This window comes from Salmo trutta, chromosome 29 (genome assembly GCF_901001165.1).
Source record: "Salmo trutta chromosome 29, fSalTru1.1, whole genome shotgun sequence".
Taxonomy (NCBI): Eukaryota; Metazoa; Chordata; class Actinopteri; order Salmoniformes; family Salmonidae; genus Salmo; species Salmo trutta.
In genome coordinates this window covers 3,119,773-3,408,130 of record NC_042985.1, presented here as the reverse complement: position 1 = coordinate 3,408,130, position 288,358 = coordinate 3,119,773, and the positions used below count along the sequence as shown (strand labels likewise).

The 288,358-nt window shown below is 43.3% G+C and overlaps 7 protein-coding genes and 3 long non-coding RNA genes across 16 annotated transcripts; 7 read left to right on the top strand and 3 right to left on the bottom strand.

Annotated features, from left to right (window-relative positions):
* Positions 1–2,345: 2,345 nt before the first annotated feature.
* LOC115166783 (tetratricopeptide repeat protein 17-like) lies at positions 2,346–25,892 on the bottom strand. Its single transcript, XM_029720572.1, has 24 exons — positions 25,704–25,892; positions 24,670–24,759; positions 24,200–24,369; positions 23,203–23,314; positions 22,985–23,116; positions 22,669–22,778; positions 22,257–22,404; positions 19,723–19,862; positions 18,880–19,040; positions 17,794–18,053; positions 17,556–17,671; positions 15,965–16,118; positions 15,627–15,698; positions 15,236–15,460; positions 13,305–13,491; positions 12,269–12,418; positions 11,786–12,033; positions 8,894–9,050; positions 8,440–8,560; positions 7,556–7,715; positions 5,852–5,935; positions 5,596–5,715; positions 5,313–5,456; positions 2,346–4,363 (listed from the first exon to the last, which is right to left on the bottom strand). Exons 1-24 carry the CDS (start codon positions 25,869–25,871, stop codon positions 4,232–4,234), a joined length of 3,561 nt encoding a protein of 1,186 aa, XP_029576432.1. The 5' UTR covers positions 25,872–25,892; the 3' UTR covers positions 2,346–4,231.
* Positions 25,893–25,933: 41 nt separating this feature from the next.
* LOC115166781 (uncharacterized) lies at positions 25,934–30,525 on the top strand. 3 transcript variants are annotated; one of them, XM_029720569.1, is made up of 10 exons: positions 25,935–26,098; positions 26,743–26,962; positions 27,099–27,137; positions 27,825–27,941; positions 28,028–28,063; positions 28,395–28,454; positions 28,623–28,856; positions 29,398–29,501; positions 29,711–29,879; positions 30,057–30,525. In XM_029720569.1, exons 1-10 carry the CDS (start codon positions 26,016–26,018, stop codon positions 30,282–30,284), a joined length of 1,290 nt encoding a protein of 429 aa, XP_029576429.1. In that variant the 5' UTR covers positions 25,935–26,015; the 3' UTR covers positions 30,285–30,525. The 3 variants fall into 3 exon arrangements, with proteins under 3 accessions (XP_029576428.1, XP_029576427.1, XP_029576429.1); XM_029720568.1 differs by having other exon boundaries at positions 25,934–26,098; positions 26,743–26,941; positions 28,395–28,856; XM_029720567.1 differs by having other exon boundaries at positions 25,934–26,098; positions 28,395–28,856.
* A 4,083-nt stretch (positions 30,526–34,608) lies between these two features.
* Positions 34,609–43,374, top strand: LOC115166782 (uncharacterized). The gene is made up of 10 exons (XM_029720570.1): positions 34,609–34,768; positions 38,075–38,279; positions 38,445–38,477; positions 38,615–38,670; positions 38,783–38,879; positions 39,135–39,170; positions 39,424–39,483; positions 41,581–41,684; positions 42,562–42,734; positions 42,914–43,374. Exons 1-10 carry the CDS (start codon positions 34,701–34,703, stop codon positions 42,925–42,927), a joined length of 846 nt encoding a protein of 281 aa, XP_029576430.1. The 5' UTR covers positions 34,609–34,700; the 3' UTR covers positions 42,928–43,374.
* Positions 43,375–43,506: 132 nt separating this feature from the next.
* traf6 (TNF receptor-associated factor 6) lies at positions 43,507–52,482 on the top strand. Its single transcript, XM_029720566.1, has 8 exons — positions 43,507–43,603; positions 44,438–44,751; positions 46,138–46,288; positions 46,400–46,558; positions 46,836–46,907; positions 48,119–48,196; positions 48,481–48,765; positions 48,880–52,482. Exons 2-8 carry the CDS (start codon positions 44,438–44,440, stop codon positions 49,474–49,476), a joined length of 1,656 nt encoding a protein of 551 aa, XP_029576426.1. The 5' UTR covers positions 43,507–43,603; the 3' UTR covers positions 49,477–52,482.
* Positions 52,483–65,584: 13,102 nt separating this feature from the next.
* On the bottom strand, positions 65,585–111,542 carry trpm5 (transient receptor potential cation channel, subfamily M, member 5). The gene is made up of 26 exons (XM_029720565.1): positions 111,441–111,542; positions 101,927–101,994; positions 101,640–101,805; positions 100,666–100,846; positions 100,331–100,497; positions 99,979–100,156; positions 99,409–99,473; positions 98,896–99,081; positions 98,535–98,634; positions 98,115–98,233; positions 97,485–97,835; positions 96,898–97,047; positions 91,819–91,942; positions 91,247–91,392; positions 89,846–89,958; positions 89,466–89,567; positions 88,381–88,645; positions 87,456–87,574; positions 85,697–85,829; positions 85,141–85,315; positions 83,382–83,550; positions 82,551–82,729; positions 67,933–68,065; positions 67,689–67,761; positions 67,438–67,528; positions 65,585–65,890 (listed from the first exon to the last, which is right to left on the bottom strand). Exons 1-26 carry the CDS (start codon positions 111,465–111,467, stop codon positions 65,733–65,735), a joined length of 3,738 nt encoding a protein of 1,245 aa, XP_029576425.1. The 5' UTR covers positions 111,468–111,542; the 3' UTR covers positions 65,585–65,732.
* Positions 111,543–116,021: 4,479 nt separating this feature from the next.
* On the top strand, positions 116,022–122,518 carry LOC115166778 (uncharacterized). The gene is made up of 2 exons (XR_003870364.1): positions 116,022–116,408; positions 121,980–122,518. It is a non-coding gene; the product is annotated as an uncharacterized LOC115166778 (long non-coding RNA).
* Positions 122,519–136,228: 13,710 nt separating this feature from the next.
* On the top strand, positions 136,229–142,726 carry LOC115166779 (uncharacterized). The gene is made up of 2 exons (XR_003870365.1): positions 136,229–136,615; positions 142,188–142,726. It is a non-coding gene; the product is annotated as an uncharacterized LOC115166779 (long non-coding RNA).
* Positions 142,727–161,815: 19,089 nt separating this feature from the next.
* LOC115167726 (cyclin-dependent kinase inhibitor 1B) lies at positions 161,816–163,000 on the top strand. Its single transcript, XM_029722372.1, has 2 exons — positions 161,816–162,446; positions 162,594–163,000. Exons 1-2 carry the CDS (start codon positions 161,918–161,920, stop codon positions 162,704–162,706), a joined length of 642 nt encoding a protein of 213 aa, XP_029578232.1. The 5' UTR covers positions 161,816–161,917; the 3' UTR covers positions 162,707–163,000.
* A 9,797-nt stretch (positions 163,001–172,797) lies between these two features.
* Positions 172,798–208,284, bottom strand: kcnq1.1 (potassium voltage-gated channel, KQT-like subfamily, member 1.1). Of its 5 annotated transcripts, none has more exons than XM_029720562.1 (18): positions 208,190–208,284; positions 200,205–200,295; positions 192,943–193,069; positions 192,163–192,241; positions 190,290–190,386; positions 189,867–190,007; positions 189,374–189,484; positions 189,006–189,101; positions 188,413–188,529; positions 187,687–187,825; positions 187,402–187,419; positions 186,593–186,649; positions 186,293–186,416; positions 178,993–179,068; positions 175,099–175,193; positions 174,425–174,471; positions 173,708–173,769; positions 172,798–173,056 (listed from the first exon to the last, which is right to left on the bottom strand). In XM_029720562.1, the coding sequence occupies exons 1-18, from the start codon at positions 208,249–208,251 to the stop codon at positions 172,823–172,825; spliced, it is 1,773 nt and encodes a 590-aa protein (XP_029576422.1). In that variant the 5' UTR covers positions 208,252–208,284; the 3' UTR covers positions 172,798–172,822. The 5 variants fall into 5 exon arrangements, 4 of the variants coding, with proteins under 4 accessions (XP_029576422.1, XP_029576420.1, XP_029576421.1 ...); XM_029720560.1 differs by lacking the exon at positions 208,190–208,284 and adding an exon at positions 207,517–207,834; XM_029720561.1 differs by lacking the exons at positions 187,402–187,419; positions 208,190–208,284 and adding an exon at positions 207,517–207,834.
* A 13,124-nt stretch (positions 208,285–221,408) lies between these two features.
* On the top strand, positions 221,409–221,952 carry LOC115166776 (uncharacterized). Its single transcript, XR_003870363.1, has 3 exons — positions 221,409–221,477; positions 221,627–221,734; positions 221,871–221,952. It is a non-coding gene; the product is annotated as an uncharacterized LOC115166776 (long non-coding RNA).
* Positions 221,953–288,358: the final 66,406 nt, after the last annotated feature.

The window sequence follows — 288,358 nt, the reverse complement described above, 5'->3', positions numbered from 1 at the left end:
AACCTATCAGATACTGCTGTCCTCTTATCTAAATATATACAGACACCACAGGTAACCTATCAGATACTGCTGTCCTCTTATCTAAATATATACAGACACCACAGGTAACCTATCTAAATATATACAGACACCACAGGTAACCTATCAGATACTGCTGTCCTCTTATCTAAATATATACAGACACCACAGGTAACCTATCAGATACTGCTGTCCTCTTATCTAAATATATACAGACACCACAGGTAACATACCAGATCCTCTGTGAATCCAAGTAGTCTATAGACATTTTAAAGGGAAAAGGGGATACCTACTTAGTTGTCCAACTGAATGTATTCAACTGAAATGTGTCTTCCAAATTTGACCCAACCCCTCTGAATCAGAGGCGCGCTGCCTTAATCGATGTCTTCAGTGCCCTGCCTTGCTCAGAGGCAGCACAACAGATTTTTACCTCGTCAGCTCGGGGATTCAATCCAGCAACCTTCCGGTTACTGGCCCAACACTCAAACCACTAGGCTGCCTAACCTCTGCTAATCGTGTGTTCAAATGTCCGAGATGTTTGTTGCTGTTTCTATTTGTAGGCTCAGTCTATTTGTATACTTATTTTTTCAACAAGGACTATAAACAAAGTTATATAATCTAATGTCTTACACACCAAAAACACAGCTAGCCAATACATTCTCAGCTGAGCCATAGGCCTGCCTGCTACCCCCTCCCATTGGCTGATCTCACTCTTACAGTCTCAATGGGTGCAGAGCGTCGCACAGCCCCATTCAAAGCAGTGTGTGTTAGTGTGTGTGTAAGTTAGTGTGTGTGTTAGTGTGTGTGTGTGTGTGTGTGAGTTAGTGTGTGTGCTGGTCACTCACATCACATGTCTTATTACATAACTGAGCACCCAGTCCTCCTCTCACCCCCCTGACAAATTCACACACGCTTTGTTGCACACAAGTTATTTATACACTGTACCCAAGACATGTGGGTTCAGAAATACCACCAGAGTCAAATATGAACGGAGAAACATTCTAAAAGGGAGCGGTTCTGAGGACAATAATAGGCTAACAACCATTAGCGATGCGGTTGCTCTCCAAGGTGCTATGCAATATGCATTCTTGTGTTTACTTTATATTTATAGCAGTCCCTGCATGTGTGCCAGCCTCTCTGCAACTGACATGTTCCCTCACAAGCTGCTAAAAATAGCAGGCTGCACTGTGCTTGCACTATTTCCAGCACTTGCATACAAAACACATTGTCTCTGCAGAATTGCGGCTGTGGCTAAGGGCAAGCCCTAGCCCATGTAGACCAACGGGTCATTGATAATGACTGAAAAGTATATGAGTGTGTTAACGACACCTCTGAGTGTGTTAGTTCCCAACCTGATATAGTTCCACCATCTTCTACCCTTGATATGGCAGTGCCTTCTGGGTTGCCAGGTAGCCTAGTGGTTAGTGCATTGGACTAGTAACCAAAAGGTTGCAAGATTGAATCCCTGAGCTGACAAAGGTACAAATCTGTTGTTCTGCCCCTGAACAAGGCAGTTAACCCACTGTTCCTAGACCATCATTGTAAATAAGAATTTGTTCTTAACTGACTTGCCTAGTTAAATAAAAGGTTAAATAAAAAAATGTGGGTAATGCTTGAGGCTACAAATCCTGCCATTGTATCAGGAAGGGGACTGTCCTGCAAGTCATCTTGTTACTTCTGCAAACACACTCATTGTCACTGGCGCATTTGGATTTTAGCAACATGTCCTGGTTGGGGGAACACCTGGACTACATCAATCTGCACCGAGTATAGTAGTGAGGAAACCAGATCCTTTTCCTCAGGCCAAAAGCAAGGTGAAATACTGCCAGTCATTTGGAATATGATCACAGACCCACAAGGGGTGCATTTTAAAAGGGCAATTCTAGGAATATGACAAAATCACAAGTGTAGTGTTATGCAGATCTTCATCCACTCAGGACCCTAACTGAGCTATGCAATACTTTGTCTCAGTGTATAAACTGTTACCAAGTATAACATTTTCCATTGAGTTGGGGCGAGTTCAAACCAGACAGAAAATATGCTTTAAAACACAGCAACTCAATGGTTTTTAATGGGAGCAGTGTGTTGGGGGAGGGCCTAGAGCTGTGCTGTCCGTCAGAGGAGTTGCAAAGACATCTCCGTCCACCATTTACAGAATTATTTCTCCCCACCGCACGGCTGACTCGGGCATGAGTTTCAGTCTCCCCACCACACCCTCGGGCATGAGTTTCAGTCTCCCCACCACTACCTCAGTTAAATGCACTCTGAAGCAGACCCCAGAAAACTGAATCCAAAACCCACCACCAGTCAACTTAAGTCTCAAAGCATCAAAATATATTGCTTTTTATTTCCCAGAGAGGTCTGAAGTTCATAAGAAGACAATGGATACATTCAAAAGATGAGCCAATCAACTTATATGTCCCACTGCCTTAATACTGTACACAAGAGTTCAATTTAGAGTTTGAAAAATGGTCAAAAGTTAAACGTTTTTTTTTTTGCCCTGACAAATTACTATAAATAAATGAGCAAACGAAAACACATTACTGTTAACTTTTGTTGTTGCTATGCATTAACGTTCCTTTCAGAAAAATACATTTTCATTTATTCATTGTAGGTCCCCACATAAATAGGAATGATAAAAAAAAGGGCAAAACAATCTATATTAATTTTTTTTAAGCAGCCATAATTGTAAAAGGTTTTGAGACGGGTCACTCCACGACCCGGTACACCTGCGTTTAGTTAGCAAGTTACAAACCAGCAGCAATTTCTGTCTCTTTACCAAACTATTTCTTAATCATAACAAATTACTGTGTGATGATCACTGTTCTTCCAATTTAAAACACAAATTAAAAGAAATTAAAAAACAGAACCATCTATGGGATTATATCTGTCTTGTAAATCAACTACTGCATTTTCCTTCTTGATTGATTCCTAACAAAATAATGTCTTCCCTTCGGTGTGTTTCACCACCTCAGAAAAACAAAACGACTCTCATCCCTTAAAGAAAAGACAAATCGTAGGGGCCCAGTTAGAACACATAAAATAAAAGCATATTTCCAATACTCCCCTCATCAAGATATCACCTATCTGACCGAATTGGGCAGGTTTCCAGTTATACCATATAGTTTCTTCAGTGAACACCTTGAGGAATGAAGGACAGAGGAAAGACTGTGTATGAATTCATGAAATAAAACAATGTTCTGTCTGCACATCCTAGTCCAACTCCACTGGATACAGAACAAAGAACAGCAGCCTACTGGCTCTTTACACTGTAGTCTATGGGACAGGGAGGCTGAGTGATGAGACCCTATGCTGGGCTCTATATACTGTAGTCTATGGGACAGGGAGGCTGAGTGATGGGACTATGCTGGGCTCTATATACTGTAGTCTATGGGACAGGGAGGCTGAGTGATGGGACTATGCTGGGCTCTATATACTGTAGTCTATGGGACAGGGAGGCTGAGTGATGGGACTATGCTGGGCTCTATATACTGTAGTCTATGGGACAGGGAGGCTGAGTGATGGGACTATGCTGGGCTCTATATACTGTAGTCTATGGGACAGGGAGGCTGAGTGATGGGACTATGCTGGGCTCTATATACTGTAGTCTATGGGACAGGGAGGCTGAGTGATGGGACTATGCTGGGCTCTATATACTGTAGTCTATGGGACAGGGAGGCTGAGTGATGGGACTATGCTGGGCTCTATATACTGTAGTCTATGGGACAGGGAGGCTGAGTGATGGGACTATGCTGGGCTCTATATACTGTAGTCTATGGGACAGGGAGGCTGAGTGATGGGACTATGCTGGGCTCTATATACTGTAGTCTATGGGACAGGGAGGCTGAGTGATGGGACCCTATGCTGGGCTCTATATACTGTAGTCTATGGGACCGGGAGGCTGAGTGATGGGATGCATCCCAAAGCTTCCTAGAATTGAGAACTTTTCAGGTGGAGGGCTTCTTCAAAAGGTAACGTGGGTAATTTAGTGAATGTTTAGCGAATGGAAGTGGTTGGTTTTACCCCCTACGACCAAAGTCTGAGGTCACAGCGACTGGAACCCCTGAATTCCTTTGGACATAAATTATATGGCATTGAATTTAAAACCAAAAAAATTCAACAACCGCTTTCTTGTGAGTAACTACTGTAAGTTATGTTTTTGTATGTGTGTGTGGTGTGTGTGTGTTCCGAGAGCTTTTCCTGTGGAGTCGTCTCAGGGTAGACGGCGGTCCTTCTTGGTTAGCAGGTAACACTGGATGGTTCTCAGGCGGTCCTTGGCAGGGGCAAACTCTGGCTGCAGCTCCAGAGTGGACTCATACCAGCGCATGGCCTTCTCAAACTCCTCCTGGAGACACACACACACACACACACACACACACACACACACACACACACACACACACACACACACACACACACACACACACACCAGTGAACAAAGAATAATAAATACAACTGATCAGTATTTACACAAATCCCCACAATTCATACTCATGTCGTCATCTGATACAGCAGCATTAGCAGCAGCAGCATTAGCAGCAGCAGCATTAGCAGCAGCAGCATTAGCAGCAGCAGCATTAGCAGCAGCAGCAGCAGCAGCAGCATTAGCAGCAGCAGCAGCATTAGCAGCAGCAGCAGCATTAGCAGCAGCAGCAGCATTAGCAGCATTTGTAGCATTAGCAGCAGCATTTGTAGCATTAGCAGCAGCATTAGCAGCATTAGCATTAGCAGCAGCATTAGCATTAGCAGCAGCATTAGCATTAGCAGCAGCATTAGCATTAGCAGCAGCATTAGCATTAGCAGCAGCATTAGCATTAGCAGCAGCATTAGCAGCAGCATTAGCAGCAGCATTAGCAGCAGCATTAGCAGCAGCATTAGCAGCAGCATTAGCAGCAGCATTAGCAGCAGCATTAGCAGCAGCATTAGCAGCAGCATTAGCATTCTTCAACACCCACCTGACACGCAACCAGCATAAGATTCCACACAAACACACTTACCAATACCAGCATAAATAACCCGCTTCACAACCACTGACATTTGAAGGGAATTAAGCACCTGAACCAGACCTGAACCAGACCTGAACCAGGCGACAGACCTGAACCAGACCGACCTGAACCAGACCTGAACCAGGCCTGAACCAGACCTGAACCAGACCTGAACCAGACGACAGACCTGAACCAGGCGACAGACCTGAACCAGGCGACAGACCTGAACCAGGCGACAGACCTGAACCAGGCGACTCATGACCAAGCCATGACAACAATGCCGGTCCATTCCCATGGCGGTGGGCTCACCATGGCGATGTAGACGTTGGCGAGGGTGAAGTGGTTGACAACGAAGTGTGGGGCGATCTCCACAGCCATGCGGGCCACGGTCAGGGCGTCCTCCCACAGCCGTGCATTCTGGAAGATGTTGGCCAGGCTGATCAGAGGTACATCCTGAGAGGGAGGGAGAGATACTGAGTTATCACACAGCCCTATAGCACAGGGTCATGTTCAGCAGTTCACACTGTAGAAAAACGTTTTGCAAAGGAAAACAAACGTGTGTTATTATTGGGCAAGTCCCAGTCCGTGTTACCTTCATGTGGTGCGGGGCATGGTGGAGGGCTTGGCGTAGGCAGTCGATGGCCCTCTTGCCTTGACCTTTCACCCTCCAGTAGAGAGCAGACATGCTGGACAAGACCCACGATGTCTGGTTCTGCTCAGGAGAGGAGAGACTTTCATTTGTCTGCATGATTTTATTGATCTTTATACTGCCGGGAGATGCTGTGATTTGGGGGATACAGGGTTGTAGAATAGCCTGACAGGCAGCTACCACCTCCACAAACACGTACCTTCTCCAAGACCTTGGCGATGCGCGTGCCCACCTGCTCAAAGGACTGAGACGAGAACTTATCTTTGCCCAGATTCTGTAGAACCTGAATGACAAACGGAAATCCGGTTGAGGCTCAGGACAGAACAGTGAAATGATGCAGACTCTCTCCGTCTCCTACCTCTCCGAGCAGACTCTCTCCGTCCCCTCCCTCCCCGAGCAGACTCGCTCCGTCCCCTCCCTCTCCGAGCAGACTCTCTCCGTCCCCTCCCTCTCCGAGCTGACTCTCTCCGTCCCCTCCCTCTCCGAGCTGACTCTCTCCGTCCCCTCCCTCTCCGAGCTGACTCTCTCCGTCCCCTCCCTCTCCGAGCTGACTCTCTCCGTCCCCTCCCTCTCCGAGCTGACTCTCTCCGTCCCCTCCCTCTCCGAGCTGACTCTCTCCGTCCCCTCCCTCTCCGAGCTGACTCTCTCCGTCCCCTCCCTCTCCGAGCTGACTCTCTCCGTCCCCTCCCTCTCCGAGCTTGACTCTCTACGTCCCCTCCCTCTCCGAGCTGACTCTCTCCGTCCCCTCCCTCTCCGAGCTGACTCTCTCCGTCCCCTCCCTCTCCGAGCTGACTCTTTCCGTCCCCTCCCTCTCCGAGCTGACTCTCTCCGTCCCCTCCCTCTCCGAGCTGACTCTCTCCGTCCCCTCCCTCACTCTCTCTCCGTCTCCTACCTCTCTGAGCTGACTCTCTCCGTCCCCTCCCTCACTCTCTCTCCGTCTCCTACCTCTCTGAGCTGACTCTCTCCGTCTCCTCCCTCTCTGAGCTGACTCTCTCCGTCCCCTCCCGCTCTGAGCTGACTCTCTCCGTCTCCTCCCGCTCTGAGCTGACTCTCTCCGTCCCCTCCCTCTGAGCTGACTCTCTCCGTCCCCTCCCTCTGAGCTGACTCTCTCCGTCCCCTCCCTCTGAGCTGACTCTCTCCGTCCCCTCCCTCTGAGCTGACTCTCTCCGTCCCCTCCCTCTGAGCTGACTCTCTCCGTCCCCTCCCTCTGAGCTGACTCTCTCCGTCCCCTCCCTCTGAGCTGACTCTCTCCGTCCCCTCCCTCACTCTCTCTCCGTCTCCTACCTCTCTGAGCTGACTCTCTCCGTCTCCTACCTCTCTGAGCTGACTCTCTCCGTCTCCTACCTCTCTGAGCTGACTCTCCGTCTCCTACCTCTCTGAGCTGACTCTCTCCGTCTCCTCCCTCTCTGAGCTGACTCTCTCCGTCTCCTCCCTCTCTGAGCTGACTCTCTCCGTCCCCTCCCTCTCTGAGCTGACTCTCTCCGTCCCCTCCCTCTCTGAGCTGACTCTCTCCGTCCCCTCCCTCTCTGAGCTGACTCTCTCCGTCCCCTCCCTCTCTGAGCTGACTCTCTCCGTCTCCTCCCTCTCTGAGCTGACTCTCTCCGTCTCCTCCCTCTCTGAGCTGACTCTCTCCGTCCCCTACCTCTCTGAGCTGACTCTCTCCGTCCCCTACCTCTCTGAGCTGACTCTCTGTCCCCTCCCTCTGAGCTGACTCTCTCCGTCTCCTACATCTCTGACTCTCTCCGTCCCCTCCCTCTCTGAGCTGACTCTCTCCGTCTCCTACCTCTCTGAGCTGACTCTCTCCGTCTCCTCCCTCTCTGAGCTGACTCTCTCCGTCTCCTCCCTCTCTGAGCTGACTCTCTCCGTCCCCTACCTCTCTGAGCTGACTCTCTCCGTCCCCTACCTCTCTGAGTTGACTCTCTCCGGTGTAGTGGATGGCGGCGCGGTTGGCCACGCCAGCCAAGTGGTCCAGGGTGTGCATGCTGGCAGCCAGGTTGGCGTTGCACAACGGCTCCACCGCAGGCTCCTGGAGTGGAGTGGTAAAGTCGATGTGTTCCGTGATGCTGGAAACGAGAGAACAGCGAGGGAGGGGGGGAAATTACTTTAGACATTTTTCTAATTAAAGTGTGGCTTTGGATGTTAAGAGGATAGTTGAACATTTTGGCTAAATAAATATCTACTTCCCCAGTCAGATGAAGTCATGGTTACCATGGTTATGTGTATGTGTACAGTGTGAAGGAAGTTGAAGTTAGTTTCATGCTAGATGCTACAGTAGACTTCCAGTCACTGGGCTAGTGAGCTATGGCTCCAGATATGACCTTGCTTCATACGGCACACAGAGACATACAAATAGTATCCAAGAGTCCATCTTAACAGTGTAAATATAAAGAGCTTAAAATCTCCAACTATCCCTTTAAGTCCTAATAAAGTGATTCTCAACTGACTCCAGTGGCAGTCAACATTTGAGTAGTTTATTAGTTAGTAGAATCAGCTGTCAGTGCAGGGTTGGAACAATGTGGACTGGGAGGTATTTTCCCCAGGGGAGGGTTGGGAAACCACTGTCACACACAAATATAAATAAATAAATAAATATACACACAAATAAATAAATAAATAAATATAAATATATATATATATATAAATAAATATATAAATAAATATAAATATATATATAGTTAGTTAGTTATCTATGAGATAGCCAGACAGAGTTCAAAGGGTGAATTTACAACACTGTCCTAACCCCGTACACAAGACAGACAGAGGTCAAAGGGGAAGGTTGGTACTGACTCGATGTTCTTGGCAGACACGGCCAGCCAGGTACTGGCCACGGTGGTGAGGTCTACCCTGCGTGTTCTCTGGCACTCCTCTGGCCCCGGCCAGCCCAGACTGGTGTAGTCCCTCCATCGCCCTGCACACGCACACACGCGCACACACACACACACACACACACACACACACACACACACACACACATCAGTACCCTAGAGGCACAAACACTTTCTTACTATGGTTTAATGATGATGACTAAGAGAACTGTCTTTATGGGAAAATCTCAATTGTATTTCCTTGATTCCTTGCATCCTTCTCAGAACCCATTGGATGTTAAAGTCAGAGGTCCCTCCCAACTGGCCTTCTTCTCCAATGGGTTTTGAGGAGGCGGCGAGAGGACACGAGGAGTCAAGTAAATACAATTGAAATTGTCCCTGTGAGTTTGTCTGTGAGCATGCAGGCTGTTTATTACCTGAGGGCCCAGGGGACGGGATGGTGGGGCCGCTGATCTCCAGGACAGAGTGGCCTCCAGGGAGCAGTGTCTCCCCCTGCAGGGTGTCCTCAGCACTGCCCCAGCCCTCGGGGCTATCCACCTTGGGCTTCTTCACACGCTTCACCTGGAACGTGATCTGTGGAGGACCAGGAACACAGAGAGGGGGGGGATGTTGGGCTGGGGCCTGGCTAGTGTTTGGACATACATTTGCATACATCACGGTAGTTACTCAGTACAGGACATGTACCACTCAGCCCCCTGTCTCTCTATAGTACATCATGGTAGTTACTCAGTACAGGACATGTACCACTCAGCCCCCTGTCTCTCTATAGTACATCATGGTAGTTACTCAGTACAGGACATGTACCACTCAGCCCCCTGTCTCTCTATAGTACATCATGGTAGTTACTCAGGACAAGACATGTACCACTCAGCCCCCTGTCTCTCTATAGTACATCATGGTAGTTACTCAACACCTACCCACTCAGCCCCCTGTCTCTCTATAGTACATCATGGTAGTTACTCAGGACACCTACCCATTCAGCCCCCTGTCTCTCTATAGTACATCATGGTAGTTACTCAGTACAGGACATGTACCACTCAGCCCCCTGTCTCTCTATAGTACATCATGGTAGTTACTCAGGACAAGACATGTACCACTCAGCCCCCTGTCTCTCTATATCATGGTAGTTATTCAGGAGAGGACATGTACCACTCAGCCCCCTGTCTCTCTATAGTACATCATGGTAGTTACTCAGGACAGGACAACTACCCACTCAGCCCCCTGTCTCTCTATAGTACATCATGGTAGTTACTCAGGACAGGACACCTACCCACTCAGCCCCCTGTCTGTCTCTATAGTACATCATGGTAGTTACTCAGTACAGGACATGTACCACTCAGCCCCCTGTCTCTCTATAGTACATCATGGTAGTTACTCAGTACAGGACATGTACCACTCAGCCCCCTGTCTCTCTATAGTACATCATGGTAGTTACTCAGGACAGGACACCTACCCACTCAGCCCCCTGTCTGTCTCTATAGTACATCATGGTAGTTACTCAGTACAGGACATGTACCACTCAGCCCCCTGTCTCTCTATAGTACATCATGGTAGTTACTCAGGACAGGACAACTACCCACTCAGCCCCCTGTCTGTCTATAGTACATCATGGTAGTTACTCAGGACAGGACACCTACCCACTCAGCCCTGTCGCTCTATAGTACATCATGGTAGTTACTCAGGACAGGACACCTACCCACTCAGCCCCCTGTCTCTCTATAGTACATCATGGTAGTTACTCAGGACAGGACACCTACCCACTCAGCCCTGTCGCTCTATAGTACATCATGGTAGTTACTCAGGACACCTACCCACTCATCCCCCTGTCTCTCTATAGTACATCATGGTAGTTACTCAGGACAGGACACCTACCCACTCAGCCCCCTGTCTCTCTATAGTACATCATGGTAGTTACTCAGGACAGGACACCTACCCACTCAGCCCCCTGTCTCTCTATAGTACATCATGGTAGTTACTCAGGACACCTACCCACTCAGCCCCCTGTCTCTCTATAGTACATCATGGTAGTTACTCAGTACAGGACATGTACCACTCAGCCCCCTGTCTCTCTATAGTACATCACGGTAGTTACTCAGGACAGGACATGTACCACTCAGCCCCCTGTCTGTCTCTATAGTACATCATGGTAGTTACTCAGGACAGGACATGTACCACTCAGCCCCCTGTCTGTCTCTATAGTACATCATGGTAGTTCCTGAGGACAGGACATGTACCACTCAGCCCCCTGTCTCTCTATAGTACATCATGGTAGTTACTCAGGACAGGACATGTACCACTCAGCCCCCTGTCTCTCTATAGTACATCATTGTAGTTACTCAGTACAGGACATGTACCACTCAGCCCCCTGTCTCTCTATAGTACATCATTGTAGTTACTCAGTACAGGACATGTACCACTCAGCCCCCTGTCTCTCTATAGTACATCATGGTAGTTACTCAGGACAGGACACCTACCCACTCAGCCCCCTGTCTGTCTCTATAGTACATCATGGTAGTTACTCAGTACAGGACATGTACCACTCAGCCCCCTGTCTCTCTATAGTACATCATGGTAGTTACTCAGGACAGGACACCTACCCACTCAGCCCCCTGTCTCTCTATAGTACATCATGGTAGTTACTCAGGACAGGACACCTACCCACTCAGCCCCCTGTCTCTCTATAGTACATCATGGTAGTTACTCAGGACAGGACACCTACCCACTCAGCCCCCTGTCTCTCTATAGTACATCATGGTAGTTACTCAGGACAGGACACCTACCCACTCAGCCCCCTGTCTCTCTATAGTACATCATGGTAGTTACTCAGGACAGGACATGTACCACTCAGCCCCCTGTCTCTCTATAGTACATCATGGTAGTTACTCAGGACAGGACACCTACCCACTCAGCCCCCTGTCTCTCTATAGTACATCATGGTAGTTACTCAGGACAGGACACCTACCCACTCAGCCCCCTGTCTCTCTATAGTACATCATGGTAGTTACTCAGGACACCTACCCACTCAGCCCCCTGTCTCTCTATAGTACATCATGGTAGTTACTCAGGACAGGACACCTACCCACTCAGCCCCCTGTCTCTCTATAGTACATCATGGTAGTTACTCAGGACAGGACACCTACCCACTCAGCCCCCTGTCTCTCTATAGTACATCATGGTAGTTACTCAGGACACCTACCCACTCAGCCCCCTGTCTCTCTATAGTACATCATGGTAGTTACTCAGGACACCTACCCACTCAGCCCCCTGTCTCTCTATAGTACATCATGGTAGTTACTCAGGACACCTACCCATTCAGCCCCCTCGTCATCCTCACAGTTCCCGAAGCAGGGCCCTCCTCCGCTCCGGCCCGCTCCCATCACCCGGTCGTTCTTCAGCACGCGGATGCCCCTCAGGTCGCCCCGCTTGCCCCCCACATCCAGAGCCCCCTCGAAGGCCCCCATCAGCTCCTCCTTCAGCTGCCACTCCTCCTCATCCATCTCTCCTCCTCCAGGCTGTTGGCTTGCCTCTCCAGAGCCGTTACTGTCCAGCACCACCTCTGTTACAAACAGAAAGGCAGGGTCCGGTTCATTAGGTACCAAACGGAAGAAAATGGACAGAAACAGGGAGGGTTTAACATGACATTTGTAGGTTTTCCGTTTCAAAAGGTTTTGCTACAGTGCTCTAATGAACAGGACCCAGATGTCTGAGCATCAGTGTGCAGAAGTCCATGAACAGTTCTGTTCATTTGATTTCATTTCATACAGTCGGAGTCCAAATCATAAGGGTCTTACTCTCAAACAGGAGGGCTTCCTGCACAGTGGAGACAGGCAGAGCCTGGGCAGCCGCGGTGGTGGGGTCCTCCTGCTGCTTCTGTCTACTGCCAGCCTCCCATTCATCTAGATGTAGAGTCACATCCTCCTCCCCGACACACACAGCACCCTCTGTTGACACACACACTAAACCCATCAGCACACACACACTTCAGTCTCCACTAAACTGGGCTGCCAACAATGTGCATGACATACAAGCAACAAATACAGATAACGGAACTGGACTTCATTGTCCCTTTTGTCATAGTTGAAATGGGTCTTTCTTGTAACCCTGCATCTTTTCACCTCTATATAGAAAGTGTGTGTAGATTGTAAACATAGTGAGAGGGTTGGCGTCTGATTGTCAAATATAGAGTTTTCTAAATGCAGCAGCAGCTGGACTATTTTTAACAGCTTCAATTATTGAGTGGAACATTTCTCCACTTAAAACACTTTCCTCTTTTCTCCTCATTCTAGAGAGAAACACAGAGAGAAAGAGACAGCGAAAGCGAGAAAGGGAGAGACAGAAAGAGAGACAGAAAGAGACACAGAAAGAGAAAGACACAGAAAGCGAGAGAGACAGAAAGCGAGAGAGAGAAAGAGACACACAGCAAGAGAAAGAAACACACAGAAAGAGAAAGAAACACACAGAAAGAGAGAGCGAGCGAGCGAGACAGAGCAAGAGAGGCAAAGCGAGAGAGGGAGACACACGGAGAGAGAGAGAGAGACAGAGTGTGCGAGACAGCGAACATCAGAGGGTGGATTGCAGATAGATTCCAGGTCTATCTCCAATAATACAGCTGATCAGCTGATTAATATTAAAGCCTTTAGACAAGATAGTCAGACAGAGGTCAAAGTTTGAATTTACAACACTGTCACCCCTTACACAAGACAGAGGTCAAAAGGGGAAGGCTGGTACTGACTAAAATAAGCCAAGTACAACTTACCCAGGCCTCCCAAATTAATTTCCACAACAATGGACAATAAAGTATGGCATGAGAGGAACTGGGGCACTCACGCGGACATGGCGAGCGCTGCAGGTTGTATAAGAAGGGGTAGAACTGCAGGCATCGCAGAAGGGGCAGGCTGGCACGGCACTGGGCACAACTGGCAGAGAGAGCCAGGGTGTGGCGGAACAGGTCCAGGGCGCCCGTCACGTTGCCCTGGGCCAGATTCACACTCACCAGGCTCAGGAGTGTGTGGGGCTGCCAGGGGACCAGAGGAAAGCAGGGACACAGAGTCATTAGAATGGACATCCTTATGTAACATCCCATTAGGACCATACTGTGGATATCCTTATGTAACATCCCATTAGGACCATACTGTGGATATCCTTATGTAACATCCCATTAGGACCATACTGTGGATATCCTTATGTAACATCCCATTAGGACCATACTGTGGATATCCTTATCTAACATCCCATTAGGACCATACTGTGGATATCCTTATGTAACATCCCATTAGGACCATACTGTGGATATCCTTATGTAACATCCCATTAGGACCATACTGTGGATATCCTTATATAACATCCCATTAGGACCATACTGTGGATATCCTTATGTAACATCCCATTAGGACCATACTGTGGATATCCTTATGTAACATCCCATTAGGACCATACTGTGGATATCCTTATGTAACATCCCATTAGGACCACACTGTGGATATCCTTATGTAACATCTCATTAGGACCATACTGTGGATATCCTTATATAACATCCCATTAGGACCATACTGTGGATATCCTTATGTAAAATCTCATTAGGACCATACTGTGGACAACTTCTAAAGGTGCTGTATAACACATTAAAACATGTTTAATTGAACCTTTATTTAACTAGGCAAGTCAATTAAGAACAAATTCTTATTTACAATGACGGCCCACCCCGGACGACGCTGGGCCAATTGTGTGCCACCCTATGTGACTCCCAATTACGGCCGGATGTGATACAGCCTGGATTCGATCCAGGGACTGTAGTGATGCCTCTTGCACCGAGACGCAGTGCCTTAGACCACTGCGCCACTCGGGATATATGTCATGCAAGAACAGGCATATGAATGTAAGAAAACAAGTGTGTGTGTGTGTACACCTCGGAGGTGTTGAGAACCAAGGTGTCCTCCAGCAGTGTGTGTGTGTACACCTCGGAGGTGTTGAGAACCAAGGTGTCCTCCAGCAGTGTGTGTGTGCGTGTGTGTGTACACCTCGGAGGTGTTGAGAACCAAGGTGTCCTCCAGCAGTGTGTGTGTGTGTACACATCGGAGGTGTTGAGAACCAAGGTGTCCTCCAGCAGTGTGTGTGTGTGTGTGTGTGTGTGTACACACCTCGGAGGTGTTGAGAACCAAGGTGTCCTCCAGCAGTGTGTGTGTGTGTGTGTGTGTGTGTGTGTGTGTGTGTGTGTGTACACCTCGGAGGTGTTGAGAACCAAGGTGTCCTCCAGCAGTGTGCGTGTGTGTACACCTCGGAGGTGTTGAGAACCAAGGTGTCCTCCAGCAGTGTGTGTGTGTGTACACCTCCGGGGTGTTGAGAACCAAGGTGTCCTCCAGCAGTGTGTGTGTGTGTACACCTCGGAGGTGTTGAGAACCAAGGTGTCCTCCAGCAGTGTGTCATTTCATTGTTACGTGGAGCACCAGAAATACCAGTCCATCTTTTCCTGCTAGAACAGCCTCAGATATAGCTGCAAGCTGTTAGTAGCCCTGATATTTGGCAGTCTCAGCCAGGTACAACATTTTACAGTGTGTGGCCTGCAGGCCTACCTAAGACTAGAGCAAAGCAGAGGGCTAGGAACCACTCTGTCAGCTGTTAGGGGTCGCCTGGCTGTTTGGAGAACAAGGTGTTTCTGTATCCTTAAGTGTCCACGCATACAAAGACCTTTGAAATGTTTCAATACTTCTTGAATGTAATGTGATTTGTGGATTCAAATAAAGTACTTAAAATGTGTGTACCTCAGAGGCGTTGAGTGCCAGGGCGTCCTCCAGCAGAGTGTGTGCGTGGACGCTGAGGCCGTGGCGCAGAAGCAGATTGGCAGCGTTGACGAGGGGCAGGTGGCGCTGGGTGGGCGGAGCCGAGGCCAGGGAGTGGCGCAGACACTGCAGCGAGCTGGTACCGTTACCCTTCGCCCGCCAGAACAAAGCCGCCTCGTTCTGGAGCAACCAGCCAGGGGCGCTAGCCTGGAGGAGAGGAGGATGTACACTGTCTGTAGACAAATCCTTTTCTATTACAACTGTGGATGGCTGTTTATTTTGACAGAACAGTCCAAAGCCATCGCATTTCTCAGGACAGTAGTGGAGTATATTTCTGATATGAAAGGATGTTTCTCTGTTCTACGGCGCTCACCTTCTTCATGGCCTGGGCTATGCTGGCACCAGCCTGCTCCAAACTCCAGCCTCTGCTGCGAGACAGCAGTACCTGCACCCCCCCCCCCCCCCACACACACACACACACACACACACACACACGATCAGCACAGTGACACACTTCAACCCTGCTCCAGTGGGGCTGCTCTGTGGCTGACTCAGTGGTGCTCCCAGTGGTGAAGATGGGTACTGTGACAGAAAACACATTTCTGTTGTCTCTGTATAATGGATTAATAAAGATGGTATTGTATTGAATCCAAAGCCCAGTCTCAAAAATATGTTGATGTTACAGACCACCTATCCAATACACACACTAACCTGGGTGGCGTGGGGGTCTGGCAGCTCCTTGTCCTCCAAGGGCCAGCCCACAGAGGCAGGCAGGTCAGCTGGAGGGGGCTGGAGCACAGGGCCACAGTCTGGGGAAGCCAGGGAGGAGGGAGGGGGTCCGGTACCGTATAGCACAGTCTGGAGGCTGAACACACATCAATGAGGTCAGCAAATACATGAATGTCATATCATACATCACATGTTATACAAACCATGCTGAGGAAGAGGCTCTACGAGTCAACACAATCCACCAGCACACACACGGCTTCAAGATACAACACACACCATGTTAGAGACAGGCACAAAAAAGTAGCATACACAAACAACCTGGCACACACACAAACACTAACCCGAGGCCCAGTGCCTAACGCGCCAACCCGAGGCCCAGTGCCTAACGCGCTAACCCGGGGCCCAGTGCCTAACGCGCTAACCCGGGCCCAGTGCCTAACGCGCCAACCCGAGGCCCAGTGCCTAACGCGCCAACCCGAGGCCCAGTGCCTAACGCGCTAACCCGGGGCCCAGTGCCTAACGCGCCAACCCGGGCCCAGTGCCTAACGCGCCAACCCGGGCCCAGTGCCTAACGCGCCAACCCGGGCCCAGTGCCTAACGCGCCAACCCGGGCCCAGTGCCTAACGCGCCAACCCGAGGCCCAGTGCCTAACGCGCCAACCCGAGGCCCAGTGCCTAACGCGCCAACCCGAGGCCCAGTGCCTAACGCGCCAACCCGGGCCCAGTGCCTAACCAACCCGAGGCCCAGTGCCTAACGCGCCAACCCGAGGCCCAGTGCCTAACGCGCCAACCCGAGGCCCAGTGCCTAACGCGCCAACCCGAGGCCCAGTGCCTAACGCGCCAACCCGAGGCCCAGTGCCTAACGCGCCAACCCGAGGCCCAGTGCCTAACGCGCCAACCCGAGGCCCAGTGCCTAACGCGCCAACCCGAGGCCCAGTGCCTAACGCGCCAACCCGAGGCCCAGTGCCTAACGCGCCAACCCGAGGCCCAGTGCCTAACGCGCCAACCCGAGGCCCAGTGCCTAACGCGCCAACCCGAGGCCCAGTGCCTAACGCGCCAACCCGAGGCCCAGTGCCTAACGCGCCAACCCGGGGCCCTGTGTCTAACGCGCCAACCCGGGGCCCTGTGTCTAACGCGCCAACCCGGGGCCCAGTGCCTAACGCGCCAACCCGGGGCCCAGTGCCTAACGCGCTAACCCGGGGCCCTGTGTCTAACGCGCTAACCCGGGGCCCTGTGTCTAACGCGCTAACCCGGGGCCCTGTGTCTAACGCGCTAACCCGGGGCCCTGTGTCTAACGCGCTAACCCGGGGCCCTGTGTCTAACGCGCTAACCCGGGGCCCTGTGTCTAACGCGCTAACCCGGGGCCCTGTGTCTAACGCGCTATCCCGGGGCCCTGTGTCTAACGCGCTAACCCGGGGCCCTGTGTCTAACGCGCTAACCCGGGGCCCTGTGTCTAACGCGCTAACCCGGGGCCCTGTGTCTAACACGCTAACCCGGGGCCCTGTGTCTAACACGCTAACCCGGGGCCCTGTGTCTAACACGCTAACCCGGGGCCCTGTGTCTAACACACTAACCTGGTGCCCTGTGTCTCAGGTGGGAGGTAGAAGGTGGGTAGTAGGTGGGCGGGGGGGATGACAGGAAACTCATCAGCACAGTCTGCCCTCCGAGGCCACAGCAGCCTCTGAATGTCCTACAGACAAAACACACGCAGTCAGCTCCACAGAACCTTTAGATTGTCCTGCCAACACAGCACAAAGCCCACTATCCACACACACTGATAAATCCTGCCAAACACACACAGTCTGAACTCACTTCGGTGGGGGAGGCCTGGTGGCCCCAGAGGGCTGCATGCTCAGGGTCTCCGGACACAGAGGGGTGGAGGTGTGGGCTGGTGGTCTGGTTGGTGCTAGGCTCCGACACCAGAGCAACGCTGCCCGCCACAGAGACCTCCTCTCCAAACTGGATGTAGTGGACGTGCTCAAACAGGTCTCCGCGGTGATAACGCACCGGCAGGTCCAAGGGGCAGAAGAGGCTGCTCTGTTGCTGGCCTAGACGACACATCTGGTGGTTGCCTGAACAAAACACCTAATTATTGATGTACTATTTTCTGTTTACCAAGGTGAATGGACAGAATTAACTGACCATCTCTAAATGGACATATTCATTTATATAAAACTCTAATCCAATCGTATGGTCACATACACATGGTTAACAGATGTTAATGCGAGTGTAGCGAAATGTTTGAGGTTCTAGTTCCGACAGTTCAGTAATATCTAACAAGTAACCTAACATTTCCCCAACAACTACTTTATACACACAATCTAAAGGGGTGAATGAGAATATGTACATATAAGGATGGATGACCGCTCATCCATATACACTGTGTGTATGTGTGTGTGTGTGTATGTATGCATCTGTGAGTGTGTATTACGCATGAGTGTGTGTGTATTGCGCTTGTGTGTATTACATGTCTGTGTGTGTGTATTGCATGCAAGTGTGTAATGCGTGTGAGTATTGTGTGCGAGTGTGTATTGCGTGCGAGTGTGTATTGCGTGCGAGTGTGTATTGCGTGCGAGTGTGTGTATTGCGTGCATTGCGTGCGAGTGTGTGTATTGCGTGCGAGTGTGTGTATTGCGTGCGAGTGTGTGTATTGCGTGCGAGTGTGTGTATTGCGTGCGAGTGTGTGTGTATTGCATGCGAGTGTGTGTGTATTGCGTGCGAGTGTGTGTGTATTGCGTGCGAGTGTGTGTGTATTGCGTGCGAGTGTGTGTGTATTGCGTGCGAGTGTGTGTGTATTGCGTGCGAGTGTGTGTGTATTGCGTGCGAGTGTGTGTGTATTGCGTGCGAGAGTGTGTGTATTGCGTGCGAGAGTGTGTGTGTGTGTGTATAGCATCTCACCCAGCTGTGCCTCCTTGGCCATCTGGGTCTCGTGGATGATGTTGCGGAGGATCTGCTCTTCCTGCAGCAGCTTGTATTTGTCCAGGGCCTCCTGCTGACGCAGGTAGTGGTCATGCTGTTTCTGGTATTCCTTCAGCTCGTTCAGCGTGCGCTGCAGAGACCTGGGGGTGTGGCAGATCACATATAGCTAGCCCTAGGCCTACTGACAGGTCACGTGCTGTTATACACCGAGTGTACAAAACATTAACAACACCTTCCTAATATTGACTGGCCCCTGTTGCCCTCAGAACAGCCTCAATTTGTTGGGGCATGGACTCTACAAGGTGTCAAACGTTCCACAGGGATGCTGGCCCATGTTGAATCCAGTGCTTCCCACAGTTCTGTCAAGTTGGCTGGATGTCCTTTGGGTGGTGGACCATTCTGTATACACACAGGAAACTGTTGGGCGTGAAAAACCCAGCAGCATTGCAGTTCTTAACACAAAGGCACTTAAATCTTTTGTCTTTACCCTCAATGGCACACATACACAATCCATGTCTGAATTGTCACAAGGCTTAAAAATCCTTCTTTAACCTGTCTCCTCTCCTTCATCTGCACCGATTGAAGCGGATTTAACAAGTGACATCAATAAGGGATCATAGCTTTCCCCTGGATTCCCCTGGTCGGTCTGTCATGGAAAGAGCAGTTCATAATGTTTTGTCAACTCAGCTTTGTAACCTGTGCCATATAGAGGAAGTCTGTGTCCACAACAATACTTCCCTTCCCATTAAATCCCCTTCAAAATGGTCGCTCATTCTCTATTTACCTAACTATGCCCTGAGCAGTGAGGCGCTGTGCCTTTACCTGTGTTGGGCCTCCAGGCGCTGCTCCAGTTTCTGCTGACAGAGGACGGCGTGCTTCCTCCTCAGGGCCTGCTCAAAGCCCGGCTGGGCCTGGAGAGCCTGCTCATAGCACAGCACTGAGTGGTTATACTCCCCCAGCATCTACACACAAAGACAAAGAGGATAGAGGACAGGAGGAAGAGGGAGAGAGAGGTAGAGAAATAGAGGTAAAGGTAGAGAAATAGAGGTAAAGGTAGAGAGAGAGAGAGAGAGAGAGAGAGAGAGAGAGAGAGAGAGAGAGAGAGACAGAGACAGAGAGAGAGACAGAGAGACAGAGAGACAGAGAGACAGAGAGACAGAGAGACAGACAGACAGACAGACAGACAGACAGACAGACAGACAGACAGACAGACAGACAGACAGACAGACAGACAGACAGACAGAGATAAATCATATATCAGAGATGATTCACTCGTCTAGTATAAACGGAGAGAGAACTGAAGATCAGGGCCGGTAACATTAACAATAAATCAGCAGGAATACACTTCCTGAGCACCTGGAGAAAGCCATGCCAACAAGCATTGCAGTAACATCCCACATCCAAATCTACTGCATAACTGTTGGATAAATTATTGCTATACTCCAATTTTGTAAAAGGTCCCAGTGTCAGTGTATCATCCCAGTGTATCAGCCTACTGTCAGTGTATCATTCTAGTGTATCATCCCAGTGTCAGTGTATCATCCCAGTGTCAGTGTATCAGCCTCCTGTATCAGCCTCCTGTCAGTGTATCATCCTACTGTCAGTGTATCATCCCAGTGTATCATCCTACTGTCAGTGTATCATCCTACTGTCAGTGTATCAGCCTCCTGTCAGTGTATCATCCTAGTGTATCAGCCTACTGTGTGTATCATCCCAGTGTATCAGCCTACTGTCAGTGTATGATCCTAGTGTATCAGCCTAGTGTCAGTGTATCATTCTCGTGTATCATCCTACCGTCAGTGTATCAATCTTGTGTATCATCCTACTGTCAGTGTATCATTCTAGTGTATCATCCTACTGTCAGTGTATCATCCTACTGTATCATCCTACTGTCAGTGTATCATCCTACTGTCAGTGTATCATCCTAGTGTATCATCCCACTGTCAGTGTATCATCCTACTGTCAGAGTATCATCCCAGTGTATCAGCCTCCTGTCAGTGTATCATCCTAGTGTCAGTGTATCATCCTAGTGTATCATCCTAGTGTATCATCCTACTGTCAGTGTATCATCCTAGTGTATCATCCTACTGTCAGTGTATCATCCTAGTGTATCATCCTACTGTCAGTGTATCATCCTAGTGTATCATCCTACTGTCAGAGTATCATCCCAGTGTATCAGCCTCCTGTCAGTGTATCATCCTAGTGTCAGTGTATCATCCTAGTGTATCATCCTAGTGTATCATCCTACTGTCAGTGTATCATCCTAGTGTATCATCCTACTGTCAGTGTATCATCCTAGTGTATCATCCTACCGTCAGTGTATCATCCTAGTGTATCATCCTACCGTCAGTGTATCATCCTAGTGTATCATCCTACCGTCAGTGTATCAGCCTAGTGTCAGTGTATCAGCCTAGTGTATCAGCCTAGTGTCAGTGCATCATCCTACTGTGTGTATCATCCTAGTGTATCAGCCTCCTGTCAGTGTATCATCCTAGTGTCAGTGTATCATCCTAGTGTATCATCCTACTGTCAGTGTATCATCCTACTGTCAGTGTATCATCATACTGTCAGTGTATCATTCTCGTGTATCATCCTACTGTCAGTGTATCATCCTAGTGTATCATCCTACTGTCAGTGTATCATTCTCGTGTATCATCCTACCGTCAGTGCATCATCCCACTGTCAGTGTATCATCCTAGTGTATCATCCTACTGTCAGTGTATCATCCTAGTGTATCATCCTACTGTCAGTGTATCATCCTACTGTCCTACGGCCAGCCCAGGAAAAAAAATGTAAGTCGCTCTGGATAGGAGCGTCTGCTAAATGACTAAAATGTAAAAAAATTTAAGTGTATCATCCTAGTGTCAGTGTATCATCCTAGTGTCAGTGTATCATGCTACTGTCAGTGTATCATCCTACTGTCGATGTAGTGAAAACATTAAAAGCAGACAGTATGTGAACATAAACCAACACAACTCTACGTCAACGTCCCTCCAAAAATGATAAAACGTAGTGGAAACAAATGTTGCAGAACCACGTGTTCTATTTAACGGCTCCATTTGGTTTAAATCACCTAATGCCTGCTTTCTTTGTCGTCATTAGACATCCCTAAAAACTGACTTCGGTGTTCCTCAAGGGTCAGTGCTTGGACCCCTGCTGTTCTCTTGATAGATACTAGTACCGTTTCACTTCACATGATGTAGAATGGTGCCTCAATGGGAATGATAGAGCTGCAATTGTTGATGAAACCAGATGATGATGTGCTTTCTGTGGTTGTCTGTCTTGTGTGCATTCCATCAGGAACCAACTTGGAAACAAGTGGAATCAGTGCATCTACTAATGGTGCTGTAACTCACTGCGTAGATGTTGCCCAGGGTGTAGTGGCTGGTGAGAAGGTCAGAGGTCAAATCCAGGGCAGCGTGAGCCACGATGGCAGCGTCAGCAGAGAAGTGGGCCCGGTGCAGGATGTTGGCCATGTTCACCAGGGCCAGGTCCTTGTGCTGCCTGGATACACAACACACAAGGAGAATGGGACTTAAAACTCTTACATGATCCACTGTTTGAATGTTGAATAACCATAGCTGGGATGTGTTCATTGGGCACCAAAGGGCAGACAACATACTGAAACATTATGGAATACTAGGACTTGTCCAATAAGAATGGCTCATTTAGTTTTCCATTGCAGTGCTTTACATCATGTGTCCTAATGAACATGACCCTGATGCCTGACAAACTGAAGACAGGGGCTGAGTTTTCCTTTGTTTGTACCTGGGTGAGAAGTGCAGGGCCCGGACCACACAGTCCACCACCCGCCTGGGCTCATTCTTTATCCTCCAGTAGAACGACGCCAGGTTATACAGCACCCAGGATGAGGAGTTCTGGACAACACAACAAACAGGTCATCAGAAGGGAACTGTATGAAAGTCAAACCAGAACACTATTAAAACAGTGACTGTCCATTTATAAAAATGAACAAATCAGTGCATCAAAGTTAAAAGTAATCCCATGCGGCTATATGTAAACCAATAGAAACAGACCAGACAGTGTTGGTGAGGGTGAAGAGTGGCGATAGAGTGCAACGTACCCTCAGCAGGCCCTGCTGGATGCCATGGCCCACCTCATCCATGCTGCGGCCCAGTTTGTGGGACAGGGAGCCAAAAATGGGGTCTTCTTTAGAAAGCAGAGGAGATGTGAGGTTCACCTGTTCCTGCACACCCTGGAAAACATAGACATATATGGCACAGATCCAGACATGTATGTGCATCGCATTAACAAGCAGGTTTGCTTTCCCCTTCAACTCACCCGGAGATGCTGGAAACTGTGGATACTATATGGGAGCTCAAATACTCTGGCACAGTCAGGCTTCTCCAGATCCGGGGGTAGAGGGGACCTAAAATCTACGTAATCCTCAGGGCTGAAAGAAACATCCATAGTCAAGGTCCAGGGAGCATTAGTGTAGTGTCCAGCAGAAGAGAGGGAACAAGAGGAGAAAAGGTAACCAGTTGTTGACTTGTATCATGTGGCTGTTTAAAATGCCTGGTGATGCAGGACATGCTGATCTAGATTTTAAAGACAAGCCATCATGGTTTATTCTATCAGAAATGTTTGTTGATTTCTCGACACCAGGATGTCATCAAGAACACTTGTCCTCTTGTAAACTCCCTATGTTTTCCCTGTTCGAATATCACTTTGTATGTTCTAATAATGATGACTACTGACAGTATGTAAATACTTCGATTGTTTATTTATGGGCGGCAGATAGCCTAGTGGTTAGAGCGTTGGGCCAGTAACCAGCAGGTAGCCTAGTGGTTAGAGCGTTGGGCCAGTAACCGAAAGGTTGCTAGATTGAATCCCCGAGCTGACAAGGTAAAAATATGTCGTTCTGCCCCTGAACAAGGCAGTTAACCCACTGTTCCTAGGCTGTCATTGTAAATAAGAATTTGTTCTTAACTGACTTGCCTAGTTAAATAAAATGTTAAATTAAAACAAATATATATTTGTTTGTATAAAAGTTGATCTTGTTTTGTGCTGTAGTGTCATGACCTCTAACACATGTGACGTGATCATCCAATGTGTGTATATTGTATGTTGTTGAAAATCACCCAAAATATGACTCATGTCATCGGTCAATGTCAATGATAAGATGAAGCCGTTTTGGAGCGCGACCAATGGATTGGTTACACGGCCCGGATGACATATGTCAACATCCCTTATCACTGCTTCCCCTTGATAATGAGTTATGTGAGGGCACATTAGTAACAATCAAATGATTGGTCAAGAGTGCACAGCCTGGGCTTACCTGATGTCTTTACTCTCCAGGGAGATGTAGGTACCATCGTAGAGATCCAAGTCTCCCAGGGGTACTTTAGCCGTGACACAGTCGGCATCCTCTTTATAGTGCCTCTGCTCCAAGCCAGTGTCCCTGTCCTCATTCTCCTCAATGTGAATCTTCTGAGCGACAAGCTGCTTCTGCATGAAGCAGAGGTCAGAGACATGAGATTCAGACCTTTCAGTGTGGCTTGATTTGGAAGCAATGCTATATCTCACTGGGAAATAAAGAAAGGAAGACAGGTTTCCCCATCTGATGTGGTCCAATATATTCTTCAATAATCAATGAGTATTAATGACTATTGAACAGCTGTGAATATTGGAGATATCACAGCAGTATAGATGTTTAACACTGTGGGCCTTGGACTAACATTCTAAAACCAGGAAGTAGAGCAATAGGCTATGAGCACAGTGAGGTAGTCATTAAAATATCATCATCACCTCTAACTTCTTCAAGTAGTTGACACGGGTCTCCTGTCGCATGAAGATGACAAGGTCATGTGGATGTTTAAGATTCAAAGGAGAGTCAACCTGCAAAAAAACTGAAAACGTTAGTCTAAAATAAACAGTGACAGTACTTGTTTTCACTCTATGACTCGACCCCAAAGACTAAAGACATCTTTGAGTCTGCTGACCACAGTACACGTAAAGTGAGACAACACCAAAACAGAATTGAGGCAGAGGAACCTGGCTGACTTGACACCGTAATTACGTAGTAGTAGCAGCTAGGTAATCTTTGGTTTTTCCCAATCCATCCGTTTTAGATAGTTTGGCCACAGCTAAATAGAATGTCAATGGCTAAATAGTCAGAACATGTAATGCCCTTCTAAACGTCACTTGTAAGTGGATACTTTAGTTGTGTATAGCTACAAAGGTTACATCAAATATTATTTTATCTAAACCCCTTTTATTTATGGGCTTACATCAAGCCCGAAGCACAATTTTACATTCAATTCACCTAGCTTCGATGCGACCAAGAGAGTTTTGACATTGTGCCGGTTGTCAAAACTCTTGGTTGCATCGGAACTACTAGTTAGCTGGATGTGCCGACTGAGTCTGCCAGCTCTGTTGTGCCCATTATCTTTGAGCCCAGTAGCTAATTAGCTAACTTGCCAACCTACTACCTACCAATCACCTATCACAAGTTTGCTTCATTTCAGTTTTTCTATGATGATTGGATGCCTTAATTAATTAGTTAATTAACTGGCTTACCCAGATAACGTTAGCTAGTTAGAGAACGGGGTATCCATCTAGGGAGTCAGCATTGCTACATTACTGTGCTAGCAAAAGTCTCAGAGAGGAACTTAAGTAGTTTTAATTGGCAATCGATGGTTGACAAGCTAGTATGAGCCTGCAGCCGTGTTAGCAAATGTTAGCAACAGCAAAGTAAAGTCAAGATACTTGTTCTACCTATATGTGATAAAATCGTTAGCTAGCTAGCAACATACGGTTATAAACACGGGCCGTTAACGTACTTGCTGTTGAATTTTTCCATCTTCAGTGACGACCCAGTGGGTGGTAGCTCCTCCAGGTTCGGCCAATATTATACATAGTAGGATAAAAACCTTCCCTTGAAAAGACACTTTTCGCGAAACGTTTACATAGGGCAGAGACCCAGAACTGATTTTCCTGAGGTCCGCCATTTTTCTGTCTTCTTTACAGATGTGTTGTGGCAGAAGAAGAAGAAGCCGATACGTTAACTTCCTGTGTGTCACTTCCTTGTTTAGTTTTTTATTTCACATTCCTTGGTCTAATAGTTGTTAGCTAATACTAGCTACCTAGCAAAAATGCCAGGGCGTTGTTCAGCTTTCAACTGTAGGAATACCTTTAAAAATGTTAAACATAAAACAAACAAGGTTACATTTCACAGGTAAGGCGTTCAGCATTTGACCAACGTCGATACTTGGCCAACTAGCTAGTCAGCTTACGTTAGCTAGAGTGCTTGGTTAGCTTGTATAGCTAGCTAATATTTCCAGTAATAAATCGGCTATACCTTGATTTGGACGAATGTGACATAACTGTTATAACCTTATCATAAAGAAAACGTGGAACATCTAAACAAATGAACACCCCTTAGTACCCCAGCCTAAGTGCTCGCTGTTTCATCCCTGTCTTTTGCAATTTGCAGTTCAAACAATAACAAAGCAGACACCCCGCCACTGATTTTGGTAAATAGATGAGGGATGAGGCTGGAGAAATGTAACTACTGTCAAATTCATAGACAGGGCTATGAATGCAAGGACTGACCACAGGCAGTGACCATCCATGATGTCAAAATTATAGTTTTAGCAATGTTGTGAGGCTATAAAGTGTTTGTTTACAGTTACAAACTTATATTTTTGGTTCTGATGGGGTATGACAGTTGAACTAAGCTCATGATGCATTTACAAGTTATATTCTTCAAGAATCAATGGTTATATATCATTAATTTAAAATTCCAAAAATGTATGTTACAATCACAGATTGCCCTGTTGTTTACATTTTGTTGTTTTAACCTTTTTCCTATGTCAACAGCTTTCCAAAGCGTGATCCTAAACGAATAAAAGAGTGGGTGGGTCAGATGAAATGGAAAGACTGGCAGCCAACCCCCCATTCCTTACTGTGCTCAGAGCATTTTGAGGAGAGATGTATGGATAGAACTGGGCAGACAGTGCGTTTACGTGATGATGCAATACCAACTATCTTTGCCTTTCCTAGTCACCTGCAAAAAAAGGTATTTAGTAAATTGAGGCAGGTGTGTTGTTTATATTTAAACTATTAGACCTAACTGAGTCTGGTGGTTGTGAATTTAACATATTAAGGATTCTTGAAACGTGCTTTGGATTTGTTGGTTAAGTTGAAGTGTGTGTTTTATTGTTGAGTTCTTGTAGTTTCAGAAAACAGCCGGAAGGAGGAAAAGAGTAACCTCGGTGAGAAATGCAACATAAAAAAAAGTAATACTGTACTACCAGTTTTCCATTGGTTTTGCTGTTTACTCTGAAGGATGTGTAAAATGTACTACCAGTTTTCCATTGGTGTTGCTGTTTACTCTGAAGGATATATAAAATGTACTACCAGTTTTCCATTGGTGTTGCTGTTTACTCTGAAGGATGTGTGAAATGTACTAGCAGTTTTCCATTGGTTTTGCTGTTTACTCTGAAGGATATATAAAATGTACTACCAGTTTTCCATTGGTGTTGCTGTTTACTCTGAAGGATATATAAAATGTAATACCGGTTTTCCATTGGTATTGCTGTTTTTTTGTGTTTTTTTAAGCCAGGCAAGTCAGTTAATTTTAAGAACAAATTCTTATTTACAATGACGGCCTACCGGGGAACAGTGGGTTAACTGCCTTGTTCAGGGGCAGAACGACAGATTTTTACCTTGTCAACTCGGGGATTCTATCCAGGAACCTTTCGGTTACTGGCCCAACGCTCTAACCACTAGGCTACCTGCCGCCCCATATCCTTCAGATATGTAAAAATCTGAAGGATAGTAATACTGTACTACCAGTTTTCCATTGGTATTGCTGTTTACTCTAAAGGATATGCCACATATGTATTTCCCTTTTTGATTTCACAAATCAAAGTGTATTTTGCCTCTACTGGTGATTTCAGTTTCCAGAGGATCCTGTTCCTGAGGAGTCCACACAACGGGAGAAGTCTCCACCCACCTACTTAAACCACAGTATATGGCACCCAAGTCGTTTCCATGACGACTACTGCGTTCCACAGGTACAAAGTACATATCGCTCTTATCGAGATTTTTTTTACAAATGTTTAATTCATGTTTATTTATTTAGTATTTATTTGTTTTTCAGAGTATTGACTGGGCTGTAAAAGACATGCCTAAAGAAGTAAGTTGTGAGTTAGCCCTCATTGTGAAGCTGATTGAGCTCATCAAAATTGTTGGTTTGGGAAGGGTTCCCCTAATTCCTTACAGAACAACCGTGTATGTATCTTTTGCCAAATATTCCGAACAGCTTAATTCATAGTACCTGCTCAAAAATCCCAGGGAGGAGCGTGTTGAAAAGTAGTGTCACTGTTACTCCCAACCAAAACGATGTTGATGAGGCCCAGACCTCTAGGGCCAGTTGCGTGTATGATTACAACATCCTATAAAGGTCTTCTATAACCCTAAACCTTTCCATACACGTGCTTTAATAACTGAACTCCTGACAATTTCAGATCCCATCTGCAACTTTAGAAAAGCAAGGTCTGATCTTTATCCCCAAGCACGCAATTAAGGTAAGGTTTCTGACTGACCATTGTATTCTGGACAGCGGCAACAAGATAATTTTGACCCTTGTCAACTTAAAGGTTTGCTGTCGTGTGTATTCCCCAGCCCATTACCTCATGTTAATTGATGTGCATATAACTAAACATTATAACTGCAAATTACTTTATCTGAACCAGATCAAGGAGAAATGGCAATGGCTGACAATGGATGTGAAGGGACCATTTCCAGAGACCAAAAGTAGACACAAGTTTGTACTAATTATAATGGACTACTACTCCAAATGGATGGAAGCCTACCCCATGAAGACCAACAACAGTAAAGAGATTGCCAAAATCATCTCTGACCTCATCTCTCGCTTTGGCTTCCCTGTTGGAATCCTGTCTTGTTTGACTCGAGCACACATTTTAGAGGTAAGAGATGCATGCATGTGTGGATGTAAGTGTTACTGTACTGCCCTAAATAAAAATGTTTTGGGGGGAAATTAAGTGTTGCACTAAGTTCTCATGAATATTAAGTACCAGGGGTGGAACCAAAATTATTTTCCAATTGTTTCGTTCTGAACAAAACCATAATTTTTGTAGTTCCATTCCACTGTTCCGACCAGCAAAATAAAGTTTCACTGTAAGGTCTACACCTGTTGTATTTGGCGGTTGTGACAATAAAACTTGATTTGATTATCAGCAGGCAGGCACTGGAATGCATTTCTGAGTGACAGAGTGAGGGCTTTGCATTGACGCTTTGTAGCATTTTTTTTGTGGGCCTGGAAAGTAAAATCACTTTATTAACCGGTTCCCATGGTTTTCAAACAACGGTTCTGTTCCGGAACAATATAGATCACTTTCGTTCCCGGTTCTGATTCTGTTCCTCCAAAAATGTTGTTGTTTTCTGGTCCTGTTCCCTGAACCGGTTTCAACCCCTGTTAAGTTCCCCTTCCCTTTTTTAATTTTACAGATCAACTCGGCTTTGGGTGATCTGAAGAAACTGACATGCCACCTCATATTCTACCGTCCTCTGGGAGTGTCACTGGATCCAGTAACAAAGTCCCTCGTAGACCGGTTTGTTCTCCAATGTACCTTGCTACACAGCCACCTGATTCTAAAAGCTTATACTATGGATAATAGTCTACTAAATAGAATTGGGATAATGATTGCAATAATCTTTTGGCAGTTTACTGAATCCAAACACATGTCATGCTAGCCCAGCTGACTTGTTATAATATGCATGTGTTTTGTTTTAATACATTTTTCATCATATTCCTGGACAGGTTGGTGTCAGATTTGGTGAAAGATCATCCTGATCGTTGGGATGTTTACCTGGCTGCCAGGGTGTTCAGCTTCTGCTGCAAAGAGCACCCCACCACCAGACAAATACCCCTGTCTCTGCTGCGCTGTGGAGGGACTCAGTCTGTCCCCACCTCACCAAGAAAGCTGCCTGTAAGTTGGAGACTGACCGTGTTTAGACTTTCCCACTCCTACAACAAAACATACTCATATTATTGATTCCCATTGAATGAATGAAGAAAATGCACATAGAAATAGATTTGAATTATACCATATTTTACTTAAGCCTTTATGCTGACTTGTGCGTTGACCAACCTGTTTGCATTGAAGGACAATGGGATAAAAGGAAGGACCTTTGTCATACTAGAGGCCCAGCCACCTCAAAGGGAAGTCCGTGTGGAGTGCAGTCAGTGCAGTCAATGGAGCACGGTCACTCAGGACTCTGAGCTGAAGAGATATGAGGAGATGAAACTTGGGGATGAGGACTACACCCACACCTGTGTGAGCTGCAGGGTGGCCATGAGCTGCAGGGTGGCCCTGGAGGTCATGAGGGGTTAGAAGACAAGGACATGAACAACTGGATGGAAATGAGAGAGCTTTTCAAACAAGGACTGAAAAGATGGAGGATATAATAAGGACGTTGGAAACCAAGTGGTGGTGAATGAAGAGATTGATGTGGGGTGAAAAAAAGTTCCTAAGGGAAGAAATTTGAACAATAAGAGTTTATAATGTCTATATACTTATACGTTTCTCCGTCATAAAAGTTTTTGGAATTAAATAAAAACAGTGTTGTTTTCAAGTTGTGTGTGCTCAAACATTTGGGCAGACGTCTATATACTGCTTCAGTGCTTCATCTATTCCTCTCTGATTTGGGGTATTTTAGAGAATGGGGTAGCTGCAGTCCAATATGGCAACCAGAGTATGGGAGAGTGGGCGTGTCGAAAGGAAAGGAGTGGGTGTGTCGAAAGGAAAGGAGTGGGCGTGTCGAAAGGAAAGGAGTGGGCATGTCGAAAGGAAAGGAGTGGGCGTGTCGAAAGGAAAGGAGTGGGCGTGTCGAAAGGAAAGGAGTGGGCGTGTCGAAAGGAAAGGAGTGGGCGTGTCGAAAGGAAAGGAGTGGGCGTGTCGAAAGGAAAGGAGTGGGCGTGTCGAAAGGAAAGGAGTGGGCGTGTCGAAAGGAAAGGAGTGGGCGTGTCGAAAGGAAAGGAGTGGGCGTGTCGAAAGGAAAGGAGTGGGCGTGTCGAAAGGAAAGGAGTGGGCGTGTCGAAAGGAAAGGAGTGGGCGTGTCGAAAGGAGCTCTGCAATAGGTTAGTTAGACCGTTACTTACTGTGACTATCACCTTGATGTTGGCTACTAGGCAGCTACTTCCCACTCTGTTGGGGGACAGCAGGGAGACGAATTTGATTATGCTGAGCTCGGGGGCAACGGTCTATGGCCCGTGATTTGAAAGGGCCAAAGTGGGGAGGGAGGAGCGCCCTTCTCAAATGGAACAGTAATCTGTGCCGCTGGGTCATGTCAACAAGGCAGCATTGTGCACCGTCCAGAAACATACATCTCTTTTTCATAAAATACACATTTAAATTAAACTAGTTTTCATTGGGATGCCAGATATGGTCCTCTGTAGCTCAGTTGGTAGAGCATGGTGCTTGTAACGCTAGGCTTGAGTTCCATTCCTGCTCGGACCACCCATACATAAAATGTATGCACACATGACTAAGTTTCTTTTGGATAATGTTATTTTATGTTTTTTTATTTAACCTTTATTTAACTAGGCAAGTCAGTTAAGAACAAATTCTTATTTACAATGACGGTCTACCAAAAGACAAAAGGCCTGTGGGGACGGGGGCTGGGATGAAAATAAAAATATAGGGCAAAACAGACATCACGACAAGAGACACCACAACACTACATAAAGAGAGACCTAAGACAACAACATAGCACGGCAGCAACACATGACACCACAGCATGGTAGCAACACCACATGACAACACAACATGGTAGCAACATGGCAGCAGCACAAAACATGGTACAAACATTATTGGGCACAGACAGCAGCACAAAGGGCAAGAAGGTAGAGACAAAAATACATCACGCGAAGCAGCCACAACTGTCAGTAAGAGTGTCCATGATTGAGTCTTTGAATGAAGAGATTGAGATAAAACTGTCCAGTTTGAGTGTTTTTTGCAGCTTGTTCCAGTCGCTAGCTGCAGCGAACTGAAAAGAGGAGCGACCCCAGGGATGTGTGTGCTTTGGGGACCTTTAACAGAATGTGACTGGCAGAACGGGTGTTGTATGTGGAGGATGAGGGCTGCAGTAGGTTTCTCATATAGGGGGGAGTGAGGCCTAAGAGGATTTTATAAATAAGCATCAACCAGTGTGTCTTGCGACGAGTATACGGAAATGACCAGTTTACAGAGGAGTATAGAGTGCAGTGACATGTCCTATAAGGAGCATTGTCGGTAAATCTGGTGGCCGAATGGTAAAGCACATCTAGCCGCTCGAGAGCACCCTTACCTGCCGATCTATAAATTACGTCTCCGTAATCTAGCATGGGTAGGATGGTCATCTGAATCAGGGTTAGTTTGGCAGCTGGGGTGAAGAGGAGCGATTACGATAGAGGAAACGAAGTCTAGATTTAACCTTAGCTTGCAGCTTTGATATGTGCTGAGAGAAGGACAGTGTACCATCTAGCCATACTCCCAAGACTACCTCAAGCTCTAAACCCTCAGAGGTGGTAATCACACCGGTGGGGAAAGGGGCAGTCTTCTTACCAAACCACATGACCTATGTTTTGGAGGTGATCAGAACAAGGTTTAGAGCAGAGAAAGCTTGTTGGACACTAAGAAAGCTAAGTTGTAGAGCGTTTTACACAAAATCCGGGGAGGGACCACAAGAATGGAATGGTCTACCGTATCAAAAGCTTTGGCCAAATCAAAGGAAATGGTGACATCATTTCGAACCTTTAAGGTTGTAGTGACACATCCATAACCTGAGCGGAAACCAGATTGCATACCAGAGAGAATACTATAGACATCAAGAAAGCCAGTCAGTTGATTATTTTTCCAACACTTGATAAACAGGGCAAAATAGAAATGGGCCTATAGCAGTTGGATCAGCTTGATCTTCCCCTTTAAATAAAGGACACACTCTGGCAGCCTTCCAAGCAATGGGACCCTCCCCAGAGAGGAGAGACCGGTTAAAAAGGTCAGAGATGGACTTGGTGATGATAGGGGCTGCAACCTTAAAGAAGAAAGCGGTCAAGTTTAAGGAGCTCCTTCAGCACCTCAGACTCCGTGCCTGCCTGCAGGGAGAAACTTTGTAGTGGGGCAGGGGAAAAAGAGGGAGGAGCATCGGGGCTAGTTGCATTAGAAGGGATAGGAGATGAGGAAATGCTGACTTTATGAAGTGGATAAAAGTGTCAGCTAAATGACCTACGTTATAGATAGTTTTTATCCAAAGCAATCACTTTGCATGTGAAAACACAGAACCCTATTCATTACTCCACGTGCCTAATTACGTCCCTTTTGTTTTGAGCCGACTTCACCGTGGGCTTTGAACAGGAGGCAGCCCTGTTCCAAAATGAATGCAATCAACTTTCACCTGATAAAAAACACGCCTACTCGATCTACCGCATTTAGGGCCCGGGAAAACAGCTAACTTACGGCATTTTAACACATTTTGCCATGGTGCAGAGAGAAACATTTGTAGTTTTACAATTTTATATTACACATTTTGTCATAAGGCCAAGAGAAAATGTTGCAGTTTTAAAGCTAATTTCCAGCAATTCTACACTTTTTGCCATGGGGTAGAGAAACAATGTGCTGTTTTATTAGCTCATTTCATTATTTTGTTCCTATTTTGCCATGAGGCTGAGATAAATGTTGCAGTTTTAAAGCTGATTTCCTGGAAATCTACACATTTTGCTATCATATGTTATCTGGGGGCCCCCTGACCTCCATTTTGGGGGGGGATTGGAGCCTATGATAAAATGTGTAGATTTGCAGGAAATTGGCTTTAAAACTGCAGCTTTGCATTTCGACACACCCACTCGCCCATACTCTGGTCACCATATTGGGCTGCAGCTACCCATACTTGGTATTTTCCAAGGCATTATTTTCCTTTTTTCCACCCCGTCCAGTTGGTGGCAGTGTTGCACAACCTTTTCATTTGCCACAAGTCATAAAACCACTAATGAGGAAGAAAAAAATGATCAAGCCCTGTCTGTCTTGTTGAGCTTTGATGCAGAGTTTCTACCTGATAAGGTCAGATTAGGTTATATTTATGACTATTTTGTGAGGGTCTATGTTCTGAACCCGCTACAGTGCTTTAGGTGCCAATGATTCCGACATGGTGCAGCATTGTGTAGAAGGAAGATCCCAGGATGTGAGAAATATGCAGGATCGTCAGATGGAGTGAACATTTCGGACAGAGAAAGCACTGTATCAACTGTGGGGGTGCACAATGCAGCTGGGGATCCGAAATGCCACCCCCCGGCGATCCAGATAAGATGAGTTTTAGTAAGGTTGTATTTCTTGGGTTTATAACCATGGCAATGAACTGCACTGCACTGATGGAGCAGAAATCACAGCAGATTGATGTGGTAGTTGCAGCAGCAGTGTGAGAGATTTTAGTGCAGAAGATCCACAGGAAGTTTTGACAGAAGGGGTTTCATCCTCCCAGGTCGACAGCCTGGTGTAGGATCGTTTAGGGAGAAAGTAGTGGGATGGGCTGGTAGATTTTGGGGGATAGTATATAGGTGCAGGGTTAAGTGGTGATGCAATTTTAAGATTTTCCCATTCCACCTTTCCCTTTTATTTTTGGGTGACCAAATGTGCAATACGCACTCCGACCTTCGAAAGGCAGCAATACATAACACAACGTCCAAGTCTGCCAGAAATTCAAACGAAGAAGGAAAATATCAACAATTTGTAAATCAGAAATGTCATGTTCAGCTTACAACTGTAAGAATAGAGGACATGATACATATGATAAAAATATATGATAAAAATAATCAGTTGCGTGCCAAAAAAGTTAGGCTTCACAGGTAAGGCTTGCAGCATTTGACTAACAACACGATATTGGCTAACAAGTTAGCTAGCAGCTAGCGAAGATAACGTTATCTTGTGAGGCTAGCTGAGAGATTTCCAGTAATTTCGATGTTATAGTATTATACCTTATCATAACAAACTAGTTAGATAGCTAACGTTATTACTAAATGTGTTTTTGTCTTAAAGCTAAACAAACAAGTCCTGATGTTATAAAGGGATCTGTGAATATGTCCAATGCAATGATCTTTTCAATTCGCCTGTTGTCGATATTTAGGCTAGCCATAACTATCTTTCTATATCATACTCAAAATATAAGGTTTTATTACTCCATTGTTTACAAAACAACGATGTAAACAAACAACACAACTTCAAAATATGTTTCAACCCGTCATGGGGTGTATTCACTAGGAACCAAACATAAGCAAACGAAACGGGGAGGGACCACCTGAATTTGACCAATAGAAACTATTTTTTTTCTTTGCAAACCGTTTCCCGTGTGGAGTAAACGGTTTCCTTTGCAAAACATTTTTAAAGGGAACGAAACGGAGAGGGACCTACCAGTAGATGTACTAACTAGAGAAACGGTGGTTTTAGATGTAAAACAGCATGTCTAATGATTACACCCCTGATGTCATGGACTGTCATGAGATTACCTAAAAACATGCCACTTCGACACAGCTATGATTTTTTTTTTCGTAGCAGATTAGGAGAATAAATGTAGCAAGTTAGGAGAATGCTTTCCTAACCTGCTACGAAAAGTCCCATGTATTAAAGTGGCATGTTTTTAGGGAGTCCTGGACTGTCATCCCTTACATCTAGAGCACTATGGGGTTACATTTCCTTATAGCCCCATCCCTAAGCTGTATACCAAAACAAGTGTCAAGGACACCCGTTTTCTCTGAATTAGCTTTAAAGGTTGAGCACTATCAAAAACGTGATTTCCTGTGTATATTATATATATATATATATTCCTGTGTATATTATATATATATATATATATATATATATACACTGCTCAAAAAAATAAAGGGAACACTTAAACAACACAATGGAACTCCAAGTCAATCACACTTCTGTGAAATCAAACTGTCCACTTAGGAAGCAACACTGATTGACAATAAATTTCACATGCTGTTGTGCAAATGGAATAGACAACAGGTGGAAATTATAGGCAATTAGCAAGACACCCCCAATAAAGGAATGGTTCTGCAGGTGGTGACCACAGACCACTTCTCAGTTCCTATGCTTCCTGGCTGATGTTTTGGTCACTTTTGAATGCTGGCGGTGCTTTCACTCTAGTGGTAGCATGACACGGAGTCTACAACCCACACAAGTGGCTCAGGTAGTGCAACTCATCCAGGATGGCACATCAATGCGAGCTGTGGCAAGAAGGTTTGCTGTGTCTGTCAGCGTAGTGTCCAGAGCATGGAGGCGCTACCAGGAGACAGGCCAGTACATCAGGAGACGTGGAGGAGGCCGTAGGAGGGCAACAACCCAGGCAACAACCTCCGCCTTTGTGCAAGGAGGAGCAGGAGAAGCACTGCCAGAACCCTGCAAAATGACCTCCAGCAGGCCACAAATGTGCATGTGTCTGCTCAAACGGTCAGAAACAGACTCCATGAGGGTGGTATGAGGGCCCGACGTCTACAGGTGGGGGTTGTGCTTACAGCCCAACACCGTGCAGGACGTTTGGAATTTGCCAGAGAACACCAAGATTGGCAAATTCGCCACTGGCCCCCTGTGCTCTTCACAGATGAAAGCAGGCTCACACTGAGCACGTGACAGACGTGACAGAGTCTGGAGACGCCGTGGAGAACGTTCTGCTGCCTACAACATCCTCCAGCATGACCGGTTTGGCGGTGGGTCAGTCATGGTGTGGGGTGGCATTTCTTTGGTGGGCCGCACAGCCCTCCATGTGCTCGCCAGAGGTAGCCTGACTGCCATTAGGTACCGAGATGAGATCCTCAGACCCCTTGTGAGACCATATGCTGGTGCGGTTGGCCCTGGGTTCCTCCTAATGCAAGACAATGTGGCTGGAGTGTGTGAGCAGTTATTGCAAGAGGAAGGCATTGATGCTATGGACTGGCCCGCCCATTCCCCAGACCTGAATCCAATTGAGCACATCTGGGACATCATGTCTCGCTCCATCCACCAACGCCACGTTGCACCGCAGACTGTCCAGGAGTTGGCGGATGCTTTAGTCCAGGTCTGGGAGGAGATCCCTCAGGAGACCATCCGCCACCTCATCAGGAGCATGCCCAGGTGTTGTAGGGCAGTCATACAGGCACGTGGAGGCCACACACACTACTGAGCCTCATTTTGACTTGTTTTAAGGACATTACATCAAAGTTGGATCAGCCTGTAGTGTAGATTTCCTCTTTAATTTTGAGTGTGACTCCAAATCCAGACCTCCATGGGTTGATAAATTGGATTTCCATTGATTATTTTTGTGTGATTTTGTTGTCAGCACATTCAACTATGTAAAGAAAAAAGTATTTAATAAGATTATTTCTTTCATTCAGATCTAGGATGTGTTGTTTAAGTGTTCCCTTTATTTTTTTGAGCAGTATATATAGGAGAATGCTTTTCAATATATAATAATATCATAATAATATATATATATATCTCCATATCCACACTCTGAGGTTGGAATAATATTGTGAAAATTATGATATTAGCCTTTTAGTGTAAGAGCTGTTGAAAAAGACTGCCTGAAATGGTTTTGGCCTGCCTGGTGACGTCACCAGGCGCTAAATTAGTTGATAGACCAATAAGAAAGACAATCCAAACCTATTCAGTTTTCCCCAACCCCAGTCAGTCCCCTCCCCACTCAGTCCCCTTCCAGACAGTCGTAGCTAAATTCTTGCTTGAGAATTTGCTCTTGGCTAAGGAGCTATTTTAGTTTATTTTTGACCATTTTATTTTAAGTAAGATACTTAATTGTTACCCAGAAATCATTTTGATATTGAGATAAAAATGGCTGCATTGGACCTCTCATCTCTGATCATTATTAGCTATTTTATTTTAATTTTATTTAACTGTTATTTAACTAGGCAAGTCAGTCTTATTTACAATGACAGCCAAACCCTAACCTGGACGACACTGGGCCAATTGTGCGCCGCCCAATGGGACTCCCAATCACGGCCGCTTCTGATACAGCCTGGAATCGAACCAGGGTTTGTAGTGACGCCTCTGGTACTGAAATGCAGTGCTTTAAAACGCTGCGCTACTTGGGAGCCCTGTGAAATTGGGAAGTTGTTACTTTTTACTTATTTCCTTTTTACTTTGTCTCATGCCATCAGATTTCCGCTGAGTGACGCCAAAAGACTAAAAAAGTGGCTCCATCAGACGAGACTGAAAGCCTGGAAGCCAACCAAAAGCTCCAGACTGTGTTCTGAGCATTTCGAGGAGAAGTACCTGATAACACCCTCAACTGGACGTGGTGTTCGTTTACGTAATGATGCCATTCCAACTATATTTTCCTTTCCTAGTCAGTTCCAAAAAAAGGTAAATTGTGAATTGATGCAGGTGTATTTTTCTGTTGAAAGTTTTTGACTGGGTCTTTTTCAAAATGGTTATTTTGATACATATGATAACTTGACTCATGCTTTGGCTTTGTTGGTTTGAACTTTTGAGCGGCGTGTTTTTATTGTTGAGTTCTTATTGTTTTAGAAAACAGCGGGAACGAGGAAAAGAGTAACCTTGGTGAGTAAAAACAACAAAACAAGTCATCCTACTAGTTTTCCATTTGTATTGTTTTTGATATGGCTAGGATGCACACTTTGTTTTCAATCTTTCACAAATGAAATGAACTATGTATTAACCTCTACTTATGATTTCAGTTTCCCGAGGATCGTGTTCCTGAGGATGTGTCATCACTGCCAGCTGAGCCAAAGTGGTACTCAAAACCAATACAGTTTGTAGGAGCTATAGGTTATGAGCCAATGTTGTGAAGAAATTAAGCAATTCATTATTTCCCTCTCTTGATTGTTCTTGTAATGAAACATTAGCTCTGCAGAGTCAGCACGGTTGAAGAAGACTCCCAGTTACTTAAACCACAGTATATGGCACCCAAGTCGTTTCCATGACGACTACTGTGTACCACAGGTACAAAGTACATATCACACTTATCCAGACCTTGAATCACCAAATACATGTCATGTCAAAATACTTGAGGTGTGCTTGATTTAGCTCGCCTAGGTACAATAACCAATGGAACACTGTCTTTCCAGCCTGCACGCCAGGTAAGCTAAATGAAGCGCACCTCGTGTTTGAGTATTTGACACAGGTCTGCTCTTATCTGGAGTTTTTACATTCTGGTGATATTTCATGTATCCTTTATTTATTTTTTATTTTTTGCAGAGTATTGACTGGGCTGTGAAAGATAAACCAAATGAAGTAAGTGGTAGCTCTTATGAGGCTGATTGGGCCAATCAGAATTGATCAATTGTGCCAATCTCGCAACCAAACAATCCTGATTGGCTCAAACAAGGGCTACATTGAAACTCATATACGGCTAGTTGTGTGTATACAGTGTGTACAGGCTTATACGGCTAGTTGTGTGTATGATTAACAACATTGTATAAAGGCTTTATATACCCCCAAACCTTTATTTCCTGCTTTAATCACTGAACTCTCCTGACAATTTCAGGTCCCACCTTCAGCTTTACAAAAGCAAGGGCTGATCTTTATCCCCAAGCTCGCAATCAGGGTAAGATTTCTGACAGACGGGCTTATTCTAGAAAACAGAAAACATGCAACAGAGGTTAGTGCGTACAGCCCAGTACATCACTGGGGCCAAGCTTCCTGCCATCCAGGACCTCTATACCAGGCAGTGTCAGAGGAAGGCCCTAAAAATTGTCAAAGACTCCAGCCACCCTAGTCATAGACTGTTCTCTCTGCTACCCCATGGAAAACGGTACCGGAGCGCCAAGTCTAGGTCCAAGAGGCTTCTAAACAGCTTCTACCCCCAAGCCATAAGACTCCTGAACATCTAATCAAATGGCTACCCAGACTATTTGCACCCCCCCACCTCTCTCTGACACCGCTGCTACTCTCTGTTATCTATGCATAGTCACTTTAATAACTTTACCTACATGTACATATTACCTCAATTACCTTGACTAACTGGTGCCCCCGCACATTGACTCTGTACTGGTACCCTGCTGTATATAGTCTCCACATTGACTCTGTACTGGTACCCCGCTGTATATAGTCTCCACATTGACTCTGTACTGGTACCCCGCTGTATATAGCCTCCACATTGACTCTGTACTGGTACCCCCAGTATATAGTCTCCACATTGACTCTGTACCGGTACCCCCAGTATATAGTCTCCACATTGACTCTGTACCGGTACCCCTGTATATAGTCTCCACATTGACTCTGTACTGGTACCCCGCTGTATATAGTCTCCACATTGACTCTGTACTGGTACCCCCTGTATACAGCCTCCACATTGACTCTGTACTGGTACCCCCTGTATATAGTCTCCACATTGACTCTGTACTGGTACCCCGCTGTATATAGTCTCCACATTGACTCTGTACTGGTACCCCGCTGTATATAGTCTCCACATTGACTCTGTACTGGTACCCCCTGTATATAGTCTCCACATTGACTCTGTACCGGTATCCCCTGTATATAGTCTCCACATTGACTCTGTACTGGTACCCCGCTGTATATAGCCTCCACATTGACTCTGTACTGGTACCCTGCTGTATATAGCCTCCACATTGACTCTGTACTGGTACCCCCTGTATATAGTCTCCACATTGACTCTGTACTGGTACCCCGCTGTATATAGTCTCCACATTGACTCTGTACTGGTACCCCACTGTATATAGTCTCCACATTGACTCTGTACTGGTACCCCACTGTATATAGTCTCCACATTGACTCTGTACTGGTACCCGCTGTATATAGTCTCCACATTGACTCTGTACTGGTACCCCGCTGTATATAGTCTCCACATTGACTCTGTACTGGTACCCCGCTGTATATAGTCTCCACATTGACTCTGTACTGGTACCCCCTGTATATAGTCTCCACATTGACTCTGTACTGGTACCCTGCTGTATATAGTCTTGCTATTGTTATTTTACTGCTGCTCTTTAATTACTGGTTAATTTTATTTCTTATTTTTTTTTTTTTTTTTTTTAAACTTCATTGTTGGTTAAGGGCTTGTAAGTAAGCATTCCACTGTAAGGTCTACACCTGTTGTATTTGGCGCATGTGACTAATACAATTTGATTTGAACAAGGTTATTACATTTTGTATTATTTATATCTTCCATTTTTTTAATTTATATCCTTTTAAATATAATTTTATGATATTTGAACCAGATCAAGGAGAAATGGGATTGGCTGACAATGGAAGTGAAGGGGCCATTTCCAGAGACCCAAATTGGACACAGATTTGTACTAACTGTAATGGACTGGATAAGAGCGTCTGCTAAATGACTTAAATGTAAATGTACTCCAAATGGTTGGAAGCCTACCCCATGAAGACCTGCACCAGTAAAGAGATTGCTCAAATCATTTCTGACCTCATCTCTCGCTTTGGCTTCCCTGTTGGAATCCTGTGTTGTTTGGGTGTAATGCTGACTGTAGAGGTAAGAGATACTGTGGTTAGTTTATAGAGATGGTATTGTGTAGTTTCTAATACAGTATGTGCAGCATTTATTTATGCTAGCGTCACTGTACCACCACCTGAAAACAAAATCAGTTGTATTGGTTGTGACGGCCAAATGTATGTTGCACCAAATGATCTCATGAATATTAAGTACCCCTCTTTTTTAATTTTACAGATCAACTCGGCTTTGGGTGATCTGAAGAAACTGACAGGCCAACTCATATTCTACCGTCCTCTGGGAGTGTCACTGGATCCAGTAACAAAGTCCCTCGTAGACCGGTTTGTCCTCCAATGTACCTTGCTACACAGCCACCTGATTCTAAAAGCTTATGGATAGTTTGTTGCTTGTCAAATCAAGTCGAATTTTATTTGTCACGTGCTGAATACAACCTGAATACGACCTTACAGTGAAATGCTTACCTAATAAAAATAAGTGCTAAGTAAAAGATAAGTTAAAAAAAATAGAAAATAAAAGTAACAAATAATTAAACAGCAGCAGTAAAATAACAAGCGAGGCTATATACAGGGGGGCACCGGTACAGAGTCAATGTGTGGGGGCATCGGTTAGCTGAGGTAATACGTACATGTAGGTAGAGTTAAAGTGACTATGCATAGATAATAAACAGAGAGTAGCAGCAGCGTAAAATAGGGGTCTGGGTAGCTCTTTGATTAGCTGTTCAGGAGTCTTATGGCTTGGGGGTAGAAGCTGTTAAGAAGCCTTTTGGACCTTGACTTGGTGCTCCGGTGCCGATCTGATGACCCATGCCAAATCTTTTTAGTCTCCTGACGGGGAATAGGCTGCGTGGATAGAGCACTATGTGGCAGGTTGATTGCCTTCTATCATTGCAAGACAGTTCAGTGAGTCAGTCGCAAGATTGGAAGAATTTACTGTAGAATATTGAAGTCGCCAACGGAAACACGTTTGACACTTGATTGGAACAAACACGTGCTGTTACCAGTGCATTGCAATCCAGACATTGCTTAACTTTTAAATAATTTTTCAAGAAGCGCATCAGTACTAAATAGAATTGGGATAATGATTGCAATAATCTTTTGGCAGTTTACTGAATCCAAACACATGACATGCTAGCCCAGCTGACTTGTTATAATATGCATGTGTTTTGTTTCATACATGTTTTATCATATACCTGGACAGGTTGGTGTCAGATTTGGTGAAAGAACATCCTGATCACTGGGATGTTTACCTGGCTGCCAGTGTGTTCAGCTTCTGCTGCAAGGAACACCCCACCACCAGACAAATACCCCTGTCTCTACTGCGCTGTGGAGGGACTCAGTCTGTCTCTCTCCACCTCACCAAGAAAGCTGCCTGTAAGTTGGAGGCTGAGCGTGTTTAGACTCACAGGTCACAACTAAAATTACCAATAAATGAAGTAATGTACATCAAATATCATAGGAATAGGTCTTTTTAAAGACTGAATAATATTGTCATATTTTTTATTTTAGCTTTTAAACTGACTTGGGCTTTGATCACTCTGTTTGCATTGCAGTACAATGGGATTAAAGGAAGAACCTTTGTCATACTAGAGGCCCAACCACCTACAAAGGAAGTCTGTGTGCAGTGCAGTCAGTGCTTGGAATGGATCTCGGTCACTCAGGACTCTGAGCTGAAGAGATATGAGGAGATGAAACTTGGGGATGAGGACTACACCCACACCTGTGTGAGCTGCAGGGTGGCCATGAGCTGCAGGGTGGCCCTGGAGGTCATGAGGGGTTAGAAGACAAGGACATGAACAACTGGATGGAAATGAGAAAGCTTTTCAAACAAGGACTGAAAAGATGGAGGATATAATAAGGACGTTGGAAACCAAGTGGTGGTGAAGGAAGTGATTGATGTGGGGTGAAAAAAAGGTTCCTAAGGGAAGAAGTACATGTTGTGTATGTATTTGTATAAGTTTCTCTGATGACCGTTTTGTCATTAAAAACAACGGTATAAAGTGTTTAAATTACATTTTGATTGTGTTTCTTAATTAAATAAAAACTAAAATGTGTTTCTGAATAAAAATAAAGGGTGTTTTTATTTTCACCCCGTCCAGCCAGTGGCAGTAATGTCCTACTTATCCTTTGCCACCCAGCATAAACCACCAATGAGGCAGAGAAGAAGAGCGATGACAATGCAGGAAGTAATTAATTAGCTAAGGAGAGTCAGTCAAGAAAACTGATGTACTTTCAAGGCTACGGTAAGCATTAACACGCATATTGTCAAATATTCCAACACCATCGACTAATGTATGAATCATGCTTACATGTGGTTGTTACAGTGTTTAGTTTGAAATGTCATCTGAAGAATTTCGAAGTTCCGTGTCAGCATCATCGCTACCACACCGCTAGCCAGCTAACGTTAACTTGTTGTGCAGTGACTGTGATTATTACTTGCTTTTGAACTTGTCTTCTCATATTTGAGCTTCGGATATTAAACAGTTAACCACTTATGTTACCACGAGATCAGACAGGTTTTGTTGTTTACAGATATTGACATACTATGTGAAATATTAGCTATCTAGCTACTTTGCTTGAAATGCATGAGGAACTGAGATTCCCCCGCCCATTGTGCCCCTGACCTGACAAGCTAGCAACCCAGAGTGCTAGTTTCTAAGCTCGCAAGATAATTTATAGCCCTATATAGGTAAATTACTGTCGTTTCAGACTGTAACCACCATGTCAATTGGCTAACGCAAAGGCATTGAATTGAGGATGTTCGCTAGGTGTTGTCTCCTTTGTGGCATATCCTTACCTTTGGTCCCCTGAGTCATGTACAGTCATTATGAAGTTTCTTATCTCGGGCTGATCTGAGAACAGAGCTCAGGAGACAGTTGAGTTCAAGTGGAACTGATGACACACATTTCAAGAAGGAAACATTCCAACCGTCTGAGAAACATAGCCCAGTGATTTCCACAGAAGGCATATTTTTCTGTGTAATAAAACACTTTACTTTGTGAATACTTGTGGAGGGGTAATGGTCATTGCTCTCGCTCGTATGTCTTTTTCTCCACTTTTCTCTCCGCCCTGTGTAGATGTCCTGCTTTGAGAGTGATAAGAGCAGCCTGGAGAATGATGAAGGGTGTTGTGGTGGGGCGGCCGCGTCACAGCTGTCCAACTGTGCGCTGGCCATGCTGGAGAAAGAGGGCAACGACTCTGTGCTGAGCCCCACGGAGAGTACCCCCACCAGCCTACAGGGCGGCGCACCACTGCAAGGCTACGACGTGGAGTTCGACCCTCCGCTGGAGAGCAAGTACGAGTGCCCCATCTGCCTCATGGCCCTGAGGGCAGCCGTGCAGACACCGTGCGGCCATCGCTTCTGCCGCAGCTGCATCGAGAAGTCCATCCGGTAAGCCTCCCTGGTACTCATACTTATATGATGATGATGATAATAATATATTTAAATGTTAGTTATCTAACTTCTTGTATCCTGCTTTGGGAAATACCCACCAGGATTTAAATAACAATATTTGCTTATTCCTTTACCCCTGCAACCACAATTATCTCTGCATGTTTATTGTCAACATTAAAGTTGTTGAGAACTGAACTATGGGGCTTTTTTTATCTCTGCATGTTTATTGTCAACATTAAAGTTGTTGAGAACTGAACTATGGGGCTTTTTTTTATCTCTGCATGTTTATTGTCAACATTAAAGTTGTTGAGGACAGAGAGCTGAACTATGGGGCTTTTTATATTCACAGCTCCTCTAATGAGAGACGCAGGGGTTAAAGGTCATTTATTTATTTCATGAATCAACTTTACTATTACAGCAGTACAACATCCATGTCAATGTGCCGGGGTTAGCCAATGGCTATCTGTCACCGCGCCGCATTTCTGTCATAGGGATGACGCATGAGGTTTATTTTGGGTTTAAAAAAATCCCTGCAGGTCACAGGAACATCTAAAACGAGAGAGTATGTAGAAATAACAATAGACCTATATTTTCATGTAAATTCCCTTTTTCTGGCCCTCATATCGATTTTGACAAACAAATCGGTCATAAAAAGATCTGTGTGGCCCTCCATAGAGTTTTGAAATCCCAATGTGGTGCTGGAGCCAAAAATGTTTTCACGCCAATCTGAGATCGACTCAAGTTTTTGCTTTAACTCCTGAAGAGGTCGTAGTCGCGTGCCTGTCAATATTCAACTCTCAAAGGATTTTTGTTGGCCACCAGATAAGATGGGCAATGCAGGTGATTCTATAATGCAGAACATCTCTATACATCATATGCATTACAACAGCCACATGACATAACGGTTGGGATTATCGATGACTGTCATTCATTCACTGATTTGGTGCGCAATGACAGCCTCTGGGGTTACTGACTTACTGGGTAAATGATTGGCCATATTCTGGAAGATTTGGAGGCCATACTTCTCTCTGTCACTACCTTCACTTCCCCACAATTGCAGTACCAAGCTAACATCTTTATTGCAGCACTGTTGTGATGTTTGTATTCTGTGTTTATCATTGGTGCTCTTTTCTGAATTTGCTGAATGACTCGTATTTGTATGTCCCTTTTGACAAGATGATGATGAATACATGTACACTTTCTTCAAATGAATAGTCCTCAAAGGATAATGGTAGTAAGTATCTCAAAAAGGAGCCTTCTCATTGGACAAGTTCAGGTAGTAGGGCCTACCTCCATTTTAAAATAGTTTATCCTGTTGATTTAATGAATGAAACCCTGGTCCCAAGCATCATACTGATCTCTCTCTTTCTTTCTTTCCCCCAGTGATACAGGGCAGAGGTGTCCAGTGGATAACGAGGTACTACGGGAAGACCAGCTGTTCCCAGATAACTTTGCCAAGCGGGAGATCCTCTCCCTAACGGTCCGCTGCACCAACATAGGCTGCACTGACAAAATGGAGCTTCGCCGTCTGGATGTAGGCATCCTTCTCCACAGACAATGGCTGACACCTTAGTTCATATCACTACAACCGTGTTGCCATGTTGAAACCACATGATTAGCTCACTCTGCCATCTCACCCTGCCAGGGCCATGTTACCAAATGTGAGTTTGCCACCGTGCCGTGCCCGCTGTGCCAGGACGCGGTGTGGAAGAGCCAGCTGGAGATGCACCAAAGCCAACACTGCCAGCGGAGACCTGTGTCCTGTCCCGACTGTGTAGAGAGCTTTGTTTACGAGGACAGCAAGGTAAGCATCACCAACTTATTCATTCTGAGTGCACTATCCTGAATAAATAAAGATTCATTGGATTGAATACCGGTTGCACCGCCTCTGTTAGCTTCGCTAGCAGCACAGCGCTTTCAAAGAAAATGTGACCATGTTCTCAGTCAGTAAGAAACTGTATTCATTCTCCATTTGAGCTCCCCTTTAATGTTCACTGAAAAAGTGGATAGACTGTCTGTTATTTCTGAAGGTGGTCATGTGACAGCCTTTTGAGCATTGTTTGTTTTTGTTGTGTCCTCAGATTCATGAGTCGCTGTGTCCCTTTGCCAACGTGGTGTGTCAGTACTGCGGTATGGAGCTCATCAGAGACCAGGTGGGGATGGAGACCTGATGGCTGCCATTTAGATTTAGCTGATTACAAACCTATGAGATGATGGTGGTAATGTAGAGCAGTAGTCCTGATTACTAAACCTATGAGATGATGGTGGTGGTAGAGCAGTAGTCCTGATTACTAAACCTATGAGATGATGGTGGTGGTAGAGCAGTAGTCCTGATTACTAAACCTATGAGATGATGGTGGTGGTAGAGCAGTAGTCCTGATTACTAAACCTATGAGATGATGGTGGTGGTGGTGGTGGTAGAGCAGTAGTCCTGATTACTAAACCTATGAGATGATGGTGGTGGTAGAGCAGTAGTCCTGATTACTAAACCTATGAGATGATGGTGGTAATGTAGAGCAGTAGTCCTGATTACTAAACCTATGAGATGATGGTGGTAGAGCAGTAGTCCTGATTACTAAACCTATGAGATGATGGTGGTAATGTAGAGCAGTAGTCCTGATTACTAAACCTATGAGATGATGGTGGTGGTAGAGCAGTAGTCCTGATTACTAAACCTATGAGATGATGGTGGTGGTGGTGGTAGAGCAGTAGTCCTGATTACTAAACCTATGAGATGATGGTGGTGGTAGAGCAGTAGTCCTGATTACTAAACCTATGAGATGATGGTGGTGGTAAAGCAGTAGTCCTGATTACTAAACCTATGAGATGATGGTGGTGGTAGAGCAGTAGTCCTGATTACTAAACCTATGAGATGATGGTGGTAATGTAGAGCAGTAGTCCTGATTACTAAACCTATGAGATGATGGTGGTGTAGAGCAGTAGTCCTGATTACTAAACCTATGAGATGATGGTGGTGTAGAGCAGTAGTCCTGATTACTAAACCTATGAGATGATGGTGGTGGTGGTAGAGCAGTAGTCCTGATTACTAAACCTATGAGATGATGATGATGATGGTGGTGGTGTAGAGCAGGAGTCTACAACGTGTGGCTCGCGGGCAAATTTTGGTCCAGTTCACATCTGCTTGCGGCCCACACAAACATATGTTTAACTCAATCGTTCATGAATGGTTGTGGACTGCTAAACGTTGCTTGGTGGCAATGGACTGCAATGTTAGTCCTTTGACACAGATAAGTTGCCTACCTTTCCTCTGGAAAAAGTATCTCTTTGTAACAAGCTTCTTTACAGGAGCTGGAGGATCTGACTCAGTGGTGGAATAACTTTGGTGTGCCTGTTTTTGTTTCAGTTGGAATCTCACTATGACACAGACTGTCCGAAGGCTCCGATCGCCTGTACCTTCAGCACATTTGGATGTCGAGAGATGGTAGGTCACTGAGGTGGAGTCAACCTCAACACATTCTGAGTCATTTACCACCTATGTTCTGTGACTACTTTACCTTGTCTAAAACAAACCACATAACCCAAGGCCGAGATACCCAAGATCCACTTCTCGTGGCCTCTGGCAGGACTAGGTAGAGTTTCCACATCTACTCCCATCCAGCCAATACTTTCAGGTCTAACAAAGGAGGGTTTTTAAACCGGACAAGGCTACCACTTCCAACTTTGGTTCAACACAGTGGCTCTTTTAAAGTCTTTGTGCTATTTCAGATGCAGCGCAATGACCTGGCGCAGCACATGCAGGAGTTCACTCAGATGCACATGCGCTGCATGGCTGAGTACCTGCACAGGCACAGCCTTACCGGGTACACCCAGCCACCACCTTCTGAGGACCGAGGGGCTGCCGCTGCAGAGCCGGGGGCACAAGCAGGAGCTAGCAGCAGTGGCGCCCCCTGCCAGTGCTGCGGGGAACTGCAGACCATGCGGGAGACCACCCAGCAGCTGGAGGGCCGTCTAGTGCGGCAGGACCACCAGCTACGTGAGCTGAGCATTCAGGTGGAACAGATGCAAATTCATTCTTTCTCATTTGGGATGTTGAATTCACTTGTTTGAATAAAAACGTCTACCACTAAATGACCATTTTTGTTTTCTATTATCATTATCCCCCAGGCGGGCCTGGTGGCAGAGCTCCGTCGTAAGGTCACTTCGCTGGAGGAGAACCTAAAGGAGCTGGAGGCCAAGCAGTGCCAGGGCGTGTACGTGTGGCCCTTGGAGGGCTTCTCGGGCTACCTGCGTACCCAGGCTGCCGGACAGCCCGTTGTGGTGCACAGCCCGGGCTTCTACACGGGCCGGCCGGGCTACAAGCTGTGTCTGCGCCTCCACCTCCAAACGCCCTCGGCCCAGCGCTGCTCCAACTACATCTCACTGTTTGTTCACACCATGCAGGGTGAGTTTGATGGGCAGCTGTCGTGGCCCTTCCAAGGCACCATCCGGTTGGCCGTGCTGGACCAAGGGCCTGAGGGCCAGCACCATGTGGAGGTGATGGAGACCAAGCCTGACCTGCAGGCCTTCCAGAGGCCCACCATCCAGAGGAACCCCAAGGGTTTTGGCTACGTCACCTTTCTGCACCTGATGGAGCTGCAGCAGCGGGGGTTTGTGCACGACGACACGCTGCTGGTGCGCTGCGAGGTGACGCCGCGCTTCGACACCGCCCTAAGGCGCGAGGGGGCGGCCGTGCAGCCCAGAGGGCCCGAGGCCTCGCTGTGAGGACCCTTTTAACGTTCAAGCGACGAGGTCAATCGGCACCAACGTTATCAGTACAAAGTATCAGTTTGCCATTTTCCTGAGTTCTTGTATCGCACAGGATCATTGCATTGGGTTCAGACATGACCAACCTCATGGGAAAGTGTACTGCTCACTTGTGGGTTTTTTTCTCCAACTCCAAAAGGCTTTTCTTTGCTGTAGCTTTAGAGTGATGGACTGGATGTTGGTGGCGATTAACACCAAGGTTTCCTGCAACAAGTCGAGAGCTTTGGTCTATATGGTGTTATCTGCATTTTTGTCAAAATTGAGTTGTTGACATTAGCCTTATTCTGTTCAATGTTCTCTACCTATATATTACTCTAAATACCCCAATTCATGTTAAGTTCAAAAGAATACAAGATAAAAAATACCTGACACCATTCAAACCAATGAGGGTTCAGAACTTTAAAGCCGATCTCACAATCATCTATTTGCAGACAGAACGTTCTAGTCCCAAGCTCTGTGTTCCATCACTTATCCAGCAATGTGTCGCCGGCTACTGTACTGCTCCAATAGATAGGATTTCAAAATGTCTTATGATGCCTACATTAGGTTGTAATAAACATGACTTTGGTTTCAGTGCATCATTTTTTGTAACAGCTTTGTAGCGGAGACGGCAAAGTCTCGTTAAATATCATAACATGTTATTACAGTTTATGATATTTATGTCAAGCTCAAAGTCATGTTTATGACAACTTTATGTTGGCATTAAAGAAGCCAATTCAAATAATGTTACCAGAAGTGTATTTCTGTTGGAGATTAGGAAGGGGACAGAGAGTGATGTAGGACAGAGATACTCAATCAAATGAATCCTTTTAGTGCTTTTTACAGAACACAGCGAGGACTGGGGCAGGACCATCTGTAAGTGGGAGACGACCAGAGGCAGAACTGCCTATCAACTTATTGTACATCCTGGATGACAAGAGAGTCAGGATCACTGGCATTTCACGGGTCTTCTGGTTGGAGGAACATACAAGGAAGATGGGGCAACATTCCAACCAGGGTCTTTTGTCTGGGAAAATGTGGGATGATGTGGCATCTCTAAGACCTCTTCTGGAGAAGAGATTTCCTGAACAATGGCTGTGAGTTAGGACATACAATAAGCAGTGACATATGAATGAGTTGGTATACACAGTGGTGTAAAGTACTTATGTAAAAATACTTAAGTACTACTTATGTTTTTTTGTTGTTGGCGGTATCTGTACTTTACTATTTATATTTTTGACAACTTTTACTCCACTACATTTCTAAAGAAAATAATGTACTTTTTACTCCATACATTTTCCCTGACACCCAAACCTACTCGTTACATTTGGAAATGCTCAGGCAGGACAGCAATATGGTCCAATCATGCACCTATCATTTGTTTTTTTACCTTAATTTTAACAGGGAAGAAATTGAGATTCTTTTCCAAATGTGCCCTGTATAATACAACATAAATATACACATTATACAGAACATATTACAATACAAAACACAGTCATGTTAAGCACTAATAAGACATCACAAATCATTCAGAAGAAGTTACATTCCTCCACAAGTAAGTCCCCAATCAATACATGAAATTGCCTCAAACAGCACCAGAACATCAAAATGAAATGTATTTATATTTTTTGGGGCAATACGGTGCATTTAAGCTAAAAGCAGATTTACCTAGCTCGGTGGAGACCCTAGGAACGTCGAGTTAACGGGTTAGGCAACTCGGGTGTCTATACTTCAAAAGCTAAGTTGGATAAGACAGAAGTTTATGAAGTAGGGCCTTGTAAACAAAAAGGGAGTAATGTAGAGATCTACGGATCTTTAGCGAAGTCCAGCCAACCTTTTGATACAGGATGCAGTGTTGTGATGAGTATCACATCTGTGGGCTGTAACAACGAAGGGCGTTATGGTAGATGGAATCCATAGCTTTAAGAGTAGTAGCAACTGCACTTTGATAAATAATCACCATAATCAACAACAGATAGAAAGGTTGACTGAATAATCTGCTTCCTACTGCTGAGAGAAAGGCACCATCGGTTTCTGTAGAAAAAAGACCGCTTTAAGTCTTAGCTTCTTAACCAGCTCATCTATGGTTTTTTTAAACGTCAAATCCATATTAATCCAAATGCCTTATTATTTATATGTGGGAACACGTTCGATTGGAGAACCATCTAATGAGCGAACATGTAGTTCATCTGAAACATTCTTACGAGAGTTTAAAAACATGTATTTAGTTTTGTCCATATTAAGCACAAGTTTTAAATCAGCAAGAGATTCCTACATAGCTATAAAATCTGACTAGTTTTGACACAGCCAGATCAATAGGGGCGGCGGTAGCCTAGTGGTTAGAGCGTTGGACTAGTAACTGGAAGGTTTCTAGATCAAATCCCCAAGCTGACAAGGTAAAAATCTGTTGTTCTGCCCCTGAACAAGGCAGTTAACCCACTGTTCCTAGGCCGTCATTGTAAATAAGAATTTGTTCTTAACTGACTTGCCTAGTTAAATAAAAAAAATAGTTGGGGCAATAGCGTTCGTAATAGTATCATCCACATATAGATGAAGTTAACAGATTGACCAATGGTGTTAATATAAATAGTGAATAGAACAGGTGCCAAAATCGGGATTTGTCAGTTTTTCAGAATTTACACGGGTTCCCATTACAATCCAAAAGAGCAGTTGCATAATCCGATTTAGCCTTGCTGATTTGTCTTGTACAATAATTCCTCAGTTGCTTAAAGCTTGCCAGTCTGGGCCTACGCCTGTGTTCCTGGCCTTGACCCAAGCATCATCTCTTTTATAAATGACTTCTGATAATTCTGGAGTGTACCAGGCATTCCATCTACCTTTAACCCTTCATTCTTTGAAGGGAGCATGATTATCCACAATAGTATGGAAGACATCTGCAAAAAGGCTGAAAGCTAAATCATGTTGATGGATAGCTAAAATACAATCAAGGTCACTAAAATAAAGATTAAAAACCTGTTCACTTAAGTTTTTAAAGTTCCTCTTTGTGTTCAGATGAGGCTTAGATTTGTGTAGTCTCACATCTCTAACACAGTCAGTTGATTTTCTTTTCTTATTTCACCCCCTCCCCCTTTTCTCCCCAATTTCGTCATTTCCAACTACGATCTTGTCTCATCGCTGCAACTCCCCAACGGGCTCGGGAGCGGCAAAGGTCGAGTCATGCGTTTTCCGAAATATGACCCGCCAAACCATGCTGCTTAATTAAACACCTGCCAGCTTGGAGGAAACACCGTCCAACTGACGACTGAAGTCAGCCTGCAGGCGCCCAGCCTGCCACAAGGAGTCGCTAGAGCCAAGTAAAGCCCCCCCCCCAAACCCTCCCCTAACCCGGATGACACTGGGCCAATTGTGCTCCGCCTTATGTGACTCCGGTCACGGCCGGTTGTGATACAGCCTGGGATCAAACCCGGGTCTGTAGTGACACCTCACTGCGATGCAGTGCCTTAGACTGCTGTGCCACCCGGGAGGCCCTGGCAATGGGCAGTTTCAATCAATACCAGATTATCGGGATTCACCTGCATAGCCCAGATCTTGATGTAATCCAGATTAGGAACTAAGCTCCTAATGTTCAGATGCATCAACCCAAGTCCTTTGTAATTTTTAAAGTCAGATGGAGTCTCCAACTCAAACAAGCTACGTTCAATAGATGGTTGCAGGCCCTGTCTGATGGTTGATATTGATATAGTTGGTATGGCTATCAGATTGCATAGAACTGAACCATTTGGTCTATCCTATTAGTGATAGACGAAGGAGTACAAATTGGATATAACGCATTGTCATCCCTACTGCCTCTGATCTGGTGGACTCACTAAACACAAATACTTTGTTTGTAAATTATGTTGGAGTGTGCCTTCTGTCCGTAAATGAAAACAACAAACAAGAAAATGGTGCCGTCTACTTTAATATAAGGAATTTGATGTGTAGCATTTACTTTAGAATTTTTGTTAAATATTTTAAAATATCAGAATTGACTACTTTTTACACCACTGTATTTAAGTACATTTTAAACCAAATACTTTGACTCAAGTAGCGTTTTACTGGGTGACTTTCACTTTTACTTGAGTCATTTTCTATTAAGATAGATTTACTTATACTCAAGTATGACAATTGAGTACTTTTTCCACCACTGGGTATACATAAGGCATTCATTTTTTACATTACATTTTAGTCATTTAGCAGACGCTCTTATCCAGAGCGACTTACAGTAGTGAATGCATACATTTCATTTCATGCATTTTTTTTGTACTGGCCCCCCGTGGGAATCGAACCCACAACCCTGGCGTTGCACACACCATGCTGGCGTTGCAAACACCATGCTCTACCAACTGAGCCACAGGTAACTGCCAAAATACTTGAGTAAATAAGGGATAGGAAACATATTGAAAACAGGTGCTTCTACACATAACACATTTATGAAACCAGTCGTGACACCTTCATGAATGTTATAGTATCATAACACATTTATTCAGCATCATGTATAAGGGGTCTACGGTGTACCCACCAGTTAGCATACTCTTTCCATAGGATACTGAACCAATGTAAACACAGTCATTGGTACTGAGAAACTACGCTTTGCTTTGTGTATTGCTCAACAGGATAAAAACATACTCTTGCATCAAAGTTACTGTAGGTGCTTGTGTCAACAAGTGGCATGATTCCATTCCTAACAATTAACATCCATCCAGTCCATTCATACCCCAAAACGGAAGTCAACCAGGGCCCAGGGAGAGGACGGAGTGAGTTATCCATTTGGAATTAGATCAATGCCTTCTGTTGCCAAGAAAGACTCAAGACTGTTGAGCAGAGTCATAATAAATGTTCTCCCTGTGTCTGTGGTGTTGTTAGCAGAGCAAAGTCATAATAAATGTTCTCCCTGTGTCTGTGGCGTTGTTAGCAGAGCAAAGTCATAATAAATGTTCTACCTGTGTCTGTGGCGTTGTTAGCAGAGCAGTGGAGATAAGAAATGTTCTCCCTGTGTCTGGCGTTGTTAGCAGAGCAGTGGAGATAAGAAATGTTCTCCCTGTGTCTGTGGCGTTATTAACAGAGCAGAGTCATAATAAATGTTCTCCCTGTGTCTGTGGTGTTGTTAGCAGAGCAGAGTCATAATAAATGTTCTCCCTGTGTCTGTGGCGTTGTTAGCAGAGCAGTGGAGATAAGAAATGTTCTCCCTGTGTCTGTGGCGTTGTTAGCAGAGCAGTGGAGATAAGAAATGTTCTCCCTGTGTCTGTGGCGTTGTTAGCAGAGCAGTGGAGATAAGAAATGTTCTCCCTGTGTCTGTGGCGTTGTTAGCAGAGCAGTGGAGATAAGAAATGTTCTCCCTGTGTCTGTCTTTATTTTGTGGCCTTACATCACATCAATGGATGAAGATTGTTGACCGTACCGCATCATACAGTAGCTACAATTGACAATTGGATGAGGCTATAGAGACATCCTCACTCACCAGAATGGATAGCTTACTCTCATCCGTTAAATCCCACTGGACTTTTGATTGTTTCTTGTGGAATAAGTCGAATATATTTGTGTGGACATATATGCCTTACTGTGTTTTGTTTAAAATCAATTAAAAAAGCTGCAAATCTGTCTCTGCAGTCTACATAGATCAGTCATCTCTACAGTACAGTGCCTTCAGAAAGTATTCATACCACTTATTCCACATTTTGTTGTTACAGCCTGAATTCAAAATAGATCAAGTAGATTTTTTTCCTCACACACAATACCACATAATGATTTATTTTTTATTTTTAAATGTATTGCAAACTAAATACAGAAATATCTAATGTACATAAGTATTCACACCCCTGAGTCAATACTTTATAGAAGCACCTTTGGCAGTGATTACAGCTGTGAGTGTTTCTGGGTAAGTCTCTCAGAGCTTTACTCACCTGGATTGTGCAACATTTGCCCATGTATTATTTTCTAAATTCTTCCAAGCTCTGTCAAATTGGTTGTTGATCATTGCTAGACAACCATTTTCAGGTCTTGCCATAGATTTTCAATTTGATTTAAGTCAAAACTGTAACTCGGCCACTCGGGAACATTCCCGGTCTTCTTGGTAAGCAACTCCAGTGTAGTTTTGTCATGTGTGTTAGGTTATTGTCCTGCTGAAAGATGAATTAAACTCCCATTATCTGGTGGAAAGCAGACTGAACCAGGTTTTCCTCTAGGATTTTGCCTGTGCATATTTCCATTCCATAAATTTTTATCCTGAAAAACTCCCCGGTTCTTAACGATTACAAGCATACACATAACATGATGCAGCAGCCACTGTGGTTGAAAATATGGAGTGGTACTTAGTAATGTGTTGTATTGGATTTGCCCAAAACATAACACTTTGTATTCAGGGAAAAGATTTCATTGCTTTGCCACATTTTTTGCAGTATGACATTAGTGCCTTGTTGCAAACAGGAAGCATGTTTTGGAATATTTTTACTCGGTACAGGCTTCCTTCTTTTCACTCTGTCAGTTAGGTTGGTATTGTGGAATAACTACAGTGTTGTTAATCCATCCTCAGTTTTCTCCTAGCACAGCCATTAAACTCTGTGTTTTAAAGTCACCATTGGCCTCATGGTGAAATTCATGAGTGGTTTCCTTCCTCTGCGGCAACTGAGTTAGGAAGGACACATGTATCTTTATCATTAATTTGTAAAAATGTTCGAAAAACATAATCCCACTTTGACGTTACTGTATGTAGGCCATTTTAATGCATTTTAAATTCAGGCTGTAACACAAGAAAATGTGGAAAAAGTCAAGGTGTGTGAATACTTTCTGAAGGCGCTGTATGTTGTCCTGTTTGAAATATGTTAGGCTGTAGCATGATCTATGGGTGCCTATTTCCGAGAAGTAATGAATGTCCAACATCTATGTCCAATGTCCAAAAACATGGAAAATCGCATGATATATTGTTGTCTCTACCTTCTTGCCCTTTGTGCTGTTGTCTGTGCCCAATAATGTTTGTACCATGTTTTGTGCTGCTACCATGTTGTGCTGCTGCCATGTTGTGTTGTTGCCATGTTGTGTTGCTGCCATGTTGTTGTCAATTTGTGTTGCTACCATGCTGTGTTGTCATGTGTTGCTGCCTTGCTATGTTGTTGTCTTAGGTCTCTCTTTATGTAGTGTTGTCTCTCTTGTCGTGATGTTTGTTTTGTCCTATATTTTTTATTTTTAATCCCAGCTCCCGTCACCGCAGGAGGCCTTTTGGTAGGCCGTCATTGTAAATAAGAATTTGTTCTTAACTGACTTGCCTAGTTAAATAAAGGTTAAATAAATAAATAAATCTAGCAAATGAGATTCGTACTGAGCTGCAATGCACTAACCAAATCAAATTGTATTTGTCACATGCTTTGTAAACAACAGGTGTAGACTAAGAGTGAAATGCTTCCTGACTCGTCCTTTACCAACACCGCAGAGTTAAAGGATTAAATAGAAATGCTGCCTGACTGGTCCTTTTCCAACACCGCAGAGTTAAAGATAAAGGATTAAATAGAAATGCTGCCTGACTGGTCCTTTTCCAACACCGCAGAGTTAAAGATAAAGGATTAAATAGAAATGCTGCCTGACTGGTCCTTTTCCAACACCGCAGAGTTAAAGATAAAGGATTAAATAGAAATAGTGATTTGAGGAATAAATACACAGTGAATAACGAATAACAATAGCATGGCTATATACAGGAAATAGAAACTAACATGGCTATATACAGGAAATAGAAACTAACATGGCTATATACAGGAAATAGAAACTAACATGGCTATATACAGGAAATAGAAACTAACGTGTCACGTTGGTATAAAGGGATCGGGAGACAGGCGCAGGAATGCGTAATATGTTTTTTTATTTACCCAAATTACAGCGTGCCATGTAAAGGCACAGGGGACGAAGACCAAACAAACAAACACGTATACAAAACACAGTGTTGAAACCCAAACAAAAGAGCGAGGAGTACCTTAAATAAATACACGGGGCCCACAATGATTCCACACTGGACGAGACCCGTAAACATCTGCGCAATACACGCGGCACGAAAAACAACACAGCACAGGTACTCACACAACCAACGGACATTGTCCAATGGCGAACCAAAGGGCACACTTATACAATTACTAATCATTGGGAAATGGGCACCAGGTGTGCGTAATCAGCAGTTCCGGAGGGATCCGTGACAACATGGCTATATACAGGAAGTAGAAACTAACATGCCTATCTACAGGGAGTAGAAACTATCATGGCTATATACAGGAAGTAAAAACTAACATGGCTATATACAGGAAGTAGAAACTATCATGGCTATATACAGGGAGTAGAAACTAACATGGCTATATACAGGAAGTAAAAACTAACATGGCTATATACAGGAAGTAAAAACTAACATGGCTATATAGTAGGCCTGATTACCAAAAATGATGAGACAGCCTACAGGGAGGAGGTAAGGGCCCAGAGCTGTGGTGTGGTGCCAGGAAAATAACCTCTTACTCAATGTCAACAAAACAAAGGAGCTGATCCTGGACTTCAGGAAACAGCAGAGGGAGCACACCCCTATCCACATCGACGGGACCGCAGTGAAGAAGGTGGAAAGCTTCAAGTTCCTCTGCGTACACATCACTGACAAACTGAAATGGTCCACCCACACAGACAGTGTGGTGAAGAAGGCGCAACAGCACCTCTTCAACCTCAGGAGGCTGAAGAAATTTGGCTTGGCACCTACAACCCTCACAAACTTTTACAGATGCACAATTGAGAGCATCCTGTCAGGCTGTATCACCGCCCACAACCACAGGGTTCTGCAGTGGGTGGTGCGGTCTGCCCAACGCATCACCGGGGGCAAACTACCTGCCCTCCAGGACACCTACAGCACCCGATGTCACAGGAAGGCCAAAAAGATCATCAAGAACAACAACCACCCGAGCCACTGCCTGTTCACCCCGCTATCATCCAGAAGGCGAGTCCAGTACAGGTACATCAAAGCTGGGACCGAGAGACTGAAAAACAGCTTCTATCTCAAGGCCATCAGACTGTTAAATAGCCATCACTAGCACATTAGAGGCTGCTGCCTATATACATAGACTGGAAATCACTTGCCACTTTAATAATGGAACACTAGTCACTTTAATAATGTCTACATATTTTGCATTACTCATCTCATATGTATATACTCTATTCTATTCTGCTGTATCTTGTCTCTATCTTCTTGCCTTTGTGCTGTTGTCTGTGCCCAATATTGTTTGTACCATGTTTTGTGCTTCTATCATGTTGTGCTTCTGCCATGTTATGTTGCTACCATGTGTTATTGTCATGTGGTGTTGCTACCATGCTGTGTTGTCATGTGTTGCTGCCATGCTATGTTGTTGTCTTAGGTCTCTCTTTATGTAGTGTCGTGGTGTCTCTTGTCGTGATGTGTGTTTTGTCCTATATTTAAATTTTTAATCGCAGCCCCCGTCCCCGCAGGCCTTTTCCCTTTTGGTAGGCTTTAATTGTAAATAAGAATTTGTTCTTAACTGACTTGCCTAGTTAAATAAAGGTTAAATAAAATTTAAAAAATAAATAAGGTACTAGGTAGGGATAAAGTGACTAGGCAACAGGATAGATAATAAATAGAAAAATATACCAGTTTCATTTGAGGACAGAAATGTTGACAGCTGCACCATACAGGTTGCAAAATAAATAGGAAGAGATTTTCGATGTACTGATTCCATGTCACATGGTTTATGAACTGGTACAAAAAAACAACACTTGATTCAACACTTCCGAGTGTGAGAGCGAAATTACAAGATGATGTTATAATACTGTTATTGCATCAAATGATTGTTTTTATGGAGTAGAATAGTGGTTTTAGAACACTCTCATCTGTGCTTGGTCTTCTGAGTTCGGCCTTGGGGGAGATAAGGTCTGAGACAGGATGTGTGGGGTATTGTCTGGAACCATTGTACGTCATCTCTGATGTTGCACCTATCCTGGGATAGTGTATGACCCAGAGGCTCACTCCCATCCGTGAGCTTTTCTAGGCGTGTGGTCAAGGACATGGGTTTTACTTGAGATAGGGGCATCTGGAGTTGACAATTGATTTATGCCATAGAATGAGTTTCTGTACTATGAAGTACCAGGGACGAGATCAGAGCCTTGTCTTAGGGGCCAAACTCTATAAAATAAGAAAAGTCTTCATAGCAAATGCTATCTGGCTGGGGGATACTCCTTTCTCATTTATCAAGTCTCATGTTGTGACCCATTCCACACATCTGTTGTTTGTCATGTAGACTAAGGGTGTGTATCTTTGCTATAAAAAGTGTTTGTATTCTTTGTCTCAGGGCTCTCAACGAATCATCTAAGTGTGGTTCATCGACCAGCCATCGAGTACTCAGATCATTCACTGTGTGTGTGTGTGTGTGTGTGTGACCTGCTCTCCTTATTATTAATGAATAAAAATGTAGTTTAGGTATAACTCTGACTTGTGTGATAAGTTTGTCTCTCCTCATTTGATAATACAGAAATTAACCACAACACAAGTTTTTCAATTGAAATTATTATACAAAATTCTTGCCACCAACAGAACGCTATATATATATGGGGCATACAACAATCTCAGCTCTGTACATTTTGCTGAGAAGAGACAGAATCAATAGATCATTTATTCTGGTATTGCTCCTATGTAGCTTGTTTCTGGTCACAGGTTCATGAATGGTTAAACAATCACAACATGCATTTAAAATGAACCTTACAAATAGCAGTGTTGGGCGATCTGGAAAGACATAGTCAGTCAATCAATAATATAATAATACTGGTAGGAAAGGTTTTCATCTTTAGCTCACAGTCTGTGGATACTATAGGATTTTGAAACGTTCAAAATGTATGTAAAACATCACAGCACAATTTAAAAAATATATGGCACATGGAAACCAAACGAGGCTGGTCTGTGGTGATAGGTGGGATGTGCTGAGAGTGGCTGAGGGGTGGGATAGAAGAGCAGAGAGAATATAGTAGACAGCATGTGTCAAAAAGTGATTGATGATCTATTTTTGGTGTCCTGTGTTTATGCCCTTTTATGGACATCCTGTCCGGATGTTCTCACGTTATGGAGTGAGTGCTTATGTAACTTCATAGCGCAGCTATTTCTTTGGGGTAAAGCAAATGTTTCTGTTCAAATATTTTTTATTGAACACATACACAAGAATGGTGTATAGGTATAAAAGACAAGTTTACAGTTCTTATCTAAACATAAGAGAGCAGACATTAACCAAAAGACCCAGAGTTCTGGGCACAAAACAAATATTACAAAACAAGACATACAAAACAAGGACAGGTAGAAAGAAAAAATTAAAAATTTTTAAAAAAAAGGGTCGATGTAGCCCCCCCACTTATACCACACTTTATCCCCCCTTATTCCACCCTATTCCCCTCCCAACTGCTCGGGTGGCGGGGCCAGCACACGCTGCCCAAAGGTAGATTACCGCATGACAATTGAGAGTGCGTTAAGTGCAAATTCACAGCGCCGCCTGGTCCAAGTAAGAGAGGAAAGGCTGCCAGATTTGATCAAATGTTGATAATTTATTGTTCAAAATATATCTAATTCTTTCTAAGTGTACAGTGTTTGCCAATTCGCTGAGCCACAAAGCAAATGTTTGTCCTGGTGATTGATGTGTAGTGACCTTGTTGAACTGAAAGAAAATGTGAAACAGTTGGGAAATGTTGTAGTGAACTTCTGTGTATCTTGTGCTGTGTATCTTGTGACCCCTAGTATATGAAAAAGTAATTTCCGGGGTCGGTCTGCCTGAGTATAAGTAAGTGTTAGACTTGTCCTGTGCCACGTCTAACACAGATAAACTACAGAAAACATGTCTCCTAGACCACGTCTAACACAGATCAACTACAGAAAACATGTCTCCTAGACCACGTCTAACACAGATAAACTACAGAAAACGTATCTCCTAGACCACGTCTAACACAGATAAACTACAGAAAACATGTCTCTTAGACCACGTCTAACACAGATAAACTACAGAAAACATGTCTCCTAGACCACGTCTAACACAGATAAACTACAGAAAACATGTCTCCTAGACCACATCTAACACATATAAACTACAGAAAACATATCTCCTAGACCACGTCTAACACAGATAAACTACAGAAAACATGTCTCCTAGACCAATTCCACGTGTATTGTGTCCTTCATGTCTGGGACACAATCACAAAACCATCTTAAGCCATTTTGTCCTGCGTTTCGCAGAATGGCTTAAGATAGGACTTGCTCTGTGTCAGATGGAACAGGCCCTGAGTGGAACTTCCCTGCCTGGGTACACATTGGAAGAGAAAGTCTGCGGGCCAGATGATTGAAAGCCATTAGAATCTCTTTAGTAGTCCAGACTCCAAAGTGACAATTATAGGTTTATACATTCAGGATGTAAGGCTAACTAGTTATGTAGTCCCACCCCTAGCACATATACATTCAGGATGTAAGGCTAACTAGTTATGTAGTCCCACCCCTAGCACATATACATTCAGGATGTAAGGCTAACTAGTCATGTAGTCCCACCCCTAGCACATATACATTCAGGATGTAAGGCTAACTAGTTATGTAGTCCCACCCCTAGCACATATACATTCAGGATGTAAGGCTAACTAGTTATCTAGTCCCACCCCTAGCACATATACATTCAGGATGTAAGGCTAACTAGTTATCTAGTCCCACCCCTAGCACATATACATTCAGGATGTAAGGCTAACTAGTTATGTAGTCCCACCCCTAGCACATATACATTCAGGATGTAAGGCTAACTAGTTATGTAGTCCCACCCCTAGCACATATACATTCAGGATGTAAGGCTAACTAGTTTTGGCAAATGGAAGACCTGGTTATTGTATAATTTTATTTTTTTTAAACAGCAAAGTTTTATACTTTGACCACGTCTTTTTACATACGTTTTATTTGGGTCTTTTTTATTTACAATGTTGATTGTCTCCAGACATTGGAAACTCGGTGCATGTATAAAGAAAAAGAACGCAATTCAGCCATTGATCGATGGTGAGGAAAATAATGACATTGCCGGTAGTCATGTTCAGGTTTTCAATGTTTTATTGGTGGAGTTTATGATTTGCATGTGGCTGTGCATTATATGATGCCTGAATAGGGAAGAGGATCTGATCATGTCTATTGGTATTCTGGATCAAGTCTTGATCCAAAAAGAGACACAACTGTTTTGGGGTTAATTCCACAACTGCTTGCATTGCTTGGTAGTGTATTAGCATGGGGGTGGGACCACATGGGAGGGGTGGGTCGACATGGGAGGGGTGGGACCACATGGGAGTGGTGGGACCACATGGGAGGGGTGGGACCTCATGGGAGCGGTGGGACCACATGGGAGGGGTGGGACCACATGGGAGCGGTGGGACCACATGAGAGGGGTGGGACCACATGGGAGTGGTGGGACCACATGAGAGGGGTGGGACCACATGGGAGCGGTGGGACCACATGGGAGGGGTGGGACCACATGGGAGCGGTGGGACCACATGAGAGGGGTGGGACCACATGGGAGTGGTGGGACCACATGAGAGGGGTGGGACCACATGAGAGGGGTGGGACCACATGAGAGGGGTGGGACCACATGGGAGGGGTGGGACTACATGGGAGGGATGGGACCACATGGGAGGGGTGGGACCACATGAGAGGGGTGGGACTACATGGGAGGGGTGGGACCACATGAGAGGGGTGGGACTACATGGGAGGGGTGGGACCACATGGGAGGGGTGGGACCACATTGGAGCGGTGGGACTACATGGGAGGGGTGGGACCACATGAGAGGGGTGGGACCACATGGGAGGGGTGGGACCACATGGGAGGGGTGGGACCACATGGGAGGGGTGGGACCACATGGGAGGGGTGGGACCACATGGGAGGGGTGGGACCACATGAGAGGGGTGGGACCACATGGGAGGGGTGGGACCACATGAGAGGGGTGGGACCACATGGGAGGGGTGGGACCACATGGGAGGGGTGGGACCACATGAGAGGGGTGGGACCACATGGGAGGGGTGGGACCACATGAGAGGGGTGGGACCACATGGGAGGGGTGGGACCACATGGGAGGGGTGGGACCACATGGGAGGGGTGGGACCACATGAGAGGGGTGGGACCACATGGGAGGGGTGGGACCACATGGGAGGGATGGGACCACATGGGAGGGCTGGGACCACATGAGAGGGGTGGGACTACATGGGAGGGGTGGGACCACATGAGAGGGGTGGGACTACATGGGAGGGGTGGGACCACATGGGAGGGGTGGGACCAAATGGGAGGGGTGGGACCACATGAGAGGGGTGGGACCACATGGGAGGGGTGGGACTACATGGGAGGGGTGGGACCACATGGGAGGGGTGGGATCACATGGGAGGGGTGGGACCACATGGGAGGGGTGGGACCACATGGGATGGGTGGGACCACATGCCCTTCTAAGTAATTGAGGCAAGAACATCATTTCTATATTGTAATTAAAATCATTGACCCATAAGAGAACACATGACCAAAGCAAAGCATGATCCATATAGAATTAAAACAACAATATCATCTAATAAACAAATGTTTGCATAACCAAAGACATGAAAACTGGCTCCAACATTGTATTTAGCTATGTATAAAACTTTCATATTGGCAGTGAAGTCATTGAGAATAACAATAGACAATAGTTATTGTGGGTAGTTTAGGGAGAAATATAGTGAAGGATCATGAATGTTAAAGATTTGTACACAGTGGGGATTTTGAAAGAGGGAATAGAACCCCAAAGTAACAGGGGTTAGAACGATCATAAAGGTCATTTCAGATTCTGGTTTAGGGGGTTAAAAACTTTATGGAAACCACTATTCACACTGTGGATTATAAACATTTACAGACATAGAGATCCATCACATCAAGGTGTAACAGGGATGAATGGCTATTCAATGTACAACAGTAGTCTTCTGTAGCAAGCAATATGTATTAAATATGCTTACATGCATCCATGACTGAATGGTTTCACAAACTCCTTTAAAGGTTTTGTAGGTCAGTTGTAACAGGCCTCATTCAGCAGTCTGAATTAACCTAGAGACACCAAAACATCAATGTTTAGAGAAGCTTGGAATTTATTCCACAAGTAAGGGGCAAAGAGCTGATTTACCTAACTCTGTACAAACCAAAGGAATTTCCAGAGCTAGCCCTCCCTGAGACTGTGTATGATATCTCTGACTCGTATGTCTAATGGTTATAGTAGATGTTAGATACAGAGGGAGTTTACAGTATGTCAAAGAACTTTATAAAGGCAAAGAGAGCAATGAATTGACCTACGTGACCTCAAAGAGGGTCAGTCTACTTTATAATAGAGAATGCAGGGATGTGTACTGAACCTGTACCCATAATAAAACAAAGGGCTCTATGGTCAAATGAATCTAAAGGCTTTAATGAAGGGGCAGCTGCATTCATATAGATGATGTTATCGTACTCTAGGACCAGTAAGAACATTGATTGAATTATCTGCTTTGCGCTGGACAGAGGAACTCTGTTCTGGGAAGGGACTAGTACACAGCTTTGTACGAGATCTTCAGTTTATTGGCAATTTCTCGCATGGAATAGCCTTCATTTCTCAGAACAAGAATAGACTGATGAATTTCAGAAGAAAGTTCTTTGTTTCTGGCCATTTTGAGTCTGTAATCGAACCCACAAATGCTGATGCTCCAGATACTCAACTAGGCTAAAGAAGGACATTTTTATTGCTTCTTTAATCAGAACAACAGTTTTCAGCTGTGCTAACATAATTGCAAAAGGGTTTTCTAATGATCAATTAGCCTTTTAAAATGATAAACTTGGATTAGCTAATACAACATGCCATTGGAGCACAGGAGTGATGGTTGCTGATAATGGGCCTCTGTACGCCTATGTAGATATTCCACAAAAAATCTGCCGTTTCCAGCTACAATAGTCATTTACAACATTAACAATGTTTACACTATATTTGTCACTTGTAAATTATTATTGGTACTGAGATATTTGCTAATGTATTGGTGGTGGCACTCTTGAGTAGAAACATGGGTACATCACAAATCACAGTCAGACACATTTGGATCAAGGCTGTTCATTTTAATAAGGCTCTTTGAATTCAGATTCAGTCATGTCTCAACTAGAAAACTAAAAACATTCAGAAAATTAGTGGTTCGATTTCCAGGCTGGGATTCATATTACAAAAACACTACTTTTGATGTGGATGTTATTGGTCGATGTAAGGAAACCTCTTGTTGGCTCCGTATCCTGAGGGGCCTAGTTTAACCTCTCTCCTCTCTGGCTCGATCTCCTTGTCTGACACATTCTGAGGGGGATCTCTGGAAGCGCCGGCCTTCACAGCTGTGACACCAGTAGCCTTGACAGCTATAAGAAAGATTGACATTTAGACTATGCTGCTTTAACAGACAGTTCCTCTCTGTACACCCCACCCAGAACACACACCCATTTTGTCAACAATGCTTCATACCTGCAAATCACTTATAACCACTAGGTTAACAACAGCAAAATATCACAAGTTCACACTTCTATACTATGAATTGACTTCATCACCAGTCATTGTAACCACTAGCATCCACAGTATATTGTTGTAAAAAACCTCTAGTATGATCATGATCATCACTATTACCATCACTAGTACCATCACTAGTACCATCACTAGTACCATCACTAGTACCATCACTAGTATCATCACTAGTACCATCACTAGTACCATCACTAGGTCATCACTAGATCATCACTAGATCATCACTAGTATCATCACTAGTACCATCACTAGTATCATCACTAGTATCATCCCTACATCATCACTATCATCATCACTAGTGTAAACACTAGTATCATCACTATCATCATCACTAGTACCATCACTAGTATCATCACTAGTACCATCACTAGTATCATCACTAGTATCATCACTAGAATCATCACTAGTATCATCACTAGTACCATCACTAGATCATCACTAGATCATCACTAGTACCATCACTAGATCATCACTAGATCATCACTAGTACCATCACTAGTATCATCACTAGTATCATCACTAGTATCATCCCTACATCATCACTAGTATCATCACTAGTGTAAACACTAGTATCATCACTAGTACCATCACTAGTATCATCCCTACATCATCACTATCATCATCACTAGTGTAAACACTAGTATCATCACTAGTACCATCACTAGTATCATCACTAGTATCATCACTAGTACCATCACTAGTATCATCACTAGTATCATCCCTACATCATCACTATCATCATCACTAGTGTAAACACTAGCATCACCACTAGATCATCACTAGTACCATCACTAGTATCATCACTAGATCATCACTAGTACCATCACTAGATCATCACTAGTACCATCACTAGCATCATCACTAGTATCATCGCTAGTATCATAACTAGCATCATCACTAGTATCATAACTAGCATCATCACTAGTATCATAACTAGCATCATCACTAGTATCATCCCTACATCATCACTATCGTCACCACTAGTGTCATCACTAGTGTCATCACTAGCATCATCACAAGTATCATCGCTAGTATCATAACTAGCATCATCACAAGTATCATAACTAGCATCATCGCTACATCACCACTATCATCATCACTAGTGTCATCACTAGTATCATCACTAGCATCATCGCTACATCACCACTATCATCATCACTAGTGTCATCACTAGTATCATCACTTGCATCATCCCTACATCACCACTATCATCATCACTAGTGTAAACACTAGTATCATCACTAGTGTCATCACTAGCATCATCCCTACCATGATCACTAGCAACATCACTAGCATCATCATCACTAGTATCATCAGTAGTATCATCAGTAGTATCATCATCGTCATCATTATCATCATCACTAGCATCATCATGATCATCACTCACATGGAACTCTGGGGGCCTCTCTCTCACACTTGAGTGTACTCTGGGAAAAGCACTCAGCGATCCAGGACAGCACCTCCCCACAGTACTGCACCTGGGGGTGGGAAAGACAGAGGCATACCTTTTGCACACCTTTGATAATACACACACATGTACCATCACTAGTGTTGTCCGGCCGAGGTTCCACTTTTGGGACTACTCTATTGGTTCCATTATGCCAGGCATAATACATCAATGTCTCTCTATTTTTGTACCTGAGTTTCCATGGATGACATTCGCTTCTCTTGCTCCTTGAATCCTCCAACAATCTTCAATAAGCTCTGAACCCTTTTGTCACAAAGAAAAACATTTGAAAAACGCACTGACTATCAAAGACATAAATGAAGGATACAGACTGTGACTTAAAGGTAGTTCATAAGAATTACAAATATACAGCACACACAAGGTGGTGGGAATGGATCAATACCATTACAAAACAAAACATTGTGAAAGAGTTACTTGGAAGAGGTGCTCTTCAGTCTCTCCTCGCTGCTCTCCAGATGCTGCCGTTCCAGTTTGGCCAGATAGTTCTCCTTCTGTACTGTCTCCCAGGTCATCAACCTCTGGTCCAGACCTGCAGGCAGCTCCCTCTCTGAACACACAACACCAACACCACTCTGTAAGCATTTATATACTATCAACAACAACACTCTGTTAGTATCTATATACTAGCACCAACACCACTCTGTTAGTATCTATGTACTAGCACCAACACCACTCTGTTAGTATCTATGTACTAGCACCAACACCACTCTGTTAGTATCTATGTACTAGCACCAACACCACTCTGTTAGTATCTATATACTAGCGCCAACACCACTCTGTTAGTATCTATATACTAGCACCAACACCACTCTGTTAGTATCTATGTACTAGCACCAACACCACTCTGTTAGTATCTATGTACTAGCACCAACACCACTCTGTTAGTATCTATGTACTAGCACCAACAACACGGTGTAAGTATCTATGTACTAGCACCAACACCACTCTGTTAGTATCTATGTACTAGCACCAACAACACGGTGTAAGTATCTATGTACTAGTACCAACACCACTCTGTTAGTATCTATGTACTAGCACCAACACCACTCTGTTAGTATCTATGTACTAGCACCAACACCACTCTGTTAGTATCTATGTACTAGCACCAACACCACTCTGTTAGTATCTATGTACTAGCACCAACACCACTCTGTTAGTATCTATGTACTAGCACCAACACCACTCTGTTAGTATCTATATACTAGCACCAACACCACTCTGTTAGTATCTATGTACTAGCACCAACACCACTCTGTTAGTATCTATGTACTAGCACCAACACCACTCTGTTAGTATCTATGTACTAGCACCAACACCACTCTGTTAGTATCTATGTACTAGCACCAACACCACTCTGTTAGTATCTATATACTAGCACCAACACCACTCTGTTAGTATCTATGTACTAGCACCAACACCACTCTGTTAGTATCTATATACTAGCACCAACACCACTCTGTTAGTATCTATATACTAGCACCAACACCACTCTGTTAGTATCTATGTACTAGCACCAACACCACTCTGTTAGTATCTATGTACTAGCACCAACACCACTCTGTTAGTATCTATATACTAGCACCAACACCACTCTGTTAGTATCTATGTACTAGCACCAACACCACTCTGTTAGTATCTATATACTAGCACCAACACCACTCTGTTAGTATCTATATACTACCAACACCACTCTGTTAGTATCTATATACTAGCACCAACACCACTCTGTTAGTATCTATATACTAGCACCAACACCACTCTGTTAGTATCTATGTACTAGCACCAACACCACTCTGTTAGTATCTATGTACTAGCACCAACACCACTCTGTTAGTATCTATGTACTAGCACCAACACCACTCTGTTAGTATCTATATACTAGCACCAACACCACTCTGTTAGTATCTATGTACTAGCACCAACACCACGGTGTAAGTATCTATGTACTAGCACCAACACCACTCTGTTAGTATCTATGTACTAGCACCAACACCACTCTGTTAGTATCTATGTACTAGTACCAACACCACTCTGTTAGTATCTATGTACTAGCACCAACACCACTCTGTTAGTATCTATGTACTAGCACCAACAACACTCTGTTAGTATCTATGTACTAGCACCAACACCACTCTATTAGTATCTATGTACTAGCACCAACACCACTCTGTTAGTATCTATGTACTAGCACCAACACCACTCTGTTAGTATCTATGTACTAGCACCAACACCACTCTGTTAGTATCTATATACTAGCACCAACACCACTCTGTTAGTATCTATGTACTAGCACCAACACCACTCTGTTAGTATCTATGTACTAGCACCAACACCACGGTGTAAGTATCTATGTACTAGCACCAACACCACTCTGTTAGTATCTATGTACTAGCACCAACACCACTCTGTTAGTATCTATGTACTAGCACCAACAACACGGTGTAAGTATCTATGTACTAGCACCAACACCACTCTGTTAGTATCTATGTACTAGCACCAACACCACTCTGTTAGTATCTATGTACTAGCACCAACACCACTCTGTTAGTATCTATGTACTAGCACCAACACCACTCTGTTAGTATCTATGTACTAGCACCAACACCACTCTGTTAGTATCTATATACTAGCACCAACACCACTCTGTTAGTATCTATGTACTAGCACCAACACCACTCTGTTAGTATCTATGTACTAGCACCAACACCACTCTGTTAGTATCTATGTACTAGCACCAACACCACTCTGTTAGTATCTATGTACTAGCACCAACACCACTCTGTTAGTATCTATATACTAGCACCAACACCACTCTGTTAGTATCTATATACTAGCACCAACACCACTCTGTTAGTATCTATATACTAGCACCAACACCACTCTGTTAGTATCTATATACTAGCACCAACACCACTCTGTTAGTATCTATGTACTAGCACCAACACCACTCTGTTAGTATCTATGTACTAGCACCAACACCACTCTGTTAGTATCTATATACTAGCACCAACACCACTCTGTTAGTATCTATGTACTAGCACCAACACCACTCTGTTAGTATCTATATACTAGCACCAACACCACTCTGTTAGTATCTATATACTACCAACACCACTCTGTTAGTATCTATATACTAGCACCAACACCACTCTGTTAGTATCTATATACTAGCACCAACACCACTCTGTTAGTATCTATGTACTAGCACCAACACCACTCTGTTAGTATCTATGTACTAGCACCAACACCACTCTGTTAGTATCTATGTACTAGCACCAACACCACTCTGTTAGTATCTATGTACTAGCACCAACACCACTCTGTTAGTATCTATATACTAGCACCAACACCACTCTGTTAGTATCTATGTACTAGCACCAACACCACTCTGTTAGTATCTATGTACTAGCACCAACACCACTCTGTTAGTATCTATGTACTAGCACCAACACCACTCTGTTAGTATCTATGTACTAGCACCAACACCACTCTGTTAGTATCTATATACTAGCACCAACACCACTCTGTTAGTATCTATGTACTAGCACCAACACCACTCTGTTAGTATCTATATACTAGCACCAACACCACTCTGTTAGTATCTATATACTAGCACCAACACCACTCTGTTAGTATCTATGTACTAGCACCAACACCACTCTGTTAGTATCTATGTACTAGCACCAACACCACTCTGTTAGTATCTATATACTAGCACCAACACCACTCTGTTAGTATCTATGTACTAGCACCAACACCACTCTGTTAGTATCTATGTACTAGCACCAACACCACTCTGTTAGTATCTATGTACTAGCACCAACACCACTCTGATAGTATCTATGTACTAGCACCAACAACACGGAGTAAGTATCTATGTACTAGCACCAACACCACTCTGTTAGTATCTATGTACTAGCACCAACACCACTCTGTTAGTATCTATGTACTAGCACCAACAACACGGTGTAAGTATCTATGTACTAGCACCAACACCACTCTGTTAGTATCTATATACTAGCACCAACACCACTCTGTTAGTATCTATGTACTAGCATCAACACCACTCTGTTAGTATCTATATACTAGCACCAACACCACTCTGTTAGTATCTATATACTACCAACACCACTCTGTTAGTATCTATATACTAGCACCAACACCACTCTGTTAGTATCTATATACTAGCACCAACACCACTCTGTTAGTATCTATGTACTAGCACCAACACCACTCTGTTAGTATCTATATACTAGCACCAACACCACTCTGTTAGTATCTATATACTACCAACACCACTCTGTTAGTATCTATATACTAGCACCAACACCACTCTGTTAGTATCTATATACTAGCACCAACACCACTCTGTTAGTATCTAAGTACTAGCACCAACACCACTCTGTTAGTATCTATGTACTAGCACCAACAACACGGTGTAAGTATCTATGTACTAGCACCAACACCACTCTGTTAGTATCTATATACTAGCACCAACACCACTCTGTTAGTATCTATGTACTAGCACCAACACCACTCTGTTAGTATCTATGTACTAGCACCAACACCACTCTGTTAGTATCTATATACTACCAACACCACTCTGTTAGTATCTATATACTAGCACCAACACCACTCTGTTAGTGTCTATATACTAGCACCAACACCACTCTGTTAGTATCTATGTACTAGCACCAACACCACGGTGTAAGTATCTATGTACTAGCACCAACACCACTCTGTTAGTATCTATGTACTAGCACCAACACCACTCTGTTAGTATCTATGTACTAGTACCAACACCACTCTGTTAGTATCTATGTACTAGCACCAACACCACTCTGTTAGTATCTATGTACTAGCACCAACAACACTCTGTTAGTATCTATGAACTAGCACCAACACCACTCTGTTAGTATCTATGTACTAGCACCAACACCACTCTGTTAGTATCTATGTACTAGCACCAACACCACTCTGTTAGTATCTATGTACTAGCACCAACACCACTCTGTTAGTATCTATATACTAGCACCAACACCACTCTGTTAGTATCTATGTACTAGCACCAACACCACTCTGTTAGTATCTATGTACTAGCACCAACAACACGGTGTAAGTATCTATGTACTAGCACCAACACCACTCTGTTAGTATCTATGTACTAGCACCAACACCACTCTGTTAGTATCTATGTACTAGCACCAACACCACTCTGTTAGTATCTATGTACTAGCACCAACACCACTCTGTTAGTATCTATATACTAGCACCAACACCACTCTGTTAGTATCTATGTACTAGCACCAACACCACTCTGTTAGTATCTATGTACTAGCACCAACACCACTCTGTTAGTATCTATGTACTAGCACCAACACCACTCTGTTAGTATCTATGTACTAGCACCAACAACACGGTGTAAGTATCTATGTACTAGCACCAACACCACTCTGTTAGTATCTATGTACTAGCACCAACACCACTCTGTTAGTATCTATGTAGTAGCACCAACAACACGGTGTAAGTATCTATGTACTAGCACCAACACCACTCTGTTAGTATCTATATACTAGCACCAACACCACTCTGTTAGTATCTTTGTACTAGCACCAACACCACTCTGTTAGTATCTATATACTAGCACCAACACCACTCTGTTAGTATCTATATACTACCAACACCACTCTGTTAGTATCTATATACTAGCACCAACACCACTCTGTTAGTATCTATATACTAGCACCAACACCACTCTGTTAGTATCTATGTACTAGCACCAACACCACTCTGTTAGTATCTATGTACTAGCACCAACACCACTCTGTTAGTATCTATGTACTAGCACCAACACCACTCTGTTAGTATCTATATACTAGCACCAACACCACTCTGTTAGTATCTATGTACTAGCACCAACACCACTCTGTTAGTATCTATATACTAGCACCAACACCACTCTGTTAGTATCTATATACTAGCACCAACACCACTCTGTTAGTATCTATGTACTAGCACCAACACCACTCTGTTAGTATCTATGTACTAGCACCAACACCACTCTGTTAGTATCTATATACTAGCACCAACACCACTCTGTTAGTATCTATGTACTAGCACCAACACCACTCTGTTAGTATCTATGTACTAGCACCAACATCACTCTGTTAGTATCTATGTACTAGCACCAACACCACTCTGTTAGTATCTATGTACTAGCACCAACAACACGGTGTAAGTATCTATGTACTAGCACCAACACCACTCTGTTAGTATCTATGTACTAGCACCAACACCACTCTGTTAGTATCTATGTACTAGTACCAACACCACTCTGTTAGTATCTATGTACTAGCACCAACACCACTCTGTTAGTATCTATGTACTAGCACCAACAACACTCTGTTAGTATCTATGTACTAGCACCAACACCACTCTGTTAGTATCTATGTACTAGCACCAACACCACTCTGTTAGTATCTATGTACTAGCACCAACACCACTCTGTTAGTATCTATGTACTAGCACCAACACCACTCTGTTAGTATCTATATACTAGCACCAACACCACTCTGTTAGTATCTATGTACTAGCACCAACACCACTCTGTTAGTATCTATGTACTAGCACCAACAACACGGTGTAAGTATCTATGTACTAGCACCAACACCACTCTGTTAGTATCTATGTACTAGCACCAACACCACTCTGTTAGTATCTATGTACTAGCACCAACAACACGGTGTAAGTATCTATGTACTAGCACCAACACCACTCTGTTAGTATCTATGTACTAGCACCAACACCACTCTGTTAGTATCTATGTACTAGCACCAACACCACTCTGTTAGTATCTATGTACTAGCACCAACACCACTCTGTTAGTATCTATGTACTAGCACCAACACCACTCTGTTAGTATCTATATACTAGCACCAACACCATGTACTAGCACCAACACCACTCTGTTAGTATCTATGTACTAGCACCAACCCCACTCTGTTAGTATCTATGTACTAGCACCAACACCACTCTGTTAGTATCTATGTACTAGCACCAACACCACTCTGTTAGTATCTATATACTAGCACCAACACCACTCTGTTAGTATCTATGTACTAGCACCAACACCACTCTGTTAGTATCTATGTACTAGCACCAACACCACTCTGTTAGTATCTATGTACTAGCACCAACACCACTCTGTTAGTATCTATGTACTAGCACCAACAACACGGTGTAAGTATCTATGTACTAGCACCAACACCACTCTGTTAGTATCTATGTACTAGCACCAACACCACTCTGTTAGTATCTATGTACTAGCACCAACAACACGGTGTAAGTATCTATGTACTAGCACCAACACCACTCTGTTAGTATCTATATACTAGCACCAACACCACTCTGTTAGTATCTATGTACTAGCACCAACACCACTCTGTTAGTATCTATATACTAGCACCAACACCACTCTGTTAGTATCTATATACTACCAACACCACTCTGTTAGTATCTATATACTAGCACCAACACCACTCTGTTAGTATCTATATACTAGCACCAACACCACTCTGTTAGTATCTATGTACTAGCACCAACACCACTCTGTTAGTATCTATGTACTAGCACCAACACCACTCTGTTAGTATCTATGTACTAGCACCAACACCACTCTGTTAGTATCTATGTACTAGCACCAACACCACTCTGTTAGTATCTATATACTAGCACCAACACCACTCTGTTAGTATCTATGTACTAGCACCAACACCACTCTGTTAGTATCTATGTACTAGCACCAACACCACTCTGTTAGTATCTATGTACTAGCACCAACACCACTCTGTTAGTATCTATGTACTAGCACCAACACCACTCTGTTAGTATCTATATACTAGCACCAACACCACTCTGTTAGTATCTATGTACTAGCACCAACACCACTCTGTTAGTATCTATATACTAGCACCAACACCACTCTGTTAGTATCTATATACTAGCACCAACACCACTCTGTTAGTATCTATGTACTAGCACCAACACCACTCTGTTAGTATCTATGTACTAGCACCAACACCACTCTGTTAGTATCTATATACTAGCACCAACACCACTCTGTTAGTATCTATATACTAGCACCAACACCACTCTGTTAGTATCTATGTACTAGCACCAACACCACTCTGTTAGTATCTATGTACTAGCACCAACACCACTCTGTTAGTATCTATGTACTAGCACCAACACCACTCTGTTAGTATCTATGTACTAGCACCAACAACACGGTGTAAGTATCTATGTACTAGCACCAACACCACTCTGTTAGTATCTATGTACTAGCACCAACACCACTCTGTTAGTATCTATGTACTAGCACCAACAACACGGTGTAAGTATCTATGTACTAGCACCAACACCACTCTGTTAGTATCTATATACTAGCACCAACACCACTCTGTTTGTATCTATGTACTAGCACCAACACCACTCTGTTAGTATCTATATACTAGCACCAACACCAATCTGTTAGTATCTATATACTACCAACACCACTCTGTTAGTATCTATATACTAGCACCAACACCACTCTGTTAGTATCTATATACTAGCACCAACACCACTCTGTTAGTATCTATGTACTAGCACCAACACCACTCTGTTAGTATCTATATACTAGCACCAACACCACTCCTTCCCTGTAGCTCAGTTGGTAGAGCATGGTGTTTGCAACGCATGGTGTTTGCAATGCCAGGGTTGTGGGTTCGATTCCCACGGGGAGCCATGTATGAAATGTATGCATTCACTACTGTAAGTCGCTCTGGATAGAGCGTCTGCTAAAATGACCTAAATGTATGTACTAGCACCAACACCACTCTGTTAGTATCTATGTACTAGCACCAACACCACTCTGATAGTATCTATGTACTAGCACCAACAACACGGTGTAAGTATCTATGTACTAGCACCAACACCACTCTGTTAGTATCTATGTACTAGCACCAACACCACTCTGTTAGTATCTATGTACTAGCACCAACAACACGGTGTAAGTATCTATGTACTAGCACCAACACCACTCTGTTAGTATCTATATACTAGCACCAACACCACTCTGTTAGTATCTATGTACTAGCACCAACACCACTCTGTTAGTATCTATATACTAGCACCAACACCACTCTGTTAGTATCTATGTACTAGCACCAACACCACTCTGTTAGTATCTATATACTAGCACCAACACCACTCCTTCCCTGTAGCTCAGTTGGTAGAGCATGGTGTTTGCAACGCATGGTGTTTGCAATGCCAGGGTTGTGGGTTCGATTCCCACGGGGAGCCATGTATGAAATGTATGCATTCACTACTGTAAGTCGCTCTGGATAAGAGCGTCTGCTAAAATGACCTAAATGTATGTACTAGCACCAACACCACTCTGTTAGTATCTATGTACTAGCACCAACACCACTCTGTTAGTATCTATGTACTAGCACCAACACCACTCTGTTAGTATCTATATACTAGCACCAACACCACTCTGTTAGTATCTATGTACTAGCACCAACACCACTCTGTTAGTATCTATATACTAGCACCAACACCACTCTGTTAGTATCTATATACTAGCACCAACACCACTCTGTTAGTATCTATGTACTAGCACCAACACCACTCTGTTAGTATCTATATACTAGCACCAACACCACTCTGTTAGTATCTATATACTACCAACACCACTCTGTTAGTATCTATGTACTAGCACCAACACCACTCTGTTAGTATCTATGTACTAGCACCAACACCACTCTGTTAGTATCTATGTACTAGCACCAACACCACTCTGTTAGTATCTATGTACTAGCACCAACACCACTCTGTTAGTATCTATATACTAGCACCAACACCACTCTGTTAGTATCTATGTACTAGCACCAACACCACTCTGTTAGTATCTATATACTAGCACCAACACCACTCTGTTAGTATCTATATACTAGCACCAACACCACTCTGTTAGTATCTATGTACTAGCACCAACACCACTCTGTTAGTATCTATGTACTAGCACCAACACCACTCTGTTAGTATCTATATACTAGCACCAACACCACTCTGTTAGTATCTATGTACTAGCACCAACACCACTCTGTTAGTATCTATGTACTAGCACCAACACCACTCTGTTAGTATCTATGTACTAGCACCAACACCACTCTGATAGTATCTATGTACTAGCACCAACAACACGGTGTAAGTATCTATGTACTAGCACCAACACCACTCTGTTAGTATCTATGTACTAGCACCAACACCACTCTGTTAGTATCTATGTACTAGCACCAACAACACGGTGTAAGTATCTATGTACTAGCACCAACACCACTCTGTTAGTATCTATATACTAGCACCAACACCACTCTGTTAGTATCTATGTACTAGCACCAACACCACTCTGTTAGTATCTATATACTAGCACCAACACCACTCTGTTAGTATCTATATACTACCAACACCACTCTGTTAGTATCTATATACTAGCACCAACACCACTCTGTTAGTATCTATATACTAGCACCAACACCACTCTGTTAGTATCTATGTACTAGCACCAACAACACGGTGTAAGTATCTATGTACTAGCACCAACACCACTCTGTTAGTATCTATATACTAGCACCAACACCACTCTGTTAGTATCTATGTACTAGCACCAACACCACTCTGTTAGTATCTATGTACTAGCACCAACACCACTCTGTTAGTATCTATATACTACCAACACCACTCTGTTAGTATCTATATACTAGCACCAACACCACTCTGTTAGTATCTATATACTAGCACCAACACCACTCTGTTAGTATCTATGTACTAGCACCAACACCACGGTGTAAGTATCTATGTACTAGCACCAACACCACTCTGTTAGTATCTATGTACTAGCACCAACACCACTCTGTTAGTATCTATGTACTAGTACCAACACCACTCTGTTAGTATCTATGTACTAGCACCAACACCACTCTGTTAGTATCTATGTACTAGCACCAACAACACTCTGTTAGTATCTATGAACTAGCACCAACACCACTCTGTTAGTATCTATGTACTAGCACCAACACCACTCTGTTAGTATCTATGTACTAGCACCAACACCACTCTGTTAGTATCTATGTACTAGCACCAACACCACTCTGTTAGTATCTATATACTAGCACCAACACCACTCTGTTAGTATCTATGTACTAGCACCAACACCACTCTGTTAGTATCTATGTACTAGCACCAACAACACGGTGTAAGTATCTATGTACTAGCACCAACACCACTCTGTTAGTATCTATGTACTAGCACCAACACCAATCTGTTAGTATCTATGTACTAGCACCAACAACACGGTGTAAGTATCTATGTACTAGCACCAACACCACTCTGTTAGTATCTATGTACTAGCACCAACACCACTCTGTTAGTATCTATGTACTAGCACCAACACCACTCTGTTAGTATCTATGTACTAGCACCAACACCACTCTGTTAGTATCTATGTACTAGCACCAACACCACTCTGTTAGTATCTATATACTAGCACCAACACCACTCTGTTAGTATCTATGTACTAGCACCAACACCACTCTGTTAGTATCTATGTACTAGCACCAACACCACTCTGTTAGTATCTATGTACTAGCACCAACACCACTCTGTTAGTATCTATATACTAGCACCAACACCACTCTGTTAGTATCTATGTACTAGCACCAACACCACTCTGTTAGTATCTATATACTAGCACCAACACCACTCTGTTAGTATCTATATACTAGCACCAACACCACTCTGTTAGTATCTATGTACTAGCACCAACACCACTCTGTTAGTATCTATGTACTAGCACCAACACCACTCTGTTAGTATCTATATACTAGCACCAACACCACTCTGTTAGTATCTATGTACTAGCACCAACACCACTCTGTTAGTATCTATGTACTAGCACCAACATCACTCTGTTAGTATCTATGTACTAGCACCAACACCACTCTGTTAGTATCTATGTACTAGCACCAACAACACGGTGTAAGTATCTATGTACTAGCACCAACACCACTCTGTTAGTATCTATGTACTAGCACCAACACCACTCTGTTAGTATCTATGTACTAGTACCAACACCACTCTGTTAGTATCTATGTACTAGCACCAACACCACTCTGTTAGTATCTATGTACTAGCACCAACAACACTCTGTTAGTATCTATGTACTAGCACCAACACCACTCTGTTAGTATCTATGTACTAGCACCAACACCACTCTGTTAGTATCTATGTACTAGCACCAACACCACTCTGTTAGTATCTATGTACTAGCACCAACACCACTCTGTTAGTATCTATATACTAGCACCAACACCACTCTGTTAGTATCTATGTACTAGCACCAACACCACTCTGTTAGTATCTATGTACTAGCACCAACAACACGGTGTAAGTATCTATGTACTAGCACCAACACCACTCTGTTAGTATCTATGTACTAGCACCAACACCACTCTGTTAGTATCTATGTACTAGCACCAACAACACGGTGTAAGTATCTATGTACTAGCACCAACACCACTCTGTTAGTATCTATGTACTAGCACCAACACCACTCTGTTAGTATCTATGTACTAGCACCAACAACACGGTGTAAGTATCTATGTACTAGCACCAACACCACTCTGTTAGTATCTATGTACTAGCACCAACACCACTCTGTTAGTATCTATGTACTAGCACCAACAACACGGTGTAAGTATCTATGTACTAGCACCAACACCACTCTGTTAGTATCTATATACTAGCACCAACACCACTCTGTTAGTATCTATGTACTAGCACCAACACCACTCTGTTAGTATCTATATACTAGCACCAACACCACTCTGTTAGTATCTATATACTACCAACACCACTCTGTTAGTATCTATATACTAGCACCAACACCACTCTGTTAGTATCTATATACTAGCACCAACACCACTCTGTTAGTATCTATGTACTAGCACCAACACCACTCTGTTAGTATCTATGTACTAGCACCAACACCACTCTGTTAGTATCTATGTACTAGCACCAACACCACTCTGTTAGTATCTATGTACTAGCACCAACACCACTCTGTTAGTATCTATATACTAGCACCAACACCACTCTGTTAGTATCTATGTACTAGCACCAACACCACTCTGTTAGTATCTATGTACTAGCACCAACACCACTCTGTTAGTATCTATATACTAGCACCAACACCACTCTGTTAGTATCTATGTACTAGCACCAACACCACTCTGTTAGTATCTATATACTAGCACCAACACCACTCTGTTAGTATCTATGTACTAGCACCAACACCACTCTGTTAGTATCTATATACTAGCACCAACACCACTCTGTTAGTATCTATATACTAGCACCAACACCACTCTGTTAGTATCTATGTACTAGCACCAACACCACTCTGTTAGTATCTATGTACTAGCACCAACACCACTCTGTTAGTATCTATATACTAGCACCAACACCACTCTGTTAGTATCTATGTACTAGCACCAACACCACTCTGTTAGTATCTATGTACTAGCACCAACACCACTCTGTTAGTATCTATGTACTAGCACCAACACCACTCTGTTAGTATCTATGTACTAGCACCAACAACACGGTGTAAGTATCTATGTACTAGCACCAACACCACTCTGTTAGTATCTATGTACTAGCACCAACACCACTCTGTTAGTATCTATGTACTAGCACCAACAACACGGTGTAAGTATCTATGTACTAGCACCAACACCACTCTGTTAGTATCTATATACTAGATACTAGCACCAACACCACTCTGTTAGTATCTATGTACTAGCACCAACACCACTCTGTTAGTATCTATATACTAGCACCAACACCACTCTGTTAGTATCTATATACTACCAACACCACTCTGTTAGTATCTATATACTAGCACCAACACCACTCTGTTAGTATCTATATACTAGCACCAACACCACTCTGTTAGTATCTATGTACTAGCACCAACACCACTCTGTTAGTATCTATATACTAGCACCAACACCACTCCTTCCCTGTAGCTCAGTTGGTAGAGCATGGTGTTTGCAACGCATGGTGTTTGCAATGCCAGGGTTGTGGGTTCGATTCCCACGGGGAGCCATGTATGAAATGTATGCATTCACTACTGTAAGTCGCTCTGGATAAGAGCGTCTGCTAAAATGACCTAAATGTATGTACTAGCACCAACACCACTCTGTTAGTATCTATGTACTAGCACCAACACCACTCTGTTAGTATCTATGTACTAGCACCAACACCACTCTGTTAGTATCTATATACTAGCACCAACACCACTCTGTTAGTATCTATGTACTAGCACCAACACCACTCTGTTAGTATCTATATACTAGCACCAACACCACTCTGTTAGTATCTATATACTAGCACCAACACCACTCTGTTAGTATCTATATACTAGCACCAACACCACTCTGTTAGTATCTATATACTAGCACCAACACCACTCTGTTAGTATCTATATACTAGCACCAACACCACTCTGTTAGTATCTATGTACTAGCACCAACACCACTCTGTTAGTATCTATGTACTAGCACCAACACCACTCTGTAAGTATCTATGTACTAGCACCAACACCACTCTGTTAGTATCTATGTACTAGCACCAACACCACTCTGTTAGTATCTATGTACTAGCACCAACAACACGGTGTAAGTATCTATATACTAGCACCAACAACACGGTGTAAGGACCTGTATACTGTCCATGTGTGTTATGTTTCATATTAAACTGAATTGTGTTGTGTACGTTCACACTACGATGTGCAGTAGGGCTGCTGCAACCGACAACGTATTAAAACACATGTACTGTATATGAATGTGTGAATGTGTAACTATGTACCTACATAACTAGACATGTCTGTATGTATGCGATGTAAATACGTCTGTTTCTGGTCCTACCTAGTTGCTCCAGTTTGGGCTCAGGCCTCTTGACCAGGCTGAGGAGGAGCTGGGAGCAGTGGCTGATGATGATGAAGGGCGGGGCTAAGGCTGGCCGGCTGTGGTACTCCACGATCAGGTTGTACCTCTGGAACTTCCAGAAGATGTCCGTGTTGCCCTGCACCACCTGGAATGTGTAGCTGTAGGTACGCAGGTGGAGGAAAGATCACAGTGAGAATACACTGCATGAGATACATGTGAGTAAGTATTGATCTTTTTTCTGTGTTAATCCAAGGTAAAGAGACAGTTGAATTGTGTATACCCGTGAACTATACAACCTTAATCATTATTATTATTATTAATAATCATAACAGATGGTTGTGTGAGACAGTCACAGTTCAGGCCAGACTCTTCCTGTCAATCATTAAAAGCTCTGTAGGTCTATAGGCTTTGTTCAAAAAAACTTTTACCCAGCTGTTCTGGGTCAAAGAAAACAAAACAAAAGCATGTTTCAATGATTGTGCATGCAAGTTTATTTTGGTTTCACACAGTGGATGTCAATGAATACATCCAAAACCTCTGTTCTTGCAGCACATGATCATTGAATTCGGCCCTGAATTGGGACATGTTTTTGGAGTCTCCCTCATCAGAGTAAACTATTCTTTCCTGGGTGATGACTGTGGCCTGAGTAACACGTGTGTGATAAGTCTGACCTTGTACATATTTGCCATTTAGCAGATGTTTTCATTTTACATACGGGTGGTTCCCAAGAATTTAACCCACTATCTTGTCGTTGTCAAGCCCCATGTTCTACGAACTGAGCTGCAGAGTAGCGTGTGTGTTGAGTCTGACCTGAACATGGCGATGAGGAGGTTGAGCAGCAGAACGTTGGTAACCAGTAAGAAGATGACCAGCAGTAGGATGACCAGCCAGTTGGCGTAGATGTTGGGACAAGGGGGCAGAGTTCCCATGATGATCTCCTCTATCACCGTGGTGCAGTTGGTCTCGGGCATCCGTGCCACTGGGAAGATTACATTCGATAGTTCTTCACTATTGGTTGTTCTCAGATATTTGCTTTTACGAACAAGAAAATGCACTGCGTAACACAGACGCAGGTCGCCCGCTGAGCAGTGCCCAGCAGTGTGGTCAAGCATGCAGAAATACTTTGTTTTACACCAAGGCACTTATATACACTAACAATTCAAGATATATAGTGAATGACAACAAAATGTACCACTGAACTACATGTAAACTGAACTACATGTAAACTACATGTAAACTGAACAACATGTAAACTACATGTAAACTGAACAACATGTAAACTACATGTAAACTGAACTACATGTAAACTACATGTAAACTGAACTACATGTAAACTACAATGAAACTGAACTACATGTAAACTACATGTAAACTGAACTACATGTAAACTACATGTAAACTGAACTACATGTAAACTACATGTAAACTGAACTACATGTAAACTACATGTAAACTGAACTACATGTAAACTGAACTACATGTAAACTACATCTAAACTGAACTACATGTAAACTACATGTAAACTGAACTACATGTAAACTACAATGAAACTGAACTACATGTAAACTACATGTAAACTGAACTACATGTAAACTGAACTACATGTAAACTCAACAACATGTAAACTACTTGTAAACTGAACAACATGTATACTACAAGTAAACTGAACTACATGTAAACTACAAGTAAACTGAACAACATGTATACTACAAGTAAACTGAACTACATGTAAACTACTTGTAAACTGAACAACATGTATACTGCAAGTAAACTGAACTACATGTAAACTACAAGTAAACTGAACTACATGTAAACTACATCTTTTTTATATATATTTTTATTTCACCTTTATTTAACCAGGAAGGCCAGTTGAGAACAAGTTCTCATTTACAACTGCGACCTGGCCAAGATAAAGCAAAACAGTGCTGAACTGAATTACATGTAAACTACATGTAAACTACATGTAAACTGAACAACATGAAAACTACATGACAAAGGAACCACCTGTAAACTACATGTAAACGGAACCACATGTAAATTACATGAAAACAGATCTACATGTAAACTACATATAAACATAAGTACATGTAAACTACATTTAAACTGAACTACATCTAAACTACATGTAAACTGGCTATGTGTGAACTACATGTAAACTGACTACATGTAAACTGACTACAAGTAAACTACATGTAAACTAAATGTAAATGGAACTACATGTAAACTACATGTAAACTGACTACATGTAAACTAACTACAAGTAAACTACATGTAAACTAAATGTAAACGGAACTACATGTAAACTACATGTGCACCAGTGGAGGCTGCTGAGGGGAGGATGGCTCATAATAATGGCTGGAACGGAGAATATGGATCTATATAAACCATGTGTTTGATGGATTTGATACCATTCCACTTACTTCGTTCCAGACATGACCATGAGCTCGTCCTCCCAAATTAAGGTGCTACCAACCTCCTGTGATGTACACAACATGTAAACAGAACTACATGTACATGACTATAACAGAACAGAGGCATTGCTAGAAAAACAGAAAACATTATATCTCACCGTCAATCTCCTCCAGTGGGATCTGGCCAAAGATGTGCAGGTAGGGTCGATACAGGACCCTGCGAAACACCCAGTCTAGGCGCGGGTCGTTGGGGTGGAGAAGGGCCTGAGTAGCCACGCCGTACGCTATGAGCCACACACTCAGGAAGAACAGGAAGAAGAACACATCCTTCATCTGCCAGGAAGAATAGAGCACAAACATTATTACGTGTAATCCTCATCTGACAAACACCACAAATGTACCAGGTTATAAAGTATGGTTATAACCACAATTCCATTTATACACAACTGGTTTGGGGTCAATTACAGTCAATTCAAGAAGTACACTGGAATTACAATTACAATGAAAAATAATAATAATCAATGACAAATGTATATATTTTTTTACATTTGATATACTTTCTGAATTGACTGGAATTGAAATGGAATTGACCTCAGCCCTGATACACAAATATATTAGAGTTTTCTAAATGTGGTTTAGTTGGGCTACATTGTATTTATGGGTCATGCTTTGTGGGTCATACATGTTTGTCTTTTGAACAGTTCTCTACTTTACCATCCTCTCCACAATGATGATCTTAGGCCCCAGTTGCTTGTGGATGGCGAAGATGTGGATAAGACGCAGTGTGAACACCATGAAGTCCAGCGCCAGAACCGTTCGTCCCGCCTCATACGTGTCTTTCACCATCCTGTCATAATTACATCCTCTATTAGTCCTATATTAAACTATGGCCCTCAAATTCTAATCTGGACCTCGAAGCCAGTTCCACAGAATTTTTGTAAATGTTTTAAAATTCTCCTCCCCCTAATCAGGAACTGATTAAGACCTGGGACACCAGGTGGATGCAATGAATTATCAGGTAGAAGACCAAAGCAGCAGTAGTCCCCGGACCTCGTAGGGTCAGATTTAAATACCCCAGCTGTACGGAGTTAATGTCACTAGCAATGTCACTTCATACAGTAAATGTATTGAAAATCAGCAGTTCTCTTTCTATCACTAGATATCACACCACAACTATAGCCTACTGTAGCCTATCATATATCCTACCTACTGTAGCCTATCATATATCCTACCTACTGTAGCCTATCATATAGCCTACCTACTGTAGCCTATCATATATCCTACCGACTGTAGCCTATCAAAACTAATTTCTTGTTAGAAATCGTCACTTTTTTAAAATCAAATCCTCCTGCTGCAGGGTTATTTTACTCTTGCGACGAAACCGGTGAAATTAAGATCCTACACCTGTATATTTACATTTTTTGGAAAAGCCCATTGAGACCCAGAGCCTCTTTTTCAAGGGAGACCTGGCCAAGAAGGCAGTAACAATCAATACATTACATAATTAAAATATACAACAATACAATACAACAACATGATCCAGCCTAAAAAAAGCATTTACACTCCTCTGTAAGAGTCTCTCATCAATATTTTAAATTCATTCAGTGGCACTAACATATCTAGATGAAGCATGGATTGTAGATTATTCCATGCCTCTGGTGCACAAGAAGAGAAGGCAGTCTTGCCTAATACTGTGAATGTCCTGGGGACTTTAAGTAGCAACCACCTAGCAGACGGGGTATGGTAACATAGCAACCACCTAGCAGACGGGGTATGGTAACTGCTGGTGGTGAAGGAGACCAGACTACAGACGTAAAGAGGGAGTTTACCCAAAAGGGCTTTGTAGATGAACACATACAAATGTATCTTTCTGTGCATATAAAGTGAAGTCCAACCTACCATTTGGTACAATGTGCAATGGTGGGTGAGTGACTTGGCATTTGCAATAAAGCGCAAGGATGCATGATAAACAGAGTCCAGTCTCTGTAAGACAGAGGAGGCTGTATGCATATACAACAAGTCACCATAATCAATTACAGAGAGAAAAGTGGCCTGAACACGCTTCTTTCTAGCCATAAGTGGGAAGCAAGCCTTATTACGAAAATAAAAACCCAATTTACATTTAAGCTTTGTCACAAGATTATCCACATGCACTTTAAAGGACAACTTGTTATTAACCAACCAAATACCTAGGTATTTGTAGGATGACACTTTTTCAATGGCTAAGCCACCAGATGTGACAATGCTAACCTTCTCTGGCAGACTTCTAGCTCTGGTAAAGGTCATGAATGTAGTTTTTTTTGTATATTAAAGACCAGTTTGAGACCATAAGGTGAGGCCTGCAGTGACTGAAAAGCAGTCTGGAGCTCTTCAACAGCCTGACCCAGAGAAGGAGCACATGAATATATAACTGTATCATCTGCATATAGATGGAACTTTGTTGGTTGCAAGAGAGGAAGAGGACTCTGCTCACCTGCAGGACACACCGATTATGAAGAGTGAGATGGCCACCATGTCACACTTGTTCCAGTTGTCCTCCACGTACAGCTTGAATTTCTTCAGGATGCTCATGTCTTCGTCTGTGAAGAAACTCTGCATCACCCAGGTCAATAAAGTGTTAGTTCACTCTTTTAGAACATCACAATTAGCAGTATCATTCTATTTGTGTATATTTCCAGGTAGTTTGAGTAATTTATGTCAAATTTCCCCAGGCTAAAAATAGATTTATCCTCAGCAACAGTCCACGAGTATCCTCAACGCTGCACATATTTTGTCTAGCCGCACACCTGATGCAACTTATCAACAGCTGATAAGAGTACCTGAGGAACAGAGTTGAGAAGCACTGAAATGGAACCCTATTCCTTAGTGCACTACTTAGTGTTCTGAACAGGGCCCTTGTCGAAAGTAGTTCAGTATGTAGGGAATAGGGTGCCATTTCAGACACACATATTGTGCTATGTAACCTTTATTTAACTAGGCAAGTCAGTTAAGAACGCATCTTACACTGAGATGCAGTGCCTTAGACCGCTGCGCCACTCGGGAGTCCACTAGGCAAAAACTGGTTGAATCAATGTTGTTTCCACGTAATTTCAACAACAAAAAATTACGTGAAAAAAAATTCACCCCAACTTTTAACCTTAATCCAATGACATGGTAATTTTTTTATTTAATTTTCACATTGAATTCACGTTAGTTGACAACTCGAACAAATGTAAATCAAAACCCATGGGAAGTGATGTCAATGATGATGACATGAGTTGGGCTCATGGTCTCCTGAGGTAGCTTTGCCAGTGTCACCCTCAGCCCTACAAGGACATTTCCTCTTGCTCTAACAATTAAGACGTTGGTTTTTCTCGTGGGAGACCCGAGTTCAGATCCAGCCCGTGACGTCAACATACCTGTCTCAGCTCCTCCAGCACCAGGGTGAAGACCCAGAAGTAGAGCATGATCTCAGGGGCCCCAGGACCCGCGGGGGGCGGAGGACGAAAGTCCAGCAGGAGCACGTAGGTGAACAGGATGAGGAAGGCAAAGTACATGATGACGTTGCCTAGGAACACAGTGACCGGGGCGCTCCAGAAGCGACGCCAGCGACGCAGCAGGAAACGCCACCACACGGCTGCACTGCTCTGGCCCTCCACGCCACCAGGAGGACCACCTGAGTCTCTGGAACACCATACAACAAATTGAAAATTGGGAATTTTACTTGAATAGAATTTTTTTATATACAGTGTTCCTCAACAGTCCACAAACTTCTAGCCTCGTATTACCAAACTGGCTGGCTCACGGCTGCTAAAAGGCAGGTTGACATGAAGTGTAGTCAACTTTGTTCTAAGGACATACATAATCTGATTGGTTTAGGGCAGAACAATTGTTTATATAGCTTATTCAACTAAACTTTTAATAAAATAAATGTTAACTGACCTACTGGCAGATTTTTGACCTAGCTTGCTAGCTATTTCTATTTTATAATTCAACCTTAGTAAGAAGTAGTGCCCTGCTCAGCTAAGCTACATATAGCTTAACATTTTACGTTTCTGCCCTCAGGGAAACATAACTGTCCATTCCAATTGTTAAGTTCATATAGCTTATAAAACGAAATATTTTGATAAGGAAAGTGGGAGCTGATTTACTGGTATATTTGAGACCAAGCTAGCTAGCTCTATTTTGCTCTTTCCTTCAAGTCATGAGACCAGCTGTATTTTAGAGGTGCTGTCACATTTGTATGACTACTGTAACACAATAATGATTTCAAAATGTTACAACTTGTAACTCAAAGTTTTATTTACAATATTCTCAGTTCAAACGTCCGCCATGTTTTCAAAAGTTGTGCATCTGTTAAACTCTGCCCATTGACCTAGAAACCAATCATATTTGTTCTGCCCTAAACCAATCAGATTCTTTCTGCCCTTAGAACAAAGTTGACTACACTTTATGTCCCTTTATAAACAGCAGGTATAGTAGAATAAATGGTTTTATAACTCACAAAGGGTCATTGTCTGTTAGTAGCAGGGCCTTTTCTGTGTCCAGACTGTCTAGCTCCACATACTGCTCCTCTCCTCCACCACGACTGTCTAGCTCCTCATCACTGCATCATTACACACATAGAGATAACATGACTACACAGACGAGGACAGGGCCGATGCATACACACACACACACACACACACACACACACACACACACACACACACACACACACACACACACACACACACACACACACACACACACACACACACACACACACACACACACACACACACACTGTGCTTCAACAACAGACACACGTTCTTACGGTTCCTACCGTACTGTGGAAATGACTGTGACAACATTGACAATATGAAGCTAGATTTCTGTGGTGACCTGAACTTGATGAGGTTGGTCCAGATGAGAGGGGGACAGAAGAAAGACAGCACCAGTTTGGAGATGGCTGTGTCTGTAGTCATCGCCCCCCACCAGATCTTAGTGAGGAACCCCTGGGACAAACCATGAGCGCTGTTACCAACCTATCACACAACCTTATCTTAGGCCATACTAATTGTATTACATAGGCCATACTAATTGTATTACATAGGCCATACTAATTGTATTACATAGGCCATACTAATTGTATTACATAGGCCATACTAATTGTATTACATAGGCCATACTAATTGTATTGCATGTTTAACATATTATTTTTTTCAAGTGAGGCGAGCACATTTTAGTCTCTTGGGGAGGTTAAAAGAGGTAGTTCAGCCATAATCCGAGAGGATGTTGTGAATCGTTTTACTGTAAAATTGAGAACATTATTTTGCTATAATCCTGCAAAAGAAATGTTTAAAGGGCAGCCATTTAATTAAATGTGTATGGCCTTACTACTGTGAAAGTGTAGAACACACCTATCAACACTGAAACCAGCAGAGGGCACATCACCCCATAAAACACACCTATCAACACTGAAACCAGCAGAGGACACATCACCCCATAAAACACACCTATCAACACTGAAACCAGCAGAGGACACATCACCCCATAAAACACACCTATCAACACTGAAACCAGCAGAGGGCACATCGCCCCATAAAACACACCTATCAACACTGAAACCAGCAGAGGGCACATCACCCCATAAAACACACCTATCAACACTGAAACCAGCAGAGGACACATCACCCCATAAAACACACCTATCAACACTGAAACCAGCAGAGGGCACATCACCCCATAAAACACACCTATCAACACTGAAACCAGCAGAGGGCACATCACCCCATAAAACACACCTATCAACACTGAAACCAGCAGAGGGCACATCACCCCATAAAACACACCTATCAACACTGAAACCAGCAGAGGACACATCACCCCATAAAACACACCTATCAACACTGAAACCAGCAGAGGGCACATCACCCTATCAAACACACCTATCAACACTGAAACCAGCAGAGGGCACATCACCCCATAAAACACACCTATCAACACTGAAACCAGCAGAGGGCACATCACCCCATAAAACACCCCTATCAACACTGAAACCAGCAGAGGACACATCACCCCATAAAATACACCTATCAACACTGAAACCAGCAGAGGGCACATCACCCCATAAAACACACTATCAACACACAGTCACACACCAAGAGGACTCTGTGAATATTGTCTGTGTACACAGTCAAATCTATGTATCATTTGTTTATGGAACATCGAGATTAAAAGTAAGGAGGCCACATGTCTCTTTCGGTGTGTCTATGTGTGCCTGCACGTGTTACCGTAGCCTACCTGAACTCCATCGTGGGCGAAGAAGCACTTGGCATCAGCCTCGGTTGCCAGGTTGAGGACGGTGGATTGATTCCAGCAGCGGGTCCTTCTCACCAGAAGAGCATAGGCCCTGTCCTCACTGTTAGAGTAGCACTCCCCAAACAGATCTGGCAACACATACACACACACCAGACTCAACACACTTACCAAGACTTCACACCATTCAAATCAGGCTTTTGTCTGCTTGTTATATAGGCATTGGTAGTATCTAGATTCTTATCTTGTGATGATCTCACTGTGAATAACCCCAGGAGAATTTCCTAGGAAATAGATACTTTCAGGGAACATCTTTGTCTTAGTGGTATTTTTCAACTAAGTGATGGTTTGTGATCCCAGAGCATTATGTCATCGCAGAGTGTGATACTGCATGTTTTATCCAGTGTGTGTGTGTGTGTGTGTGTGTGTGTGTGTGTGTGTGTGTGTGTGTGTGTGTGTGTGTGTGTGTGTGTGTGTGTGTGTGTGTGTGTGTGTGTGTGTGTGTGTGTGTGTGTGTGTGTGTGTGTGTGTGCCTACATGCTCCTCGTGTCTCTCACCTAGGGCAAACTGCTCATACTTGGCCTCCTTCATACTGCGTGCTGACTCTGCCTCTGACTCCAGGCCAGACATCTCTTTCAGGATCTTATAACCAGCTAGAGCCGCAGCTACAGCCTCAGGACCCTGGACCACAGAGAGAGAGAGAGAGAGAGAGAGACAGAGAGAGAGAGAGAGAGAGAGAGAGAGACAGAGAGAGAGAGAGAGAGACAGAGAGAGAGAGAGAGAGACAGAGAGAGAGAGAGAGAGAGACAGAGACAGAGAGACAGAGAGACAGAGAGACAGAGAGACACAGAGAGACACACAGAGAGAGAGAGACACACAGAGAGAGAGAGAGAGAGAGAGAGAGAGAGAGAGAGAGAGAGAGACACAGAGAGACACAGAGAGAGAGAGAGGGAGAGAGACAGCGACAGAGACAGAGACAGAGTCAGAGACAGAGACAGCGAGGGAGACAGAGAGGGAGACAGAGAGGGAGAGAGAGGGAGAGAGAGGGAGACTTGAACAGAGCAATACTCAATCATGAGGCATCAAAGCTAAAGGAACTGAATAATATTAAGAAATGCTATAGATAGAAGGAAAGTAGTGTGGAAACCTACCAAAAAATAATTAGGCAACAATAAATTCAATCCCTTTTAGATAACAAATTCCATCCCTTTTAGATAACTTCCTGGAAAAAACATTTCACTGTAATAGTGAAGGTGTAGACTTGGCAGTAGAAAACCTAAACAGTATATTTGACCTCTCAGCTTCACTATCAAATCTAAAAATTTCAAGCAGATAACCTAAGAAAATTAACAACAATGACAGATGGTTTGATGAAGAATGCAAAAACCGAAGAAAGAAATTGAGAAACCTATCCAACCAAAAACATAGAGACCCAGAAAACCTGAGTCTACGCCTTCACTACGGTGAATCACTAAAACAATACAGAAATACACCATGGAAAAAGAAGGAACAGCACGTCAGAAATCAGTTCAATGTAATCGAAGAATCTATAGAATCTAACCACTTCTGAGAAAGAGTTATCTATCCAAAATGGAGATTTATGGATAAACCACTTCACATCTTTTTGCATCTATAACAAAGAACAAACCGCAAAAACATATGCATGATCAAATACAAATCTTAGAATCAACTATTAAAGACTACCAGAACCCACTGGATTCTCCAATTACAATGAATGAACTACAGCACAAAATTCAAACCCTCCAACCCAAAAAGACCTGTGTTGTTGATGGTATCCTCAATGAAATGATAAAGTATATAGACAACAAATTCTAATTAGCTATACTTAAACTCTTTAACATTATCCTCAGCTCCGACATCTTCCACAATATTTGGAATCAAGGACTGATCACCCCAATCCACAAAAGTGGAGACAAATTTGACCCCAATAACTACCGTGGGATTTGCGTCAACAGCAATCTTGGGGAAATCCTCTGCATTATCATTAACAGCAGACTTGCACATTTCCTCAGTGAAAACAATGTACTGAGCAAATATCAAACTGGCTTTTTAACAAAATACCGTATGACAGACCACGTAGTCACGTAGTCACACCCTAATTGACAAATAAACAAACCAAAACAAAGGCAAAGTGTTCTCATGATTTGTTGATTTCAAAAAAGCTTTTGACTCAATTTGGCATGAGGGTCTGCTATACAAATGGATGGAAAGCTGTGTTGGGGGAAAAACATACGACACAAACAACAAGTGTGCAGTTAAAATTGGCAAAAAACACACATATTTCTTTCCACAGGGCCGTGGGGTGAGACAGGGATGCAGCTTGAGCCCCACCCTCTTCAACATATATATCAACTAATTGACGAGGGCCCTAGAAGTCTGCAGCACCCGGCCTCACCCTACTAGAATCTGAAGTCAAATGTCTACTGATTGCTGATGATCTGGTGCTTCTGTCCCCAACCAAGGAGGGCCTACAGCAGCACCTAGATCTTCAGCACAGATTCTGTTAGAATTGGGTCCTGACAGTAAATCTCAGTAAGACAAAAATAAGGGTCTTCCAAAAAAGGTCCACTTGCCAGGAACACAAATACAAATTCCATCTAGACACCATTGCCCAAGAGCACACAAAAAAACGATACATACCTCGGGCTAAACATCAGCACCACAGGTAACTTCCACAAAGCTGTGAACGATCTGAGAGACAAGGCAAGAAGGGCCTTCTACGCCATCAAATGGAACATAAAATTCAACATCTCAATTAGGATCTGGCTAAAAATACTTGAATCAGTTATAGAACCCATTGCCCTTTATGGTTGTGAGGTCTGAGATCCGCTCACCAACCAAGAATTCGCAAAATGAGATAAACACCAAATTGAGACTCCACGTGCAGAATTCTGCACAAATATCCTCTGTGTACAACGTAAAACACCAAATAATGCATGCAGAGCAGAATTAGGCCAATACCCGCTAATTATCAAAATCCAGAAAAGAGACATTAAATTCTACAACCACCTAAAAGGAAGCCATGGAAATAATAAATAAACAGAGCAAACTAGAAATCTATTTGTCCCTAAATAGAGAGTACACAGTGGCAGAATACCTGATCACCGTGACTGACCCAAAATTAACGAAAGTTTTGACTATGTACAGACTCAGTGAGCATAGCCTTGCTATTGAGAAAGGCCGCCAAGAGAAGAGAAGACAGGCGATTTTCACACTGCCAACAAAATGGAGGTACAAACTGAGCTGCACTTCCTAACCTCCTGCCAAATTTATGACCATATTAGAGACACATATTTCCCTCGGGTTACACAGACCCACAAAGAATTCGAAAAACTATCCAATTTTGATAAACTCCCATATCTACTGGGTGAAATACCACAGTGTGCCATCACAGCAGCAAGATTTGTGACCTGTTGCCACAAGGGCAACCACTGAAGAACAAAAAACTTAGTAAATACAACCCATATTTATGTTTATTTATTTTCCCTAAATATTGGTGTTTATTTATTTTCCCTTTTGTACTTTAACTATTTGCACATCGTTACAACACTGTATATAGGCATAATATGACATTTAAAATGTTTCTATTCCTTTAGAGCTTTTGTGAGTATAATGTTCACTGTTAATTAAAACCTTTTATTGTTTATTATCTATTTCACTTGCTTTGGCAATGTAAACATACAGTTGAAGTCGGAAGTTTACTTAAACCTTAGCCAAATACATTTAAACTCAGTTTTTCACAATTCCTGACATTTAATACTAGTACAATTTCCCTGTCTTAGGTCAGTTAGGATCACCACTTTCTTTTAAGAATGTGAAATGTCAGAATAATAGTAGAGAGAATGATTTATTTCAGCTTTTATTTATTTCATCACATTCCCAGTGGGTCAGAAGTTTACATACACTCAATTAGTATTTGGTAGTATTGCCTTTAAATTGTTTAACTTGGATCAAACGTTTCGGGTAACCGAAACAAGCTTCCCACAGTAAGTTGGGTGATTTTTGGCCCATTCCTCCTGACAGAGCTGGTGTAACTGAATCAGGTTTGTAGGCCTCCTTGCTCGCACACGCTTTCTCAGTTCTGTCCACACATTTTCTGTAGGATTGAGGTCAGGGGTTTGTGATGGCCACTCCAATACCTTGACTTTGTTGTCCTTAAGCCATTTTGCCACAACTTTGGAATTATGCTAGGGACCATTGTCCATTTGGAAGACCCATTTGTGACCAAGCTTTAACTTCCTGACTGATGTCTTGAGATATATATCAATATATCCATATCATTTTCCTGCCTCATGATGCCATCTATTTTGTGAAGTGCACCAATCTCTCCTGCAGCAAAGCACCCCCACAACATGATGCTGCCACCCCCGTGCTTCCCGGTTGGGATGGTGTTCTTCGGCTTGTAAGCCTCCCCCTTTTTCCTCCAAACATAACGATGGCCATTATGGCCAAACAGTTCTATTTTTGTTTTATCAGACCAGAGGACATTTCTCCAAAAAGTACAATCTTTGTCCCCATGTGCAGCTGCAAACCTTAGTCTGGCTTTTTATGGATGTTTTGGAGCAGTGGCTTCTTCCTTGCTGAGTAGCCTTTCAGGTTATGTCGATATAGGACTCATTTTAGTGTGGATATAGATACTTTTGTACCTGTTTCCTCCAGCATCTTCACATGGTGTTGATCTGGGATTGATTTGCACTTTTTGCACCAAAGTACTTTCATCTCTAGGAGACAGAACGTGTCTCCTTCCTGAGCAGTATGACGGCTGCATGGTCCCATGGTGTTTATACTGGCATACTATTGTTTGCTCAGATGAACATGGTACCTTCAGGCGTTTGAAAATTGCTCCCAAGGAAGAATCAGACTTGTGGAGGTCTACAATTTTTTTCCTGAGGTCTTGGCTGATTTCTTTTGATGTTCGCATGATGTCAAGCAAAGAGGTACTGAGTTTGAAGGTAGGCCTTGAAATACATCCACAGGTACACTATCACAAGCTATCCACAGGTACACTATCAGAAGCTTCTAAAGCCATAAAACAGTAGATGTCCTAACCGACTTGCCAAAACAATAGTTTGTTAACAAGAAATTTGTGGAGTGGTTGTAAAACGAGTTTTAATGACTCCAACCTAAGTGTATGTAAACTTCCGACTTCAACTGTATGTTTCTCATCCCAATAAAGCCCTTTGATTTGAATTGAAATTGAGAGAGAGAGTGACTGACCATCCTTTTGTGAGTTTAATGTTCACTAATGTTTCCATTGTTCATTTCCCTTTTGTTACTTGTCTATTCCATTTGCTTTGGCAATGTAAACATGTTTCCCATGCCAATAAAGCCCTTTGAATTGAATTGAGAGAGAGAGTGTGTACGTGTGTGTCTGTCTGTCTGGCTGTAAATGTCTTAATGTGCAGTAACTGTGTATGTTTGGTACTAAACTCCCTCTCACCACCACCCTGCTCAACACCATACTGATGATATCTACATTAGCTTTTAAACTGCCTGTATTGACACTGGCCAGCAATAAAACCTGCACTAACTACTGGGCTTGACCTTCATTTGAATAATCCTCCTGGAGATCAGAGAGGTTTCAGAACTAACTCTCTGGGAGGGAGGGGACTGACCATGGCCCAGAAGTAGTTAGCCATCTGCTGCCGGTTCTGGAGAACAGCCCAGAGGAACAGGTCCCTCCAGGGGTGCTCACAGCGCTCCTCCAGCTCAGCCAGGCTCTTCTGGTTGTTAAAGAGACGGCCTGCCTTCTTGCCTGTCTTCTCCTGGAGACAACACACACACACACAGACACAGTGAGACACACACAGAGAAAGAGAGACACAAACACACACACACACACAGTGAGACACACACACGTAAGGATGAAGAAGAGTGAACTCTGACAGACACATAGAAATGCAGAGAAAAACGTGTCTCTGCTGGACATCTTGACATGGTTTCAATCTGTTCTTCAGAAAAGCCTTGGAATCTGTGAGGTTTTCTTTTCTCCAGCCACGACTCAGTCTTCAGCTGTGATCCATGAGGAACTATCTGTGACCCATGAGGAACTATCTGTGACCCATGAGGAACTATCTGTGATCCATGAGAAACTATCTGTGATCCATGAGGAACTATCTGTGAACCATCAGGAACTATCTGTGATCCATGGTGTGATAAACTCACTCTGTGTTACCTCAGGAACAGCCTACCCAGTACCCACCGTGGGCAGCTTCTGATAGAAGCCTTTACACGAGTCGTGCAGGAAGTCTTTCAGCACTTTGGACACCTCGTGCAGGGTGAAGCGGGCCTTCCGGTCCCCGGGCTCGGCCTTGTGGTGGTCGTGAGGGGGCCCAGGGGTCCGTGCTGCCTTCAGTAGGAGCTGTTTCTCCTGGTGCTTCTTCAGGAGGAGGAGATGAAGGAGGCTCTTCTCTGACACGGAGCAGTAGAGCTCCTGCAGGCGGCCGTAGGTCAGGAACTCGCCCAGACACACGCCGTTGTCCACAAATAGACGCACAAAGTCGGGCTTGTCATTGACCAGGGCGTCCATCATCACCTCCTCCAGGTCACCTGCCTGCGAGGGTCAGTAGATAGTGCTATATATTACTAACTTTGTAGTAAACTGACAATAAAATTCTAATATTCTGTTTTACTAAGCAATATTTATGCTGCATATAGGCTTTTTACATTCCGTTATTATACTAAGGTAAGATAAGTTTTTTAATGATCCTCAATGTGGCAGCAAATATATTACATAAACAATAATCAGCACTAGCAGGACAAAGTTCAGGACCAATTGGAGAGAGAGAGAATGAATGAAGGAGGGACATCTCATGCTGTCTTTCATTCTCACCGTCCACTCCACGTCCCCGTTGAAGATGTGGCTCTTAGCGATGTCCACCCGGTTCCAGGCCACCGCCAACTTCAGCTCATCCAGGAAGTCCTGAGCTTCCTGACTCTGGCTCTTACAGGCTGCATGCCACACACAGGGCAAAGGTTAGATGTTAGGGTTCAAAGGTTAGATGTTAGGGGTCAAAAAGTTATGGGTTAACCCCCGTTCAGAAAGAAAGTTCATATCCATCAAAAACAGAATGCGCGTATTTCTTTTCTATGTTGACGGATGGCTTTCAGTAACTCCTCAAACCTTTTTATATGGAGCATAATTGGAAATGTATTGATCTTTTGACGGAAATCTTTCATCTGCTTCTGTACAAGCCCTTTTTAGGATTGATGTAAGTGCTGTCAACCGCAGTAGAAGCATTCCATCCAGTACCTTTGACCAAGGCTTTGAGGATGACCGTGTCCAGCTCAGAGCTCTCCTGCTCGGGGTCATGAACTGTCAGGAGGTGGCCGTTGTCCAGTATCTTCTGGATCTAAAGATCAGGAGGAAGTCAGTCAGTCAACCTCTCTCTCTCTGCTCTCTTTCTCTGCTCTCTCTCTCTCTGCTCTCTCTCTCTCTCTGCTCTCTCTCTCTCTCTGCTCTCTCTCTCTGTTCTCTCTCTCTCTGTTCTCTCTCTCTCTGTTCTCTCTGCTCTCTCTCTGCTCTCTCTCTGCTCTCTCTCTCTCTCTGCTCTCTCTCTCTCTGCTCTCTCTCTCTCTGCTCTCTCTCTCTGCTCTCTCTCTCTGCTCCTTACCAGCTTGGTCCAGTTGGTGATGTCAGTGCTGTGGTGCACGCTTGGAAAGGTGTCTAGCAGGAGCTCCTGCACGCTGTCCATGTCCCAGCAGCCCCGGTTCATCAGTGTGACCAGGATGTCGGCAACGCCCCCCGACCCCGCCAGTATCAGCCAGGGCATGGCGTTCCCTATGCCCCTATACATCCTCTGCACAGAGACAGAGGAAGACTGCTTACCCAAACAGCACACACAGCAATATAGAAAGTATGGTAACACAGGTACAGTATAATGCATTATGATGTGCTGGTAATTCACTGTAAGATTTGTAATGTTTTCATTACTATCTCCAAATGATTCTGACTAAATAGACACTTTGAATCAACTGAAAAGTTGCTATGGCAACATAATATATAATAGGCCTTGTCAAATGAAATTATATACGTTCATACATGCTTATGACAAGTAATATAATAACACATTATACTGAAAAGTTGAATTAATGGAAAAGTAATATTTTCCAAAAATGTGACAAACCTGTAGGATCCTGGGTTCTCCATGCACCAGGAGACACAGCACTGGGATCTCAAAACTACCTGCACCTGTAGAGATGCAGAATATCAATGAGGGCCCTGGTTGTTCCTTAAAACCACTCATTAAAGTCAAAGGAAGCATTCTTCCTGAAGAAATACAAGGGTGCTGTGTCGAATATGACGCACAGTAAACATGAACAACCTTCAAATAAGTTGGGGGGGAGGGGGGGCAGGTAGTCTAGTGGTTAGAGCGTTGGGTTAGTAACCAGCAGGTAGTCTAGTGGTTAGAGCGTTGGGTTAGTAACCAGCAGGTAGTCTAGTGGTTAGAGCGTTGGGTTAGTAACCAGCAGGTAGTCTAGTGGTTAGAGCGTTGGGCCAGTAACTGAAAGGTTGCTGAATCTAATCCCCGAGCTGACAAGGTAAAAATGTCTGCCCCATTCTGCCCCTGAACAAGGCAGTTAACCCACTGCTCCCTGGTAGGCAGTCATTGTAAATAACAATTTGTTCTTAACTGACTTGCCTAGTTAAGGTTCAAAAAGAGTAAGTAAGTAGGTTTAAATTTAAGTAGGTTCACCTCCATAACCGGTGCGCTGCAGGGAGATATGCTTGAGCAGCTTGACCCTCATTTCGCTGGTGGCCCCGGGGCGCTGAGGGTCCTCCTCAACCAGGACAAAGTGGGAGTGGTTGCAGTCCAGGGAGTACACCGCCCCATGGGGCAGGTCCTGGGGCTCCACCACAGCAGGCTGGTCTGGCTGCAGGAGGACACACGTCGGTCAGAGGAGCACATAAAAACAACTCGGCAACTCACACACACATATAGACGTTTTCCTATGACCTCGTTGTTTAGTCTACCCACATGTTAAATGTAATCAACATCTACTCTGAACTCATAGTATATGATCTTCTGCATGGATGTGTATGGAGACCTTAGCAGCAAGCAGAGCGTCTCTGTTGTGGATCATGTTCCAGGGAGCGATGCCGATGGCCACCACCTTGACCTTAGAGGAGGTGCTGGCCAGAGAGTGGTCACGGACAGCCTGGCCCAGGTGCTTGGTGATGCCAAAGCGAAGCCCATTGGTCAGGATCCAGGCACCTGTGAGGTAGAGACATCATCTCACTTTGTCCACTTTAGAGCAGGGAACTCAATGTGGCCCATTGGCTGATTTAATGCTGCCCACGGTTATCTTAGTAAAAACAGAAGTGAATGTGTGTGTGTGTGTGTGTGTGTGTGTGTGTGTGCGTGCGTGCGTGCGTGCCTCACCTGTGCTCTGAGCAGCCTTGACCAGTCCTTTCCTCACGGTGTCCCTGAGCCAGGGTTTCATCTGAGCCAGCTCATCTCCCCCCACCAGAGCCACCACCAGGTGTGGAGGGGCTAGTCCCCACTGCTCTGTCAGCATCTGGTAGATTAACACTGGATCTGTGGAGCTGTGAACCCTCACAAACTGGACAGAGAAGCACAGTGTGGTATTTACTGAGAGATCTACATGGTCAAGGAATAGGTCCTCTTTCATATTTCTTTAATCTCTTTCTTGACCTGAAATAGTTTTGTAAAATGATGAGAAACATGGATAACTTAAGCTGAAATGACTGAGTGAGAATATGCATTAATTATCAATCTGCATTGTTTTGATAATTCAGGCCATGTTAGTGCTGAAATGGAACACATTCCTGCACATACTGAAATGGAACACATTCCTGCACATACTGAAATGGAACACAGTCCTGCACATACTGAAATGTAACACAGTCCTTGTGGTTGTAACAGTGTTACCATCTGGTTATAGCACCTTGTGGTTGTAACAGTGTTACCATCTGGTTATAGCACCTTGTGGTTATAGCAGTGTCACCTTGTGGTTGTAGCACCTTGTGGTTGTAACAGTGTTGCCTTGTGGTTGTAACAGTGTTGCCTTGTGGTTGTAGCAGTGTTACCCTGTGGTTGTAGCAGTGTTGCCTTGTGGTTACAGCACCTTGTGGTTGTAACAGTGTTACCTTGTGGTTGTAGCAGTGTTGCCTTGTGGTTGTAACAGTGTTACCTTGTGGTTGTAACAGTGTTGCCTTGTGGTTGTAACAGTGTTACCTTGTGGTTGTAGCAGTGTTGCCTTGTGGTTATAGCACCTTGTGGTTGTAACAGTGTTGCCTTGTGGTTATAGCACCTTGTGGTTGTAGCAGTGTCACCTTGTGGTTATAGCACCTTGTGGTTGTAACAGTGTTACCTTGTGGTTGTAATAGTGTTACCTTTCCCCTTGTCCTACTGGTGCCAGTGAAGTCAATGTCCCCCACTCGTCCTGCTGCCCAGTGGCCCCTCTCCTTGTCCCCTCTGCTAGCACCCCGGCCTCGGCCTTCAGCCACACTCTCCACGGCCTCGTCCAGCTGAGAGTAGCAACGGCAGGCCAACAGAGCACTGCCACAGCACAGACACATTATACATTATACACATAGAAACATTGTACATCATATACAGTAGTATTTACAGTCCGGTCATTCACAATCCACTATGACAAACAAACACAAACCACTCCTACCTTTGCTCCCGTGAACACTCCAGTACATCCCCGCATCGTGGGCATCGTCTCTGCAGCGGTAGCGCACCCTATAGACACAGCACCCATAGTGCACAACATGACCTTTACCCCACAGCCAGGTAAATCTAACCCAGAATCATTCACCAGTCACACTGCTGCTGATGACAGGTGTGAGGCATCTCCAAGAGCTTAGACCTACAGTACCAGTCAAATGTTTGGACACACCTACTCATTCAAAGGTTTTTCTTTATTCTTACTATTTTCTACAATGTAGAATAATAGTGAAGACATCAAAACTATGAAATAACACATATGGAATCATGTAGTAACCAAAAAAGTGTTAAACAAATCAAAATATATTTTATATTTGAGATTCTTCAAAGTAGACACCCTTTGCCTTGATGACAGCTTTGAACACTCTTGGCATTCTCTCAACCAGCTTCATGAGGAGGTCATCTGGAATGCATTTAAATTAACAGGTGTGCCTTGGTAAAAGTTAATTTGTGGAATGTCTTTCTTTCTTAATGCGTTTCAGCCAATCAGTTGTGTTGTGACAAGGTAAAGGTGGTATACAGAAGATAGCCCTATTTGGTAAAAGATCAAGTCCATATTATGGCAAGAAAAATAAATTACAGTCCATCATTACTTTAAGATATGAAGGTCAGTCAATCCAGATAATGTCAAGAACTTTGAAAGTTTCTAAGTGCAGTCGCAAAAACCATCAAGTGCTATGATGAAACTGGCTCTCGTGAGGACAGCCACAGGAAAGGAAGAACCACAGTTACCTCTGCTGCAGGGGATAAGTTCATTAGAGTTAACGGCACCTCAGATTGCAGCCCAAATAAATGCTTCACAGAGTTCAAGTAACAGACCCATCTCAGCATCAACTGTTCAGAGGAGACTGAAATGAAATCAGGCCTTCATGGTCGAATTGCTGCAAAGAAACCACTACTAAAGGACACCAATAAGAAGAAGAGACTTGCTTGGGCCAAGATACACGAGCAATGGACATTAGACTGGGGAAAATCTGTCCTTTGGTGTGATGAGTCCAAATTTGAGATGTTTGGTTCCAAGTGCCGTGTCACGGTAAGACGCAGAGTAGGTGAACGGATGATCTCTGCATGTGTGGTTTCCAACGTGAAGCATGGAGGAGGAGGTGTAATGGTGGGGGTGCTTTGCTGGTGACACTGTCAGTGATTTATTTAGAATTCAAGGCACACTTAACCAGCATTTCTACCACAGCATTCTGCAGCGATACGCCATCACATCTGGGTTGCGCTTAGTGGGACTATTATTTGTTTTTCAACAGGACAATGACTCAACCCACATCCAGGCTGTGTAAGGGCTATTTGACCAAGAAGAGTGATGAGGTGCTGCATCAGATAACCTGGCCTCTACAATCCCCCAACCTCAACCCAATTGAGATGGTTCGGAATGAGTTGGACCACAGAGTGAAGGAAAAGCAGCCAACAAGTGCTCAGCATATGTGGGAACTCCTTCAAGACTGTTGGAAAAGCATTCCTCATGAAGCTGGTTGAGAGAATGCCAAGAGTTTGCAAAGCTGTCATCAAGGCAAAGGGTGGCTACTTTTAAGAATTGATAATATAAAATATATGTTTATTTGTTTAACACTTTTTTTTGGTTACTACATGAGTCCATCTGTGTTATATGCAAATCGGTTAGCATTTTCATTTTTGCATAAAAGCTTTTTGCATAAAAGCTTTCTTCCTGAGATCTGTCATCATAATGAACCACAAGCTCTCTGTAGAATGAAAGCTAGACACAGAGGTGTAGGACGCCCCGCGAGGCAGGGAGGGCTTCGAAGCTCAAGTTGCCTCATACCCTAAATTTGTTTAACAATTAAAAAATAAATATACAAACATTGGGTGACAAATCACAGCAAATGAACAAAGAGCAGAGTCAGATAATTTACGAGCTAGCTTGTTCATTTGTTTAAAAAACTAATTAGTGGGTGTGCTAGCTTGTTCATTTGTTTAAACTGTGTGCTAGCTAGAAAGCTAAACATGACTTTTACAACTCATATAAAAGATATTGAACTGTAGGCCCATCCATTAGTCAGTCAGTGGAAATATGGATACTACGTTCCCCAAGAAGCAATGTCAAACATGTTTCCTTGGTGATATTTTCATATGATCTTCCCTGCTTATGTATTCAAGAGACCTGAATAAACCCACTGTCAGCACCCCTTTATCAATACACATTACAACCAACTATATCACACTGTCAGCACCCCTTTATCCATACACATTACAACCAACTATATCACACTGTCAGCACCCCTTTATCAATACACATTACAACCAACTATATCACACTGTCAGCACCCCTTTATCAATACACATTACAACCAACTATATCACACTGTCAGCACCCCTTTATCCATACACATTACAACCAACTATATCACACTGTCAGCACCCCTTTATCAATACACATTACAACCAACTATATCACACTGTCAGCACCCCTTTATCAATACACATTACAACCAACTATATCACACTGTCAGCACCCCTTTATCAATACACATTACAACCAACTATATCACACTGTCAGCACCCCTTTATCCATACACATTACAACCAACTATATCACACTGTCAACACCCCTTTATCCATACACATTACAACCAACTATATCACACTGTCAGCACCCCTTTATCCATACACATTACAACCAACTATATCACACTGTCAGCACCCCTTTATCAATACACATTACAACCAACTATATCACACTGTCAACACCCCTTTATCAATACACATTACAACCAACTATATCACACTGTCAGCACCCCTTTATCCACACACATTACAACCAACTATATCACACTGTCAACACCCCTTTATCCACACACATTACAACCAACTATATCACACTGTCAGCACCCCATTATCCATACACATTACAACCAACTATATCACACTGTCAGCACCCCTTTATCAATACACATTACAACCAACTATATCACACTGTCAGCACCCCTTTATCAATACACATTACAACCAACTATATCACACTGTCAGCACCCCTTTATCCATACACATTACAACCAACTATATCACACTGTCAGCACCCCTTTATCAATACACATTACAACCAACTATATCACACTGTCAGCACCCCTTTATCCATACACATTACAACCAACTATATCACACTGTCAGCACCCCTTTATCCATACACATTACAACCAACTATATCACACTGTCAGCACCCCTTTATCCATACACATTACAACCAACTATATCACACTGTCAGCACCCCTTTATCAATACACATTACAACCAACTATATCACTGTCAGCACCCCTTTATCCATACACATTACAACCAACTATATCACACTGTCAGCACCCCTTTATCAATACACATTACAACCAACTATATCACACTGTCAGCACCCCTTTATCCATACACATTACAACCAACTATATCACACTGTCAGCACCCCTTTATCAATACACATTACAACCAACTATATCACACTGTCAGCACCCCTTTATCAATACACATTACAACCAACTATATCACTGTCAGCACCCCTTTATCAATACACATTACAACCAACTATATCACACTGTCAGCACCCCTTTATCCATACACATTACAACCAACTATATCACACTGTCAACACCCCTTTATCAATACACATTACAACCAACTATATCACACTGTCAGCACCCCTTTATCCATACACATTACAACCAACTATATCACACTGTCAGCACCCCTTTATCAATACACATTACAACCAACTATATCACTGTCAGCACCCCTTTATCAATACACATTACAACCAACTATATCACTGTCAGCACCCCTTTATCAATACACATTACAACCAACTATATCACACTGTCAGCACCCCTTTATCCATACACATAACAACCAACTATATCACACTGTCAGCACCCCTTTATCCATACACATTACAACCAACTATATCACACTGTCAGCACCCCTTTATCAATACACATTACAACCAACTATATCACACTGTCAGCACCCCTTTATCAATACACATTACAACCAACTATATCACACTGTCAGCACCCCTTTATCAATACACATTACAACCAACTATATCACACTGTCAACACCCCTTTATCCATACACATTACAACCAACTATATCACACTGTCAGCACCCCTTTATCAATACACATTACAACCAACTATATCACTGTCAGCACCCCTTTATCAATACACATTACAACCAACTATATCACTGTCAGCACCCCTTTATCAATACACATTACAACCAACTATATCACACTGTCAGCACCCCTTTATCAATACACATTACAACCAACTATATCACTGTCAGCACCCCTTTATCAATACACATTACAACCAACTATATCACACTGTCAACACCCCTTTATCCATACACATTACAACCAACTATATCACTGTCAGCACCCCTTTATCAATACACATTACAACCAACTATATCACACTGTCAGCACCCCTTTATCCATACACATTACAACCAACTATATCACACTGTCAACACCCCTTTATCCATACACATTACAACCAACTATATCACACTGTCAGCACCCCTTTATCAATACACATTACAACCAACTATATCACACTGTCAGCACCCCTTTATCCACACACATTACAACCAACTATATCACACTGTCAGCACCCCTTTATCCACACACATTACAACCAACTATATCACACTGTCAGCACCCCTTTATCAATACACATTACAACCAACTATATCACACTGTCAGCACCCCTTTATCCACTCACATTACAACCAACTATATCACACTGTCAGCACCCCTTTATCAATACACATTACAACCAACTATATCACACTGTCAGCACCCCTTTATCAATACACATTACAACCAACTATATCACTGTCAGCACCCCTTTATCAATACACATTACAACCAACTATATCACACTGTCAGCACCCCTTTATCCATACACATTACAACCAACTATATCACACTGTCAACACCCCTTTATCAATACACATTACAACCAACTATATCACACTGTCAGCACCCCTTTATCAATACACATTACAACCAACTATATCACACTGTCAGCACCCCTTTATCAATACACATTACAACCAACTATATCACACTGTCAGCACCCCTTTATCCATACACATTACAACCAACTATATCACACTGTCAGCACCCCTTTATCAATACACATTACAACCAACTATATCACACTGTCAGCACCCCTTTATCCATACACATTACAACCAACTATATCACACTGTCAGCACCCCTTTATCAATACACATTACAACCAACTATATCACACTGTCAGCACCCCTTTATCCATACACATTACAACCAACTATATCACTGTCAGCACCCCTTTATCAATACACATTACAACCAACTATATCACACTGTCAGCACCCCTTTATCCATACACATTACAACCAACTATATCACACTGTCAGCACCCCTTTATCAATACACATTACAACCAACTATATCACACTGTCAGCACCCCTTTATCAATACACATTACAACCAACTATATCACACTGTCAGCACCCCTTTATCAATACACATTACAACAACTATATCACTGTCAGCACCCCTTTATCAATACACATTACAACCAACTATATCACACTGTCAGCACCCCTTTATCCATACACATTACAACCAACTATATCACACTGTCAGCACCCCTTTATCCATACACATTACAACCAACTATATCACACTGTCAGCACCCCTTTATCCACACACATTACAACCAACTATATCACACTGTCAGCACCCCTTTATCAATACACATTACAACCAACTATATCACACTGTCAGCACCCCTTTATCAATACACATTACAACCAACTATATCACACTGTCAGCACCCCTTTATCCATACACATTACAACCAACTATATCACACTGTCAGCACCCCTTTATCCACACACATTACAACCAACTATATCACACTGTCAGCACCCCTTTATCCATACACATTACAACCAACTATATCACACTGTCAGCACCCCTTTATCCATACACATTACAACCAACTATATCACACTGTCAGCACCCCTTTATCAATACACATTACAACCAACTATATCACACTGTCAGCACCCCTTTATCAATACACATTACAACCAACTATATCACACTGTCAGCACCCCTTTATCCACACACATTACAACCAACTATATTCAAAGGCAAATGTAACTGCTGCACTATGTACCTTAATAAGACAGCTCTGATAAGGATGTGAATGAAATGAGACAATGTTATCAGAGGGAGTTAGATGAACAGGGAGAGGAGGAGAGGTTAACCTCATTGGCTGCCACGTTGAATACCAGAAAAGTTGGTCCATGTAACTGAAAGGAGTAGTTGGCTTTTATTTTTCTTCTCAATCGATGGATGCCACTCACCTCAGGGCTGAGGGTTGGCTGTAAAATGAGATTAGACTGCTGCATTTAACCTATATTCTTCCCTAGACTGAGCTGAGGGTTGGCTGTCAGATGAGATTAGACTGCTGGAAAAGAACCATAAAAGATTTGTCTCCTACTGGCAGCGATTAAGAATTTGCATTTGAGTCAACATTGCTTGACAGTGCTCATTTGCCTGGGATGCCTGGTAAAAGATGATCATCAGAAATGGGAAGAGATTCAAGGTCCATGCCTGCACAGCAAAAACAAGCAGCTTCAGCTTATTACCGTATTTGGCCTCACTGGCCACTCAGTAACATGTATTGGATCATGGCCAATAGTTTGGACAGGTTATGGGCAAAGATCCAACCCCCCCCCAACTCATTTAATCCTCTACTGTAAACATTTAGGTTTTTCACCCCAAAAATATTTAAAACTTGTATTTCACTGCTTCTCAAACCTGATTGTGGGGTCCAGTCTTCCTCTCGGTAACTGTCCTCACTACCAGAGGGTATGTATGATATTGACCAAGCCCATCATTTTACATCACATCTTTCATTGAGCATGATATTTCACTGAAAAGTAGCCAAACTGACAACGTTGCCCTAGGCAACACAACATAGTAGAGGTATGGTACAACGTTGCCTTAGGCAACACAACATAGTAGAGTTATGGCGCAATGTTGCCCTAGGCAACACAACATAGTAGAGGTATGGCACAACGTTGCCCTAGGCAACACAACATAGTAGAGGTATGGCACAGCGTTGCCCTAGGCAACACAACATAGTAGAGGTATGGCACAACGTTGCCCTAGGCAACACAACATAGTAGAGGTATGGCACAACGTTGCCCTAGGCAACACAACATAGTAGAGGTATGGTACAACGTTGCCCTAGGCAACACAACATAGTAGAGGTATGGCACAACGTTGCCCTAGGCAACACAAAGTAACCTACCAAACGGTGTTGTGTTGTCTGAGGGCACCGATGTGTAGTAGAGGGTTAAGACATACTGATGGCGTGCAGTTTGTCACGATCGCTTTTTTATGTAAAAGTGAGTCTGGTCTCGACGGGTCTTATTTGAATGTGGGGCAGGAAGGACTGTGTGAGGGGAAAGGACCATTGTCCATGCAAACATAACATTTGCATGCAAGGTCAGGAAGAGTTCAAGTGACATCAATTGAAGAGGGTGTGTGTGTGGGGGGGAGAATGGAGAGGGAATACGTGGGTGCCTGTTTGTATATGTGTACGGTATGCTCCTCAGAATAGGGGCATGCAGGCTGTGTGTGTGGGGGGGGGGGAGAATGGAGAGGGAATACGTGGGTGCCTGTTTGTATTTGTGATTTCTGTTCCACTAGATTAGTGGGCTGTTATCACTCAAATAATGAGGTCATGGGCCAATAGTTTGACGAGGTAACTTCAACCAACTCTACAGTCTCAGGAAGTATGATGCACACTACGTCATAACTTGTTTCCAAATGAATGCTGATTTTCTATGAGCTCACAAGTGTTCTACCACTTTAATAATTTGGAATGTAAGTTAGAGTATTGTTGACTTTTCTTTTGTTAAAACTAGTCATTTATGTCAAGGCCCACAGGAAATGTTGAATTAAACCTGAATTTGTCCCACAGATATTTGAGTATCAGTTTAAACCCCCCAACAGGAATGAAAGCCACACGCTGTAAGATGTGTTTACCATCAGAGTGGGTCCACCGACGTGAACACAGGAATAATATTCCCAGTGGCATTTCAACACCTTTTCAAAAAGTAAATATAGCACTTGATTATATTCTATGATTATGTACTACAGATAATATCCGTAGTGACATTCCACTAGACTAGAGCCACATTACACCATGAATCAGATCAGATATTATCATATCTGTAGTGACATTCCACTAGACTAGAGCCACATTACACCATGAATCAGATCAGATATTATCATATCCGTAGTGACATTCCACTAGACTAGAGCCACATTACAGCATGAATCAGATCAGATATTATCATATCTGTAGTGACATTCCACTAGACTAGAGCCACATTACACCATGAATCAGATCAGATATTATCATATCTGTAGTGACATTCCACTAGACTAGAGCCACATTACACCATGAATCAGATCAGATATTATCATATCTGTAGTGACATTCCACTAGACTAGAGCCACATTACACCATGAATCAGATCAGATATTATCATATCCGTAGTGACATTCCACTAGACTAGAGCCACATTACACCATGAATCAGATCAGATATTATCATATCTGTAGTGACATTCCACTAGACTAGAGCCACATTACACCATGAATCAGATCAGATATTATCATATCCGTAGTGACATTCCACTAGACTAGAGCCACATTACAGCATGAATCAGATCAGATATTATCATATCTGTAGTGACATTCCACTAGACTAGAGCCACATTACACCATGAATCAGATCAGATATTATCATATCTGTAGTGACATTCCACTAGACTAGAGCCACATTACACCATGAATCAGATCAGATATTATCATATCTGTAGTGACATTCCACTAGACTAGAGCCACATTACACCATGAATCAGATCAGATATTATCATATCCGTAGTGACATTCCACTAGACTAGAGCCACATTACACCATGAATCAGATCAGATATTATCATATCCGTAGTGACATTCCACTAGACTAGAGCCACATTACAGCATGAATCAGATCAGATATTATCATATCTGTAGTGACATTCCACTAGACTAGAGCCACATTACACCATGAATCATATGATTACAACATGTCTACAAATCACAAAGAAGAATGCTGTAATGCATCCAAACTGTAACAATATACAATTTGCCATCTCTGTAATAGGTTGTGAAATAAGATTTCCAAGAACCAAATAAATGTCAGAGAAGAAGTGATTCTTAAAAGCTGAGTACTTTATCACAGACATACATATAGAATAGTGCCTGCACACTCATGGGAAAAAAATAAATGATGACAAATCAACAGACAGGTTGGAGAGTTTGGCCAACCTGTTCAACAGTGCCTCATAAGATGTGATCTACTTACAGTCGCTAACATAGTTACTTACCAGAGGCGTGTCTTGTCGCTCTGTCATGGCTGTGGTCTAATGTGCAGTCAGCTTCCCTCCAGTCACCGATCTCTGCTCTGGGGCAAGTGACACCAGGTGAGCCCTTGGGGACTCCAGGAAGCAGCAGGTAGGTAAGCCACGCCCTGGCCTTCCTCTGACCAATCACAGTCTCCAATGAGCTCCATTATATTTGCATCATTATCTGCACCACCAGTGCACCTGTACAGGAGTCCCATCAGAACAATGTGATACACAGGGCTACACTACAGGGGATTATTCAATGGGCAGAATACAACAACTGATAACTGATATAATACAACAACTGATAACTGATATAATACAACAACTGATAACTGATATAATACAATAACTGATAACTGATATAATACAATAACTGATAACTGATATAATACTACAACTGATAAGTGATATAATACAACAACTGATAACTGATATAATACAACAACTGATAACTGATATAATACAACAACTGATAACTGATATAATACCACAACTGATAACTGATATAATACAACAACTGATAACTGATATAATACAACAACTGATAACTGATATAATACAACAACTGATAACTGATATAATACCACAACTGATAACTGATATAATACAACAACTGATAACTGATATAATACAACAACTGATAACTGATATAATACAACAACTGATATAATACTACAACTGATAACTGATATAATACAACAACTGATATAATACCACAACTGATAACTGATATAATACCACAACTGATAACTGATATAATACAACAACTGATAACTGATATAATACAACAACTGATAACTGATATAATACAACAACTGATAACTGATATAATACAACAACTGATAACTGATATAATACAACAACTGATAACTGATATAATACAACAACTGATAACTGATATAATACTACAACTGATAACTGATATAATACCACAACTGATAACTGATATAATACAACAACTGATAACTGATATAATACAACAACTGATAACTGATATAATACAACAACTGATAACTGATATAATACAACAACTGATATAATACCACAACTGATAACTGATATAATACAACAACTGATAACTGATATAATACAACAACTGATAACTGATATAATACAACAACTGATATACAACTGATATAATACAACAACTGATAACTGATATAATACAACAACTGATAACTGATATAATACAATAACTGATATAATACAACAACTGATAACTGATATAATACCACAACTGATAACTGATATAATACAACAGATATAATACAACAACTGATAACTGATATAATACCACAACTGATATAATACTACAACTGATATACAACTGATATAATACTACAACTGATATACAACTGATATAATACAACAACTGATAACTGATATGATACCACAACTGATAACTGATATAATACAACAACTGATATAATACTACAACTGATATACAACTGATATAATACAACAACTGATTTAATACAATAACTGATATAATACAACAACTGATATAATACAACAACTGATATAATACAACAACTGATATAATACAACAACTGATATAATACAACAACTGATATAATACAACAACTGATATAATATGATAACTGATATAATACAATAACTGATAACTGATACAATAATTGATATAATACAACTGATATGATACAATAACTGATAACTGATCAAGACAAAGGAGATGATTGTGGACTACAGGAAAAGGAGAACCGAGCACGCCCCCATTCTCATCGACGGGGCTGTAGTGGAGCAGGTTGAGAGCTTCAAGTTCCTTGGCGTCCACATCACCAACAAACTAACATGGTCCAAGCACCCCAAGACAGTTCTGAAGAGGGCATGACAAAACCTATTCCCCCTTAGGAGACTGAAAAGATTTGGCATGGGTCCTCAGATCCTCAAAAAGGTTTTACAACTGCACCATCGGGAGCATCCTGACTGGTTGCATCACTGCCTGGTATGGCAACTGCTCAGCCTCCGACCGCAAGGCACTACAGAGGGTAGTACGTACGGCCCAGTACATCACTGGGGCCAAGCTTCCTGCCATCCAGGACCTCTATATCAGGAGGTGTCAGAGGAAGGCCCTAAAAATGGTCAAAGACTCCAGCCACCCTAGACAGACTGTTCTCTCTGCTACCACACGGCAAGCATACCGGATCGCCAAGTCTAGGTCCAAGAGGCTACTAAACAGCTTCTACCCTCAAGCCATAAGACTCCTGAACAGCTAATCAAATGGCTACCCAGACTATCCCCCCCACGCTGCTGCTACTCTCTGTTATTATCTATGCATAGTCACTTCAATAACTCTACCTGCATGTACATAATTACCTCAGTTACCTCGACACCGGTTCCCCTCGCACATTGACTCTGTACCGGTACCCCACTGTAAGGTCTACCTACACCTGTTGTACTCGGCGCATGTGACAAATACATTTTGATTTGAACACTGGGTTAGATTGTGGATGCTATAATACTTGCCACTGGGGGTCAGTATATCACCATAAAGTTACAAATAAAACGGTTTAAGGGTGGTCTAATGTGGTCTTGGGTTGGTTTTAATGAAACGAAGGACATTCATTGTATTTATATTGAACATTGTAACTTGTATACAGGTAGACCAGAGAAGCTACATCCCTTTTTGATTGGCAGATGAGTGGCAACCCTGATTAGAAGCACCTGCTGCTCATCAGTTGCTCACCGTGTTCCCTATAAATGCTGTTTTGAATGGAAAAACATTGTACAGAAAAGTCTGTGTATGCGATCACTGATGCAGTGAAAATAATAATAATATTAACAACAACAACAACAATAATAATAATAATAATAAGTATTATTATTATTATTATTATTAAGTAAGCGACATCTTTTTGAATGCAGACCCATCACACATTTTTGCTTATCTGAATTTACGGGTTTTACGCACCAACCAAACTTCTGGGAGAGCCTGACGGTCCCCTTTTGATTGGCCACGACACCACACAATTTCCAGGATGAATCCACCCAAGTTTTCAATTCATATTACTTTCTCCAAATTCTCCTTCAGCTTGGATAGGCTGAAACGACTAAAGTAATTAAACAGAGTGTAATAACCAGTATATTGATAAGCATATCCTCGTCTATTTCATTTGAACATGCTTCAAATAACCTCTATAATGTTCTGAAACCTATTAGCTGTCTACCTGTTCCACTGAGGATATGACACATTTTCGAAGCAAAGTTGTCTTTTGTTAAAAGGTAAAGGCCAACACGGTTTAAAACCTTTTAAAATAGCCGCATTTATTAAAGGCTGGAATCAATCCGTATCGCGGAAATATTGCATGAGATTTACATTGAAATGTAAAGGAAATTTCCGATTGAGCCGATATAGACAGCGTTTATAGTTAATGCCGTCTCCGCTCATTCCTTTTACATTTCAATCCAGCTATAACGCGGATCTTCCGCGATTTCGACGATACAGATTGAATCCAGCCCTAAACAGCAGAAATACGTAGGCTACAATCACTCCTGCAGTGCAGAAGGCTGTCATTAAACTTCCAAAAGTGAACCTCATTTGGTGCCATTCCAAATACCCACCCAATTAGACTACTATTTTAATGTTATGTTTATTTTTATTGCAACAATAACAATATTACACATCAATACAGGGACATTCCTGTGAATACAATGAAACAATAAAATAATAATAGAACACCAGGCGAATCCCCCCCCCCAAAAAGGAATAATTCAGGACATCATTTATATGCGACAAGGCAATGAGACATTAACAGACATTCAGAGACATGACTCCATTTACATTTATGAATATAGTATTTGGCCAAGAGAATAATGATGTTAATAAAATAGTTATGATGGGAATTACAAGGATAAGCATAACGCCGTTTAACATCATCAAAGGTAAACATAGGTCATTCTGGAGATTTTATACACAACCATTCATGAATTTCAATCCATAGTTCACTAGAATGGCAGCATGAAACAAATAAATGCTGTATAGATTCTGAATCAGAGGAACATAAAACACAAGGCATTTTGTCAAAATGGAATCTTTTGTGCAAGAAATCCTTAACTGGATAAATGGAAGAACATATTTTAAAATGTGTTTCTTTAACTTTTGGGATAACCGGCCAATTAAGGTAAAAGGTAGTCGCTTTTGACCATAGCATGGTGGTCGGTCACGTCCCTAGCAATATATTGAATTATAATCACCAAAAATGACTTCATTAACTGCCGATCATATCCACTTATTGTTGAATTTTTTTATCCAAAAGACTCCAGTCATTATTTGTAAACTTGGACAACAGGGAACAACCTCATATAACAAAGTGCACTTAATAAGTCCAAGTAAAGGAAGTGGAATTGCTTTGCAAACCTTCATATATTCTCTCTGAGTAATATTAACCTGAAATTGACCAATGAACTGATCAAACGGCAAAAACGCCTAATTAGACTACAATCACGCCATTTAAAAGGTGAAAGGGGCGTGTTTTCACGCTAATGGACAACCAATAATCAAGACCGGGCAATATATAGGCGGTATCCTCGGGCCTTTAAATAGCCTACCTCCGCTCACAAAATGGCAGTGATCGCAGCGGGAAGTTAGAGGTAACATCCATTTTCTATTTATTCAAGACTGGAAATATTGCTGGACGTCATGACAAACGTTCAGACGCCAACTGGTTTGGCAAGCCCGGTGGCAGAGAGAGCAACTCTTCCCCGTCGCCATTCAAGCGTTTGTCGGAACTTATTTGGACCCATCGACCATGACGCGCTGAACCGCGAGTTGAAGGCGACGCTGAAGGAAATCTCTGAACGAGACCAGCGTCGATGGAATTTCCACTTCGAGACAGACACACCAATTCCCGGGAGTTACGAATGGGAAGGAATGTCAGCGGAGTCGATGCCTGCCTTCTACCAGGAGTCAGAAGTTGGCGCACGCAGGTAAGCCAAGCACTAGCGGTTCTGGGGGGTTATTTTCAACTTGTTGTGTGATCTTTATGGCCGATGCGCACCTATACGTTTTATCTATAATTACTCTTCATATGACAAGGATTAAAATGGATTTGCCAGTAGATCGTCCACTTGATTAATGATGGCCACTAGCTAAGATATTGCCATGTTCAGTCCAATCAAAGCTACTGTACATTTAATTTTATCTGTGGCCGATGACATTGAGCCGCCTTGGAAAGGCACGTAGAATTATATTACATGTCTGGACCCAAAGGGCTGAAATGTGATGTCTATCCTTACTAGCCGCTTAAACTTGGCGATGTACTGTCCCCATGCGTGACAGAACACTGAGCCAATCATGGCGCAATGTTCCTATTTTCTGCTGGCTTGCCGCACCACTGCAGAAAGCACTGAGCTAGGCTGAAACGCATGCATTTTGGCGCTGCCTTAAGACATACTTGTCTGTATGGGCTTTAACTCATTTATACATTTTTGTTACGTTTGCAAACTGATGTGACACATATTAATGCCAAAATAACATGCAAGCCTCTAGTTTTTTTTTGTTGCTAAAAATGTGGGTCTCCCTCCCAAATAGACCCTAGCTTGTGGATGCTTTACTGACCCCCCCAGTGGCAACTATATCACCATAACGTCACAAACAGCTCGAGGGTGGTCTCATGTTGGCTCTGCTGGAACATGCTAAACCCACATTATGAACAATATATTTATATTGGAAATGAATAAGCCACACGAGAGGCCGCCACACCACTTGCCTGTAACTTGTATACAGGTAGACCAGAAGCCACATTGTTAATTGGCAGATGAGTGGCAACCCTAATTAGAAGCACCTGCTGCTCACCTGTGTTCACTAAGTGCTGGTTTGAATGAAAAAGATTTGTACCTAAACACTGAAGGCTGGAAAGCAGAAACGTCTGTGTACGCATCCCTGATGCAGCGACAATATGACCGACAACTTTAAATGCGGATATCACATTTTTGTATATCGGGAATTACGTGTTTTACGCACCAACCAAACTTCTAGGAGAGCCCGATGTTCCTCTTTTGATAGGCCACGACACCACAATTTACATTCAAGCAACAACCCCAAAAAATCAGTAGGTTCTCAATTGTCCTTCAGTTTGGCTAGGCAGAAACGCTTAAAGTAGTAACCAGTATATTGATTAGCCTATCCTCGCCTGTATCATTGGAACAGGCTTCAAATAACGGCCTATGTTCTGAAACCTATTAGCTCTACATGTTCCACTGAGGATAAGGCACATTTTCGAAGCAACGTTTTTTGTTTGGAAAGGTGTTGGTCTACACGGTATAAAGCCTTTTTAAAATGTCCACCTGTAAGGCTAGATTCCATTCGTATTGCAGAAGATCTGCTTTAAAAGGTCATTTCCGATTGAGCCGACATATGCAGGGTTTACCGTGAACGCAGTCTCTGCTCATTGCCTTTTCAATTTAAATCCAGTAAAGCTCGAACTCATCTCAACTCTGAAGATGCCTAAACGTTTGATTTGGATGTGTGGTGTGAAAAATGTTATGTTATATATTCTGAAATATGGGGGCGTGACATGATCAAACCAAACATGAGTTTTTGGAATGAGTTAGTGGATTTATGGTCAGTAATGCACAAGGCTGAGTACGTATTGTTAGTGTAAAAACAGGAATACAAGAGAACAGTGTAGGAAGGAATTTAAGAAAGCAGCATGTGTTGACTGGCTATTTTGAACAGATATCAGAGGGTCAGTTATTACACCTTGAGGAGACGCAGACAAGAGATCCTCAACAGTTTACGCCAAATAAGTTAGTACAAGCATTGTAATGGGGGGGGGGGGGGGCTGAACTCTGATTTTACACAGGTACTTAAGGGTTTTTTTCTCAAGTAACCAACGTGGCATTTTGAGGAATAATTTTATAACATGTTCCCTGAACTAAACTGGAAAATACGTTAGAACCCTCTTATACATTTAACCCGTATTTAAATGGTGGAAGAAAATGTTTTTCGTAAATCCAGAGCATATCTTCTGTCTGTACAATAATCAGAACTGGATTACATGAAGACAAGCCTACTTTTGCATGTTTCGTTTTTTTTCCAGAAAGCTTTTGATTTTGTAAATGGGGATCTTTTAGCCTGTAGTTTGAAGACAGGGGTTGATGGGACATTTTATCAAGCAAGCCAGTCTCCACAAAGTACCAGTTGCGTGTTAATGAGTATCGTACAGATTGGTTTCCCACACCCTCGGGTGTAAACAAGGAGACGCCTTCACGGGCTTTGTTTTATAAATGATTTGGTAAAAAAGTTAAATATTGGAGTAAGAAATAATGTAATGTTAAGTATTATTTTGATGGCATAACAAGAACTGCGGAAGATGTAATCTGCAGTCAAATTGGTGTATAAATGGCAACTCATGATGAACCAGACAAACACAGATAATGCATTTTAGAAAACCAGCTACTAAGAAGTGCTTTGGTGAGAACGTTCTTCAGTTGACTAACATTTTATAAATATTGCTGTTTATTGATAAACATGTTACCTTTCTATACGCAACGTCTGCCCTGGCCGACTCGGCAAGTAGAGCTCTGAGTTATAGGAAACTCAAGATATTGGTTATGCTACGTATTCCAAACTGTATCACATGCGTGTCCTGTTCTGGACTATGCTGCAGGAGTGTGGGGTGCTAAGATTTTAAAAACGACCATGTTCATAGCAGAGCAGTACGTTACTTTTAGGTCTCCATAAATTTGCACCTGTACTTGCAATAACTGGGGCCATGGGCTGGGACCCAGGTGAGATATGGATTAGACTGTTGGATATGCCAGAATGGCTAGCTGTTTCGGTGGGCTCTAACCATAGACCCCTATGCCTGGGCAACATGTCTGAACATCTGCACGAATCTACATTTAAGGGAAACATAGATATGATTAAACAACTGATTCCATATGAAGACAATGGGTGGAGATGAATCATGAACCTGGTTACGGGTGAATTCTTTAAGATATTATGATATGTATGACCTTCCTAAAAGCTGTGCACAGATCAGGGATTATGCCTCTGCGTATTGAAACAGGTCGGTATTGTGGTGAAGCGGAAAGACGATGTTACTATTGTGACCTAGAAATGGAGAATTAAACTCATTTGATCCTCGATTGCCCTTTTCTACCACGATACATGCTTGCTCTTATTCCAGACAGCACATCAGATATACCCTGGTGTAACCGATGTGAAATGGCTGGTTAGTTGGCGGTGGTGCGCGAATAGCGTTTCAATCAGTGACGTCACCCGCTCTGAGACCTGAAGTGGTTGTTCCTCTTGCGTTGCAAGAGCTGCGGCTTTTGTGGCGCGATGGGTAACGATGCTTCGCGGGGTGTCAGTCGACCTGCGCAGAGGGTCCCTGGTTCAAGCCCAGGTTGGGGCGAGGAAAGAGACGGAAGCTACACTGGCACTATGTTGAGTGATTAGGAGAAATTGAAATTTGTTTTGTCCCTTGTATTTCCGGATATTTAGATAAAGCCTGGAATTAAAAAAGGTTACCTTTAATTCAAATGTAAAAACATTTAGCTTCTGTGTATATAGGCTTGTCTGCCATATGAATAGTCGTTGTTCCAGACTGGATCCTAGTGACATGTTTTCTCTCTATGGTGTGTATTTTACTGCTCCAGGGTTGTAATTATTGTTTGGCTAACCTTCAATATTATGTATGGTTTATTTTTCACTCTGATGCGCAATGCAGAGCACACCGAAAGAAATAATTTAATTACCATAGTGAAACATTAAACCACCTGAAAGTTAACCACATTAGGCGGCATCCTCGGTCCTTTAAAAGCCTACCTACATCCACAGGTCGCAGTTGACGTTAGAAACAGCCCAGTGTGAATCAATTTCCTATTTCTTCAAGACTGGACATATAACTGGATGTCTTGACAAACTTTCCGTCACCAACTGGTTTGGAGAGCCCGGTTGCACAGAGCAACTGTTTCGCCATACAAGCTTTTGTCGGAACTTATCTGGAACCATCGACCTTATACCAGGAGTCGACAATCTGGAGGTATGAGAGGTCAGGTTGTGACGTTCGACAGACTATAGCGCAGAGGTTCACTCATGTACGTGGTTGTTGCCTCAACCAAACCCCTCTATCAGACTGCACTTTGTTCCATCGAAGTAGTCCCCAATACGAGGAAATGTAACTCTAACCCAACACTATGTATTCGGAGTAAGGACATCTTATGAACGTGCAGTCAACGTTACTCAAATTATAGGTAAGTCTACACAGTGGCGATTTTTAGCGTCTACATTTCGGTGGGGCAAACCATGTTCTGTTAGGCCGTCATTGAAAATAAGATTTCTTAACTGACTTGCCTAGTTAAATAATAGTACAAACTATGGCAAGGCAAGGATGCTCGATTAAGAGGTAATCTAATTCTGATTAAGACAATGAGCATGTGAAGATTAACTTTGTTCAGCACTTTTGAAATGTACAATGACAGAATTCAGAACGTGGGCTTTAATAAAAAAAAAAAGTTCTTCCTGTACAAGTCAGACCCATAGGATAAAGGGGGCATATAAAGCGAACAATGAAAGCTCTTACAATATTCGATGACAGTTATCTAAAATGGGCTGTAGGTTACATGTGCACAACCAAGTTAAAACATCAGGCTAATATGGGAGGGGGGAGGGACCAAGTCTACAGTATACATACCTCCCTGGCATATTACATAACTTATGCAGCATACAATACATTTTTGGACTCACTGCAGTGCTCACTTGAACAGGAAGGTGGTCTTTGTGGGCAAATTATCATTTAACTTTGTCAGTTTGGAATTCTCTGGATTTATGGTGCTTTCTAGATAACTTGGGGGGTTTGAAACCAGGTTGACTTGTCAGCGCTCTAGACTTGGAACTCCGAGGTAGATTTTGAACCCTCATTCATTTTCCCAGTCGGCACTTGTTCTTCCCCTCCCCACCTCTTCTCAAACTTTCTTTTTTAAAAGCTTGGAGAAGAGACCCTTAAACCCAGACTTTGACCCCACACCCTCTGCCAACTAGCTGGCAGCTTTGCAGGTCAGCCACTGACTCCTTCCAAACCACTCATTGTTGAAATTGCAATTTCCAACTTGTGTTGTTTATGGCTGACCTTGAGGCTTCTTGGATTGGAATATCTACTGTAACTATGGCAACACCCAAGGGGGCATGAACTTTCTATCTCTCCCTGTAGTTATTTTAACAGAACAGGTGAGGCTCAACTGCCCTGAATAACTAGCTGCCACTAACACAAACTCCTTAATGAGCAACTTGTTTTAATGACTTGCCAACTAGTTTAGTTTATTAATTTGACCACTTTAAAAATATATTTTTTTAAAAGCACAACTTAAGCCATACATGCACATGGATAAAACAAAGTCTGGGACTTATTTCCATTGTGGTCCTCTTGAGACAAGATGGCTAGACAAGATCAAACACAGTATGGCAGTGAAATCATAAAACATTACTACATAACGAAGTTCTTGTTTTGACTATGAATTGAAGGCTAACCGTTCTACACTTCTTCCCTGCAGATTTGTTCCCAATGAGGAGAAGAAATGAGATGACTAGCCCCCAGCACAATTCTTCACTCAATTCCCCTTGAACGCCACGCAGAGGGACCCGTTCGATTAACCACGCTGACAAATGCTACCATCTGCCGCTTCTGCAGTTAATATTTTCATCTCGGACAAAAGATGGAGTAACCCTCCCAAATAAGGCAACATATGTATTTAAAAAATAATTCAACTAACTTGTGTTAATTTATTACGTGTCTGAGATTGTTTTAAATGATATCTGTGAAAGACAATTTATTTGCATTTCTGCTCACTGTATTGATTAGTGAGCCCTCAAATGATACTTAAGGCTAATTTGCTACGTAGGTCATCTGCCTTTTTTGCATTTTTCGGTTGGACAAAAGATGTTGGCCTAGGTTTTTTTTGCCGAAGTAACAATGTCTTATTCTATTTAAAATATTTTATTTGATTTCAACTAACTTATGTTTTAATTCAACTAAGTTTTCTGCGATTGTTTAAATGGTAGCTGGGGAAACTTATTAAAACAATGTAGTTTACATTTTGACTTTCTGCTTACTTTGTTGCATTAGTGAGCCCTCAAATGGCTAACGAGGTGAACAGGGACACCACCTGCCCATGCACACCCCTCACACACTAGAGAAACAATAAGAGCAGCAGTCGTTCCATTTGACAGCACTTGAAGAGTGCCTCAATAAATTGTAGCAGCAGTAGACCTATAGACTAGCCCTCCTACTATGGATGACTTATGAGATCTGCCTCCATTATGGCTCGTTGGTAGATATACTAATCCCACGAGCTATAATTTACTGCTCATAATTCCGCACGGAGATGCAGATGATATTGCCCTCACTGTCGATATGCAAATCAACTGATCCATTCAACATGTAAGTATATTTCCGATATGAGACCAATGTGGAGGTTTTCTGACTGCCTTAACAGGGTATTGGAGAAGATCTCTCTGATTTGTGCCTGTTGAGGCCACGGGTTAGCAATGAACCCTGAGACGGGATTGCTAGCAAGGCTGGAAATTCAAAACATCAAAAATCTAATAATTTCAATTTCTCAAACAATCAACTATTTTACACCATTTAAAAGAAACATCTCCTTAATCTAACCACATTGTTCGATTTTCAAAGAGGCTTTACGGCAAAAGCATAAAGTTAGATTATGTTAGGACAGTACATAGCCACAAAAGTACAAACATCCATTTTCAATTCAAGGTCAGGCGTCACCAAAAGCAGAAACCAGCTAAAATTATGCACCAACCTTTGACAATCTCCATCAGATGACACTCCTAGGACATTATGTTATACAATACATGCATTTTTTGTTCCATCAAGTTCATATTTATATCCAAAAACCGCATTTTACAGTAGCGGTGAAATTCTGTTTTTTTTTTTTTTTTTTTTCTTCTCTGAAATGCTTCCGGTGAACAACGTTACAATTTTCAAAATTACTATTCGAAAACCTTGGTAAATTATAATATTGTCATTCAAATAATTATAGTTTAACATTTCGTAAATGATACTGTCTTGCCAGATTTCAAAATAACTTTACTGGGAAATCACAAGTTGCAATAAACCAGGTGCTGTGCTAAGAACAATAAGCTAGCCTAATTAGCTTAGCATCATCTTGTAACCATGTAATATCAATAATACTATTGTCAATAATCCATTACCTTTGATTATCTTCATCCATTGGCAGTTCCAGGAATTCCAGGTCCACAACAAATGTGGTTTCTTTTGACAAAGTTCATAATTGATGTCCAAATAACTCCAAGTTGTTCCATGTTGTTAGTGCTTCGGTGGCTACTAAAAAGTAGCGCGGGGGGGTGTGTGAAGTCACGGCAAAAAGTTACAAAAATAATCTATGTTTGTTCAAACATGTCAAACGTTTAGCATCAATCTTTAGAGCCATTTTTAACGTGAAACATCAGTAATGTTTCAACCCGACTTCACCTGTGTCTAGAAAAACGTTTTTTAAAAATGTCTCGTGTCTCATGATTGCGCAGGTGCAGGCCATAATGGAAGTGACGACATCCCACGGACGTCAACTTCAATGCATTCTAATTTGCTCCCTGTTAATCATGGAAGCTTCAAACAACTTTATAAAGATCGCTGACATCTAGTGGAATCCGTAGGAGTTGCGAACTGAATCCTTTCTCACTATGGTATCTAATAAACAATGACACTAAATAGTACAGCCACAAAATTCTCATTTTTTTTTAAATCTATTTTTCTCAGGTTTTTGCCTGCAATATGAGTTTTGTTATACTTAGACACCATTCAAACTGTTTTAGAAAATTCAGAGTTTTCTATCCGAATGTGTTAATAATATGCATATCCTAGCTTCTGAGTTGGTGTAGGAGGCAGTTAAAAATGGGCACGTATTTTTTTCAAAATTCTCAATACTGCCACCGTGGCCCGTAGAGGTTAACACCCTAGACATCTGTATAGTACTAGACCAAACAATGTAACACGTAATCAAGACCTGCACATGATTGTCGTTTCTTTTCAAATTCTGTGTTAACTCCAAGTGCTTTTCAATAATATCAGGCTATGAAGATGGCCAACCGTTAATGGCAGGTGCACACTATTTGACTTACCTTTTCTAAAGAAAATACGTCTGTCATAAACAAGTTCAGAAGTGCAATACATTGTATCTTAACCTACGTCTGCCTGTAGAGTAACGTGTCAACTTTTAAATTGACCTATCAAAGACTAATGAATACAACCACAATTAAATGTATCAGATTTGGTCTGGTTCTAGTAGAAGTACAACCTAATAGTTTTGAGAGTAACGAGTAAGCGTGACTATGGAAATGCATTTAAGTCAATCGTGAACGCGATGGCAATCGTGCAAAACCGTGAGTATGAGCGATGCGCGTATAAAATTATGCAGTGGGAGCTTTGCAGGACAATTTTTAACGTTCGCAAGTCAAGGATTGGCCATACAGCAAGAAAATAAATTCTTTAGGGTATTGGTAAGTGGCCATCTGGCATCGGGGCTTGCGACATGGAAGGGACATGTGGAGAAAGTGTGCCATTTCTTTCACCTGCAAATGCGGATTGGTGGCAAAACGAACGCTCCCAGACCCTCCCCGCCAACCCGTTCTTCCTCAAAGTTAAAACATTTTCTCAGTCAAATGTGTTGAATTATCCTTCTCGTGCAGAAACGCATTCAAATATTTTCGTCCCAAACTCTAACCCGTTCTATCTGTAGGCCTAACCAATTAAGACCGATAGGCTACCTTGACATACTATTAGTCAAAATGGTGGCACTCTTTATACATTTTAAGTAAAGAAATGTCTTTATACACAGTCTTTAGATGTTTAATGAAGAAACGAATCAACTAGTTTAGTACACAGTGGTATATGGTTGAATATAGTCACTTTTTCACAGCATTTATGTTAATTTTGGTTCCATATTTCATGGAGTTGTCAATATTATTTTCTGTACCTGCAGTAGTTTGAATTGAATGAATTCTGCCCTGAGTAGAGCACATTCCTCCAGAAACAGATGGTCTATCTATATTGTGTCGCCCCAAGGCATCCAATTTTACCATAAATTATTCATTAGATCTGTCCCAAGGGCTTGCCATTGCCCACCCACTGATAGAATTCCCTTCATGATTTAACTTTTTTCCACTCCTTTGTCCAGGGCTCTGAGCTCAAGTTGCCTCACCCTACATTTGTTTAACAATTAAAAAATAAATATACGAACATTTGGTGACAAATCACAGCAAATGAACAGAGTCAGAATGTGCTAGCTTGTTCATTTGTTTAAACTGTGTGCTAGCTAGAAAGCTAAACATGATTTTTACAACTCATATAAAAAGATATTGAACTGTAGGCCCATCCATTAGTCAGTCAGTGGAAATATGGATACTACGTTCCCCAAGAAGCAATGTCAAACATGTTTCCTTGGTGATATTTTCATATGATCTTCCCTGCTTATGTATTCAAGAGACCTGAATAAACCCACTGTCAACACCCCTTTATCAATACACATTACAACCAACTATATCACACTGTCTGCACCCCTTTATCAATACACATTACAACCAACTATATCACACTGTCAGCACCCCTTTATCCACACACATTACAACCAACTATATCACACTGTCAGCACCCCTTTATCCATACACATTACAACCAACTATATCACACTGTCAACACCCCTTTATCCATACACATTACAACCAACTATATCACACTGTCTGCACCCCTTTATCAATACACATTACAACCAACTATATCACACTGTCAGCACCCCTTTATCCATACACATTACAACCAACTATATCACACTGTCAACACCCCTTTATCCACACACATTACAACCAACTATATCACACTGTCAGCACCCCTTTATCAATACACATTACAACCAACTATATCACACTGTCAGCACCCCTTTATCCATACACATTACAACCAACTATATCACTGTCAGCACCCCTTTATCAATACACATTACAACCAACTATATCACACTGTCAGCACCCCTTTATCAATACACATTACAACCAACTATATCACACTGTCAGCACCCCTTTATCAATACACATTACAACCAACTATATCGCACTGTCAGCACCCCTTTATCAATACACATTACAACCAACTATATCACACTGTCAGCACCCCTTTATCAATACACATTACAACCAACTATATCACACTGTCTGCACCCCTTTATCCATACACATTACAACCAACTATATCACACTGTCAGCACCCCTTTATCCATACACATTACAACCAACTATATCACACTGTCAGCACCCCTTTATCCACACACATTACAACCAACTATATCACACTGTCAGCACCCCTTTATCAATACACATTACAACCAACTATATCACACTGTCAGCACCCCTTTATCAATACACATTACAACCAACTATATCACACTGTCAGCACCCCTTTATCAATACACATTACAACCAACTATATCACTGTCAGCACCCCTTTATCAATACACATTACAACCAACTATATCACACTGTCAGCACCCCTTTATCAATACACATTACAACCAACTATATCACACTGTCAGCACCCCTTTATCCACACACATTACAACCAACTATATCACACTGTCAGCACCCCTTTATCCATACACATTACAACCAACTATATCACACTGTCAGCACCCCTTTATCAATACACATTACAACCAACTATATCACACTGTCAGCACCCCTTTATCAATACACATTACAACCAACTATATCACACTGTCAGCACCCCTTTATCCATACACATTACAACCAACTATATCACACTGTCAGCACCCCTTTATCAATACACATTACAACCAACTATATCACTGTCAGCACCCCTTTATCAATACACATTACAACCAACTATATCACTGTCAGCACCCCTTTATCAATACACATTACAACCAACTATATCACACTGTCAGCACCCCTTTATCAATACACATTACAACCAACTATATCACACTGTCAGCACCCCTTTATCAATACACATTACAACCAACTATATCACTGTCAGCACCCCTTTATCAATACACATTACAACCAACTATATCACACTGTCAGCACCCCTTTATCCACACACATTACAACCAACTATATCACACTGTCAGCACCCCTTTATCAATACACATTACAACCAACTATATCACACTGTCAGCACCCCTTTATCAATACACATTACAACCAACTATATCACACTGTCAGCACCCCTTTATCAATACACATTACAACCAACTATATCACACTGTCAGCACCCCTTTATCAATACACATTACAACCAACTATATCACACTGTCAGCACCCCTTTATCCACACACATTACAACCAACTATATCACACTGTCAGCACCCCTTTATCAATACACATTACAACCAACTATATCACACTGTCAGCACCCCTTTATCCACACACATTACAACCAACTATATCACTGTCAGCACCCCTTTATCAATACACATTACAACCAACTATATCACACTGTCAGCACCCCTTTATCCACACACATTACAACCAACTATATCACACTGTCAGCACCCCTTTATCAATACACATTACAACCAACTATATCACACTGTCAGCACCCCTTTATCAATACACATTACAACCAACTATATCACACTGTCAGCACCCCTTTATCAATACACATTACAACCAACTATATCACACTGTCAGCACCCCTTTATCCATACACATTACAACCAACTATATCACACTGTCAGCACCCCTTTATCCATACACATTACAACCAACTATATCACACTGTCAGCACCCCTTTATCCATACACATTACAACCAACTATATCACACTGTCAGCACCCCTTTATCAATACACATTACAACCAACTATATCACACTGTCAGCACCCCTTTATCCATACACATTACAACAACTATATCACACTGTCAGCACCCCTTTATCAATACACATTACAACCAACTATATCACACTGTCAGCACCCCTTTATCCACACACATTACAACCAACTATATTCAAAGGCAAATGTAACTGCTGCACTATGTACCTTAATAAGACAGCTCTGATAAGGATGTGAATGAAATGAGGCGGGATGTTATCAGAGGGAGTTAGATGAACAGGGAGAGGAGGAGAGGTTAACCTCATTGGCTGCCACGTTGAATACCAGAAAAGTTGGTCCATGTAACTGAAAGGAGTAGTTGGCTTTTATTTTTCTTCTCAATCGATGGATGCCACTCACCTCAGGGCTGAGGGTTGGCTGTAAAATGAGATTAGACTGCTGCATTTAACCTATATTCTTCCCTAGACTGAGCTGAGGGTTGGCTGTCAGATGAGATTAGACTGCTGGAAAAGAACCATAAAAGATTTGTCTCCTACTGGCAGCGATTAAGAATTTGCATTTGAGTCAACATTGCTTGACAGTGCTCATTTGCCTGGGATGCCTGGTAAAAGATGATCATCAGAAATGGGAAGAGATTCAAGGTCCATGCCTGCACAGCAAAAACAAGCAGCTTCAGCTTATTACCGTATTTGGCCTCACTGGCCACTCAGTAACATGTATTGGATCATGGCCAATAGTTTGGACAGGTTATGGGCAAAGATCCAACCCCCCCCCAACTCATTTAATCCTCTACTGTAAACATTTAGGTTTTTCACCCCAAAAATATTTAAAACTTGTATTTCACTGCTTCTCAAACCTGATTGTGGGGTCCAGTCTTCCTCTCGGTAACTGTCCTCACTACCAGAGGGTATGTATGATATTGACCAAGCCCATCATTTTACATCACATCTTTCATTGAGCATGATATTTCACTGAAAAGTAGCCAAACTGACAACGTTGCCCTAGGCAACACAACATAGTAGAGGTATGGTACAACGTTGCCTTAGGCAACACAACATAGTAGAGTTATGGCGCAATGTTGCCCTAGGCAACACAACATAGTAGAGGTATGGCACAACGTTGCCCTAGGCAACACAACATAGTAGAGGTATGGCACAGCGTTGCCCTAGGCAACACAACATAGTAGAGGTATGGCACAACGTTGCCCTAGGCAACACAACATAGTAGAGGTATGGCACAACGTTGCCCTAGGCAACACAACATAGTAGAGGTATGGTACAACGTTGCCCTAGGCAACACAACATAGTAGAGGTATGGCACAACGTTGCCCTAGGCAACACAAAGTAACCTACCAAACGGTGTTGTGTTGTCTGAGGGCACCGATGTGTAGTAGAGGGTTAAGACATACTGATGGCGTGCAGTTTGTCACGATCGCTTTTTTATGTAAAAGTGAGTCTGGTCTCGACGGGTCTTATTTGAATGTGGGGCAGGAAGGACTGTGTGAGGGGAAAGGACCATTGTCCATGCAAACATAACATTTGCATGCAAGGTCAGGAAGAGTTCAAGTGACATCAATTGAAGAGGGTGTGTGTGTGGGGGGGAGAATGGAGAGGGAATACGTGGGTGCCTGTTTGTATATGTGTACGGTATGCTCCTCAGAATAGGGGCATGCAGGCTGTGTGTGTGGGGGGGGGGGAGAATGGAGAGGGAATACGTGGGTGCCTGTTTGTATTTGTGATTTCTGTTCCACTAGATTAGTGGGCTGTTATCACTCAAATAATGAGGTCATGGGCCAATAGTTTGACGAGGTAACTTCAACCAACTCTACAGTCTCAGGAAGTATGATGCACACTACGTCATAACTTGTTTCCAAATGAATGCTGATTTTCTATGAGCTCACAAGTGTTCTACCACTTTAATAATTTGGAATGTAAGTTAGAGTATTGTTGACTTTTCTTTTGTTAAAACTAGTCATTTATGTCAAGGCCCACAGGAAATGTTGAATTAAACCTGAATTTGTCCCACAGATATTTGAGTATCAGTTTAAACCCCCCAACAGGAATGAAAGCCACACGCTGTAAGATGTGTTTACCATCAGAGTGGGTCCACCGACGTGAACACAGGAATAATATTCCCAGTGGCATTTCAACACCTTTTCAAAAAGTAAATATAGCACTTGATTATATTCTATGATTATGTACTACAGATAATATCCGTAGTGACATTCCACTAGACTAGAGCCACATTACACCATGAATCAGATCAGATATTATCATATCTGTAGTGACATTCCACTAGACTAGAGCCACATTACACCATGAATCAGATCAGATATTATCATATCCGTAGTGACATTCCACTAGACTAGAGCCACATTACAGCATGAATCAGATCAGATATTATCATATCTGTAGTGACATTCCACTAGACTAGAGCCACATTACACCATGAATCAGATCAGATATTATCATATCTGTAGTGACATTCCACTAGACTAGAGCCACATTACACCATGAATCAGATCAGATATTATCATATCTGTAGTGACATTCCACTAGACTAGAGCCACATTACACCATGAATCAGATCAGATATTATCATATCCGTAGTGACATTCCACTAGACTAGAGCCACATTACACCATGAATCAGATCAGATATTATCATATCTGTAGTGACATTCCACTAGACTAGAGCCACATTACACCATGAATCAGATCAGATATTATCATATCCGTAGTGACATTCCACTAGACTAGAGCCACATTACAGCATGAATCAGATCAGATATTATCATATCTGTAGTGACATTCCACTAGACTAGAGCCACATTACACCATGAATCAGATCAGATATTATCATATCTGTAGTGACATTCCACTAGACTAGAGCCACATTACACCATGAATCAGATCAGATATTATCATATCCGTAGTGACATTCCACTAGACTAGAGCCACATTACACCATGAATCAGATCAGATATTATCATATCCGTAGTGACATTCCACTAGACTAGAGCCACATTACACCATGAATCAGATCAGATATTATCATATCCGTAGTGACATTCCACTAGACTAGAGCCACATTACAGCATGAATCAGATCAGATATTATCATATCTGTAGTGACATTCCACTAGACTAGAGCCACATTACACCATGAATCATATGATTACAACATGTCTACAAATCACAAAGAAGAATGCTGTAATGCATCCAAACTGTAACAATATACAATTTGCCATCTCTGTAATAGGTTGTGAAATAAGATTTCCAAGAACCAAATAAATGTCAGAGAAGAAGTGATTCTTAAAAGCTGAGTACTTTATCACAGACATACATATAGAATAGTGCCTGCACACTCATGGGAAAAAAATAAATGATGACAAATCAACAGACAGGTTGGAGAGTTTGGCCAACCTGTTCAACAGTGCCTCATAAGATGTGATCTACTTACAGTCGCTAACATAGTTACTTACCAGAGGCGTGTCTTGTCGCTCTGTCATGGCTGTGGTCTAATGTGCAGTCAGCTTCCCTCCAGTCACCGATCTCTGCTCTGGGGCAAGTGACACCAGGTGAGCCCTTGGGGACTCCAGGAAGCAGCAGGTAGGTAAGCCACGCCCTGGCCTTCCTCTGACCAATCACAGTCTCCAATGAGCTCCATTATATTTGCATCATTATCTGCACCACCAGTGCACCTGTACAGGAGTCCCATCAGAACAATGTGATACACAGGGCTACACTACAGGGGATTATTCAATGGGCAGAATACAACAACTGATAACTGATATAATACAACAACTGATAACTGATATAATACAACAACTGATAACTGATATAATACAATAACTGATAACTGATATAATACAATAACTGATAACTGATATAATACTACAACTGATAAGTGATATAATACAACAACTGATAACTGATATAATACAACAACTGATAACTGATATAATACAACAACTGATAACTGATATAATACCACAACTGATAACTGATATAATACAACAACTGATAACTGATATAATACAACAACTGATAACTGATATAATACAACAACTGATAACTGATATAATACCACAACTGATAACTGATATAATACAACAACTGATAACTGATATAATACAACAACTGATAACTGATATAATACAACAACTGATATAATACTACAACTGATAACTGATATAATACAACAACTGATATAATACCACAACTGATAACTGATATAATACCACAACTGATAACTGATATAATACAACAACTGATAACTGATATAATACAACAACTGATAACTGATATAATACAACAACTGATAACTGATATAATACAACAACTGATAACTGATATAATACAACAACTGATAACTGATATAATACAACAACTGATAACTGATATAATACAACAACTGATAACTGATATAATACAACAACTGATAACTGATATAATACAACAACTGATAACTGATATAATACTACAACTGATAACTGATATAATACAACAACTGATAACTGATATAATACAACAACTGATAACTGATATAATACAACAACTGATAACTGATATAATACAACAACTGATATACAACTGATATAATACAACAACTGATAACTGATATAATACAATAACTGATATAATACAACAACTGATAACTGATATAATACCACAACTGATAACTGATATAATACAACAGATATAATACAACAACTGATAACTGATATAATACCACAACTGATATAATACTACAACTGATATACAACTGATATAATACTACAACTGATATACAACTGATATAATACAACAACTGATAACTGATATGATACCACAACTGATAACTGATATAATACAACAACTGATTTAATACAACAACTGATTTAATACAACAACTGATATAATACAACAACTGATATAATACAACAACTGATATAATACAACAACTGATATAATACGATAACTGATATAATATGATAACTGATATAATACAATAATTGATATAATACAACTGATATGATACAATAACTGATAACTGATCAAGACAAAGGAGATGATTGTGGACTACAGGAAAAGGAGAACCGAGCACGCCCCCATTCTCATCGACGGGGCTGTAGTGGAGCAGGTTGAGAGCTTCAAGTTCCTTGGCGTCCACATCACCAACAAACTAACATGGTCCAAGCACCCCAAGACAGTTCTGAAGAGGGCATGACAAAACCTATTCCCCCTTAGGAGACTGAAAAGATTTGGCATGGGTCCTCAGATCCTCAAAAAGGTTTTACAACTGCACCATCGGGAGCATCCTGACTGGTTGCATCACTGCCTGGTATGGCAACTGCTCAGCCTCCGACCGCAAGGCACTACAGAGGGTAGTACGTACGGCCCAGTACATCACTGGGGCCAAGCTTCCTGCCATCCAGGACCTCTATATCAGGAGGTGTCAGAGGAAGGCCCTAAAAATGGTCAAAGACTCCAGCCACCCTAGACAGACTGTTCTCTCTGCTACCACACGGCAAGCATACCGGATCGCCAAGTCTAGGTCCAAGAGGCTACTAAACAGCTTCTACCCTCAAGCCATAAGACTCCTGAACAGCTAATCAAATGGCTACCCAGACTATCCCCCCCACGCTGCTGCTACTCTCTGTTATTATCTATGCATAGTCACTTCAATAACTCTACCTGCATGTACATAATTACCTCAGTTACCTCGACACCGGTTCCCCTCGCACATTGACTCTGTACCGGTACCCCACTGTAAGGTCTACCTACACCTGTTGTACTCGGCGCATGTGACAAATACATTTTGATTTGAACACTGGGTTAGATTGTGGATGCTATAATACTTGCCACTGGGGGTCAGTATATCACCATAAAGTTACAAATAAAACGGTTTAAGGGTGGTCTAATGTGGTCTTGGGTTGGTTTTAATGAAACGAAGGACATTCATTGTATTTATATTGAACATTGTAACTTGTATACAGGTAGACCAGAGAAGCTACATCCCTTTTTGATTGGCAGATGAGTGGCAACCCTGATTAGAAGCACCTGCTGCTCATCAGTTGCTCACCGTGTTCCCTATAAATGCTGTTTTGAATGGAAAAACATTGTACAGAAAAGTCTGTGTATGCGATCACTGATGCAGTGAAAATAATAATAATATTAACAACAACAACAACAATAATAATAATAATAATAATAAGTATTATTATTATTATTATTAAGTAAGCGACATCTTTTTGAATGCAGACCCATCACACATTTTTGCTTATCTGAATTTACGGGTTTTACGCACCAACCAAACTTCTGGGAGAGCCTGACGGTCCCCTTTTGATTGGCCACGACACCACACAATTTCCAGGATGAATCCACCCAAGTTTTCAATTCATATTACTTTCTCCAAATTCTCCTTCAGCTTGGATAGGCTGAAACGACTAAAGTAATTAAACAGAGTGTAATAACCAGTATATTGATAAGCATATCCTCGTCTATTTCATTTGAACATGCTTCAAATAACCTCTATAATGTTCTGAAACCTATTAGCTGTCTACCTGTTCCACTGAGGATATGACACATTTTCGAAGCAAAGTTGTCTTTTGTTAAAAGGTAAAGGCCAACACGGTTTAAAACCTTTTAAAATAGCCGCATTTATTAAAGGCTGGAATCAATCCGTATCGCGGAAATATTGCATGAGATTTACATTGAAATGTAAAGGAAATTTCCGATTGAGCCGATATAGACAGCGTTTATAGTTAATGCCGTCTCCGCTCATTCCTTTTACATTTCAATCCAGCTATAACGCGGATCTTCCGCGATTTCGACGATACAGATTGAATCCAGCCCTAAACAGCAGAAATACGTAGGCTACAATCACTCCTGCAGTGCAGAAGGCTGTCATTAAACTTCCAAAAGTGAACCTCATTTGGTGCCATTCCAAATACCCACCCAATTAGACTACTATTTTAATGTTATGTTTATTTTTATTGCAACAATAACAATATTACACATCAATACAGGGACATTCCTGTGAATACAATGAAACAATAAAATAATAATAGAACACCAGGCGAATCCCCCCCCCCAAAAAGGAATAATTCAGGACATCATTTATATGCGACAAGGCAATGAGACATTAACAGACATTCAGAGACATGACTCCATTTACATTTATGAATATAGTATTTGGCCAAGAGAATAATGATGTTAATAAAATAGTTATGATGGGAATTACAAGGATAAGCATAACGCCGTTTAACATCATCAAAGGTAAACATAGGTCATTCTGGAGATTTTATACACAACCATTCATGAATTTCAATCCATAGTTCACTAGAATGGCAGCATGAAACAAATAAATGCTGTATAGATTCTGAATCAGAGGAACATAAAACACAAGGCATTTTGTCAAAATGGAATCTTTTGTGCAAGAAATCCTTAACTGGATAAATGGAAGAACATATTTTAAAATGTGTTTCTTTAACTTTTGGGATAACCGGCCAATTAAGGTAAAAGGTAGTCGCTTTTGACCATAGCATGGTGGTCGGTCACGTCCCTAGCAATATATTGAATTATAATCACCAAAAATGACTTCATTAACTGCCGATCATATCCACTTATTGTTGAATTTTTTTATCCAAAAGACTCCAGTCATTATTTGTAAACTTGGACAACAGGGAACAACCTCATATAACAAAGTGCACTTAATAAGTCCAAGTAAAGGAAGTGGAATTGCTTTGCAAACCTTCATATATTCTCTCTGAGTAATATTAACCTGAAATTGACCAATGAACTGATCAAACGGCAAAAACGCCTAATTAGACTACAATCACGCCATTTAAAAGGTGAAAGGGGCGTGTTTTCACGCTAATGGACAACCAATAATCAAGACCGGGCAATATATAGGCGGTATCCTCGGGCCTTTAAATAGCCTACCTCCGCTCACAAAATGGCAGTGATCGCAGCGGGAAGTTAGAGGTAACATCCATTTTCTATTTATTCAAGACTGGAAATATTGCTGGACGTCATGACAAACGTTCAGACGCCAACTGGTTTGGCAAGCCCGGTGGCAGAGAGAGCAACTCTTCCCCGTCGCCATTCAAGCGTTTGTCGGAACTTATTTGGACCCATCGACCATGACGCGCTGAACCGCGAGTTGAAGGCGACGCTGAAGGAAATCTCTGAACGAGACCAGCGTCGATGGAATTTCCACTTCGAGACAGACACACCAATTCCCGGGAGTTACGAATGGGAAGGAATGTCAGCGGAGTCGATGCCTGCCTTCTACCAGGAGTCAGAAGTTGGCGCACGCAGGTAAGCCAAGCACTAGCGGTTCTGGGGGGTTATTTTCAACTTGTTGTGTGATCTTTATGGCCGATGCGCACCTATACGTTTTATCTATAATTACTCTTCATATGACAAGGATTAAAATGGATTTGCCAGTAGATCGTCCACTTGATTAATGATGGCCACTAGCTAAGATATTGCCATGTTCAGTCCAATCAAAGCTACTGTACATTTAATTTTATCTGTGGCCGATGACATTGAGCCGCCTTGGAAAGGCACGTAGAATTATATTACATGTCTGGACCCAAAGGGCTGAAATGTGATGTCTATCCTTACTAGCCGCTTAAACTTGGCGATGTACTGTCCCCATGCGTGACAGAACACTGAGCCAATCATGGCGCAATGTTCCTATTTTCTGCTGGCTTGCCGCACCACTGCAGAAAGCACTGAGCTAGGCTGAAACGCATGCATTTTGGCGCTGCCTTAAGACATACTTGTCTGTATGGGCTTTAACTCATTTATACATTTTTGTTACGTTTGCAAACTGATGTGACACATATTAATGCCAAAATAACATGCAAGCCTCTAGTTTTTTTTTGTTGCTAAAAATGTGGGTCTCCCTCCCAAATAGACCCTAGCTTGTGGATGCTTTACTGACCCCCCCAGTGGCAACTATATCACCATAACGTCACAAACAGCTCGAGGGTGGTCTCATGTTGGCTCTGCTGGAACATGCTAAACCCACATTATGAACAATATATTTATATTGGAAATGAATAAGCCACACGAGAGGCCGCCACACCACTTGCCTGTAACTTGTATACAGGTAGACCAGAAGCCACATTGTTAATTGGCAGATGAGTGGCAACCCTAATTAGAAGCACCTGCTGCTCACCTGTGTTCACTAAGTGCTGGTTTGAATGAAAAAGATTTGTACCTAAACACTGAAGGCTGGAAAGCAGAAACGTCTGTGTACGCATCCCTGATGCAGCGACAATATGACCGACAACTTTAAATGCGGATATCACATTTTTGTATATCGGGAATTACGTGTTTTACGCACCAACCAAACTTCTAGGAGAGCCCGATGTTCCTCTTTTGATAGGCCACGACACCACAATTTACATTCAAGCAACAACCCCAAAAAATCAGTAGGTTCTCAATTGTCCTTCAGTTTGGCTAGGCAGAAACGCTTAAAGTAGTAACCAGTATATTGATTAGCCTATCCTCGCCTGTATCATTGGAACAGGCTTCAAATAACGGCCTATGTTCTGAAACCTATTAGCTCTACATGTTCCACTGAGGATAAGGCACATTTTCGAAGCAACGTTTTTTGTTTGGAAAGGTGTTGGTCTACACGGTATAAAGCCTTTTTAAAATGTCCACCTGTAAGGCTAGATTCCATTCGTATTGCAGAAGATCTGCTTTAAAAGGTCATTTCCGATTGAGCCGACATATGCAGGGTTTACCGTGAACGCAGTCTCTGCTCATTGCCTTTTCAATTTAAATCCAGTAAAGCTCGAACTCATCTCAACTCTGAAGATGCCTAAACGTTTGATTTGGATGTGTGGTGTGAAAAATGTTATGTTATATATTCTGAAATATGGGGGCGTGACATGATCAAACCAAACATGAGTTTTTGGAATGAGTTAGTGGATTTATGGTCAGTAATGCACAAGGCTGAGTACGTATTGTTAGTGTAAAAACAGGAATACAAGAGAACAGTGTAGGAAGGAATTTAAGAAAGCAGCATGTGTTGACTGGCTATTTTGAACAGATATCAGAGGGTCAGTTATTACACCTTGAGGAGACGCAGACAAGAGATCCTCAACAGTTTACGCCAAATAAGTTAGTACAAGCATTGTAATGGGGGGGGGGGGGGGGCTGAACTCTGATTTTACACAGGTACTTAAGGGTTTTTTTCTCAAGTAACCAACGTGGCATTTTGAGGAATAATTTTATAACATGTTCCCTGAACTAAACTGGAAAATACGTTAGAACCCTCTTATACATTTAACCCGTATTTAAATGGTGGAAGAAAATGTTTTTCGTAAATCCAGAGCATATCTTCTGTCTGTACAATAATCAGAACTGGATTACATGAAGACAAGCCTACTTTTGCATGTTTCGTTTTTTTTCCAGAAAGCTTTTGATTTTGTAAATGGGGATCTTTTAGCCTGTAGTTTGAAGACAGGGGTTGATGGGACATTTTATCAAGCAAGCCAGTCTCCACAAAGTACCAGTTGCGTGTTAATGAGTATCGTACAGATTGGTTTCCCACACCCTCGGGTGTAAACAAGGAGACGCCTTCACGGGCTTTGTTTTATAAATGATTTGGTAAAAAAGTTAAATATTGGAGTAAGAAATAATGTAATGTTAAGTATTATTTTGATGGCATAACAAGAACTGCGGAAGATGTAATCTGCAGTCAAATTGGTGTATAAATGGCAACTCATGATGAACCAGACAAACACAGATAATGCATTTTAGAAAACCAGCTACTAAGAAGTGCTTTGGTGAGAACGTTCTTCAGTTGACTAACATTTTATAAATATTGCTGTTTATTGATAAACATGTTACCTTTCTATACGCAACGTCTGCCCTGGCCGACTCGGCAAGTAGAGCTCTGAGTTATAGGAAACTCAAGATATTGGTTATGCTACGTATTCCAAACTGTATCACATGCGTGTCCTGTTCTGGACTATGCTGCAGGAGTGTGGGGTGCTAAGATTTTAAAAACGACCATGTTCATAGCAGAGCAGTACGTTACTTTTAGGTCTCCATAAATTTGCACCTGTACTTGCAATAACTGGGGCCATGGGCTGGGACCCAGGTGAGATATGGATTAGACTGTTGGATATGCCAGAATGGCTAGCTGTTTCGGTGGGCTCTAACCATAGACCCCTATGCCTGGGCAACATGTCTGAACATCTGCACGAATCTACATTTAAGGGAAACATAGATATGATTAAACAACTGATTCCATATGAAGACAATGGGTGGAGATGAATCATGAACCTGGTTACGGGTGAATTCTTTAAGATATTATGATATGTATGACCTTCCTAAAAGCTGTGCACAGATCAGGGATTATGCCTCTGCGTATTGAAACAGGTCGGTATTGTGGTGAAGCGGAAAGACGATGTTACTATTGTGACCTAGAAATGGAGAATTAAACTCATTTGATCCTCGATTGCCCTTTTCTACCACGATACATGCTTGCTCTTATTCCAGACAGCACATCAGATATACCCTGGTGTAACCGATGTGAAATGGCTGGTTAGTTGGCGGTGGTGCGCGAATAGCGTTTCAATCAGTGACGTCACCCGCTCTGAGACCTGAAGTGGTTGTTCCTCTTGCGTTGCAAGAGCTGCGGCTTTTGTGGCGCGATGGGTAACGATGCTTCGCGGGGTGTCAGTCGACCTGCGCAGAGGGTCCCTGGTTCAAGCCCAGGTTGGGGCGAGGAAAGAGACGGAAGCTACACTGGCACTATGTTGAGTGATTAGGAGAAATTGAAATTTGTTTTGTCCCTTGTATTTCCGGATATTTAGATAAAGCCTGGAATTAAAAAAGGTTACCTTTAATTCAAATGTAAAAACATTTAGCTTCTGTGTATATAGGCTTGTCTGCCATATGAATAGTCGTTGTTCCAGACTGGATCCTAGTGACATGTTTTCTCTCTATGGTGTGTATTTTACTGCTCCAGGGTTGTAATTATTGTTTGGCTAACCTTCAATATTATGTATGGTTTATTTTTCACTCTGATGCGCAATGCAGAGCACACCGAAAGAAATAATTTAATTACCATAGTGAAACATTAAACCACCTGAAAGTTAACCACATTAGGCGGCATCCTCGGTCCTTTAAAAGCCTACCTACATCCACAGGTCGCAGTTGACGTTAGAAACAGCCCAGTGTGAATCAATTTCCTATTTCTTCAAGACTGGACATATAACTGGATGTCTTGACAAACTTTCCGTCACCAACTGGTTTGGAGAGCCCGGTTGCACAGAGCAACTGTTTCGCCATACAAGCTTTTGTCGGAACTTATCTGGAACCATCGACCTTATACCAGGAGTCGACAATCTGGAGGTATGAGAGGTCAGGTTGTGACGTTCGACAGACTATAGCGCAGAGGTTCACTCATGTACGTGGTTGTTGCCTCAACCAAACCCCTCTATCAGACTGCACTTTGTTCCATCGAAGTAGTCCCCAATACGAGGAAATGTAACTCTAACCCAACACTATGTATTCGGAGTAAGGACATCTTATGAACGTGCAGTCAACGTTACTCAAATTATAGGTAAGTCTACACAGTGGCGATTTTTAGCGTCTACATTTCGGTGGGGCAAACCATGTTCTGTTAGGCCGTCATTGAAAATAAGATTTCTTAACTGACTTGCCTAGTTAAATAATAGTACAAACTATGGCAAGGCAAGGATGCTCGATTAAGAGGTAATCTAATTCTGATTAAGACAATGAGCATGTGAAGATTAACTTTGTTCAGCACTTTTGAAATGTACAATGACAGAATTCAGAACGTGGGCTTTAATAAAAAAAAAAAGTTCTTCCTGTACAAGTCAGACCCATAGGATAAAGGGGGCATATAAAGCGAACAATGAAAGCTCTTACAATATTCGATGACAGTTATCTAAAATGGGCTGTAGGTTACATGTGCACAACCAAGTTAAAACATCAGGCTAATATGGGAGGGGGGAGGGACCAAGTCTACAGTATACATACCTCCCTGGCATATTACATAACTTATGCAGCATACAATACATTTTTGGACTCACTGCAGTGCTCACTTGAACAGGAAGGTGGTCTTTGTGGGCAAATTATCATTTAACTTTGTCAGTTTGGAATTCTCTGGATTTATGGTGCTTTCTAGATAACTTGGGGGGTTTGAAACCAGGTTGACTTGTCAGCGCTCTAGACTTGGAACTCCGAGGTAGATTTTGAACCCTCATTCATTTTCCCAGTCGGCACTTGTTCTTCCCCTCCCCACCTCTTCTCAAACTTTCTTTTTTAAAAGCTTGGAGAAGAGACCCTTAAACCCAGACTTTGACCCCACACCCTCTGCCAACTAGCTGGCAGCTTTGCAGGTCAGCCACTGACTCCTTCCAAACCACTCATTGTTGAAATTGCAATTTCCAACTTGTGTTGTTTATGGCTGACCTTGAGGCTTCTTGGATTGGAATATCTACTGTAACTATGGCAACACCCAAGGGGGCATGAACTTTCTATCTCTCCCTGTAGTTATTTTAACAGAACAGGTGAGGCTCAACTGCCCTGAATAACTAGCTGCCACTAACACAAACTCCTTAATGAGCAACTTGTTTTAATGACTTGCCAACTAGTTTAGTTTATTAATTTGACCACTTTAAAAATATATTTTTTTAAAAGCACAACTTAAGCCATACATGCACATGGATAAAACAAAGTCTGGGACTTATTTCCATTGTGGTCCTCTTGAGACAAGATGGCTAGACAAGATCAAACACAGTATGGCAGTGAAATCATAAAACATTACTACATAACGAAGTTCTTGTTTTGACTATGAATTGAAGGCTAACCGTTCTACACTTCTTCCCTGCAGATTTGTTCCCAATGAGGAGAAGAAATGAGATGACTAGCCCCCAGCACAATTCTTCACTCAATTCCCCTTGAACGCCACGCAGAGGGACCCGTTCGATTAACCACGCTGACAAATGCTACCATCTGCCGCTTCTGCAGTTAATATTTTCATCTCGGACAAAAGATGGAGTAACCCTCCCAAATAAGGCAACATATGTATTTAAAAAATAATTCAACTAACTTGTGTTAATTTATTACGTGTCTGAGATTGTTTTAAATGATATCTGTGAAAGACAATTTATTTGCATTTCTGCTCACTGTATTGATTAGTGAGCCCTCAAATGATACTTAAGGCTAATTTGCTACGTAGGTCATCTGCCTTTTTTGCATTTTTCGGTTGGACAAAAGATGTTGGCCTAGGTTTTTTTTGCCGAAGTAACAATGTCTTATTCTATTTAAAATATTTTATTTGATTTCAACTAACTTATGTTTTAATTCAACTAAGTTTTCTGCGATTGTTTAAATGGTAGCTGGGGAAACTTATTAAAACAATGTAGTTTACATTTTGACTTTCTGCTTACTTTGTTGCATTAGTGAGCCCTCAAATGGCTAACGAGGTGAACAGGGACACCACCTGCCCATGCACACCCCTCACACACTAGAGAAACAATAAGAGCAGCAGTCGTTCCATTTGACAGCACTTGAAGAGTGCCTCAATAAATTGTAGCAGCAGTAGACCTATAGACTAGCCCTCCTACTATGGATGACTTATGAGATCTGCCTCCATTATGGCTCGTTGGTAGATATACTAATCCCACGAGCTATAATTTACTGCTCATAATTCCGCACGGAGATGCAGATGATATTGCCCTCACTGTCGATATGCAAATCAACTGATCCATTCAACATGTAAGTATATTTCCGATATGAGACCAATGTGGAGGTTTTCTGACTGCCTTAACAGGGTATTGGAGAAGATCTCTCTGATTTGTGCCTGTTGAGGCCACGGGTTAGCAATGAACCCTGAGACGGGATTGCTAGCAAGGCTGGAAATTCAAAACATCAAAAATCTAATAATTTCAATTTCTCAAACAATCAACTATTTTACACCATTTAAAAGAAACATCTCCTTAATCTAACCACATTGTTCGATTTTCAAAGAGGCTTTACGGCAAAAGCATAAAGTTAGATTATGTTAGGACAGTACATAGCCACAAAAGTACAAACATCCATTTTCAATTCAAGGTCAGGCGTCACCAAAAGCAGAAACCAGCTAAAATTATGCACCAACCTTTGACAATCTCCATCAGATGACACTCCTAGGACATTATGTTATACAATACATGCATTTTTTGTTCCATCAAGTTCATATTTATATCCAAAAACCGCATTTTACAGTAGCGGTGAAATTCTGTTTTTTTTTTTTTTTTTCTTTTTTTCTTTTTTCTTCTCTGAAATGCTTCCGGTGAACAACGTTACAATTTTCAAAATTACTATTCGAAAACCTTGGTAAATTATAATATTGTCATTCAAATAATTATAGTTTAACATTTCGTAAATGATACTGTCTTGCCAGATTTCAAAATAACTTTACTGGGAAATCACAAGTTGCAATAAACCAGGTGCTGTGCTAAGAACAATAAGCTAGCCTAATTAGCTTAGCATCATCTTGTAACCATGTAATATCAATAATACTATTGTCAATAATCCATTACCTTTGATTATCTTCATCCATTGGCAGTTCCAGGAATTCCAGGTCCACAACAAATGTGGTTTCTTTTGACAAAGTTCATAATTGATGTCCAAATAACTCCAAGTTGTTCCATGTTGTTAGTGCTTCGGTGGCTACTAAAAAGTAGCGCGGGGGGGTGTGTGAAGTCACGGCAAAAAGTTACAAAAATAATCTATGTTTGTTCAAACATGTCAAACGTTTAGCATCAATCTTTAGAGCCATTTTTAACGTGAAACATCAGTAATGTTTCAACCCGACTTCACCTGTGTCTAGAAAAACGTTTTTTAAAAATGTCTCGTGTCTCATGATTGCGCAGGTGCAGGCCATAATGGAAGTGACGACATCCCACGGACGTCAACTTCAATGCATTCTAATTTGCTCCCTGTTAATCATGGAAGCTTCAAACAACTTTATAAAGATCGCTGACATCTAGTGGAATCCGTAGGAGTTGCGAACTGAATCCTTTCTCACTATGGTATCTAATAAACAATGACACTAAATAGTACAGCCACAAAATTCTCATTTTTTTTTAAATCTATTTTTCTCAGGTTTTTGCCTGCAATATGAGTTTTGTTATACTTAGACACCATTCAAACTGTTTTAGAAAATTCAGAGTTTTCTATCCGAATGTGTTAATAATATGCATATCCTAGCTTCTGAGTTGGTGTAGGAGGCAGTTAAAAATGGGCACGTATTTTTTTCAAAATTCTCAATACTGCCACCGTGGCCCGTAGAGGTTAACACCCTAGACATCTGTATAGTACTAGACCAAACAATGTAACACGTAATCAAGACCTGCACATGATTGTCGTTTCTTTTCAAATTCTGTGTTAACTCCAAGTGCTTTTCAATAATATCAGGCTATGAAGATGGCCAACCGTTAATGGCAGGTGCACACTATTTGACTTACCTTTTCTAAAGAAAATACGTCTGTCATAAACAAGTTCAGAAGTGCAATACATTGTATCTTAACCTACGTCTGCCTGTAGAGTAACGTGTCAACTTTTAAATTGACCTATCAAAGACTAATGAATACAACCACAATTAAATGTATCAGATTTGGTCTGGTTCTAGTAGAAGTACAACCTAATAGTTTTGAGAGTAACGAGTAAGCGTGACTATGGAAATGCATTTAAGTCAATCGTGAACGCGATGGCAATCGTGCAAAACCGTGAGTATGAGCGATGCGCGTATAAAATTATGCAGTGGGAGCTTTGCAGGACAATTTTTAACGTTCGCAAGTCAAGGATTGGCCATACAGCAAGAAAATAAATTCTTTAGGGTATTGGTAAGTGGCCATCTGGCATCGGGGCTTGCGACATGGAAGGGACATGTGGAGAAAGTGTGCCATTTCTTTCACCTGCAAATGCGGATTGGTGGCAAAACGAACGCTCCCAGACCCTCCCCGCCAACCCGTTCTTCCTCAAAGTTAAAACATTTTCTCAGTCAAATGTGTTGAATTATCCTTCTCGTGCAGAAACGCATTCAAATATTTTCGTCCCAAACTCTAACCCGTTCTATCTGTAGGCCTATCCAATTAAGACCGATAGGCTACCTTGACATACTATTAGTCAAAATGGTGGCACTCTTTATACATTTTAAGTAAAGAAATGTCTTTATACACAGTCTTTAGATGTTTAATGAAGAAACGAATCAACTAGTTTAGTACACAGTGGTATATGGTTGAATATAGTCACTTTTTCACAGCATTTATGTTAATTTTGGTTCCATATTTCATGGAGTTGTCAATATTATTTTCTGTACCTGCAGTAGTTTGAATTGAATGAATTCTGCCCTGAGTAGAGCACATTCCTCCAGAAACAGATGGTCTATCTATATTGTGTCGCCCCAAGGCATCCAATTTTACCATAAATTATTCATTAGATCTGTCCCAAGGGCTTGCCATTGCCCACCCACTGATAGAATTCCCTTCATGATTTAACTTTTTTCCACTCCTTTGTCCAGGGCTCTGAGCTCAAGTTGCCTCACCCTACATTTGTTTAACAATTAAAAAATAAATATACGAACATTTGGTGACAAATCACAGCAAATGAACAGAGTCAGAATGTGCTAGCTTGTTCATTTGTTTAAACTGTGTGCTAGCTAGAAAGCTAAACATGATTTTTACAACTCATATAAAAAGATATTGAACTGTAGGCCCATCCATTAGTCAGTCAGTGGAAATATGGATACTACGTTCCCCAAGAAGCAATGTCAAACATGTTTCCTTGGTGATATTTTCATATGATCTTCCCTGCTTATGTATTCAAGAGACCTGAATAAACCCACTGTCAACACCCCTTTATCAATACACATTACAACCAACTATATCACACTGTCTGCACCCCTTTATCAATACACATTACAACCAACTATATCACACTGTCAGCACCCCTTTATCCATACACATTACAACCAACTATATCACACTGTCAGCACCCCTTTATCAATACACATTACAACCAACTATATCACACTGTCAGCACCCCTTTATCCATACACATTACAACCAACTATATCACACTGTCTGCACCCCTTTATCAATACACATTACAACCAACTATATCACACTGTCAGCACCCCTTTATCCACACACATTACAACCAACTATATCACACTGTCAGCACCCCTTTATCAATACACATTACAACCAACTATATCACACTGTCAGCACCCCTTTATCCATACACATTACAACCAACTATATCACACTGTCAACACCCCTTTATCAATACACATTACAACCAACTATATCACACTGTCAGCACCCCTTTATCCATACACATTACAACCAACTATATCACACTGTCAGCACCCCTTTATCCATACACATTACAACCAACTATATCACACTGTCAGCACCCCTTTATCCATACACATTACAACCAACTATATCACACTGTCAGCACCCCTTTATCAATACACATTACAACCAACTATATCACACTGTCAGCACCCCTTTATCAATACACATTACAACCAACTATATCACACTGTCAGCACCCCTTTATCAATACACATTACAACCAACTATATCACACTGTCAGCACCCCTTTATCAATACACATTACAACCAACTATATCACACTGTCAGCACCCCTTTATCAATACACATTACAACCAACTATATCACACTGTCAGCACCCCTTTATCAATACACATTACAACCAACTATATCACACTGTCAACACCCCTTTATCAATACACATTACAACCAACTATATCACACTGTCAGCACCCCTTTATCCACACACATTACAACCAACTATATCACACTGTCAGCACCCCTTTATCCACACACATTACAACCAACTATATCACACTGTCAGCACCCCTTTATCAATACACATTACAACCAACTATATCACACTGTCAGCACCCCTTTATCAATACACATTACAACCAACTATATCACACTGTCAGCACCCCTTTATCAATACACATTACAACCAACTATATCACACTGTCAGCACCCCTTTATCCATACACATTACAACCAACTATATCACTGTCAGCACCCCTTTATCAATACACATTACAACCAACTATATCACACTGTCAGCACCCCTTTATCCATACACATTACAACCAACTATATCACACTGTCAGCACCCCTTTATCAATACACATTACAACCAACTATATCACACTGTCAGCACCCCTTTATCAATACACATTACAACCAACTATATCACACTGTCAGCACCCCTTTATCAATACACATTACAACCAACTATATCACTGTCAGCACCCCTTTATCAATACACATTACAACCAACTATATCACACTGTCAGCACCCCTTTATCCATACACATTACAACCAACTATATCACACTGTCAGCACCCCTTTATCAATACACATTACAACCAACTATATCACACTGTCAGCACCCCTTTATCAATACACATTACAACCAACTATATCACACTGTCAGCACCCCTTTATCAATACACATTACAACCAACTATATCACACTGTCAGCACCCCTTTATCCATACACATTACAACCAACTATATCACACTGTCAGCACCCCTTTATCCACACACATTACAACCAACTATATCACTGTCAGCACCCCTTTATCAATACACATTACAACCAACTATATCACACTGTCAGCACCCCTTTATCAATACACATTACAACCAACTATCACTGTCAGCACCCCTTTATCAATACACATTACAACCAACTATATCACACTGTCAGCACCCCTTTATCAATACACATTACAACCAACTATATCACACTGTCAGCACCCCTTTACCCATACACATTACAACCAACTATATCACACTGTCAGCACCCCTTTATCAATACACATTACAACCAACTATATCACACTGTCAGCACCCCTTTATCCACACACATTACAACCAACTATATCACTGTCAGCACCCCTTTATCAATACACATTACAACCAACTATATCACACTGTCAGCACCCCTTTATCCACACACATTACAACCAACTATATCACACTGTCAGCACCCCTTTATCAATACACATTACAACCAACTATATCACACTGTCAGCACCCCTTTATCCACACACATTACAACCAACTATATCACACTGTCAGCACCCCTTTATCAATACACATTACAACCAACTATATCACACTGTCAGCACCCCTTTATCCATACACATTACAACCAACTATATCACACTGTCAGCACCCCTTTATCAATACACATTACAACCAACTATATCACACTGTCAGCACCCCTTTATCCACACACATTACAACCAACTATATCACACTGTCAGCACCCCTTTATCAATACACATTACAACCAACTATATCACTGTCAGCACCCCTTTATCAATACACATTACAACCAACTATATCACACTGTCAGCACCCCTTTATCAATACACATTACAACCAACTATATCACACTGTCAGCACCCCTTTATCCACACACATTACAACCAACTATATCACACTGTCAGCACCCCTTTATCCACACACATTACAACCAACTATATCACACTGTCAGCACCCCTTTATCCATACACATTACAACAACTATATCACACTGTCAGCACCCCTTTATCAATACACATTACAACCAACTATATCACACTGTCAGCACCCCTTTATCCACACACATTACAACCAACTATATTCAAAGGCAAATGTAACTGCTGCACTATGTACCTTAATAAGACAGCTCTGATAAGGATGTGAATGAAATGAGGCGGGATGTTATCAGAGGGAGTTAGATGAACAGGGAGAGGAGGAGAGGTTAACCTCATTGGCTGCCACGTTGAATACCAGAAAAGTTGGTCCATGTAACTGAAAGGAGTAGTTGGCTTTTATTTTTCTTCTCAATCGATGGATGCCACTCACCTCAGGGCTGAGGGTTGGCTGTAAAATGAGATTAGACTGCTGCATTTAACCTATATTCTTCCCTAGACTGAGCTGAGGGTTGGCTGTCAGATGAGATTAGACTGCTGGAAAAGAACCATAAAAGATTTGTCTCCTACTGGCAGCGATTAAGAATTTGCATCTGAGTCAACATTGCTTGACAGTGCTCATTTGCCTGGGATGCCTGGTAAAAGATGATCATCAGAAATGGGAAGAGATTCGAGGCACATGCCTGCACAGCAAAAACAAGCAGCTTCAGTATTTGGCCACTCAGTAAATTGTATTTCGATCATGGCCAGTCGTTTGGGCAGGTTATGGGAAAAGATCCAAGTAATTTAATCCTCTACTGCACACATTTAGGTTATTCACCCCCCAAAAAAATATTTCATATTTTTTTTGTGAAGATTTTATGCCCCCAAATGTGTTTTGTTGCCTCGGGGCAACGCAGTGCCATAAGGGTGGATTTATTAAGGGGAAAATAATAGAACAAAGGCCCTCTTTTCATAAGAAAATACAAGTTAATCATAAACTGGTATTTCACTGCTTCTCAAACCTGATTCTGGGGTGGTCTTCCTGTCACTGTCCTTCAGCTCACTGTCCTTCAGCTCACTGTCCTCACTCACAGGGTATGTATGATCCTAACTGCTCTATGAAGCTCCGTCCATAGAATGTCTGTCAGTGGATATGTTGGAAAGAATATTGACCAATGCTATCATTTGGGGGGGGGGGGGAATGGAGAGGGAATACGTGGGTGCCTGTTTGTATACGTGTACGGTATGCTCCTCAGTATAGGGGCATGCAGGCTTGAGTCAGTGTTCCTGCTTCCTGTATTGTGATTTCTGCTCTACTAGATTAGTGGGCCGTTATCACTCAAATAATGAGGTCATGGGCCAATAGTTTGACGAGGTAACTTCAACCAACTCTACAGTCTCAGGAAGTATGATGCACACTACGTCATAACTTGTTTCCAAATGAATGCTGATTTTCTATGAGCTCACAAGTGTTCTACCACTTTAATAATGAAACATATTTGGAATGTAAGTTAGAGTATTGTTGACTTTTCTTTTGTTAAAACTAGTCATTTATGTCAAGGCCCACAGGAAATGTTGAATTAAACCTGAATTTGTCCCACAGATATTTGAGTATCAGTTTAAACCCCCCAACAGGAATGAAAGCCACACGCTGTAAGATGTGTTTACCATCAGAGTGGGTCCACCGACGTGAACACAGGAATAATATTCCTAGTTGCATTTCAAGACCTTTTCAAAAAGTAAATATATGTCTCGTCCTGACCAGTAAAAGGCGTTATTTGTCATTGTAGTTTGGTCAGGGCGTGGCAGGGGGTGTTTGTTTTGTGTGTTTTGGGGTTTAGGTTCTATGTTATCTATGTTGGGTTTTTGGCAATGACGTCCAATTAGAGGCAGCTGGTTGTCGTTGTCTCTAATTGGAGGCCATATATAGTTGTGTGTGTTTCACTTGTTTTGTGGGTGGTTATTTTCTGTATAGCCTGTGAGCCTTATGGAACTGTTTTTGTCGTTTGTTTATTTTGTTTAAGTGTTTTCTTTAAATAAATTAAGAAGATGAACACTTTACCCGCTGCGCTTTGGTCCAATCCTTACGACGCCTTTGACAGAACCACCCACCCAAAAAAGAACCAAGCAGCGGAAGGAGCAGCAGGAAAAATATTTGGAGTCGTGGACATGGGAGGAGATCTTAGACGGAAAGGGACCCTGGAGGCAGGCTGGGGAGTACCGGCGACCGAGGGAGGAACTGGAGTCAACAAAGGCAGAGCGGCGCTATTATGAGGCGCTGTATAGGGGCAAGTGCGAGAGGCAGTCCCCCCCCCCCCCCCAAAAAAAAATGTTTTGGGGGGGGCACACGGGGAGTTGGGCAGAGTCAGGGTGGAGTCCTGAGCCAACTCCCCGTGCTTATTATGGGGAGCGACAGATCAAGCAAGCACCTTGTTACGCAGAAATGCGCACGGTGTCACCCATACGCATGCACAGTCCGGTGCGGCCAATAAGGGCTCCGCAGCTGCCGGCACAACGGATCTGGTCTCCAGTGCGGCTCCTCGGCCCAGTTTACCTTGCGCCTGCTCTACGCACGGCAGCCCTCATTCCCCAGCACAGCCAGTTCGCCCTGTGCCAGCGCTCCGCCCGTGCCGGGCTACAGTGATCATCCAGCCAGGACGGGTTGTGCAGGCCGTGCGCTCCAGACCTCCAGTGTGTCTCCAAGACCCAGTATACCCTGTGCCTGCTCCGCGTACTCTTCCTCCAGTGCGCCACCATAGCCCAGTACGTCCTGTTCCTGCTCCCCGCACTAGCCTGAAGGTGCGTGTTACTAGTCTGGCACCTCCTATTCCAGCCCCACGCATCAGGTCTCCAGCGACGCCCCTCAGCCCGGAGTCTTCTGAATGGGAGCTACGCCCAGAGCCACCTCCGTAGTGGGATTATTGGGAAGGGGGAGGTGTAGGTGTAGCACAGGAACCGTCATTGACGGTGGCCACCCTCCCTTCCCTCACTTTAAGTTTAAGGTTGTTTTTTTTGTTGTTTTTTTTTAGGTGCATTCGGGGTCTGCACCTTTGGGGGGGGGGGGGGGTACTGTCACGTCCTGACCAGTAAAAGGGGTTATTTGTCATTGTAGTTTGGTCAGGGCGTGGCAGGGGGTGTTTGTTTTTGTGTTTAGGTTCTATGTTATCTATTTCTGTATATCTAGTTTTCTATTTCTATGATGGTTTTTGGCAATGACCTCCAATTAGAGGCAGCTGATTGTCGTTGACTCTAATTGGAGGCCATATTTAGTTGTGTTTGTTTCACTTGTGTTTTGTGGGTGGTTATTTTCTGTATAGCCTGTGAGCCTTATGGAACTGTTTTCGTCGTTTGTTTATTTTGTTTAAGTGTCTTCTTTAAATAAATTAAGATGAGCACTTTACCCGCTGCGCTTTGGTCCAATCCTTATGACGCCCATGACAATATAGCACTTGATTATATTCTATGATTATATACTACAGATAATATCCGTAGTGACATTCCACTAGACTAGAGCCACATTACACCATGAATCATATGATTACAACATGTCTACAAATCACAAAGAATGTTGTAATGCATCCAAACTGTAACAATATACAATTTGCCATCTCTGTAATAGGTTGTGAAATAAGATTTCCAAGAACCAAATAAATGTCAGAGAAGAAGTGATTCTTAAAAGCTGAGTACTTTATCACAGACATACATATAGAATAGTGCCTGCACACTCATGGGAAAAAAATAAATGATGACAAATCAACAGACAGGTTGGAGAGTTTGGCCAACCTGTTCAACAGTGCCTCATAAGATGTGATCTACTTACAGTCGCTAACATAGTTACTTACCAGAGGCGTGTCTTGTCGCTCTGTCATGGCTGTGGTCTAATGTGCAGTCAGCTTCCCTCCAGTCACCGATCTCTGCTCTGGGGCAAGTGACACCAGGTGAGCCCTTGGAGACTCCAGGAAGCAGCAGGTAGGTAAGCCACACTGTGGCCTTCCTCTGACCAATCACAGTCTCCAATGAGCTCCATTATCTTTGCATCATTATCTGCACCACCAGTGCATCGCATCAGAACAATGTGATCTACAGGGGACTATTCAATGAGCTAGCATACAACTGATATAATGCAGCAACTGATAAAATACAACTGATATGGCCCAGATCCCCATCATTTGCTTGAAGAGAAGGGGCCGGAGGGCGGGCTACCTTCTGAGAATTTGTAGACGGTCGAATAAACCCCCAATGCCTTCTGTTCTGCTAGCAAACGTGCAATCTTTGAAAAATAAAATCGATGACCTACAAGAAAGATTAAACTACCAACGGGATATTCAAAACTGTAATATCTTATGCCTCACGGAGTTGTGTCTGAAAGACGACATTATCAACATACAGCTGGCTGGTTATACGCTGTATTGGCAGGATAAAACAGCGGCGTCTGGAAAGACAAGGGGCGGCGGACTATGTATTTTAGTAAATAACAGCTGGTGCATGATATCTAAGGAAGTCTCGAGGTTATGCTCGCCTGAGTTAGAGTATCTCATGATAAGCTGTAGACCACAATATCTACCTAGAGTTTTCATCTATTTTTCGTAGCCGTCTACATACCACCACAGACCGAGGCTGGCACTAAGACAGCACTCAATGAGCTGTATTCCACCATAAGCAAACAGGAAACCGCTCACCCAGAGGCGGCACTCCTAGTGGCCGGGGACTTTAACGCAGGGAAACTTAAATCGGTCTTACCAAATTTCTATCAGCATGTTAAATGTGCAACCAGAGGGAAAAAAACTCTGGACCACCTTCACACATAGAGATGCATACAAAACACTCCCTCCATTTGGCAAATCTGACCATAATTCTATCCTTCTGGTTCCTTCTTACAAGCAAAAATTAAAGCAGAAAGCCCCAGTGACTCAATAAATAAATAAAAAGAAGTGGTCAGACGAAGCAGATACTAAGCTACAGGACTGTTTTGCTAGCACAGACTGGAATATGTTCCGGGACTCCTCCGATGGCATTGAGGAGCACACCGCATCAGTCATTAGCTTCATCAATAAGTGCATCGATGGTGTCGTCCCCACAGTGATTGTACGTACATACCCCAACCAGAAGCCATGGATTACATGCAACATCCGCACTGAGCTGAAGGCTAGAGCTGCCCCTTTCAAGGAGCGGAACTCTATAAGAAATCCCGCTATGCCCTCCGAACCATCAAACAGGTAAAGCGTCAATACAGGACTAGGATCGAATCGCACTACACCGGCTCTGACGCTTGTCGGATGTGGCAGGGCTTGCAAACCATTACAGACTACAAATGAAAGCACAGCTGAGAGCTGCCCAGTGACACGAGCCTAACAGACGAGCTAAACTACTTCAATACTCGCTTCAAGACAAATAACACTGAAACATGCATGAGAGCACCAGCTGTTCCAGAAGACCGTGATCACGCTCTCCACAGCCGATGTAGGATCTTTATACAGGTCAACATTTACAAGGACGCAGGGCCAGACAGATTACCAGGATCTGTACTGCGAGTATGCGCTGACCAACTGGCAAGTGTCTTCACTGACATTTTCAACCTCTCCCTGTCCGAGTCTGTAATAAAAACATGTTTTAATCACACCACCATAGTCCCTGTGCCCAAGAACACTAAGGTAACCTGCCTAAATGACTACCGACCCTTAGCACTCACGTCTGTAGCCAAGTGCTTTGAAGTGCTTTGAAAGGCTGGTCATGGCTCACATCAATACCATTATCCCAGAAACCCTAGACCCACTCCAATTTGCATCCCACCCTAACAGATCCACAGATGATGCAATCTCTATTGCACTTCTCACTACCCTTTCCCACCTGGACAAAAGGAACACCTACAGCTGAAGTTGGCAGTTTACATACACCTTAGTCAAATACATTTAAACTCAGTTTTTCACAATTCCTGACATTTTATCCTAGTTAAAATTCCCTGTCTTAGGTCAGTTAGGATCACCACTTTATTATAAGAATGTAAAATGTCAGAATAATAGTAGAGAGAATGATTTATTTCAGCTTTTATTTCTTTCATCACATTCACAGTGGGTCAGAAGTTTACTTACACTCAATTAGTATTTGGTAGTATTGCCTTTAAATTGTTTAACTTGGGTCAAACGTTTCGGGTAGCCTTCCACAAGCTTCCCACAATAAGTTGGGTGAATTTTGGCCCATTCTTCCTGACAGAGCTGGTGTAACTGAGTCCGGTTTGTAGTCCTCCTTGCTCGCACACACTTTTTCAGTTTTGCCCACAAATTTTCTATGGGATTGAGGTCAGAGCTTTGTGACGGCTACTCCAATACCTTGACTTTGTTGTCCTTAAGCCATTTCGCCACAACTTTGGAAGTATGCTTGGGGTCATTGTCCATTTGGAAGACCCATTTGCGACCAAGCTTTAACTTCCTGACTGATGTCTTGATGTTGCTTCAATATATCCAGATAATTTTCCTGCCTCATGATGCCATCTATTTTGTGAAGTGCACCAGTCCCTCCTGCAGAAAAGCACCCCCACAACATGATGCTGCCACCCCCGTGCTTCACGGATTGGATGGTGTTCTTTGGCTTGCAAGCCTCCCCCTTTTTCCTCCAAACATAACGATGGTCATTATGGCCAAACAGTTCTGTTTTTGTTTCATCAGACCAGAGGACATTTCTCCAAAAAGTATGATCTTTGTCCCCATGTGCAGTTGCAAACCTTAGTCTGGCTTTTTATGGCGGTTTTGGAGCAGTGGCTTTTTCCTTGTTGAGCGGCCTTTCAGGTTATGTCGATATAGGACTCGTTTTTACTGTGGATAGAGATACTTTTGTACCTGTTTCCTCCAGCATCTTCACAAGGTTCTTTGCTGTTGTTCTGGATTGATTTGCACTTTTTGCACCACAGTACTTTCATCTCTAGGAGACAGAACGCGTCTCCTTCCTGAGCGGTATGACTGCTGCGTGGTCCCATGGTGTTTATACTTGCATATTATTGTTTGTACAGATGAACGTGGTACCTTCAGGCATTTGGAAATTGCTCCCAAGGATGAACCAGACTTGTAGTCTACAATTCTTTTCCTGAGGCCTTGGCTGATTTCTTTAGATTTTCCCATGATTTCAAGCAAAGAGGTAGGTAGGAAGGTAGGCCTTGAAATACATCCACAGGTACACCTCCAATTGACTCAAATTATGTCAATTAGCCTATCAGAAGCTTCTAAAGCCATGACGTCATTTTCTGGAATTTTCCAAGCTGTTGAAAGGCACAATCAACTTAGTGTATGTAAACTTAGCCTTCCCTGTAGCTCAGTTGGTAGAGCATGGTGTTTGCAACACCAGGGTTGTGGGTTCGATTCCCACGGGGGGCCAGCACAGAAAAAAAATGTATGAAATTGTATGAAATGTATGTGTTCACTGCCTCTGAGGTGTCTGCTTTTGTAACTCCTGACAGTTTCTGCCAGTACACAGTGATGGCTTTTGGAATGAGGAATGCTCCGGCCACGTTTCAACGTTTGGTAAATATTGTATTGGCTGATGTTCCTGATTGTACTGCATATCTGGATGACCTGGTTGTTCATTCGACTACCTGGCTTAATCACATGAGCACATTGAGGGCTGTGTTTGCACGCTTGGCCAACGCTTCTTTGACCCTTAACTTAGCCAAATGTGAGTTTGGAAAGGCAACTGTTACATATTTGGGTAAAGAGGTAGGTCGGGGTCAGGTGCGTACCGTAACAACTAAGGTGGATGCTATCACCCGGTTTCCTGCCACTCGCCGAGAATTACGCAGATTCTTAGGCATGACGGGTTATTACCGTACATTTTGTAGGAATTTCTCAACAGTTGTAGCCCCAATGAATAGGTTACTCAGTCCTTCAGTGTCCTTTGAGTGGACCGCTGAGTGTCAATCTGCTTTTGACTTTGTAAAAGCACTATTGTGTACTTCTCCTGTTCTTTCTGCCCCTGATTTCCAGAAACCATTTAAGTTGGAGGTGGATGCCAGTTCAGTGGGTGCAGGTGCTGTACTATTACAGGAACACGATGGTCTAGATCACCCAGTTTGTTACTTCTCTCGAAAATTCAACAGCTGTCAGTCAAGGTATTCCACTATCGAACAGGAGACCCTGGCGCTGTTATTTGCCCTACAATTTTTTGAAGTTTGTTGGCTCGAGTGTGTTGCCTGTTGTGGTATACACAGACCACAACCCTTTAACTTTCCTGAGCCGCATGTATAACCACAACCAACGTCTTATGCGTTGGGCGTTGGTTATACAGGGTTATAATTTAGAAATTCAGCACATAAAGGGTTCAGAAAACATAGTTGCGGACGCTTTGTCCCGTGCCTAGTTAAAAGATAAGTAATAATAGAACAAGGCCTTGATAACTGTGGTGATGTAAGTAGTTGGTATTATTAAAAAAATGTATGTATGTAAGGGTTTTATCATAAACCCAGGGGTTTACTCTTTTTTGTGGGGGGCGTGTTACGTGTTACGTTTTTCTTGTTCCCCATTTTCCCCTGTTAGTGTGTTTGTGTCCTGAGCATTACAGGTGTACCGAGTTGCGGCTAACGATGGTGGGCGTGGCTGTAGCTGATTACAGAGAGGATATCTGTTTGCCGTGTGAGAAGAGAAGAAGAGAGGAGGGGGAGAGAGAGGACACTTGTTTTTTGTTTGATTATTGGTGTTTGTTTGTGTTTCAGCCTGTCCTCCTGAGGTACTCCACCCTACCTAGGTCCTGGAGAAGGGAAAAGGTAGATCTGCCCATGGGTGTACATTCTCACGTAGATAACCCATTGTTTTATACACTAGGTTAGCCGGGCGGGTGTCACCCTTGTATTTTCTTGGAACCAGGTAGGACAGTGGGTTAGGGTTTAGAGTGTTAGGAAGGTTTAGGTGTGTAGAAGAGGAGGGACCTTTTGTTTATTTTCATTACTTGGACCCCGATCCCAAACATTCCCTTCTCTTACCTTCCCTTGTTGTTGTTGTGTCTTACTGATTATTTATGGGTGTGTTATATTGTTTATTTTAAATAATTTACTAAACATCCCCTGAGGGTTAAAATTGAGTTCTGGTTGTGGTCTGATTTATTTATCGCCCATTGCACCCCACATTTCTTCCCCTTTCATCCGTGTTACCTGGTGTGTTTAGGCCCAGGCATTTACGTCTCCTCCTCAGACGAGCTACACCCGAGGGGAGAACGTAAGATCACTACTGTAAGTCGCTCTGGATAAGAGCGTCTGCTAAAATGTAAATGTAAAAACTTCTGACCCACTGGAATTGTGATACAGTGAATGAAATAATCTGTCTAAAAACAATTGTTGGAAAAGTTACTTGTCACGCACAAAGAAGATGTCTTAACCGACTTGCCAAAACTATAGTTTTACAAGAAATTTGTTGTGGTTGAAAAGCGAGTTTTAATAACTCCAACATAAGTGTATGTCAACTTCCGTCTTCAACTGTATGTGAGAATGCTATTCATTGACTACAGCTCAGCGTTCAACACCATAGTGCCCTCCAAGCTCATCAATAAGCTAAGGTCCCTGGGACTAAACACTTCCCTCTGCAACTGAATCCTGGACTTCCTGACGGGCCGCCCCCAGGTGGTAAGGGTAGGTAACACATCCGCCACGCTGATCCTCCACACAGGGGCCCCTCAGGGGTGCATGCTCAGTCCCCTCCTGTACTCCCTGTTCACTCATGACTGCACGGCCAGGCACAACTCCAACACCATCATTAAGTTTGCCGATGAGACAACAGTGGTAGGCCTGATCACAGACAATGACGGGACAGCCAATAGGGAGGAGGTCAGAGACCTGGCCGTGTTTACCAGGACAACAACCTCTCCCTCAACATGATCAAGACAAAGGAAATGATTGTGGACTGCAGGAAAAGGAAGACCGAGCATGCCCCCATTCTCAATGACGGGGCTGCAGTGGAGCAGGTTGAGAGCTGTATCCACATTACCAACAAACTAACATGGTCCAAGCACACCAAGACAGTCGTGAAGAGGGCACGACAAAACCTATTCCCCCTCAGGAGACTGAAAAGATTTGACATGGGTCCTCAGATCCTCAAAAGGTTCTACAGCTGCACCATCGAGAGCATCCTGACTGGTTGCAACACTGCCTGGTATGGCAACTGCTAGGCCTTCCACCGCAAGGCACTACAGAGGGTAGTGCGTACAGCCCAGTACATCAAGCTTCCTGCCATCCAGGACCTCTATATCAGGCTGTGTCAGAGGAAGGCCCTAAAAATTGTCAGACTCCAGCCACCCTAGACAGACTGTTCTCTCTGCTACCGCACTGCAAGTCGTACCGGAGCACCAAGTCTAGGTCCAAGAGGCTACTAAACAGCTTCTACCCCCAAGCCATAAGACTCCTGAACATCTAATCAAATGGCTACCCAGACTATTTGCATTGCACCTCGCCCCCCTCTTTTACACCGCTGCTACTCTCTATTATTATCTATGCATAGTCACTTTAATAACTCTACCTACATGTACATATTACCTCGACTAACCTGTGCCGCCGCACATTGACTCTGTACCGGTACTCCCTGTATATAGTCTCGCTATTGTTATTTTACTGCTGATCTTTAACTTTTTTACTTTAATTTCTTATTCATATATATTTTATTAACGGCATTGTTTAGGGGCTCGTAAGTAAGCATTTCACTAAGGTCTACACCTGTTATATTCAGTGCATTTGACTAATAAAATGATTTGATTTAATACAACTGAACTCATAATACAATAACTGATATGACAACAGAGAATGCGACAACTGAAATGATATGATACAACACCTGAACGGATATTATACAACACCTGAACGGATATGATGCAACCAGCGGATAACGGATGCGACGCAACCAGCGGATAACGGATGCGACGCAACCAGCGGATAACGGATGCGACGCAACCAGCGGATAACGGATGCGACGCAACCAGCGGATAACGGATGCGACGCAACCAGCGGATAACGGATGCGACGCAACCAGCGGATAACGGATGCGACGCAACCAGCGGATAACGGATGCGACGCAACCAGCGGATAACGGATGCGACGCAACCAGCGGATAACGGATGCGACGCAACCAGCGGATAACGGATGCGACGCAACCAGCGGATAACGGATGCGACAGATATAATACAATAAAGGATAACTGATATGATACAATAACTGATATAATACAATAACTGATGTCACTTAAAGCTAAGGAGATTCCCTGGTCTACATGGGAATCATATCTGTTCTTCACAATGTATTTCTATGTTATTGTAAAATTGCCTTCACCTGAATAAGCCCCTGTGCCTCCCAAATAGAACAGACAATAGGTTAGGTTGTGGATGCTATAATACTTGCCACTGGGGGTCAGTATATCACCATAAAGTTACAAATAAAACGGTTTAAGGGTGGTCTAATGTGGTCTTGGGTTGGTTTTAATGAAACGAAGGACATTGTATTTATATTGAACATTGTAACTTGTATACAGGTAGACCAGAGAAGCTACATCCCTTTTTGATTGGCAGATGAGTGGCAACCCTGATTAGAAGCACCTGCTGCTCATCAGTTGCTCACCTGTGTTCCCTATAAATGCTGTTTTGAATGGAAAAGGTTTCTACCGACACACTGAAGAAGGCTGCAAAGCAGAAACGTCTGTCTTCACCAGGCCTGGGCAACTCCAGTCCTCTGGGCCTGATTGGTGTCACACTTTCCCCCCAGTCCCAGCTAACACACCTGACTCCAATAGTCAACTCATCTTGATCTTCAGTTAAAAATGCAATCAGTTTAAAATCAGGTGTTTCTAGGGATGGGCAAAAAGTGACACCAATCAGACCCTGAGGACTAGAATTGCCTAGGCCTGGTCTACGCTATCCATGATGAAGTGAAAATAATAACAAATTCATTTATGCAGACCCATCACACATTTTTGCTTATCTGAATTTACGGGTTTTACGCACCAACCAAACTTCTGGGAGAGCCTGACGGTCCCCTTTTGATTGGCCACGACACCACACAATTTCCAGGATGAATCCACCCAAGTTTTCAATTCATATTACTTTCTCCAAATTCTCCTTCAGCTTGGATAGGCTGAAACGACTAAAGTAATTAAACAGAGTGTAATAACCAGTATATTGATAAGCATATCCTCGTCTATTTCATTTGAACATGCTTCAAATAACCTCTATAATGTTCTGAAACCTATTAGCTGTCTACCTGTTCCACTGAGGATATGACACATTTTCGAAGCAAAGTTGTCTTTTGTTAAAAGGTAAAGGCCAACACGGTTTAAAACCTTTTAAAATAGCCGCATTTATTAAAGGCTGGAATCAATCCGTATCGCGGAAATATTGCATGAGATCTGCATTGAAATGTAAAGGAAATTTCCGATTGAGCCGATATAGACAGCGTTTATAGTTAATGCCGTCTCCGCTCATTCCTTTTACATTTCAATCCAGCTATGAGACTACTCAGACAAAGCAGGCCACCCGTCATAAGGGGTTCCCGAGTGGCGCAGCGGTCTAAGGCACTGCGTCTCAGTCCCTGGTTCGAATCCAGGCTGTATCACATCCGGCTGTGATTGGAAGTCCCATAGGGCTGCGCACAATTGCCCCAGCGCCGTCTGGGTTTGGCCGGGGTGGGCTGTCATTGTAAATAAGAATTTGTTCTTAACTGACTTGCCTAGTTAAATAAAAGTTCAATAAAAAAATGCAGGGTTTACCGTGACTTCAGTCTCTGCTGATTGGCTTTAAATTTAAATCCAGCTATAACGCGGAACTTCCACAATTTCGACGTGGAGGCTACAAACCCTCCTGCAGTGCAGAAAGGTTAAATCATCAAACCCCTCGCAAGGAGGCAAAAAGTCAACCTCATTTGGCGCCATTCCAAATACCCCCCAGCAAGCAGGGGAGGAAGACAGGGCGTGAATAAACCAAGGGCCAACCAATAAGCAAGACCGGCCATTATATAGGCGGCATCCTCGGGTCTTTAAATAGCCTACCTATATCCACATAATATCAGTAGTCCCAGTTGAAGTTACATTGTAGTTAGGAAAAACAGCCCAGTGTGAATCCATTTTGTATTTCTTCAAGACTGGACATATTGCTGGACGTCATGACAAACGTTCAGACGCCAACTGGTTTGGCAAGCCCGGTGGCAGAGAGAGCAACTCTTCCCCGTCGCCATTCAAGCGTTTGTCGGAACTTATTTGGACCCATCGACCATGACGCGCTGAACCGCGAGTTGAAGGCGACGCTGAAGGAAATCTCTGAACGAGACCAGCGTCGATGGAATTTCCACTTCGAGACAGACACACCAATTCCCGGGAGTTACGAATGGGAAGGAATGTCAGCGGAGTCGATGCCTGCCTTCTACCAGGAGTCGACGAAAGTTGGAGGCATGAGGGTTCAGGTTGTGACATCAAACACAGACTGTACCGCAGAGGTTGTCACTGATGTGCGTGGTTGTTCCCCTCTATCAGACTGCGAACAGACTGCACTTTGTTCCAACGAAGTTAACCAAGAGAATTGGTCCAATTCCCCCAATACGAGGAAATGTAACTCCAAATCAACACCGTGTATTCGGCGTAAGAGGTCGAGGACAACATCTTATGAACGTGCAGTCAACGTTACTCAAATTACAGGTAGTTCTACTTTTTCTTGGTAACGCTATATAACTCCTTAATAAGCAACTCGTTGTAATGGCTTGCCGACTACATAACGTTGATGTTCTCGTATGATTGACTCTAATATGAATTAAAGACTAACCGTTCTACATTTCTTCCCCGCAGATTTTTTCCCAAAGAGGAGAAGATCAACGTCAGAGATGAAGAGCACCCAGCCCAATTCTTCCCTCTCAATTCCCCTTGAACAAACGCCACGCAAAGCTCAAATAATTCGATAAACAACGTGGACAAATCATACCATTGCCTATGTGGAAAATTAGGCTTTCTGCCTTTTTTTGTTATTATTATTATTGTCTGTCTTGGACAAAAAAAAGATGGAGTAACCATCCAAAATATGTTGGCCTATGTTTATGCCAAAGTAGGATGTCTTGTTTTGTCTATATTTAAAATATTGTTTAATTTATTTTATTTAAGTTTCAACTGTATTTAATGTGTTTAATTCAACTAAGGTTTCTGAGATATTGTTTGTCTGTTGAATTGTATCCGTGACAAATACTATTAAAACGATTTGGTTTACATTTTGCTGACGTTCTGCTCATTTTATTATTGAATTAGTGAGACCTCACAACGACCATCAGTGTGCTAACGAGGTGAACAGGGACACCACCTGCCCATGCACACCCCTCACACTAGAGAAACAATAAGAGCAGCAGTCGTTCCATTTGACAGCGCTTGAAGAGTGCCTCAACAAATTGTAGCAGCAGTAGGCCTATAGAGTACTGGATGAATATGTTATGTCCACAGGCATTGTTCAAGAAAAAAAATCAGTCTGCATTGTGCCTTTTTGGTAGATATACCAATCACATGCTTTTCACTTGCTGTGCGTAATTCCGCATGGACGCATGGCGTGCGCACATTGAACACGCAGACACACTAACTAATTACCATCGCAGATGCTATTACCCTCACTGTCGATATGCAAATCAACTGATCCATTCAACATGTAAGTATATTTCCGATATGAGACCAATGTGGAGGTTTTCTGACTACCTTAACAGGGTATTGGGGAAGATCTCTCTGATTTGTGCCTTATTAACACCCAAGACATCTGTATAGTACTAGACCAAACAATGTAACACGTAATCAAGACCTGCACATGATTGTCGTTTCTTTTCAAATTCTGTGTTAACTCCAAGTGCTTTTCAATAATATCAGGCTATGAAGATGGCCAACCGTTAATGGCAGGTGCACACTATTTGACTTACCTTTTCTAAAGAAAATACGTCTGTCATAAATAAACAAGTTCAGAAGTGCAATACATTAAAAAAATATTAACCTACGTCTAACGGTAGAGATGATTTAATATGTCAACTTTGAAATTGTTGACCTAACGGTCCCTATAAAATAGACATGAATACATAAACCACAATGAAATGTATCAGATTTGGTCTGGTTCTAGTGGGAGAATAAAGTATAAACTAATAGTTGGTTTATTGTGAGAATAAGGAGTAAGCGTGACTACATGGTAATGTACATGCATATACTTAAGTCAATAGTGACTGCAATAGCAATCGTGTAAAAACAGGGAGTAACAGATCCATGAGCGATGCGCGCATATAAATTATGCAGTGGGAGGATGAGAGATTTGCAGTACAATTTAAGGTTCGCACGTCTCAAGGATTGGCCATACAGCAGGAAAAGAACAATACCCTAAAGAATTTAAGTGGCCATCTGGCATCAGGGCTTGCGACATGGAAGAAGGGACATGTGGAGAAAGAGTGTGCCATTTCTTTCACCTGCAAATGCGGATTGGTGGCAAAATGAACGCTCCCAGACCCCCCACGTTCTTATTGACAAAGTTACATTCTTCTTTTTCAGTTAAATGCGTTGTATTATCCTTCTCGTGCCGAAACCCATTCGAATGGTTATTTTTAGTTCCAAACTCTATTAGCCCTTCGTTCTATCTGTAGACCTAACCAATTAAGACCTATAGTCTACACAGAAAAAACACTTATTAGTCAAAAATGGCACTATCTTTATATAAATTATAGATATATTTATCTTTATACAATATTTATCTTTATACACTATATTTACTTCAGATAAGTCTTTAGACATTAATGAAGAAACGAATCAACTAGTTAAGTACACAGTAGTGGTATATGGTTATTGACTATAGTCACTTTTTCACAGCATTTCATAGTTCATTTTGGTTCCATATTTCATGGAGTTGTCAATATTATTGTCTGTACCTGCAGTAGTTTGAATTGAATGAATTCTGTAGTGCACTTTCCTCCAGAAACAGATGGTCTATCTATATTGTGTCGCCCCAAGGCATCAATTTTACCACCAAAATTATTCATTAAATCTGTCCCAAGGGCTTGCCATTGCCCACCTACTGATAGCATTCCCTTCATGATTTAACTTTTTTCCTCTCCTTTGTCCAGTGCATCATACAGTGACAGTTGATCTGCCTGTAGGGGAGACTAAGTATATAACACACCACACGTGGACAAGCAGGCTTTTATTGGCAATAGTTTGGTCTGCACTGTAACGGTTGTCATTATAATGGAATCAAAATGATGAAAGACCATCTATGTATTAATACTGTCTCGGCCCATTTTATTAAGCTAGGACGGAATGGTTGTGAGATTTAATCAATAGACCTACCAAGAAGTCAAACATGGATGGAATTCTATCACGACCTCAGCAGAACTTCATTCAGGACCATTTTCTGTCTAGGTTCACTATAGGACATGTTAATAGCAGAAACATCACATTCCCTCTACATGACTGACTTACTCTAGACAAGATACTTGATGTTTCTTGACATGTAGTTGGTTCGATGCCAGTTAGTGCAGTAGCATAGGGGTTTATTTGTCTCTACCCAGAATGAGGACCATTCTGAATGTAACATAGACCTGAAACACTGAAACATAGTAACGATCACCAGCATGATAAAGGACGTGTTTGTGGAGCAGCACATGAGCCGTTATTTCCCTCTTTGTTGGCCAGAATACCAAGCCCGTCTTATCACACTGACTCACTCGCACAATGACCAGTAAGACCAGTCAACCGGACCTCTACAAAGCACTAGAACCCAGCAGTGTCCCTATAGCAACACCTCTCTCTTCTCCCCTCACCCACCTCCAAAAGCACCACAATGACTGCCACAAAGACCCCCACACTTACACACTACACTTAGAGAGGGGGTGCTATTGTCATGAGCACCCAGGCAGAAGGCAGGCAGGGCCCAGATGGTCATCTGGTCTTTTATCTGTGTGCCTACTACTACTGAAGGAATGGAAGGATCCCCGGAAGGCAAGCGGGATGAGGTCACCATCTGCTGCAGCTGAGGTCATCTGTCCAAAGCTCTGGTATTAGCCACGCCACTGGCCCTTCCATCCACCATCCCCCAAGGTCCAAGACATGAGAGGGGAAGGGGGATCTGGGTGCAATTAACTCTTCCCTCCCTTTGGTCTTCATGGAATAGAGTCTACTCCGGGGGGGGGGGGGGGGGGGGGGGGCATGGTTAATGTTGTGGGTTTTAAAGGGACAGGACAATGTATCTTAGATGCTATAGCCCTTTAAGGCACCTTCCACACATACAGCTTCCAGTGGGACATTGATATGACCTAACTTGGATGTAATAATCTATAACTAATTATTGATGCAAGATCCATGGTTGAACAGAATTGTTTGACAATCACCCCCCAAAAAGTTATGGATATTTGCCACATTCATTTATTGGCAATGCAAAATCTTTATAAAACAGGATAGCTACACAATTTGATTGCATTGAAAATCTACATAAAAGCCCTCACCCCGGCCCCAACACTTTAGTTTATGTTTTGACGGTACATACATGGAGAACTTTTGAAAACATAGTGTTATTATAACTGATTACTTTTAGTATGGACATCATTCCATATTCACCATCAAAACATAGCTACCTTTATACTGAAGTGTTTGCTTTGCATATCAACATATTTCAATCAAATTGAATACTACCTTTACTTTTTGATATTGTAACATTCCAATACTCTTACACAGCTGGAATAATGTTATATATGCACTTTAATCTTATTTCCTTTTGATTGAGGGGAAAGAGTTTGAATATGGCGCTTGCTCACATTTCCAAGAAAAGTTCCCCCGGAACATTGACAATTGCAGTAAATGAGAATTCAGAAACATAATCATATCCAGGATGTATGAAAAATATGTCCTGTCTGTGTATCTAGCTGGCTTGTCCTGTAGGCTAAGGCACTGTTCTGTTCTAGGGAAGGGAGCACTGCCGCTACCTCGCTCTCCAACCAAGGTGCATGAATTGAGGAGCGAACTGAAGCAGAGAGGAGATATAGCAACTCTTGGGAGGACATTGGAATTAAATAAAATGATCTTTGTTTAAAGTAGAAGGACAAAAGCTGAAACGTGTTGGTTCCACTTTTAACAATAAAAAAAATATTTTTATTTAATTCGATTGTCCTCCAAGAGTTGCTAAATCTCCTGTCTATACGGTTCTTTTCTAGGGCAGGGTTTCCCAAACTCGGTCCTGGGGCCCCCACTGAGTACACATTTAGTTTTTGCCCTAGCACTATACAGCTGGTTCATTATCATGAAGATCACTGATCTCAGAATAAGACAGAGAGAAAGCGCCAAAGTGGTTTTGGTGTTTCTCGGCTTCAGGAGCTCTTGTCCTGGCTGAGACTGGGGTTGAGGGGTGGATGGATGGTCGATTCAGGAGCTCTTGTCCTGGCTGAGACTGGGGTTGAGGGGTGGATGGATAGTCAATTCAGGAGCTCTTGTCCTGGCTGAGACTGGGGTTGAGGGGTGGATGGATGGTCGATTCAGGAGCTCTTGTCCTGGCTGAGACTGGGGTTGAGGGGTGGATGGATGGTCGATTCAGGAGCTCTTGTCCTGGCTGAGGCTGGGGTTGAGGGGTGGATGGATAGTCGATTCAGGAGCTCTTGTCCTGGCTGAGACTGGGGTTGAGGGGTGGATGGATGGTCGATTCAGGAGCTCTTGTCCTGGCTGAGACTGGGGTTGAGGGGTGGATGGATGGTCGATTCAGGAGCTCTTGTCCTGGCTGAGACTGGGGTTGAGGGGTGGATGGATGGTCGATTCAGGAGCTCTTGTCCTGGCTGAGACTGGGGTTGAGGGGTGGATGGATGGTCGATTCAGGAGCTCTTGTCCTGGCTGAGACTGGGGTTGAGGGGTGGATGGATGGTCGATTCAGGAGCTCTTGTCCTGGCTGAGACTGGGGTTGATGGGTGGATGGATGGTCGATTCAGGAGCTCTTGTCCTGGCTGAGACTGGGGTTGAGGGGTGGATGGATAGTCGATTCAGGAGCTCTTGTCCTGGTTGAGACTGGGGTAGAGGGGTGGATGGATAGTCGATTCAGGAGCTCTTGTCCTGGCTGAGGCTGGGGTTGAGGGGTGGATGGATGGTCGATTCAGGAGCTCTTGTCCTGGCTGAGGCTGGGGTTGAGGGGTGGATGGATGGTCGATTCAAGAGCTCTTGTCCTGGCTGAGACTGGGGTTGAGGGGTGGATGGATGGTCGATTCAGGAGCTCTTGTCCTGGCTGAGGCTGGGGTTGAGGGGTGGATGGATGGTCGATTCAGGAGCTCTTGTCCTGGCTGAGACTGGGGTTGAGGGGTGGATGGATGGTCGATTCAGGAGCTCGTCCAGGCTGAGACTGGGGTTGAGGGGTGGATGGATGGTCGATTCAGGAGCTCTTGTCCTGGCTGAGACTGGGGTTGAGGGGTGGATGGAGGGTCGATTCAGGAGCTCTTGTCCTGGCTGAGGCTGGGGTTGAGGGGTGGATGGATAGTCGATTCAGGAGCTCTTGTCCTGGCTGAGACTGGGGTTGAGGGGTGGATGGATAGTCGATTCAGGAGCTCTTGTCCTGGCTGAGGCTGGGGTTGAGGGGTGGATGGATGGTCGATTCAGGAGCTCTTGTCCTGGCTGAGGCTGGGGTTGAGGGGTGGATGGATGGTCGATTCAGGAGCGCTTGTCCTGGCTGAGACTGGGGTTGAGGGGTGGATGGATGGTCGATTCAGGAGCTCTTGTCTTGGCTGAGACTGGGGTTGAGGGGTGGATGGATGGTCGATTCAGGAGCTCTTGTCCTGGCTGAGACTGGGGTTGAGGGGTGGATGGATGGTCGATTCAGGAGCTCTTGTCCTGGCTGAGTCTGGGGTTGAGGGGTGGATGGATAGTCGATTCAGGAGCTCTTGTCCTGGCTGAGGCTGGGGTTGAGGGGTGGATCGATGGTCGATTCAGGAGCCCTTGTCCTGGCTGAGACTGGGGTTGAGGGGTGGATGGATGGTCGATTCAGGAGCTCTTGTCCTGGCTGAGGCTGGGGTTGAGGGGTGGATGGATGGTCGATTCAGGAGCTCTTGTCCTGGCTGAGACTGGGGTTGAGGGGTGGATGGATGGTCGATTCAGGAGCTCGTCCAGGCTGAGACTGGGGTTGAGGGGTGGATGGATAGTCGATTCAGGAGCTCTTGTCCTGGCTGAGACTGGGGTTGAGGGGTGGATGGATGGTCGATTCAGGAGCTCTTGTCCTGCCTGAGACTGGGGTTGAGGGGTGGATGGATGGTCGATTCAGGAGCTCTTGTCCTGGCTGAGGCTGGGGTTGAGGGGTGGATGGATAGTCGATTCAGGAGCTCTTGTCCTGGCTGAGGCTGGGGTTGAGGGGTGGATCGATGGTCGATTCAGGAGCCCTTGTCCTGGCTGAGACTGGGGTTGAGGGGTGGATGGATGGTCGATTCAGGAGCTCTTGTCCTGGCTGAGGCTGGGGTTGAGGGGTGGATGGATGGTCGATTCAGGAGCTCTTGTCCTGGCTGAGACTGGGGTTGAGGGGTGGATGGATGGTCAATTCAGGAGCTCGTCCAGGCTGAGACTGGGGTTGAGGGGTGGATGGATAGTCGATTCAGGAGCTCTTGTCCTGGCTGAGACTGGGGTTGAGGGGTGGATGGATGGTCGATTCAGGAGCTCTTGTCCTGCCTGAGACTGGGGTTGAGGGGTGGATGGATGGTCGATTCAGGAGCTCTTGTCCTGGCTGAGGCTGGGGTTGAGGGGTGGATGGATGGTCGATTCAGGAGCTCTTGTCCTGGCTGAGACTGGGGTTGAGGGGTGGATGGATGGTCGATTCAGGAGCTCGTCCAGGCTGAGACTGGGGTTGAGGGGTGGATGGATAGTCGATTCAGGAGCTCTTGTCCTGGCTGAGACTGGGGTTGAGGGGTGGATGGATGGTCGATTCAGGAGCTCTTGTCCTGCCTGAGACTGGGGTTGAGGGGTGGATGGATGGTCGATTCAGGAGCTCTTGTCCTGGCTGAGGCTGGGGTTGAGGGGTGGATGGATGGTCGATTCAGGAGCTCTTGTCCTGGCTGAGACTGGGGTTGAGGGGTGGATGGATAGTCGATTCAGGAGCTCTTGTCCTGGCTGAGACTGGGGTTGATGGGTGGATGGATGGTCGATTCAGGAGCTCTTGTCCTGGCTGAGACTGGGGTTGATGGGTGGATGGATGGTCGATTCAGGAACTCTTGTCCTGGCTGAGGCTGGGGTTGAGGGGTGGATGGATAGTCGATTCAGGAGCTCTTGTCCTGGCTGAGGCTGGGGTTGAGGGGTGGATGGATGGTCGATTCAGGAGCTCTTGTCCTGGCTGAGACTGGGGTTGAGGGGTGGATGGATAGTCGATTCAGGAGCTCTTGTCCTGGCTGAGGCTGGGGTTGAGGGGTGGATGGATGGTCGATTCAGGAGCTCTTGTCCTGGCTGAGACTGGGGTTGAGGGGTGGATGGATGGTCGATTCAGGAGCTCTTGTCTTGGCTGAGACTGGGGTTGAGGGGTGGATGGATGTTCGATTCAGGAGCTCTTGTCCTGGCTGAGACTGGGGTTGAGGGGTGGATGGATGGTCGATTCAGGAGCTCTTGTCCTGGCTGAGTCTGGGGTTGAGGGGTGGATGGATAGTCGATTCAGGAGCTCTTGTCCTGGCTGAGACTGGGGTTGAGGGGTGGATGGATGGTCGATTCAGGAGCTCTTGTCCTGGCTGAGGCTGGGGTTGAGGGGTGGATGGATGGTCGATTCAAGAGCTCTTGTCCTGGCTGAGACTGGGGTTGAGGGGTGGATGGATGGTCGATTCAGGAGCTCGTCCAGGCTGAGACTGGGGTTGAGGGGTGGATGGATGGTCGATTCAGGAGCTCTTGTCCTGGCTGAGACTGGGGTTGAGGGGTGGATGGAGGGTCGATTCAGGAGCTCTTGTCCTGGCTGAGGCTGGGGTTGAGGGGTGGATGGATAGTCGAGTCAGGAGCTCTTGTCCTGGCTGAGACTGGGGTTGAGGGGTGGATGGATAGTCGATTCAGGAGCTCTTGTCCTGGCTGAGACTGGGGTTGAGGGGTGGATGGATAGTCGATTCAGGAGCTCTTGTCCTGGCTGTGGCTGGGGTTGAGGGGTGGATGGATGGTCGATTCAGGAGCTCTTGTCCTGGCTGAGGCTGGGGTTGAGGGGTGGATGGATGGTCGATTCAAGAGCTCTTGTCCTGGCTGAGACTGGGGTTGAGGGGTGGATGGATGGTCGATTCAGGAGCTCTTGTCCTGGCTGAGACTGGGGTTGATGGGTGGATGGATGGTCGATTCAGGAGCTCTTGTCCTGGCTGAGACTGGGGTTGATGGGTGGATGGATGGTCGATTCAGGAACTCTTGTCCTGGCTGAGGCTGGGGTTGAGGGGTGGATGGATAGTCGATTCAGGAGCTCTTGTCCTGGCTGAGGCTGGGGTTGAGGGGTGGATGGATGGTCGATTCAGGAGCTCTTGTCCTGGCTGAGACTGGGGTTGAGGGGTGGATGGATAGTCGATTCAGGAGCTCTTGTCCTGGCTGAGGCTGGGGTTGAGGGGTGGATGGATGGTCGATTCAGGAGCTCTTGTCCTGGCTGAGACTGGGGTTGAGGGGTGGATGGATGGTCGATTCAGGAGCTCTTGTCTTGGCTGAGACTGGGGTTGAGGGGTGGATGGATGTTCGATTCAGGAGCTCTTGTCCTGGCTGAGACTGGGGTTGAGGGGTGGATGGATGGTCGATTCAGGAGCTCTTGTCCTGGCTGAGTCTGGGGTTGAGGGGTGGATGGATAGTCGATTCAGGAGCTCTTGTCCTGGCTGAGACTGGGGTTGAGGGGTGGATGGATGGTCGATTCAGGAGCTCTTGTCCTGGCTGAGGCTGGGGTTGAGGGGTGGATGGATGGTCGATTCAAGAGCTCTTGTCCTGGCTGAGACTGGGGTTGAGGGGTGGATGGATGGTCGATTCAGGAGCTCTTGTCCTGGCTGAGACTGGGGTTGAGGGGTGGATGGATGGTCGATTCAGGAGCTCGTCCAGGCTGAGACTGGGGTTGAGGGGTGGATGGATGGTCGATTCAGGAGCTCTTGTCCTGGCTGAGACTGGGGTTGAGGGGTGGATGGAGGGTCGATTCAGGAGCTCTTGTCCTGGCTGAGGCTGGGGTTGAGGGGTGGATGGATAGTCGATTCAGGAGCTCTTGTCCTGGCTGAGACTGGGGTTGAGGGGTGGATGGATAGTCGATTCAGGAGCTCTTGTCCTGGCTGAGACTGGGGTTGAGGGGTGGATGGATGGTCGATTCAGGAGCTCTTGTCCTGGATGAGGCTGGGTTTGAGGGGTGGATGGATGGTCGATTCAGGAGCTCTTGTCCTGGCTGAGGCTGGGGTTGAGGGGTGGATGGATGGTCGATTCAAGAGCTCTTGTCCTGGCTGAGACTGGGGTTGAGGGGTGGATGGATGGTCGATTCAGGAGCTCTTGTCCTGGCTGAGGCTGGTGTTGAGGGGTGGATGGATGGTCGATTCAGGAGCTCTTGTCCTGGCTGAGACTGGGGTTGAGGGGTGGATGGATGGTCGATTCAGGAGCTCTTGTCTTGGCTGAGACTGGGGTTGAGGGGTGGATGGATGGTCGATTCAGGAGCTCTTGTCCTGGCTGAGACTGGGGTTGAGGGGTGGATGGATGGTCGATTCAGGAGCTCTTGTCCTGGCTGAGTCTGGGGTTGAGGGGTGGATGGATAGTCGATTCAGGAGCTCTTGTCCTGGCTGAGACTGGGGTTGAGGGGTGGATGGATGGTCGATTCAGGAGCTCTTGTCCTGGCTGAGGCTGGGGTCGAGGGGTGGATGGATGGTCGATTCAGGAGCTCTTGTCCTGGCTGAGACTGGGGTTGAGGGGTGGATGGATGGTCGATTCAGGAGCTCTTGTCCTGGCTGAGACTGGGGTTGAGGGGTGGATGGATGGTCGATTCAGGAGCTCTTGTCCTGGCTGAGACTGGGGTTGAGGGGTGGATGGATGGTCGATTCAGGAGCTCTTGTCCTGGCTGAGGCTGGGGTTGAGGGGTGGATGGATGGATGGTCGATTCAGGAGCTCTTGTCCTGGCTGAGGCTGGGGTGTAGGGATGGATGGAGGGTTGCGGTGGAGAGCTGCTCGTAGCTGGGTAGGCTATCCTGGCTGGGGACACCTGCCCCACCCTGTGACCTCCTCCTACCTTGCCCCTGTGCTCCCCCCATGTCCCCCTGCCCCTGGATTGTCCCAGACAACAGCTGGGTAAGGGACTCTGCGATTTGGTTGAGCGTCTGGTCCATGCGTTGTATCTGTAAGTAGATGGACAAACAGAAAAGTCAATGCTGTACAGACCAATATAATAGAATTAATAGATACTCTTTCTATTTTATTGTCTGTTTTTGCAGAACATGGAAATGTGTATTCTAATGTTCTCGTTATCGGCCTTTTTCAGGCAAATCACAAAATCCTTTTCATCTTGGGAAAACAAACCAAGACATTATCATACCTCATTAAATGATCAAAAGAGTTTTAATGAAAGCCAAAACAAATAGAAAACTTCAAAAGTTTTGTAAATGAAAATCCACCCTGGTTGTCAACTCCTTTTTAGTGATATCATTAGGGGACTGATTATGTCGGTGTAGAGTGAATTCACTCCTATCAGACCTCTGTGCTGGAGAAAAAAACCTGACTGTCCTGTGCAAAGCATCAGTCTGAGCACAGTTGATCCAAATTGATGGCTTTTCTATAGTCAAACTGACTTGGCACAAACGGATTTTGGTCAAACCGATTTGGCACAAAATGGCTGCTGTGTGTCACTGAGTTGGGTGCTTAACATTGGCTGTGGTAAGGTGGCACAAAATGGAGGGCTTTGAAATCTGGTTAAAGGCACAATAGAAATGGCACCTGTAGATGAGTAGCTGTACTCTGTTCAGAGAGCGTAACATGGAGTAACGTCCTACCTTGTCCTCCATCCTGTTGAGTCTGGAGCCGATGGTGTTGGTGCCTTTGTCTTTGGCTTTGTCTTTGGCCCCAGGAGCATCATGGTCCAAGTCATAAACCAGCGAAACAAGAAGACGTAACAAGAAACAAGAAGAGACGTAAGATGCTGTAAATTACAGTAGAGATATAGTACTGTGTCCAGCCCCTCTAAGATGCTGCAAATTACAGTAGAGATATAGTACTGTGTCCAGCCCCTCTAAGATGCTGCAAATTACAGTAGAGATATAGTACTGTGTTCAGCCCCTCTAAGATGCTGTAAATTACAGTAGAGATATAGTACTGTGTCCAACCCCTCTAAGATGCTGTAAATTACAGTAGAGATATAGTACTGTGTCCAGCCCCTCTAAGATGCTGCAAATTACAGTAGAGATATAGTACTGTGTCCAGCCCCTCTAAGATGCTGTAAATTACAGTAGAGATATAGTACACTGTGTCCAGCCCCTCTAAGATGCTGTAAATTACAATAGAGATATAGTACTGTGTCCAACCCCTCTAAGATGCTGTAAATTACAGTAGATATATAGTACTGTGTCCAGCCCCTCTAAGATGCTGCAAATTACAGTTGAGATATAGTACTGTGTCCAGCCCCTCTAAGATGCTGTAAATTACAGTAGAGATATAGTACACTGTGTCCAGCCCCTCTAAGATGCTGTAAATTACAGTAGAGAACTGTTTACCTGAGCTAGTCTGGAAGAGGGTCAGCTTCCCTAGAGACTGGTCCAGTCTAGAGGAGAATTAAACACATTGAATGCAGTGCATTGGGTTATATACAGGTGCAGTCACGGCACAGCATGCCGCACTTAACTGGGTCAAAATCTGAGAGAAAGGCAGACACAAAATGTCATTTCCACGGTGATGAGGATATTTATTGTTTCAATTTAATGCAGAAAAAAAAAATCTCTGGATTTTGACCCAGACGAGTGTAAAAAAAAAAAAGACTGCATCTCCACTGGGCAAAAACTGGTTGAAACAACGTTGTTTCCACATCATTTAAACCCTCAAAAAGCTATGTGATGACGTTGTATCAACGTAGAAAACGAATTGGTTTTGCAAAACATCACCAACGTGAGGGAATTCGTCTATTTTTCACCCAACTTTTAACCTAAATCTAATGACATGGTGATTTTTTGTTGTTGATTTGACATTGTATTCACATTAGTTGACAACTCAACTAAATGTAAATCAAAACTAGATGTTGAACTGACGTCTGTGCCCAGTGGGTCTGTAGTGTGCAAGTCATATGCACTTTAAATCAGTGAGTTAATTGCAATGGATGAGCTAACCCGCATAAAGACCTTGATATCAATTTGAAATGATCGGGACTTAGGAGACAGCTTGAGATGCAGCCCACCTCCTCTGTAGCTCCTTGATGCGCACCATGAGATTCAGGTGTCCTTGGGAATACTGCTCGATCACGTCTCGCACGTCATAGGGCTTACGTGCTTGCTGCAGAACACACACACTGTTAATCACCCTCAGCAGTAAAAACTAAAGAAGTCAACAGATCAAAAAGCTGCCATCTTGTAAAATAAGTCTTTCTAACAGTTTGTGAAAAGAAGTTTGAGTTGCAGACTAGAGAATATATGAAAAGATCTCTCTCTGATGTAAGCACATCAGACAGTCATTCCACACACACACACACACACAATTATTGAAAGCAGTCAAGACAATACACAGATACCCCCCCCAAAAAATGACATATTGCAGCTTTAAAGCTGAGAACAATGACTTATAACACTCATGGTGTTAGCCCACTAATCTGAGAACTATGATTTAAAACACTCATGGTGTTAGCCCACTTTAATCTGAGAGCTATGACTTAAAACACTCATGGTGTTAACCCACTAATCTGAGAACTATAATTTAAAACACTCGTGGTGTTAACCCACTAATCTGAGAACTATGATTTAAAACACTCATGGTGTTAGCCCACTTTAATCTGAGAGCTATGACTTAAAACACTCATGGTGTTAACCCACTAATCTGAGAACTATAATTTAAAACACTCGTGGTGTTAACCCACTAATCTGAAAACTATGACTTAAAACACTCATGGTGTTAACCCACTGAGTGTTTTTTTCCCTGTCATATACCGACATGATGTACAGCAGTGGTGTAAAGTACTTAAGTAAAAATACTTTAAGGTACTACTTAAGTCGTTTTTTGGGGTACTGTACTTTACTATTTATATTTTTGACAACTTTTACTGCACTACATTCCTAAAGAAAATATTGTACTTTTTACTCCATACATTTTCCTTGACACCCAAAAGTACTCGCTAGGAAAAGTCCAATTCACACACTAAACAGAGAACATCCCTGGGCACCCCTACTGCCTCTGATCTGGAGGACTCACTAAACAGAGAACATCCCTGGTCACCCCTACTGCCTCTGATCTGGAGGACTCACTAAACAGAGAACATCCCTGGGCATCCCTACTACCTCTGATCTGGAGGACTCACTAAACAGAGAACATCCCTGGTCACCCCTACTGCCTCTGATCTGGAGGACTCACTAAACAGAGAACATCCCTGGTCACCCCTACTGCCTCTGATCTGGAGGACTCACTAAACAGAGAACATCCCTGGTCACCCCTACTGCCTCTGATCTGGCAGACTCACTAAACAGAGAACATCCCTGGTCACCCCTACTGCCTCTGATCTGGCGGACTCACTAAACAGAGAACATCCCTGGGCACCCCTACTGCCTCTGATCTGGAGGACTCACTAAACAGAGAACATCCCTGGTCACCCCTACTGCCTCTGATCTGGCGGACTCACTAAACAGAGAACATCCCTGGGCACCCCTACTGCCTCTGATCTGGCGGACTCACTAAACAGAGAACATCCCTGGGCATCCCTACTGCCTCTGATCTGGAGGACTCACTAAACAGAGAACATCCCTGGGCACCCCTACTGCCTCTGATCTGGAGGACTCACTAAACAGAGAACATCCCTGGTCACCCCTACTGCCTCTGATCTGGCGGACTCACTAAACAGAGAACATCCCTGGGAACCCCTACTGCCTCTGATCTGGCGGACTCACTAAACAGAGAACATCTCTGGGCATCCCTACTGCCTCTGATCTGGAGGACTCACTAAACAGAGAACATCCCTGGGCACCCCTACTGCCTCTGATCTGGCAGACTCACTAAACAGAGAACATCCCTGGGCATCCCTACTGCCTCTGATCTGGCTGACTCACTAAACAGAGAACATCCCTGGGCACCCCTACTGCCTCTGATCTGGCGGACTCACTAAACAGAGAACATCCCTGGGTATCCCTACTGCCTCTGATCTGGCGGACTCACTAAACAGAGAACATCCCTGGGCATCCCTACTGCCTCTGATCTGGCTGACTCACTAAACAGAGAACATCCCTGGGCACCCCTACTGCCTCTGATCTGGCTGACTCACTAAACAGAGAACATCCCTGGGCACCCCTACTGCCTCTGATCTGGAGGACTCACTAAACAGAGAACATCCCTGGGCACCCCTACTGCCTCTGATCTGGCGGACTCAAATGCTTTGTTTGTAAATTATGTCTGAATGTTGGAGTGTGCCCCTGGCGTTTCATAAATTAAAATAACAAGAAAATGGTGCCATCTGGTTTGCTTAACATAAGGAATTTGGAATGATTTATACTTTGACTTTTGATACTTAAGTATATTTTAGAAATTATATTTACTTTTGATACTTAAGTATATTTTAAACCAAATACTTTTAGACTTTTACTCAAGTAGAATTTTACTGGGTGACTTTTACTTGAGTCATTTTCTATTAAGGTATCTTTACTTAAGTATGACAGGTACTTTCTCCACCACTGATGTTCAGTATCTATCCTTCATGAGCCACTAGGTGTGTTTGACTGTAGAGCCAGTTTCTCTGTGCGTACCGTGCAGTGTGCTAACAGGGTAGAGCGGTGCAGCAGTGGGCCTGTAGCCAGTAGAGTAGCTACCTCAGCTGAACTCAGGCCTCAACTGACGTGGACTTAGACGTTACGGTACTTCAACACAGCCTCACAGTAGATGGTGTTCCAAAGATATATATGTGTCACCAGATCAAACACACCTACTTCACACCAAACATAAAGACATTCTACACACACAGACACGGGAACATCACCAGTCTCTTCAACTAAAACCCTGGGAACACACTACAGAGTATTCTAGAACCCTAAAGACAGCCTGATCACTCAAACACTAAGCCCATACACACAACCATAATAACACTACAATCCAAAACCAAGTCCAAATCCCCCCCACCACCACCCTCCCACCCCCCACACACACAACTGAGAACCCAGACACACACAGACTCAAAGGCAAACACACAACTTGAGTGATGTCCGCTGTTCTGCTTTTCAGCCTGAGGGAAGAGTCTCTTCATTGATTGACTATGTTAGTTTTAGGTTGAGCTCCACAACACCCGCTCAGACAGCAGTGTGAAGCTGCCTGTTTGTCCTGGAGTCCCGGTGTGACTTGATCAAGGCAGCCTGTGCGGAAGGCAAACAGTCACACCGAAGTGAGGACAGGCAGTCCCGTTAAGAGGACATGAGGACAGGCAGTCCCATTAAGAGGAGGGTAAACAGTCATCAGCGTGACATCATTGTCCCAAGCGCTACCTAGCGCTAGTCTGCGGCTAACAGCCTGCTGATAAAACAGGATATGCTGTGTGTTGACTGCTGAGGGCAACCAGAAAGAACCAGGATGGGGGGACGTCTGAATGTATGGAGTGGATTGTAATGTTGTTAGGGTAGAGAGGGAAGGAGGAAAGAGCTGAAATAGCAGTAGCCTTCATACCTGGGTGCAAATACATGTGTATTTTAGTATTTATTTAAATACTTTTTTCTGTGTATTTGAGTATTTTCAAATAAACAGCCCAAAACAAGTACTTTTATTTGAGGATTTGAATGGTTATTTGTAAAAACATATCGTCGACCTAAATGTATGTGAAAGTACTTTCAAAATATTCAAATGCATGGGTTAAATGCATTCGAGTCAGTGTATTTGAGTATTTGTTTTATACTTTCCAAGTGTATTTACAAATACATTTCAATATTTAACTACTTGTTTTTTTTCAAATATCTGAATACTTGTTTTTAAATGTACTGAAAAGTAATTAAAATACCTGAAATAGTATTTGAACCCAGGTGTGGTAGCCTATACCAGAATGTAGGTAGTGGTATCTGTCAATACAGTGGATCGTTCTGCTGGTCAAAAACACTCCTACAAACAACGTACCCACCTGGAATCTCTTCTTGGCGACAAAGTAGCGCATCCGTAGGATCACGTGGATAGCTGCTCTGTGAGTCTCCTGCAGCCTGCGTGAGATAGATGGCTATGAGTGATTTTTATAGCAAAGTATTCAGAAAGTATTCACACCCCTTTACTTTTTACACATTTAGTTGTGTTACAGCCTGAATTTAAAATAGATTAAATGTAAAAAAAAATTGTGTCACTGGCCTACACACAATACACCATAATGTCAAAGTGGAATTGTGTTTTTCTATTTTTGTTTACAAATTAATTAAAAATGAAAAGCTGAAATGTCTTGAGTCAATAAGTATTCAACCCCTTTGTTATGGCAAGCCTAAGTACGTTCAGGAGTAAAACAGTTTCTTAACAAGTCACTTAATAAGTTGCATAGACTCACTCTGTGTGCAATAATAATATATTTCTGAATGACTACCTCATCTCTGTACACCACACAAACAATTATCTGTAAAGTCCCTCAGTCGAGCAGTGAATTTCAAACACAGATTCAACCACAAGGACCAGGGAGATTTTCCAATGCCTCACAAAGAAGGGCACCTATTGGTATACGGATAAAAATAAAAAGCAGACATTGAATATCCCTTTGATCATGGTGAAGTTATTAATTACACTTTGGATGGTGTATCAATACAACCAGTCACTACAAAGATACAGGTGTCCTTCCTAACTCAGTTGACAGAAAGGAAGGAAACCGCTCAGGGATTTCACCATGAGGCCAATGGTGACTTTAAAACAGTTACAGAGTTGAATGGTTGTGATAAAAGAAAACTGAGGATGGATCAACAACATTGTAGTTACTCCACAATAATGATCTAAATAACAGCGTGAAAAAAAGGAAGCCTGTACAGAATAGAAATATTCCAAAACATTCATCTGTATGCAACAATGCACTAAAGTAATACTTCAAAACAATGTGGCAAAGCAATTCACTTTTCATCCTAAATACAAAGTGTTATGTTTGGGGAAAATACAATAAAACACATTACTGAGTACCCCTCTCCATATTTTCAAGCATAGTGGTGGCTGCATCATGTTATGGGTATGCTTGTAATCGTTAAGGCCCGGGGGAGTATTTCAGGATGAAAAATAAACGGAATGGAGCTAAACACAGGCAAAATCCTAGAGGAAAACCAGGTTCAGTCTGCTTTCCACCAGACACTGGGAAATTAATTAACCTTTCAGCAGGACAATAACCTAAAATACAAGGCCAAATATACACTGGAGTTGCTTACCAACTATCCAGGAATATTCTCAAGTCAAAACTAGTCAAGTAAACCATACAGTCACAAGGAAATTCATTTGTACAGTACCCTACAACAGTGGTTCTCAACTGGTTTTGCCTCGGGACCCAAATTGAACCAGGTCGTCTCAGTCGCACCTCAATATTCGCATCGCGAAAAATAATCTTCAAAATACAATCTGGAAAACTATATTTGTATTTTCAAAGACTATATTGATAGTAATTGTAGCAATTATATGACAAGGGAACAACATTCCCAACTCTTTCATTGTCAATAATACCATTTTGCCCATATGAAGAATGTTAATAAACTCACTGGCTTGAGACCACAAAATCAACAAACATAGTACTGATAATAGTTCTATATTGGAAATACTGTGATTGAAGAAAACATTTTCAGAAATTAAATTACTCATAAAAATATGTGTTATCATGTCTACATACTTTCTCCTTGTTTTAAGTTATTTGAGTTCAGACCAGAGTATTTCTTCATACATTATTATTACATTTTTTACTCCCACGACCCACTCAAAACCTCCCTCGACCCAAATGTTGGTTGCGACCCACCAGTTGAGAATCCTTGCCCTAGAGCATGAGGGTAATTCTGTAGCTGAAGAGTGTCAGGGTGTGTCAGCATAAATGCTGCCTAAATTGACCCCGGCCTCATTTCTTCTGAATAAACAGATTGAGCCAGATTGAGATGGGGCCATTCCCTACAGACTACACTTCTAGCAGAGAGTTTAGGGCTGATTATCCTATGAGGCTTCATTCACAGCAATCACTGCCCACTGGACACAGAGAAGTTTAACGTTTAGTTTTGATTTACATTTGGTTGAGTTGTAAACTAACGTGAAATAAATGTAAAATTAACAAAAAAATTAACCATGTCATTGGATTTAGGTAAACATTTTGGTGAAAAAGGCAAAATTCCCTTATGTTGACTTTTTGCAAAACCAATCAGTTTTCCACATTGATCGAACCTCATCACATAAAAAAATGTCTGTTGAAATTACATGGAAACAACATTGATTCAACCACTTTTTGCCCAGTGGGTGTCAACTAACTGGTTTTGCAACATACAGTAAATAAATATATTGATGAATATGTATGTGGCTCAGAAACATTTATGTTTTATAGTCAATGTCTCTGTCATTTGCCTCTGATAAAGTGGCTCAAAAAACACGGGGGGTTCCAAACCTTTAGTGGATCTGTCTTTGAGTGTCGTTGTAAACACTAAGCTCAGAGTAGTGCTTTCACTAAGTGGTGGATGGTCCTGGTGCTTAGCATCCATTAGAGGGAACCTGTAGTCTGTCAAGTCACATCACCCTGATAGAACCTGTAGTCTGTCTGGCCGCTTCAACCTGATAGAAACTGTAGTCTGTCAGGTCTCATCACCCCGATAGAACCTGTAGTCTGTCAGGCCTCATCACCCTGATAGAACCTGTAGTCTGTCAGGCCTCATCACCCTGATAGAACCTGTAGTCTGTCAGGCCTCATCACCCTGATAGAACCTGTAGTCTGTCAGGCCTCATCACCCTGATAGAACCTGTAGTCTGTCAGGTGTCATCACCCTGATAGAACCTGTAGTCTGTCAGGTATCATCACCCTGATAGAACCTGTAGTCTGTCAGGCCTCATCACCCTGATAGAATCTGTAGTCTGTCAGGCCTCATCACCCTGATAGAACCTGTAGTCTGTCTGGTCTCATCACCCTGATAGAACCTGTAGTCTGTCAGGTGTCATCACCCTGATAGAACCTGTAGTCTGTCTGGTCTCATCACCCTGATAGAACCTGTAGTCTGTCAGGTATCATCACCCTGATAGAACCTGTAGTCTGTCAGGTCTCATCACCCTGATAGAACCTGTAGTCTGTCAGGTATCATCACCCTGATAGAACCTGTAGTCTGTCAGGTCTCATCACCCCGATAGAACCTGTAGTCTGTCAGGTATCATCACCCCGATAGAACCTGGAGTCTGTCAGGTCTCATCACCCTGATAGAACCTGGAGTCTGTCAGGTGTCATCACCCTGATAGAACCTGTAGTCTGTCAGGTCTCATCCCCCTGATAGAACCTGTAGTCTGCCTGGCCTCATCACCCTGATAGAACCTGTAGCATGTCAGGTCTCATCACCCTGATAGAACCTGTAGTCTGTCAGGTGTCATCACCCTGATAGAACCTGTAGTCTGTCTGAACTCATCTCATCACCCTGATAGAACCTGTAGTCTGCATGGCCTCATCACCCTGATAGAACCTGTAGTCTGTCTGAACTCATCTCATCACCCTGATAGAACCTGTAGTCTGCCTGGCCTCATCACCCCGATAGAACCTGTAGTCTGTCTGAACTCATCTCATCACCCTGATAGAACCTGTAGTCTGCCTGGCCTCATCACCCCGATAGAACCTGTAGTCTGTCTGAACTCATCTCATCACCCTGATAGAACCTGTAGTCTGCCTGGCCTCATCACCCTGATAGAACCTGTAGTCTGTCTGGTCTCATCACCCTGATAGAACCTGTAGTCTGTCAAGTATCATCACCCTGATAGAACCTGTAGTCTGTCAGGTCTCATCACCCTGATAGAACCTGTAGTCTGTCAGGTATCATCACCCCGATAGAACCTGTAGTCTGTCAGGTCTCATCACCCCGATAGAACCTGGAGTCTGTCAGGTATCATCACCCCGATAGAACCTGGAGTCTGTCAGGTGTCATCACCCTGATAGAACCTGGAGTCTGTCAGGTGTCATCACCCCGATAGAACCTGTAGTCTGTCAGGTCTCATCACCCTGATAGAACCTGTAGTCTGTCAGGTCTCATCACCCCGATAGAACCTGTAGTCTGTCAGGCCTCATCACCCTGATAGAACCTGTAGTCTGTCAGGCCTCATCACCCTGATAGAACCTGTAGTCTGTCAGGCCTCATCTCATCACCCCGATAGAACCAGCAGCACACCACTCTGATCTGGGGAGGACTGAGAAGGGGAACTTGGGTCATCCACCAAAGAGGAAGAGGAATTGAAAGGGGGGGTGTGACTGGGTAGGCAACTAAAAGTCTATTTCATTCTGTTACTGGGTAGGCAACTAAAAGTCTATTTCATTCTGTCACTGGGTAGGCAACTAAAAGTCTATTTCATTCTGTTACTGGGTAGGCAACTAAAAGTCTATTTCATTCTGTTACTGGGTAGGCAACTAAAAGTCTATTTCATTCTGTTACTGGGTAGGCAACTAAAAGTCTATTTCATTCTGTCATCCCTGCACTCTTGCAGTAATCTTACCACACCTACACAACCAAACACACCAAGCCTAAACCTAGAAGACCATGCACTAACTTTAACCCCTGGCCTAGACAACCATACACACCAAGCCTAAACCTAGAAGACCCTGCACTAACTTTAACCCCTGGCCTAGACAACCACCCATGGATGTAATCACGCCCGCTCGCCCTCTCTCTCTAACTCTCTCTCCCCCTCTTTCACCAAAGTGACACTTGGGTGACAAGAGGAGAAATTACCTTGGTAGTGTGGGTCTGGACTGTGTCTGTCTGTTTGTCTTTCTGTTTGTTTGTTTGTTGGGGACAACAACAAGGCAAGCATATCAAAGGAGCTGAAAGTGACAGGAAAAGGTCATGTCATTACTGGTGTCAACACCCTGGTCTAAACAGCCACTCCCTCTCTCTCTGATCTCAGAGCAGCTGACACTGTGACCAACACAATGCTAGATGAGGACCTCTGACAAGCAACGCTGACTCCTCCTACTTTCTTTAGGCCAAAAACAACCAAGATGAGTTAACATCTTTGATTTGACACGTTATGAATGTCTATTAGGTGCTACTCTATCTTCATACTAGTAGCTGTCAATGACCGAGTGGGAGTCTTAAACCAAACTACAAACAGCAGCACTATCACAAAATGGCCGCCCCCTCCCCTGCTATCATTGTGCTAAAGATTGTGGAGTCATTTTGTCTGTTATCTACCAGGGAGCTGAACAGTAGCTGCCTGCCATTCATGACCTCTCCAGTGCCCCCCCCCCCCCCCCCGATGGGAAAGAACAGAGCTGCCTCCTCGACTGCCCACCACTGCAATCAGGATAACATAAACAGGAACAAAATGGAACCTTATCTTGTTGGTCAAAATACACCACATGTTAACTCATCAAAACAATTGCAAGAAACATTAAAGGCCAGTAGGAAAATCCAGGAACATTTTACAAATCGCAAATAACTGCTGTGTCATCTGAGCAAAATCTGCCCATAATAAGCCTGCATCTATCTATAGCCAGTAGCTAGTAGACACCCATTGTTGGAGTCACAGGCCCCAATCAACCAATGATATACCTTACTATACCTGACAGTAGCCTATCAGGGTAAAACCATTAGCCTATAACACACAGAGATCACTAGAGGACCTGATGTCATAGATCCTCATAGTTACACAGTGTGCTGATAATGGCAGCCATTTTAGTGAAGGATAAATCAGTCTAATATGCCTAGAAAGTGATTCTTCTTTTTTAATTTTTTTTACAATTTTGTACATTTAACCTTTATTTAACTAGGCAAGTCAGTTAAAAACAAATTCTTATTTACAATGACGGCCTACCCCGGCCAAACCTGGACGACGCTGGGCCAATTGTGCGCCGCCCTATGGGACTCCCAATCACGGCCAGATGTGATACAGCCTGGATTCGAACCAGAGACTGGTTAAGATCGATGCGCCACTCGGGAACACAGTGGTCCCTGCTTGTTTAATTAAGGAGCGTTGTTTAATGGGGCCGTGCTGGTTTCAAGGGGTTTAGCAGGCAATGGGGCAGAGAGAGGGTCCCAGTTAATGATGTCCCTGCATGCAATAGCCAGCCTGACCCATTACCCCACTGTTTAGTATGGAGCCTTCAGGGACAGGAACTCAGCCTCATTTACACCACTTTTCTCACAGAGGTCTATATCACACTGGCTTTCACTATGCCCATGATACGCATACTATGCAAGTGTGTTTGTGTGTGTGTTTGCGCATGCGTCTTTGTGTCTATCTGTGTGTGTCAGGGAGCTAAGTCTTCAGGTATCAGACAAGGTTAGTCATCATCAAGAGAGCTGCAACCGCTGTTACGGTAACTGAGGCGCAACCGCTGTTACGGTAACTGAGGCGCAACCGCTGTTACGGTAACTGAGGCGCAACCGCTGTTACGGTAACTGAGGCGCAACCGCTGTTACGGTAACTGAGGCGCAACCGCTGTTACGGTAACTGAGGCGCAACCGCTGTTACGGTAACTGAGGCGCAACCGCTGTTACGGTAACTGAGGCGCAACCGCTGTTACGGTAACTGAGGCGCAACCGCTGTTACGGTAACTGAGGATCAGGCTGGAAATAGAGCACAGACTGAAAGGGAAACAGACTCACTGTGATGATGTCATTATGAAGGGACCAATCAGAAAGCAGGGTTATGACAATGTCATTATGATGGGACCAATCAGAAAGCAGGGTTATAATGATGTCATTATGAAAGGCGCAATCACAAAGCAGGGTTATGACAATGTCATTATGAAGGGACCAATCAGAAAGCAGGGATATGTAAATGTCATTATGATGGGACCAATCAGAAAGCAGGGTTATAATGATGTCATTATGAAAGGCGCAATCACAGTGCAGGGTTATGACAATGTCTTATGAAGGGACCAATCAGAAAGCAGGGTTATGATGATGTCATTATGAATAGATCACTTAGAGAGCAGGGTTATAACAATGTCACTATGAAGGAACCAATCAGAGAGCCGGCTTATGATGATGTCATTGTGTCATTGACTCACTGTGACACGTGGGTGATAGACGACAGACTGAAAGGGGGAAACAAACTGATGTGACACGTGGGTGATAGACGACAGACTGTGAGGGGGAAACAAACTGACTGACACGTGGGTGATAGACGACAGACTGTGAGGGGGAAACAAACTGACTGTGACACGTGGGTGATAGACGACAGACTGAAAGGGAAACAGACTGACTGACACGTGGGTGATAGACGACAGACTGAAAGGGAAACAGACTGACTGTGACACGTGGGTGACTGGGGTCAGAACACACTGGTCCTCCTGGTCCAGATCGTCCCCAAAGCTGCTGTTCCTCTGGAGGGGACGAGGGGTCTGCACCTCCAACAAACCAGGGGTCTTTTTCACTGCCAACACACACACACAGTCCCAAGCATCGTAGGCACACACACACTCAGAATATGCATAGCCAAGTGACAGAAGATTTCCCTATGATCTTATAATGTAATTTCAAAAAATCCATGCAACCCTTTCACATTTCTATATTTCTGTAGCGAAAACAAAACAGCTCAGTGCTTGTTACCTGGGAGTGGCGAGCTGAATGTAAGGGAGGAAAGAGAGGTCCAGGACTGCTGGGTATCTGTGAGACCAAGAAGAGGAGGGGAGGGAGGGATGGAGACAAACACACAAGAGGATCATGTAGCTAGCAATCTAGTAGATACATGATCTTCTGGGTGGGATGGGAAGGCTGGGAGGCAGGCTTTCTACGGGTCATGGAGGTGGAGGGAGGTGGGGGCTAGGCGGGATGGGAAGCATAGTTTCTGGGTGGGAACGGAGGATGCGGGCAGGTGGATGGGGACTAAGGGGGCAGTGGGTTATCTTTGTATGCATTCAAATATATTTTTTAGAAAGCCTTCTTTACATCAGCAGTTGTCACAAAGTGCTTTATAGATACCGAGCCTGAAACACCAACATGCTACTGAGATAATCATGATAACAAGATAGAATGGTGGCACAACTGAGACATTTTGAAGGGGGTTCCAGAACCACTACAACCTCTATGTGCTGGAACCCACACATTCAACTGAAGACTGATTTATCTGCAGTTGACTGACTAAAGGGTTATGTACCTATACAAAACTGTACAGAAGGAGCAGGCAGTGAGAGACAGATACAACAGTAACCGAGACAGTGATTGGCCAAGAGGACAGCTGCAGTGATTGGCCAAGAGGACAGCTGCAGTGATTGGTCAAGAGGACAGTGACAGATGCAGTGATTGGTCAAGAGGACAGTAACAGATGCAGTGATTGGTCAAGAGGACAGTAACAGTGATTGGTCAAGAGGACAGTAACAGTGACTGGACAGGAGGAGTGGACACTAACAGGAGCTCACCACATCCTAGGGCTTCAGCTAAACAGAAGCCAGAAACAGCAGATAGGGAAAAAGAGAGGGAGAGAAAGAGAAACAGAGAGGGAAAGAGAATAGAGAGTGTGTTGAAAACCATGGGAAACGTCTAATTCATGAATTAAATTAATCATAATTCAATTGACAGAAATGGAATTGGGTCTGATAAACCCTGGCAGAGTGCCATTAAAATGTGGGTGAACTGCCCCTTTAGGCTACTCCAAGCCACTAAGATGCAGTGTAAATATATATAGGAGAGTACCCCTCTCCTACCTGTACACACAGTGCTGTAGACGTCAGAGCTGAGCTCCCTCCCACTATTGAACACAGAGTCGTAGGAGATACTGGGAACAGTGGGAGAACCAGGCCCGTCGTCCTTCTCACTGCTCTTCAACTTCCTCCTCAGCTTCACCTGTTTACAGAGGGACAGACGTGAATGGACGGATGGATGGATGGGCGGGTGGGTGGATGGATGGTGGGTGGATGGGTGGGTGGGTATACGGACGGTGGGTGGATGGGTGGGTGGGTGGGTGGATGATGAATGGACGGATGGATGGATGGGCGGGTGGGTGGATGGATGAATGGATGGGTGGGTGGGTATACGGACGGTGGGTGGATGGGTGGGTGGGTGGGTGGATGATGAATGGACGGATGGATGGATGGGCGGGTGGGTGGATGGATGAATGGATGGGTGGGTGGGTATACGGACGGTGGGTGGATGGGTGGGTGGGTGGGTGGATGATGAATGGACGGATGGATGGATGGGCGGGTGGGTGGATGGATGAATGGATGGGTGGGTGGGTATACGGACGGTGGGTGGATGATGAATGGATGGATGGATGGATGGGTGGGTCAATGGACGGATGGACAGCGGATGTCTGGATGGGTAAATGGAAGGGTGGGTAAATGGGTGGGTGGATAAATGGATGGGTAGATGAATGGATTGATGAATGAAATAGCATCGATCTGATAACCAGTGATTCTATATGGACAGCTGACCGTTTTCTTGGGCTTGGGACTGGATACAGAGGAGCTGGGCAGAGCAGGTCTCCTCCTCACAAACATCTTGAAGGTGGCCGAGTCAGGGTTCTCCACAGCAAAGACCCTCCACGAAGTCTGGACAGAGAATGTGATCAGGAAGTAAACAGACATTAACATTGCAGGTGACTACTAGAATCTACACTACAGTTGACTCGAGATGAAGGTACTTTTAAGGAATAGTGAGGAACACATCTACCTAATGCTAATGCTTCACAGCATCTCCAGAATAATAGGTTTCCTGAAATTCAACAGTTGTTGTGAAGTAAAAGAGCATGCTGGTATAACAGAGATAAGAATGGGCCGAAAAGCTCACTTCACGGCTAGCTTGAAATGTCGCCAATTGTGCCATCGAATTGGATCCTTTTCTATAGCTCAACTGGTTCGTACGTTGTCAAGGAGGGTGGTCAAGCGTGTTAGCGAGGCAGAGGGCCCCGGGTTTGAGCTGTGGAACAGACAGTTTACTCTGAGTTGTAATCAGAGAGGAGGAAGCTAATATTGCTTATCTAGCACACTGATGTTGGTTTCACTGGGACTGTCTCTGTCAGACTCACCTGGATGAGAATGGCAGCTGCAGGGATCTGTCTGTTGAAGTGCTTCTGCCTCTGTTTCTGTTGAACCTTCAGGGCAAAGCCTGAACCCAGGATCCCCTGCAAACAAACGCAGAGGATTACTACACTAGAAAAGTGGGGGTGTTACCTAGTACCATAACGGGTTCTTCAATTGTCCCCTAAGGAGAACCCTCTGAAAATAACTATTTTGAGTTCCAAGTAGAACCCTTTCACCACCAAAGGGTTCTACCTGGAAGGAAAAAAGGTTATCCTATGGGGACAAATGAATAACCCTTTTTTTCTAAGAGTGTGCTTCACGGTGTTACTGATGAACAAACAGTATCTTTCCACCTGGTTACTCCTGCACTTACAGCTGGTAGGGCGAAGAAGGAGATGGCAAAGACTGAGAAACATGATGCAATGGTTTTACCGATCCACGTCTGAGGCACCTTGTCTCCATAGCCTATAGTTGTGACGGTCACCTGCAAAAGACAAAAGACTGCTAGAAGAGTCATCCCAAACACCTGCCCTGTTAAGTGAAGCCAGACACACACACACACACACACACACACACACACACACACACACACACACACACACACACACACACACACACACACACACACACCAGTGGAGGCTGCTGAGGGGAAGACAGCTCATTATAATGGCTGTAAATGGAGTAAATGGAACGGCATCAAACACCTGGAAACCATGGAAACCATGTGTTTGATCTATTTGATACCGTTCCACTGATTCCGCTCTAGTCATTACCATGAGCCCGTCCTCCCCAATTAAGGTGCCACCAACCTCCTGTGAAACACACACACACACACACACATACACACACACACACAGCAGCCTTACCACCCCCCACCACAAGGCGTCAGCGTAGCTCTCAAACTCATTGGCTCCATTGCTGTCCACAGCATCCTTCTCTGCCAGGTACACAAAGTAGGAGGAGAAGATGAGCCCCAGGAAACCAATGTACAGCGTGGTGATGAGCTCCTGGAAACACACACACACACACACACACACACACACACACGCACGCACACAAAGGCACACATACACAAAGACACACGCGCACACACACACACGAGACAAGTTATTTAACATAGTTATCTAGAGAGGAAGAAAGTTATTAATAACGAAGAAAAGTTTGTCGCTCAGCATTAAAGTAGGAGTGTGTGTTAGTGTTTGTCAACTCTGTTAACCTGTGCAGTGAACAACTCATAATAATAAAAATCCATGGTATTTATATAGCGATTTTCAAGGATCCAAACTAACCTGCCTGTGGATGAAGACCACAGAGCCCAGCAGACGCCACGTCCCTCCCTGCCGGTCCACATGGAGCATACGCAGGATCTGCAGGAAGCGAATCCCTCTGGAACAAGAACACACTCTCTGTGATCGGGGCTCCAGACAAACATTTTCCCCTGATGGAACTGCTGGCAACAATAGAGAACAATTAGTAATCATCTGATAAAATGATTTAGTTATAGACAGACTACTGAGATGGTATTCAAGAAATAAGTTGTTTCATCTAACATGTCCATGCAGGAATGCATGATTCAACGAATCCAGTGATGTCATGAATTTTGTTTTGTTCAATAGAGATACATTTGCCCACATCTTTCATGTACAATAATATCATGGGCTGATTTATTTAGGACTATTTCACCACCTGAGTAAGTGGAAACTCCAAACACATTAGCTTGATCGCTAACTCTAAAAATAATACCCACTGCTGGTGGCCATGTAGGATTCTAACACTAAAGTCAATAAAAACTGCTTCCAAAGCTGTTTATTACCCGCAATTAGATTTTGAAATGTTACAGCCTATACAATCGGAAGAAAATAAAAATCTCCTGGAATGCGGGGAGAGAGTAAGTGGCTCGCTCATTACAGCAGCAGGCCCCAGCTAAACAGGCACAGGGGCAGAGACCTTCATTACAGCAGCAGGCCCCAGCTAAACAGGCACAGGGGCAGAGACCTTCATTACAGCAGCAGGCCCCAGCTAAACAGGCACAGGGGCAGAGACCTTCATTACAGCAGCAGGCCCCAGCTAAACAGGCACAGGGGCAGAGACCTTCATTACAGCAGCAGACCCCAGCTAAACAGGCACAGGGGCAGAGACCTTCATTACAGCAGCAGGCCCCAGCTAAACAGGCACAGAGGCAGAGACCTTCATTACAGCAGCAGGCCCCAGCTAAACAGGCACAGGGGCAGAGATCTTCATTACAGCAGCAGGCCCCAGCTAAACAGGCACAGGGGCAGATACCTTCATTACAGCAGCAGGCCCCAGCTAAACAGGCACAGGGACAGAGACCTTCATTACAGCAGCAGGCCCCAGCTAAACAGGCACAGGGACAGAGACCTTCATTACAGCAGCAGACCCCAGCTAAACAGGCACAGGGGCAGAGATCTTCATTACAGCAGCAGGCCCCAGCTAAACAGGCACAGGGGCAGAGACCTTCATTACAGCAGCAGGCCCCAGCTAAACAGGCACAGGGACAGAGACCTTCATTACAGCAGCAGGCCCCAGCTAAACAGGCACAGGGGCAGAGACCTTCATTACAGCAGCAGGCCCCAGCTAAACAGGCACAGGGACAGAGACCTTCATTACAGCAGCAGGCCCCAGCTAAACAGGCACAGGGGCAGAGACCTTCATTACAGCAGCAGGCCCCAGCTAAACAGGCACAGGGACAGAGACCTTCATTACAGCAGCAGGCCCCAGCTAAACAGGCACAGGGACAGAGACCTTCATTACAGCAGCAGGCCCCAGCTAAACAGGCACAGGGACAGAGACCTTCATTACAGCAGCAGGCCCCAGCTAAACAGGCACAGGGGCAGAGACCTTCATTACAGCAGCAGGCCCCAGCTAAACAGGCACAGGGGCAGAGACCTTCATTACAGGAGTCATGAGGATAATAATACACATGACTATTTGACCAAATCATGGTTTCAGCCAAGTTTAGAGTGAGGTGACCATGTAGAATGTGCAGCTTGCACCAATGCGACCAATAAAAAAAATTAACTCGCCATAGCCAAGTCAAAGGTATAGCCAAATGCAACTAAATGGTCGCAGTCTGGAGCCCTGCATGATAGTGCTGGAAACGTAGGAAACTTTGGACATGAGAGTCGAGGGCCAGTGTCTTACCTGACAGCAGATGTGGCAAACACCTGTCCATTGGAGCCTACTACGAGCACAATGATGGAGGCCACCACTACAATCAAATCTGCAGAGAAGCACACAGTAGAGGGGAACCATGTTACAGGAAGAAGCCATGTTACAGGAAGAAGCCATGTTACAGGAAGGAGCCATGTTACAGGAGGGAGACATGTTACAGGAAGGAGCCATGTTACAGGAGGGAGCCATGTTACAGGAGAGAGACATGTTACAGGAAGAAGCCATGTTACAGGAAGAAGCCATGTTACAGGAGAGAGACATGTTACAGGAAGAAGCCATGTTACAGGAGGGAGACATGTTACAGGAAGAAGCCATGTTACAGGAGGGGGACATGTTACAGGAGGGAGCCATGTTACAGGAAGCAACCATGTTACAGGAGGGTGACATGTTACAGGAAGGAGACATGTTTCAGGAAGAAGCCATGTTACAGGAAGGAGACATGTTACAGGAAGGAACCATGTTACAGGAGGGGGACATGTTACAGGAAGGAGCCATGTTACAGGAAGGAGCCATGTTACAGGAAGGAGCCATGTTACAGGAGAGAGACATGTTACAGGAAGAAGCCATGTTACAGGAGAGAGACATGTTACAGGAAGAAGCCATGTTACAGGAGGGTGACATGTTACAGGAAGGATCCCAGGGTTGTTGAATTGTCACTGTTACTTAATTAGGATATCTATTGTACATGTTTTTATCTTATTTTATCTGAAGACTAAGGATGCCCGTGTGGAGTTTGTTCCAGGCACTTGCCGATGATGGAGATAGGCTTCCTGGCAAAGCGCAGCCGGCCCCAGACGCCAACATATTTACTACGGCACCCTGCTGACCACAGCCGCACACCATACTCCACACCGAATAACACCACCAGCGCGATCTCCTGTTAAAGACAGAGAGTGGGGGGGGGGGGGGGGGGGGGGGGGGGGGGGGGGGGGTGTAGAGAGAACTTTTGTGAGTGTAATGTTCACTGTTAATTGTTATTGTTTATTATCTATTTCACTTGCTTTGGAAATGTAAACATATGTTTCCCATGCCAATAAAGCCCCTTAAATTGAGAGAGAGAGAATGAGAGAGAGAGAGAGAGAGAGAGAGAGAGAGAGAGAATGAGAGAGAGAGAGAGAGAGAGAGAGAGACAGAGAGAGAGAGAGAGAGAGAGACAGAGAGAGAATGTAGGAAAATAGGAAGTGATTATCAGATAGGAAGAGGGAATAGAGCAGGTGATAAAACTAAAGGCTCAGACACACCAACAGCTGGCCCAGAGTACTTAGCACCTCTGAACGTCATTTGAGAACCAAGTGTGCACTGATTTTACATGTAGAATGTTGTGAAATATGTTGTCAGTCAGACATCTCCAGCTGGTGGTCCCTAAAACCCAGCGTGGTGAACTATCTTCAGCCCAGCACTACATCCAGGATGTGTGATGTGTGCCAGCCTTCAGGGAACCACAACAGGATTAATATATGATCGGGCCATGTGTTGTGGTTATTCATGTCACATCACCTAGATTGTAACCTTCCTTTTCCATGAATGAGAATTAGACCAAAAATGAAAGCAAACGGTCTAAGGATGGTGCTGGACTATCTGACATAAAAAGAAAAGGGGACAGTTAGATGAAAACACTTTATTAAATAAAGGTTCAAATTAAGGTCATGTGACATGATTAACCAAAACCCTGGGCCCTAGTACACTATTGGTAACCCGGCCTATTGCTTCTAGTTCCTTTGTCCCTGAATGGACAAAATAACCAATATGTTCCTATACATCAAATGACTCCCAGTGCATGACATGAATCAAACAATGAACTGAAATTAATGCTAAATGACTCCCAGTGCATGACATGAATCAAACAATGAACTGAAATGAACGCCAAATGACTCCCAGTGCATGACATGAATCAAACAATGAACTGAAATGAACGCCAAATGACTCCCAGTGCATGACATGAATCAAACAATGAACTGAAATGAACGCCAAATGACTCCCAGTGCATGACATGAATCAAACAATGAACTGAAATTAACGCCAAATGGCTCCCAGTGCATGACATGAATCAAACAATGAACTGAAATGATCGCCAATGCAATTCCATTCAAATTTTCAAGTTTAGCATTTAGCAATTTAGAAGACCAATACAAAATCAATAACTTTTAATGGTCTTTTAAGAGTGACAGATGCCCAACATATGTTCCGTCTTGGCGCTGGGTAAACACATGTAAGTATCAGGGCTCCCGAGTGGCGCGGCGGTCTACAGCACTGCATCACAGTGCTAGAGGCGTCACTACAGATCCTGGTTCGATCCCGGGCTGTATCACAACCGGCCGTGATCGGGAGTCCCATAGTGCGGTGCACAATTGGCCCAGCGTTGTCCGGGTTAGGGGAGGGTTTGGCCGCAGTGTAGGCCATCATTGTAAATAAGAATTTGTCCTTAACTGACTTGCCTAGTTAAATAAAGGTTAAATTCAAATAAAATCACGCAAGTGCCACAGATGCACTAGGTTACTCCTTCCAGGAAGAGAGAATCTACATTGGACCTTGATAACAGTGAGTAAAGTGGTGACCTCACATGCAGTGGGGTGCAAACCAGACAAAGGAAGAGCTGTTGGTGTTGTGGTGGGGATGGGGGGGAGGGGAGAGAGGAGGACAGAGGGCAAGGTCATCAGCCTTGAGGTCCAGTCATTCCACCTTTTCGCCCCTTTCTGATCAGACTTACTAACGTAGTTATACTGAGGTCAGACACTATGTGGCACTAAAATATGGACACAAAAAAATGAAGAATCAAATCCAGGGATCTGTATATGGGCCTCTCTAGTTAGGGCCCCTGGCAAACATAAGGGCCTCTCTAGTTAGGGCCCCTGGCAAACAGAAAGGCCTCTCTAGTTAGGGCCCCTGCTAATCCCACCTCTGCAGGCGCAGATTAATCTGTGATTCTGGGCGTGGTCCTGATGAGTGGACAGCATCATTTAATCCTGTTAGACACTGGCTGAGGTGAACTTTCAACCTGCGTGTGCGTGCCCTTGTGGCCCCCACACTCCGACCCCGCTCCCGTCTAACCCTAATCCCTCGTTCTCTCGCTCTTTCCCCTCTTTCTTTCTCCTCTAGGACGACTCTCAAGGGTAGTCCCCCTCTTTCCTCTTCTTTGTCTCCATTCCTCTGACTGCAGAAGGGATCTGTCAGCCAGACTAAGCATACAAACACAAGAGCTGTTTAACTCAGCAGCTGGTCAGTGGTGTCTAGGTTTGAGGGAAGGATTTAGGGTCAGGGTCTGGATGTGTTTAACAATTCAGAGTTGCTTTGTCTGACCGCACAGATGTCACATTTAAGGATGCGTATATATGTCAACATAGATCTGTGAACATGGACAAAGTTAACAATGGTTTTGGTTCACAAATAATATCATTTTGACTATGGCTATGCAGACCCATCCAGGTGGATGTGTAACGCCCTGGCCATAGAGAGGGGTTTTTTGTTCTTTATTTTGGTTAGGCCAGGGTGTTACATTGGGTGGGCGTTCTGTGTTCCTTTTTCTATGTTTTTGTATTTCTTTGTTTTGGGCCTTGTGTGGCTCCCAATCAGGCACAGCTGAAGCTTGTTGTTGCTGATTGGGAGTCACACATAAGGAGCATGTTTTTCCTTTGGGTTTTGTGGGTAATTGTTTCTGTTAGTGTTTGCACCTGACAGGACTGTTTTGGCTGTCAGTTTTCTTGTTTTTGTAAAGTGTTCACGTTGGTCTATTAAATTCTTATGATGAACACTAACTCCGCTGCACCTTGGTCTCTCTCTTCAGACAGCCCTTACAGGATGCTACATATTGGTGATGAATGTGAATGAGTTTCCCTCATACAATGAAGAGCGCTTTCATCCAATCAACTATTGTCATTACAGTATTATTCCCTAAAATGAGACATATAGAATGAAATGGTCTTTAGACAGAAGGATAGGGCGAGGAATCAGACAAGGGCGAAGATGAAATGCAATGTCAAATGCAAGTTTGGTGTTAGGGGCCTGGTATGGCTGGAGTTTAAGGTAAGGTTTGGTGTTAGGGGCCTGGTATGGCTGGAGTTTAGGGTAAGGTTTGGTGTTAGGGGCCTGGTATGGCTGGAGTTTAGGGTAAGGTTTGGTGTTAGGGGCCTGGTATGGCTGGAGTTTAGGGTAAGGTTTGGTGTTAGGGGCCTGGTATGACTGGAGTTTAGGGTAAGGTTTGGTGTTAGGGGCCTGGTATGACTGGGGTTTAGGGTAAGGTTTGGTGTTAGGGGCCTGGTATGGCTGGAGTTTAGGGTAAGGTTTGGTGTTAGGGGCCTGGTATGGCTGGAGTTTAGGGTAAGGTTTGGTGTTAGGGGGCCTGGTATGGCTGGAGTTTAGGGTAAGGTTTGGTGTTAGGGGCCTGGTATGGCTGGAGTTTAGGGTAAGGTTTGGTGTTAGGGGCCTGGTATGGCTGGAGTTTAAGGTAAGGTTTGGTGTTAGGGGCCTGGTATGACTGGAGTTTAGGGTAAGGTTTGGTGTTAGGGGCCTGGTATGGCTGGAGTTTAGGGTAAGGTTTGGTGTTAGGGGCCTGGTATGATGGGTTTAGGGTAAGGTTTGGTGTTAGGGGCCTGGTATGGCTGGAGTTCAGGGTAAGGTTTGGTGTTAGGGGCCTGGTATGGCTGGAGTTTAGGGTAAGGTTTGGTGTTAGGGGCCTGGTATGGCTGGAGTTTAGGGTAAGGTTTGGTGTTAGGGGCCTGGTACGGCTGGAGTTTAGGGTAAGGTTTGGTGTTAGGGGCCTGGTATGACTGGAGTTCAGGGTAAGGTTTGGTGTTAGGGGCCTGGTATGACTGGAGTTCAGGGTAAGGTTTGATGTTTGATGTTTGGGATAGCTATCTGACCATGCATGATGTGCTGAAGGTTTGGGCGGGTGGGGAGAGAGAGGACTGTCATAGGAAGAATGATCTTTCTACAGTGTAGAGAGAAAATAGACCACTACTGCCCTCCGCTGGCCTAGCAACTCTGTTACACAGTAAGGATCTGCTCTCTGCTGGCCTAGCAACTCTGTTACACAGTAAGGATCTGCCCTCTGCTGGCGTAGCAACTCTGTTACGCAGTAAGGATCTGCCCTCTGCTGGCCTAGCAACTCTGTTACACAGTAAGGATCTGCCCTCTGCTGGCCTAGCAACTCTGTTACACAGTAAGGATCTGCTCTCTGCTGGCCTAGCAACTCTGTTACACAGTAAGGATCTGTCCTCTGCTGGCCTAGCAACTCTGTTACACAGTAAGGATCTGCCCTCTGCTGGCCTAGCAACTCTGTTACACAGTAAGGATCTGCCCTCTGCTGGCCTAGCAACTCTGTTACACAGTAAGGATCTGCCCTCTGCTGGCCTAGCAATTCTGTTACACAGTAAGGATCTGCCCTCTGCTGGCCTAGCAACTCTGTTACACAGTAAGGATCTGCCCTCTGCTGGCCTAGCAACTCTGTTACACAGTAAGGATCTGCTCTCTGCTGGCCTAGCAACTCTGTTACACAGTAAGGATCTGCTCTCTGCTGGCCTAGCAACTCTGTTACACAATAAGGATCTGTCCTCTGCTGGCCTAGCAACTCTGTTACACAGTAAGGATCTGCTCTCTGCTGGCCTAGCAACTCTGTTACACAATAAGGATCTGTCCTCTGCTGGCCTAGCAACTCTGTTACACAGCAAGGATCTGTCCTCTGCTGGCCTAGCAACTCTGTTACACAATAAGGATCTGAATATTGTGGAGAAATGCAGTAAACGTTTGGGTTTGGCCTACTGGCAAGTAACCAAAAAGCATAAATGTATTCACTGATTCCTAATTGGCTGACTGAGACATCAATCGTCCCCTCCCCAGTGTAAGCATTCTGTCTCCCGTGGCATCCTCAGGTGGGTGTTACACTTTGGCAGTAAATAACATAAATATTCTACTGAATTACCCAAACCTGACTGTAAACATGAGGAGGACTGGCCACCTCTCAGAGCCTGGTTCCTCTCTAGGTTTCTTCCCAGGTTTCTACCTTCTAGGGAGTTATTCCTAGCCACTGGGTGTTGCTTGCTCTTTGAAGATTCAGGCTGGGTTTCTGTAAAGCACTTTGTGACAACTGCTGATGTAAAATGGACTTCACAAATTAAATTGAGAGCATGTTGCTGTTCCAACTCACCACCCAGAAGAATGTCAGAGCCTGGTACTGCCCTATAGTAGAGTATATAATAATATAATAACTCACCACCCAGAAGAGAGTGTCAGAGCCTGGTACTGCCCTATAGTAGAGTATATAATAATATAATAACTCACCACCCAGAAGAGAGTGTCAGAGCCTGGTACTGCCCTATAGTAGAGTATAATAATATAATAACTCACCACCCAGAAGAGAGTGTCAGAGCCTGGTACTGCCCTATAGTAGAGTATATAATAACTCACCACCCAGAAGAGAGTGTCAGAGCCTGGTACTGCCCTATAGTAGAGTATATAATAATATAATAACTCACCACCCAGAAGAGAGTGTCAGAGCCTGGTACTGCCCTATAGTAGAGTATATAATAACTCACCACCCAGAAGAGAGTGTCAGAGCCTGGTACTGCCCTATAGTAGAGTATATAATAATATAATAACTCACCACCCAGAAGAGAGTGTCAGAGCCTGGTACTGCCCTATAGTAGAGTATATAATAATATAATAACTCACCACCCAGAAGAGAGTGTCGGAGCCTGGTACTGCCCTATAGTAGAGTATATAATAACTCACCACCCAGAAGAGAGTGTCAGAGCCTGGTACTGCCCTATAGTAGAATATATAATAATATAATAATTCACCACCCAGAAGAGAGTGTCAGAGCCTGGTACTGCCCTATAGTAGAGTATATAATAATATCTCACCACCCAGAAGAGAGTGTCAGAGCCTGGTACTGCCCTATAGTAGAGTATATAATAACTCACCACCCAGAAGAGAGTGTCAGAGCCTGGTACTGCCCTATAGTAGAGTATATAATAATATAATAACTCACCACCCAGAAGAGAGTGTCGGAGCCTGGTACTGCCCTATAGTAGAGTATATAATAACTCACCACCCAGAAGAGAGTGTCAGAGCCTGGTACTGCCCTATAGTAGAATATATAATAATATAATAACTCACCACCCAGAAGAGAGTGTCAGAGCCTGGTACTGCCCTATAGTAGAGTATATAATAACTCACCACCCAGAAGAGAGTGCCAGAACCTGGTACTGCCCTATAGTAGAGTATATAATAACTCACCACCCAGAAGAGAGTGTCAGAGCCTGGTACTGCCCTATGGTAAGGTATATAATAATATAATAACTCACCACCAAGAAGAGAGTGTCAGAGCCTGGTACTGCCCTATAGTAGAGTATATAATAACTCACCACCCAGAAGAGAATGTCAGAGCCTGGTACTGCCCTATGGTAGAGTATATAATAACTCACCACCCAGAAGAGAGTGTCAGAGCCTGGTACTGCCCTATAGTAGAGTATATAATAATATAATAACTCACCACCCAGAAGAGAGTGTCAGAGCCTGGTACTGCCCTATGGTAAGGTATATAATAACTCACCACCCAGAAGAGAGTGCCAGAGCCTGGTACTGCCCTATAGTAGAGTATATAATAACTCACCACCCAGAAGAGAGTGTCACAGCCTGGTACTGCCCTATAGTAGAGTATATAATAATATAATAACTCACCACCCAGAAGAGAGTGTCAGAGCCTGGTACTGCCCTATGGTAAGGTATATAATAATATAATAACTCACCACCCAGAAGAGAGTGTCAGAGCCTGGTACTGCCCTATAGTAGAGTATATAATAATATAATAACTCACCACCCAGAAGAGAGTGTCAGAGCCTGGTACTGCCCTATAGTAGAGTATATAATAATATAATAACTCACCACCCAGAAGAGAGTGTCAGAGCCTGGTACTGCCCTATAGTAGAGTATATAATAATATAATAACTCACCACCCAGAAGAGTGTCAGAGCCTGGTACTGCCCTATAGTAGAGTATATAATAATATAATAACTCACCACCCAGAAGAGAGTGCCATGTGCCAGAGCCTGATACTGCCCTATAGTAGAGAGCACACTGAGGATAAGACAGGCGAGCACGATGAGGAACCTGCAGGACAGAACAACATTCAAATCACTTTATGTATGACGTGGAGAGGTATATAAAACAACGCAGAGTATGTGGAAAATGATTGAAAGCAGTCAAGAGAATACACAGACGCCCCCAAAAGTTACATATTGGAGCTTTAAAGCTGAGAACTATGACTTAAAACACTTGTGGTGTTAACCCACTTTAAGCTGAGAACTATGATTTAAACACTCGTGGTGTTAACCCACTTTAAGCTGAGAACTATGATTTAAAACATTCGTAGTGTTAACCCACTTTAAGCTGAGAACTATGATTTAAAACACTTTTAGTGTTAACCCACTTTAACCTGAGAACTATGATTTAAAAACACTTGTGGTGTTAACCCACTTTAAGCTGAGAACTATGATTTAAAACACTTGTGGTGTTAACCCACTTTGAGTGTTTGTTTTTCTCAGTCATAAGCCGACATGATGTTCAGTATCTATCCTTCATGAGCCACTAGGTGTGTTTGACTGTAGAGTCAGTTTCTCTGTGCGTACCGTGCAGTGTGCTAACAGGGTAGAGCAGTGCAGCAGTGGGCCTGTAGCCAGTAGAGTAGCTACCTCAGCTGAACTCAGGCCTCAACTGACGTGGACTCAGTATATGTGTCACCAGATCAAACACACCTTCTTCACACCAAACATAAAGACATTCTGCACACACACACACACACACACACACACACACACACACACACACTCTAATGCCACTACCATGCCAGCCCCTGACATTCTGAAAGGACAACAACATCCTGTCATTCTATTTGATCTCAAGGTCATACGTTCTTTTTCCAACAATCAGACCACTGTGAGTCCTCAAGAGGACTGAGATAAAGAGCTTTTCTTTGTACAAGATAAGGCTACAAGCTGCTACAACACAACTGAGCCAGATACAATGCAGATGACGTTGTAAATGTCCATTTCCACCCCTTGACAAGTTGTCTGACGTTGCCTCAGTCATTAGGAATCCTATTGAGATGATATCTAGCAGTTAGTGTAGGTCTACACCAGTGGCCAGATAGTAATGATAGACCTACCGTATGAACCTATAGCAATACTAAGATAGAAGCCCTGGCCCCCTCAACTAGCCTCCTTGCTCCTGTCAAAACACTTTCCAACTGTTGGTAATACACAACTTACTTGCATTGATGCAAACTACAGATGTAGGATCTTAATTTGAGCCAGTTTGCTACAGCAGTAAAATAATCCTGCAGCAACAGGACATGTGAATTATTATGTGGATTACAATTAATGGACATTTTTGTTGGGTTTGATACATTTTCCGTTAGGGCAAATCAAGTCTGAACTTTCAAAGTGGAAATTACAAACTTTAGAAGCCTTTTTAAAACTCAAATACACTACTGGTTTGCATTTCCTGCTGTGCAGGAAAATTATCTACAACAAAAAGAGTGATCAAATTAAGATCCTACATCTGTAGGGAGAGGGGTTGCTGTTTTGTTTGCAGTTAGTGTTTGTTCCATTGAGGCCCTTATCACCTTACGGCGTGTCCGGTGTGCTTACTGATGACTGGTCTGGAATCCAACCACCTCCCCACCACACAATTTCCACTGGATATCATAAGGTGAATGCACCAATTTGTAAGTCGCTCTGGATAAGAGCGTCTGCTAAATGACTTAAATGTAAATGTAAAAATAGAACAGAGAAGAAGAGGGATCCACTGTGAAGCAGCCAGTAGAACAGAGAAGAAGAGGGATCCACTGTGAAGCAGCCAGTAGAACAGAGAAGAAGAGGGATCCACTGTGAAGCAGCCAGTAGAACAGAGAAGAAGAAGGATCCACTGTGAAGCAGCCAGTAGAACAGAGAAGAAGAGGGATCCACTGTGCAGCAGCCAGTAGAACAAAGAAGAAGGATCCACTGTGAAGCAGCCAGTAGAATAGAGAAGAAGAGGGATCCACTGTGCAGCAGCCAGTAGAAAAGAGAAGAAGAGGGATCCACTGTGCAGCAGCCAGTAGAACAGAGAAGAAGAGGGATCAACTGTCCAGAACAGACTATGGGAGGCACACAGTACTACATAGAGCCATGGCTACATGGAACTCTATTCCACATCAAGTAATTGATGCAAGTAGAATCATTTAAAAAACAGATAGAACCTTATGGAACAGCTGGGACTGTGAAGACACACACACACACACACACATGCTAACACAAGCACTCTACCCACAAACACATGGATGTTGTATTGTAGATATGTGGTAGTAGAGTAGTGGCCTAAGGGCACACACTGAATGCGTTGTGAAAAGTGTTATGAAATGTAATGTCATGTAATATTTGTAATTGTATATCATTACCTTAATGTTGCTGGGCCCCAGGAAGAGTAGCTGCTGCCTTGGCAGGAACTAATGGGGATCAATAATAAACCCCAGGAAGAGTAGCTGCTGCCTTGGCAGGAACTAATGGGGATCCATAATAAACCCCAGGAAGAGTAGCTGCTGCCTTGGCAGGAACTAATGGGGATCAATAATAAACCCCAGGAAGAGTAGCTGCTGCCTTGGCAGGAACTACTGGGGATCCATAATAAACCCCAGGAAGAGTACCTGCTGCCTTGGCAGGAACTAATGGGGATCAATAATAAACCCCAGGAAGAGTAGCTGCTGCCTTGGCAGGAACTAATGGGGATCCATAATAAACCCCAGGAAGAGTAGCTGCTGCCTTGGCAGGAACTAATGGGGATCCATAATAAACCCCAGGAAGAGTAGCTGCTGCCTTGGCAGGAACTAATGGGGATCAATAATAAACCCCAGGAAGAGTAGCTGCTGCCTTGGCAGGAACTAATGGGGATCTATAATAAACCCCAGGAAGAGTAGCTGCTGCCTTGGCAGGAACTAATGGGGATCCATAATAAACCCCAGGAAGAGTAGCTGCTGCCTTGGCAGGAACTAATGGGGATCCATAATAACCCCAGGAAGAGTAGCTGCTGCCTTGGCAGGAACTAATGGGGATCCATAATAAACCCCAGGAAGAGTAGCTGCTGCCTTGGTAGGAACTAACGGGGATCCATAATAAACCCCAGGAAGAGTAGCTGCTGCCTTGGCAGGAACTAACGGGGATCCATAATAAACCCCAGGAAGAGTAGCTGCTGCCTTGGCAGGAACTAACGGGGATCCATAATAAACCCCAGGAAGAGTAGCTGCTGCCTTGGCAGGAACTAACGGGGAGCCATTATAAACCCCAGGAAGAGTAGCTGCTGCCTTGGCAGGAACTAACGGGGATCCATAATAAACCCCAGGAAGAGTAGCTGCTGCCTTGGCAGGAACTAACGGGGATCCATAATAAACCCCAGGAAGAGTAGCTGCTGCCTTGGCAGGAACTAACGGGGATCCATAATAAACCCCAGGAAGAGTAGCTGCTGCCTTGGCAGGAACTAACGGGGATCCATAATAAACCCCAGGAAGAGTAGCTGCTGCCTTGGCAGGAACTAATGGGGATCCATAATAAACCACAGGAAGAGTAGCTGCTGCCTTGGCAGGAACTAATGGGGATCCTTAATAAATACAAATAACATGGGCTTTACTGGCCCCTATATAGTGGGCTGTGTGGGCCCTATTGAGCTCTACACAATACTGTAAGCATCACATCTCCAAGCTCCATGTATTATTGATGGGCAGGATCTCTTCCAGTCTACTGCGTCTGCAGGGGGTAGCAGGACAGAGCAGAGAGGGGTAGACAGCAGCACTGTGTACAGGTAATCACATCATAAGGTTTTACTATCCGCCACTCTCGATGATAGACCACATCTAAGGCAGGTTGGCTTGTGACGTCATAGACGGCTGGCTTGTGGAGCGAAGGGACAATGTGATAGTTTCATGTGGCAGTGTCACTGTGTCGGGTCTCAGTCTTCCTGTTATATAGCTCAATCATTGTGAACGTCATGACTCAACAATGTTTAGTGGAGTCTAAGGATCTGAAGGTAAATGTATGTATCCAACAAAATGTTGCCATGGCATTATTCATGGAAGCATTGTAAACAGCATACAGTAAGTAGCACAAGCACATAGCTTGAGGCAACATGCCAACACTACAGAGGTCATGGTATAACACAGACACACACACTCTCTCTCGTGGGGGAGGTCCTGCAGTCCTGATAGCACTCTGTCTGGAGCGCTCACTCTGGCTCAGTTATAAACCAATGTTCATTCCTGCCTCCCACTCTTACAGTTACACAACAATGAAAGAACATTAACATTACATTAGAGTAATTTAGCAGATGCTAGGTTCCAGAGTGACTTAAAGTTGGTGAATTCATCTCAAGGTAGCTAGGTGAGACAACCACATATCACAGTTAGAAACTGTGTAAGTGAAGTACATTTCAGATAAAAAAACTAAAATGTCAGGACAGGCTTGACATGGAAACAGAAAACAATGTATACTTTCCAAAAGTCGACAACAACAAAAAATAGACAAGGTGGGATCTTTTTGTGTCGGTAAAATGAATTATTATGCGAGAAATTTAATTGGAAATGCTTTTATGTGCAAATATTGATCTAATAACCATCAGTAAACTTTGAGTCACACGATGACGTTGTGTGGTCCTCCTACTACGACTCGTCTTGAAAGCATGCAGTGTATTAGGCTACAGATGAAATCAATTCTGATAAACTTCACAGGTTGGTGAAAGTGCAAAGTGATGAGTTTGATTCTCTCCCAAAATTCTCCCCCAAAATCAAAGGTCTTATTCTGGTGACATGATCATCGATGCTTAGCTGCCATTTGACAAATAAAAATGATCTTTCACTTTTGTCCATAATAATCTCATCATGTAATGTTGGCTATGCGTATCTGCGCGCTGTTGGCTAGAGCACACCGTGCCAATACTAGAGTATTCTAGTATTGGCTCTCTACATAACGCAACATTTTTGTGAGGAAACTATCACAGTTGAAAATACGATGGAAATCAATGTCATTTGTATTTTTTTATTCCGTAAATGGAATTTAACCACGAAAATGTATTTTTATGTGCACTACGTCATCACGCACAGCCTTTTTATCTGCCACAAGTAAATTTGATGGAAACACATATCTGGTGGGAAAAATTAGGATTTTAGAATATTCGCATGAAAAACTGTCGCCAATTGGATGTACACCTAGCTATAGTAAATACTTCCCTCATTAAAGCAGCTATCAGCAAAGTCAGTGGTAGTAAGAAAAGACAAGTGTGAGTTTAGTGTAAAAAAAAGTAAAGGTTATACCTTGCACCCCCATTGGAACGCTAGACGTTACCTTGTTAAGATGGTTTTGGCTTTGTAAAGTTACTTAGAAAGTTAGAACCCAACTGTCCAGACTCTTAACATCTGATATGTCACAATTAAGACAGTGCTGTGATAGGCCTTTTAACAGGTGAGGAAAATACTGCCTAAATACAAATTCATCTATTAAGTAGTTGTTTAGTAGGCAACATTTGCAGAAACAAGGGGGCATCTGTAGTGGTGGTCCATTGGCATCCAGTTCTATCAGGACTATCTCTGCCCTGATGCATCAGGGCTATCTCTGCCAACATGATGATAAAGGCTGGTTTCCCCTGGACAACATGATGATATAGGGTTGGTTTTCCCTGGACAACATGATGATATAGGGCTGGTTTCCCCTGGACAACATGATGATATAGGGCTGGTTTCCCCTGGACAACATGCTATGATATAGGGCTGGTTTCCCCTGGACAGCATGCTATGATATAGGGCTGGTTTCCCCTGGACAACATGCTATGATATAGGGCTGGTTTTCCCTGGACAACATGATGATATAGGGTTGGTTTCCCCTGGACAACATGATGATATAGGGCTGGTTTCCCCTGGACAACATGATGATATAGGGTTGGTTTCCCCTGGACAACATGCTATGATATAGGGCTGGTTTCCCCTGGACAACATGCTATGATATAGGGCTGGTTTTCCCTGGACAACATGATGATATAGGGCTGGTTTTCCCTGGACAACATGATGATATAGGGCTGGTTTCCCCTGGACAACATGATGATATAGGGCTGGTTTTCCCTGGACAACATGATGATATAGGGCTGGTTTCCCCTGGACAACATGATGATATAGCGCTGGTTTCCCCTGGACAACATGATGATATAGGGCTGGTTTCCCCTGGACAACATGCTATGATATAGGGCTGGTTTCCCCTGGACAACATGCTATGATATAGGGCTGGTTTCCCCTGGACAACATGATGATATAGGGCTGGTTTTCCCTGGACAACATGATGATATAGGGCTGGTTTTCCCTGGACAACATGATGATATAGGGCTGGTTTCCCCTGGACAACATGATGATATAGGGCTGGTTTCCCCTGGACAACATGATGATATAGGGCTGGTTTTCCCTGGACAACATGATGATACAGGGCTGGTTTTCCCTGGACAACATGATGATACAGGGCTGGTTTTCCCTGGACAACATGATGATAAAGGCTGGTTTCCCCTGGACAACATGATTATACAGGGCTGGTTTCCCCTGGACAACATGTTGATATAGGGCTGGTTTCCCCTGGACAACATGATGATATAGGGCTGGTTTTCCCTGGACAACATGATGATACAGGGCTGGTTTTCCCTGGACAACATGATGATACAGGGCTGGTTTTCCCTGGACAACATGATGATAAAGGCTGGTTTCCCCTGGACAACATGATTATACAGGGCTGGTTTCCCCTGGACAACATGATGATATAGGGCTGGTTTCCCCTGGACAACATGATGATATAGGGCTGGTTTCTCAGACACAGCCTAGTCCTAGACTAAAAAGTCTGCTCAACTGAGAATCTCCATTGAAATATACAGTATTTTTAGACCAGTCATAGGCTTAATGTGTGTCCAGGAAACCAGCCCATGGAGATTGACAGAAACTCCATGTTCAGACAAAACGGTCAATACTACATAATAGCAGTCTGACGTCAGTGATGTTCATTAAATACTGAAGTGAGTTTGTTCAGCTGTATAAATCTACATATAGTCTCAATTTTATAGCCTACAGTGTAAATCAGTAACATAATTGTACCGTTAATCACGTGTATAGTATTGTATTAGGACTACTAGAAATAATCCAAAGGATAGCCTAGTGTCATGCCCTTGAACTGCTTTGAAACATTTGGCACTTGGCAAAACGCCCACAAAGCACTTGGCATGGTTGAAAAATGCAAGTAATGTGTTCTTGTTATATCAACGTTATTCATCATAAACACTCACACCGAGAAGTGATACACGAAGCATTTCCACCCAGATGGTCTTTCCAGAAAGTTATAAGCGCGTCCTTGAATGTAAGCACGGCTGACGATAACTGGACGAGTTGTGCTGTATACGGACATCCGGGGGTTCAGATTGAGCCCGGGTAGGTGAGACACCGACGGTCGAGTGACAGTTGTGTGAATGGTGATGCCCTCGGCGTCACACAGAAACCTGTTGTTAGAAATAAGCGCCCCAGGTTGAGAGGCTGACGCGGCTTGTGACATCTCAAACTCCGTCTGTTTTCTCCCATGTCCCGCCACCATCGAGGACCTCCGTATGTTATTCAGGACTTCATTCCTCTGGGTTGTCTTGTCTGGAGACGACATGCCGTTTGTAGCCTGGTTTCTTTTCTAATCAATGGGACGGACACACGCTTTAGTCTCCGTCTAATGCGGACTTGGTGGATAAATGAAGTGGGACAAAACAGAGCCTGCATGCGGTGAGCGAAAAAAAAAAAAAACGTACTAAAGCCGCTGCCTTGTCGGATATGTCTCGCTGACCGCCGCTTTCCCGAAATCCTATTATAATAGCTTACATTGGTAGAGCAAGTATCCGACCCATGTTAAATTACGGAAGAAATGTCCCCTACCCGTTGCTGGACGGTTAGACGACTACTTATCGTCAGTTGACTTACTTGTGCGTGCTTGTTTCGCGCTTGATCGCACAAAAGGGGAGGCAGTGCCCTCTGGGCAGCATTGAACAACAATAATTTGCAGCTGTGAGTGTTGAGTTGGTGAGTGTTGACCCCTCAAAACAGCATAGACCAACAGCACTCACACACTCTCTCTCTCTCTCTCTCTCTCTCTCTCTCTCTCTCTCTCTCTCTCTCTCTCTCTCTCGCCCTCTGTCGCTCGCTCTCCCCCTCTCTTGCACCCCTCTCTTTCGTTATATCTCTCTCTCTCTTCCCCCCCACACGCTTTTCCCATCTCTACCAATTAACTCCACGAAAGCATACCATAACCTACTGGCAGTTTATGTGTCCTGTAATGATATGGCAGCTGTTAACGTAAGTAACAATACCATGCTTGACCGTCTCTGTGTAAAGGTACAATGCGGAATTCATTTAAATGACCTTGACCATCCTTGATAGTGAACGAGGGACACTGGTTTGCTTGCCTTATACAAGGGTTGTAATTGAGAAAAGTAATGTGGCTTTCTAGCGATGACAGGTTCTGTTGTCAGGTACACATTAACCTACCTGACCTGATGACATGAATGTGAGAGAGCACTAGCCTACTGCTTTTTGATGTCGGTTCAGTTTCGGTTCGATTATTTAAAAGATAATTATGGTTCGGTTTCGATCATTATGTTGGTTGAATGCTGTAACACAGAATAAAACTATTAATACAAGACCCATGATGGTGGTGACTGTCCATTACTGTTTATCACTTATTAACCATCATTTACTCACATTACTTTACCTTCATGAAATATTTGTTTTATTTGGTGACTTTATTATTTCATTCCAAGACATCTCATCTCTGTAGAGCTGCTGCCTATTCTGTCTAACAAAATAACCATTTTATTAGTTCTTCAAAGTACACTGAACAAACATATAAACGCATCATGCAACAATTTCAAAGATTTTACTGAGTTACAGTTCATATAAGGAAATCAGTCAATTTCAATAAATGCATTAGGCCTTAATCTATGGATTTCACATGACTGGGAATACAGATATGCATCTGTTGGTCACAGATACCTTAAAAAAAAAAGATAGGAGCGTGGATCGGAAAACCAGTCAGTGTCTGGTGTGACCACCATTTGCCTCATGCAGCCGGACACATCTCCTTCACATAGAGTTGATCAGGCTGTTGATTGTGGCCTGTGGAATGTTGTCCCACTCCTCTTCAATGGCTGTGCAAAATTGCTGGATATTGGCGGGAATTGGAACACGCTGTCGTACACGTTGATCCAGAGCATCCCAAACATGCTCAATGGGTGACATGTCTGGTGAGTATGCAGGCCATGGAAGAACTGGGACATTTTCAGCTTCCAGGAATTGTGGACAGAACCTTGTGACATGGGGCTGTGCATTATCTGCTCGGTACAGTTAATACCGGGATTCATCCGTAAAGAGCACAATTCTCCAGCGTGCCAGTGGCCATCGAACGTGAGCATTTGCCCATTGAAGTAGGATTACAACTCCAAACTGCAGTCAGATCAAGACCCTTGTGAGGACGACAAGCACGCAAATGAGCTTCGCTGAGACAGTTTCTGATAGTTTGTGCAGAAATTCTTCAGTTGTGCAAACCCACAGCTTCATCAGCTGTCTGGGTGGCTGGTCTCAGACGATCCCGCAGTTGAAGAAGCTGATATGGAGGTCCTGGGCTGGCATAGGTACACGTGGTCTACGGTTGTGAGGCCGGTTGGACGTACTGCCAAATTCTCTAAAACGATGTTGGAGGCGGCTTATGGTAGAGAAATTAAAATAAAATTATCTGGCAACAGCTCTGGTGCACATTCCTGCAGTCAGTAAGCCAATTGCGTGCTCCCTCAAAACTTGAGACATCTGTGGCATTGTGTTTTGTGGCAAACTAATATAGTGGCATTTTATTGTCTGCAGCACAAGGTGCACCTGTGTAACGATCATGCTGTTTAATCAGCTTCTTGATATGCCACACCTGTCAGGTGGATGGATTATCTTGGCAAATGAGAAATGCTGACTAACAGGGATATACATATATATATTTATTTTTTGGAAAGATATGCTTTTGTTCATATGGAAAACTTCTGAGATCTTTTATTTCAGCTCATGAAACATGGGACCAAAACTTTACATGTTGCGTTTTGCATTTTTGTTCAGTGTAAATAAGGTATACTTTCATGACTGCTGAATACCAACTATCAATCAGAGTATGTGAGCGGAGTTGAACGGTTGCTCACCGCTCTGGCGCTTCAAATCCCCCCAAAAAACTGCCACTCCAAATTTGCTCCATTCATTAAAGTCACAGTTTAACCAACACCCATCTATTGTTGTGACTACCTGTACGTATCATTTAACCAACACTCATCTGTTGTTGTGACTACCTGGACCTACCATTTAACCAACACTCATCTGTTGTTGTGACTACCTGGACCTACCATTTAACCAACACTCATCTGTTGTTGTGACTACCTGGACCTACCATTTAACCAACACTCATCTGTTGTTGTGACTACCTGGACCTACCATTTAACCAACACCCATCTATTGTTGTGACTACCTGGACCTACCATTTAACCAACACTCATCTGTTGTTGTGACTACCTGGACCTACCATTTAACCAACACTCATCTGTTGTTGTAACTACCTGGACCTACCATTTAACCAACACCCATCTATTGTTGTGACTACCTGGACCTACCATTTAACCAACACCCATCTATTGTTGTGACTACCTGGACCTACCATTTAACCAACACTCATCTATTGTTGTGACTACCTGGACCTACCATTTAACCAACACCCATCTATTGTTGTGACTACCTGGACCTACCATTTAACCAACACTCATCTGTTGTTGTGACTACCTGGACCTACATTACCATTTGAATATTAATTATTTAGGCTATATTATTTAAATTGTTTCAAGGCTATAGTATACAAAGAAACACATTGTGAAGCATTAGCGAGTGTGACACACTAGGCAGGTAGAGAGTCGGTGACATTAAGCGCTCAGCATTTAAACAACATTTTGTTGTATTAAATTATTATAGTCTATAAATTGCGAATATAGCCTGCGACTTACTTAGAATTAAATACAAATTAAACGAAAAATGCCTTATTAGGCTCAGTCAACAGTGCCTTTTGAATTAATTTCTAGAAACACCAGTTTGCCAGAGTCTGTGGATTTAGGCTCATGCGATGGTGCCTGGAGAGCAGGCCAGCAGGGGAGAATATCTTCTCTGCGCTTGCAGAGCCACTGGGGATGCTAAACACCCTTTGACTCTTGCCAGTATGGGCAGAAATGCAGAGGGTTTTTTTCTATAGGTAGGCCTAAAGGTTTTTAGGCAAAATAACCCAGTCAAAACAGAAAACTCCTTGAAAGTTGGAATATGCCAGGCCAAAATCTATGGCCTATTGTATAGATAATAGAACAAAAATGAAGGAAACGTTTAAGAGATCTTTGCTACAATGACACACCTTGTTATCTACCCAGTTCATTTGTTTCTTTTAGCATGTGCACATAGTAAGTACACCACAGACTGGAATATGTTCCGGGATTCAGCCAATGGCATTGAGGAGTATACCACCTCAGTCACCGGCTTCATCAATAAGTGCATCGACAACGTCTTCCCCACAGTGACTGTACGTACATATCCAAACCAGAAGACATGGATTACAGGCAACATCCGCTCTGAGATAAAGACTAGAGCTGCCGCTTTCAAGGAGCGGGTCACTAATCCGGACACTTATAAGAAATACTGCCATGCCCCCAGATGAACCATCAAACAGGCAAAGCGTCAATAAAGGACTAATATTGGATCCTACTTCACCGGCTCTGACGCTCGTCGGATGTGGCAGTGCTTTAAAACTATTACGTACTACAAAGGGAAACCCAGCCGCAAGCTGCCCAGTGAGGAACACCTATGTGAGAATGTTATTCATTGACTACAGCGCAGCGTTAAACACCATAGTGGCCACAAAGCCATCACTAAGCTAAGGACCCTGGGACTAAACATCTCCCGCTTCAACTGGATCCTGGACTTCCTGACAGCCGCCCCCAGGTGGTAAGGGTAGGCAACAACACATCTGCCACGCTGACCCTCAACATGGGGGCCCCTTTAAGGGTGCGTGCTTAGTCAGCTCTTGTAGTCGCTGTTCACCCATGACTGTGTGGCCAAACACAACTCCAACACCATCATTAAGTTTGCTGACGACACAACAGTGGTAGGCCTGATCACCGACAACGATGAGACAGGCTATAGGGAGGGGGTCAGAGAACTGTCAGTGTGGTGCCAGGACAACAACCTCTCCCTTAATGTGAACAAAACAAAGGAGCTGATCGTGGACTACAGGAAAAGGAGTTCCGAACACGCCCCCCATTCACATCGACGGGCTGTAGTGGAGCGGGTCGAGAGTTTCAAGTTCCTTGGTGTCCACATCACCAACAAACTATCATGGTCCAAACACACCAAGAAACGCCTTTTCCCCCTCAGGAGACTGAACAGATTTGGCCTGGGTCCCCAGATCCTCGAAAAGCAGCCAGTCACAAGACTGCTGAACAATTAATCAAATGGCCACCCGGACTATTTACATTGACCCCCCTTTGTTTTTACACTGCTGCTACTCGCTGCTTATTATTTATGCATAGTCACTTCACCCCTACTACAGTACATGTACAAATGACCTCTTCTAACCTGTACATTTACATTTTACATTTACGTCATTTAACTTACAAATTGGTGCATTACAAATTGGTGCATTCACCTTGTGATATCCAGTGGAACAACCACTTTACAATAGTAGAGCTAGGGAGGCGAGCAGGCCAGAGGTGGATGAACGCAGCGCCCTTCTTTGGGTGTAGGGGCTGATCAGAGCCTGAAGGTACGGAGGTGCCGTTCCCCTCACAGCTCCGTAGGCAAGCACCATGGTCTTGTAGCAGATGCGAGCTTCAACTGGAAGCCAGTGGAGTGTGCGGAGGAGCGGGGTGACGTGAGAGAACTTGGTAAGGTTGAACACCAGATGGGCTGTGGCGTTCTGGATGAGTTGTAGGGGTTTAATGGCACAGACAGGGAGCCCCGCCAACAGCGAGTTGCAGTAATCCAGACGGAAGATGACAAGTGCCTGGATTAGGGCCTGCGCTGCTTCCTGTGTAAGGCAGGGTCGTACTCTGCGAATGTTGTAGAGCATGAACCTACAGGATCAGGTCACCACCTTGATGTTAGCGGAGAACGACAGGGTGTTGTCCAGGGTCACGCCAAGGCTCTTAGCACTCTGGGAGGAGGACACAATGGAGTTGTCAACCGTGATGGTGAGATCATGGAACGGGCAGTCCTTCCCTGGGAGGAAGAGCAGCTCCGTCTTGCCGAGGTTCAGCTTGAGGTGGTGATCCGTCATCCACATTGATATGTCTGCCAGACATGCAGAGATGCGATTCGCCACCTGGTTATCAGAATGTGGAAAGGAGAAGATTAATTGTGTGTCGTCTGCGTAGCAATGATAGGAGCGACCATGTGAGGATATGACAGAGCCAAGTGACTTGGTGTATAGCGACAATAGGAGAGGGCCTAGAACTGAGCCCTGGGGGACACCAGTGGTGAGAGCACGTGGTGCGGAGATGGATTCTCGCCACGCCACCTGGTAGGAGCGACCTGTCAGTTAGGACGCAATCCAAGAGTGAGCCGCGCCGGAGATGCCCCACTCTGAGAGGGTTGAGAGGAGGATCTGATGGTTCACAGTATCAAAGGCAGCAGATAGGTCTAGAAGGATGAGAGCAGAGGAGAGAGAGTTAGCTTTAGCAGTGCGGAGAGCCTCCGTGACACAGAGAAGAGCAGTCTCAGTTGAATGACCAGTCTTGAAACCTGACTGATTTGGATCAAGAAGGTCATTCTGAGAGAGATAGCAAGAGAGCTGGCCAAGGACGGCACGCTCAAGAGTTTTGGAGAGAAAAGAAAGAAGGGATACTGGTCTGTAGTTGTTGACATCGGAGGGATCGAGTGTAGGTTTTTTGAGAAGGGGTGCAACTCTCGCTCTCTTGAAGACGGAAGGGTCGTAGCCAGCGGTCAAGGATGAGTTGATGAGCGAGGTGAGGTAAGGGAGAAGGTCTCCGGAAATGGTCTGGAGAAGAGAGGAGGGGATAGGGTCAAGCGGGCAGGTTGTTGGGCAGCCGGCCGTCACAAGTCGCAAGATTTCATCTGGAGAGAGAGGGGAGAAAGAGGTCAAAGCATAGGGTAGGGCAATGTGAGCAGGACCGGCGGTGTCGTTTGACTTAACAAACGAGGATCGGATGTCGTCAACCTTCTTTTCAAAATGGTTGACGAAGTCATCCGCAGAGAGGGAGGAGGGGGGGAGGGGGAGGAGGATTCAGGAGGGAGGAGAAGGTGGCAAAGAGCTTCCTAGGGTTAGAGGCAGATGCTTGGAATTTAGAGTGGTAGAAAGTGGCTTTAGCAGCAGAAACAGAGGAAGAAAATGTGGAGAGGAGGGAGTGAAAAGATGCCAGGGAGGCTAGTTTTCCTCCATTTGTACCTCCGCACATTGACTCGGTACCGGTACCCCCTGTATATAGCCTCATTATTATTATTTTATTGTGTTACTTGTTTATAACTTTTTTTGGTTGACTTTAGTTTTTTTTTATATATTTTCTTAAAACTGCATTGGTGGTTAAGGGCTTGTCAGTAAGCATTTCACGGCGCATGTGACAAATAAAATTTGACTTGATTTGAAAAAAAAAAATAATGCTTTAGGGATGTCTTTTCATATTCCACAATGATACTTTAGTTGTGGACACTACATCACCACACTCCCTCTCTTGGTTCCTTCTCATCTTTGTAAGGCACCTTGATTTTGCACCTGTGTGTTTTATCAGTTTCTTTATGAAAATATTTAGCGAACTCCATGACAGTAGCTAAAGCAAGGGGCTATAGAAGCACACAAGTAGACTACAAATGCATGCTGGGACAGGCATGCCCTGAGCTCGTGAAGTGAGCGCTGTAGGAGCGAAATTAGAGCGGGCGAGAAGACCAACGCTCCAGCCTTTGGGAATCTCGCTCAGTGCTCCAGTCAAATTGGGCACGCTCCGCTCCACACACATACTCTGCTATCACTTAGATCATGTATTTTCAGGCTCGTGAAGCAACTGCTTTCTATCCCTCTCGATCGCATGCTCCGCACAGACCAGACAAGTTTAAGTGTGCACACAATGGATTATGGTCATTATAGTTAATTACCATGTTTTCTGCGCTAAACTATGTAGAATATTGGCCGGTTGAAAACTACAACTCCCTACTAAATCGCACAGTTCAGGCTTGATCTGATTTATCTCTACAGAAACTGGACATTGAGCTCCCAGAAAAAAACCCAGAATGATGATGTCTGTCAATTACTTGTTTATAAACCGAAAAATAACAAATGTTTTGGTTAATCGCTCAGCACTACCTCCTACATGGTTCCAGTAGCGATGCGTGGGTAAAATCACCAGGAAGCCAAGTTACAATAATTGCGTTGTTTGCTCTATAACCTGTTAGTTCATAGGGAAAGGGGGATACCTAGTCAGTTGTACAAATGAATGCATTCAACTGAAATGTCTTCCGCATTTAACCCAACCCCTCTGAATCAGAGAAGTCCGGGGGGGCTGCCATAATCGACATCCACATCTTCGACGCCCGGGGAACAGTGGGTTGGTTAACTGCCTTGCTCAGAGGCAGAACGATAGATTTTTACCTTGTCAGCTCGGGGATTCTATCCAGCAACCTTTCAGTTACTGGCCCAACGATCTAATCACTAGGCTACATACTGTATGCCTTGCCACAAGATTCAACCACAACATTGTTTTATCACAAAACTGGAGAGCAACCTCTATCAGGTGAAGTCCACAAAACATGTTACAAACCCCTTTACATGACCTACTGCATGGTCAAGAAAGCACCATTTCAACATCAACATTTCCACATCATCTAATCACCTATGCTTAGTCTAATACAGTGACAACTAAAAGATACCAAAAACTATTTAGTCCAATCAAAGTAAGCTAAATATGATGTGGCTGTCCATGGTACCTGGCTAAAATGCTTGCTCGTTAGCCTAACTTCCTTTCATGGGCAACGATGCGCCAGGCCAGCTAGTTAACATTAGCCTAACGTTACTACATCGATCTACATGTTGAACTTCCATCCTCTCAGGCCAGGGGCACAATGTATGAATTTATGGTTGGACCAGAATCGCCATTATAATCATTGGCCAGTACGGAGAATTACACTACCATTCAAAAGTTTGGAGTCACTTAGAAATCTCCTTGTTTTTGAAAGAAAAGCACATTTTATGTCCATTAAAATAACATTAAATTGATCAGAAATACAGTGTAGACATTGTTGATGTTGTAAAAGACTATTGTAGCTGGAAACGGCAGATTTTTTTATGGAATATCTACATAAGCGTACAGAGGCCCATTATCAGCAACCATCACTCCTGTGTTCCAATGGCACGTTGTGTTAGCTAATCAAAGTTTATCATTTTAAAAGGCTAATTGATCATTAGAAAACCCTTTTGCAATTATGTTAGAACAGTGGAAAACTGTTGTCCTGATTAAAGAAGCAATAAAACAGGCCTTCTTTAGACTAGTTGAGCATCTGGAGCATCAGTATTTGTGGGTTTGATTACAGGCTCAAAATGGCCAAAAACAAAGACCTTTCTTCTGAAACTCGTCAGTCTATTCTTGTTCTGAGAAATGAAGGCTATTCCATGCAAGAAATTGCCAAGAAACTGAAGATATCGTACAACGCTGTGTACTACTCCCTTCACAGAACAGCGCAAACTGGCTCTAACCACAATAGAAAGAGGAGTGGGAGGACCCAGTGCACAACTGAGTAATAGGACAAGTACATTAGAGTGTCTAGTTTGAGAAACAGACGCCTCAGAAGTCCTCAACTGGCAGCTTCGTTAAATAGTACCAGCAAAACACCAGTCTCAACGTCAACAGTGAAGAGGCGAATCCGGGATGCTGGCCTTCTAGGTAGAGTTCCTCTGTCCAGTGTCTGTGTTCTTTTGCCCATCTTAATCTTTTATTTTTATTGGCCAGTCTGAGATATGGCTTTTTCTTTGCAAAAACCATTTCCAGCTACAACAGTCATTTACAACATTAACAATGTCTACACTGTATTTCTAATCAATTTGATGTTATTTTAATGGACAAAATGTTTTGCTTTTCTTTCAAAAACAAGGACATTTGTAAGTGACCCCAAACTTTTGAATGGTAGTGTAAGTAATAGCACAATTCCAAATCCCTATCTCCATCCATGGCTAATTTAGGAAAAGGAACGATTTTAGCTAGCTAGCTAGCTAGCCACCGAAGGACAACGACACAACAAGATGCAACAAGTCATGTTTTCTGTCAATGACGTTTGGCTTGATGTGATGTGATTGGTCTGAAGCCAAATCCAAACGGGCTTCCCTTGACACTTTGTTTTGGTGCGCCAGGACCATTTACAGCTGAGCTCACTCAACACTGATTGGTTATTATTTTATCATTTTTTATCTATTGAGGCCAAATGCTCGCTGGCTTCCCTGGCTTCCCTTGCATTCAGTGCTATGCTCGGCAACAGTGTGGTTAAGGTTAGGGTTAAAGTTTGCCTGACGACTCATCCTGAATTAAATTTCGCTGCTCTATCGATCGCTTCGTACATCAGTTTGAACCTACCATCCTAGAAGTTGTTTATTAGGATGTCAAATCACGAGATTCATGAAGAGATTTGTGTAGGCCAGCAAAATGCATCACTCTATTTTTCTAAAATTCTATATCTTGATTGCTGACATGCAAACCATTTTGGACTGTATCAACAGTGGACTAATGAAACAAATACCAAAATAGTGGTATTTTAAAATCAGATTTTAAGAAGTGAAATGGTAGAATTCACTACATTGGTGTCAGCTGTGCCAGTGAGGTCATTGGACATAGTACATGTAAATCCGGGACACTCAAATTAGTATGATAGGTTAGGTATGGTTAAATACTGTAAGACAGAAGGCCACTTAAGGCAAAAACTAAAGTAGGGTGATTGGTCGGGCGTATAACACGAGTGTCTAGCAACCCAAAGGTTGCGAGCTCGAACCTCATCATGGACAACTTGAGCATTTTAGCTCATTAGCAACTTTACAACTACTTACTACTTTTTAGCTAGGATATTTTGCAACTATTTAACGTATTAGCTAACCCTTCCTCTAAAATAAACATTAACCTTAACCCTTTATCCTAACTCCTAACCCTATCCATACCTCTAACCCCTAGCCTAGCTAACGTTAGCCACGTAGCTAAAATTAGTGTTAGCAACCTAGTTAAATAAAGGGTAAATAAAAAAAAATACAAATCTACATATGGTATGCGACTTTGAACAAAGAGGTTCTTGACCAGTGTACTGAACATTATTACTGTTGTAGGGTTCACAGTATTGTAGGGTTCACCATTGACCAAGATCCTGCAATATGTGTTCTGGGATATAATCCAGGCTAACTACTGTAACAGTCACAAAAACAAGTGGATAGCCTGGGCCCTAACAGTCACAAAAACAAGTGGATAGCCTGGGCCCTAACAGTCACAAAAACAAGTGGATAGCCTGGGTCCTAACAGTCACAAAAACAAGTGGATAGCCTGGGCCCTAACAGTCACAAAAACAAGTGGATAGCCTGGGTCCTAACAGTCACAAAAACAAGTGGATAGCCTGGGCCCTAACAGTCACAAAAACAAGTGGATAGCCTGGGTCCTAACAGTCACAAAAATAGGTGGATAGCCTGGGCCCTAACAGTTACAAAAACTGTGCAGCGATACGAGGTAATTGAGGTAGATATGTACATATACCAGTGGAGGCTCCTCAGAGGAGGACCATCCTCCTCAGTGAAATTTCATAAAAATAAAAATAGTGAAACACTAAAAAAGTGATCCTTTTTAGATTAAACTATACTAAATATATTAATATGTCACCAAATAATTAAAACACACTGTTTTGCAATGAAGGTCTATAGTAACTTCAACAGCACTCTCTGGGGTAGCACCATGGTGTAGCCAGAGAACAGCTAGCTTCTGTCCTCCTCTGGGTACATTGACTCCAATACAAAACCTAGGAGGCTTGTAGGCCTCACCCCCTTCCATAGACATACATGGTAATTATGACCACTTCCGGAGGACGACCTCCAACCAATCAAAGCTTTTGCAGAATTAACTGACACGTTGTTCATCCAATCATAGGATTAGGATCAGAGAACGAACCAAGTGAGTTGTAATGGGGTTTCTATGTGTTGAGAAACTTGGTGACATTATTAGATAGAGATTGAAAAGTGATAGTTGAACTTTTTTTCAAATTAGTTTCTTCAAATTACAGGAGACGGAGGAAGTAGATTAAAAATTGTTTTCTTGGTTTTAGAATGTATTTTTGTGCCCAGTTAGTGCAATTTATTTCAATGTGCCCTGTTAGTAGCAGTAGCTAGCTACCAGCTCTAGTTTTCAACGCCAACATTACCAACAATTTTGTTGACTTTGTTGAAAAACCCCTTTCATTCTCTGGGGTACACGGAAAAGGTGCGAATTAAAACTGAGAATTCGTTTCATGAAGACAGATGCAAAGGTGAGGGCGTTCAATACCAATTGGTATCAAAAGTATAGCTGGTTAACAGGGAGCCTGTCATCAAGCCGCCTGTATTGCTAGCCTGCTTTTTGGGAAGTCTGAGCCTTGGTCGAAAGGTGGGTACAGTGACCTGAAGAACATCGATCGTTCAGCTAAACCGCGAAACAAAACCAGGGAGCATATACATGCCCACATCAGATTTAAGCTTCTGGGGGAAAAGCCGCATAGATCATAACGAAGGTCTGCGTATTCAAACTGCACAACACAACGAGAAAGTAAGAAGAAATTGGGATGTTCTCAAGCGGTTTATCAACACCATTGGGTTTTTGGGCATGCAATTAATAGGCTTTTAGAGGACACCACAAGAGGAAAAGTCCGCTTACAGCGGTTATTGCACGTTACGATGCTTTACTTCCTGAACATATGGAACTTTCGATTGTCTTTTCTGGGATGTCGAAATCAAATCAGAATGATTTGATAGCTTCCATCGTATCATCCATTGCAAATGTGATTAAAGAGAGGTTGACGCAGCGGATTGTTTCGCGCGCGTTCAAGAGGCATTCCACATTCCTCCGATATTTATTCAGCACAGATGATATCACATAAGCACTCGGGACAAACACAAACACACATTTGTTACATAAATGTTGCAGCAGCCTAGGCTACACCTTATAATTAGAGATCTGACATGGTGTATGGGATGAAAACGAGACAATCTTTCAGTCTGATCAACGGTATACTACTAATAAATGCTGTTGCATACAGCCTATGTGCGCTGTCCATTTGGTCCGGGTAAACTAACTGGTAACGTTGTGTATTTATAGTCCATTGGTGTGTCCGGAGAAAATGTGAATGTGATCAAATGTGGTTTATATTCAACATTGGTCTGGCTAGGATGCCGATACATTTTAATCCCAAATGTTTAACTGGAATGAATCTATCAACACAATAGTGGTTACAGATGTGAGGACATTTTCTAAGGCCTACAGTTGCATAGACCTGCGCGATACAAACATGCATAAAGCTCAGCCCTGTGAGTTCTATTCTCTATTAATTGTTGTCTCTGTGTCTGGGTAGAGGAAAACCACCTCCTAATTTAGTCTGAATGTGATTCATATGAACAAGTATAAAGTTGCTTCCCCCAGGGCCAGGAGTTTTTTTCAGTTTTTTAAAACCATGTGACCTGAAAAACTGGTCCCTTGTAAAACCTTTTTACAACTGATTAATCACTGTCATACCTTATAGGGTCCAGAGTTTTCCTGGTTATGTTAACAGATATAGAAAAACTCTGGGCCCCAGGGGTAACAATTGCCCCATCACTCTGGGACCTATGGTGCCACCAGTCTGCTTGCTTGTTTTCCGTTATCGTCAGGTACTTTGATGTGTCAAGTGGGCGAGATGCACAGTCTATTTGACTTTGTGAATTTTGAGATATCTGAGTTTAACTTCATGGAGAAACTTGTTATTCAAACCTACAATGGTGCAACTGTAATGGAATGGATCTGCCATTTTGTATTTACAGCTAAATCCCCTCCTGTTCACTGATTAAGAGGTGATGACTACTCCACTCTACTACCATTGTCAACTCTCTCCTGACATGAACTGAAGCCATGTCTCATGTGCCTGGTCATCCACTGGCACATTGAGTGTTTCCTCTCTAAGCACTGTGAGTCCCCCTATCAATTTTCTCTCATTACTGTATGTAGAGTCAATCACAAACACTATCACATTATTACACATCAATGATTTTACTCCTTGCTTGGACTAACTCATTCATACCTCTTTTGTCTAACTGTGTAGTCTGTTGTCTTATAGTTTTTATCTTCCCAGTCAAATCCTGTCCTGCACTGGTCAAGTCTCTAAACACCTCAACTCTTGCTTCATACCCTCATTCAGTCACTGCTGTGATCCCTTCCCAACACTGTAAGTAGCCCTCTCATTCCCCTTCCTTACAATATTGTACTATAAATGTCTTTATTAAATGCTTTAGTTTAAAATCATTTGTCTTTGATGATTTTTTAAACACTCTTTGTCGTCTTTGTGCGTTCCGCGCCTATAGTGTGCGTCTTCCATCCTCCTAAATTTTTCAAGTCACCAGCCTCCGCTAACATATAGGTAAGGGTAAAGTGACTAGGCAACATGATACGTAATAAATAGTAGCAGCAGCGTATGTGACAAGTCACAAGAGTTAGTGCAAAAAGGGTCAATGCAGATAGTCCAGGTAGCTATTTGGTTAACTGCTTTATGTGAGACCCTTTCATAGAATATATGGCCTAGAATACTCAGTGGTGTAAAGTACTTAAGTGAAAATACTTTAAAGTACTACTTAAGTAGTTTTTGGGGGTATGTGTACTTTACTTTACTATTTATATTTTTGACAACCTTTACTTTTACTTCACTACGTTCATAAAGAAAATAATGTACTTTTTACTCCATACATTTGACCTGACACCCAAAAGTACTCGTTACATTTTGAACGCTTAGCAGGACAGAAAAAGTGTCCAATTCACACACTTATCAAGAGAACATGCCTGGTCATCTCTACAGCCTCTTATCTGGTAGACTCACTAAACACACATGCATCTTTTGTTATTGATGTCTGAGTGTTGGAGTCTGCCCCTGGCTATACATACATTTTAAAAACAAGAAAATGGTGCTGTCTGCTTTGCTTAAAATATGGAATTTGAAATTATTTATACTTCTTCTACTTTTATTTTTGATACTTAAGTATATTTTAGCAATTACATGTACTTTTGATACTTAAGTATATTTTAGCAATTACATGTACTTTTGATACTTAAGTATATTTAGAACCAAATACTTTTAGGTTTTTACTCAAGTAATATTTTACTGGGTGACTTTTACTTTTACTTGAGTAACTTTCTGTCAAGGTATCTATACTTTTACTCAAGTATGACAATTGGGTACTTTTTCCACCACTGAGAATACCCTTTCCTATTTCAATAAATGTAACCTAATAACATGAGCCCAAACACAATCTGAAGCCCAATGTCATGAGCCCAAACACAATCTCTAGTCCAATGTCATGAGCCCAAACACAATCTGAAGCCCAATATCATGAGCCCAAACACAATCTCTAGTCCAATGTCATGAGCCCAAACACAATCTGAAGCCCAATGTCATGAGCCCAAACACAATCTGAAGCCCGATGTCATGAGCCCAAACACAATCTCTAGTCCAATGTCATGAGCCCAAACACAATCTGAAGCCCAATGTCATGAGCCCAAACACAATCTGAAGCCCAATATCATGAGCCCAAACACAATCTGAAGCCCAATGTCATGAGCCCAAACACAATCTGAAGCCCAATGTCATGAGCCCAAACACAATCTGAAGCCCAATGTCATGAGCCCAAACACAATCTGAAGCCCAATGTCATGAGCCCAAACACAATCTGAAGCCCAATGTCATGAGCCCAAACACAATCTGAAGCCCAATGTCATGAGCCCAAACACAATCTGAAGCCCAATGTCATGAGCCCAAACACAATCTGAAGCCCAATGCCATGAGCCCAAACACAATCTGAAGCCCAATGTCATGAGCCCAAACACAATCTGAAGCCCAATGTCATGAGCCCAAACACATTCTAAAGCCCAATGTCATGAGCCCAAACACAATCTCTAGTCCAATGTCATGAGCCCAAACACAATCTCTAGTCCGATGTCATGAGCCCAAACACAATCTCTAGTCCGATGTCATGAGCCCAAACACAATCTCTAGTCCGATGTCATAAGCCCAAACACAATCTCTAGTCCGATGTCATGAGCCCAAACACATTCTAAAGCCCAATGTCATGAGCCCAAACACAATCTCTAGTCCGATGTCATGAGCCCAAACACAATCTCTAGTCCGATGTCATGAGCCCAAACACAATCTCTAGTCCGATGTCATGAGCCCAAACACAATCTCTAGTCCAATGTCATGAGCCCAAACACAATCTCTAGTCCAATGTCATGAGCCCAAATACAATCTCTAGTCCAATGTCATGAGCCCAAATACAATCTCTAGTCCAATGTCATGAGCCCAAACACAATCTCTAGTCCAATGTCATGAGCCCAAACACAATCTCTAGTCCGATGTCATGAGCCCAAACACAATCTCTAGTCCGATGTCATGAGCCCAAACACAATCTCTAGTCCGATGTCATGAGCCCAAACACAATCTCTAGTCCGATGTCATGAGCCCAAACACAATCTCTAGTCCGATGTCATAAGCCCAAACACAATCTCTAGTCCGATGTCATGAGCCCAAACACATTCTAAAGCCCAATGTCATGAGCCCAAACACAATCTCTAGTCCGATGTCATGAGCCCAAACACAATCTCTAGTCCGATGTCATGAGCCCAAACACAATCTCTAGTCCGATGTCATGAGCCCAAACACAATCTCTAGTCCAATGTCATGAGCCCAAACACAATCTCTAGTCCAATGTCATGAGCCCAAATACAATCTCTAGTCCAATGTCATGAGCCCAAATACAATCTCTAGTCCAATGTCATGAGCCCAAACACAATCTCTAGTCCAATGTCATGAGCCCAAACACATTCTCAAGCTAAGCCATTCCTTTTATTTTATTTTTGTATTGTGTGTTTTAATTAACTCATGTTTCTGTTGCTGTTATTCTTTTTCAATGTTCTAGGACATTTGAAAGGTCCTGTTGAATTCATATTTTGATCAATGTACACTTTGCATAATCTTGGAACACTTTGCAAAAGGAGTTAAAACTATACTTTTTTTCTGATTGATTTTTAATACCAGATTGGAGGTTTGTTGACCACAGATTGCACATGTTTTTAAAACTTGCTCTTTTAAACTCTTTTAAGCACTTTGCACTGTCTTAACTCCCGTTCATTGTTATGTTATATGTTGTGATGTGTTCTGGGTCATGTACAGTGTCTTCAGAAGGTATTCACTCCCCTTGACTTTTTCCACATTTTGTTGTTCTTACAGCCTGAATTTAAAATGGATTCATTTGAAATGTTGTATGACTGGTCAACACACAATACCCCATAATGTCAAAGTGGAACTATGTTTTCAGATTTTTTTTAAAAAAATTAATAAAAAAATGTGAAGCTGAAATGTCTTGAGTCAATAAGTATTCCACCCCTTTGTTATGCCAAGGCTAACTATGTTCAGGAGTAAAAATGTGCGGAACAAGTCACATAATAAGTTGCATGGACTCAGTCTGTGTGCATTTAATAGTGTTTAACATGATTTTTGAATGACTACCTCATCTCTGTACCCAACACATACAATTGTCTGTAAGGTCCCTCAGTCAAGCAGTGAATTTCAAACCAGATTCAACCACAAAGACCAGGGAGGTTATCCAATGCCTTGCAAAGAAGGACATCTAATGGTAAATGGGTAAAATTTAAATTTACATTTACATTTACATTTAAGTCATTTAGCAGACGCTCTTATCCAGAGCGACTTACAAATTGGTGCATTCACCTATAATATCCAGTAGAACAACCACTTTACAATAGTGCATCTAAATCTTTTAAAGGGGGGGGGGGGGGGGGGTTAGAAGGATTACTTTATCCTATCCCAGGTATTCCTTAAAGAGGTGGGGTTTCAGGTGTCTCCGGAAGGTGGTGATTGACTCCGCTGTCCTGGCATCGTGAGGGAGCTTGTTCCACCATTGGGGTGCCAGAGCGGCGAACAGTTTTGACTGGGCTGAGCGGGAACTGTGCTTCCTCAGAGGTAGGGAGGCGAGCAGGCCAGAGGTGGATGAACGCAGTGCCCTTGTTTGGGTGTAGGGCCTGATCAGAGCCTGAAGGTACGGAGGTGCCGTTCCCCTCACAGCTCCGTAGGCAAGCACCATGGTCTTGTAGCGGATGCGAGCTTCAACTGGAAGCCAGTGGAGAGAGCGGAGGAGCGGGGTGACGTGAGAGAACTTGGGAAGGTTGAACACCAGACTGGCTGCGGCGTTCTGGATGAGTTGTAGGGGTTTGATGGCACAGGCAGGGAGCCCAGCCAACAGCGAGTTGCAGTAATCCAGACGGGAGATGACAAGTGCCTGGATTAGGACCTGCGCCGCTTCCTGTGTGAGGCAGGGTCGTACTCTGCGAATTTTGTAGAGCATGAGCCTACAGGATCGGGTCACCGCCTTGATGTTAGTGGAGAACGACAGGGTGTTGTCCAGGATCACGCCAAGGTTCTTAGCACTCTGGGAGGAGGACACAAGGGAGTTGTCAACCGTGATGGCGAGATCATGGAACGGGCAGTCCTTCCCCGGGAGGAAGAGCAGCTCCGTCTTGCCGAGGTTCAGCTTGAGGTGGTGATCCGTCATCCACACTGATATGTCTGCCAGACATGCAGAGATGCGATTCGCCACCTGGTTGTCAGAAGGGGGAAAGGAGAAGATAAATAAAAAGCAGACATTGAATATCCCTTTGAGCATGGTGAAGTTATTAATTACACTTTGGATAGTGTATCAATAGGTTAAATAAATAAGCCCAGTCACTACAAAGATACAGACGACCTTCCTACTCAGTTGCCCGAGAGGAAGGAAACCGCTCAGGAATTATGGCAACTGTAAAACAGTTTTACAGAAAACTGAGGATGGATCAACAACATTACATTTAAGCCAAACGACACCGCTGGTCCTGCTCACACTGCCCTACCCTGTGCTTTGACCTCTTTCTCCCCTCTCTCTCCAGATGAAATCTCGCGTCTCGTGACGGCCGGCCGCCCAACAACCTGCCCACTTGACCCTATCCCCTCCTCTCTTCTCCAGACCATTTCCGGAGACCTTCTCCCCTACCTCACCTCGCTCATCAACTCATCCTTGACCGCTGGCTACGTCCCTTCCGTCTTCAAGAGAGCGAGAGTTGCACCCCTTCTGAAAAAACCTACACTCGATCCCTCCGATATCAACAACTACAGACCAGTGTCCCTTCTTTCTTTTCTCTCAAACTCTTGAACGTGCCGTCCTTGGCCAGCTCTCCTGCTATCTCTCTCAGAATGACCTTCTTGATCCTAATCAGTCAGGTTTCAAGACTGGGCATTCAACTGAGACTGCTCTTCTCTGTGTCACGGAGGCTCTCCGCACTGCTAAAGCTAACTCTCTCTCCTCTGCTCTCATCCTTCTAGACCTATCTGCTGCCTTTGATACTGTGAACCATCAGATCCTCCTCTCCACCCTCTCCGAGCTGGGCATCTCCGGCGCGGCCCACGCTTGGATTGCGTCCTACCTGACAGGTCGCTCCTACCAGGTGGCGTGGCGAGAATCTGTCTCCGCACCACGTGCTCTCACCACTGGTGTCCCCCAGGGCTCTGTTCTAGGCCCTCTCCTATTCTCACTATACACCAAGTCACTTGGCTCGGTCATATCCTCACATGGTCTCTCCTATCATTGCTACGCAGACGACACACAATTAATCTTCTCCTTTCCCCCTTCTGATAACCAGGTGGCGAATCGCATCTCTGCATGTCTGGCAGACATATCAGTGTGGATGACGGATCACCACCTCAAGCTGAACCTCGGCAAGACGGAGCTGCTCTTCCTCCCGGGGAAGGACTGCCCGTTCCATGATCTCACCATCACGGTTGACAACTCCCTTGTGTCCTCCTCCCAGAGTGCTAAGAACCTTGGCGTGACCCTGGACAACACCCTGTCGTTCTCCACTAACATCAAGGCGGTGACCCGATCCTGTAGGTTTATGCTCTACAACATTCGCAGAGTACGACCCTGCCTCACACAAGAAGCGGCGCAGGTCCTAGTCCAGGCACTTGTCATCTCTCGTCTGGATTACTGCAACTCGCTGTTGGCTGGGCTCCCTGCCTGTGCCATTAAACCCCTACAACTCATCCAGAACGCCGCAGCCCGTCTGGTGTTCAACCTTCCCAAGTTCTCTCACGTCACCCCGCTCCTCCGCTCTCTCCACTGGCTTCCAGTTGAAGCTCGCATCCGCTACAAGTCCATGGTGCTTGCCTACGGAGCTGTGAGGGGAACGGCACCTCCGTACCTTCAGGCTCTGATCAGGCCCTACACCCAAACAAGGGCACTGCGTTCATCCACCTCTGGCCTGCTCGCCTCCCTACCTCTGAGGAAGCACAGTTCCCGCTCAGCCCAGTCAAAACTGTTCGCTGCTCTGGCACCCCAATGGTGGAACAAGCTCCCTCACGACGCCAGGACAGCGGAGTCAATCACCACCTTCCGGAGACACCTGAAACCCCACCTCTTTAAGGAATACCTGGGATAGGATAAAGTAATGCTTCTAACCCCCCCCCCCCAAAAAAGATCTAGATGCACTATTGTAAAGTGGTTGTTCCACTGGATATCATAAGGTGAATGCACCGATTTGTAAGTCGTTCTGGATAAGAGCGTCTGCTAAATGACTTAAATGTAAATGTAAATGTTATGTTTGGGTTAAATCCAACACACCACATCACTGAGTACTATTTTTCATATTTTCAAGCATGGTGGTGGCTGCATCATGTTATGGGTATGCTTGTCATCGGCAAGGACTATGGAGTTTTTTTAGGATCAAAATAAATGGAATAGAACTAAGGACAGGCAAAATCCTAGAGGAAAACCTGGTTCAGTCTGATTTCTAACAGACACTGGGAGACAAATTCACCTTTCAGCAGGACAATAACCTAAAACACAATGCCAAATATACACTAGAGTTACTTACCAAGACGATATTGAATCTTCCTGAGTGGCCTAGTTACAGTTTTGACTTAAATCGGCTTGAAAATATATGTCAAGACTTAAGAATGGCTGTCTAGCAATGATCAACAGCCAACAAATATTGTACAATTCAGGTGTGCAAAGCTCTTAGAGACTTACCCAGAAAGACTTGCAGCTGTAATCGCTGCCAAAGGTGATTCTAACATGTATTGACTTAAGGGTGAGAATACTTATGTAAATTAGATATTTCTGTATTTAATTTTCAATAAATTTGCAAACATTTCTAAAAACATGTTTTCACTTTGTCGTTATAGGGTATTGTGTGTAGTTGTGTGAGAGAGAAAAAATCTATTCATTCCATTTAAAATGTATGCTGTAACACACCAAAATGTGGAATGAGCCAAGAGGTATGAATACATTCTGAAGGCACTGTGCTGCTATCTGGGCCAGGGCTCACTTGAAATAGAGATCCGTATCACAATGTGACTTCTCTGGTTCAGTAAAGGATATTAATACAAAATATACAATAAGGGTACTGTAATTTCAGATAATAGGCCTATTCACAAAGACCAGTCATTGTTGCACACTCGCACGTAGCCTACAGTCACAAAAATTCATCTTATTTGGACCATAGACCTATTTACATCATGCATGCTAAAGGTACACGACATCTTTTCAACGTAGGCAAAAGGGATTTTATCTCAATGATAAAAGAGGTTAACTAAAATAGAAAATTGCTATATATTAATACATTCAAGTAGAGTATATGTTTCTCCATGGGAATTGACATTTACATTTTAGTAATTTAGCAGACACTCTTATCCAGGGCAACTTACAGTAGTGAATACATTTTTTTTTAATATATATTTTTTTTATACTGGCCCCCCATGGGAATCAAACCCACAACCCTGGCGTTGCAAACACCAAGCTGGCGTTGCAAACACCATGCTCTACCAACTGAGCCACAGGGAAGCCGACGAGGTAGCGTGTGATCTTTCTGTTTACACTTTTCTTGCACTAGATTATTTCTATCACTTTTGAATGACCCTCTCGTGCATCAAAAACTCAGCATGAACCATAGACCTCTCTTTGAATCAATAAGGACTTAAGATCATAAAAATGATTCCACTGGGTGTTGCTATATAATGACACACGTGCTGCTGAAAACGTTTAACTTTAAGGGTTTATCGAAGATGCTATATGTAACTTTTTGGGCAACCCGACCAAATTCACATAGAAATATTTACATTTTAGTCATTTAGCAGACGCTCTTTTCCAGAGCAACTTACAGTAGTGAATGCATACATTTCATAAAAAAAATTCTCCGTACTGGTCCCACGTGGGAATTGAACCCACCACCTTGGCATTGCAAACACCATGCTCTACCAACTGAGCCACACGGGAAATATGAGTTATAGATCTGTCATTCATTCATTGAAAGCAAGTCTAAGACGCTGTAGATTTGTTCTATGTGTGCTATTTCTATACTTCCCGTTCTTAAGTTTTGTTTTTGCCTCTTTTGCTTTCTGTTTTCCACACCAGCTTCAAACAGCTGGGAATACAATATTTTTGGTTATTGAAAATATATTTCACAGCGGTTTAGATGGTACAATGATTCTCTACACTTTACATTGCTTGTTTCATCACTTAAACTGAAATTAGGTGAACTATTTATTGAAATATTTGTACCCAGGAAATGGCGGAGTGATTTCTGCATATTGCTCCTTTAATAATAACAATTGGCTACATTTGATATCTCACTAAAAGGGATGGGATTGACTCCTGAGATTAAAAACTTTTTGGGACATTTTTGTTCTATTTGTAACACGTGATGACCCTTTTTTCTTTTTTAAATAATAGTTTTTATTTGCACCCATTATTGCCCAAATAAACATCGTCCTTTGAACCCTTCCTATCTGTAAGAAATGATTTTGATATGAATATTCCAACAGTATACTGTAGTATGTATCTGGCACAGCAGGAGACAGTCTGTGGTAGACTAGTTTTATTATCTATTTCTAGTTCTGTGTTTCACTCTAATGCCCACCTAAAATCAAAATCAAACAGTGCGTTAACAGGCTTGTGATGACGTCACAGTGTTCATTGCGTCATGCTCACATCGATACCTCTTTCTGTTCATGTAAAAACTCTGACACAATCCATTCGTGGTGCACTCAGTATATTTCAGATCAATGCTGTGAGCACTCATCCATCGTGATCCTGCCTGTGTCAATGAACTATAGAGTGATCGTTAGTGGATTTCTATCCAGAAACTCCCTTCCTTCTGTCCTTGAAGCCTTGAATCAGTCTGCACTTGGAATCAGTCTGCACTTGCCTTCATTAAACAGTCTCCCCCCACATATAATAAGGAGCATTATGCAACTCCAGTTAGTCAGCGATTGGATGACGTTCAACCAATCAGAAGACCAAATCTTTTTACATATTCTAAATCATATTAAATCTAAAATCGATGAGCCTCTATTTTGAAATGGTTTCAGACTGAATCAGTGACGTGAATCAATAGCGAAAAGAGAGCGCTAATCAGTCCACACAGCCTACTGCTCTTGTTTACCTATCACTGGTCTAAATGTATTTACGTTTAGCGCCCCCGTGTGGTCACATGGAGTAGTGCACGTAGTGGCAGTGGCTGACATTTCATAGCGTAATTTTTTTAACAATTTTTTTTAACTAGGCAAGTCAGTTAAGAACAAATTCTTATTTTCAATGACGGCCTAGGAACAGTGGGTTAACTGCCTTGTTCAGGGGCAGAACGACAGATTTGTACCTTGTCAGCTCTGGGATTCGTAATGACACCTTTGCTTCTCTATAGCTGTTTCCAAATTTAGCTTCATGTTAACCACCATCATAAATGATGACTCAGTATGTACCAGGTGAAAATAGATTAATGTGCTAAAACAAAACAGTATTATCCATGAATTATAAATAACATCACAGACGCTGTGCACCCAGGGCTTCTGCCTTGTGTTGCACTATAGTATAATGACATCACTTAAGACTGCATGATGCCATTGGTCTTTTTCTCAACCAATGGAAGACAACAGACATAAGTACCATACAACCACTACCTGTTGGCCTACATCCCTAGCCACACCTCAAATATGTATACCTACTATAGACCGCTCCAAGGCAAAGGAAGCAGTCTATCATACCATTATTCCAGACTAGCATACACATTTCTGTGAACTGTAAGGAAAATGGACAAGAAAGTATTCTTCTCCTTCTCCCCTCCTCCATTACAGTCAACGTTCACAATAGATGAGGCCACAGGACGACTCTCAGCCCTGAAGGTAATATAGTGGTTGGCAGGGTCTATTCTTATCTGTTCAACCAAATCAGAATATCAATGATTACTCTGACAGAACTACCTTTAGCTGGTGGAAAGATGAAAGACGGATCTCATCTATCAGATCAGGTGACTCTTTGATCTTCCAGGTGGGGGACTGAACTATTTCTGTGGCTCTGTGGGGCAAAGTGACATCTTTTGCACTTCTTGTACATTAAGCCATTGATGTTGAAACAACCTCTTGACACACACACACACACACACACACACACACACACACACACACACACACACACACACACACACACACACACACACACACACACACACACACACACACACACACACACACACACACACACACACACACACACACACACACACACAGCATTACATGTCCCTACTCCTAGTACTACAGTACACAAGGTAGACAACCAAGTAGAGAAACACTTTGATGAGAGATATGTTCAGGACGTTCCAGGGAAGGATTCACATTCAGACATCATATTCTCATACCTTTCTCTTACCAACCCATTTCAACTTCATATCACATTGGGCACAGGTGGATGTCAAGACGTATATCTCATTTTACGCCTGTAGTAAAAGGTTAGTCATTTAGTCATAGTACATATTGGAGAAGCTGATAGTGTGATATTGAACCATGTGTATAGTATAGAACATCTGCATGCTATGTTTGGCATTTGGGCCTCACCTGCTTTGATTTGTGTTCTGCCCAAGGAACTATGCTCTGTCAGAAATAAGATTGGGTTTATTAGACACACAGTAGACTGTTTGGGTATTAATTTAAGAAAGAAACAATCCTACCAAGTCGACCCAAACCTTGACTGAACAGAAGTAAATCGTTTAGGGTTGGCACTACTAACAATACGACTCACTAACAGATTGCTACAGCAGTTCTAACAATAGAACTGTGTCAATGATAGTTTACTGCCTCTAAAGTTCTGGCAATTTGCTATGTCAGCACTTTCATAGTAATAGAATTTGGTGTCTGAATTTAGCTTTGCCATACCCAAGCAGTGACATGAGGTTGCTAACCCCACAGAAGACATAATGTAGAACAAAAAGTGAACTTCTCTGCTTTGCTTACAGTGCAGATTCGGTATCTTTAACCATTTGCTTTACTTACAGTGCAGATTCGGTATCTTTAACCATTTGCTTTACTTACAGTGCAGATACAGTATCTTTACCCCTTTTAGCTGTACTTTTAAATGCATTGATCTCAACATTGACCCAAGTCAAAATCCTCCACCACAGGAATCCACTATCTCTGTAGACAACAACATGCAGAATTAAAGGCTCTGTGAAATCCACTATCTCTGTAGACAACAACATGCAGAATTAAAGGCTCTGTGAAATCCACTATCTCTGTAGACAACAACATGCAGAATTAAAGGCTCAGTGAAATCTACTATCTCTGTAGACAACAACATGCAGAATTAAAGGCTCTGTGAAATCCACTATCTCTGTAGACAACAACATGCAGAATTAAAGGCTTGGTGTAATCCACTATCTCTGTAGACAACAACATGCAGAATTAAAGGCTCTGTAAAATCCACTATCGCTGTAGACAACAACATGCAGAATTAAAGTCTCTGTGAAATCCACTATCGCTGTAGACAACAACATGCAGAATTAAAGGCTCTGTGAAATCCACTATCTCTGTAGACAACAACATGCAGAATTAAAGGCTCAGTGAAATCTACTATCGCTGTAGACAACAACATGCAGAATTAAAGGCTCTGTGAAATCCACTATCGCTGTAGACAACAACATGCAGAATTAAAGGCTCTGTGAAATCCACTATCTCTGTAGACAACAACATGCAGAATTAAAGGCTCAGTGAAATCTACTATCGCTGTAGACAACAACATGCAGAATTAAAGGCTCTGTGAAATCCACTATCGCTGTAGACAACAACATGCAGAATTAAAGGCTCTGTGAAATCCACTATCGCTGTAGACAACAACATGCAGAATTGAAGGCTCTGTGAAATCCACTATCGCTGTAGACAACAACATGCAGAATTGAAGGCTCTGTGAAATCCACTATCGCTGTAGACAACAACATGCAGAATTAAAGGCTCTGTGAAATCCACTATCTCTGTAGACAACAACATGCAGAATTGAAGGCTCTGTGAAATCCACTATCGCTGTAGACAACATGCAGCTCTAAAGTATCGGTGCTCGGCTTGACGCTGTTGCTGTAGAAACGTGTTTTAGCACTGGGCCGGATCTAATGTGGTTCCATACGAGACATGCTGTGCATGGAGAGATATGCACGTTTGTGTCTGTCTTGTGCTGTGGAGTAGAAGTGGTCCTCCCTCTCTGGCGTGGAATCAGCCCTGTCCTGTCTGTGGTGAGAGATGAGAGATTGAGGGAGTAGAAGAGAGAGAGGATATGGGGGGGGCGGGGTTGAGAACGAGACAGAGAAAGAAGTGTGAGAATGAGAGAAAGAGTTAGGCACTTGTTTTCCCTCTGAGATGCTTTTATTCCACACTGCTACACTGATGGCTTAAGCCCATAAACTCCAGTAACTTGCCAGTTTAGTCCATCTCAGACAGATGTGGCAACTCCCACTCCCAACTACTCCCAGGCACTCTGCCGATACATGGTTTATAGAGGCCTGGGGCACTCTCCCAGTACATGGTTTATAGAGGCCTGGGGCACTCTCCTGGTACATGGTTTATAGAGGCCTGGGGCACTGTCCCAGTGCATGGTTTATAGAGGCCTGGGGCACTCTCCCGGTACATGGTTTATAGAGGCCTGGGGCTCTCTCCCGGTACATGGTTTATAGAGGCCTGGGGCACTCTCCCGGTACATGGTTTATAGAGACCTGGGGCACTCTCCCGGTACATGGTTTATAGAGACCTTGGACACTCTCCCAGTACGTGGTTTATAGAGACCTGGAGCACTCTCCCTGTACATGGTTTATAGAGGCCGGGGGCACTCTCCCGCTACATGGTTTATAGAGGCCTGGGGCACTCTCCTGCTACATGGTTTATAGAGGCCGGGGGCACTCTCTCAGTACATGTTTTATAGAGGCCGGGGGCATTCTCCCGCTACATGGTTTATAGAGGCCGGGGGCACTCTCCCGCTACATGGTTTATAGAGCCCAGGGGGCACTCTCCCGCTACATGGTTTATAGAGCCCTGGGGCACTCTCGGGCTACATGGTTTATAGAGGCCTGGGGCACTCTCCCGCTACATGGTTTATAGAGGCCTGGGGCACTCTCCCGCTACATGGTTTATAGAGGCCTGGGGCACTCTCGGGCTACATGGTTTATAGAGGCCTGGGGCACTCTCCCGCTACATGGTTTATAGAGGCCAGGGGCCATGGTTACTATACTGTCATCTTATTCTAATTTACTGAAATCACGGTCATCATCCTGATTATATCAAATATACAGTACCAGTCAAAAGTTTGGACACACCTACTCATTCAAGGGTTTTTCTTTATTTTTACTATTTTCTTAATTGTAGAATAATAGTGAAGACATCAAAACTATAAAATAACACATGGAATCATGCAGTAACCAAGAAAAGTGTTAAACAAATAAAAATATATTTTATATTTTAGATTCTTCAAAGTAGCCACCCTTTGACTTGATGACAGCTTTGCACACTCTTGGCTGACTCACAAACCCAACAGAGAGTGAGAAGGTGTGTCCAACCTTTTGACTGGTACTATATATATATTTATAAATCGTTGCAGATGACAATATGAACATCATACTGAAAAAAAGATGGAGATGGTAATAATCCACATTCACCGTTAAACAACTCTTTAGAAGATCCTAGGGCCTTGACACGTAGCAGTCACGTATTAAAATGGCTGTCATTTTTACACTCACAGTTGTATTAAAAAGCATGTCCACAAGTAATGAGGAGTCATTGTGAGTCAGAATTTCCATAAGGCTGTGCAGAGCAGGACATTGTGATGATAATAGGCAGGCCATGTTCTCTTCAGAGTCAACGACTATGGGTGGGGGGGATTCATCTATTCAATGTAACCTACACACCAGCCAGCTTCGGAATGAAGGGTTCCCAAAGATCACCAGCCATAGATGAGAATTAGCTTTTAGATTGGCACTGCTCATTCTACCCACAGACAAAAAGCTTTTAAAGCTCATATGAATTCAAACTATTTCTGTTCTCTTTTGTGCTGGTGATGCACCTCATGTCATTGACTTAATAAAACATCTACCTCCTGCTCAGTGAGACATCCCCTGAAGGCTCCATTTAACCCCTCTGAAAAAGACTTGTTGTTGTTGCAGAAACATGTAGACTGAAGGCAGTGACCTGTGCTTTGATTATAGTCTACTACTGTGTGGATTATGGAAGGTCGATTCTCAGATATCTAACCAGGGACTTCATAAAAACACTATGTCTCTTGTCAAATTTGTTTGATGTTTATCTGCTTGACAAACTTTTGCCGCCTTCACTCAATATAGTCAGACGACTCATAGGCTTCAGCCTTCACTCAATATAGTCAGACGACTCATAGGCTTCAGTCTTCACTCAATATAGTCAGACGACTCATAGGCTTCAGCCTTCACTCAATATAGTCAGACGACTCATAGGCTTCAGTCTTCACTCAGTATAGTCAGACGACTCATAGGCTTCAGTCTTCACTCAGTATAGTCAGACGACTCATAGGCTTCAGTCTTCACTCAGTATAGTCAGACGACTCATAGGCTTCAGCCTTCACTCAGTATAGTCAGAAGACTCATAGTCTTCAGTCTTCACTCAGTATAGTCAGAAGACTCATAGGCTTCAGTCTTCACTCAGTATAGTCAGAAGACTCATAGGCTTCAGTCTTCACTCAGTATAGTCAGAAGACTCATAGGCTTCAGTCTTCACTCAGTATAGTCAGAAGACTCATAGGCTTCATCCTTCACTCAGTATAGTCAGACGACTCATAGGCTTCAGTCTTCACTCAGTATAGTCAGAAGACTCATAGGCTTCAGTCTTCACTCAGTATAGTCAGAAGACTCATAGGCTTCAGTCTTCACTCAGTATAGTCAGAAGACTCATAGGCTTCAGTCTTCACTCAGTATAGTCAGAAGACTCATAGGCTTCAGTCTTCACTCAGTATAGTCAGAAGACTCATAGGCTTCAGTCTTCACTCAGTATAGTCAGAAGACTCATAGGCTTCATCCTTCACTCAGTATAGTCAGACGACTTATAGGCTTCAGTCTTCACTCAGTATAGTCAGAAGACTCATAGGCTTCAGTCTTCACTCAGTATAGTCAGAAGACTCATAGGCTTCATCCTTCACTCAGTATAGTCAGACGACTTATAGGCTTCAGTCTTCACTCAGTATAGTCAGAAGACTCATAGGCTTCAGTCTTCACTCAGTATAGTCAGAAGACTCATAGGCTTCAGTCTTCACTCAGTATAGTCAGAAGACTCATAGGCTTCATCCTTTACTCAGTATAGTCAGAAGACTCATAGGCTTCAGTCTTCACTCAGTATAGTCAGAAGACTCATAGGCTTCAGTCTTCACTCAGTATAGTCAGAAGACTCATAGGCTTCAGTCTTCACTCAGTATAGTCAGAAGACTCATAGGCTTCAGTCTTCACTCAGTATAGTCAGAAGACTCATAGGCTTCAGCCTTCACTCAGTATAGTCAGAAGACTCATAGGCTTCATCCGTCAAGAGGTTCTGCTAATCTATTAATGTCTCCTCTGAGGCTCTCTATCTCTTCTTCACATTATGAAGAAAACCACAACAATCCTCTATTTATTATGAGGGTGAAGTAACATCATTGTTTCAATCCTGCTACCATGGGTCAACTGAAGATATTCCACATGAATGCACAGTTAGGTTTGGCTGACACCTTTCAGCATGTAAACAAGTGAAGCCTTGAATATAAAGCATCTCCATAAGACTTTAGTTGAATGGTTCATCCTAAGGTATAGGCCTGTACGCAGTGAATGAATTCTGGCCTCAATATGTAAATACATGTTACGTTGTTGGCTCAGACATTTGGTGCTGCTGCTAAGGGTTGTGAAGTGTTTTCTCCTGATGTGTCTGTTCATGGTTCCGGTTTCTGGCAGCAGAGGGAAGACTTGTATGTAATAAAGGTTTCAAGTGTTTTTTTCAGTAATGAATAAAAAAGAAAATAACTCTACATCTCGTCTCTCTGACTCTAAAAGATGACTTACAAACCCAGCAGAGAATATAACTCTGCATCTCATCTCTCTGACTCTAAAACATGACTCACAAACCCAGCAGAGGGCTTCTTTATGCACGGCACAGACATGAGTCTGAGTTGTGTCAGCGGCAGGATAGTAATCCACCGCTAAAGCTGATGTGACGTTCTCACTTCACCGGGGTGCACAGCCAGGAGATGGGCCACACACCCAGGGGATCGGCCTCCTGTTCTTCTGAGCTAGCTGCACCTTTTAGACGGCCATGAAATGATATAGGCTTAGGGAGTTGGGGAGGGACACGTGGAGACAGTCGGCGCGGAGACTGTCGGCACGGAGACGGGACTAACCAAAGACATTTCCCCAGCCTCACAGCCATATCAATAGCTTAATGTGGCTTGAAATTTGAATTCTATTTTCAGGAGGCGCTGCTCTACACAGCCAAGACCCAATCTTTTTTTACCTGAAACCCATGAAATCAAGACACTCAGCCACCGGTGGCTCGATAGAACATGGGGATGCAGGGGTTTATTTTCTTACCTGTTAGCAAAGAAAGTAAACCAAGAAAAAACATGAAAATGAACATCTTGCCAACCTTAATACAGTTGGTATGGATTGGAACACTTGGTAATTGGTAAACAAAACCGTACTGTACATTAACAATGTGATGTGGGAGGCTGTGAATGGTAGTGTACATTAACAATGTGATGTGGGAGGCTGTGAATGGTAGTGTACATTAATAACAATGTGATGTGGGAGACTGTGAATGGTAGTGTACATTAACAATGTGATGTGGGAGGCTGTGAATGGTAGTGTACATTAATAACAATGTGATGTGGGAGGCTGTGAATGGTAGTGTACATTAATAACAATGTGATGTGGGAGCCTGTGAATGGTAGTGTACATTAACAATGTGATGTGGGAGGCTGTGAATGGTAGTGTACATTAACAATGTGATGTGGGAGGCTGTGAATGGTAGTGTACATTAATAACAATGTGATGTGGGAGGCTGTGAATGGTAGTGTACATTAATAACAATGTGATGTGGGAGGCTGTGAATGGTAGTGTACATTAACAATGTGATGTGGGAGACTGTGAATGGTAGTGTACATTAACAATGTGATGTGGGAGGCTGTGAATGGTAGTGTACATTAACAATGTGATGTGGGAGACTGTGAATGGTAGTGTACATTAACAATGTGATGTGGGAGACTGTGAATGGTACTGTACGTGAGAAGGGCTTAATGGTGTGTTTTTCGGAGCAGTTCTAAGAGACATACTTGAAAGCCATTAGGTGAAATATCCCAAATTAGGACCTATTGGGATCTATTACAGTACCCAGTGCAACCACACAGGAAACAGTCATTATTGCCTGGGGGCGTCGTTTGAACTCTCCTAATCGCCAGGTCCCTCCCACTCTAAATGAGATGGAAGAATTTAGGACAACGTTTTCCTCCCGGCTGATTTATTTCACCTCTATGTAACCTTGGATAGAAACACAGGAAGTAGTTCCACCCTCAACTGAATACGTCCAATCTCAGAGGTGCCAGTGGTGCCAGATTGGGTTTATGGGGATATGGGGGGGTTTGGATGTTGAATTAGGAGCAGCTACATCCTATCTTTAACATTTTACTTAAAGGGAGTATATATAAGCATTCATAACACCTTTACAAAACCAGTCATAGCACCTTTATGAAACCAGTCATAACACCTTTATGAAACCAGTCATAACACCTTTATGAAACCAGTCATAACACCTTTACGAAACCAGTCATAGCACCTTTACGAAACCAGTCATAACACCGTTATGAAACCAGTCATAACACCTTAATAAGGAAGTTTGTGGAAATGTTAAATGAATGTAGGAGAATATAACACAGTACATCTGGTAAAAGATAATACAAAGAAAAAAACGTGTATTCTTTGTATTTTTTGTACCATCATCTTTGCAATGCAAGAGAAAGGCCATAATGTATTATTCCAGACCAGACGCAATCTCAATTTTGGCCACTAGATGGCAGCAGTGCATGTGCAAAGTTTTAGACTGATCCAATGAACTGTTGCATTTCTGTTCAAAATGTTGGGTCAAGACTGCCACAATGTGCCTAATTGGTTTATTAATACATTTTCAAGTTCGTATCTGTGCACTCTCCTCAAACAATAGCATGGTATTATTTCACTGTAATAGCTACTGTAAATTGGACAGTGCAGTTAGATTAACAAGAATTTAAGCTTTCTGCCAATATCAGATATGTCTATGTCCTGGGAAATTTTCTTGTTACTTACAACCTCATGCTAATCACATTAGCCTACGTTAGCTCAACCGTCCCGCGGGGTCCTTTATGAAACCATTCATAACACCTTTATGAAACTAGTAATAACACCTTTATGAAACCAGTCATAGCACCATTATGAAACCAGTCATAACACCATTACCAAACCAGCCATAACACCTTTATGTGCGTTTCGGTATCATTCATAACAACCTTCCTAATACAGTTGTTAGAGCTACATCTCCTTGTGGGGACCGTGTGAGATTGTGTGGGACGTGACGCCATGTTGACTTCTGGCCCTAAGACATCTCTGTGTGGTGGCCCTGACTGACCCAACTTTTCAGAGGCTACCAACAAAACCAAAATGAGTGAATATGTAAAGCAGTAATAATGTGTCGTCAAGCGTATTGACTCTGGCACAGAGCTCAGACAGTGAGTGTGGCTCCCTGAGGCTCACCTCTGACAGATAGATTTTGGTCTGACTGGTGAGTAATGTCTGGAGACGACTGTCTGACTGGCTTCTGTCTCTACATCTCTTTACTGATCTACAATTTCCCCAGTGGGTGTACAGCATGCTAGCAGTGTACTTGAGAGTCAAATGAAAAGCTTGATGTTTTTTCGAGTGAATATGAAGAAGTCAGACAATAAATCTAAATATTTATCGTTGATGAGTTAATTATGGATATGCCAATTAATATTTGATATCCCAAACTAGACTCACAGTCCCATAACTTAAGCATCTTGCCAGCTTTCATCGTTGGTCCTCTCAAAACAGCATGACATATGATAACTCACATTCCATGACACAGAATAGACCACATGTGATGTATATTAAACACATATACTGCATCTTATGACATTACTTCTTACATTATATGTTCTTCTATACCCAAACGTCAATTTTAACATCTCTCTCTCCCTATCTCTACCTACCTCTCCCTCCCTCCCTCTCTCTCTCTCTCTCTCTCTCTCTCTCTCTCTCTCTCTCTCTCTCTCTCTCTCTCTCTCTCTCCCTATCTCTACCTACCTCTCCCTCCCTCCCTCTCTCTCTCTCTCTCTCTCTCTCTCTCTCTCTCTCTCTCTCTCTCTCTCTCTCTCTCTCAATGGCCTGTTTATTAGGTACACCCATCTAGTACTGAGTCGGACCTGGACACGGTCCAGTGTTGGAGATTGCGTGCCCATTTGTGCTGCTTCTTCTTGTTTTTTGTTGATAGGAGTGGAACCCAGTGTGTGGTTGTCTGCTACAATAGCCCATCCGTGACAAGGACTGACGAATTGTGCATTCTGAGATGCCGTTCTGCACACCACTGTTGTACTGCTCCGTTTTTGCCTGTTTGTGGCCCGCCTGTTAGCTTGCACCATTCTTGCCATTCTCCTTCAACCTCTCTCATCAATGAGCTGTTCCCACCCACAGGATGGCCGCTGACTGGATGTTTTTTGTTGCACCATTCTCTGTAAACCCTAGACGTGCGTGTAAAGCCCAGGAGGCCTGGCGTTTCTGAGATAGTGGAACCGACACGCCTGGCACCGACGATTATACAACGCTTAAAGTCGCTTAGGTCACTCATTTCTAACGTTTAATCGAACTGTAACCAAACGCTCGATGCCTGTCTGCCTGCTTTATGTAGCAAGCCACGCCCACTTGACTCACTGTCTGTAGGAGGGAACCATTTTCATGTCTGTAGCAATACTCAGTCTTCTCATTCTGTCTGTTGCAATACTCAGTCTTCTCATTCTGTCTGTAGCAATACTCAGTCTTCTCATTCTGTCTGTTGCAATACTCAGTCTTCTCATTCTGTCTGTAGCAATACTCAGTCTTCTCATTCTGTCTGTAGCAATACTCAGTCTTCTCATTCTGTCTGTAGCAATACTCCCGTCTTCTCATTCTGTCTGTAGCAATACTCAGTCTTCTCATTCTGTCTGTAGCAATACTCAGTCTTCTCATTCTGTCTGTTGCAATACTCAGTCTTCTCATTCTGTCTGTAGCAATACTCAGTCTTCTCATTCTGTCTGTAGCAATACTCAGTCTTCTCATTCTGTCTGTAGCAATACTCAGTCTTCTCATTCTCTGTAGTATTAATCAGTCTTCTCCTCCTCTGTCTGTCTGTAGCATGCCTGCTCTGATGTGGACAGGATGATTCTAGGAAACAAGTGTGACATGAACGACAAAAGACAGGTGTCTAAAGAGCGAGGAGAAAAGGTATGGAGGTCAGAGTTCAGGCTTTCAAGGTCTCTGTGTGTCTGAAATAAGCACTGGCGCATCTGAGATGCCTTGTTGCAGGTGCGTTGGAAACAATGTGATGACGTCAGAGAAAAGAGAAACCCCCACACTGCTCTTCATAGTATCTTTGGTGAAACCCCCATGCTGCTCTTCATAGTATCTTTGATGAAACCCCCACACTGCTCTTCATAGTATCTTTGGTGAAACCCCCACACTGCTCTTCATAGTATCTTTGGTGAAACCCCCACACTGCTCTTCATAGTATCTTTGGTGAAACCCCCATGCTGCTCTTCATAGTATCTTTGATGAAACCCCCACACTGCTCTTCATAGTATCTTTGGTGAAACCCCCACACTGCTCTTCATAGTATCTTTGGTGAAACCCCCACACTGCTCTTCATAGTATCTTTGATGAAACCCCCACACTGCTCTTCATAGTATCTTTGTGTAAATGTATTCCCAGTTGTATGTTTGACATACTCATAATATACAGTATGATCTATGTCTGTCATAGGCAGCCCAGTTCTCCCTTCATGATGTAGTACAATTCCTTTGTGACAGAAGGTAACACACTTTACATTCTGGCTATGCCTCTTGGAATGTGTTGCATGGGGGCTGCTGATGATTAAAAGTACATCTGTAACATTAATCATTAACATCATTTTTTTTCATAATTTGCCTGTTTTATTTGCACAGTTGGCGATTGATTACGACATCAAGTTCTTAGAAACGAGCGCCAGATCCAGCCTGAATGTGGAAGAGGTGAGTTCTGTCAATACTTTTCATTTATACCTATTTTAATTCTTCTCTCAATCTTTTCATTGAAACAGGACATTTTCTCTTATAAACTGTCCGTGAAGTATACATTTGTTTCTTTGACCAGTCCTTTTTCACACTGAGAAGAGACATAATGACGAGACTCAACAGAACAATTGTGAGTTTATGTTGTTTAGCAGATGATGATCATATGGTGCCTAAAAAACTGGCCGGTGAATAAACAGCTCCCCCCCCCCTCCCATCTGTCTCTTTCTCGCTCTGGTGCAGAGATGACTGTCGACTACCAGTGCATTGTTTTCTCATGGTTTCTTCAAGATTAATCCTCAAAATTCTAACTGTAATGTCTGATAAATAAAGCATGTGTTATAATTTATGACAAGAGCTGTGCTTTAGGTTCTGGATTGCATCCTATAAAACTCCACATGATTCAGCAGAGCTGATGCAGAGCTGATGCAGGGCTGATGCAGAGCTGATGCAGAGCTGAATCAGAGCTGATGTAGAGCTGATGCAGAGCTGAATCAGAGCTGATGTAGAGCTGATGTAGAGCTGATGCAGAGCTGATGTAGAGCTGATGCAGAGCTGATGCAGAGCTGATGTAGAGCTGATGCAGAGCTAATGCAGAGCTGATGTAGGGCTGATGCAGGGCTGATGCAGAGCTGATGTAGAGCTGATGCAGAGCTGATGCAGAGCTGATGTAGAGCTGATGCAGAGCTGATGTAGAGCTGATGCAGAGCTGATGCAGAGCTGATGCAGAGCTGATGCAGAGCTGATGCAGAGCTGATGCAGAGCTGATATAGAGCTGATATAGAGCTGATGCAGAGCTGATGTAGAGCTGATGCAGATCTGATGCAGAGCTGATGCAGAGCTGATATAGAGCTGATGCAGAGCTGATGCAGAGCTGATGCAGAGCTGATGTAGAGCTAATGCAGAGCTGATGTAGAGCTGATGCAGATCTGATGCAGAGCTGATGCAGAGCTGATGCAGAGCTGATGTCTTAAAGGCCATACTGGAGAAACACTTGGTAGCACTTCATTGAAACTCTTTGCCATGAAGCTGTTTTTAAACAGTTATCCTCAGTGACGTCATTTTGGATGATTCAACAGTTATGTTGCAGGGAACACAATGCAAACTAATCATGGTTATCTCCTAACCATTAGTTACTTAACCAATTCATCTTATTCAGCTTTGGGGAAGCTACTCTGAAAGTATAGTTTACCAAGCTACCAATTACGTTAAACTGGAAGAAGTTAAGCTACACTTAAACTAACCTTAAGAAAAACATAGTTAACTAAAGCTACTTTGACAAAGTAGTTCACTGCATCCAGACTAGTTAGGGATACATGATCACATTTAAATGTGAAATGTCAGAGACTACAAATTGCAGGAATATATCCCTCTGGAGTCAGAATGTGTCATTTAGCCTATTAAACATACAAAGTACGTTTCAAATGAGAATTATACAGGTCTGATGAATTAGACAGGTCTGAGGAATTAGACAGGTCTGACGAATTAGACAGGTCTGATGAATTAGACAGGTCTGAGGAATTAGACAGGTATGGCGAATTAGACAGGTCTGATGAATTAGACAGGTCTGATGAATTAGACAGGTATGATGAATTAGACAGGTCTGATGAATTAGACAGGTCTGATGAATTAAACAGGTCTGATGAATTAGACAGGTCTGATGGATTAGACAGGTATGATGAATTAGACAGGTCTGATGAATTAGACAGGTCTGATGGATTAGACAGGTCTGATGAATTAGACAGGTCTGATGGATTAGACAGGTCTGATGGATTAGACAGGTATGATGAATTAGACAGGTCTGATGAATTAGACAGGTCTGATGCATTAGACAGGTATGATGAATTAGACAGGTCTGATGAATTAGACAGGTCTGATGGATTAGACAGGTATGATGAATTAGACAGGTCTGATGAATTAGACAGGTCTGATGGATTAGACAGGTATGATGAATTAGACAGGTCTGATGAATTAGACAGGTCTGATGAGTTAGACAGGTATGATGAATTAGACAGGTCTGATGAGTTAGACAGGTCTGATGGATTAGACAGGTCTGATGCTGAAAAAGAAAGGACATTATTGCCTACTTCACACATGCTTTTCTTTTTGCTAAAAAGTAGTGTGTAGTTCCAGTAGTTAGCTACACCACTAACATTATATGACTAAAACGTAGTGTGTAGTTCCAGTAGTTAGATACACCACTATATGGCTAAAAAGTAGTGTGTAGTTCCAGTAGTTAGCTACACCACTAACATTATATGACTAAAACGTAGTGTGTAGTTCCAGTAGTTAGATACACCACTATATGGCTAAAAAGTAGTGTGTAGTTCCAGTAGTTAGCTACACCACTATATGGCTAAAAATTAGTGTGTAGTTCCAGTAGTTAGCTACACCACTATATGGTTAAAAAGTAGTGTGTAGTTCCAGTAGTTAGATACACCACTATATGGTTAAAAAGTAGTGTGTAGTTCCAGTAGTTAGCTACACCACTATATGGTTAAAAAGTAGTGTGTAGTTCCAGTAGTTAGCTACACCACTATATGGTTAAAAAGTAGTGTGTAGTTCCAGTAGTTAGCTACACCACTATATGGCTAAAACGTCGTGTGGGACTCCCAATCACGGCCGGTTGTGATACATCCTGGAATCGAACCAGGATCTGTAGTGACACCTCTAGCACTGAGATGCAGTGCCTTAGACTGCCTGGCGCCACTCGGGAGCCACAACACTGGTCTTATTTCAGATGTATGACTTTGTCAACTGTCGTCACGACATACACTACTGACTGCTTGTGACAGTCTGCATTCTTTAATCATTTAAATAGCTGTAAAGACACAATAATGAGGGAAGAGTTCTCCTTTATATGGACCACTCACTTACTCACTGATATCTTTACTGACTACCTAGAGCTACTGCACCTCATTCTATCAAATGGTACAGAGAAGAGGTTCATTGTATCATGGTGTTGTCAACAACTGAACAGTAGCACCTCTATAATAGACTGAGCTAATGAATAAAGTCTGCTGAAAAGAAACTTCAAATCAATGGCTAAGACCTAATTGCAGAAAACTGAGGTCCACAGACAGAATTGATTGCATTTTCCATGCAGCAGCGGATTTAATCAAACCAAAGTGTGTGGGGAAATAAATGAATAATGAATTTTGAGAAAATGACTAGGCAATTTGCTGTCAATACAGATAGCCTCACAATGTAATTTCATACTGCATAATCTTATATTCTACGGAGTGAACTCATGAGTAGGGCACTTCAGATGAGTGCACACACTCATTCCTGTCACACAACAGTCCCAAGCCGTTGCATTTATCAAGAGTCAACTGTACTCTGTCTGAATTGTCCAAGAGCTGGGAGCTATAAATTGTGTCGATCTATAGCAGGAAAATCTTATTACAGGTCCTGCATGATGATTGCCTGAGCCACAGACAGTCCCTTTGATATTGAGAGGCTCTCTGATGTAGTGATCAAATATAGTGGGCCAAAGTGGTTTCTGTATTCAAAGAAATTGGTAGTCTATGGATTGACAGGGGTCTAGTCAAAAATGTCCATGCCTCGTGGAGTGTTTTTCTAAGAGAGATGGTCTGATGAAAATAATAATGATCCATAGAGGTAGATAGTTTGTTGATAAGGGAAAATGTGTGCTGAACCCGACGCTGCAGAAGACAAGATGCTAGCTAGCAGGTTGACAGGCTGTCCTTACACTGCTTTACCTCCAATCTCCTGCATCTGGGAACTGTCACCGACACGCATCACTGATGTGGGAAACTATTGTGACAGCTCTAACAAAACTGGAACAGCATGGGCTCCAACTAGAAGGTGCACAACAAACTCTCATAGGGATAATGAGAAATGAACGGAGGCCGCAAACATGGATGTCCGATGGACATCTCCCCGGTGAGACATGATGGAGTGGTGTGTGTATGTGTATGCATGCAGAAGGACGAAGGACAGCCTGGGGGACAGATGGAAGATTCACTTAGAACCCAGACATGTCTCTTCACATGACAATCAGAGACCTCTCCTGTCAGGACAGCACTAAAGTGAGAAGGGAAGGAGAGAAAATCAACATTGGCTCACCCATGCTGGCCTTTTACAAGCCTTATTGATTCATTTTCAGTACATCAGTTCCAGGTCTGTGTGTCTGTGGCCGGGTTGATTTCAGATTGGTTCCAGGTCTGTGTGTCTGTGGCCGGGTTGATTTCATATTGGTTCCAGGTCTGTGTGTCTGTGGCCGGGTTGATTTCAGATTGGTTCCAGGTCTGTGTGCCTGGGTTAGGGTTGATTTCAGATTGGCTCCAGGTCTGTGTGTCTGTGGCCGGGTTGATTTCAGATTGGTTCCAGGTCTGTGGTAGGGTTGATTTCAGATTGGTTCCAGGTCTGTGGTAGGGTTGATTTCAGATTGATTCCAGGTCTGTGTGTCTGTGGCCGGGTTGATTTCAGATTGGTTCCAGGTCTGTGTGTCTGTGGTAGGGTTGATTTCAGATTGGTTCCAGGTCTGTGGTAGGGTTGATTTCAGATTGATTCCAGGTCTGTGTGTCTGTGGCCGGGTTGATTTCAGATTGGTTCCAGGTCTGTGTGTCTGTGGCCGGGTTGATTTCAGATTGGTTCCAGGTCTGTGTGTCTGTGGTAGGGTTGATTTCAGATTGGTTCCAGGTCTGTGGTAGGATTGATTTCAGATTGATTCCAGGTCTGTGTGTCTGTGGCCGGGTTGATTTCAGATTGGTTCCATGTCTGTGGCCGGGTTGATTTCAGATTGGTTCCAGGTCTGTGGCCGGGTTGATTTCAGATTGATTCCAGGTCTGTGTGTCTGTGGCCGGGTTGATTTCAGATTGGTTCCAGGTCTGTGGTAGGGTTGATTTCAGATTGGTTCCAGGTCTGTGTGTCTGTGGCCGGGTTGATTTCAGATTAGTTCCAGGTCGGTGGTAGGGTTGATTTCAGATTGGTTCCAGGTCTGTGTGTCTGTGGCCGGGTTGATTTCAGATTGGATCCAGGTCTGTGGCCGGGTTGATTTCAGATTGATTCCAGGTCTGTGTGTCTGTGGCCGGGTTGATTTCAGATTGGTTCCAGGTCTGTGGCCGGGTTGATTTCAGATTGGTTCCAGGTCTGTGGTAGGGTTGATTTCAGATTGGTTCCAGGTCTGTGTGTCTGTGGCCGGGTTGATTTCAGATTGGTTCCAGGTCTGTGGTAGGGTTGATTTCAGATTGGTTCCAGGTCTGTGTGTCTGTGGTAGGGTTGATTTCAGATTGGTTCCAGGTCTGTGTGTCTGTGGTAGGGTTGATTTCAGTTTGGTTCCAGGTCTGTGGCCGGGTTGATTTCAGATTGGTTCCAGGTCTGTGTGTCTGTGGCCGGGTTGATTTCAGATTGGTTCCAGGTCTGTGTGTCTGTGGCCGGGTTGATTTCAGATTGGTTCCAGGTCTGTGGCCGGGCTGATTTCAGATTGGTTCCAGGTCTGTGGCCGGGTTGATTTCAGATTGATTCCAGGTCTGTGTGTCTGTGGCCGGGTTGATTTCAGATTGGTTCCAGGTCTGTGGTAGGGTTGATTTCAGATTGGTTCCAGGTCTGTGTGTCTGTGGCCGGGTTGATTTCAGATTGGTTCCAGGTCTGTGGGAGGGTTGATTTCAGATTGGTTCCAGGTCTGTGTGTCTGTGGCCGGGTTGATTTCAGATTGGTTCCAGGTCTGTGGCCGGGTTGATTTCAGATTGGTTCCAAGTCTGTGGCCGGGTAGATTTCAGATTGATTCCAGGTCTGTGTGTCTGTGGCCGGGTTGATTTCAGATTGGTTCCAGGTCTGTGGCCGGGTAGATTTCAGATTGATTCCAGGTCTGTGTGTCTGTGGCCGGGTTGATTTCAGATTGGTTCCATGTCTGTGGTAGGGTTGATTTCAGATTGGTTCCAAGTCTGTGTGTCTGTGGCCGGGTAGATTTCAGATTGATTCCAGGTCTGTGTGTCTGTGGCCGGGTTGATTTCAGATTGGTCCCAGGTCTGTGGTAGGGTTGATTTCAGATTGGTTCCAGGTCTGTGTGTCTGTGGCCGGGTTGATTTCAGATTGGTTCCAGGTCTGTGTGTCTGTGGCCGGGTTGATTTCAGATTGGTTCCAGGTCTGTGGCCGGGCTGATTTCAGATTGGTTCCAGGTCTGTGGCCGGGTTGATTTCAGATTGATTCCAGGTCTGTGTGTCTGTGGCCGGGTTGATTTCAGATTGGTTCCAGGTCTGTGGTAGGGTTGATTTCAGATTGGTTCCAGGTCTGTGTGTCTGTGGCCGGGTTGATTTCAGATTGGTTCCAGGTCTGTGGGAGGGTTGATTTCAGATTGGTTCCAGGTCTGTGTGTCTGTGGCCGGGTTGATTTCAGATTGGTTCCAGGTCTGTGGCCGGGTTGATTTCAGATTGGTTCCAAGTCTGTGGCCGGGTAGATTTCAGATTGATTCCAGGTCTGTGTGTCTGTGGCCGGGTTGATTTCAGATTGGTTCCAGGTCTGTGGCCGGGTAGATTTCAGATTGATTCCAGGTCTGTGTGTCTGTGGCCGGGTTGATTTCAGATTGGTTCCATGTCTGTGGTAGGGTTGATTTCAGATTGGTTCCAAGTCTGTGTGTCTGTGGCCGGGTAGATTTCAGATTGATTCCAGGTCTGTGTGTCTGTGGCCGGGTTGATTTCAGATTGGTCCCAGGTCTGTGGTAGGGTTGATTTCAGATTGGTTCCAGGTCTGTGGTAGGGTTGATTTCAGATTGATTCCAGGTCTGTGTGTCTGTGGCCGGGTTGATTTCAGATTGGTTCCAGGTCTGTGTGTCTGTGGCCGGGTTGATTTCAGATTGGTTCCAGGTCTGTGTGTCTGTGGTAGGGTTGATTTCAGATTGGTTCCAGGTCTGTGGTAGGATTGATTTCAGATTGATTCCAGGTCTGTGTGTCTGTGGCCGGGTTGATTTCAGATTGGTTCCATGTCTGTGGCCGGGTTGATTTCAGATTGGTTCCAGGTCTGTGGCCGGGTTGATTTCAGATTGATTCCAGGTCTGTGTGTCTGTGGCCGGGTTGATTTCAGATTGGTTCCAGGTCTGTGGTAGGGTTGATTTCAGATTGGTTCCAGGTCTGTGTGTCTGTGGTAGGGTTGATTTCAGATTGGTTCCAGGTCTGTGTGTCTGTGGTAGGGTTGATTTCAGTTTGGTTCCAGGTCTGTGGCCGGGTTGATTTCAGATTGGTTCCAGGTCTGTGTGTCTGTGGCCGGGTTGATTTCAGATTGGTTCCAGGTCTGTGTGTCTGTGGCCGGGTTGATTTCAGATTGGTTCCAGGTCTGTGGCCGGGCTGATTTCAGATTGGTTCCAGGTCTGTGGCCGGGTTGATTTCAGATTGATTCCAGGTCTGTGTGTCTGTGGCCGGGTTGATTTCAGATTGGTTCCAGGTCTGTGGTAGGGTTGATTTCAGATTGGTTCCAGGTCTGTGTGTCTGTGGCCGGGTTGATTTCAGATTGGTTCCAGGTCTGTGGGAGGGTTGATTTCAGATTGGTTCCAGGTCTGTGTGTCTGTGGCCGGGTTGATTTCAGATTGGTTCCAGGTCTGTGGCCGGGTTGATTTCAGATTGGTTCCAAGTCTGTGGCCGGGTAGATTTCAGATTGATTCCAGGTCTGTGTGTCTGTGGCCGGGTTGATTTCAGATTGGTTCCAGGTCTGTGGCTGGGTAGATTTCAGATTGATTCCAGGTCTGTGTGTCTGTGGCCGGGTTGATTTCAGATTGGTTCCATGTCTGTGGCAGGGTTGATTTCAGATTGGTTCCAAGTCTGTGTGTCTGTGGCCGGGTAGATTTCAGATTGATTCCAGGTCTGTGTGTCTGTGGCCGGGTTGATTTCAGATTGGTCCCAGGTCTGTGGTAGGGTTGATTTCAGATTGGTTCCAGGTCTGTGTGTCTGTGGCCGGGTTGATTTCAGATTGGTTCCAGGTCTGTGTGTCTGTGGCCGGGTTGATTTCAGATTGGTTCCAGGTCTGTGGCCGGGCTGATTTCAGATTGGTTCCAGGTCTGTGGCCGGGTTGATTTCAGATTGATTCCAGGTCTGTGTGTCTGTGGCCGGGTTGATTTCAGATTGGTTCCAGGTCTGTGGTAGGGTTGATTTCAGATTGGTTCCAGGTCTGTGTGTCTGTGGCCGGGTTGATTTCAGATTGGTTCCAGGTCTGTGGGAGGGTTGATTTCAGATTGGTTCCAGGTCTGTGTGTCTGTGGCCGGGTTGATTTCAGATTGGTTCCAGGTCTGTGGCCGGGTTGATTTCAGATTGGTTCCAAGTCTGTGGCCGGGTAGATTTCAGATTGATTCCAGGTCTGTGTGTCTGTGGCCGGGTTGATTTCAGATTGGTTCCAGGTCTGTGGCCGGGTAGATTTCAGATTGATTCCAGGTCTGTGTGTCTGTGGCCGGGTTGATTTCAGATTGGTTCCATGTCTGTGGTAGGGTTGATTTCAGATTGGTTCCAAGTCTGTGTGTCTGTGGCCGGGTAGATTTCAGATTGATTCCAGGTCTGTGTGTCTGTGGCCGGGTTGATTTCAGATTGGTCCCAGGTCTGTGGTAGGGTTGATTTCAGATTGGTTCCAGGTCTGTGTGTCTGTGGTAGGGTTGATTTCAGATTGGTTCCAGGTCTGTGTGTCTGTGGTAGGGTTGATTTCAGATTGGTTCCAGGTCTGTGGCAGGGTTGATTTCAGATTGGTTCCAGGTCTGTGTGTTTGTGGCCGGGTTGATTTCAGATTGGTTCCAGGTCTGTGGGAGGGTTGATTTCAGATTGGTTCCAGGTCTGTGGCAGGGTTGATTTCAGATTGGTTCCAGGTCTGTGTGTCTGTGGCCGGGTTGATTTCAGATTGGTTCCAGGTCTGTGTGTTTGTGGCCGGGTTGATTTCAGATTGGTTCCAGGTCTGTGTGTCTGTGGCAGGGTTTATTTCAGATTGGTTCCAGTGGAGGTTACAGGAGGGTACAGTAGGGCAGGCTAACACCCCATGGGCTGGTTTCTCAGACCCAGATTAAACCTTCCACTCCATGGGCTGGTTTCTCAGACCCAGATTAAACCTTCCACTCCATGGGCTGGTTTCTCAGACCCAGATTAAACCTTCCACTCCATGGGCTGGTTTCTCAGACCCAGATTAAACCTTCCATTCCATGGGCTGGTTTCTCAGACCCAGATTAAACCTTCCATTCCATGGGCTGGTTTCTCAGACCCAGATTAAACTACTCCTTCTACGCATACGCAAAAAATAATAGATTCTAGAGTTCCTGTTTATGTGGACTTTGCATTTGTTAGACTGAAATTAGTCCTTAATCCAATCGGAGGAACAATCGAGAACATTTTTTGTTCAGTATAGCAATGTGGAGAGATGTTGGCATGAATACTAACCATATTCTAAGCCTGTATGGTTTTCATGTGAGCTCTCTTAACCATGAGAGGGTAGATGAAAGATATCAATGGTTGCTCCTCCCTACAGGCTGCTGCTGTCTGGTAGCCAACAGCTGGCTGTGCTCTGCATGGGGGATAGTGACAACTAGGACAGTCCAAATGGTACAGTATTATTCTCTGCCAAAAGCAAATCTATTGGGTGTATGATATATCTCATTACAGCAAATTGATAACAACAGTACATCTTAATTACCCAGAATGTATTATAGAAGACAAATTTACTCACGCTCATACTCAATATTGTACCAATGTGGTAACAGTTACCCATACTATTCTGTCTTCCTAGAATACCTTGCCTCTGTCTTCCTAGAATACACTGTCCTCTGTCTTCCTAGAATACACTGTCCTCTCTCTTCCTAGAATACACTGTCCTCTCTCTTCCTAAATACACTGTCATCTCTCTTCCTAGAAGACACTGTCCTCTGTCTTCCTAGAATACACTGTCCTCTCTCTTCCTAGAATACACTGTCCTCTCTCTTCCTAAATACACTGTCCTCTGTCTTCCTAGAATACACTGTCCTCTCTCTTCCTAAATACACTGTCCTCTCTCTTCCTAGAATACACTGTCCTCTCTCTTCCTAGAATACACTGTCCTCTCTCTTCCTAGAATACACTGTCCTCTCTCTTCCTAGAATACACTGTCCTCTCTCTTCCTAGAATACACTGTCCTCTGTCTTCCTAGAATACACTGTCCTCTCTCTTCCTAGAATACACTGTCCTCTGTCTTCCTAGAAAGACACTGTCCTCTGTCTTCCTAGAAGACACTGTCCCCTGTCTTCCTAGAAGACACTGTCCTCTGTCTTCCTAGAATACACTGTCCTCTCTCTTCCTAGAAGACACTGTCCTCTGTCTTCCTAGAATACACTGTCCTCTGTCTTCCTAGAATACACTGTCCTCTGTCTTCCTAGAATACACTGTCCTCTGTCTTCCTAGAATACACTGTCCTCTGTCTTCCTAGAAGACACTGTCCTCTGTCTTCCTAGAATACACTGTCCTCTGTCTTCCTAGAATACACTGTCCTCTGTCTTCCTAGAATACACTGTCCTCTGTCTTCCTAGAAGACACTGTCCTCTGTCTTCCTAGAATACACTGTCATCTCTCTTCCTAGAATACACTGTCCTCTGTCTTCCTAGAATACACTGTCCTCTGTCTTCCTAGAATACACTGTCCTCTGTCTTCCTAGAATACACTGTCCTCTCTCTTCCTAGAATACATGGTCCTCTGTCTTCCTAGAATACACTGTCCTCTGTCTTCCTAGAATACACTGTCCTCTCTCTTCCTATAATACACTGTCCTCTGTCTTCCTAGAAGACACTGTCCTCTGTCTTCCTAGAATACACTGTCCTCTGTCTTCCTAGAATACACTGTCCTCTGTCTTCCTAGAATACACTGTCCTCTCTCTTCCTAGAATACACTGTCCTCTGTCTTCCTAGAATACACTGTCCTCTGTCTTCCTAGAATACACTGTAACTAACTCCCATTATATGTCGCCTATTGCAGCATAGCAATTGCCAACTATATAACTGCCTAAATAATGGAAAGACTTGAATAAATGAGGGAAACAAAGTATATTGATAGCAGGTGCTTCCACGCAGGTGTGGTTCCTGAGTTAATCAAGCAATTAACATCCCATCATGTATAAAAATGCTGGGCAGGCCATTATTTTGGTTACCATGGCTATGCCCCCATAGGATGACAATGCCCCCATGCACAGGGCATGAGTGATCACTAAATGGTTTGATGAGCATGAAAACGATGTAAACCATATTCCGTGGTCGTCTCAGTCACCAGAGCTCAATCCAATGGAACACTTATTGGAGATTCTGTAGCTGCACCTGAGACAGCGTTTTCCACCACAATAAACAAAACACCAAATTACGGAATTTCTTGTGGAAGAATGGTGTCGCATCCCTCCAATAGAGTTCCAGACACTTGTAGAATCTATGCCAAGGTGCATTGAAGCTTTTCTGACTCGTGGTGGCCCAACTCCCTATTATGACCCTCTACAGTATGTCGTGTTCCCTATATTATGGCAGTTACCCGTAGTAGGCCTATATGTCACGGACGGGATCTGAAGCCTGGTTCTCCACATGAGATAGCAACATCTTGACCGTTAGACCAAGAGGAAATGATATTTTGGGCCAAGGGCTGACCCTGATTTTGAAGTCACAGGCAGGGCTACCTCATCACGAGACCATGAGCAACCATGTACCCGACTCATGTCTGCTACATATATATCCACTGGATAAACGGATAACATCAGCATATCTATTCGTACAGATCAGCCTTCATCATGTTGGGAAAAAAATCCATGGTGGCCTTACATCTCTTTTAACTATTAAGGATGCTTTTTTAATTTACCTACATTGACCTCAAACACTAGTTGAATCTCCTGTGTTCCTCAATTTTCTCCTCAATTCATGCACCGTGGTCGGAGAGCGAGATAGCAGTAGTGCTTTTCCCTTGGTCTTACATCTCCCAGGAAGTCTGCAGAATTCGTAGAAGCCGAACAGTGTAATTGTGTGCTAATGTTACGTTGTTCCATGATCTAAATGTTGACAGGATTAAAAGTAAACTAAATGCGTTAATAAACTATGATGAATTAGAAATTAGTTATTGGGACCATCTATATTTCATTTGAACATGAAATAATTTATCAGAACGAGACAATACAGCAGCTATGTTTCATATCCTTGTTAAAAGTGTCAGCCATTGGTTTGTTAAAGGCCCAGTGCAGTCAAAAACATGATATTTCCTGTGTTTTATATATATTTCCACACTATGAGGTTAGAATAATACTGTGAAATTGTGAAAATTATCAGAATGCCCTTTTAGTGTAAGAGCAGTTTGAAAAGACCACCGGAAATTTAGACTTGTTTTGGTGGGATGGTGTTTCGGCCTACCTGGTGACATCAGCTGGTGTACCTTCCAAAAAAACTAAATGTAAAATCTACATGGTTAGCTAGCTAGCGAATTAGCCTGTTTGTCCCATTGACTTAGCATAGGTTTTGGTTAGCATGCTAATCGATTGGCATGCACCCCAGATATTTTAGATAATTAAACATGACTAACTGAACACAGTATGTATTTGTTAACGTATCATGATCAATTATTGTAGTGCAGAAACATTTGAGACGTGAATGGCCAACATTTCACTCCAAAACAGGAGTTGATTTTCTCTCACTTGAGCTCAAAAACGGTTGTCATGTTTTCCAAAATATTTTAGAATGGCAGACGGATCACATGACCAATATGTGCGCTCCGATTGGACGATTCCTAAAAATTGCCCACTAGGTAGCCCTGCCCATCAAAATTACACAGATTAAAAAAAATTGCTGATTTTCGATGAACATTTTTTGCAGCAACATTGCCCCATAAATTGCCAATGTATCATAGCATAGCCACAATATCATATAACCATGTCACATTTCTCTGTCCCAATATTGGATATACCAGTTTATTGTCACAGTCTCATGCTTTGTAGGACTTTGTTCAGACCATTGTTGTAATCTGTCAAAGATTGAGGATTAATGATCTATTATTCCTTTTTTTCCAAAACACTATTCTTCACAGGGCTGTCAATAATATGTCCTTTCCTTCAAACAAAGTCCCATTTCCCCACTGTAGATCAGTGGTAAGCCTGGATGGACTGAACGCTCTGTTCTTCTCATTCCATTCATTCTGTGCTTATTTGTAATGCATGTCATTGACCCAAGCTCATGTGTCTCCTATGCGTTCTTGAGCCTGATCTTCTCTCCTGATGCGTGGACATGTTGCTGATCTTTACTTTTGATGCATGTTCTTGATCCTGGTCCTTATCCCTAGAGTCTACGTTTGCCCCTCGTGAACGGCTGTTTGCAGAAAGGCTTCAGCTCAAACGCAAACCCCATCATGTATAATGTAATGTAAACTGTACATTTACGTACAACACAGAGTGGGGCTTGTAGACTTTTCAGGATGGAAGGCAAGAAATGTATGTTACACTGTGGTCCTCTGTAGCTCAGTGAATAGAGCATGGTGCTTGCAACGCCAGGACAGTCGGTTTGATTCCCTGTACCACCAGTGTGTACAATCTAAGCAAGCCTGACTGAAGGTGGCTTTGGATAAAAGTGTCTGCTAAATGACATATATTATTGGGTTTGTGTTTGTTTTGGGGGGTGAGGGGATGTCAGTCAACTACTGCAGCCATGTTGCACCAGCACACTAAGATGAAGAAGATATGGGTGTCACGTCTGCTCCCCTGCTCTTCCCCCCCCTGGCGCTTGAGGGCGCCAGGCTGCCTTGCATCACACACTCCTGCCATCTATTATGCACACCTGCCTTCCCTCGTCACGTGCATCAGCGATATTGGACTCACCTGGACTCAGTCATCACCTGTTTATTTCCTCCCCTATATTTGTCAGTTCCCCAGCTCTGTTCCCTGCTGCTGCATTAATTGTTTTTTGTTTGTGTTACTCGTTTGCTGACACTGTTCCTGTCTCGTTCCATGTCCGTTCTATATTAAATGTTTGACTCCCCGGACCTGCTTCGTCTCTCCAGCGTCATCCAGAATGTGACAGAATGCAGCAGCCAACATACGAAGCATCAGGGAGTACTGGCGTTCCGGTTGGTGGTGACATCGGCTCTGGGTCGCCGCCGATGGAACCGGGGTTGCCTAGCCAGCTCGTCGGGCTTCCACGCCCTAGCTGGCTCGAGAACGTTCCTTGCCCTGGTTGGCTCGGATGGCGCCCATCCCACATTGGACCTTAGCCGGATCGTCAGTTTTTGTTCGGCCAGCCGATCCAGGAGTTTTTTGTTTTGTTGGTGACGTCGGGGTGGATGCCGCGACCGATGGAGCCTGGGGTGCCTAAGCCAGCCCGTCGGGCTTCCACGCCCTGGTTGGCTCTAGAGGTTTCCTTGCCTCGGTTGGCTTGGCAGGTTTCCATCCAACGTCACACTCCACCATATCATCGGGCTCCCTCACTGCAGTGGGATCGACTGGCGTCTTGCCTCAGTCAGATCATCGGGCTTCCATGCCTCAGCCGGCTCGCCAGGCTCCCACGCTCCTGCCGGTTCGTTGGGCTTCCACGCCCCAACCGGCTTGCCCAGCGCCCATGTCTCAGCCGGTTCGCCCAGGTGGGACGCCGGGTGGCGCCCCTACAGGGGGGGTACTGTCACGTCTGCTCCCGCTCTTCCCCCCCTGGCGCTTGAGGGCACCAGGTTGCCCTGCGTCACGCACACCTGCCTTCCCTCATCACGCGCATCAGCAATATTGGACTCACCAGGACTCAGTCATCACCTGTTTATTTCCTCCCCTATATTTGTCAGTTCCCCAGCTCTGTTCCCTGCTGCTGCATTAATTGTTTTTTGTTTGTGTTACTCGTTTGCTGACACTGTTCCTGTCTCGTTCCATGTCCGTTCTATATTAAATGTTTGACTCCCCGGACCTGCTTCGTCTCTCCAGCGTCATCCAGAATGTGACAATGGGAATAGTTTAGTTTATTAATTTGACCATTTTACAAAACAAGCACACATAAAACTTGAAAAGCCTTACATTCACATGAGTAAAATCATCGAGGATAACACACAATAAAGTCTGGGACTAAATTCCATTGTGGTCCTTTTAAGCAGCTAGCCATTATAGTATACTGCTTTATCAGCAAGCTATTATAGTATACTACTTTATCAGCTAGCCATTATAGTATACTGCTTTATCAGCTAGCCATTATAGTATACTGCTTTATCAGCAAGCTATTATAGTATACTGCTTTATCAGCTAGCTATAATAGTATACTGCTTTATCAGCTAGCCATTATAGTATACTGCTTTATCAGCAAGCTATTATAGTATACTGCTTTATCAGCTAGCTATAATAGTATACTGCTTTATCAGCTAGCCATTATAGTATACTGCTTTATCAGCTAGCCATTATAGTATACTGCTTTATCAGCTAGCCATTATAGTATACTGCTTTATCAACTAGCTAATATAGTATACTGCTTTATCAGCTAGCTAATATAGTATACTGCTTTATCAGCTAGCTAATATAGTATACTGCTTTATCAGCTAACTAATATAGTATACTGCTTTATCAACTAGCTAATATAGTATACTGCTTTATCAACTAGCTAATATAGTCTACTGCTTTATCAGCTAGCCATTATAGTATACTGCTTTATCAGCTAGCCATTATAGTATACTGCTTTATCAGCTAGCCATAATAGTATATTGCTTTATCAGCTAGCCATTACAGTATACTGCTTTATCAGCTAGCTAATATAGTATACTGCTTTATCAGCTAGCTAATATAGTATACTGCTTTATCAGCTAGCCATTATAGTATACTGCTTTATCAGCTAGCCATTATAGTATACTGCTTTATCAGCTAACTAATATAGTATACTGCTTTATCAGTTAGCCATTATAGTATACTGCTTTATCAGCTAGCCATTATAGTATACTGCTTTATCAGCTAGCTAATATAGTATACTGCTTTATCAGCTAGCCATTATAGTATACTGCTTTATAAGCTAACTAATATAGTATACTTGTCACAATATTCTCCTTCGTCTGAGGATATCTCAAAATCACTGTCAGAAAAAGTGGACCAATACGCAGCGGATTGCGTGCTCAACATCATTTTAAATTAAATTATGATGTACACGGACAAAACAATAAACACGAATGAAACGGTGACAGTTTTACAGGCTATACATAAATCTAGCAGTGTAAAATAAAACAACCCACAACCCCAAGAGAAAAACACACACCTAATATATGACTCCCTATCAGGAACAACGATATCCAGCTGTTCCTGATCGAGAGTTACAAGACTAACACAGAAACAGAACAACTAGAAACTACATACAACACACAACTTCTGCCACGTCCTGACCAAATACTAAACAACTACTCCCTCTGCTGGTCAGGACGTGACAGTACCCCCCCCCCCCCCCCCCCTAAAGGTGCAGACCCCGGAATGCACCTTAAAAGAAAAACACAAAAAACAATTCCCCCAATACTACAAAAAAATGTAAAATACAAATACCCCCTAAACAAAAAGGGGAGGGAAGGGAGGGTGGTTGCCGTCAACGACGGCACCTGTGCTACAACCCCCCTCCCCAACCCACCTATATTGGAGGCGGCTCAGGTGCGGGACGTGGACCCCGCTCTACCCTCGGCGTCGCCCACTTAGGTGGCGCCCCTGGCCGCGTCGGAGGACTGGTGGGCGACCCTGACTGCGCCCGGCTGGCGGGCGATTCCTGCTGTGCTCGGCTGGCGGGAGACCCTGGCTGCGCTCGCCTGGCTGATGACCCTGGCTGCGCTGGCCTGGCTGATGACCCTGGCTGCGCTCGCCTGGCTGATGACTCTGGCGGCTCCGGCCTGGCTGATGACCCTGGCGGCTCCGGCCTGGCTGATGACCCTGGCGGCTCCGGCCTGGCTAATGACCCTGGCAGCTCCGGCCTGGCTGATGACCCTGGCGGCTCCAGACTGGCGGGCGGCTCTGGCGAAAGATCAACATATTTATCTTCTCTGGCAGAAGTCGGACCTCTCCTGGGTTATTGTGTTCCCTGCAGTCGAAATACCCTCTCACTAGGGGTGGAGGAGGCTAGAGCACAGAGGTAGCTTGTTGCAATGTTTGTGAGGAGGGGCAGAGTAGCTCTCTTCTCCCACCACCACATCACAGGATCTTCAGCCATGGGGATGGGAGTCAGGCCTTTGTAGAGCTCGACCTCTAGGTCAACACGCTCGCTGAGGTTGAGGGATGAGGTGTCCTGTTGGATAGTCAACCTCAACTCCCTGTCCTCCTCTGAGAACAGCTCCTCCAAGGAACTCCTTGTTTTGTACAATGGAGGGACAGTCTTCTCCATTTCTTCCCCTTCTTCAGACTCCTACTCCTGTTGCTAGCGCTCTGTCTGTCTGCTCCGGCTCCTCTGACAGCCCTGGTGTTGCTCCTGTCACATTGGCCTCAACAGTTGCCTTCCTCAGCCCGTCCCAGGTGGCGTCACTCACCGGCCTCCCTTTAAATCTGGGGTCCATTGCTGTGGCCTCATGCAGGAAGGCTTGAATGTCCTCATCCTGATAGCACTCGGAGAGGTTCTCCCACACCTTCTCTTTGATGGTTGCCACAAACGTTGTATCTTCATGCTTCACAGTGAAGTGCTCTTCCAGTTTTTGGAGGATGGATATGATCTGTCCACAGGGGGCATTCTTTTCACATGACACACACAGTGTGGATGTATAGAGGATTCTCATGAGCTGGACAAACTCCTCAGCCTTATGGAAGTCCTCGTCCTTCAGACGGTCCAGGTTGTCCTTGGTCTTTGCTTTTCACCGTCGTGGGTCCAAGGCTGCTGCTTGGATTGCTGGATACTGCTCCATGAATCTCTATCATTAGAGCGAGTTCCATCTGGTCTTGACATCAAGGATGAGGGAGTGTTGCAGAAGGCCTGAAACAACAACAAAAACAACATACATTTAATTACCGCACACTTGAATATTTAATTAAATTGTTAAATGTGGGAATTTCAAAATAATACTTCAATAGATTGAACTGGCTTCTTACCAAGGAGCTGCTGCCATTCCTTCAAGACTGTTTTGGACATTGAGGATCTCTTGAACCACACGACCACTGCTCTGATTCAGGCTGCCCATTTATCAATGGAAGTAATTTAGTAGATTTTCTGCACTGCCAGATTCAGTGTGCGCAAAGCATCCTATTTTTAGGATGTGCAGCCTCTTGATGACAACATCCATATTGCCAGCATTATCAACAATCACAGCTACAATCTTGGTCGGCCCTTTCTCAAACTCTTCCAGAATGTCTGAGATCTCCTCTGCCACTACTTCGCCAGTTTGCGATTTGTACACTGACCTTCTGTTTTACACTGCCCTGGTGTGGAGGACCTTCTGTTTTACACTGCCCTGGTGTGGAGGACCTTCTGTTTTACACTGCCCTGGTGTGGAGGACCTTCTGGTTTACACTGTCCTGGTGTGGGGGACCTTCTGTTTTACACTGTCCTGGTGTGGAGGACCTTCTGGTTTACACTGCCCTGATGTGGAGGACCTTCTGGTTTACACTGTCCTGGTGTGGAGGACCTTCTGGTTTACACTGTCCTGGTGTAGAGGACCTTCTGTTTTACACTGCCCTGGTGTGGAGGACCTTCTGGTTTACACTGTCCTGGTGTGGGGGACCTTCTGTTTTACACTGTCCTGGTGTGGAGGACCTTCTGGTTTACACTGCCCTGATGTGGAGGACCTTCTGGTTTACACTGTCCTGGTGTGGAGGACCTTCTGGTTTACACTGCCCTGGTGTGGAGGACCTTCTGTTTTACACTGTCCTGGTGTGGAGGACCTTCTGGTTTACACTGTCCTGGTGTGGGGGACCTTCTGTTTTACACTGTCCTGGTGTGGAGGACCTTCTGGTTTACACTGCCCTGATGTGGAGGACCTTCTGGTTTACACTGTCCTGGTGTGGAGGACCTTCTGGTTTACACTGCCCTGGTGTGGAGGACCTTCTGTTTTACACTGTCCTGGTGTGGAGGACCTTCTGGTTTACACTGTCCTGGTGTGGGGGACCTTCTGTTTTACACTGTCCTTGTGTGGAGGACCTTCTGGTTTACACTGCCCTGATGTGGAGGACCTTCTGGTTTACACTGTCCTGGTGTGGAGGACCTTCTGGTTTACACTGCCCTGGTGTGGAGGACCTTCTGTTTTACACTGTCCTGGTGTGGAGGACCTTCTGTTTTACACTGCCCTGGTGTGGAGGACCTTCTGTTTTACACTGCCCTGGTGTGAAGGACCTTCTGTTTTACACTGCCCTGGTGTGGAGGACCTTCTGTTTTACACTGCCCTGGTGTGGAGGACCTTCTGTTTTACACTGCCCTGGTGTGAAACCCCTTCTGTTTTACACTCATTCACCCTCTCCTCAGTCATCCTCCCACTAGCTGCCAGTGTGAAGGGGCTTTGGGCTGGTCTTTGGCTTGGACCAGCTGTATTAGAGGAAGGAGGGGGTTGGTTCATTGTAGATGAAACTTTAACAAAAAAGTAGCAAAATCCTTTAAATGGGTGATTGAATTTCTGAACGCATCCATAGCTAAACAATCAGCTGGCTAATGGTTCCTTTTGATCATGAACACATGTTCTCATAATCTAGTTAACTCTGTGTGTGTGTGTGGGCTCTAGACTGCTAGCATACATACCTAACGGAGATCAGACAATGAGAGATGAACTACGAGCTAGGCAGTCTCTTTCTGTACCTGTTTCTCTGCCTGTACATGATGCACTTTCCATAGATGTTTGGACAGATTGCTTGTGTTTTCCGCCCTTACAAGCAAAATGTCTTGTTGCACTTGTGGCAACGAGCATCGTCAGCATCGACTCTGGTGATGTGTAACCACGCTTGTACGTTTAGTTCTCTCCGCCATCGTCACTAATTAAGAGCAGGGTCTTTCTTGTGTGTGTGTGTGCGTGCGTGCGTGTGTGCGTGCGTGTGCGTGTGTGCGTGCGTGCGTGTGCGTGCGTGTGTGCTGTAGTGTGTGAGAGACACAGGCTCGGCGAGATCTCTCTTCTGGATTGGGAATAGTGAAAATGTATCATAGACGAATTTCTTAATCTCATTTCAAATTAGAAACGGTTGGTGAGATAAAATGTACAGGATAAGGTTTATGTAGCAATAATAAATAGGAAACGTGTTTTCTTAATTTCTCCAGTACCGAAGCAGAACCCATAACGTCGGAGTTTATCCATACTACGGTCTTTCATAATTTAGCCCCGGGGCCCGTTTAATACCGGCTTTCGGTACCCATCCCTAATCAGCTAGCTATTATAGTATACTGCTTTTTAAGTGGCTTATCTGATGGCATGATTCAAAATGAGATCCCAGGTTGGTTACATAGACAGACACTGTGGTTTATGACAGGTTGGTTACATAGACAGACACTGTGGTTTATGACAGGTTGGTTACATAGACAGACACTGTGGTTTATGACAGGTTGGTTACATAGACAGACACTGTGGTTTATGACAGATTAGTTACATAGACAGACACTGTGGTTTATGACAGGTTGGTTACATAGACAGACACTGTGGTTTATGACAGATTAGTTACATAGACAGACACTGTGGTTTATGACAGGTTGGTTACATTAGACACTGTGGTTTATGACAGATTAGTTACATAGACAGAGACTGTGGTTTATGACAGGTTGGTTACATAGACAGACACTGTGGTTTATGACAGGTTGGGTACAGAGACAGACACTGTGGTTTATGACAGGTTGAGGTTGGGTACATAGACAGACACTGTGGTTTGTGACAGTTTGGTTACATAGACATACACTATGGTTTATGACAGGTTGGTTACATAAGAGACTGTGGTTTATGACAGGTTGGGTACATAGACAGACACTGTGGTTTATGACAGGTTGGTTACATAGACAGACACTGTGGTTTATGACAGATTAGTTACATAGACAGACACTGTGGTTTATGACAGGTTGGTTACATAGACAGATACTGTGGTTTATGACAGGTTGGGTACATAGACAGACACTGTGGTTTATGACAGGTTGGGTACATAGACAGACACTGTGGTTTATGACAGGTTGGTTACATAAGACACTGTGGTTTATGACAGGTTGGGTACATAGACAGACACTGTGGTTTATGACAGATTAGTTACATAGACAGACACTGTGGTTTATGACAGATTAGTTACATAGACAGACACTGTGGTTTATGACAGATTAGTTACATAGACAGACACTGTGGTTTATGACAGGTTGGTTACATAGACAGACACTGTGGTTTATGACAGATTAGTTACATAGACAGACACTGTGGTTTATGACAGATTAGTTACATAGACAGACGCTGTGGTTTATGACAGGTTGGGTACATAGACAGACACTGTGGTTTATGACAGGTTGGGTACATAGACAGACACTGTGGTTTATGACAGGGTGGTTACATAAGACACTGTGGTTTATGACAGATTAGTTACATAGACAGACACTGTGGTTTATGACAGGTTGGTTACATAGACAGACACTGTGGTTTATGACAGGTTGGTTACATAGACAGACACTGTGGTTTATGACAGATTAGTTACATGGACAGACACTGTGGTTTATGACAGATTAGTTACATAGACAGACACTGTGGTTTATGATAGGTTGGTTACATAAGACACTGTGGTTTATGACAGGTTGGTTACATAGACAGACACTGTGGTTTATGACAGATTAGTTACATAGACAGACACTGTGGTTTATGACAGATTAGTTACATAGACAGACACTGTGGTTTATGACAGATTAGTTACATAGACAGACACTGTGGTTTATGACAGGTTGGGTACATAGGCAGACACTGTGGTTTATGACAGGTTGGTTACATAAGACACTGTGGTTTATGACAGGCTGGGTACATAAGACTCTGTGGTTTATGACAGATTAGTTACATAGACAGACACTATGGTTTATGACAGATTAGTTACATAGACAGACACTGTGGTTTATGACAGGTTGGGTACATAGACAGACACTGTGGTTTATGACAGATTAGTTACATAGACAGACACTGTGGTTTATGACAGGTTGGGTACATTGACAGACACTGTAGTTTATGACAGATTAGTTACATAGACAGACACTGTGGTTTATGACAGGTTGGTTACATAAGACAATGTGGTTTATGACAGGTTGGTTACATAGACAGACACTGTGGTTTATGACAGATTAGTTACATAGACAGACACTGTGGTTTATGACAGGTTAGTTACATAGACAGACACTGTGGTTTATGACAGATTAGTTACATAGACAGACACTGTGGTTTATGACAGGTTAGTTACATAGACAGACACTGTGGTTTATGACAGGTTGGTTACATAGACAGACACTGTGGTTTATGACAGGTTGGTTACATAGACAGACACTGTGGTTTATGACAGATTAGTTACATAGACAGACACTGTGGTTTATGACAGATTAGTTACATAGACAGACACTGTGGTTTATGACAGGTTGGTTACATAAGACACTGTGGTTTATGACAGGTTGGGTACATAGACAGACACTGTGGTTTATGACAGATTAGTTACATAAGACACTGTGGTTTATGACAGATTAGTTACATACACAGACACTGTGGTTTATGACAGGTTGGGTACATAGACAGACACTGTGGTTTATGACAGGTTGGTTACATAGCCAGACACTGTGGTTTATGACAGATTAGTTACATAGACAGACACTGTGGTTTATGACAGGTTGGGTACATAGACAGACACTGTGGTTTATGACAGGTTGGTTACATAAGATACTGTGGTTTATGACAGGTTGGGTACATAGACAGACACTATGGTTTATGACAGGTTGGGTACATAAGACACTGTGGTTTATGACAGGTTGGGTACATAAGATACTGTGGTTTATGACAGGTTGGTTACATAAGATACTGTGGTTTATGACAGGTTGGGTACATAAGATACTGTGGTTTATGACAGGTTGGGTACATAGACAGACACTATGGTTTATGACAGGTTGGGTACATAAGACACTGTGGTTTATGACAGGTTGGGTACATAAGATACTGTGGTTTATGACAGGTTGGGTACATAGATACTGTGGTTTATGACAGGTTGGGTACATAAGACACTGTGGTTTATGACAGGTTGGGTACATAAGACACTGTGGTTTATGACAGGTTGGTTACATAAGACACTGTGGTTTATGACAGGTTGGGTACATAGATACTGTGGTTTATGACAGGTTGGGTACATAGATACTGTGGTTTATGACAGGTTGGTTACATAAGACACTATGGTTTATGACAGGTTGGTTACATAAGACACTGTGGTTTATGACAGGTTGGTTACATAGATACTGTGGTTTATGACAGGTTGGTTACATAAGACACTGTGGTTTATGACAGGTTGGTTACATAAGACACTGTGGTTTATGACAGGTTGGGTACATAGATACTGTGGTTTATGACAGGTTGGGTACATAGATACTGTGGTTTATGACAGGTTGGGTACATAGACTCTTGCCTAATCTTTTCAACTGTAATGGGCCATTCCCGCCCAAAAGATGGTTCTCTGCCATCTGAGAAAGAAGCATAAATGTATAAGTCTATTTGCATGAGGGGACATTTTCAGGATTGCATACCATTTCTAAAAAGCCAGCGTCACTCTGAAGTGTGGAATAAGGTCATGTGTCACTTGTTTCCCCAAACGTAGGAGGAGCAGTGCATCAAAGTTGTTGTGACATTAGTCACTATTTCCCCAGACATTCACTCGGCTTGAGTGGAAAAGAGATCATTAGAGGTTTTCAGTCTGCTTGAGATGCCATATAAATAAGTTATAATTTATTTATCCACATGTGGTTGCTTTCAGAAGCTAATTAATTTGGATACAAACAAATGCTATTCAGTTTCACGAGTGGTAATTCCTCTGTAAACAACAATTATTTCTCAGTAACTGGAAATGTATTGAACAATTATCTTAAAATGTTGTTTTACCCTGAACCCATTAGTAGTTTCCACAAAGTGTCAAGTGTTTATTGTTACGTGCACTAGTACACTAGTACAGCCTTTCTTGTTCTTTCTCAACAATGCAGTAGTACTATAAAACATTAAATAGAAGACAAGTAGAGTAAAAATACATGAGAAATAAGAAGAACAGGAGAGAGTAAGTAAGCTATATCCAGGGACAGTTCCAGGGTCAGTAGCTATACACAGGAACAGTAGCTATATACAGGAACAGTTCCAGGGTCAGTAGCTATACACAGGAACAGTAGCTATATACAGGAACAGTTCCAGGGTCAGTAGCTATACACAGGAACAGTAGCTATATACAGGAACAGTTCCAGGGTCAGTAGCTATACACAGGAAGAGTAGCTATATACAGGAACAGTTCCAGGGTCAGTAGCTATATACAGGAACAGTTCCAGGGTCAGTAGCTATATACAGGGTCAGTAGCTATATACAGGGTCAGTTCCAGGGTCAGTAGCTATATCCAGGGACAGTTCCAGGGTCAGTAGCTATATACAGGGTCAGTAGCTATATACAGGGTCAGTTCCAGGGTCAGTAGCTATATACAGGGACAGTTCCAGGGTCAGTAGCTATACACAGGAACAGTAGCTATATACAGGAACAGTTCCAGGTTCAGTAGCTATACATTTTTTTTTAAACATTTTTAGTCATTTAGCAGACGCTCTTATCCAGAGCGACTTACAGTAGTGAATGCATACATTTCATACATTTTTTTCTGTGCTGGCCCCCGTGGGAATCGAACCCACAACCCTGGTGTTGCAAACACCATGCTATACCAACTGAGCTACAGGGAAGGCTATACACAGGAACAGTTCCAGGGTCAGTAGCTATACACAGGAACAGTTCCAGGGTCAGTAGCTATATACAGGAACAGTTCCAGGGTCAGTAGCTATATACAGGGTCAGTTCCAGGGTCAGTAGCTATATACAGGGTCAGTAGCTATACACAGGGTCAGTTCCAGGGTCAGTAGCTATATACAGGGACAGTTCCAGGGTCAGTAGCTATATATTCAGGGACAGTTCCAGGGTCAGTAGCTATACACAGGGTCAGTAGCTATATATTCAGGGACAGTTCCAGGGTCAGTAGCTATTTACAGGGACAGTTCCAGGGTCAGTAGCTATATACAGGGCCAGTTCCGGGGTCAGTAGCTATATACACGGTCAGTTCCAGGGTCAGTAGCTATATACAGGGGCAGATCCAGGGTCAGTAGCTATATACAGGGTCAGTTCCAGGGTCAGTAGCTATATACAGGGTCAGTAGCTATATACAGGGTCAGTAGCTATATACAGGGCAGGTCCAGGGTCAGTAGCTATATACAGGGTCAGTAGCTATACACAGGGTCAGTAGCTATATACAGGGCAGGTCCAGGGTCAGTAGCTATATACAGGGTCAGTAGCTATATACAGGGTCAGTTCCAGGGTCAGTTGCTATATACAAGGACAGTTCCAGGGTCAGTAGCTATATACAGGGTCAGTTCCAGGGTCAGTTGCTATATACATGGTCAGTTCCAAGGTCAGTAGCTATATACAGGGACAGTTCCAGGGTCAGTAGCTATATACAGGGTCAGTCCCAGGGTCAGTAGCTATATACAGGGTCAGTAGCTATATAGAGGGTCAGACATCAGAGGTGAGAATTTGACCATTTAGCAGTTCTCTTTCTTCGTACCACTTATCATAACGTTCACATTTGGAAACAGAGCTGCTCATTCAAACAGAATGCAGTGTGAGGCACGTCGGTGTGGGCCAGACGCCTGCAGGCTGGCAATGATTAATTAATTCCATCACTGTCATTGTGGGAAGCCAGTTGGTCTCTGGGAAGCTGTGTTGTAGCTCTCTCTAGAGTCTACACAGTGCTCAGTATGCTCTTGTAGGCCTAACAGCAGAATGTGCTGTACGTCCACATCTGCGTCATGCAAGGAGAGATAATGAAGAATGGATATGAGTTACTATCGATGTCATTAGGAAACAAGTGTTAACGTTCAACTTGAAAGAAAATTAGCATAACGCCATAGAAACATTGAAAACGTAAAATGTAAATGTGTAAAATGTATATATGCATGACTGGAATTTTCTTTGGATTAAAGCGTCTGCTAAATAAATGATAAGAATTCATTTGACTACCATCACTAAACACGAATGATAGTACCCTGGCATTATGTGGCTGAGTGAGGAGGAGAAACTTTGTTTATTGTGTATTCCCGTTTTTCGGAATATTTAGATAAAGGCTGGAATAAATTAAAAAGGGATACCTATAATTATTTGTAAAAATATTTATCTTCTATGTGGTAAATGGCACGTGTATATATTTTGTGTATAGGCTTGTCTTCCATATGAATCTTCTCTTTGTGCCAGACTGGGTTCAAATGCCTTCTGTTTCATTTTTCTGTATTTATTTATCTGTATACAGCTGCAAGAAAAAAGTATGTGAACCCTTTGGAATTAGCTGGATTTCTGCATAAATTGGTCATAACATTTGATCTGACCATCTAAGTCACAACAATAGACACACACAGTGTTCTTAAACTAATAACACACAAATGATTGTAATGGAATGGCCCATTACAGTTGAAAATATTAAATTTTCTGTTTAATTGTGCCTGATTGCGGATGAGGGTTAGTGCTATTTGCAACCCCTGGTCTGCCCAGGTCCCCAGATATTGAATACATCATAAAAACATTCACAGTGTAGGTTGGAAAAAGTATGTGAACCCCTAGGCCAATGACTTCTCCAAAAACGAATTGGAGTCAGGAGTCAGCTAACCTGGAGTCCAATCAATGAGATGAGATTGGAGATGTTGGTTAGAGTTGCCCTGCCCTATACAAAACACTCACAAAATTTAAGTTTGCTATTCACAAGAAGCATTGCCTGATGTGAACCATGCCTTGAACAAAAGAGATCTCAGAAGACCTAAGAATTGATGACTTGCATAAAGCTGGAAAGGGTTACAAAAGTATCTCTAAATGCCTTGATGTTCATCAGTCCACGGTAAGACAAATTGTCTATAAATGGAGAAAGTTCAGCACTGTTGCTACTCTCCCTAGGACTGGCCGTTCTGGAAAGATGACTGCAAGATGGCGGACTGAACACAGCTATCTAGACCACCTCAAGATAAAAACGTAATATTCAATATCGTTAAGTTTGACTCAATATTAGCACTACACAATCTGGTGGGTAATAACCTTCAATCTGGATAACGACACAAAAGAAATCATAAGACTAGAGAAATTTATCGACAAATATTACGAAAAAAAGCAGCACCCAAACATGACAGAAAGTAAGACAGGTGAACCTATTTCAACATGATGGAGAGTAAGACAGGGGAACCAATTTCAACGTGATGGAGAGTAAGACAAGGGAACCGATTTCAACATGACGGAGAGTAAGACAGGGGAACCTATTTCAACGTGATGGAGAGTAAGACAGGGGGAACCTATTTCAACATGCCGGAGAGTAAGACAGGGGAACCTATTTCAACATGACGGAGAGTAAGACAGGGGAACCTATTTCAACATGACGGAGAGTAAGACGGGAACCTATTTCAACGTGACAGAGAGTAAGACAGGGGAACCTATTTCAATGTGACGGAGAGTAAGACAGGGGAACCTATTTCAACATGAAGGAGAGTAAGACATGACGGAGCGTAAGACAGCTGAACTCCCAACCCCCACCTTTGCAGGGTTGGTCCTGCAAAGCCAAAGCCCCTTGATGAGAGAGCATAATATACAAGGAAATTCTCAAAGCTGCTTATGAGAACCTTGACAACTTTGTACCTAGCCGGTGGGGATTCCGGTGTCGTACCCCCACCCAGGCACTGGCAGTGCTGGCAACACTGGCTGCAGTAACCCATGGGGAGGTGATCACACTTGGACATTAGGAGAGGGGGCATATTATTGTGGCCCTGGTGGGACAAAATCAAAGGTCTGACTGCACGGAGATGCTTGGGAATATGGTCACTACGGGAGACCATGTTGTGGGTGTCTCAGAGGAAGGGGGTATATCTGACCTCCATCATCTAGGATGTGACAATGGTTAATCAAATCTCCCCATTTCTGCCCATTTTTTTTCTCAGTTTTGCAGGGCTTCTCATACAGCTGCAACTGTATATGCATTCGCAAATCAAGACCTTTCTTGAGTTGGGCTCTGGGATGGTGCAACTGTTGAGAATCTGAGTCTATGGTTGTTGTGGGGGAAAGGGGTTGAGTGTGTATGAGTGTGTATGGGTGTGTGTGTGCGTGCGTGCGTGCGTGCGTGTGCGTGCGTGTGTATCCCACAACTGTTGCGAGGGAGTAAAAGATGTTAGGGACAATATTGGATGAATCGCAATGTCACGACTTCCGCCGGAGTCGGTCCCTCTCCATGTTCGAGCGGTGCTCGGCGGTCGACGTCCTTTTATCATTTGCCCATAGTTTAGGGATCCCCATTGTTCCTGTGGATATGCCCTTCCCTGTGCATGCCCTAGATAGTCGACTATTAGGGTCAGGGCTAATTAGGGAGGCCACCGCTCCACTGGGCATGGTTACGCAGGAGGGTCACAAGGAGATAATCAGTCTCTTCCTTGATTCTCCTGCGTTTCCCGTGGTGCTGGACCTACCCTGGTTGGCCTGTCATGACGCCACTATTTCGTGGCAACAGAGGGCTCTCACGGGGTGGTCACGAAAGTGCTCGGGGAGGTGTTTAGGGGTTTCCGTCGGTGCTACTACGGTGGAAAGTCCAGACCAGGTCTCCACCGTGCGCATCCTCTCTGAATATGCCGATTTGGCTCTCGCCTTCTGTAAAAAGGTGACTCAATTACCACCCCATGGACGGGGTGATTGTGCGATAAATCTCCTGGTAGACGCAGCACTTCCCAGGAGTCACGTGCATCCCCTGTCGCAAGAGGAGATGGTGGCTATGGAAACATATGTCTCCGAATCTCTGGGGCAGGGGTACATTCGGCCCTGCACTTCACCTGCCTCCTCGAGTTTCTTTTTTGTGAAGAAGGATGGATGTCTGCGCCCGTGTATTGACTATCGAGGCATCAACCAAATCACTGTGAGGTACAGTTACCCGCTACCTCTCATAGCCAGTGCGATCGAGTCAATGCACGGGGCGCGCTTCTTCACAAAATTGGATCTCAGGAGCGCTTACAACCTGGTGCGTATCCGGGAGGGGGACGAGTGGAAGATGGCATTTAGTAACACCTCAGGGCACTATGAGTACCTCGTCATGCCATACGGGTTGATGAATGTTCCATCAGTCTTCTAGGACTTTGTAGACAAGATTTTCCGGGACCTGCACGGGCAGGGTGTAGTGGTGTATATCGACGACATTCTGATATACTCCACTACACGCGCCGAGCATGTGTCCCTGGTGCGCAGGGTGCTTGGTCGATTGTTGGAGCATGACCTGTACGTCAAGGCTGAGAAATGCCTGTTAGTCCGTCTCCTTCCAAGGGTACCGCATTTCCACTTTAGGGGTGGAGATGGCGAGTGACCGCATTTCAGCCGTGCGTAATTGGCCGAGTCCCACCACGGTAAAGGAAGTGCAACGGTTTTTAGGGTTTGCCAACTACTACTGGAGGTTTATCAGGGGTTTTGGTCAGGTAGCGGCTCCCATTACCTCACTGCTGAAGGGGGACCGGTGCGTTTGCAGTGGTCGGCTGAGGCGGACAGGGCTTTTGGTCACCTGAGGGCTCTGTTTACCTCGGCTCCCGTGCTGGCTCATCCGGATCCTCTTTGGCATTCATAGTGGAGGTGGACGCGTCCGAGGCTGGGATAGGAGCCGTGCTCTCTCAGCGCTCGGGTACGCCACCAAAGCTCCGCCCCTGTGCCTTCTATTCGAAGAAGCTCAGCCCGGCGGAACGAAACTATGACGTGCGGGACCTGGAGCTGTTGGCTGTCATCAAGGCTTTGAAGGCGTGGAGACATTTGCTTGAAGGGGCTAAACAGCCTTTTTTCATTTGGACGGTCAAATACTTAATTCCCTCATTAAAATGCAAATTAATTTATAACATTTTTGACATGCGTTTTTCTGGATTTTTTTGTTGTTATTCTGTCTCTCACTGTTCAAATAAACCTACCATTAAAATTATAGACTGATCATTTCTTTGTCAGTGGGCAAACGTAAAAAATCTGCAGGGGATCAAATACTTTTTTCCCTCACTGTATATATATATATATATATTTCAAAACTTCAAATTTTTACATTTAAATTATTATACAAAATTATTGCAGCCAATAGAATGTTATATATATGGGGTATACAATCTTCCCAGCTCTGCAGATTTTGCTGCGAGGAGACAGAGTCATTAGATCATTTATTTTGGTACTGTCAGTATGTAGCTCGTTTCTGGTCACAGGTCCAGGAATGGCTGAAGAATTGCAAGATTTACCTCAAACTAACGCTGCAGATAGCAATACTGGGTGATTTGAAAAGTCATAGTCAATCGATCTATAATATCATTAATTTAGCAAAAATGTTTATCTTTCATTTACAATCTGTCGAAGCTATGAGAATAGAAAGGTTCAGTACTTTTGTGAAGCATCACAGCACAGTTGAAAAATATATGGCAAATAGAAATCCAAAATGGATGGTGTTAAGAGATAGATGGGAGGGGTTGAATGGAGCTGAAGGGTGGGACTAATAACAAGATAACCAATGTAAAAAAATGTATAGGTTCAGAACTTTTGTGAAATAGCACAGTTACAAATAGAAATCAAACTGGACATCTGAAGTAGTGGAAGGACTAAAAATAAACAGAATATAACTATTGTAAATTATATTGTGTCTGTAAAATATGTATAAACTGAAGGTCGAAGCCTAAGTGTTATTGTTTATTAGTTTACTCCAATTGGGAGAGGGGTGGTAGGGTTTGAAGGGGAATAATAAAGATATATACTAAAAACAAAAGTGTGAATATGTATGTATATAAAGTTGAAGTCGGAGGTTTACATACAGCTTAGCCAAATACATTTAAACTCAGTTTTTCACAATTCCTGATATTTAATCCTAGTAGAAATTCCCTGTCTTAGGTCAGTTGGGATCACCACTTTATTTTAAGAATGTGAAATGTCAGAATAATAGTAGAGATAATTATTTATTTAGGATTTTATTTCTTTCATCACATTCCCAGTGGGTCAGACGTTTACATACACTTAATAATTAGTATTTGGTAGCATAGCCTTTAAATTGTTTAACTTGGGTCAAACGTTTTGGGTAGCCTTCCACAAGCTTCCCACAATAAGTTGGGTGAATTTTGTCCCATTCCTCCTGACAGAGTTGGTGTAACTGAGTCAGGTTTGTAGGCCTCCTTGCTCGCACACACTTTTTCAGTTCTGCCCACAAATCTTTTGTAGGGTTGAGGTCTGGGCTTTGTGATGGCCACTCCAATACCTTGACCTTGTTGTACTTAAGCCATTTTGCCACAACTTTGGAAGTATGCTGGGGTCATTGTCCATTTGGAAGACCCATTTGCGACCAATCTTTAAGTTCCTGGCTGATGTCTTGAGATGTTGCTTCAATATATCCACATAATTTTCCTTCCTCATGATGCCATCTATTTTGTGAAGTGGATCAGTCCCTCCTGCAGAAAAGCACCCCCACAACATGATGCTGCCACCCCCGTGCTTCACGGTTGGGATAGTGTTCTTCGGCTTGCAAGCCTCCCCCTTTTTCGTCCAAACATAACAATGGTCATGATGGCCAAACTATTCTATTTTTGTTTCATCAGACCAGAGGACATTTCTCCAAAAAGTACGATGTTTGTCCCCATGTGCAGTTGCAAACCGTAGTCTGGCTTTTTTATGGCGGTTTTGGAGCAGTGTCTTCTTCCTTGCTGAGCGGCCTTTCAGGTTATGTTGATATAGGACTCGTTTTACTGTGGATAGAGATAGTTTTGTACCTGTTTCCTCCAGCATCTTCACAAGGTCCTTTGCTATTGTTCTGGGATTGATTTGCACTTTTCGCACCAAAGTACGTTCATCTCTAGGAGACAGAACGTGTCTCCTTCCTGAGCGTTAGGACGGCTGCGTGGTCCCATGGTGTTTATACTTGCGTACTATTGTTTGTACAGATGAATGTGGTACCTTCAGGCGTTTGGAAATTGCTCCCAAGGATGAACCAGACTTGTGGAGGTCTACAATTTTTTTTATGAGGTCTTGGCTGATTTCTTTTGATTTTCCCATGATGTCAAGCAAAGAGGCACTGAGTTTGAAGGTAGGCCTTGAAATACATCCACAGGAACACCTTCAATTGACTCAAATTATGTAAATTAGCCTATCAGAAGCTTCTAAAGCCATGTCATAATTTTCTGGAATTTTCCAAGCAGGTTTAAAGGCACAGGCAACTTAGTGAATGTAAACTTCTGAGCCACTAGAATTGTGATACAGTGAATTATAAGTGAAATAATCTGACTTGTGTCACGCACAAAGTAGATGTCCTAACCGACTTGCCAGTGTGGTTGAAAAACTAGTTTTAATGACTCCAACCTAAGTGTATGTAAACCTCCGACTTCAACTGTATGTATGTGTATGTATGTATATATTTTTTTTAAAGATGACTGCAAGAGCACAGTGCAGAATGCTCATGAGGTTAAGAAGAATCCTGGAGTGTCAGCTAAAGACTTGAACATGAACATGCTAACATCTCTGTTGACGAGTCTACAATACGTAAAACACTAAACAAGAATGGTGTTCATGGGAGGACACCACGGAAGAAGCCACTGCTGTCCAAAAAAACATTGCTGCACATCTGAAGTTCGCAAAAGAGCACCTGGATGTTCCACAGTGCTACTGGCAAAATATTCTGTGGACAGATTAAACTAAAGTTGAGTTGTTTGGAAGGAACACACAACACTATGTGTGGAGAAAAAAAGGCACAGCACACCAACATCAAAGCCTCATCCCAACTGTAAAGTATGGTGGAGGGAGCATCATGGTTTGGGTCTGCTTTGCTGCCTCAGGGCCAGGACACCTTGCTATCATCAACGGAAAAATTAATTCCCAAGTTTATCAAGACTTTTTGCAGGAGAATGTAAGGCTATCTGTCTGCCAATTGAAGGTCAACAGAAGTTGGGTGATGCAACAGGACAACGACCCAAAACACAGAAGTAAATCAACAACAGAATGGCTTCAACAGAAGAAAATATGCCTTCTGGAGTGGCCCAGTCAATGTCCTGACCTCAACCCGATTAAGTGAAACCGTTTTTATTAATGTTTTGGAATTTTCAAAAATTCCACCTGATCATTGTGCAGGTCTGATCCGCAACGACAGAAAACATTTGGTTGAGGTTGATGGGTTCACCTTGGGGTCATGATAGGGGCTGCACCAAATGATTGATGTATTATAATAATTGATTATGCTTATGTTGTATTAATAGAAGGGGAAGGGCCACTACATTTATAGGGTCCTGGACTACAGATTAGAAATATATATATATGCATTATAAGGTTTAATATTGTTCCACAGTTCTTTTCTAGTCTCTGCTTCTTATAAGAAACTGTCTGAGAGATGTGTGAGTTATTGCAATCAAAATAGGGTGTCTGTGAGAAAGCGCCTCAAGGCTAAAAGAGATTCATAGACACAGAACCCTGCAGGGGAGTGAAAGAGATAAGAGACAAGTCAGATATACAACTATAAAGCAACTTGGGGAGTGGAAAATTACTGCTGAGCCCTTAGAAAACACTGGAACTATTGTTCTCTCCTGCAAGTTTGTATAACTGTATATGCATGGGCTTGGTCTCATGAGTAGAAGGTGTTGACGTAGGCAGTTACATCACTAGGGGTTGACTGCACGCATATTATAGCAACTTGGACCCTTTCCTATTTTGCAGTACTTACTCGGAAACATACGTGCTATGTTCCCGTTGTCAACTTTTGTCTACAATTGCATTAATAAATGAATGATTGATATACTTAAAGATATTGTCTGATTGCTGATTTCACCAACAAGCAAATGATTGAAAAGGAACAAGGAACCTACCCCAACAAGGTTATAGCTTCCAAAGAAGGCTCAACCAGTTATTAAATCCAAGGGTTCATATACTTTTCCCACCCTGCACTGTGAATGTTTACACGGTGTGTTCAATAAAGACATGAAAACGTATAACTGTTTGTGTGTTATTAGTTTAAGCACACTGTGTGTCTATTGTTGTGACTTAGATGAAGGTCAGATCAAATTTTATGCAGAAATTGAAATACTTTTTCTTGCCTATGTATGTATGTATGTATGTATGTATGTATGTATGTATGTATGTATGTATGTATGTATGTATGTATGTATGTATGTATGTATGTATGTATGTATATATATTATTGTACTGCTCTAGGGATGTAATTATTGTTTGGATAACCTTATTGACTATTACGTATTGATTTCTACCTGACATTGTTTCACTCTTTATGTGATGTGCAATGCAGAGAACAGCGAAAGAAGAATGATCATTTAATTACCATAGTGAATTATTGTAATGTTTGTTTATGTGTCAATTAATCCCATAAGGGATGGGTTGCCAATTGGCGATTTGACAAAAGAAAAAAATTTAATTAAAAAAAAGAATGGCATTCATTCAACACCTCAAATATTTGTAGTTCCATTGTTAAGGCCATATTACAGCGTTATGTCAGTTGATAATGATTGAATCATCATCTAATGAACAAGGAACATGATGCCAGATCAAGCCGTTCTTATGCTAGTGTTATGAAGACAAGTGGCTGTGCATGCCTACTACAGTACAACAAACCAACATTTACAAAGACAAAAGCTTGATTCCTTCCTTTTTCCATGAAGTTGCTTTCCTTTGTGTATGTGAGAACATCGATAACAAGGTTGCAATGGGAATACACTAACTCCTATTACAATCAATACACTACAGTCAAGAAATCTGTGTAATTTCCTGCTACTCCTCCACACATGAAACACAACCGTGTTCCCTTCATTCAAGTCAGTGAAAGATGTTGTTTTTCCTGCAACCATAACATCAAAATGGCAGTTTCCTTCTTCCCAGTGCCTTCCTGATTGCTTCAGTCTTTTATATATTTTTTTATTTTTTATTTAACCTTTATTTAACTAGGCATGTCAATTATTAAGAACACATTTCTCCTGTGGGGACGGGGGCTGGGATTAAAAAGAAAAATGTAGGACAAAACAGACATCACGACGAGAGACACCACAACATTACATAAAGAGAGACCTAAGACAACAACGCAGCATGGCAGCAACACAACATGACAACAACACAACATGGCAGCAAAACAACATGACGACAACACAGCATGGCAGCAACACAACATGACAATAAAACAACATGACAACAACACATCGCAGCAACACAACATAACACAACATGGTATTAGCACAACATGACAACAACACAACATGGCAGCAAAACAACATGACGACAACACAGCATGGCAGCAACACAACATGACAACAACATAACATGGCAGCAAAACAACATGACGACAACACAGCACGGCAGCAACACAACATGACAATAAAACAACATGACAACAACACATCGCAGCAAATCAACATAACACAACATGGTATTAGCACAACATGACAACAACACAACATGACAACAACACTTCATGGTATTAGCACAACATGACAACAACACAACATGACAACAACACAACGTGGCAACAACACAACGTGGCAACAACACAATGTGGCAGCAACACATGACAATAAAACAACAACACAACATGGCAGCAACACAACATGACAGCACAACATGGTATTAGTACAACATGACAACAACACAACATGACAACAACACAACATGACAACAACACAACATGGTATTAGCACAACATGACAACAACACAACATGGCACCAGCACAATGTGGCAGCAACACATGACAATAAAACAACATGACAACAACACAACATGGCAGCAACACAACATGACAGCACAACATGGTATTAGTACAACATGACAACAACACAACATGGCAGCAACACAACATGACAGCACAACATGGTATTAGTACAACATGACAACAACACTACATGACAACAACAGAACATGACAACACAACATGGTGGCGGCATAAACATGGTATCAACATTTTTAGGCACAGGCAACAGCACAAATGGCAAAAAGGTAGAGACAGCAATAAATCACGCGAAGCAGCCACAAGTGTCAGTAAGAGTGACCATGATTGAGTCTTTGAATGTAGAGATGGCGATAAAGCTGTCCAGTTTTAGTGTTTTTTGCAGCTTGTTCCAGTCGCTAGCTGCAGCGAACTGAAAAGAGGAGCGACCCAGGGATGTGTGTGCTTTGGGGACCTTTAACAGAATGTGACTGGCAGAACGGGTGTTGTATGTGGAGGATGAGGGCTGCAGTAGATATCTCAGATAGGGGGGAGTGAGGCCTAAGAGGTTTTTATAAATAAGCATCAACCAGTGGGTCTTGTGTCGGGTATACAGAGATGACCAGTTTACAGAGGAGTATAGAGTGCAGTGATGTGTCCTGTAAGGAGCATTGTCGGTAAATCTGGTGGCCGAATGGTAAAGAACATCTAGCCGCTTGAGAGCACCCTTACCTGCTGATCTATAGATTATGTCTCTATAATCTAGCATGGGTAGGATGGTCATCTGAATCAGGGTTAGTTTGACAGCTGGGGTGAAAGAGGAGCGATTACGATAGAGGAAACCAAGTCTAGATGTAACTTTAGCCTGCAGCTTTGATATGTGCTGAGAGAAGGACCGTATACCGTCTAGCCGTACTCCCAAGTACCTGTATGAGGTGACTACAAGCTCTAAACCCTCAGAGGTAGTAATCATACCGAGACACCAATACTCCTTAGCCAACCCACAAGAATGGAATAGTCTACCGTATCAAAAGCTATGGCCAAGTCAATAAAAATAGTCAAGGCGGTGGTGACAGAATTTAGGAACTTTAAGGTTGCAGTGACAAATCCATAACATGAGCGGAAACCAGATTGCACACCAGAGAGAATACTACAGACGTTGATTGAGTCGATGGAAAATGCTCCAGCTTCATAGGTGGCGTGATCTCCACAGCGAGTGGGAGCTTTGATCAGCGTAGTTATTTGATTAAAAATTGATCTGAGTCCCTCTGCATTCTGTGGAGAAATGTGGTGGATCACCTAGAGGGGAATAGATCACTGTAACAGAGTGAAGAGGAAGCTCTTGTCACATCAGAGGAGAATAGATCACTGTAACATAGTGAAGAGGAAGCTCTTGTCACATCAGCCATATCAGAGGAGAATAGATCACTGTAACAGGAAGCTATTGCCACATCAGAGGAGAATAGATCACTGTAATAGACATTTATAGGGGAAGCTCTTGTCACATCAGAGGAGAATAGATCACTGTAACAGGAAGCTCTTGTCACATCAGAGGAGAATAGATCACTGTAACAGGAAGCTCTTGTCACATCAGAGGAGAATAGATCACTGTAACAGGAAGCTCTTGTCACATCAGAGGAGAATAGATCACTGTAACAGGAAGCTCTTGTCACATCAGAAGAGAATAGATCACTGTAACAGGAAGCTCTTGTCACATCAGAAGAGAATAGATCACTGTAACAGGAAGCTCTTGTCACATCAGAAGAGAATAGATCACTGTAACAGGAAACTCTTGTCACATCAGAGGAGAATAGATCACTGTAACAGGAAGCTATTGCCACATCAGAGGAGAATAGATCACTGTAACAGGAAGCTCTTGTCACATCAGCAACATCAGAGGAGAATAGATCACTGTAATAGACATTTGTAGGGGAAGCTCTTGTCACACCAGAGGAGAATAGATCACTGTAACAGGAAGCTCTTGTCACACCAGAGGAGAATAGATCACTGTAACAGGAAGCTCTTGTCACACCAGAGGAGAATAGATCACTGTAACAGGAAGCTATTGTCACATCAGAGGAGAATAGATCACTGTAACAGGAAGCTATTGCCACATCAGCCACATCAGAGGGGAAATGGAGGCAAGCCAAAGAAGAAACATTCTGATTCATTACCCTTCTTATGGAGATCCTATCCAAATTGAGGTCCTGCAATGGCCTGTTTAAAATAATGAAGTTCTGTATCATCATGATACAACCAAGTTAAATAAAGGTTAAATAAAAACATGTAAAAAAATAAATAAACATGCGCTTAGCACCATGTAGCCCTTACAAGACAAGATACTGCTAGCAAAAGTGCAAATAAAGAGTATTTGTAAATAAATGATGTGTACATGCTTTATATATAGCCTATGAAACCAAATGCATTTTCTTTTTATCACGGTTTTTAAGAAAACAAAAACATGGGTTCAGATAGGGTTGGTGTCCTCTACTTTTTAATTTATCTCTAAACCTCAGACATCATTCATTTTCCTTGTATTTGGGTCGGGGGGGTGGTGGTGCTAATAACACTGAGCTGAAAACAACACTAAGGTCCTGTTCAGTTCAAAGGCCTGCCACATATTGTACTTTAGCCTGGGAAGTCCTTTTGGGAGTCCAGTGATGAGACAGCTTTTTTTCATAGTTACTGTATCTGCTCTTTTCATGTTTAGCTTGCCATTTCTCTTTTTTTTACCGTGGTCAACGTTTTTTCCAGTGGATCCCACTGCTTAGGAGCTTGAGTATGTCAACATAAATAGATCATGAACTGAAATGCTAGCGTTTACAGCATAATGAATGTGAAGTGTAAATATAGTGTGATCGTGCTGCCTGCCCCTTGTCATAATTTATTACTGCACACACAGCCACACCTCCTCATCTGTAGGCCAACGCACACCTCATCTGTAGGCCAACGCACACTGATCCACCTCCTCATCTGTAGGCCAACACACACTGATCCACCTCCTCATCTGTAGGCCAACGCACACCTCACAGTAGGCCAACACACACAGCCCCACCTCCTCATCTGTAAGCCAACACACTCATCAGTAGGCCAACACACACAGCTCCACCTCCTCATCAGTAGGCCAACACACACAGCCCCACCTCCTCATCAGTAGGCCAACACACACAGCCCCACCTCCTCATCAGTAGGCCAACACACACAGCTCCACCTCCTCATCAGTAGGCCAACAAACACAGCTCCACCTCCTCATCAGTAGGCCAACACACACAGCCCCATCTCATCTGTAGGCCAACACACACAGCTCCACCTCCTCATCAGTAGGCCAACAAACACAGCTCCACCTCCTCATCAGTAGGCCAACACACACAGCTCCACCTCCTCATCAGTAGGCCAACAAACACAGCCCCATCTCATCTGTAGGCCAACACACACAGCTCCACCTCCTCATCAGTAGGCCAACACACACAGCTCCACCTCCTCATCAGTAGGCCAACACACACAGCTCCACCTCCTCATCAGTAGGCCAACAAACACAGCCCCATCTCATCTGTAGGCCAACACACACAGCTCCACCTCCTCATCAGTAGGCCAACACACACAGCTCCACCTCCTCATCAGTAGGCCAACACACACAGCTCCACCTCCTCATCAGTAGGCCAACACACACAGCCCCATCTCATCTGTAGGCCAACACACACAGCTCCACCTCCTCATCAGTAGGCCAACACACACAGCTCCACCTCCTCATCAGTAGGCCAACACACACAGCTCCACCTCCTCATCAGTAGGCCAACACACACAGCTCCACCTCCTCATCAGTAGGCCAACATACACAGCTCCACCTCCTCATCAGTAGGCCAACACACACAGCTCCACCTACTCATCAGTAGGCCAACAAACACAGCTCCACCTCCTCATCAGTAGGCCAACACACACAGCTCCACCTCCTCATCAGTAGGCCAACACACACAGCTCCACCTCCTCATCAGTAGGCCAACAAACACAGCCCCATCTCATCTGTAGGCCAACACACACAGCTCCACCTCCTCATCAGTAGGCCAACACACACCGCCACACTCATTGTCATTCTCATGCCTCTAGGTCATAACAGTATATTTTTTCAGGCCCTAGGCTCTTATCTATATTCACTATACCCTGTGGATTCGTACTAAGTGAATTGATGGTCCTGATGAAACATTAAGCATCTGAACACTTCCCTCCAGTTATGTCATGACAATCACTTGGATTGTTTTCAAGTGTTATGCCATTGTACATTGTTACAGTTACAGACTGTTTTCAAGTGTTATGCCATTCTACATTATGTTACAGTTACAGGCTGTTTTCAAGTGTTATGTCATTCTACATTGTGTTACAGTTACAGACTGTTTTCAAGTGTTATGCCATTCTACATTGTTACAGTTACAGGCTGTTTTCAAGTGTTATGTCATTCTACATTGTTACAGTTACAGGCTGTTTTCAAGTGTTATGCCATTCTACATTGTGTTACAGTTACAGACTGTTTTCAAGTGTTATGTCATTCTACATTGTGTTACAGTTACAGACTGTTTTCAAGTGTTATGTCATTCTACATTGTGTTACAGTTACAGACTGTTTTCAAGTGTTATGCCATTCTACATTGTGTTACAGTTACAGACTGTTTTCAAGTGTTATGCCATTCTACATTGTTACAGTTACAGGCTGTTTTCAAGTGTTATGCCATTCTACATTGTGTTACAGTTACAGACTGTTTTCAAGTGTTATGCCATTCTACATTGTTACAGTTACAGACTGTTTTCAAGTGTTATGACATTCTACATTGTTACAGTTACAGGCTGTTTTCAAGTGTTATGCCATTCTACATTGTGTTACAGTTACAGACTGTTTTCAAGTGTTATGCCATTCTACATTGTGTTACAGATACAGACTGTTTTCAAGTGTTATGCCATTCTACATTGTGTTACAGTTACAGGCTGTTTTCAAGTGTTATGCCATTCTACATTGTTACAGTTACAGACTGTTTTCAAGTGTTATGCCATTCTACATTGTTACAGTTACAGACTGTTTTCAAGTGTTATGCCATTCTACATTGTTACAGTTACAGACTGTTTTCAAGTGTTATGCCATTCTACATTGTTACAGTTACAGACTGTTTTCAAGTGTTATGCCATTCTACATTGTGTTACAGTTACAGACTGTTTTCAAGTGTTATGCCATTCTACATTGTTACAGTTACAGGCTGTTTTCAAGTGTTATGCCATTCTACATTGTGTTACAGTTACAGACTGTTTTTTCTATCCTGATAGTTTTTTTCTTCATAAACTATGACTGTAAATACATCCCTGTTTTGACATTAGAAGGCCATGTCTTTGCTTTGGCTCTCACATAGCGTAGAATGCAGTTTTTAAGAAGAAAAAAAACGATGGATTTCAACACTCAATGATAACACATCGAATGGACCGGATGAACATAGATATACAGTAGACGTTAACAAATGGACATTTTTACAAGTATATTCACATACTGTTCATTCTGTCTATACACACCATTTACATACATGTATATTGTTTATATTCTGGACTGATTTTACTATGGGGTTTTGTACTGTGTTTAAATACTGTATTCTGGACTCAGGTAATTTTGCTATGGGGTTTTGTACTGTGTTTAAATACTGTATTCTGAACTCAGGTCATTTTGCTATGGGGTTTTATACTGTGTTTAAATACTGTATTCTGAACTCAGGTCATTTTACTATGGGGTTTTGTACTGTGTTTAAATACTGTATTCTGGACTCAGGTCATTTTGCTATGGAGTTTTGTACACTGTTTAAATACTGTATTCTAGACTCAGGTCATTTTACTATGGGGTTTTGTACTGTGTTTAAATACTGTATTCTGGACTCAGGTCATTTTGCTATGGAGTTTTGTACACTGTTTAAATACTGTATTCTAGACTCAGGTCATTTTACTATGGGGTTTTGTACTGTGTTTAAATACTGTATTCTGGACTCAGGTCATTTTGCTATGGAGTTTTGTACACTGTTTAAATACTGTATTCTAGACTCAGGTCATTTTACTATGGGGTTTTGTACTGTGTTTAAATACTGTATTCTGGACTCAGGTCATTTTGCTATGGAGTTTTGTACTCTGTTTAAATACTGTATTCTAGACTCAGGTCATTTTGCTATGGGGTTTTGTACTCTGTTTAAATACTGTATTCTAGACTCAGGTCATTTTGCTATGGAGTTTTGTACACTGTTTAAATACTGTATTCTGAACTCAGGTCATTTTACTATGGGATTTTGTACTGTGTTTAAATACTGTATACTGAACTCAGGTCATTTTGCTATGGGGTTTTGTACTGCGTTTAAATACTGTATTCTGAACTCAGGTCATTTTGCTATGGGGTTTTGTACTGTATATTTAAATACTGTATTCTGAACTCAGGTAATTTTGCTATGGGGTTTTGTACTGCGTTTAAATACTGTATTCTGAACTAAGGTCATTTTGCTATGGGGTTTTGTACTGTGTTTAAATACTGTATTCTGAACTCAGGTCATTTTGCTATGGGGTTTTGTACTGTGTATTTAAATACTGTATTCTCGACATAGCTCACTCTAATATTTCTACTACTGTACATCACATTTTAGTTACACTGTTTTTACACACCGCATATGTATTAATATACTGGATTATTGACATAGCTTACTAATATTTCTACTGCTGTACATCACATTTTAGTTACACTGTTTTAACACACCACATATTTATTAATATACTGGATTATTGACATAGCTTACTAATATTTCTACTGCTGTAAATATCATTGTTAGTATATCTTGTGTAGTATCATCAGGTGTATATATGTATAGATTGCACTTGGATTACTGTTACAGTGCTATTTGGGTTGTTAATTGGATTACTGTTACAGTGCTATTGGGTTGATAATTGGATTACTGTTACAGTGTAAATTGGATTACTGTTACAGTGCTATTTGGTTATTAATTGGATTCTTACCGAACCAAAAAAACTTTCATTTGATTAGATTTTGACGTAGCCGTTAAGAGATTTGGAGGGTACATGTATGACTAAGAAGAGATACATAGAAGTCACATATTAAAATGTGTTCTCTTTTTAGTCATACTTTATATACACTACCGTTCAAAAGTTTAGGGTCACTTAGAAATGTCTTTGTTTTTGAAAGAAAACTGACCTTCTTTAGACTAGTTGAGTATCTGGATCATTAGCATTGGTGGGTTTGATTACAGGCTCAAAATGGCCAGAAACAAAGGACTTTCTTCTGAAACTCTTTAGTCTATTCTTGTTCTGAGAAATGAAGGCTATTCCTCCATGAGAGAAATTGCCAACAAACTGAAGATCTCGTACAACGCCTCACAAGTCCTCAACTGGCAGCTTAATTAAACAATACCCACGAAACATCAGTCTCAATGTCAACAGTGAAGAGGCGACTCTGGGATGCTGGCCTTCTAGGCAGAGTTCCTCTGTCCAGGGTCTGTGTTGTTTTGCCCATCTTAATCTTTTATTTTTATTGGACAGTCTGAGATATGGCTTTTTCTTTGCAACTCTGCCTACAAGGCCAGCATCCCGGAGTCACCTCTTCACCTTTGACGTTGAGACTGGTGTTTTGCAGGTACTATTTAATGAAGGTGCCATTTGAGGGCTTGTGAGGGGTCTGTTTCTCAAACTAGACACTCTAATGTACTTGTCCTCTTGCTCAGTTGTGCACCGGGGCCTCCCACTCCTCTTTCTATTCTTGTTAGAGCCAGTTTGCGCTGGTCTGTGAAGGGAGTAGTACATAGCGTTGTACGAGATCTTCAGTTTCTTGGCAATTTCTCGCATGGAATAGCCTTCATTTCTCAGAACAAGAATAGACTGACGAGTTTCAGAAGAAAGTTTCTGGCAATTTTGAGCCTGTAATGGAACCCACAAATGCTGATGCTCCAGATACTCAACTAGTCTGAAGAAGGCCAGTTTTATTCATTCTTTAATCAGAACGACAGTTTTCAGCTGTGCTAACATAATTGCAAAAGGATTTTCTAATGATCAATTAGCCTTTTAAAATGATAAACTTGGATTAGCTAACACAACATGCCATTGGAACACAGGAGTGATGGTTGCTGATAATGAGCCTCTGTTCGCCTGTGTAGATATTCCATAAAAAAATCTGACGTTTCCAGCAACATTAGTCATTTACAACATTAACAATGTCTACACTGTATTTCTGATCAATTTGATGTTATTTTAATGGACAAAAAATTTGCTTTTCTTTAAAAAAACAGGACATTTCTAGGTGAGGCCGAACTTTTGAACGGTATTGTATATCTAGCTCTCTTTCACAGACCAACTGATAAAGCAATTCCGTATTCACTTTGACGATTAGCTCCCTGTACTCTCTAACGACTTACCACAAGACCTGTTCTCTGTTGACTCATGAGAATAATATGTTCCAGAAAAGAAACGGTCAAATGTTTTCTGGGACCATCATCAATCACTTTCTAGAGTTAAATCTCAGAAGCTCCTCTCAGTTCACACAGACACAATAGAGTTCTATGTTTTCTGGGACTGACTGTTTTATATGTTGATATTTTAATATTAAACACAGCACCCAGTCATGTGCAGTGCAAGGCAACCTGCCTCTTGTGAGGTACAGTACAACATCCAATATGAAATGCAATGGTGCTGTACTTGAATAATGCATGGTTGGACTGTCAGTCAATAATTCATTTGTTTTATATTCGTGTGATAAGGGACATGGTTAAAAGTGCTATGGTGTTTTAAACAAGGCCTTTACTGAAACTAAGGGTTGAAGGACCAGCAGTGAAATAGACTAGAATGCTAGAAAAAGGGCTTAATTGCCAGCCCTGATCTGTTCTCTGTTAGTTCTGTATGTGAGGTCAGCACCACCCTGATCTGTTCCCTGTTAGGTCTCTCTGTGAGGTCAACACCACCCTGATCTGTTCTCTGTTAGGTCTCTCTGTGAGGTCAACACCACCCTGATCTGTTCCCTGGTAAGTCTCTATGTGAGGTCAACACCACCCTGATCTGTTCCCTGTTAGGTTTCTCTGTGAGGTCAACACCACCCTGATCTGTTCCCTGTTAGGTCTCTATGTGAGGTTAGCACCACCCTGATCTGTTCCCTGTTAGGTCTCTATGTGAGGTCAGCACCACTCACTGCTTGTCTGTCCCTGGTGGTTGTTCACAGAGAGGACAGAGATCTTGTTTGTCCCTAGTGGGTCTTCACATAGAGGACAGATATCTTGTTTGTCCCTGGTGGTTGTTCACAGAGAGGACAGAGATTTTGTTTGTCCTTGGTGGTTCTTCACAGAGAGGACAGAGATC

Excerpts from the sequence above, each read along its gene's own strand:
- LOC115166782 (XM_029720570.1), top strand. The coding sequence starts at position 34,701 with ATGATACATATGATAAAAATATATGATAAAAATAATCAGTTGCGTGCC. Across the intron at positions 38,280-38,444 it reads CTAGTCAGTTCCAAAAAAAG|AAAACAGCGGGAACGAGGAA; the intron begins GTAAATTGTGAA and ends TTATTGTTTTAG. Across the intron at positions 41,685-42,561 it reads ACAAAGTCCCTCGTAGACCG|GTTGGTGTCAGATTTGGTGA; the intron begins GTTTGTCCTCCA and ends ATACCTGGACAG.
- LOC115167726 (XM_029722372.1), top strand. The coding sequence starts at position 161,918 with ATGACAAACGTTCAGACGCCAACTGGTTTGGCAAGCCCGGTGGCAGAG. Across the intron at positions 162,447-162,593 it reads CAACGTTACTCAAATTACAG|ATTTTTTCCCAAAGAGGAGA; the intron begins GTAGTTCTACTT and ends TCTTCCCCGCAG.
- kcnq1.1 (XM_029720560.1), bottom strand. The coding sequence starts at position 207,818 with ATGGTGGCGGGACATGGGAGAAAACAGACGGAGTTTGAGATGTCACAA. Across the intron at positions 179,069-186,292 it reads CCAGTCACCCACGTGTCACA|GCTGCAGGAGACTCACAGAG; the intron begins GTCAGTCTGTTT and ends TATCTCACGCAG. Across the intron at positions 174,472-175,098 it reads ATCAAGGAGCTACAGAGGAG|ACTGGACCAGTCTCTAGGGA; the intron begins GTGGGCTGCATC and ends ATTCTCCTCTAG.
- traf6 (XM_029720566.1), top strand. The coding sequence starts at position 44,438 with ATGTCCTGCTTTGAGAGTGATAAGAGCAGCCTGGAGAATGATGAAGGG. Across the intron at positions 46,559-46,835 it reads TTGTTTACGAGGACAGCAAG|ATTCATGAGTCGCTGTGTCC; the intron begins GTAAGCATCACC and ends TTGTGTCCTCAG. Across the intron at positions 46,908-48,118 it reads TGGAGCTCATCAGAGACCAG|TTGGAATCTCACTATGACAC; the intron begins GTGGGGATGGAG and ends TTTTTGTTTCAG.
- LOC115166783 (XM_029720572.1), bottom strand. The coding sequence starts at position 25,871 with ATGGCGGACCTCAGGAAAATCAGTTCTGGGTCTCTGCCCTATGTAAAC. Across the intron at positions 15,461-15,626 it reads TAGCCCAGGCCATGAAGAAG|GCTAGCGCCCCTGGCTGGTT; the intron begins GTGAGCGCCGTA and ends CCTCTCCTCCAG. Across the intron at positions 5,716-5,851 it reads TCGCCAAGGTCTTGGAGAAG|AACCAGACATCGTGGGTCTT; the intron begins GTACGTGTTTGT and ends TCTCCTGAGCAG.
- LOC115166781 (XM_029720567.1), top strand. The coding sequence starts at position 26,016 with ATGCCAGGGCGTTGTTCAGCTTTCAACTGTAGGAATACCTTTAAAAAT. Across the intron at positions 27,138-27,824 it reads GGAGGAAAAGAGTAACCTCG|TTTCCAGAGGATCCTGTTCC; the intron begins GTGAGAAATGCA and ends TGGTGATTTCAG. Across the intron at positions 28,064-28,394 it reads TAAAAGACATGCCTAAAGAA|ATCCCATCTGCAACTTTAGA; the intron begins GTAAGTTGTGAG and ends TGACAATTTCAG.
- trpm5 (XM_029720565.1), bottom strand. The coding sequence starts at position 111,467 with ATGACAGAGCGACAAGACACGCCTCTG. Across the intron at positions 99,082-99,408 it reads GAGAACCCAGGATCCTACAG|AGGATGTATAGGGGCATAGG; the intron begins GTTTGTCACATT and ends GTCTCTGTGCAG. Across the intron at positions 87,575-88,380 it reads TGCTGGAGGAGCTGAGACAG|AGTTTCTTCACAGACGAAGA; the intron begins GTATGTTGACGT and ends TGGGTGATGCAG.